Source organism: Heterodontus francisci, unplaced genomic scaffold (genome assembly GCF_036365525.1).
Source record: "Heterodontus francisci isolate sHetFra1 unplaced genomic scaffold, sHetFra1.hap1 HAP1_SCAFFOLD_162, whole genome shotgun sequence".
NCBI classification, from domain to species: Eukaryota; Metazoa; Chordata; class Chondrichthyes; order Heterodontiformes; family Heterodontidae; genus Heterodontus; species Heterodontus francisci.
In genome coordinates, this window is record NW_027140217.1 from 581,017 (window position 1) to 869,374 (window position 288,358).

Consider the following 288,358-nt stretch of genomic DNA (forward strand, 5'->3'; position numbering starts at 1 on the left):
ATCACTCTCTGACACTCTCAGACACTCACTATCACTCTCTGACACTCTCTGACGCTCACTATCACTCTCTGATACTCTCTGACACTCAATATCACTCTCTGACACTCACTATCAGTCTCTGACACTCTCTCACACTGTCTGACACTCTCTATCACGCTGATACACTCTCTATCACTCTCAGACACTCTCAGACACTCACTATCACTCTCTGACACTCTCTATCTCTCCCTGACACTCTCTCACACTCACTATCACTCTCAGACACTCACTATCACTCTCTGACACTCACTATCAATCTCTGACACTCTCTCACACTCTCTGAGTTTCTCTGAAACTCTCTGTCTGTCTCTGAACCTCTCTATCACTCTCTGACACTCTCTGACACTCTCTGACTCTCCCTGACACTCTCTGACACTCTCGGACACTCACTATCGCTCTCTGATACTCTCTGACACTCACTATCACTCTCTGATACTCTCTATCAATCTCTGACACTCTCTGACACACTCTGACACTCGCTATCACTCTCTGAGATTCTCTGAAACTCTCTGTCTGTCTCTGAAACTCTCTATCACTCTCTGACACTCCCTGACACTCTCTGACACTCCCTGACACTCTCTGACACTCTCGGACACTCACTATCACTCTCTGATACTCTCTGACACTCACTATCACTCTCTGATACTCTCTATCAATCTCTGACACTCTCTGACACTCTCTGACTATCCCTGACACTCTCTGACACTCTCGGACACTCACTATCACTCTCTGATACTCTCGGACACTCACTATCACTCTCTGATACTCTCTATCACTCACTATCACTCTCTGATACTCTCTATCAATCTCTGACACTCTCTGACACTCTCTGAAACTCGCTATCACTCTCTGAGATTCTCTGAAACTCTCTGTCTGTCTCTGAAACTCTCTATCACTCTCTGACACTCTCTGACACTCAATGACTCTCCCTGACACTCTCTGACACTCTCGGACACTCACTATCACTCTCTGATACTCTCTGACACTCACTATCACTCTCTGATACTCTCTATCAATCTCTGACACTCTCTGACACTCTCTGACTATCCCTGACACTCTCTGACACTCTCGGACATTCACTATCACTCTCTGATACTCTCTATCACTCTCAGACACTCTCAGACACTCACTGTCACTCTCTGACACTCACTATCACTCTCTGACACTCTCTCACACTGTCTGGCACTCTCTCACACTCTCTGACACTCTCTGAAACTCTCTATCTCTCTCTGACATTCTCTATCACTCTCTGACACTCTCTGACACTCTCTATCACTCTCTGACACACTCTGACACTCTCAGACACTCTCAGACACTCACTATCAGTCTCTGATACTCTCTGACACTCACTATCACTCTCTAATGCTCTCCGACACTCTCTGTCACTCTCTGACACACTCTGACACTCTCTCACACTCTCTGACACTCTTTAATACTCTCTGACACTCTCTCACACTCTCTGACACTCTCTAATACTCTCTGACACTCTCTGACACTCTCTATCACTCTCAGACACTCTCAGACACTCACTATCACTCTCTGATAATCTCTGACGCTCACTATCACTCTCTGATACTCTCTGACACTCAATATCACTCTCTGACATTCTCTATCACTCTCTGAGACTCTCTAGCACACTCTGACACTCTGAGACAATCACTATCAATCTCTGACACTCTCTGACACTCTCTATTACTCTCTATCACTCTCTGACACTCTCTCATACTGTCAGACACTGACAGACACTCGCTATCACTCTCTGACACACTCTGTCACTCTCTGACACTCACTGTCACTCTCTGACACACTCTGACACTCTCTGACACTCTCTATCACTCTCTATCATCTCTCACACTCTATGACACTCTCTGAAACTCTCTATCTCTCTCTGACACTCTCTATCACTCTCTGACAATCTCTGACACTCTCTATCACTCTCTATCACTCTCTGACACACTCTGACACACTCTATCACTCTCTATCACACTCTGACACTCTCTGACACTCAGAAACTCACTGTCACTCTCTGAAACTCTCTGACACTCACTATCACTCTCTGACACTCTCAGACACTCACTATCACTCTCGGACACTCTCTCACACTCTCTGACACTCTCTGACACTCTTTAATACTCTCTGACACTCTCTCACACTCTCTGACACTCTCTGACACACTCTAATACTCTCTGACACTCTCTGAAACTCTCTATCACTCTCAGACACTCTCAGACACTCACTATCACTCTCTGATACTCTCCGACGCTCACTATCACTCTCTGATACTCTCTGACACTCAATATCACTCTCTGACTTTCTCTATCACTCTCTGAGACTCTCGAGCACTCTCTGACACTCTCTGACACTCTCTGACACTCTCTAATACTCTCTGACACTCTCTGACACTCTCTATCACTCTCAGACACTCTCAGACACTCACTATCACTCTCTGATACTCTCTGACGCTCACTATCACTCTCTGATACTCTCTGACACTCAATATCACTCTCTGACATTCTCTATCTCTCTCTGAGTCTCTCGCACACTCTGACGCTCTGAGACAATCACTATCACTCTCTGACACTCTCTATTACTCTCTATCACTCTCTGACACTCTCTCATACTCTCAGACACTGACAGACACTCACTATCACTCTCTGACACACTCTGTCACTCTCTAACACTCACTGTCACTCTCTGACACTCTCTGACACTCTCTGACACTCTCTCACACTCTCTGACACTCTTTAATACTCTCTGACACTCTCTCACACTCTCTGACACTCTCTGACACTCTCTGACACTCTCTATCACTCTCAGACACTCTCAGACACTCACTATCACTCTCTGATACTCTCTGACGCTCACTATCACTCTCTGATACTCTCTGACACTCAATATCACTCTCTGACATTCTCTATCTCTCTCTGAGTCTCTCGCACACTCTGACGCTCTGAGACAATCACTATCACACTCTGACACTCTCTGACACTCTCTATTACTCTCTATCACTCTCTGACACTCTCTCATACTCTCAGACACTGACAGACACTCACTATCACTCTCTGACACACTCTGTCACTATCTGACACTCACTGTCACTCTCTGACACACTCTGACACTCTCTGACACTCTCTATCACTCTCTATCACTCTCTATCACTCTCTCACACTCTCTGACACTCTCTGAAACTCTCTATCTCTCTCTGACACTCTCTATCACTCTCTGACAATCTCTGACACTCTCTATCACTCTCTGACACTCTCTGACACTCTCAGACACTCTCAGACACTCACTATCACTCTCTGATACTGTCCGACACTCACTATCACTCTCTGATACTCTCTGACACTCTCTATCACTCTCTGACACGCACTATCACTCTCTGACACTCTCTGACACTCACAATCACTCTCTGACACACTCTGACACTCTCAGACACTCAGTGTCACTCTCTGACTCTCTCTGACACTCTCTATCACTCTCTTTCACTCTCTGACACACTCTGACACACTCTATCACTCTCTATCACACTCTGACAATCTCTGACACTCAGACACTCACTGTCACTCTCTGACACTCTCTGACACTCACTATCACTCTCTGACACTCTCAGACACTCACTATCACTCGCTGACACTCTCTCACACTCTCTGACACTCTCTGACACTCTCTAATACTCTCTGACACTCTCTGAAACTCTCTATCACTCTCCGACACTCTCAGACGCTCACTATCACTCTCTGATACTCTCTGACACTCAATATCACTCTCTGACTTTCTCTATCACTCTCTGAGACTCTCGAGAACTCTCTGACACTCTGAGACAATCACTATCACTCTCTGACACTCTCTGACACTCTCTATTACTCTCTATCACTCTCTGATACTCTCTCATACTCTCAGACACTGACAGACACTCACTATCACTCTCTGACACACTCTGTCACTCTCTAACACTCACTGTCACTCTCTGACACACTCTGACACTCTCTGACACTCTCTATCACTCTCTATCACTCTCTCACACTCTCTGACACTCTCTGAAACTCTCTATCTCTCTCTGACACTCTCTATCACTCTCTGACAATCCCTGACACTCTCTATCACTCTCTGACACTCTCTGACACTCTCAGACACTCTCAGACACTCACTATCACTCTCTGATACTGTCCGACACTCACTATCACTCTCTGATACTCTCTGACACTCTCTATCACTCTCTGACACGCACTATCACTCTCTGACACTCTCTGACACTCACAATCACTCTCTGACACACTCTGACACTCTCAGACACTCAGTGTCACTCTCTGACTCTCTCTGACACTCTCAGACACTCTCAGACACTCACTATCACTCTCTGATACTGTCCGACACTCACTATCACTCTCTGATACTCTCTGACACTCTCTATCACTCTCTGACACGCACTATCACTCTCTGACACTCTCTGACACTCACAATCACTCTCTGACACACTCTGACACTCTCAGACACTCAGTGTCACTCTCTGACTCTCTCTGACACTCTCTATCACTCTCTATCACTCTCTGACACACTCTGACACACTCTATCACTCTCTATCACACTCTGACACTCTCTGACACTCAGACACTCACTGTCACTCTCTGACACTCTCTGACACTCACTATCACTCTCTGCCACTCTCAGACACTCACTATCACTCTCTGACACTTTCTCACACACTCTGACACTCTCTGTCACTCTTTAATACTCTCTGACACTCTCGCACACTCTCTGACACTCTCTGACACTCTCTAATACTCTCTGACACTCTCTGAAACTCTCTATCACTCTCAGACACTCACTATCACTCTCTGATACTCTCTGACGCTCACTATCACTCTCTGATACTCTCTGACACTCAATATCACTCTCTGACTTTCTCTATCACTCTCTGAGACTCTCGAACACTCTCTGACACTCTGAGACAATCGCTATCACTCTCTGACACTCTCTGACTTTCTCTATTACTCTCTATCACTCTCTGACACTCTCTCATACTCTCAGACACTGTCAGACACTCACTATCACTCTCTGACACACTCTGTCACTCTCTGACACTCACTGTCACTCTCTGACACTCTCTGACACTCTCTGAAACTATCACTCTCTGATACTCTCTGACTCTCACTATCACTCTCTGACAGTCTATGTCACTCGCTGACACTCTCTGTCACTCATTATCACTCTCTGACAGTCTTGATAACTCTCTGACACTCTATATCACTCTCTGAAACTCTCTATCACTCTCTGACACTCTCTGACTCTCCCTGACACTCTCTGACACTCTCTGACACTCACGGACACTCACTATCACTCTCTGATACTCTCTGACACTCACTATCACTCTCTGACACTCTCTATCAATCTCTGACACTCTCTGACACTCACTATCACTCTCTGACACTCTCTATCTCTCTCTGACACTCTCTGTCCCTCTCTAACACTCTCTGAAACTCTCAGACATTCTCAAACACTCACTATCACTCTCTGACAACCTCTGACAACCTCTGACACCCTCTGACACTCTCAGACACTCTCAGACACTCACTATCACTCTCTGATACTCTCTGATACACACTATCTCTCTCTGATACTCTCTATCAATCTCTATCACTCTCAGACACTCTCTATCACTCTCTATCACTCTCAGACACTCTCTGACACTCACTATCACTCTCTGACACTCTCTATCTCTCTCTGACACTCTCTGTCCCTCTCTAACACTCTCTAACATACTCTGACACTCTCTGACACTCTCAGACATTCTCAAACACTCACTATCATTCTCTGACAACCTCTGACAACCTCTGACACTCTCTGACACTCTCAGATACTCTCAGACACTCACTATCACTCTCTGATACTCTCTGATACACTCTATCTCTCTCTGATACTCTCTATCAATCTCTGACACTCTCTGACACTCACTATCACTCTCTGACACTCTCTATCACTCACAGACACTCTCTATCACTCTCTAACACTCTCAGACACTCTCAGAGACTCACTATCACTCTCTGACACTCACTATCACTCTCTGACACTCTCTCACACTCTCTGGCACTCTCTGAAACTCTCTATCTCTCTCTGACACTCTCCATCACTCTCTGACAATCTCTGACACTCTCTGACACTCTCAGACACTCTCAGACACTCACTATCACTCTCTGATACTGCCCGACACTCATTATCACTCTCTGATACTCTCTGACACTCTCTATCACTCTCTGACACGCACTATCACTCTCTGACACTCTCTGACACTCACAATCACTCTCTGACACACTCTGACACTCTCAGACACTCAGTGTCACTCTCTGACTGTCTCTGACACTCTCTATCACTCTCTATCACTCTCTGACACACTCTGACACACTCTATCACTCTCTATCACACTCTGACACTCTCTGAAACTCAGACACTCACTGTCACTCTCTGACACTCTCTGACACTCACTATCACTCTCTGACACTCTCAGACACTCACTCTCACTCTCTGACACTCTCTCACACTCTCTGACACTCTCTGACACTCTTTAATACTCTCTGACACTCTCTGACACTCTCTGACACTCTCTGACACTCTCTAATACTCTCTGACACTCTCTGAAACTCTCTATCACTCTCAGACACTCTCAGACACTCACTATCACTCTCTGATACTCTCTGACGCTCACTATCACTCTCTGATACTCTCTGACACTCAATATCACTCTCTGACTTTCTCTATCACTCTCTGAGACTCTCGAGCACTCTCTGACACTCTGAGACAATCACTATCACTCTCTGACACTCTCTGACACTCTCTATTACTCTCTATCACTCTCTGACACTCTCTCATACTCTCAGACACTGACAGACACTCACTATCACTCTCTGACACACTCTGTCACTCTCTGACACACACTGTCACTCACTGTCACTCTCTGACACTCTCTGACACTCTCTGACACTATCACTCTCTGATACTCTCTGACTGTCACTATCACTCTCTGACAGTCTCTGTCACTAGCTGACACTCTCTGTCACTCATTATCACTCTCTGACAGTCTCGATAACTCTCTGACACTCTATATCACTCTCGGAAACTCTCTATCACTCTCTGACACTCTCTGACTCTCCCTGACACTCTCTGACACTCTCTGACACTCACGGACACTCACTATCACTCTCTGATACTCTCTGACACTCACTATCACTCTCTGACACTCTCTATCAATCTCTGACACTCTCTGACACTCACTATCACTCTCTGACACTCTCTATCTCTCTCTGACACTCTCTGTCCCTCTCTAACACTCTCTGACACTCTCAGACATACTCAAACATTCACTATCACTCTCTGACAACCTCTGACAACCTCTGACACCCTGTGACACTCTCTGACACTCTCAGAAACTCACTATCACTCTCTGACACTCTCTGACACTCTCTGACACTCTCTATCACTCTCTATTACTCTCTGACCCTCTCTGACACTCTCTATCACTCTCTATCACTCTCCATCACTCTCTGACACTCTCAGACACTCTCAGACACTCACTATCACTCTCTGACACTCTCTGACACTCTCTGAAACTATCTATCACTCTCTGTCCCTCTCTGACACTCTCTGACACTCTCTGACACTCACTATCACTCTCTGACACTCTCTGACACTCTCTGACACTATCTATCACTCTCTATCCCTCTCTGACACTCTCAGACACTCTCAGACACTCTCTGACACTCCCTGAAACTCTCTATCACTCTCTATCACTCTCTGACACTCTCTGACACTCTCCATCACTCTCCATCACTCTCTGACACTCACTATCACTCTCTGACACTCTCTGACACTCTCTGACACTATCTATCACTCTCTATCCCTCTCTGACACTCTCAGACACTCTCAGACAATCTCTGACACTCTCTGACACTCTCCATCTCTCTCCATCACTCTCTGACACTCTCAGACACTCTCTGACACTCTCTGAAACTCTCTATCACTCTCTATCACTATCTGACACTCTCTGACACTCTCTGACACTCTCTGACAGTCTCTATCACTCTCCATCACTCTCTGACACTCTCAGACACTCACTATCACTCTCTGACACTCTCTGACAGTCTCTATCACTCTCTATCACTCTCAGACACACTCAGACACTCTCTGACACTCCCTGAAACTCTCTATCACTCTCTATCACTCTCTGACTCTCTGACACTATCTGACACTCTCTGACACTCTCTATCACTCTCTGTCACTCTCCATCACTCTCTGACACTCTCCATCACTCTCTGACACTCTCTGAAACTCTATATCACTCTCTATCACTCTCTGACACTCTTTGACACTCTCTGACACTCTCTATCACTCTCTATCACTCTCTGACACTCTCTATCACTCTCTGACACTCTCTGGCACTCTCTGAAACTCTCTATCACTCTCTGACACTCTCTGACACTCTCTATCACTCTCTGACACTCTCTGACACTCTCTGATACTCACTATCACTGTCTGACACTCTCTGACACTATCTGACACTCACTATCACTCTCTATCACTCTCTGACACTCTCTGACACTCTCTGACATTCTCAGACACTCACTATCACTCTCGGACACTCTCTGACACTCTCTGACACTCTCTATCACTCTATATCACTCTCTGACACTCTCTGACACTCTCTATCACTCTATATCACTCTCCATCACTCTCTGACACTCTCTGACACTCTCAGCCACTCTCTGACACTCTCTGAAACTCTCTATCACTCTCTATCTGTCTCTGACACTCTCTGACACTCTCTGACAGTCTCTATCACTGTCTATCACTCTCTGACACTCTCTATCACTCTCTGACACTCACTGGCACTCTCTGAAACTCTCTATCACTCTCTGACACTCTCTGACACTCTCTGACACTCACTATCACTCTCTGACACTCTCTGACACTCACTATCACTCTCTGACACTCTCAGACACTCTCTGACACTCTCTGACACTCTCTATCACTCTCTATCACTCTCTGACACTCTCTGACACTCTCTATAACTCTCTATCACTCTCCATCACTCTCTGACACTCTCTATCACTCTCTATCACTCTGTGACACTCTCTGACACTCTCTATCACTCCCTATCACTCTCCATCACTCTCTGACACTCTCAGACACTCTCTGACACTCTCTGACACTCTCTATCACTCTCTATCACTCTCTATCACTCTCTGACACTCTCTGACACTCTCTGACAGTCTCTGAAACTCTCTATCACTCTCTATCAGTCTCTGACACTCTCTGACACTCTCTGACAGTCTCTATCACTGTCTATCACTCTCTGACACTCTCTATCACTCTCTGACACTCACTGGCACTCTCTGAAACTCTCTATCACTCTCTGACACTCTCTGACACTCTCTGACACTCACTATCACTCTCTGACACTCTCTGACACTCACTATCACTCTCTGACACTCTCAGACACTCTCTGACACTCTCTGACACTCTCTATCACTCTCTATCACTCTCTGACACTCTCTGACACTCTCTATAACTCTCTATCACTCTCCATCACTCTCTGACACTCTCTATCACTCTCTATCACTCTGTGACACTCTCTGACACTCTCTATCACTCCCTATCACTCTCCATCACTCTCTGACACTCTCAGACACTCTCTGACACTCTCTGACACTCTCTATCACTCTCTATCACTCTCTATCACTCTCTGACACTCTCTGACACTCTCTGACAGTCTCTATCACTCTCTGACACTCTCTATCACTCTCTGACACTCTCCGACACTCTCTGACACTCTCTGACACTCTCTATCACTCTCTATCACTCTCTATCACTCTCTGACACTCTCTGACACTCTCTGACAGTCTCTATCACTCTCTGACACTCTCTATCACTCTCTGACATTCTCCATCACTCTCTGACTCTCTCAGACACTCTGTGACACTCTCTGAAACTCTCTATCACTCTCTATCACTCTCTATCACTCTCTGACACTCTCCGACACTCTCTGACAGTCTCTATCACTCTCTATCACTCTCTGACACTCTCTATCACTCTCTGACACTCTCTGACACTCTCTGACACTCTCTATCACTCTCTGACACTCTCTGACACTCTCTGACACTCTCTATCACTCTCTATCACTCTCTGACACTCTCAGACACTCTCTGGCACTCTCTGAAACTCTCTATCACTCTCTGACACTCTCTGTCACTCTCTGACACTCTCTATCTCTCTCTGACACTCTCTGACACTCTCTATCACTCTCTGACAATCTCAGACACTCACTATCACTCTCTGACACTCTCTGACACTATCTATCACTCTCTATCCCTCTCTGACACTCACTGACACTCTCTGACACTCACTATCACTCTCTGACACTCTCTGACACTCTCTATCACTGTCTATCACTCTCTGACACTCTCTGACACTCTCTGACACTCTCTGACAGTCTCTATCACTCTCTATCACTCGCTGACACTCTCTACCACTCTCCATCACTCTCTGACACTCTCTGACACTCTCAGACACTCACTATCACTCTCTGACACTCTCAGACACTCACTATCACTCTCTGATACTCTCAGACACTCACTATCACTCTCTGACACTCTCAGACACTCACTATCACTCTCTGACACTCTCAGACACTCAGTATCACTCTCTGACACTCTCTGACACTATCTATCACTCTCTATCCCTCTCTGACACTCTCTGACACTCACTGACACTCACTATCACTCTCTGAAACTCTCTGACACTCTCTGACACTATCTATCACTCTCCATCCCTCTCTGACACTCTCAGACACTCTCAGACACTCTCTGACACTCGCTGAAACTCTCTATCACTCTCTATCACTCTCTGACACTCTCTGACACTCTCCATCACTCTCCATCTCTCTCTGACACTCTCAGACACTCTCTGACACTCTCTGAAACTCTCTATCACTCTCTGACACTCTCTGACACTCTCTGACAGTCTCTATCACTCTCCATCACTCTCTGACACTCTCTATCACTCTCTATCACTCTCTGACACTCTCTGACACTCTCTGACACTCTCTGACAGTCTCTATCACTCTCTATCACTCGCTGACACTCTCTACCACTCTCCATCACTCTCTGACACTCTCTGACACTCTCAGACACTCACTATCACTCTCTGACACTCTCAGACACTCACTATCACTCTCTGACACTCTCAGACACTCAGTATCACTCTCTGACACTCTCTGACACTATCTATCACTCTCTATCCCTCTCTGACACTCTCTGACACTCTCTGACACTCACTATCACTCTCTGACACTCTCTGACACTCTCTGACACTATCTATCACTCTCTATCCCTCTCTGACACTCTCAGACACTCTCAGACAATGTCTGACACTCTCTGACACTCTCTATCACTCTCTATCACTCTCTGACACTCTCTGACACTCTCTGACACTCTCTGGCACTCTCTGAAACTCTCTATCACTCTCTGACACTCTCTGACACTCTCTGACACTCTCTATCACTCTCTGACACTCTCTGACACTCTCTATCACTCTCTGACACTCTCTGACACTCACTATCACTCTCTGACACTCTCTGACACTCTCTGACACTCTCTATCACTCTCTATTACTCTCTGACACTATCTATCACTCTCTATCCCTCTCTGACACTCTCTGACACTCTCTGACACTCACTATAACTCTCTGACACTCTCTGACACTATCTATCCCTCTCTATCCCTCTCTGACACTCTCAGACACTCTCAGACACTCTCTGACACTCTCTGACACTCCCTGAAACTCTCTGACACTCTCTGACACTCTCTGACACTCTCTGACAGTCTCTATCACTCTCTATCACTCTCTGACACTCTCTACCGCTCTCCATCACTCTCTGACACTCTCTGACACGCTCTATCACTCTCTATCACTCTCTATCACTCTCCATCACTCTCTGACACTCTCACACACTCACTATCACTCTCTGACACTCTCTGACAGTCTCTATCACTCTCTATCACTCTCTGACACTCTCAGACACTCTCTGGCACTCTCTGAAACTCTCTATCACTCTCTAACACTCTCTGACACTCTCTGACACTCTCTATCACTCTCTGACACTCTCTATCACTCTCAGACACTCTCTGACACTCTCTACCACTCTCCATCACTCTCTGACACTCTCTGACACTCTCTGACACTCTCTATCACTCTCTATCACTCTCCATCACTCTCTGACACTCTCAGACACTCACTATCACTCTCTGACACTCTCAGACACTGTCTGGCACTCTCTGAAACTCTCTATCACTCTCTATCACTCTCTGACACTCTCTGACACTCTCTATCACTCTCTGACACTCACTATCACTCTCTGACACTCTCTGACACTCTCTATCACTCTCTATCACTCTCAGACACTCTCTGACACTCTCAGACACTGTCTGGCACTCTCTGAAACTCTCTATCACTCTCTATCACTCTCTGACACTCTCTGACACTCTCTATCACTCTCTGACACTCACTATCACTCTCTGACACTCTCTGACACTCTCTGACACTCTCTATCACTCTCTATCACTCTCTGACACTCTCAGACACTCTCAGACACTCTCTGACACTCTCCGACACTCTCTATCACTCACTATCACTCTCTGACACTCTCAGACACTCACTATCACTCTCTGACACTCTCTGACAGTCTCTATCACTCTCGATCACTCTCAGACACTCTCAGACACTCTCTGACACTCCCTGAAACTCTCTATCACTCTCTATCACTCTCTGACACTCTCTGACACTCTCTGACACTCTCTGACACTCTCTATCACTCACTATCACTCTCTGACACTCTCAGACACTCACTATCACTCTCTGACACTCTCTGACAGTCTCTATCACTCTCTATCACTCTCTGACACTCTCAGACACTCTCTGGCACTCTCTGAAACTCTCTATCACTCTCTATCACTCTCTATCACTCTCTGACACTCTCTATCACTCTCTGACACTCTCTGACGCTCTCTGACACTCACTATCACTCTCTGACACGCTCTGACACTCTCTGACACTCTCTATCACTCTCTATCACTCTCTGACACTCTCAGACAATCTCAGACACTCTCTGACACTCCCTGAAACTCTCTATCCTCTCTATCACTCTCTGACACTCTCTGACACTCTCTGACACTCTCTATCACTCACTATCACTCTCTGACACTCTCTGACAGTCTCTATCACTCTCTATCACTCTCTGACACTCTCAGACACTCTCTGGCACTCTCTGAAACTCTCTATCACTCTCTGACACTCTCTGACACTCTCTGACACTCACTATCACTCTCTGACACTCTCTGACAGTCTCGATCACTCTCAATCACTCTCTGACACTCTCAGACACTCTCTGGCACTCTCTGAAACTCTCTATCACTCTCTGACACTCTCTGACACTCTCTATCACTCTCTATCACTCTCTTACACTCTCTGACACTCTCTGACACTCACTATCACTCTCTGACACTCTCTGACAGTCTCTATCACTCTCTATCACTCTCTGACACTCTCAGACACTCTCTGGCACTCTCTGAAACTCTCTATCACTCTCTATCACTCTCTGACACTCTCTGACACTCTCTATCACTCTCTGACACTCTCTGACACTCTCTGGCACTCTCTGAAACTCTCTATCACTCTCTATCACTCTCTGACACTCTCTGACACTCACTATCACTCTCTGACAGTCTCTATCACTCTCTGACACTCACTATCACTCTCTGACACTCTCTGACACTCTCTGACAGTCTCTATCACTCTCTGACACTCACTATCACTCTCTGACACTCTCAGACACTCAATATCACTCTCTGACACTCTCAGACACTCAATATCACTCTCTGACACTCTCAGACACTCAATATCACTCTCTGACACTCTCAGACACTCAATATCACTCTCTGACACTCTCAGACACTCAATATCACTCTCTGACACTCTCAGACACTCACTATCACTCTCTGACACTCAATATCACTCTCTGACACTCTCAGACACTCAATATCACTCTCTGACACTCTCAAGAACTCACTATCACTCTCTGACACTCTCAGACACTCACTATCACTCTCTGACACTCTCAGACACTCTCTGTCACTCTCTGAAACTCTCTATCACTCTCTATCACTCTCTGACACTCTCTGACACTCTCTATCACTCTCTGACACACTCTGACACTCTCTGACACTCTCTGACACTCACTATCACTCTCTGACACTCCCTGAAACTCTCTATCACTCTCTGACACTCTCTGACACTCTCTGACACTCTCTGACACTCTCTATCACTCACTATCACTCTCTGACACTCTCAGACACTCACTATCACTCTCTGACACTCTCTGACACTCTCTGACAGTCTATATCACTCTCTATCACTCTCTGACACTCTCAGACACTCTCTGGAACTCTCTGAAACTCTCTAACATTCTCTGACACTCTCTGACACTCTCTATCACTCTCTGACACTCTCTGACACTCTCTGACACTCACTATCACTCTCTGACACTCTCTGACACTCTCTGACACTCTCTATCACTCTCTATCACTCTCTGACACTCTCAGACACTCTCTGACACTCCCTGAAACTCTCTATCACTCTCTATCACTCTCTGACACTCTCTGACACTCTCTGACACTCTCTGACACTCTCAGACACTCACTATCACTCTCTGACACTCTCTGACAGTCTCTATCACTCTCTATCACTCTCTGAAACTCTCAGACACTCTCTGGCACTCTCTGAAACTCTCTATCACTCTCTATCACTCTCTGAAACTCTCTGACACTCTCTATCACTCTCTGACACTCTCTGACACTCACTATCACTCTCTGACACTCTCTGACACTCTCTGACACTCTCTCTCACTCTCTATCACTCACTGACACTCTCAGACAATCTCAGACACTCTCTGACTCTCCCTGAAACTCTCTATCAATCTCTATCATTCTCTATCACTCTCTGACACTCTCTGACACTCTCTGACACTCTCTATCACTCACTAACACTCTCTGACACTCTCAGACACTCTCTGAAACTCTCTGACACTCTCAGACACTCACTATCACTCTCTGACACTCTCAGACACTCACTATCACTCTCTGACACTCTCAGACACTCTCTGGCACTCTCTGAAACTCTCTATCACTCTCTATCACTCTCTGAAACTCTCTATCACTCTCTATCTCTCTCTGACACTCTCTGACACTCTCTATCACTCTCTGACACTCTCTGACACTCACTATCACTCTCTGACACTCTCTGACGCTCTCTGACACTCTGTGACACTCTCTGACACTCTCTATCACTCTCTATCACTCTCAGACACTCACTATCACTCTCTGACACTCTCAGACACTCACTATCACTCTCTATCACTCTCTGACACTCTCTGACACTCTCAGACACTCTCTATCATTCTCCATCACTCAATGCCACTCTCTGGCACTCTCTATCACTCTCCATCACTCAATGCCACTCTCTGACACTCTCTATCACTCTCCATCACTCAATGCCACTCTCTGACACACTCTGACACTCTATCACTCTCAGACACTCTCAATCACTCTCTGACACTCTCTGACACTCTCTGACACCCTCTGACACTCTCAGACACTCTCTGACACTCTCTGACACTCTCAGACACTCTCAGACACTCTCTTTCACTCTCTTTCACTCTCTGACACTCACTATCACTCTCTGACACTCTCTGACACTCTCTGACAGTCTCTATCACTCTCTGACACTCTCTGACACTCTCAGACACTCACTATCACTCTCTGACACTCTCAGACACTCACTATCACTCTCTGACACTCTCAAGAACTCACTATCACTCTCTGACACTCTCAGACACTCACTATCACTCTCTGACACTCTCAGACACTCTCTGACACTCTCTGACACACTCTGACACTCTCTGACACTCTCAGACACTCTCAATCACTCTCTGACACTCTCTGACACTCTCAATCACTCTCTGACACTCTCTGACACTCTCTGACACCCTCTGACACTCTCTATCACTCTCTATCACTCTCTGACACTCTCTGACACTCTCTGACACTCACTATCACTCTCTGACACTCTCTGACACACTCTGACACTCATTATCACTCTCTGACACTCCCTGAAACTCTCTATCACTCTCTATCACTCTCTGACACTCTCTGACACCCTCTGACACTCACTATCACTCTCTGACACTCTCTGACACTCACTATCACTCTCTGACACTCACTATCACTCTCTGACACTCTCTGACACTCTCTGACAGTCTCTATCACTCTCTGACACTCTCTGACACTCTCAGACACTCACTATCACTCTCTGACACTCTCAGACACTCACTATCACTCTCTGACACTCTCAAGAACTCACTATCACTCTCTGACACTCTCAGACACTCACTATCACTCTCTGACACTCTCAGACACTCTCTATCACTCTCTGACACTCTCAGACACTCACTATCACTCTCTGACACTCTCAGACACTCACTATCATTCTCTCACACTCTCAGACACTCTCTGGCACTCTCTGAAACTCTCTATCACTCTCTATCACTCTCTGACACTCTCTGACACTCTCTATCACTCTCTGACACACTCTGACACTCTCTGACACTCTCTGACACTCACTATCACTCTCTGACACTCCCTGAAACTCTCTATCACTCTCTATCACTCTCTGACTCTCTCTGACACTCTCTGACACTCTCTGACACTCTCTATCACTCACTATCACTCTCTGACACTCTCAGACACTCACTATCACTCTCTGACACTCTCTGACACTCTCTGACAGTCTCTATCACTCTCTATCACTCTCTGACACTCTCAGACACTCTCTGGAACTCTCTGAAACTCTCTAAAACTCTCTGACACTCTCTGACACTCTCTATCACTCTCTGACAGTCTCTGACACTCTCTGACACTCACTATCACTCTCTGACACTCTCTGACACTCTCTGACACTCTCTATCACTCTCTATCAATCTCTGACACTCTCAGACACTCTCTGACACTCCCTGAAACTCTCTATCACTCTCGATCACTCTCTGACACTCTCTGACACTCTCTGACACTCTCTATCACTCACTATCACTCTCTGACACTCTCAGACACTCACTATCACTCTCTGACACTCTCTGACAGTCTCTATCACTCTCTATCACTCTCTGAAACTCTCAGACACTCTCTGGCACTCTCTGAAACTCTCTATCACTCTCTATCACTCTCTGACACTCTCTGACACTCTCTGGCACTCTCTGAAACTCTCTATCACTCTCTGACACTCTCTGACACTCTCTATCACTCTCTATCACTCTCTTACACTCTCTGACACTCTCTGACACTCACTATCACTCTCTGACACTCTCTGACAGTCTCTATCACTCTCTGACACTCTCAGACACTCTCTGGCACTCTCTGAAACTCTCTATCACTCTCTATCACTCTCTGACACTCTCTGACACTCACTATCACTCTCTGACACTCTCTGACACTCTCTGACAGTCTCTATCACTCTCTGACACTCTCTGACACTCTCAGACACTCACTATCACTCTCTGACACTCTCAGACACTCACTATCACTCTCTGACACTCTCAGACACTCACTATCACTCTCTGACACTCTCAGACACTCAATATCACTCTCTGACACTCTCAGACACTCTCAATCACTCTCTGACACTCTCTGACACTCTCAATCACTCTCTGACACTCTCTGACACTCTCTGACACCCTCTGACACTCTCTATCACTCTCTATCACTCTCTGACACTCTCTGACACTCTCTGACACTCACTATCACTCTCTGACACTCTCTGACACACTCTGACACTCATTATCACTCTCTGACACTCCCTGAAACTCTCTATCACTCTCTATCACTCTCTGACACTCTCTGACACTCACTATCACTCTCTGACACTCTCTGACACTCACTATCACTCTCTGACACTCACTATCACTCTCTGACACTCTCTGACACTCTCTGACAGTCTCTATCACTCTCTGACACTCTCTGACACTCTCAGACACTCACTATCACTCTCTGACACTCTCAGACACTCACTATCACTCTCTGACACTCTCAAGAACTCACTATCACTCTCTGACACTCTCAAGAACTCACTATCACTCTCTGACACTCTCAGACACTCACTATCACTCTCTGACACTCTCAGACACTCTCTATCACTCTCTGACACTCTCAGACACTCACTATCACTCTCTGACACTCTCAGACACTCACTATCATTCTCTCACACTCTCAGACACTCTCTGGCACTCTCTGAAACTCTCTATCACTCTCTATCACTCTCTGACACTCTCTGACACTCTCTATCACTCTCTGACACACTCTGACACTCTCTGACACTCTCTGACACTCACTATCACTCTCTGACACTCCCTGAAACTCTCTATCACTCTCTATCACTCTCTGACTCTCTCTGACACTCTCTGACACTCTCTGACACTCTCTATCACTCACTATCACTCTCTGACACTCTCAGACACTCACTATCACTCTCTGACACTCTCTGACACTCTCTGACAGTCTCTATCACTCTCTATCACTCTCTGACACTCTCAGACACTCTCTGGAACTCTCTGAAACTCTCTAAAACTCTCTGACACTCTCTGACACTCTCTATCATTCTCGGACAGTCTCTGACACTCTCTGACACTCACTATCACTCTCTGACACTCTCTGACACTCTCTGACACTCTCTATCACTCTCTATCAATCTCTGACACTCTCAGACACTCTCTGACACTCCCTGAAACTCTCTATCACTCTCGATCACTCTCTGACACTCTCTGACACTCTCTGACACTCTCTATCACTCACTATCACTCTCTGACACTCTCAGACACTCACTATCACTCTCTGACACTCTCTGACAGTCTCTATCACTCTCTATCACTCTCTGAAACTCTCAGACACTCTCTGGCACTCTCTGAAACTCTCTATCACTCTCTATCACTCTCTGAAACTCTGTGACACTCTCTATCACTCTCTGACACTCTCTGACACTCACTATCACTCTCTGACACTCTCTGACACTCTCTGACACTCTCTCTCACTCTCTATCACTCTCTGACACTCTCAGACAATCTCAGACACTCTCTGACTCTCCCTGAAACTCTCTATCACTCTCTATCACACTCTATCACTCTCTGACACTCTCTGACACCCTCTGACACTCTCTATCACTCACTATCACTCTCTGACACTCTCAGACACTCTCTGAAACTCTCTGACACTCTCAGACACTCACTATCACTCTCTGACACTCTCAGACACTCACTATCACTCTCTGACACTCTCAGACACTCTCTGGCACTCTCTGAAACTCTCTATCACTCTCTATCACTCTCTGAAACTCTCTATCACTCTCTATCTCTCTCTGACACTCTCTATCACTCTCTGACACTCTCTGACACTCTCTGACACTCACTATCACTCTCTGACACTCTCTGACACTCTCTGACACTCTCTATCACTCTCTATCACTCTCAGACACTCACTATCACTCTCTGACACTCTCAGACACTCACTATCACTCTCTATCACTCTCTGACACTCTCAGACACTCACTATCACTCTCTGACACTCTCTGACAGTCTCTAACACTCACTATCACTCTCTGACACTCTCTGACTCTCTCTGACACTCTCAGACACTCTCTATCACTCTCCATCACTCAATGCCACTCTCTGGCACTCTCTATCACTCTCCATCACTCAATGCCACTCTCTGACACTCTCTATCACTCTCCATCACTCAATGCCACTCTCTGACACACTCTGACACTCTCTGTCACTCTCAGACACTCTCAATCACTCTCTGACACTCTCAGACACTCTCTGGCACTCTCTGAAACTCTCTATCACTCTCTATCACTCTCTATCACTCTCTGACACTCTCTGACACTCTCAGACACTCTCAGACACTCTCTGACACTCCCTGAAACTCTCTATCCTCTCTATCACTCTCTGACACTCTCTGACACTCTCTGACACTCTCTATCACTCACTATCACTCTCTGACACTCTCTGACAGCCTCTATCACTCTCTATCACTCTCTGACACTCTCAGACTCTCTCTGGCACTCTCTGAAACTCTCTATCACTCTCTATCACTCTCTGACACTCTCTGACACTCTCTGGCACTCTCTGAAACTCTCTATCACTCTCTGACACTCTCTGACACTCTCTATCACTCTCTATCACTCTCTTACACTCTCTGACACTCTCTGACACTCACTATCACTCTCTGACACTCTCTGACAGTCTCTATCACTCTCTGACACTCTCAGACACTCTCTGGCACTCTCTGAAACTCTCTATCACTCTCTATCACTCTCTGACACTCTCTGACACTCACTATCACTCTCTGACACTCTCTGACACTCTCTGACAGTCTCTATCACTCTCTGACACTCTCTGACACTCTCAGACACTCACTATCACTCTCTGACACTCTCAGACACTCACTATCACTCTCTGACACTCTCAGACACTCAATATCACTCTCTGACACTCTCAGACACTCAATATCACTCTCTGACACTCTCAGACACTCAATATCACTCTCTGACACTCTCAGACACTCTCTGGCACTCTCTGAAACTCTCTATCACTCTCTATCACTCTCTGACACTCTCTGACACTCTCTGACACTCTCTATCACTCTCTGACACTCTCTGACACACTCTGACACTCACTATCACTCTCTGACACTCCCTGAAACTCTCTATCACTCTCTATCACTCTCTGACACTCTCTGACACTCTCTGACACTCACTATCACTCTCTGACACTCTCTGACACTCACTATCACTCTCTGACACTCACTATCACTCTCTGACACTCTCTGACACTCTCTGACAGTCTCTATCACTCTCTGACACTCTCTGACACTCTCAGACACTCACTATCACTCTCTGACACTCTCAGACACTCACTATCACTCTCTGACACTCTCAAGAACTCACTATCACTCTCTGACACTCTCAGACACTCACTATCACTCTCTGACACTCTCAGACACTCACTATCACTCTCTGACACTCTCAGACACTCTCTGGCACTCTCTGAAACTCTCTATCACTCTCTAACACTCTCTGAAACTCTCTATCACTCTCTATCTCTCTCTGACACTCTCTGACACTCTCTATCACTCTCTGACACTCTCTGACACTCTCTGACACTCACTATCACTCTCTGACACTCTCTGACACTCTCTGACACTCTCTATCACTCTCTATCACTCTCAGACACTCACTATCACTCTCTGACACTCTCAGACACTCACTATCACTCTCTATCACTCTCTGACACTCTCAGACACTCACTATCACTCTCTGACACTCTCTGACAGTCTCTAACACTCACTATCACTCTCTGACACTCTCTGACACTCTCTGACACTCTCAGACACTCTCTATCACTCTCCATCACTCAATGCCACTCTCTGGCACTCTCTATCACTCTCCATCACTCAATGCCACTCTCTGACACTCTCTGACACTCTCTATCACTCTCTATCACTCTCTGACACTCTCTGACACTCTCTGACACTCTCTATCACTCACTATCACTCTCTGACACTCTCAGACACTCACTATCACTCTCTGACACTCTCTGACAGTCTCTATCACTCTCTATCACTCTTTGAAACTCTCAGACACTCTCTGGCACTCTCTGAAACTCTCTATCACTCTCTATCACTCTCTGAAACTCTGTGACACTCTCTATCACTCTCTGACACTCTCTGACACTCACTATCACTCTCTGACACTCTCTGACACTCTCTGACACTCTCTCTCACTCTCTATCACTCTCTGACACTCTCTATCACTCTCTGACAATCTCTGACACTCTCTATCACTCTCTGACACTCTCAGACACTCAATATCACTCTCTGACACTCTCAGACACTCTCTGGCACTCTCTGAAACTCTCTATCACTCTCTATCACTCTCTGACACTCTCTGACACTCTCTGACACTCTCTATCACTCTCTGACACTCTCTGACACACTCTGACACTCACTATCACTCTCTGACACTCCCTGAAACTCTCTATCACTCTCTATCACTCTCTGACACTCTCTGACACTCTCTGACACTCACTATCACTCTCTGACACTCTCTGACACTCACTATCACTCTCTGACACTCACTATCACTCTCTGACACTCTCTGACAGTCTCTATCACTCTCTGACACTCTCTGACACTCTCAGACACTCACTATCACTCTCTGACACTCTCAGACACTCACTATCACTCTCTGACACTCTCAAGAACTCACTATCACTCTCTGACACTCTCAGACACTCACTATCACTCTCTGACACTCTCAGACACTCACTATCACTCTCTGACACTCTCAGACACTCTCTGGCACTCTCTGAAACTCTCTATCACTCTCTATCACTCTCTGAAACTCTCTATCACTCTCTATCTCTCTCTGACACTCTCTGACACTCTCTATCACTCTCTGACACTCTCTGACACTCTCTGACACTCACTATCACTCTCTGACACTCTCTGACACTCTCTGACACTCTCTGACACTCTCTATCACTCTCTATCACTCTCAGACACTCACTATCACTCTCTGACACTCTCAGACACTCACTATCACTCTCTATCACTCTCTGACACTCTCAGACACTCACTATCACTCTCTGACACTCTCTGACAGTCTCTAACACACACTATCACTCTCTGACACTCTCTGACACTCTCTGACACTCTCTATCACTCTCCATCACTCAATGCCACTCTCTGGCACTCTCTATCACTCTCCATCACTCAATGCCACTCTCTGACACTCTCTATCACTCTCCATCACTCAATGCCACTCTCTGACACACTCTGACACTCTCTGTCACTCTCAGACACTCTCAATCACTCTCTGACACTCTCAGACACTCTCTGGCACTCTCTGAAACTCTCTATCACTCTCTATCACTCTCTATCACTCTCTGACACTCTCTATCACTCTCTGACACTCTCTGACGCTCTCTGACACTCACTATCACTCTCTGACACTCTCTGACACTCTCTGACACTCTCTATTACTCTCTATCACTCTCTGACACTCTCAGACACTCAATATCACTCTCTGACACTCTCTGACAGTCTCTAACACTCACTATCACTCTCTGACACTCTCTGACACTCTCTGACACTCTCTATCACTCTCCATCACTCAATGCCACTCTCTGGCACTCTCTATCACTCTCCATCACTCAATGCCACTCTCTGACACTCTCTATCACTCTCCATCACTCAATGCCACTCTCTGACACACTCTGACACTCTCTGTCACTCTCAGACACTCTCAATCACTCTCTGACACTCTCCATCACTCAATGCCACTCTCTGACACACTCTGACACTCTCTGTCACTCTCAGACACTCTCAATCACTCTCTGACACTCTCAGACACTCTCTGGCACTCTCTGAAACTCTCTATCACTCTCTATCACTCTCTATCACTCTCTGACACTCTCTATCACTCTCTGACACTCTCTGACGCTCTCTGACACTCACTATCACTCTCTGACACTCTCTGACACTCTCTGACACTCTCTATCACTCTCTATCACTCTCTGACACTCTCAGACACTCTCAGACACTCTCTGACACTCCCTGAAACTCTCTATCCTCTCTATCACTCTCTGACACTCTCTGACACTCTCTGACACTCTCTATCACTCACTATCACTCTCTGACACTCTCTGACAGTCTCTATCACTCTCTATCACTCTCTGACACTCTCAGACACTCTCTGGCACTCTCTGAAACTCTCTATCACTCTCTATCACTCTCTGACACTCTCTGACACTCTCTGGCACTCTCTGAAACTCTCTATCACTCTCTGACACTCTCTGACACTCTCTATCACTCTCTATCACTCTCTTACACTCTCTGACACTCTCTGACACTCACTATCACTCTCTGACACTCTCTGACAGTCTCTATCACTCTCTGACACTCTCTGGCACTCTCTGAAACTCTCTATCACTCTCTATCACTCTCTGACACTCTCTGACACTCTCTATCACTCTCTGACACTCTCTGACACTCTCTCACACTCAGTATCACTCTCTGACAATCTCAGACACTCTCTGACACTCACTATCACTCTCTGACACTCTCTGACAGTCTCTATCACTCTCTGACACTCACTATCACTCTCTGACACTCTCTGACACACTCTGACAGTCTCTATCACTCTCTGACACTCTCTGACACTCTCAGACACTCACTATCACTCTCTGACACTCTCAGACACTCACTATCACTCTCTGACACTCTCTGACACTCAATATCACTCTCTGACACTCTCAGACACTCAATATCACTCTCTGACACTCTCAGACACTCAATATCACTCTCTGACACTCTCAGACACTCAATATCACTCTCTGACACTCTCAGACACTCTCTGGCACTCTCTGAAACTCTCTATCACTCTCTATCACTCTCTGACACTCTCTGACACTCTCTGACACTCTCTGACACTCTCTATCACTCTCTGACACTCTCTGACACACTCTGACACTCACTATCACTCTCTGACACTCACTATCACTCTCTGACACTCTCTGACACTCACTATCACTCTCTGACACTCACTATCACTCTCTGACACTCTCTGACACTCTCTGACAGTCTCTATCACTCTCTGACACTCTCTGACACTCTCAGACACTCACTATCACTCTCTGACACTCTCAGACACTCACTATCACTCTCTGACACTCTCAAGAACTCACTATCACTCTCTGACACTCTCAGACACTCACTATCACTCACTGACACTCTCAGACACTCTCTATCACTCTCTGACACTCTCAGACACTCACTATCACTCTCTGACACTCTCAGACACTCACTATCATTCTCTCACACTCTCAGACACTCTCTGGCACTCTCTGAAACTCTCTATCACTCTCTATCACTCTCTGACACTCTCTGACACTCTCTATCACTCTCTGACACACTCTGACACTCTCTGACACTCTCTGACACTCACTATCACTCTCTGACACTCCCCGAAACTCTCTATCACTCTCTATCACTCTCTGACACTCTCTGACACTCTCTGACACTCTCTGACACTCTCTATCACTCACTATCACTCTCTGACACTCTCAGACACTCACTATCACTCTCTGACACTCTCTGACACTCTCTGACAGTCTCTATCACTCTCTATCACTCTCTGACACTCTCAGACACTCTCTGGAACTCTCTGAAACTCTCTAACACTCTCTGACACTCTCTGACACTCTCTATCACTCTCTGACACTCTCTGACACTCTCTGACACTCACTATCACTCTCTGACACTCTCTGACACTCTCTGACACTCTCTATCACTCTCTATCACTCTCTGACACTCTCAGACACTCTCTGACACTCCCTGAAACTCTCTATCACTCTCTATCACTCTCTATCACTCTCTGACACTCTCTGACACTCTCTGACACTCTCTGACACTCTCTGACACTCTCTATCAGTCACTATTTCTCTCTGACACTCTCAGACACTCTCTGGCACTCTCTTAAACTCTCTATCACTCTCTATCACTCTCTGAAACTCTCTATCACTCTCTATCTCTCTCTGACACTCTCTGACACTCTCTATCACTCTCTGACACTCTCTGACACTCTCTGACACTCACTATCACTCTCTGACACTCTCTGACGCTCTCTGACACTCTCTGACACTCTCTGAAACTCTCTATCACTCTCTATCACTCTCAGACACTCACTATCACTCTCTGACACTCTCAGACACTCACTATCACTCTCTATCACTCTCTGACACTCTCAGACACTCACTATCACTCTCTGACACTCTCTGACAGTCTCTAACACTCACTATCACTCTCTGACACTCTCTGACACTCTCTGACACTCTCTATCACTCTCTATCACTCTCAGACACTCACTATCACTCTCTGACACTCTCAGACTCTCTCTGGCACTCTCTGAAATTCTCTATCACTCTCTATCACTCTCTGACACTCTCAGACACTCACTATCACTCTCTGACACTCTCTGACAGTCTCTATCACTCTCTATCACTCTCTATCACTCTCTGACACTCTCAGACACTCTCTGACACTCCCTGAAACTCTCTATCCTCTCTATCACTCACTATCACTCTCTGACAATCTCTGACAGTCTCTATCACTCTCTATCACTCTCTGACACTCTCAGACACTCTCTGGCACTCTCTGAAACTCTCTATCACTCTCTATCACTCTCTGACACTCTCTGACACTCTCTGACACTCACTATCACTCTCTGACACTCTCTGACAGTCTTGATCACTCTCAATCACTCTCTGACACTCTCAGACACTCTCTGGCACTCTCCGAAACTCTCTATCACTCTCTGACACTCTCTGACACCCTCTATCACTCTCTATCACTCTCTTACACTCTCTGACACTCTCTGACACTCACTATCACTCTCTGACAGTCTCTATCACTCTCTATCACTCTCTGACACTCTCAGACACTCTCTGGCACTCTCTGATACTCTCTATCACTCTCTATCACTCTCTGACACTCTCTATCACTCTCTGACACTCTCTGACACATTCTGACACTCACTATCACTCTCTGACACTCTCAGACACTCACGGACACTCCATGAAACTCTCTATCACTCTCTATCACTCTCTGACACTTTCTGACACTCTCTGGCACTCACTATTACTCTCTGACACTCTCAGACACTCACTATCACTCTCTGACACTCACTATCACTCTCTGACACTCTCTGACAGTCTCTCTCACTCTCTGACACTCACTATCACTCTCTGACACTCTCTGACAGTCGCTATCACTCTCTGACACTCTCTGACACTCTCAGACACTCACTATCACTCTCTGACACTCTCAGACACTCGCTATCACTCTCTGACACTCTCAGACACTCAATATCACTCTCTGACACTCTCAGACACTCTCTGGCACTCTCTGAAACTCTCTATCACTCTCTATCACTCTCTGACACTCTCTGACACTCTCTATCACTCTCTGACACTCTCTGACACTCTCTGACACACTCTGACACTCACTATCACTCTCTGACACTCCCTGAAACTCTCTATCACTCTCTATCACTCTCTGACACTCTCTGACACTCTCTGACACTCACCATCACCCTCTGACACTCTCTGACTCTCACTATCACTCTCTGACACTCACTATCACTCTCTGACAATCTCTGACACTCTCTGACAGTCTCTATCACTCTCTGACACTCTCTGATACTCTCAGACACTCACTATCACTCTCTGACACTCTCAGACACTCACTATCACTCTCTGACACTCTCAGACACTCACTATCACTCTCTGACACTCTCAGACACTCACTATCACTCTCTGACACTCTCAGACACTCACTATCACTCTCTGACACTCTCAGACACTCACTATCACTCTCTGACGCTCTCAGACACTCACTATCACTCTCTGACACTCTCAGACACTCACTATCACTCTCTGACACTCTCAGACACTCTCTGGCACTCTCTGAAACTCTCTATCACTCTCTATCACTCTCTGACACTCTCTGACACTCTCTATCACTCTCTGACACTCTCAGACACTCACTATCACTCTCTGACACTCTCAGACACTCACTATCACTCTCTGACGCTCTCAGACACTCACTATCACTCTCTGACACTCTCAGACACTCACTATCACTCTCTGACACTCTCTGACACTCTCTATCACTCTCTGACACTCTCAGACACTCACTATCACTCTCTGACGCTCTCAGACACTCACTATCACTTTCTGACACTCTCAGACACTCACTATCACTCTCTGACACTCTCAGACACTCACTATCACTCTCTGACACTCTCAGACACTCACTATCACTCTCTGACACTCTCAGACACTCACTATCACTCTCTGACACTCTCAGACACTCTCTGGCACTCTCTGAAACTCTCTATCACTCTCTATCACTCTCTGACACTCTCTGACACTCTCTATCACTCTCTGACAATCTCTGACACTCTCTGACACTCTCTGACACTCACTATCACTCTCTGACACTCACTATCACTCTCTATCACTCTCTATCACTCTCTGACACTCTCTGACACTCTCTGACACTCTCTGACACTCTCTGACACACTCTATCACTCACTATCACTCTCTGACACTCTCAGACACTCACTATCACTCTCTGACACTCTCTGACACTCTCTGACAGTCTCTATCACTCTCTATCACCCTCTGACACTCTCAGACACTCTCTGGCACTCTCTGAAACTCTCTAACACTCTCTGACACTCTCTGACACTCTCTATCACTCTCTGACACTCTCTGACACTCTCTGACATTCACTATCACTCTCTGACACTCTTTGACACTCTCTGACACTCTTTGACACTCTCTGACACTCTCTATCACTCTCTATCACTCTCTGACACTCTCTGACAGTCTCTATCACTCTCTGACACTCTCTGACACTCTCTGACACTCTCTGACACTCACTATCACTCTCTGACACTCTCTGACACTCACTATCACTCTCTGACACTCACTATCACTCTCTGACACTCTCTGACAGTCTCTATCACTCTCTGACACTCTCTGACACTCTCAGACACTCACTATCACTCTCTGACACTCTCAGACACTCACTATCACTCTCTGACACTCTCAAGAACTCACTATCACTCTCTGACACTCTCAGACACTCACTATCACTCTCTGACACTCTCAGACACTCTCTATCACTCTCTGACACTCTCAGACACTCACTATCACTCTCTGACACTCTCAGACACTCACTATCATTCTCTGACACTCTCAGACACTCTCTGGCACTCTCTGAAACTCTCTATCACTCTCTATCACTCTCTGACACTCTCTGACACTCTCTATCACTCTCTGACACTCCCTGAAACTCTCTATCACTCTCTATCACTCTCTGACAATCTCTGACACTCTCTGACACTCTCTATCACTCACTATCACTCTCTGACACTCTCAGACACTCACTATCACTCTCTGACACTCTCTGACAGTCTCTATCACTCTCTATCACTCTCTGACACTCTCAGACACTCTCTGGAACTCTCTGAAACTCTCTAACACTCTCTGACACTCTCTGACACTCTCTATCACTCTCTGACACTCTCTGACACTCTCTGACACTCACTATCACTCTCTGACACTCTCTGACACTCTCTGACACTCTCTATCACTCTCTATCACTCTCTGACACTCTCAGACACTCTCTGACACTCCCTGAAACTCTCTATCACTCTCTATCACTCTCTGACACTCTCTGACACTCTCTGACACTCTCTGACACTCTCTATCACTCACTATCTCTCTCTGACACTCTCAGACACTCACTATCACTCTCTGACACTCTCTGACAGTCTCTATCACTCTCTGAAACTCTCAGACACTCTCTGGCACTCTCTGAAACTCTCTATCACTCTCTGAAACTCTCTGACACTCTCTATCACTCTCTGACACTCTCTGACACTCACTATCACTCTCTGACACTCTCTGACACTCTCTGACACTCTCTCTCACTCTCTATCACTCTCTGACACTCTCAGACAATCTCAGACACTCTCTGACTCTCCCTGAAACTCTCTATCACTCTCTATCACTCTCTATCACTCTCTGACACTCTCTGACACTCTCTGACACTCTCTATCACTCACTATCACTCTCTGACACTCTCAGACACTCACTATCACTCTCTGACACTCTCTGACAGTCTCTATCACTCTCTATCACTCTCTATCACTCTCTCACACTCTCAGACACTCTCTGGCACTCTCTGAAACTCTCTATCACTCTCTATCACTCTCTATCACTCTCTGACACTCTCTGACACTCTCTATCACTCTCTGACACTCTCTGACGCTCTCTGACACTCACTATCACTCTCTGACACTCTCTGACACTCTCTGACACTCTCTATCAATCTCTATCACTCTCTGACACTCTCAGACACTCTCAGACACTCTCTGACACTCCCTGAAACTCTCTATCCTCTCTATCACTCTCTGACACTCTCTGACACTCTCTGACACACTCTATCACTCACTATCACTCTCTGACAATCTCTGACAGTCTCTATCACTCTCTATCACTCTCTGACACTCTCAGACACTCTCTGGCACTCTCTGAAACTCTCTATCACTCTCTATCACTCTCACACACTCTCTGACACTCTCTGACACTCTCTATCACTCTCTATCACTCTCTGACACTCTCTGACACTCTCTAACACTCACGATCACTCTCTGACACTCTCTGACACTCTCTGACACTCTCTATCACTCTCTATCACTCTCAGACACTCACTATCACTCTCTGACACTCTCAGACACTCTCTGGCACTCTCTGAAATTCTCTATCACTCTCTATCACTCTCTGACACTCTCAGACACTCACTATCACTCTCTGACACTCTCTGACAGTCTCTATCACTCTCTATCACTCTCTGACACTCTCAGACACTCTCTGGCACTCTCTGAAACTCTCTATCACTCTCTATCACTCTCTATCACTCTCTGACACTCTCTGACACTCTCTATCACTCTCTGACACTCTCTGACGCTCTCTGACACTCACTATCACTCTCTGACACTCTCTGACACTCTCTGACACTCTCTATCACTCTCTATCACTCTCTGACACTCTCAGACACTCTCAGACACTCTCTGACACTCCCTGAAACTCTCTATCCTCTCTATCACTCACTATCACTCTCTGACACTCTCTGACAGTCTCTATCACTCTCTATCACTCTCTGACACTCTCAGACACTCTCTGGCACTCTCTGAAACTCTCTATCACTCTCTATCACTCTCTGACACTCTCTGACACTCTCTATCACTCTCTATCACTCTCTGACACTCTCTGACACTCACTATCACTCTCTGACACTCTCTGACAGTCTTGATCACTCTTAATCACTCTCTGACACTCTCAGACACTCTCTGGCACTCTCTGAAACTCTCTATCACTCTCTGACACTCTCTGACACCCTCTATCACTCTCTATCACTCTCTTACACTCTCTGACACTCTCTGACACTCACTATCACTCTCTGACAGTCTCTATCACTCTCTATCACTCTCTGACACTCTCAGACACTCTCTGGCACTCTCTGATACTCTCTATCACTCTCTATCACTCTCTGACACTCTCTATCACTCTCTGACACTCTCTGACTCTCTCTGACACTCACTATCACTCTCTGACACTCTCAGACACTCACGGACACTCCATGAAACTCTCTATCACTCTCTATCACTCTCTGACACTTTCTGACACTCTCTGACACTCACTATTACTCTCTGACACTCTCAGACACTCACTATCACTCTCTGACACTCACTATCACTCTCTGACACTCTCTGACAGTCTCTATCACTCTCCTTCACTCACTATCACTCTCTGACACTCTCTGACACTCTCTGACAGTCGCTATCACTCTCTGACACTCTCTGACACTCTCAGACACTCACTATCACTCTCTGACACTCTCAGACACTCGCTATCACTCTCTGACACTCTCAGACACTCAATATCACTCTCTGACACTCTCAGACACTCTCTGGCACTCTCTGAAACTCTCTATCACTCTCTATCACTCTCTGACACTCTCTGACACTCTCTATCACTCTCTGACACTCTCTGACACTCTCTGACACACTCTGACACTCACTATCACTCTCTGACACTCCCTGAAACTCTCTATCACTCTCTATCACTCTCTGACACTCTCTGACACTCTCTGACACTCACTATCACCCTCTGACACTCTCTGACACTCACTATCACTCTCTGACACTCACTATCACTCTCTGACACTCTCTGACACTCTCTGACAGTCTCTATCACTCTCTGACACTCTCTGATACTCTCAGACACTCACTATCACTCTCTGACACTCTCAGACACTCACTATCACTCTCTGACACTCTCAGACACTCACTATCACTCTCTGACACTCTCAGACACTCACTATCACTCTCTGACACTCTCAGACACTCACTATCACTCTCTGACGCTCTCAGACACTCACTATCACTCTCTGACACTCTCAGACACTCACTATCACTCTCTGACACTCTCAGACACTCTCTGGCACTCTCTGAAACTCTCTATCACTCTCTATCACTCTCTGACACTCTCTGACACTCTCTATCACTCTCTGACACTCTCAGACACTCACTATCACTCTCTGACACTCTCAGACACTCACTATCACTCTCTGACACTCTCAGACACTCATTATCACTCTCTGACGCTCTCAGACACTCACTATCACTCTCTGACACTCTCAGACACTCACTATCACTCTCTGACACTCTCAGACACTCACTATCACTCTCTGACACTCTCTATCACTCTCTATCACTCTCTGACACTCTCTGACACTCTTTTTCACTCTCTGACACTCTCAGACACTCACTATCACTCTCTGACGCTCTCAGACACTCACTATCACTCTCTGACACTCTCAGACACTCACTATCACTCTCTGACACTCTCAGACACTCTCTGGCACTCTCTGAAACTCTCTATCACTCTCTATCACTCTCTGACACTCTCTGACACTCTCTATCACTCTCTGACAATCTCTGACACTCTCTGACACTCTCTGACACTCACTATCACTCTCTGACACTCCCTGAAACTCTCTATCACTCTCTATCACTCTCTGACACTCTCTGACACTCTCTGACACTCTCTGACACACTCTATCACTCACTATCACTCTCTGACACTCTCAGACACTCACTATCACTCTATGACACTCTCTGACACTCTCTGACAGTCTCTATCACTCTCTATCACCCTCTGACACTCTCAGACACTCTCTGGCACTCTCTGAAACTCTCTAACACTCTCTGACACTCTCTGACACTCTCTATCACTCTCTGACACTCTCTGACACTCTCTGACATTCACTATCACTCTCTGACACTCTTTGACACTCTCTGACACTCTTTGACACTCTCTGACACTCTCTATCATTCTCTATCACCCTCTGACACTCTCTGACAGTCTCTATCACTCTCTGACACTCTCTGACACTCTCAGACACTCTCTGACACACTCTGACACTCACTATCACTCTCTGACACTCCCTATCACTCTCTGACACTCTCTGACAGTCTCTATCACTCTCTGACACTCCCTGACACTCTCAGACACTCACTATCACTCTCTGACACTCTCAGACACTCACTATCACTCTCTGACACTCTCAAGAACTCACTATCACTCTCTGACACTCTCAGACACTCACTATCACTCTCTGACACTCTCAGACACTCTCTATCACTCTCTGACACTCTCAGACACTCACTATCACTCTCTGACACTCTCAGACACTCACTATCATTCTCTGACACTCTCAGACACTCTCTGGCACTCTCTGAAACTCTCTATCACTCTCTATCACTCTCTGACACTCTCTGACACTCTCTATCACTCTCTGACACTCCCTGAAACTCTCTATCACTCTCTATCACTCTCTGACAATCTCTGACACTCTCTGACACTCTCTGACACTCTCTATCACTCACTATCACTCTCTGACACTCTCAGACACTCACTATCACTCTCTGACACTCTCAAGAACTCACTATCACTCTCTGACACTCTCAGACACTCACTATCACTCTCAGACACTCTCAGACACTCTCAGACACTCTCAGACACTCTCTGACACTCTCTATCACTCTCAGACACTCACTATCACTCTCTGACACTCTCTGACACTCTCTGACAGTCTCTATCACTCTCTATCACTCTCTGACACTCTCAGACCCTCTCTGGAACTCTCTGAAACTCTCTAACACTCTCTGACACTCTCTGACACTCTCTATCACTCTCTGACACTCTCTGACACTCTCTGACACTCACTATCACTCTCTGACACTCTCTGACACTCACTATCACTCTCTGACACTCTCAAGAACTCACTATCACTCTCTGACACTCTCAGACACTCACTATCACTCTCAGACACTCTCAGACACTCTCAGACACTCTCTGACACTCTCTATCACTCTCAGACACTCACTATCACTCTCTGACACTCTCTGACACTCTCTGACAGTCTCTATCACTCTCTATCACTCTCTGACACTCTCAGACCCTCTCTGGAACTCTCTGAAACTCTCTAACACTCTCTGACACTCTCTGACACTCTCTATCACTCTCTGACACTCTCTGACACTCTCTGACACTCACTATCACTCTCTGACACTCTCTGACACTCTCTGACACTCACTATCACTCTCTGACACTCTCAGACACTCTCTGGCACTCTCTGAAACTCTCTATCACTCTCTATCACTCTCTATCACTCTCTGACACTCTCTGACACTCTCTATCACTCTCTGACACTCACTGATGCTCTCTGACACTCACTATCACTCTCTGACACTCTCTGACACTCTCTGACACTCTCTATCACTCTCTGACACTCTCAGACACTCTCAGACACTCTCTGACACTCCCTGAAACTCTCTATCCTCTCTATCACTCACTATCAATCTCTGACAATCTCTGACAGTCTCTATCACTCTCTATCACTCTCTGACACTCTCAGACACTCTCTGGCACTCTCTGAAACTCTCTATCACTCTCTATCACTCTCTGACACTCTCTGACACTCTCTATCACTCTCTATCACTCTCTGACACTCTCTGACACTCACTATCACTCTCTGACACTCTCTGACAGTCTTGATCACTCTCAATCACTCTCTGACACTCTCAGACACTCTCTGGCACTCTCCGAAACTCTCTATCACTCTCTGACACTCTCTGACACCCTCTATCACTCTCTATCACTCTCTTACACTCTCTGACACTCTCTGACACTCACTATCACTCTCTGACAGTCTCTATCACTCTCTATCACTCTCTGACACTCTCAGACACTCTCTGGCACTCTCTGATACTCTCTATCACTCTCTATCACTCTCTGACACTCTCTATCACTCTCTGACACTCTCTGACACATTCTGACACTCACTATCACTCTCTGACACTCTCAGACACTCACGGACACTCCATGAAACTCTCTATCACTCTCTATCACTCTCTGACACTTTCTGACACTCTCTGACACTCACTATTACTCTCTGACACTCTCAGACACTCACTATCACTCTCTGACACTCACTATCACTCTCTGACACTCTCTGACAGTCTCTATCACTCTCTGACACTCACTATCACTCTCTGACACTCTCTGACACTCTCTGACAGTCGCTATCACTCTCTGACACTCTCTGACACTCTCAGACACTCACTATCACTCTCTGACACTCTCAGACACTCGCTATCACTCTCTGACACTCTCAGACACTCAATATCACTCTCTGACACTCTCAGACACTCTCTGGCACTCTCTGAAACTCTCTATCACTCTCTATCACTCTCTGACACTCTCTGACACTCTCTATCACTCTCTGACACTCTCTGACACTCTCTGACACACTCTGACACTCACTATCACTCTCTGACACTCCCTGAAACTCTCTATCACTCTCTATCACTCTCTGACACTCTCTGACACTCTCTGACACTCACTATCACCCTCTGACACTCTCTGACACTCACTATCACTCTCTGACACTCACTATCACTCTCTGACAATCTCTGACACTCTCTGACAGTCTCTATCACTCTCTGACACTCTCTGATACTCTCAGACACTCACTATCACTCTCTGACACTCTCAGACACTCACTATCACTCTCTGACACTCTCAGACACTCACTATCACTCTCTGACACTCTCAGACACTCACTATCACTCTCTGACACTCTCAGACACTCACTATCACTCTCTGACACTCTCAGACACTCACTATCACTCTCTGACGCTCTCAGACACTCACTATCACTCTCTGACACTCTCAGACACTCACTATCACTCTCTGACACTCTCAGACACTCACTATCACTCTCTGACACTCTCAGACACTCTCTGGCACTCTCTGAAACTCTCTATCACTCTCTATCACTCTCTGACACTCTCTGACACTCTCTATCACTCTCTGACACTCTCAGACACTCACTATCACTCTCTGACACTCTCAGACACTCACTATCACTCTCTGACACTCTCAGACACTCACTATCACTCTCTGACGCTCTCAGACACTCACTATCACTCTCTGACACTCTCAGACACTCACTATCACTCTCTGACACTCTCAGACACTCACTATCACTCTCTGACACTCTCTGACACTCTCTATCACTCTCTGACACTCTCAGATACTCACTATCACTCTCTGACGCTCTCAGACACTCACTATCACTTTCTGACACTCTCAGACACTCACTATCACTCTCTGACACTCTCAGACACTCTCTGGCACTCTCTGAAACTCTCTATCACTCGCTATCACTCTCTGACACTCTCTGACACTCTCTATCACTCTCTGACACTCTCAGACACTCACTATCACTCTCTGACGCTCTCAGACACTCACTATCACTCTCTGACACTCTCAGACACTCACTATCACTCTCTGACACTCTCAGACACTCACTATCACTCTCTGACACTCTCAGACACTCTCTGGCACTCTCTGAAACTCTCTATCACTCGCTATCACTCTCTGACACTCTCTGACACTCTCTATCACTCTCTGACACTCTCAGACACTCACTATCACTCTCTGACGCTCTCAGACACTCACTATCACTCTCTGACACTCTCAGACACTCACTATCACTCTCTGACACTCTCAGACACTCTCTGGCACTCTCTGAAACTCTCTATCACTCTCTATCACTCTCTGACACTCTCTGACACTCTCTATCACTCTCTGACAATCTCTGACACTCTCTGACACTCTCTGACACTCACTATCACTCTCTGACACTCCCTGAAACTCTCTATCACTCTCTATCACTCTCTGACACTCTCTGACACTCTCTGACACTCTCTGACACACTCTATCACTCACTATCACTCTCTGACACTCTCAGACACTCACTATCACTCTCTGACACTCTCTGACACTCTCTGACAGTCTCTATCACTCTCTATCACCCTCTGACACTCTCAGACACTCTCTGGCACTCTCTGAAACTCTCTAACACTCTCTGACACTCTCTGACACTCTCTATCACTCTCTGACACTCTCTGACACTCTCTGACATTCACTATCACTCTCTGACACTCTTTGACACTCTCTGACACTCTTTGACACTCTCTGACACTCTCTATCACTCTCTATCACTCTCTGACACTCTCTGACAGTCTCTATCACTCTCTGACACTCTCTGACACTCTCAGACACACTCTGACACTCACTATCCCTCTCTGACACTCCCTGAAACTCTCTATCACTCTCTATCACTCTCTGACACTCTCTGACACTCTCTGACACTCACTATCACTCTCTGACACTCTCTGACACTCACTATCACTCTCTGACACTCACTATCACTCTCTGACACTCTCTGACAGTCTCTATCACTCTCTGACACTCTCTGACACTCTCAGACACTCACTATCACTCTCTGACACTCTCAGACACTCACTATCACTCTCTGACACTCTCAAGAACTCACTATCACTCTCTGACACTCTCAGACACTCACTATCACTCTCTGACACTCTCAGACACTCTCTATCACTCTCTGACACTCTCAGACACTCACTATCACTCTCTGACACTCTCAGACACTCACTATCATTCTCTGACACTCTCAGACACTCTCTGGCACTCTCTGAAACTCTCTATCACTCTCTATCACTCTCTGACACTCTCTGACACTCTCTATCACTCTCTGACACTCCCTGAAACTCTCTATCACTCTCTATCACTCTCTGACAATCTCTGACACTCTCTGACACTCTCTGACACTCTCTATCACTCACTATCACTCTCTGACACTCTCAGACACTCACTATCACTCTCTGACACTCTCTGACAGTCTCTATCACTCTCTATCACTCTCTGACACTCTCAGACACTCTCTGGAACTCTCTGAAACTCTCTAACACTCTCTGACACTCTCTGACACTCTCTATCACTCTCTGACACTCTCTGACACTCTCTGACACTCACTATCACTCTCTGACACTCTCTGACACTCTCTATCACTCTCTATCACTCTCTGACACTCTCAGACACTCTCTGACACTCCCTGAAACTCTCTATCACTCTCTATCACTCTCTGACACTCTCTGACACTCTCTGACACTCTCTGACACTCTCTATCACTCACTATCTCTCTCTGACACTCTCAGACACTCACTATCACTCTCTGACACTCTCTGACAGTCTCTATCACTCTCTATCACTCTCTGAAACTCTCAGACACTCTCTGGCACTCTCTGAAACTCTCTATCACTCTCTGAAACTCTCTGACACTCTCTATCACTCTCTGACACTCTCTGACACTCACTATCACTCTCTGACACTCTCTGACACTCTCTGACACTCTCTCTCACTCTCTATCACTCTCTGACACTCTCAGACAATCTCAGACACTCTCTGACTCTCCCTGAAACTCTCTATCACTCTCTATCACTCTCTATCACTCTCTGACACTCTCTGACACTCTCTATCACTCACTATCACTCTCTGACACTCTCAGACACTCACTATCACTCTCTGACACTCTCAGACACTCACTATCACTCTCTGACACTCTCAGACACTCACTATCACTCTCTGACACTCTCAAGAACTCACTATCACTCTCTGACACTCTCAGACACTCACTATCACTCTCTGACACTCTCAGACACTCTCTATCACTCTCTGACACTCTCAGACACTCACTATCACTCTCTGACACTCTCAGACACTCACTATCATTCTCTGACACTCTCAGACACTCTCTGGCACTCTCTGAAACTCTCTATCACTCTCTATCACTCTCTGACACTCTCTGACACTCTCTATCACTCTCTGACACTCCCTGAAACTCTCTATCACTCTCTATCACTCTCTGACAATCTCTGACACTCTCTGACACTCTCTGACACTCTCTATCACTCACTATCACTCTCTGACACTCTCAGACACTCACTATCACTCTCTGACACTCTCTGACAGTCTCTATCACTCTCTATCACTCTCTGACACTCTCAGACACTCTCTGGAACTCTCTGAAACTCTCTAACACTCTCTGACACTCTCTGACACTCTCTATCACTCTCTGACACTCTCTGACACTCTCTGACACTCACTATCACTCTCTGACACTCTCTGACACTCTCTATCACTCTCTATCACTCTCTGACACTCTCAGACACTCTCTGACACTCCCTGAAACTCTCTATCACTCTCTATCACTCTCTGACACTCTCTGACACTCTCTGACACTCTCTGACACTCTCTATCACTCACTATCTCTCTCTGACACTCTCAGACACTCACTATCACTCTCTGACACTCTCTGACAGTCTCTATCACTCTCTATCACTCTCTGAAACTCTCAGACACTCTCTGGCACTCTCTGAAACTCTCTATCACTCTCTGAAACTCTCTGACACTCTCTATCACTCTCTGACACTCTCTGACACTCACTATCACTCTCTGACACTCTCTGACACTCTCTGACACTCTCTCTCACTCTCTATCACTCTCTGACACTCTCAGACAATCTCAGACACTCTCTGACTCTCCCTGAAACTCTCTATCACTCTCTATCACTCTCTATCACTCTCTGACACTCTCTGACACTCTCTATCACTCACTATCACTCTCTGACACTCTCAGACACTCACTATCACTCTCTGACACTCTCAGACACTCACTATCACTCTCTGACACTCTCAGACACTCACTATCACTCTCTGACACTCTCAGACACTCACTATCACTCTCTGACACTCTCAGACACTCACTATCACTCTCTGACACTCTCAGACACTCTCTGGCACTCTCTGAAACTCTCTATCACTCTCTATCTCTCTCTGACACTCTCTGACACTCTCTATCACTCTCTGACACTCTCTGACACTCTCTGACACTCACTATCACTCTCCGACACTCTCTGACACTCTCTGACACTCTCTATCACTCTCAGACACTCACTATCACTCTCTGACACTCTCAGACACTCTCTGGCACTCTCTGAAACTCTCTATCACTCTCTGTCACTCTCTGACACTCTCAGACACTCACTATCACTCTCTGACACTCTCTGACAGTCTCTATCACTCTCTATCACTCTCTATCACTCTCTCACACTCTCAGACACTCTCTGGCACTCTCTGAAACTCTCTATCACTCTCTATCACTCTCTATCACTCTCTGACACTCTCTGACACTCTCTATCACTCTCTGACACTCTCTGACGCTCTCTGACACTCACTATCACTCTCTGACACTCTCTGACACTCTCTGACACTCTCTATCACTCTCTATCACTCTCTGACACTCTCAGACACTCTCAGACACTCTCTGACACTCCCTGAAACTCTCTATCCTCTCTATCACTCTCTGACACTCTCTGACACTCTCTGACACTCTCTGACACACTCTATCACTCACTATCACTCTCTGACAATCTCTGACAGTCTCTATCACTCTCTATCACTCTCTGACACTCTCAGACACTCTCTGGCACTCTCTGAAACTCTCTATCACTCTCTATCACTCTCACACACTCTCTGACACTCTCTGACACTCTCTATCACTCTCTATCACTCTCTGACACTCTCTGACACTCTCTAACACTCACTATCACTCTCTGACACTCTCTGACACTCTCTGACACTCTCTATCACTCTCTATCACTCTCAGACACTCACTATCACTCTCTGACACTCTCAGACACTCTCTGGCACTCTCTGAAATTCTCTATCACTCTCTATCACTCTCTGACACTCTCAGACACTCACTATCACTCTCTGACACTCTCTGACAGTCTCTATCACTCTCTATCACTCTCTGACACTCTCAGACACTCTCTGGCACTCTCTGAAACTCTCTATCACTCTCTATCACTCTCTATCACTCTCTGACACTCTCTGACACTCTCTATCACTCTCTGACACTCTCTGACGCTCTCTGACACTCACTATCACTCTCTGACACTCTCTGACACTCTCTGACACTCTCTATCACTCTCTATCACTCTCTGACACTCTCAGACACTCTCAGACACTCTCTGACACTCCCTGAAACTCTCTATCCTCTCTATCACTCACTATCACTCTCTGACACTCTCTGACAGTCTCTATCACTCTCTATCACTCTCTGACACTCTCAGACACTCTCTGGCACTCTCTGAAACTCTCTATCACTCTCTATCACTCTCTGACACTCTCTGACACTCTCTATCACTCTCTATCACTCTCTGACACTCTCTGACACTCACTATCACTCTCTGACACTCTCTGACAGTCTTGATCACTCTTAATCACTCTCTGACACTCTCAGACACTCTCTGGCACTCTCTGAAACTCTCTATCACTCTCTGACACTCTCTGACACCCTCTATCACTCTCTATCACTCTCTTACACTCTCTGACACTCTCTGACACTCACTATCACTCTCTGACAGTCTCTATCACTCTCTATCACTCTCTGACACTCTCAGACACTCTCTGGCACTCTCTGATACTCTCTATCACTCTCTATCACTCTCTGACACTCTCTATCACTCTCTGACACTCTCTGACACTCTCTGACACTCTCTCTCACTCTCTATCACTCTCTGACACTCTCAGACAATCTCAGACACTCTCTGACTCTCCCTGAAACTCTCTATCACTCTCTATCACTCTCTATCACTCTCTGACACTCTCTGACACTCTCTATCACTCACTATCACTCTCTGACACTCTCAGACACTCACTATCACTCTCTGACACTCTCAGACACTCACTATCACTCTCTGACACTCTCAGACACTCACTATCACTCTCTGACACTCTCAAGAACTCACTATCACTCTCTGACACTCTCAGACACTCACTATCACTCTCTGACACTCTCAGACACTCTCTATCACTCTCTGACACTCTCAGACACTCACTATCACTCTCTGACACTCTCAGACACTCACTATCATTCTCTGACACTCTCAGACACTCTCTGGCACTCTCTGAAACTCTCTATCACTCTCTATCACTCTCTGACACTCTCTGACACTCTCTATCACTCTCTGACACTCCCTGAAACTCTCTATCACTCTCTATCACTCTCTGACAATCTCTGACACTCTCTGACACTCTCTGACACTCTCTATCACTCACTATCACTCTCTGACACTCTCAGACACTCACTATCACTCTCTGACACTCTCTGACAGTCTCTATCACTCTCTATCACTCTCTGACACTCTCAGACACTCTCTGGAACTCTCTGAAACTCTCTAACACTCTCTGACACTCTCTGACACTCTCTATCACTCTCTGACACTCTCTGACACTCTCTGACACTCACTATCACTCTCTGACACTCTCTGACACTCTCTATCACTCTCTATCACTCTCTGACACTCTCAGACACTCTCTGACACTCCCTGAAACTCTCTATCACTCTCTATCACTCTCTGACACTCTCTGACACTCTCTGACACTCTCTGACACTCTCTATCACTCACTATCTCTCTCTGACACTCTCAGACACTCACTATCACTCTCTGACACTCTCTGACAGTCTCTATCACTCTCTATCACTCTCTGAAACTCTCAGACACTCTCTGGCACTCTCTGAAACTCTCTATCACTCTCTGAAACTCTCTGACACTCTCTATCACTCTCTGACACTCTCTGACACTCACTATCACTCTCTGACACTCTCTGACACTCTCTGACACTCTCTCTCACTCTCTATCACTCTCTGACACTCTCAGACAATCTCAGACACTCTCTGACTCTCCCTGAAACTCTCTATCACTCTCTATCACTCTCTATCACTCTCTGACACTCTCTGACACTCTCTATCACTCACTATCACTCTCTGACACTCTCAGACACTCACTATCACTCTCTGACACTCTCAGACACTCACTATCACTCTCTGACACTCTCAGACACTCACTATCACTCTCTGACACTCTCAGACACTCACTATCACTCTCTGACACTCTCAGACACTCACTATCACTCTCTGACACTCTCAGACACTCTCTGGCACTCTCTGAAACTCTCTATCACTCTCTATCTCTCTCTGACACTCTCTGACACTCTCTATCACTCTCTGACACTCTCTGACACTCTCTGACACTCACTATCACTCTCCGACACTCTCTGACACTCTCTGACACTCTCTATCACTCTCAGACACTCACTATCACTCTCTGACACTCTCAGACACTCTCTGGCACTCTCTGAAACTCTCTATCACTCTCTGTCACTCTCTGACACTCTCAGACACTCACTATCACTCTCTGACACTCTCTGACAGTCTCTATCACTCTCTATCACTCTCTATCACTCTCTCACACTCTCAGACACTCTCTGGCACTCTCTGAAACTCTCTATCACTCTCTATCACTCTCTATCACTCTCTGACACTCTCTGACACTCTCTATCACTCTCTGACACTCTCTGACGCTCTCTGACACTCACTATCACTCTCTGACACTCTCTGACACTCTCTGACACTCTCTATCACTCTCTATCACTCTCTGACACTCTCAGACACTCTCAGACACTCTCTGACACTCCCTGAAACTCTCTATCCTCTCTATCACTCTCTGACACTCTCTGACACTCTCTGACACTCTCTGACACACTCTATCACTCACTATCACTCTCTGACAATCTCTGACAGTCTCTATCACTCTCTATCACTCTCTGACACTCTCAGACACTCTCTGGCACTCTCTGAAACTCTCTATCACTCTCTATCACTCTCACACACTCTCTGACACTCTCTGACACTCTCTATCACTCTCTATCACTCTCTGACACTCTCTGACACTCTCTAACACTCACTATCACTCTCTGACACTCTCTGACACTCTCTGACACTCTCTATCACTCTCTATCACTCTCAGACACTCACTATCACTCTCTGACACTCTCAGACACTCTCTGGCACTCTCTGAAATTCTCTATCACTCTCTATCACTCTCTGACACTCTCAGACACTCACTATCACTCTCTGACACTCTCTGACAGTCTCTATCACTCTCTATCACTCTCTGACACTCTCAGACACTCTCTGGCACTCTCTGAAACTCTCTATCACTCTCTATCACTCTCTATCACTCTCTGACACTCTCTGACACTCTCTATCACTCTCTGACACTCTCTGACGCTCTCTGACACTCACTATCACTCTCTGACACTCTCTGACACTCTCTGACACTCTCTATCACTCTCTATCACTCTCTGACACTCTCAGACACTCTCAGACACTCTCTGACACTCCCTGAAACTCTCTATCCTCTCTATCACTCACTATCACTCTCTGACACTCTCTGACAGTCTCTATCACTCTCTATCACTCTCTGACACTCTCAGACACTCTCTGGCACTCTCTGAAACTCTCTATCACTCTCTATCACTCTCTGACACTCTCTGACACTCTCTATCACTCTCTATCACTCTCTGACACTCTCTGACACTCACTATCACTCTCTGACACTCTCTGACAGTCTTGATCACTCTTAATCACTCTCTGACACTCTCAGACACTCTCTGGCACTCTCTGAAACTCTCTATCACTCTCTGACACTCTCTGACACCCTCTATCACTCTCTATCACTCTCTTACACTCTCTGACACTCTCTGACACTCACTATCACTCTCTGACAGTCTCTATCACTCTCTATCACTCTCTGACACTCTCAGACACTCTCTGGCACTCTCTGATACTCTCTATCACTCTCTATCACTCTCTGACACTCTCTATCACTCTCTGACACTCTCTGACACTCTCTGACACTCACTATCACTCTCTGACACTCTCAGACACTCACGGACACTCCATGAAACTCTCTATCACTCTCTATCACTCTCTGACACTTTCTGACACTCTCTGACACTCACTATTACTCTCTGACACTCTCAGACACTCACTATCACTCTCTGACACTCACTATCACTCTCTGACAATCTCTGACAGTCTCTATCACTCTCTGACACTCACTATCACTCTCTGACACTCTCTGACACTCTCTGACAGTCGCTATCACTCTCTGACACTCTCTGACACTCTCAGACACTCACTATCACTCTCTGACACTCTCAGACACTCGCTATCACTCTCTGACACTCTCAGACACTCAATATCACTCTCTGACACTCTCAGACACTCTCTGGCACTCTCTGAAACTCTCTATCACTCTCTATCACTCTCTGACACTCTCTGACACTCTCTATCACTCTCTGACACTCTCTGACACTCTCTGACACACTCTGACACTCACTATCACTCTCTGACACTCCCTGAAACTCTCTATCACTCTCTATCACTCTCTGACACTCTCTGACACTCTCTGACACTCACTATCACCCTCTGACACTCTCTGACACTCACTATCACTCTCTGACACTCACTATCACTCTCTGACACTCTCTGACACTCTCTGACAGTCTCTATCACTCTCTGACACTCTCTGATACTCTCAGACACTCACTATCACTCTCTGACACTCTCAGACACTCACTATCACTCTCTGACACTCTCAGACACTCACTATCACTCTCTGACACTCTCAGACACTCACTATCACTCTCTGACACTCTCAGACACTCACTATCACTCTCTGACACTCTCAGACACTCACTATCACTCTCTGACACTCTCAGACACTCACTATCACTCTCTGACGCTCTCAGACACTCACTATCACTCTCTGACACTCTCAGACACTCACTATCACTCTCTGACACTCTCAGACACTCTCTGGCACTCTCTGAAACTCTCTATCACTCTCTATCACTCTCTGACACTCTCTGACACTCTCTATCACTCTCTGACACTCTCAGACACTCACTATCACACTCTGACACTCTCAGACACTCACTATCACTCTCTGACACTCTCAGACACTCATTATCACTCTCTGACGCTCTCAGACACTCACTATCACTCTCTGACACTCTCAGACACTCACTATCACTCTCTGACACTCTCAGACACTCACTATCACTCTCTGACACTCTCTATCACTCTCTATCACTCTCTGACACTCTCTGACACTCTTTTTCACTCTCTGACACTCTCAGACACTCACTATCACTCTCTGACGCTCTCAGACACTCACTATCACTCTCTGACACTCTCAGACACTCACTATCACTCTCTGACACTCTCAGACACTCTCTGGCACTCTCTGAAACTCTCTATCACTCTCTATCACTCTCTGACACTCTCTGACACTCTCTATCACTCTCTGACAATCTCTGACACTCTCTGACACTCTCTGACACTCACTATCACTCTCTGACACTCCCTGAAACTCTCTATCACTCTCTATCACTCTCTGACACTCTCTGACACTCTCTGACACTCTCTGACACACTCTATCACTCACTATCACTCTCTGACACTCTCAGACACTCACTATCACTCTCTGACACTCTCTGACACTCTCTGACAGTCTCTATCACTCTCTATCACCCTCTGACACTCTCAGACACTCTCTGGCACTCTCTGAAACTCTCTAACACTCTCTGACACTCTCTGACACTCTCTATCACTCTCTGACACTCTCTGACACTCTCTGACATTCACTATCACTCTCTGACACTCTTTGACACTCTCTGACACTCTTTGACACTCTCTGACACTCTCTATCACTCTCTATCACCCTCTGACACTCTCTGACAGTCTCTATCACTCTCTGACACTCTCTGACACTCTCAGACACTCTCTGACACACTCTGACACTCACTATCACTCTCTGACACTCCCTGAAACTCTCTATCACTCTCTATCACTCTCTGACACTCTCTGACACTCTCTGACACTCACTATCACTCTCTGACACTCTCTGACACTCACTATCACTCTCTGACACTCACTATCACTCTCTGACACTCTCTGACAGTCTCTATCACTCTCTAACACTCTCTGACACTCTCAGACACTCACTATCACTCTCTGACACTCTCAGACACTCACTATCACTCTCTGACACTCTCAAGAACTCACTATCACTCTCTGACACTCTCAGACACTCACTATCACTCTCTGACACTCTCAGACACTCTCTATCACTCTCTGACACTCTCAGACACTCACTATCACTCTCTGACACTCTCAGACACTCACTATCATTCTCTGACACTCTCAGACACTCTCTGGCACTCTCTGAAACTCTCTATCACTCTCTATCACTCTCTGACACTCTCTGACACTCTCTATCACTCTCTGACACTCCCTGAAACTCTCTATCACTCTCTATCACTCTCTGACAATCTCTGACACTCTCTGACACTCTCTGACACTCTCTATCACTCACTATCACTCTCTGACACTCTCAGACACTCACTATCACTCTCTGACACTCTCAAGAACTCACTATCACTCTCTGACACTCTCAGACACTCACTATCACTCTCTGACACTCTCAGACACTCTCAGACACTCTCTGACACTCTCTATCACTCTCAGACACTCACTATCACTCTCTGACACTCTCTGACACTCTCTGACAGTCTCTATCACTCTCTATCACTCTCTGACACTCTCAGACACTCTCTGGAACTCTCTGAAACTCTCTAACACTCTCTGACACTCTCTGACACTCTCTATCACTCTCTGACACTCTCTGACACTCTCTGACACTCACTATCACTCTCTGACACTCTCTGACACTCTCTGACACTCTCTATCACTCTCTATCACTCTCTGACACTCTCTGACACTCACTATCACTCTCTATCACTCTCTGACACTCTCTGACACTCTCTGACACACTCTGACACTCACTATCACTCTCTGACACTCCCTGAAACTCTCTATCACTCTCTATCACTCTCTGACACTCTCTGACACTCTCTGACACTCACTATCACTCTCTGACACTCTCTGACACTCACTATCACTCTCTGACACTCACTATCACTCTCTGACACTCTCTGACACTCTCTGACAGTCTCTATCACTCTCTGACACTCTCTGACACTCTCAGACACTCACTATCACTCTCTGACACTCTCAGACACTCACTATCACTCTCTGACACTCTCAGACACTCACTATCACTCTCTGACACTCTCAGACACTCACTATCAGTCTCTGACACTCTCAGACACTCTCTGGCACTCTCTGAAACTCTCTATCACTCTCTATCACTCTCTGACACTCTCTGACACTCTCTATCACTCTCTGACACTCTCTGACACTCTCTGACACACTCTGACACTCACTATCACTCTCTGACACTCCCTGAAACTCTCTATCACTCTCTGACACTCTCTGACACTCTCTGACACTCACTATCACTCTCTGACACTCTCTGACACTCACTATCACTCTCTGACACTCACTATCACTCTCTGACACTCTCTGACACTCTCTGACAGTCTCTATCACTCTCTGACACTCTCTGACACTCTCAGACACTCACTATCACTCTCTGACACTCTCAGACACTCACTATCACTCACTGACACTCTCAGACACTCACTATCACTCTCTGACACTGTCAGACACTCACTATCACTCTCTGACACTCTCAGACACTCACTATCACTCTCTGACACTCTCTATCACTCTCTATCACTCTCTGACACTCTCTGACACTCTCTATCACTCTCTGACACTCTCTGACACTCTCTGACACTCTCTGACACTCTCTGACACTCACTATCACTCTCTGACACTCCCTGAAACTCTCTATCACTCTCTATCATTCTCTGACACTCTCTGACACTCTCTGACACTCTCTGACACTCTCTATCACTCACTATCACTCTCTGACACTCTCAGACACTCACTATCACTCTCTGACACTCTCAGACACTCACTATCACTCTCTGACACTGTCAGACACTCACTATCACTCTCTGACACTCTCAGACACTCACTATCACTCTCTGACACTCTCTATCACTCTCTATCACTCTCTGACACTCTCTGACACTCTCTATCACTCTCTGACACTCTCTGACACTCTCTGACACTCTCTGACACTCTCTGACACTCACTATCACTCTCTGACACTCCCTGAAACTCTCTATCACTCTCTATCATTCTCTGACACTCTCTGACACTCTCTGACACTCTCTGACACTCTCTATCACTCACTATCACTCTCTGACACTCTCAGACACTCACTATCACTCTCTGACACTCTCTGACACTCTCTGACAGTCTCTATCACTCTCTATCACTCTCTGACACTCTCAGACACTCTCTGGCACTCTCTGAAACTCTCTAACACTCTCTGACACTCTCTGACACTCTCTATCACTCTCTGACACTCTCTGACACTCTCTGACACTCACTATCACTCTCTGACACTCTCTGACACTCTCTGCCACTCTCTATCACTCTCTATCACTCTCTGACACTCTCTGACACTCTCAGACACTCTCTGACACTCCCTGAAACTCTCTATCACTCTCTATCACTCTCTGACACTCTCTGACACTCTCTGACACTCTCTGACACTCTCTATCACTCACTATCACTCTCTGACACTCTCAGACACTCACTATCACTCTCTGACACTCTCTGACAGTCTCTATCACTCTCTATCACTCTCTGAAACTCTCAGACACTCACTATCACTCTCTGACACTCTCTGACAGTCTCTATCACTCTCTATCACTCTCTGAAACTCTCAGACACTCTCTGGCACTCTCTGAAACTCTCTATCACTCTCTATCACTCTCTGACACTCTCTGACACTCTCTATCACTCTCTGACACTCCCTGACACTCACTATCACTCTCTGACACTCTCTGACACTCTCTGACACTCTCTATCACTCTCTATCACTCTCTGACACTCTCAGACAATCTCAGACACTCTCTGACTCTCCCTGAAACTCTCTATCACTCTCTATCACTCTCTATCACTCTCTGACACTCTCTGACACTCTCTGACACTCTCTATCACTCACTATCACTCTGTGACACTCTCAGACTCTCTCTGAAACTCTCTGACACTCTCAGACACTCACTATCACTCTCTGACACTCTCAGACACTCACTATCACTCTCTGACACTCTCAGACACTCACTATCACTCTCTGACACTCTCAGACACTCTCAATCACTCTCTGACACTCTCAGACACTCACTATCACTCTCTGACACTCTCAGACACTCACTATCACTCTCTGACACTCTCTGACACTCTCTGACACTCTCTATCACTCTCTATCACTCTCTGACACTCTCTGACACTCTCTATCACTCTCTGACACTCTCTGACACTCTCTGACACTCTCTGACACTCACTATCACTCTCTGACACTCCCTGAAACTCTCTATCACTCTCCATCATTCTCTGACACTCTCTGACACTCTCTGACACTCTCTGACACTCTCTATCACTCACTATCACTCTCTGACACACTCAGACACTCACTATCACTCTCTGACACTCTCTGACAGTCTCTATCACTCTCTATCACTCTCTGACACTCACTATCACTCTCTGACACTCTCAGACACTCACTATCACTCTCTGACACTCTCTGACACTCTCTGACACTCTCTATCACTCTCTATCACTCTCTGACACTCTCTGACACTCTCTATCACTCTCTGACACTCTCTGACACTCTCTGACACTCTCTGACACTCACTATCACTCTCTGACACTCCCTGAAACTCTCTATCACTCTCCATCATTCTCTGACACTCTCTGACACTCTCTGACACTCTCTGACACTCTCTATCACTCACTATCACTCTCTGACACTCTCAGACACTCACTATCACTCTCTGACACTCTCTGACAGTCTCTATCACTCTCTATCACTCTCTGACACTCTCAGACACTCTCTGGCACTCTCTGAAACTCTCTAACACTCTCTGACACTCTCTGACACTCTCTATCACTCTCTGACACTCTCTGACACTCTCTGACACTCACTATCACTCTCTGACACTCTCTGACACTCTCTGACACTCTCTGACACTCTCTATCACTCTCTATCACTCTCTGACACTCTCAGACACTCTCAGACACTCTCTGACACTCTCTGACAATCTCTATCACTCTCTGACACTCTCTATCACTCACTATCACTCTCTGACACTCTCAGACACTCACTATCACTCTCTGACACTCTCTGACAGTCTCTATCAGTCTCTATCACTCTCTGAAACTCTCAGACACTCTCTGGCACTCTCTGAAACTCTCTATCACTCTCTATCACTCTCTGACACTCTCTGACACTCTCTATCACTCTCTGACACTCTCTGACACTCACTATCACTCTCTGACACTCTCTGACACTCTCTGACACTCTCTATCACTCTCTGACACTCTCTGACAGTCTCTATCACTCTCTATCACTCTCTATCACTCTCTGACAATCTCAGACACTCTCTGGCACTCTCTGAAACTCCCTATCACTCTCTATCACTCTCTATCACTCTCTGACACTCTCTGACACTCTCTATCACTCTCTGACACTCTCTGACGCTCTCTGACACTCACTATCACTCTCTGACACTCTCTGACACTCTCTGACACTCTATATCACTCTCTATCACTCTCTGAAACTCTCTGACAGTCTCTATCACTCTCTATCACTCTCTATCACTCTCTGACACTCTCAGACACTCTCTGGCACTCTCTGAAACTCCCTATCACTCTCTATCACTCTCTATCACTCTCTGACACTCTCTGACACTCTCTATCACTCTCTGACACTCTCTGACGCTCTCTGACACTCACTATCACTCTCTGACACTCTCTGACACTCTCTGACACTCTCTATCACTCTCTATCACTCTCTGACACTCTCATACACTCTCAGACACTCTCTGACACTCCCTGAAACTCTCTATCCTCTCTATCACTCTCTGACACTCTCTGACACTCTCTGACACTCTCTGACACTCTCTATCACTCACTATCACTCTCTGACACTCTCTGACAGTCTCTATCACTCTCTATCACTCTCTGACACTCTCAGACACTCTCTGGCACTCTCTGAAACTCTCTATCACTCTCTATCACTCTCTGACACTCTCTGACACTCTCTATCACCCTCTATCACTCTCTGACACTCTCTGACACTCACTATCACTCTCTGACACTCTCTGACAGTCTTGATCACTCTCAATCACTCTCTGACACTCTCAGACACTCTCTGGCACTCTCTGAAACTCTCTATCACTCTCTGACACTCTCTGACACACTCTATCACTCTCTATCACTCTCTTACACTCTCTGACACTCTCTGTCACTCACTATCACTCTCTGACACTCTCTGACAGTCTCTATCACTCTCTATCACTCTCTGACACTCTCAGACACTCTCTGGCACTCTCTGATACTCTCTATCACTCTCTATCACTCTCTATCACTCTCTGACACTCTCTATCACTCTCTGACACTCTCTGACACTCTCTATCACTCTCTGACACTCTCTGACACTCTCTGACACTCTCAGACACTCACTGACACTCCATGAAACTCACTGTCACTCTCTATCACTCTCTGACACTCCCTGACACTCACTATTACTCTCTGACACTCTCAGACACTCACTATCACTCTCTGACACTCACTATCACTCTCTGACACTCTCTGACAGTCTCTATCACTCTCTGACACTCACTATCACTCTCTGACACTCTCTGACACTCTCTGACAGTCTCTATCACTCTCTGACACTCTCTGACACTCTCTGACACTCTCTATCACTCTCTATCACTCTCTGACACTCTCTGACACTCACTATCACTCTCTGACACTCTCTGACAGTCTTGATCACTCTTAATCACTCTCTGACACTCTCAGACACTCTCTGGCACTCTCTGAAACTCTCTATCACTCTCTGACACTCTCTGACACCCTCTATCACTCTCTATCACTCTCTTACACTCTCTGACACTCTCTGACACTCACTATCACTCTCTGACAGTCTCTATCACTCTCTATCACTCTCTGACACTCTCAGACACTCTCTGGCACTCTCTGATACTCTCTATCACTCTCTATCACTCTCTGACACTCTCTATCACTCTCTGACACTCTCTGACACTCTCTGACACTCACTATCACTCTCTGACACTCTCAGACACTCACGGACACTCCATGAAACTCTCTATCACTCTCTATCACTCTCTGACACTTTCTGACACTCTCTGACACTCACTATTACTCTCTGACACTCTCAGACACTCACTATCACTCTCTGACACTCACTATCACTCTCTGACACTCTCTGACAGTCTCTATCACTCTCTGACACTCACTATCACTCTCTGACACTCTCTGACACTCTCTGACAGTCGCTATCACTCTCTGACACTCTCTGACACTCTCAGACACTCACTATCACTCTCTGACACTCTCAGACACTCGCTATCACTCTCTGACACTCTCAGACACTCAATATCACTCTCTGACACTCTCAGACACTCTCTGGCACTCTCTGAAACTCTCTATCACTCTCTATCACTCTCTGACACTCTCTGACACTCTCTATCACTCTCTGACACTCTCTGACACTCTCTGACACACTCTGACACTCACTATCACTCTCTGACACTCCCTGAAACTCTCTATCACTCTCTATCACTCTCTGACACTCTCTGACACTCTCTGACACTCACTATCACCCTCTGACACTCTCTGACACTCACTATCACTCTCTGACACTCACTATCACTCTCTGACACTCTCTGACACTCTCTGACAGTCTCTATCACTCTCTGACACTCTCTGATACTCTCAGACACTCACTATCACACTCTGACACTCTCAGACACTCACTATCACTCTCTGACACTCTCAGACACTCACTATCACTCTCTGACACTCTCAGACACTCACTATCACTCTCTGACACTCTCAGACACTCACTATCACTCTCTGACACTCTCAGACACTCACTATCACTCTCTGACGCTCTCAGACACTCACTATCACTCTCTGACACTCTCAGACACTCACTATCACTCTCTGACACTCTCAGACACTCTCTGGCACTCTCTGAAACTCTCTATCACTCTCTATCACTCTCTGACACTCTCTGACACTCTCTATCACTCTCTGACACTCTCAGACACTCACTATCACTCTCTGACACTCTCAGACACTCACTATCACTCTCTGACACTCTCAGACACTCATTATCACTCTCTGACGCTCTCAGACACTCACTATCACTCTCTGACACTCTCAGACACTCACTATCACTCTCTGACACTCTCTATCACTCTCTATCACTCTCTGACACTCTCTGACACTCTCTATCACTCTCTGACACTCTCAGACACTCACTATCACTCTCTGACACTCTCAGACACTCACTATCACTCTCTGACACTCTCAGACACTCATTATCACTCTCTGACGCTCTCAGACACTCACTATCACTCTCTGACACTCTCAGACACTCACTATCACTCTCTGACACTCTCTATCACTCTCTATCACTCTCTGACACTCTCTGACACTCTTTTTCACTCTCTGACACTCTCAGACACTCACTATCACTCTCTGACGCTCTCAGACACTCACTATCACTCTCTGACACTCTCAGACACTCTCTGGCACTCTCTGAAACTCTCTATCACTCTCTATCACTCTCTGACACTCTCTGACACTCTCTATCACTCTCTGACACTCTCAGACACTCACTATCACTCTCTGACACTCTCAGACACTCACTATCACTCTCTGACACTCTCAGACACTCACTATCACTCTCTGACACTCTCTATCACTCTCTATCACTCTCTGACACTCTCTGACACTCTTTTTCACTCTCTGACACTCTCAGACACTCATTATCACTCTCTGACGCTCTCAGACACTCACTATCACTCTCTGACACTCTCAGACACTCACTATCACTCTCTGACACTCTCTATCACTCTCTATCACTCTCTGACACTCTCTGACACTCTTTTTCACTCTCTGACACTCTCAGACACTCACTATCACTCTCTGACGCTCTCAGACACTCACTATCACTCTCTGACACTCTCAGACACTCTCTGGCACTCTCTGAAACTCTCTATCACTCTCTATCACTCTCTGACACTCTCTGACACTCTCTATCACTCTCTGACACTCTCAGACACTCACTATCACTCTCTGACACTCTCAGACACTCACTATCACTCTCTGACACTCTCAGACACTCACTATCACTCTCTGACACTCTCTATCACTCTCTATCACTCTCTGACACTCTCTGACACTCTTTTTCACTCTCTGACGCTCTCAGACACTCTCAGACACTCTCTGACACTCTCTGACACTCTCTATCACTCTCTGACACTCTCAGACACTCACTATCACTCTCTGACACTCTCAGACACTCACTATCACTCTCTGACACTCTCAGACACTCACTATCACTCTCTGACACTCTCTATCACTCACTATCACTCTCTGACACTCTCTGACAGTCTCTATCACTCTCTATCACTCTCTGACACTCTCAGACACTCTCTGGCACTCTCTGAAACTCTCTATCACTCTCTATCACTCTCTGACACTCTCTGACACTCTCTATCACCCTCTATCACTCTCTGACACTCTCTGACACTCACTATCACTCTCTGACACTCTCTGACAGTCTTGATCACTCTCAATCACTCTCTGACACTCTCAGACACTCTCTGGCACTCTCTGAAACTCTCTATCACTCTCTGACACTCTCTGACACACTCTATCACTCTCTATCACTCTCTTACACTCTCTGACACTCTCTGTCACTCACTATCACTCTCTGACACTCTCTGACAGTCTCTATCACTCTCTATCACTCTCTGACACTCTCAGACACTCTCTGGCACTCTCTGATACTCTCTATCACTCTCTATCACTCTCTATCACTCTCTGACACTCTCTATCACTCTCTGACACTCTCTGACACTCTCTATCACTCTCTGACACTCTCTGACACTCTCTGACACTCTCAGACACTCACTGACACTCCATGAAACTCACTGTCACTCTCTATCACTCTCTGACACTCCCTGACACTCACTATTACTCTCTGACACTCTCAGACACTCACTATCACTCTCTGACACTCACTATCACTCTCTGACACTCTCTGACAGTCTCTATCACTCTCTGACACTCACTATCACTCTCTGACACTCTCTGACACTCTCTGACAGTCTCTATCACTCTCTGACACTCTCTGACACTCTCTGACACTCTCTATCACTCTCTATCACTCTCTGACACTCTCTGACACTCACTATCACTCTCTGACACTCTCTGACAGTCTTGATCACTCTTAATCACTCTCTGACACTCTCAGACACTCTCTGGCACTCTCTGAAACTCTCTATCACTCTCTGACACTCTCTGACACCCTCTATCACTCTCTATCACTCTCTTACACTCTCTGACACTCTCTGACACTCACTATCACTCTCTGACAGTCTCTATCACTCTCTATCACTCTCTGACACTCTCAGACACTCTCTGGCACTCTCTGATACTCTCTATCACTCTCTATCACTCTCTGACACTCTCTATCACTCTCTGACACTCTCTGACACTCTCTGACACTCACTATCACTCTCTGACACTCTCAGACACTCACGGACACTCCATGAAACTCTCTATCACTCTCTATCACTCTCTGACACTTTCTGACACTCTCTGACACTCACTATTACTCTCTGACACTCTCAGACACTCACTATCACTCTCTGACACTCACTATCACTCTCTGACACTCTCTGACAGTCTCTATCACTCTCTGACACTCACTATCACTCTCTGACACTCTCTGACACTCTCTGACAGTCGCTATCACTCTCTGACACTCTCTGACACTCTCAGACACTCACTATCACTCTCTGACACTCTCAGACACTCGCTATCACTCTCTGACACTCTCAGACACTCAATATCACTCTCTGACACTCTCAGACACTCTCTGGCACTCTCTGAAACTCTCTATCACTCTCTATCACTCTCTGACACTCTCTGACACTCTCTATCACTCTCTGACACTCTCTGACACTCTCTGACACACTCTGACACTCACTATCACTCTCTGACACTCCCTGAAACTCTCTATCACTCTCTATCACTCTCTGACACTCTCTGACACTCTCTGACACTCACTATCACCCTCTGACACTCTCTGACACTCACTATCACTCTCTGACACTCACTATCACTCTCTGACACTCTCTGACACTCTCTGACAGTCTCTATCACTCTCTGACACTCTCTGATACTCTCAGACACTCACTATCACACTCTGACACTCTCAGACACTCACTATCACTCTCTGACCCTCTCAGACACTCACTATCACTCTCTGACACTCTCAGACACTCACTATCACTCTCTGACACTCTCAGACACTCACTATCACTCTCTGACACTCTCAGACACTCACTATCACTCTCTGACGCTCTCAGACACTCACTATCACTCTCTGACACTCTCAGACACTCACTATCACTCTCTGACACTCTCAGACACTCTCTGGCACTCTCTGAAACTCTCTATCACTCTCTATCACTCTCTGACACTCTCTGACACTCTCTATCACTCTCTGACACTCTCAGACACTCACTATCACTCTCTGACACTCTCAGTCACTCACTATCACTCTCTGACACTCTCAGACACTCATTATCACTCTCTGACGCTCTCAGACACTCACTATCACTCTCTGACACTCTCAGACACTCACTATCACTCTCTGACACTCTCTATCACTCTCTATCACTCTCTGACACTCTCTGACACTCTCTATCACTCTCTGACACTCTCAGACACTCACTATCACTCTCTGACACTCTCAGACACTCACTATCACTCTCTGACACTCTCAGACACTCATTATCACTCTCTGACGCTCTCAGACACTCACTATCACTCTCTGACACTCTCAGACACTCACTATCACTCTCTGACACTCTCTATCACTCTCTATCACTCTCTGACACTCTCTGACACTCTTTTTCACTCTCTGACACTCTCAGACACTCACTATCACTCTCTGACGCTCTCAGACACTCACTATCACTCTCTGACACTCTCAGACACTCTCTGGCACTCTCTGAAACTCTCTATCACTCTCTATCACTCTCTGACACTCTCTGACACTCTCTATCACTCTCTGACACTCTCAGACACTCACTATCACTCTCTGACACTCTCAGACACTCACTATCACTCTCTGACACTCTCAGACACTCACTATCACTCTCTGACACTCTCTATCACTCTCTATCACTCTCTGACACTCTCTGACACTCTTTTTCACTCTCTGACGCTCTCAGACACTCACTATCACTCTCTGACACTCTCTATCACTCTCTATCACTCTCTGACACTCTCTGACACTCTCTATCACTCTCTGACAATCTCTGACACTCTCTGACACTCTCTGACACTCACTATCACTCTCTGACACTCCCTGAAACTCTCTATCACTCTCTATCACTCTCTGACACTCTCTGACACTCTCTGACACACTCTATCACTCACTATCACTCTCTGACACTCTCAGACACTCACTATCACTCTCTGACACTCTCTGACACTCTCTGACAGTCTCTATCACTCTCTATCACCCTCTGACACTCTCAGACACTCTCTGGCACTCTCTGAAACTCTCTAACACTCTCTGACACTCTCTGACACTCTCTATCACTCTCTGACACTCTCTGACACTCTCTGACATTCACTATCACTCTCTGACACTCTTTGACACTCTCTGACACTCTTTGACACTCTCTGACACTCTCTATCACTCTCTATCACCCTCTGACACTCTCTGACAGTCTCTATCACTCTCTGACACTCTCTGACACTCTCAGACACTCTCTGACACACTCTGACACTCACTATCACTCTCTGACACTCCCTGAAACTCTCTATCACTCTCTATCACTCTCTGACACTCTCTGACACTCTCTGACACTCACTATCACTCTCTGACACTCTCTGACACTCACTATCACTCTCTGACACTCACTATCACTCTCTGACACTCTCTGACAGTCTCTATCACTCTCTGACACTCTCTGACACTCTCAGACACTCACTATCACTCTCTGACACTCTCAGACACTCACTATCACTCTCTGACACTCTCAAGAACTCACTATCACTCTCTGACACTCTCAGACACTCACTATCACTCTCTGACACTCTCAGACACTCTCTATCACTCTCTGACACTCTCAGACACTCACTATCACTCTCTGACACTCTCAGACACTCACTATCATTCTCTGACACTCTCAGACACTCTCTGGCACTCTCTGAAACTCTCTATCACTCTCTATCACTCTCTGACACTCTCTGACACTCTCTATCACTCTCTGACACTCCCTGAAACTCTCTATCACTCTCTATCACTCTCTGACAATCTCTGACACTCTCTGACACTCTCTGACACTCTCTATCACTCACTATCACTCTCTGACACTCTCAGACACTCACTATCACTCTCTGACACTCTCAAGAACTCACTATCACTCTCTGACACTCTCAGACACTCACTATCACTCTCTGACACTCTCAGACACTCTCAGACACTCTCTGACACTCTCTATCACTCTCAGACACTCACTATCACTCTCTGACACTCTCTGACACTCTCTGACAGTCTCTATCACTCTCTATCACTCTCTGACACTCTCAGACACTCTCTGGAACTCTCTGAAACTCTCTAACACTCTCTGACACTCTCTGACACTCTCTATCACTCTCTGACACTCTCTGACACTCTCTGACACTCACTATCACTCTCTGACACTCTCTGACACTCTCTGACACTCTCTATCACTCTCTATCACTCACTGACACTCTCTGACACTCACTATCACTCTCTATCACTCTCTGACACTCTCTGACACTCTCTGACACACTCTGACACTCACTATCACTCTCTGACACTCCCTGAAACTCTCTATCACTCTCTATCACTCTCTGACACTCTCTGACACTCTCTGACACTCACTATCACTCTCTGACACTCTCTGACACTCACTATCACTCTCTGACACTCACTATCACTCTCTGACACTCTCTGACAGTCTCTATCACTCTCTGACACTCTCTGACACTCTCAGACACTCACTATCACTCTCTGACACTCTCAGACACTCACTATCACTCTCTGACACTCTCAGACACTCACTATCACTCTCTGACACTCTCAGACACTCACTATCAGTCTCTGACACTCTCAGACACTCTCTGGCACTCTCTGAAACTCTCTATCACTCTCTATCACTCTCTGACACTCTCTGACACTCTCTATCACTCTCTGACACTCTCTGACACTCTCTGACACACTCTGACACTCACTATCACTCTCTGACACTCTCAGACACTCACTATCACTCTCTGACACTCTCTAACACTCTCTGACACTCTCTATCACTCTCTGACACTCTCTGAAACTCTCTATCACTCTCTATCACTCTCTGACACTCTCTGACACTCTCTGACACACTCTGACACTCACTATCACTCTCTGACACTCCCTGAAACTCTCTATCACTCTCTATCACTCTCTGACACTCTCTGACACTCTCTGACACTCACTATCACTCTCTGACACTCTCTGACACTCACTATCACTCTCTGACACTCACTATCACTCTCTGACACTCTCTGACACTCTCTGACAGTCTCTATCACTCTCTGACACTCTCTGACACTCTCAGACACTCACTATCACTCTCTGACACTCTCAGACACTCACTATCACTCACTGACACTCTCAGACACTCACTATCACTCTCTGACACTCTCAGACACTCACTATCACTCTCTGACACTCTCAGACACTCACTATCACTCTCTGACACTCTCTATCACTCTCTATCACTCTCTGACACTCTCTGACACTCTCTATCACTCTCTGACACTCTCTGACACTCTCTGACACTCTCTGACACTCTCTGACACTCACTATCACTCTCTGACACTCCCTGAAACTCTCTATCACTCTCTATCATTCTCTGACACTCTCTGACACTCTCTGACACTCTCTGACACTCTCTATCACTCACTATCACTCTCTGACACTCTCAGACACTCACTATCACTCTCTGACACTCTCTGACACTCTCTGACAGTCTCTATCACTCTCTATCACTCTCTGACACTCTCAGACACTCTCTGGCACTCTCTGAAACTCTCTAACACTCTCTGACACTCTCTGACACTCTCCATCACTCTCTGACACTCTCTGACACTCTCTGACACTCACTATCACTCTCTGACACTCTCTGACACTCTCTGCCACTCTCTATCACTCTCTATCACTCTCTGACACTCTCTGACACTCTCAGACACTCTCTGACACTCCCTGAAACTCTCTATCACTCTCTATCACTCTCTGACACTCTCTGACACTCTCTGACACTCTCTGACACTCTCTATCACTCACTATCACTCTCTGACACTCTCAGACACTCACTATCACTCTCTTACACTCTCTGACTGTCTATATCACTCTCTATCACTCTCTGAAACTCTCAGACACTCACTATCACTCTCTGACACTCTCTGACAGTCTCTATCACTCTCTATCACTCTCTGAAACTCTCAGACACTCTCTGGCACTCTCTGAAACTCTCTATCACTCTCTATCACTCTCTGACACTCTCTGACACTCTCTATCACTCTCTGACACTCCCTGACACTCACTATCACTCTCTGACACTCTCTGACACTCTCTGACACTCTCTATCACTCTCTATCACTCTCTGACACTCTCAGACAATCTCAGACACTCTCTGACTCTCCCTGAAACTCTCTATCACTCTCTATCACTCTCTATCACTCTCTGACACTCTCTGACACTCTCTGACACTCTCTATCACTCACTATCACTCTCTGACACTCTCAGACTCTCTCTGAAACTCTCTGACACTCTCAGACACTCACTATCACTCTCTGACACTCTCAGACACTCACTATCACTCTCTGACACTCTCAGACACTCACTATCACTCTCTGACACTCTCTGACACTCTCTGACACTCTCTATCACTCTCTATCACTCTCTGACACTCTCTGACACTCTCTATCACTCTCTGACACTCTCTGACACTCTCTGACACTCTCTGACACTCACTATCACTCTCTGACACTCCCTGAAACTCTCTATCACTCTCCATCATTCTCTGACACTCTCTGACACTCTCTGACACTCTCTGACACTCTCTATCACTCACTATCACTCTCTGACACTCTCAGACACTCACTATCACTCTCTGACACTCTCTGACAGTCTCTATCACTCTCTATCACTCTCTGACACTCTCAGACACTCTCTGGCACTCTCTGAAACTCTCTAACACTCTCTGACACTCTCTGACACTCTCTATCACTCTCTGACACTCTCTGACACTCTCTGACACTCACTATCACTCTCTGACACTCTCTGACACTCTCTGACACTCTCTATCACTCTCTATCACTCTCTGACACTCTCAGACACTCTCAGACACTCTCTGACACTCTCTGACAATCTCTATCACTCTCTGACACTCTCTATCACTCACTATCACTCTCTGACACTCTCAGACACTCACTATCACTCTCTGACACTCTCTGACAGTCTCTATCAGTCTCTATCACTCTCTGAAACTCTCAGACACTCTCTGGCACTCTCTGAAACTCTCTATCACTCTCTATCACTCTCTGACACTCTCTGACACTCTCTATCACTCTCTGACACTCTCTGACACTCACTATCACTCTCTGACACTCTCTGACACTCTCTGACACTCTCTATCACTCTCTGACACTCTCTGACAGTCTCTATCACTCTCTATCACTCTCTATCACTCTCTGACAATCTCAGACACTCTCTGGCACTCTCTGAAACTCCCTATCACTCTCTATCACTCTCTATCACTCTCTGACACTCTCTGACACTCTCTATAACTCTCTGACACTCTCTGACGCTCTCTGACACTCACTATCACTCTCTGACACTCTCTGACACTCTCGGACACTCTATATCACTCTCTATCACTCTCTGACACTCTCTGACAGTCTCTATCACTCTCTATCACTCTCTATCACTCTCTGACACTCTCAGACACTCTCTGGCACTCTCTGAAACTCCCTATCACTCTCTATCACTCTCTATCACTCTCTGACACTCTCTGACACTCTCTATCACTCTCTGACACTCTCTGACGCTCTCTGACACTCACTATCACTCTCTGACACTCTCTGACACTCTCTGACACTCTCTATCACTCTCTATCACTCTCTGACACTCTCATACACTCTCAGACACTCTCTGACACTCCCTGAAACTCTCTATCCTCTCTATCACTCTCTGACACTCTCTGACACTCTCTGACACTCTCTGACACTCTCTATCACTCACTATCACTCTCTGACACTCTCTGACAGTCTCTATCACTCTCTATCACTCTCTGACACTCTCAGACACTCTCTGGCACTCTCTGAAACTCTCTATCACTCTCTATCACTCTCTGACACTCTCTGACACTCTCTATCACCCTCTATCACTCTCTGACACTCTCTGACACTCACTATCACTCTCTGACACTCTCTGACAGTCTTGATCACTCTCAATCACTCTCTGACACTCTCAGACACTCTCTGGCACTCTCTGAAACTCTCTATCACTCTCTGACACTCTCTGACACACTCTATCACTCTCTATCACTCTCTTACACTCTCTGACACTCTCTGTCACTCACTATCACTCTCTGACACTCTCTGACAGTCTCTATCACTCTCTATCACTCTCTGACACTCTCAGACACTCTCTGGCACTCTCTGATACTCTCTATCACTCTCTATCACTCTCTATCACTCTCTGACACTCTCTATCACTCTCTGACACTCTCTGACACTCTCTATCACTCTCTGACACTCTCTGACACTCTCAGACACTCACTGACACTCCATGAAACTCATGTCACTCTCTATCACTCTCTGACACTCCCTGACACTCGCTATTACTCTCTGACACTCTCAGACACTCACTATCACTCTCTGACACTCACTATCACTCTCTGACACTCTCTGACAGTCTCTATCACTCTCTGACACTCACTATCACTCTCTGACACTCTCTGACAGTCTCTATCACTCTCTGACACTCTCTGACACTCTCAGACACTCAATATCACTCTCTGACACTCTCAGACTCTCAATATCACTCTCTGACACTCTCAGACACTCAATATCACTCTCTGACACTCTCAGACACTCAATATCACTCTCTGACACTCTCAGACACTCACTATCACTCTCTGACACTCTCAGACACTCAATATCACTCTCTGACGCTCTCAGACACTCAATATCACTCTCTGACACTCTCAGACACTCTCTGGCACTCTCTGGCACTCTCAGACACTCACTATCACTCTCTGACACTCTCAGACACTCACTATCACTCTCTGACGCTCTCAGACACTCTCTGGCACTCTCTGAAACTCTCTATCACTCTCTATCACTCTCTGACACTCTCTGACACTCTCTATCACTCTCTGACACTCTCTGACACACTCTGACACTCACTATCACTCTCTGACACTCCCTGAAACTCTCTATCACTCTCTATCACTCTCTGACACTCTCTGACACTCTCTGACACTCACTATCACTCTCTGACACTCTCTGACACTCACTATCACTCTCTGACACTCACTATCACTCTCTGACACTCTCTCACACTCTCTGACAGTCTCTATCACTCTCTGACACTTTCTGCCACTCTCAGACACTCACTATCACTCTCTGACACTCTCAGACACTCACTATCACTCTCTGACAATCTCAGACACTCACTATCACTCTCTGACACTCTCAGACACTCACTATCACTCTCTGACACTCTCAGACACTCACTATCACTCTCTGACGCTCTCAGACACTCACTATCACTCTCTGACACTCTCAGACACTCACTATCGCTCTCTGACACTCTCAGACACTCTCTGGCCCTCTCTGAAACTCTCTATCACTCTCTATCAGTCTCTGACACTCTCTGACACTCTCTATCACTCTCTGACACTCTCTGACACTCTCTGACACTCACTATCACTCTCTGACACTCCCTGAAACTCTCTTTCACTCTCTATCACTCTCTGACACTCTCTGACAGTCTCTATCACTCTCTATCACTCTCTGACACTCTCAGACACTCTCTGGCACTCTCTGAAACTCTCTAACACTCTCTGACACTCTCTAACACTCTCTGACACTCTCTATCACTCTCTGACACTCTCTGACACTCTCTGACACTCACTATCACTCTCTGACACTCTCTGACACTCTCTGACACTCTCTATCACTCTCTATCACTCTCTGACAATCTCAGACACTCTCAGACACTCTCTGACACTCCCTGAAACTCGCTATCACTCTCTATCACTCTCTGACACTCACTATCACTCTCTGACACTCTCTGACACTCTCTGACACTCTCTATCACTCTCTATCACTCTCTGACACTCTCAGACAATCTCAGACACTCTCTGACTCTCCCTGAAACTCTCTATCACTCTCTATCACTCTCTGACACTCTCTGACACTCTCTGACACTCACTATCACTCACTATCACTCTCTGACACGCTCTGACACTCTCTGACAGTCTCTATCACTCTCTATCACTCTCTGACACTCTCAGACACTCTCTGGCAATCTCTGAAACTCTCTAACACTCTCTGACACTCTCTGATACTCTCTATCACTCTCTGACACTCTCTGACACTCTCTGACACTCACTATCACTCTCTGACACTCTCTGACACTCTCTGACACTCTCTATCACTCTCTATCACTCTCTATCACTCTCTGACAATCTCAGACACTCTCAGACACTCTCTGACGCTCCCTGAAACTCTCTATTACTCTCTATCACTCTCTGACACTCACTATCACTCTCTGACACTCTCTGACACTCTCTGACACTCTCTATCACTCTCCATCACTCTCTGACACTCTCTGACACTCTCTGACACTCACTATCACTCTCTGACACTCTCTGACACTCTCTGACAGTCTCTTTCACTCTCTGACACTCTCAGACACTCTCTGACACTCTCTGAAACTCTCTAACACTCTCTGACACTCTCTGACACTCTCTATCACTCTCTGACACTCTCTGACACTCTCTGACACTCACTATCACTCTCTGACACTCTCTGACACTCTCTGACACTCTCTATCACTCTCTATCACTCTCTGACAATCTCAGACACTCTCAGACACTCTCTGACACTCCCTGAAACTCTCTATTACTCTCTATTACTCTCTGACACTCACTATCAATCTCTGACAATCTCTGACACTCTCTATCACTCTCTATCACTCTCTGACACTCTCAGACAATCTCAGACACTCTCTGACTCTCCCTGAAACTCTCTATCACTCTCTATCACTCTCTATCACTCTCTGACACTCTCTGACACTCTCTGACACTCACTATCACTCACTATCACTCTCTGACACTCTCAGACACTCTCTGAAACTCTCTGACACTCTCAGACACTCACTATCACTCTCAGACACTCACTATCACTCTCTGACACTCTCAGACACTCACTATCACTCTCTGACACTCTCTGACACTCTCTGACAGTCTCTATCACTCTCTATCACTCTCTGACACTCTCAGACACTCTCTGGCACTCTCTGAAACTCTCTAACACTCTCTGACACTCTCTGACACTCTCTATCACTCTCTGACACTCTCTGACACTCTCTGACACTCACTATCACTCTCTGACACTCTCTGACACTCTCTGACACTCTCTATCACTCTCTATCACTCGCTGACAATCTCAGACACTCTCAGACACTCTCTGACACTCCCTGAAACTCTCTATCACTCTCTATCACTCTCTGACACTCACTATCACTCTCTGACACTCTCTGACACTCTCAGACAATCTCAGACACTCTCTGACTCTCCCTGAAACTCTCTATCACTCTCTATCACTCTCTATCACTCTCTGACACTCTCTGACACTCTCTGACACTCTCTATCACTCACTATCACTCTCTGACACTCTCTGACACTCTCTGACAGTCTCTATCACTCTCTATCACTCTCTGACACTCTCAGACACTCTCTGGCACTCTCTGAAACTCTCTAACACTCTCTGACACTCTCTGACACTCTCTATCACTCTCTGACACTCTCTGACACTCACTATCACTCTCTGACACTCTCTGACACTCTCTGACACTCTCTATCACTCTCTATCACTCTCTGACAATCTCAGACACTCTCAGACACTCTCAGACACTCTCTGACACTCCCTGAAACTCTCTATTACTCTCTATCACTCTCTGACACTCACTATCACTCTCTGACACTCTCTGACACTCTCTGACACTCTCAGACACTCTCTGGCACTCTCTGAAACTCTCTAACACTCTCTGACACTCTCTGACACTCTCTATCACTCTCTGACACTCTCTGACACTCACTATCACTCTCTGACACTCTCTGACACTCTCTGACACTCTCTATCACTCTCTATCACTCTCTGACAATCTCAGACACTCTCAGACACTCTCAGACACTCTCTGACACTCCCTGAAACTCTCTATTACTCTCTATCACTCTCTGACACTCACTATCACTCTCTGACACTCTCTGACACTCTCTGACACTCTCTATCACTCTCTATCACTCTCTGACACTCTCAGACAATCTCAGACACTCTCTGACTCTCCCTGAAACTCTCTATCACTCTCTATCACTCTCTATCACTCTCTGACACTCTCTGACACTCTCTGACACTCTCTGACACTCACTATCACTCACTATCACTCTCTGACACTCTCAGACACTCACTATCACTCTCTGACACTCTCAGACACTCACTATCACTCTCTGACACTCTCAGACACTCTCTGGCACTCTCTGAAACTCTCTATCACTCTCTATCTCTCTCTGACACTCTCTGACACTCTCTATCACTCTCTGACACTCTCTGACACTCTCTGACACTCACTATCACTCTCTGACACTCTCTGACACTCTCTGACACTCTCTATCACTCTCTATCACTCTCAGACACTCACTATCACTCTCTGACACACTCAGACACGCTCTGGCACTCTCTGAAACTCTCTATCACTCTCTATCACTCTCTAACACTCTCAGACACTCACTATCACTCTCTGACACTCTCTGACAGTCTCTATCACTCTCTATCACTCTCTATCACTCTCTGACACTCTCAGACACTCTCTGGCACTCTCTGAAACTCTCTATCACTCTCTATCACTCTCTGACACTCTCAGACACTCACTATCACTCTCTGACACTCTCTGACAGTCTCTATCACTCTCTGACACTCTCAGACACTCTCTGGCACTCTCTGAAACTCTCTATCACTCTCTATCACTCTCTGACACTCTCAGACAGTCACTATCACTCTCTGACACTCTCTGACAGTCTCTATCACTCTCTATCACTCTCTATCACTCTCTGACACTCTCAGACACTCTCTGGCACTCTCTGAAACTCTCTATCACTCTCTATCACTCTCTGACACTCTCAGACACTCACTATCACTCTCTGACACTCTCTGACAGTCTCTATCACTCTCTATCACTCTCTATCACTCTCTGACACTCTCAGACACTCTCTGGCACTCTCTGAAACTCTCTATCACTCTCTATCACTCTCTCTCACTCTCTGACACTCTCTGACACTCTCTGACACTCTCTGACGCTCTCTGACACTCACTATCACTCTCTGACACTCTCTGACACTCTCTGACACTCTCTATCACTCTCTATCACTCTCTGACACTCTCAGACACTCTCAGACACTCTCTGACACTCCCTGAAACTCTCTATCCTCTCTATCACTCTCTGACACTCTCTGACACTCTCTGACACTCTCTATCACTCACTATCACTCTCTGACACTCTCTGACAGTCTCTATCACTCTCTATCACTCTCTGACACTCTCAGACACTCTCTGGCACTCTCTGAAACTCTCTATCACTCTCTATCACTCTCTGACACTCTCTGACACTCTCTATCACTCTCTATCACTCTCTGACACTCTCTGACACTCACTATCACTCTCTGACACTCTCTGACAGTCTCGATCACTCTCAATCACTCTCTGACACTCTCAGACACTCTCTGGCACTCTCTGAAACTCTCTATCACTCTCTGACACTCTCTGACACCCTCTATCACTCTCTATCACTCTCTTACACTCTCTGATACTCTCTGACACTCACTATCACTCTCTGACACTCTCTGACAGTCTCTATCACTCTCTATCACTCTCTGACACTCTCTGACACTCTCTATCACTCTCTGACACTCTCTGACACTCACTATCACTCTCTGACACTCTCAGACTCTCACTGACACTCCATGAAACTCACTATCACTCTCTATCACTCTCTATCACTCTCTGACACTCTCTGACACTCTCTATCACTCTCTATCACTCTCTGACACTCTCTGACACTCACTATCACTCTCTGACACTCTCTGACAGTCTCTATCACTCTCTATCACTCTCTGACACTCTCTGACACTCTCTATCACTCTCTGACACTCTCTGACACTCACTATCACTCTCTGACACTCTCAGACTCTCACTGACACTCCATGAAACTCACTATCACTCTCTATCACTCTCTGACACTTTCTGACACTCTCTGACACTCACTATTACTCTCTGACACTCTCAGACACTCACTATCACTCTCTGACACTCACTATCACTCTCTGACACTCTCTGACAGTCTCTACCACTCTCTGACACTCACTATCACTCTCTGACACTCTCTGACACTCTCTGACAGTCTCTATCACTCTCTGACACTCTCTGACACTCTCAGACACTCACTATCACTCTCTGACACTCTCAGACACTCACTATCACTCTCTGACACTCTCAGACACTCAATATCACTCTCTGACACTCTCAGACACTCACTATCACTCTCTGACACTCTCAGACACTCAATATCACTCTCTGACACTCTCAGACACTCTCTGGCACTCTCGGAAACTCTCTATCACTCTCTATCACTCTCTGACACTCTCTGACACTCTCTATCACTCTCTGACACTCTCTGACACTCTCTGACACTCTCTGACACACTCTGACACTCACTATCACTCTCTGACACTCCCTGAAACTCTCTATCACTCTCTGACACTCTCTGACACTCTCTGACACTCACTATCACTCTCTGACACTCTCTGACACTCACTATCACTCTCTGACACTCACTATCACTCTCTGACACTCTCTGACACTCTCTGACAGTCTCTATCACTCTCTGACACTCTCTGACACTCTCAGACACTCACTATCACTCTCTGACACTCTCAGACACTCACTATCACTCTCTGACACTCTCAGACACTCAATATCACTCTCTGACACTCTCAGACACTCTCTGGCACTCTCTGAAACTCTCTATCACTCTCTATCACTCTCTGACACTCTCTGACACTCTCTATCACTCTCTGACACTCTCTGACACTCTCTGACACACTCTGACACTCACTATCACTCTCTGACACTCCCTGAAACTCTCTATCACTGTCTATCACTCTCTGACACTCTCTGACACTCTCTGACACTCACTATCACTCTCTGACACTCTCAGACACTCACTATCACTCTCTGACACTCACTATCACTCTCTGACACTCTCTGACACTCTCTGACATTCTCTATCACTCTCTGACACTCTCTGACACTCTCAGACACTCACTATCACTCTCTGACACTCTCAGACACTCACTATCACTCTCTGACACTCTCTAACACTCTCTGACACTCTCTATCACTCTCTGACACTCTCTGAAACTCTCTATCACTCTCTATCACTCTCTGACACTCTCTGACACTCTCTATCACTCTCTGACACTCTCTGACACTCTCTGACACACTCTGACACTCACTATCACTCTCTGACACTCCCTGAAACTCTCTATCACTCTCTATCACTCTCTGACACTCTCTGACACTCTCTGACACTCACTATCACTCTCTGACACTCTCTGACACTCACTATCACTCTCTGACACTCACTATCACTCTCTGACACTCTCTGACACTCTCTGACAGTCTCTATCACTCTCTGACACTCTCTGACACTCTCAGACACTCACTATCACTCTCTGACACTCTCAGACACTCACTATCACTCTCTGACACTCTCTAACACTCTCTGACACTCTCTATCACTCTCTGACACTCTCTGACACTCTCTGACACTCACTATCACTCTCTGACACTCTCTGACACTCTCTGACACTCTCTATCACTCTCTATCACTCTCTGACTATCTCAGACACTCTCTATCACTCTCTGACACTCTCTGACACTCTCTGACACACTCTGACACTCACTATCACTCTCTGACACTCCCTGAAACTCTCTATCACTGTCTATCACTCTCTGACACTCTCTGACACTCTCTGACACTCACTATCACTCTCTGACACTCTCAGACACTCACTATCACTCTCTGACACTCACTATCACTCTCTGACACTCTCTGACACTCTCTGACAGTCTCTATCACTCTCTGACACTCTCTGACACTCTCAGACACTCACTATCACTCTCTGACACTCTCAGACACTCACTATCACTCTCTGACACTCTCTAACACTCTCTGACACTCTCTATCACTCTCTGACACTCTCTGAAACTCTCTATCACTCTCTATCACTCTCTGACACTCTCTGACACTCTCTATCACTCTCTGACACTCTCTGACACTCTCTGACACACTCTGACACTCACTATCACTCTCTGACACTCCCTGAAACTCTCTATCACTCTCTATCACTCTCTGACACTCTCTGACACTCTCTGACACTCACTATCACTCTCTGACACTCTCTGACACTCACTATCACTCTCTGACACTCACTATCACTCTCTGACACTCTCTGACACTCTCTGACAGTCTCTATCACTCTCTGACACTCTCTGACACTCTCAGACACTCACTATCACTCTCTGACACTCTCAGACACTCACTATCACTCTCTGACACTCTCTAACACTCTCTGACACTCTCTATCACTCTCTGACACTCTCTGACACTCTCTGACACTCACTATCACTCTCTGACACTCTCTGACACTCTCTATCACTCTCTATCACTCTCTGACTATCTCAGACACTCTCAGACACTCTCTGACACTCCCTGAAACTCTCTATCACTCTCTATCACTCTCTGACACTCTCTGACACTCTCTGACACTCTCTATCACTCACTATCACTCTCTGACACTCTCAGACACTCACTATCACTCTCTGGCACTCTCTGACAGTCTCTATCACTCTCTATCACTCTCTGAAACTCTCAGACACTCTCTGGCACTCTCTGAAACTCTCTATCACTCTATGACACTCTCTGACACTCTCTATCACTCTCTGACATTCTCTGACACTCACTATCACTCTCTGACACTCTCTGACACTCTCTGACACTCTCTATCACTCTCTATCACTCTCTGACACTCTCAGACACTCTCAGACACTCTCTGGCTCTCCTTGAAACTCTCTATCACTCTCTATCACTCTCTATCACTCTCTGACACTCTCTGACACTCTCTGACACTCTCTATCACTCACTATCACTCTTGACACTCTCAGACACTCATTATCACTCTCTGACACTCTCAGACACTCACTATCACTCTCTGACACTCTCAGACACTCACTATCACTCTCTGACACTCTCAGACACTCTCTGGCACTCTCTGAAACTCTCAGACACTCTCTGGCACTCTCTGAAACTCTCTATCTCTCTCTGACACTCTCTGACACTCTCTATCACTCTCTGACACTCTCTGACACTCTCTGACACTCACTATCACTCTCTGACACTCTCTGACACTCTCTGACACTCTCTGACACTCTCTATCACTCTCTATCACTCTCAGACACTCACTATCACTCTCTGACACTCTCAGACACTCTCTGAAACTCTCTATCACTCTCTATCACTCTCTGACACTCTCTGACACTCTCTATCACTCTCTGACACTCACTATCACTCTCTGACACTCTCTGACACTCTCTACACTCTCTATCACTCTTTATCACTCTCTGACACTCTCAGACACTCTCAGACACTCTCTGACACTCCCTGAAACTCTCTATCACTCTCTATCACTCTCTGACACTCTCGGACTCTCCCTGAAACTCTCTATCACTCTCTATCACTCTCTGACACTCTCTGACACTCTCTGACACTCTCTGACACTCTCTATCACTCACTATCACTCTCTGACACTCTCAGACACTCACTATCACTCTCTGACACTCTCAGACACTCACTATCACTCTCTGACACTCTCTATCACTCTCTATCTCTCTCTGACACTCTCTGACACTCTCTATCACTCTCTGACACTCTCTGACACTCACTATCACTCTCTGACACTCTCTGACACTCTCTGACACTCTCTATCACTCTCTATCACTCTCAGACACTCACTATCACTCTCTGACACTCTCTGACACTCTCTGACACTCTCTATCACTCTCAGACACTCTCTGACTCTCCCTGAAACTCTCTATCACTCTCTGACACTCTCTGACACTCTCTGACACTCTCTATCACTCACTATCACTCTCTGACACTCTCAGACACTCACTATCACTCTCTGACACTCTCAGACACTCACTATCACTCTCTGACACTCTCAGACACTCACTATCACTCTCTGACACTCTCTATCACTCTCTATCTCTCTCTGACACTCTCTGACACTCTCTATCACACTCTGACACTCTCTGACACTCTCTGACACTCACTATCACTCTCTGACACTCTCTGACACTCTCTGACACTCTCTATCACTCTCTATCACTCTCAGACACTCTCAGACACTCACTATCACTCTCTGACACTCTCTGACACTCTCAGACACTCACTATCACTCTCTGACACTCTCTGACACTCACTATCACTCTCTGACACTCTCTATCACTCTCTATCTCTCTCTGACACTCTCTGACACTCTCTATCACTCTCTGACAGTCTCTGACACTCACTATCACTCTCTGACACTCTCTGACACTCTCTGACACTCTCTATCACTCTCTATCACTCTCAGACACTCACTATCACTCTCTGACACTCTCTGACACTCTCTGACACTCTCTGACACTCTCTATCACTCTCAGACACTCTCTGACTCTCCCTGAAACTCTCTATCACTCTCTGACACTCTCTGACACTCTCTGACACTCTCTATCACTCACTATCACTCTCTGACACTCTCAGACACTCACTATCACTCTCTGACACTCTCAGACACTCACTATCACTCTCTGACACTCTCAGACACTCACTATCACTCTCTGACACTCTCTATCACTCTCTATCTCTCTCTGACACTCTCTGACACTCTCTATCACTCTCTGACACTCTCTGACACTCTCTGACACTCACTATCACTCTCTGACACTCTCTGACACTCTCTGACACTCTCTATCACTCTCTATCACTCTCAGACACTCACTATCACTCTCTGACACTCTCTGACACTCTCAGACACTCACTATCACTCTCTGACACTCTCAGACACTCACTATCACTCTCTGACACTCTCTATCACTCTCTATCTCTCTCTGACACTCTCTGACACTCTCTATCACTCTCTGACACTCTCTGACACTCTCTGACACTCACTATCACTCTCTGACACTCTCTGACACTCTCTGACACTCTCTATCACTCTCTATCACTCTCAGACACTCACTATCACTCTCTGACACTCACTATCACTCTCTGGCACTCTCTGAAACTCTCTATCACTCTCTATCACTCTCTGACACTCTCTGACACTCTCTATCACTCTCTGACACTCTCTGCCACTCTCTGACACTCACTATCACTCTCTGACACTCTCTGACACTCTCTGACACTCTCTATCACTCACTATCACTCTCTGACACTCTCAGACACTCACTATCACTCTCTGACACTCTCAGACACTCACTATCACTCTCTGACACTCTCAGACACTCACTATCACTCTCTGACACTCTCAGACACTCACTATCACTCTCTGACACTCTCTATCACTCTCTATCTCTCTCTGACACTCTCTGACACTCTCTATCACTCTCTGACACTCTCTGCCACTCTCTGACACTCACTATCACTCTCTGACACTCTCTGACACTCTCTGACACTCTCTATCACTCACTATCACTCTCTGACACTCTCAGACACTCACTATCACTCTCTGACACTCTCAGACACTCACTATCACTCTCTGACACTCTCAGACACTCACTATCACTCTCTGACACTCTCTGACACTCTCTGACACTCTCTATCACTCACTATCACTCTCTGACACTCTCAGACACTCACTATCACCTTCTGACACTCTCAGACACTCACTATCACTCTCTGACACTCTCTATCACTCTCTATCTCTCTCTGACACTCTCTGACACTCTCTATCACTCTCTGACACTCTCTGACACTCTCTGACACTCACTATCACTCTCTGACACTCTCTGACACTCTCTGACACTCTCTATCACTCTCTATCACTCTCAGACACTCACTATCACTCTCTGACACTCTCTGACACTCTCAGACACTCACTATCACTCTCTGACACTCTCAGACACTCACTATCACTCTCTGACACTCTCTATCACTCTCTATCTCTCTCTGACACTCTCTGACACTCTCTATCACTCTCTGACACTCTCTGACACTCTCTGACACTCACTATCACTCTCTGACACTCTCTGACACTCTCTGACACTCTCTATCACTCTCTATCACTCTCAGACACTCACTATCACTCTCTGACACTCTCTATCACTCTCTATCTCTCTCTGACACTCTCTGACACTCTCTATCACTCTCTGACACTCTCTGACACTCTCTGACACTCACTATCACTCTCTGACACTCTCTGACACTCTCTGACACTCTCTATCACTCTCTATCACTCTCAGACACTCACTATCACTCTCTGACACTCTCAGACACTCTCTGGCACTCTCTGAAACTCTCTATCACTCTCTATCACTCTCTGACACTCTCTGACACTCTCTATCACTCTCTGACACTCTCTGCCACTCTCTGACACTCACTATCACTCTCTGACACTCTCTGACACTCTCTGACACTCTCTATCACTCACTATCACTCTCTGACACTCTCTGACACTCTCTGACACTCTCTATCACTCACTATCACTCTCTGACACTCTCAGACACTCACTATCACTCTCTGACACTCTCAGACACTCACTATCACTCTCTGACACTCTCTATCACTCTCTATCTCTCTCTGACACTCTCTGACACTCTCTATCACTCTCTGACACTCTCTGACACTCACTATCACTCTCTGACACTCTCTGACACTCTCTGACACTCTCTATCACTCTCTATCACTCTCAGACACTCACTATCACTCTCTGACACTCTCTGACACTCTCTGACACTCTCTGACACTCTCTATCACTCTCAGACACTCTCTGACTCTCCCTGAAACTCTCTATCACTCTCTGACACTCTCTGACACTCTCTGACACTCTCTATCACTCACTATCACTCTCTGACACTCTCAGACACTCACTATCACTCTCTGACACTCTCAGACACTCACTATCACTCTCTGACACTCTCAGACACTCACTATCACTCTCTGACACTCTCTATCACTCTCTATCTCTCTCTGACACTCTCTGACACTCTCTATCACTCTCTGACACTCTCTGACACTCTCTGACACTCACTATCACTCTCTGACACTCTCTGACACTCTCTATCACTCTCTATCACTCTCAGACACTCACTATCACTCTCTGACACTCTCTGACACTCTCAGACACTCACTATCACTCTCTGACACTCTCTGACACTCACTATCACTCTCTGACACTCTCTATCACTCTCTATCTCTCTCTGACACTCTCTGACACTCTCTATCACTCTCTGACACTCTCTGACACTCACTATCACTCTCTGACACTCTCTGACACTCTCTGACACTCTCTATCACTCTCTATCACTCTCAGACACTCACTATCACTCTCTGACACTCTCTGACACTCTCTGACACTCTCTGACACTCTCTATCACTCTCAGACACTCTCTGACTCTCCCTGAAACTCTCTATCACTCTCTGACACTCTCTGACACTCTCTGACACTCTCTATCACTCACTATCACTCTCTGACACTCTCAGACACTCACTATCACTCTCTGACACTCTCAGACACTCACTATCACTCTCTGACACTCTCAGACACTCACTATCACTCTCTGACACTCTCTATCACTCTCTATCTCTCTCTGACACTCTCTGACACTCTCTATCACTCTCTGACACTCTCTGACACTCTCTGACACTCACTATCACTCTCTGACACTCTCTGACACTCTCTATCACTCTCTATCACTCTCAGACACTCACTATCACTCTCTGACACTCTCTGACACTCTCAGACACTCACTATCACTCTCTGACACTCTCAGACACTCACTATCACTCTCTGACACTCTCTATCACTCTCTATCTCTCTCTGACACTCTCTGACACTCTCTATCACTCTCTGACACTCTCTGACACTCTCTGACACTCACTATCACTCTCTGACACTCTCTGACACTCTCTGACACTCTCTATCACTCTCTATCACTCTCAGACACTCACTATCACTCTCTGACACTCTCAGACACTCTCTGGCACTCTCTGAAACTCTCTATCACTCTCTATCACTCTCTGACACTCTCTGACACTCTCTATCACTCTCTGACACTCTCTGCCACTCTCTGACACTCACTATCACTCTCTGACACTCTCTGACACTCTCTGACACTCTCTATCACTCACTATCACTCTCTGACACTCTCTGACACTCTCTATCACTCTCTATCACTCTCTATCACTCTCTGACACTCTCAGACACTCTCAGACACTCTCTGACACTCCCTGAAACTCTCTGACACTCACTGACACTCTCTATCACTCTCTGACACTCTCTGACACTCTCTGACACTCTCTGACACTCTCTATCACTCACTATCACTCTCTGACACTCTCAGACACTCACTATCACTCTCTGACACTCTCTATCACTCTCTATCACTCACTATCACTCTCTGACACTCTCAGACACTCACTATCACTCTCTGACACTCTCAGACACTCACTATCACTCTCTGACACTCTCTATCACTCTCTATCTCTCTCTGACACTCTCTGACACTCTCTATCACTCTCTGACACTCTCTGACACTCACTATCACTCTCTGACACTCTCTGACACTCTCTGACACTCTCTATCACTCTCTATCACTCTCAGACACTCACTATCACTCTCTGACACTCTCTGACACTCTCTGACACTCTCTGACACTCACTATCACTCTCTGACACTCTCAGACACTCACTATCACTCTCTGACACTCTCAGACACTCTCTGGCACTCTCTGAAACTCTCTATCACTCTCTATCACTCTCTGACTTTCTCTGACACTCTCTATCACTCTCTGACACTCTCTGCCACTCTCTGACACTCACTATCACTCTCTGACACTCTCAGACACTCACTATCACTCTCTGACACTCTCTATCACTCTCTATCTCTCTCTGACACTCTCTGACACTCTCTATCACTCTCTGACACTCTCTGACACTCTCTGACACTCACTATCACTCTCTGACACTCTCTGACACTCTCTGACACTCTCTATCACTCTCTATCACTCTCAGACACTCACTATCACTCTCTGACACTCTCAGACACTCTCTGGCACTCTCTGAAACTCTCTATCACTCTCTATCAATCTCTGACTCTCTCTGACACTCTCTATCACTCTCTGACACTCTCTGCCACTCTCTGACACTCACTATCACTCTCTGACACTCTCTGACACTCTCTGACACTCTCTATCACTCTCTATCACTCTCTGACACTCTCAGACACTCTCAGACACTCTCTGACACTCCCTGAAACTCTCTATCACTCTCTATCACTCTCTGACACTCTCTGACACTCTCTGACACTCTCTGACACTCTCTATCACTCACTATCACTCTCTGACACTCTCAGACACTCACTATCACTCTCTGACACTCACTATCACTCGCTGACACTCTCAGACACTCACTATCACTCTCTGACACTCTCAGACACTCACTATCACTCTCTGACACTCTCTATCACTCTCTATCTCTCTCTGACACTCACTATCACTCTCAGACACTCACTATCACTCTCTGACACTCTCAGACACTCACTATCACTCTCTGACACTCTCAGACACTCACTATCACTCTCTGACACTCTCTATCACTCTCTGACACTCTCTATCACTCTCTATCTCTCTCTGACACTCTCTGACACTCTCTATCACTCTCTGACACTCTCTGACACTCTCTGACACTCACTATCACTCTCTGACACTCTCTGACACTCTCTGACACTCTCTATCACTCTCTATCACTCTCAGACACTCACTATCACTCTCTGACACTCTCTGACACTCTCAGACACTCACTATCACTCTCTGACACTCTCAGACACTCACTATCACTCTCTGACACTCTCTATCACTCTCTATCTCTCTCTGACACTCTCTGACACTCTCAATCACTCTCTGACACTCTCTGACACTCTCTGACACTCACTATCACTCTCTGACACTCTCTGACACTCTCTGACAGTCTCTATCACTCTCTATCACTCTCAGACACTCACTATCACTCTCTGACACTCTCAGACACTCACTATCACTCTCTGACACTCTCTATCACTCTCTATCTCTCTCTGACACTCTCTGACACTCTCTATCACTCTCTGACACTCTCTGACACTCTCTGACACTCACTATCACTCTCTGACACTCTCTGACACTCTCTGACACTCTCTATCACTCTCTATCACTCTCAGACACTCACTATCACACTCTGACACTCACTATCACTCTCTGGCACTCTCTGAAACTCTCTAACACTCTCTATCACTCTCTGCCACTCTCTGACACTCTCTATCACTCTCTGACACTCTCTGCCACTCTCTGACACTCTCTATCACTCTCTATCACTCTCTGACACTCTCAGACACTCTCAGACACTCTCTGACACTCCCTGAAACTCTCTATCACTCTCTATCACTCTCTGACACTCTCTGACACTCTCTGACACTCTCTGACACTCTCTATCACTCACTATCACTCTCTGACACTCTCAGACACTCACTATCACTCTCTGACACTCTCTGACACTCTCTGACAGTCTCTATCACTCTCTATCACTCTCTGACACTCTCAGACACTTTCTGGCACTCTCTGAAACTCTCTATCACTCTCTGACACTCTCTGACACTCTCTATCACTCTCTGACACTCACTATCACTCTCTGACACTCTCTGACACTCTCTGACAGTCTCTATCACTCTCTATCACTCTCTGACACTCTCAGACATTCTCTGGCACTCTCTGAAACTCTCTATCACTCTCTATCTCTCTCTGACACTCTCTGACACTCTCTATCACTCTCTGACACTCTCTGACACTCTCTGACACTCACTATCACTCTCTGACACTCTCTGACACTCTCAGACAGTCTCTATAACTCTCTAAAACCCTCTGACACTCTCAGACACTCTCTGGCACTCTCTGAAACTCTCTATCACTCTCTATCACTCTCTGACACTCTCTGACACTCTCTATCACTCTCTGACACTCTCTGACACTCTCTGACACTCACTATCACTCTCTGACACTCTCTGACACTCTCTGACACTCTCTGACACTCTCTGACACTCCCTGAAATTCTCTATCACTCTCTATCACTCTCTGACACTCTCTGACACTCTCTGACACTCTCTGACACTCTCTATCAGTCACTATCACTCTCCGACACTCTCAGACACTCACTATCACTCTCTGACACTCTCTGACACTCTCTGACAGTCTCTATCACTCTCTATCACTCGCTGACACTCTCAGACAATCTCTTGCACTCTCTGACACTCTCTATCACTCTCTATCACTCTCTGACACTCTCTGACACTTTCTGACACTCTCTGACACTCACTATCACTCTCTGACACTCTCTGACAGTCTCTATCACTCTCTGACACTCTCAGACACTCTCTGGCACTCTCTGAAACTCTCTATCACTCTCTATCACTCTCTGACACTCTCTGACACTCTCTATCACTCTCTGACACTCTCTGACACTCTCTGACACTCACTATCACTCTCTGTCACTCACTATCACTCTCTGACACTCTCAGACACTCTATATCACTCTCTGACACTCTCTGACACTCTCAGACACTCACTATCACTCTCTGACACTCTCTGACAGTCTCTATCACTCTCTATCACTCTCTGACACTCTCAGACACTCTCTGGCACTCTCTGGCACTCTCTATCACTCTCTATCACTCTCTGACACTCTCAGACACTCTCTGGCACTCTCTGAAACTCTCTATCACTCTCTATCACTCTCTGACACTCTCTGACACTCTCTATCACTCTCTGGCACTCTCTGGCACTCTCTATCACTCATTATCACTCTCTGACACTCTCTGACACTCACTATCACTCTCTGACACTCTCAGACACTCTCTATCACTCTCTATCACTCTCAGACACTCACTATCACTCTCTGACACTCTCAGACACTCTCTGAAACTCTCTATCACTCTCTATCACTCTCTGACACTCTCTGACACTCTCTATCACTCTCTGACACTCTCTGCCACTCTCTGACACTCACTATCACTCTCTGACACTCTCTGACACTCTCTATCACTCTCTATCACTCTCTATCACTCTCTGACACTCTCAGACACTCTCAGACACTCTCTGACACTCCCTGAAACTCTCTATCACTCTCTATCACTCTCTGACACTCTCTGACACTCTCTGACACTCTCTATCACTCTCTGACACTCTCAGACACTCACTATCACTCTCTGACACTCTCTATCACTCTCTATCACTCTCTGACACTCTCTGACACTCTCAGACACTCTCTGACTCTCCCTGAAACTCTCTATCACTCTCTATCACTCTCTGACACTCTCTGACACTCTCTGACACTCTCTGACACTCTCTATCACTCACTATCACTCTCTGACACTCTCAGACACTCACTATCACTCTCTGACACTCTCAGACACTCACTATCACTCTCTGACACTCTCTATCACTCTCTATCTCTCTCTGACACTCTCTGACACTCTCTATCACTCTCTGACACTCTCTGACACTCTCTGACACTCACTATCACTCTCTGACACTCTCTGACACTCTCTGACACTCTCTATCACTCTCTATCACTCTCAGACACTCACTATCACTCTCTGACACTCTCTGACACTCTCAGACACTCACTATCACTCTCTGACACTCTCAGACAGTCTCTATCACTCTCTGACACTCTCAGACACTCTCTGGCACTCTCTGAAACTCTCTATCACTCTCTATCACTCTCTGACACTCTCTGACACTCTCTATCACTCTCTGACACTCTCTGACACTCTCTGACACTCACTATCACTCTCTGACACTCACTATCACTCTCTGACACTCTCTGACACTCTCTATCACTCTCTGACACTCTCTGACACTCTCTGACACTCACTATCACTCTCTGACACTCACTATCACTCTCTGACACTCTCAGACACTCTCTATCACTCTCTGACACTCTCTGACACTCTCAGACACTCACTATCACTCTCTGACACTCTCTGACAGTCTCTATCACTCTCTATCACTCTCTGACACTCTCAGACACTCACTATCACTCTCTGACACTCTCAGACAGTCTCTATCACTCTCTGACACTCTCAGACACTCTCTGGCACTCTCTGAAACTCTCTATCACTCTCTATCACTCTCTGACACTCTCTGACACTCTCTATCACTCTCTGACACTCTCTGACACTCTCTGACACTCACTATCACTCTCTGACACTCACTATCACTCTCTGACACTCTCAGACACTCTCTATCACTCTCTGACACTCTCTGACACTCTCAGACACTCACTATCACTCTCTGACACTCTCTGACAGTCTCTATCACTCTCTATCACTCTCTGACACTCTCAGACACTCTCTGGCACTCTCTGGCACTCTCTATCACTCTCTATCACTCTCTGACACTCTCAGACACTCTCTGGCACTCTCTGAAACTCTCAGACAGTCTCTATCACTCTCTGACACTCTCAGACACTCTCTGGCACTCTCTGAAACTCTCTATCACTCTCTATCACTCTCTGACACTCTCTGACACTCTCTATCACTCTCTGACACTCTCTATCACTCTCTGACACTCTCAGACACTCTCTGGCACTCTCTGAAACTCTCTATCACTCTGTATTACTCTCTGACACTCTCTGACACTCTCTATCACTCTCTGACACTCTCTGACACTCACTGACACTCACTATCACTCTCTGACACTCTCAGACACTCTCTGACACTCCCTGAAACTCTCTATCACTCTCTATCACTCTCTGACACTCTCTGACACTCTCTGACACTCTCTATCACTCTCTGACAATCTCAGACACTCACTATCCCTCTCTGACACTCTCTGACAGTCTCTATCACTCTCTATCACTCTCCGACACTCTCAGACACTCTCTGGCACTCTCTGAAACTCTCTATCACTCTCTGACACACTCTGACACTCTCTGACACTATCTGACACTCTCTATCACTCTCTATCACTCTCTGACACTCTCAGACACTCTCTGGCACTCTCTGAAACTCTCTATCACTCTCTATCACTTTCTGACACTCTCTGACACTCTCTATCACTCTCTGACACTCTCTGACACTCTCTGACACTCACTATCGCTCTCTGACACTCTCTATCACTCTCTGACACTCTCAGACACTCTCTGGCACTCTCTGAAACTCTCTATCACTCTCTATCACTCTCTGACACTCTCTGACACTCTCTATCACTCTCTGACACTCTCTGACACTCTCTGACACTCACTATCACTCTCTGACACTCTCTATCACTCTCTATCACTCTCTGACACTCTCTATCACTCTCTATCACTCTCTATCACTCTCTGACACGCTCTGACACTCTCTATCACTCTCTATCACTCTCTGACACTCTCAGACACTCTCTGGCACTCTCTGAAACTCTCTATCACTCTCTATCACTCTCTGACACTCTCTGACACTCTCTATCACTCTCTGACACTCTCTATCACTCTCAGACACTCTCTGCCACTCTCTGACACTCACTATCACTCTCTGACACTCTCTGACACTCTCTATCACTCTCTATCACTCTCTATCACTCTCTGACACTCTCAGACACTCTCAGACACTCTCTGACACTCCCTGAAACTCTCTATCACTCTCTATCACTCTCTGACACTCTCTGACACTCTCTGACACTCTCTATCACTCACTATCACTCTCTGACACTCTCAGACACTCACTATCACTCTCTGACACTCTCTATCACTCTCTATCACTCTCTGACACTCTCTGACACTCTCAGACACTCTCTGACTCTCCCTGAAACTCTCTATCACTCTCTATCACTCTCTGACACTCTCTGACACTCTCTGACACTCTCTGACACTCTCTATCACTCAGTATCACTCTCTGACACTCTCAGACACTCACTATCACTCTCTGACACTCTCAGACACTCACTATCACTCTCTGACACTCTCTATCACTCTCTATCTCTCTCTGACACTCTCTGACACTCTCTATCACTCTCTGACACTCTCTGACACTCTCTGACACTCACTATCACTCTCTGACACTCTCTGACACTCTCTGACACTCTCTATCACTGTCAGACACTCACTATCACTCACTGACACTCTCTGACACTCTCAGACACTCACTATCACTCTCTGACACTCTCAGACACTCACTATCACTCTCTGACACTCTCTATCACTCTCTATCTCTCTCTGACACTCTCTGACACTCTCAGACACTCTCTGACTCTCCCTGAAACTCTCTATCACTCTCTATCACTCTCTGACACTCTCTGACACTCTCTGACACTCTCTGACACTCTCTATCACTCAGTATCACTCTCTGACACTCTCAGACACTCACTATCACTCTCTGACACTCTCAGACACTCACTATCACTCTCTGACACTCTCTATCACTCTCTATCTCTCTCTGACACTCTCTGGCACTCTCTATCACTCTCTGACACTCTCTGACACTCTCTGACACTCACTATCACTCTCTGACACTCTCTGACACTCTCTGACACTCTCTATCACTGTCAGACACTCACTATCACTCTCTGACACTCTCTGACACTCTCAGACACTCACTATCACTCTCTGACACTCTCAGACACTCACTATCACTCTCTGACACTCTCTATCACTCTCTATCTCTCTCTGACACTCTCTGACTCTCTCTATCACTCTCTGACACTCTCTGACACTCTCTGACACTCACTATCACTCTCTGACACTCTCTGACACTCTCTATCACTCTCTATCACTCTCAGACACTCACTATCACTCTCTGACACTCTCAGACACTCTCTGGCACTCTCTGAAACTCTCTATCACTCTCTATCACTCTCTGACACTCTCTGACACTCTCTATCACTCTCTGACACTCTCTGCCACTCTCTGACACTCACTATCACTCTCTGACACTCTCTGACACTCTCTGACACTCTCTGACACTCACTATCACTCTCTGACACTCTCTATCACTCTCTGACACTCTCAGACACTCTCAGACACTCATTATCACTCTCTGACACTCTCAGACACTCACTATCACTCTCTGACACTCTCAGACACTCACTATCACTCTCTGACACTCTCAGACACTCTCTGGCACTCTCTGAAACTCTCAGACACTCTCTGGCACTCTCTGAAACTCTCTATCTCTCTCTGACACTCTCTGACACTCTCTATCACACTCTGACACTCTCTGACACTCTCTGACACTCACTATCACTCTCTGACACTCTCAGACTCTCTCTGGCACTCTCTGAAACTCTCAGACACTCTCTGGCACTCTCTGAAACTCTCTATCTCTCTCTGACACTCTCTGACACTCTCTATCACACTCTGACACTCTCTGACACTCTCTGACACTCACTATCACTCTCTGACACTCTCTGACACTCTCTGACACTCTCTGACACTCTCTATCACTCTCTATCACTCTCAGACACTCACTATCACTCTCTGACACTCTCAGACACTCTCTGAAACTCTCTATCACTCTCTATCACTCTCTGACACTCTCTGACACTCTCTATCACTCTCTGACACTCTCTGCCACTCTCTGACACTCACTATCACTCTCTGACACTCTCTGACACTCTCTATCACTCTCTATCACTCTCTATCACTCTCTGACACTCTCAGACACTCTCAGACACTCTCTGACACTCCCTGAAACTCTCTATCACTCTCTATCACTCTCTGACACTCTCTGACACTCTCTGACACTCTCTATCACTCACTATCACTCTCTGACACTCTCAGACACTCACTATCACTCTCTGACACTCTCTATCACTCTCTATCACTCTCTGACACTCTCTGACACTCTCAGACACTCTCTGACTCTCCCTGAAACTCTCTATCACTCTCTATCACTCTCTGACACTCTCTGACACTCTCTGACACTCTCTGACACTCTCTATCACTCACTATCACTCTCTGACACTCTCAGACACTCACTATCACTCTCTGACACTCTCAGACACTCACTATCACTCTCTGACACTCTCTATCACTCTCTATCTCTCTCTGACACTCTCTGACACTCTCTATCACTCTCTGACACTCTCTGACACTCTCTGACACTCACTATCACTCTCTGACACTCTCTGACACTCTCTGACACTCTCTATCACTCTCAGACACTCACTATCACTCTCTGACACTCTCTGACACTCTCAGACACTCACTATCACTCTCTGACACTCTCAGACACTCACTATCACTCTCTGACACTCTCTATCACTCTCTATCACTCTCTGACACTCTCTGACACTCTCTATCACTCTCTGACACTCTCTGACACTCTCAGACACTCTCTGACTCTCCCTGAAACTCTCTATCACTCTCTATCACTCTCTGACACTCTCTGACACTCTCTGACACTCTCTGACACTCTCTATCACTCACTATCACTCTCTGACACTCTCAGACACTCACTATCACTCTCTGACACTCTCAGACACTCACTATCACTCTCTGACACTCTCTATCACTCTCTATCTCTCTCTGACACTCTCTGACACTCTCTATCACTCTCTGACACTCTCTGACACTCTCTGACACTCACTATCACTCTCTGACACTCTCTGACACTCTCTGACACTCTCTATCACTGCCTATCACTCTCAGACACTCACTATCACTCTCTGACACTCTCAGACACTCTCTGGCACTCTCTGAAACTCTCTATCACTCTCTATCACTCTCTGACACTCTCTGACACTCTCTATCACTCTCTGACACTCTCTGCCACTCTCTGACACTCACTATCACTCTCTGACACTCTCTGACACTCTCTGACACTCTCTATCACTCACTATCACTCTCTGACTCTCTCTGACACTCTCTATCACTCTCTATCACTCTATATCACTCTCTGACACTCTCAGACACTCTCAGACACTCTCTGACACTCCCTGAAACTCTCTATCACTCTCTATCACTCTCTGACACTCTCTGACACTCTCTGACACTCTCTATCACTCACTATCACTCTCTGACACTCTCAGACACTCACTATCACTCTCTGACACTCTCTATCACTCTCTATCACTCACTATCACTCTCTGACACTCTCAGACACTCACTATCACTCTCTGACACTCTCAGACACTCACTATCACTCTCTGACACTCTCTGACAGTCTCTATCACTCTCTATCACTCTCTGACACTCTCAGACACTCTCTGGCACTCTCTGGCACTCTCTATCACTCTCTATCACTCTCTGACACTCTCAGACACTCTCTGGCACTCTCTGAAACTCTCTATCACTCTCTATCACTCTCTGACACTCTCTGACACTCTCTATCACTCTCTGACACTCTCTATCACTCTCTGACACTCTCAGACACTCTCTGGCACTCTCTGAACCTCTCTATCACTCTCTATTACTCTCTGACACTCTCTGACACTCTCTATCGCTCTCTGACACTCTCTGACACTCACTGACACTCACTATCACTCTCTGACACTCTCAGACACTCTCTGACACTCCCTGAAACTCTCTATCACGCTCTATCACTCTCTGACACTCTCTGACACTCTCTGACACTCTCTGACACTCTCTATCACTCTCTGACACTCTCTGACATTCTCAGACACTCACTATCCCTCTCTGACACTCTCTGACAGTCTCTATCACTCTCTATCACTCTCTGACACTCTCAGACACTCTCTGGCACTCTCTGAAACTCTCTATCTCTCTCTATCACTCTCTGACACACTCTGACACTCTCTGACACTCTCTGACACTCTCTATCACTCTCTATCACTCTCTGACACTCTCAGACACTCTCTGGCACTCTCTGAAACTCTCTATCACTCTCTATCACTTTCTGACACTCTCTGACACTCTCTATCACTCTCTGACACTCTCTGACACTCTCTGACACTCACTATCACTCTCTGACACTCTCTATCACTCTCTGACACTCTCAGACACTCTCTGGCACTCTCTGAAACTCTCTATCACTCTCTATCACTCTCTGACACTCTCTGACACTCTCTATCACTCTCTGACACTCTCTGACACTCTCTGACACTCACTATCACTCTCTGACACTCTCTATCACTCTCTATCACTCTCTGACACTCTCTATCACTCTCTATCACTCTCTATCACTCTCTGACACGCTCTGACACTCTCTATCACTCTCTATCACTCTCTGACACTCTCAGACACTCTCTGGCACTCTCTGAAACTCTCTATCACTCTCTATCACTCTCTGACACTCTCTGACACTCTCTATCACTCTCTGACACTCTCTGACACTCTCTGACACTCACTATCACTCTCTGACACTCTCTATCACTCTCTGACACTCTCAGACACTCTCAGACACTCATTATCACTCTCTGACTCTCTCAGACACTCACTATCACTCTCTGACACTCTCAGACACTCACTATCACTCTCTGACACTCTCAGACACTCTCTGGCACTCTCTGAAACTCTCAGACACTCTCTGGCACTCTCTGAAACTCTCTATCTCTCTCTGACACTCTCTGACACTCTCTATCACTCTCTGACACTCTCTGACACTCTCTGACACTCACTATCACTCTCTGACACTCTCTGACACTCTCTGACACTCTCTATCACTCTCTATCACTCTCAGACACTCACTATCACTCTCTGACACTCTCAGACACTCACTATCACTCTCTGACACTCTCAGACACTCTCTGGCACTCTCTGAAACTCTCAGACACTCTCTGGCACTCTCTGAAACTCTCTATCTCTCTCTGACACTCTCTGACACTCTCTATCACTCTCTGACACTCTCTGACACTCTCTGACACTCACTATCACTCTCTGACACTCTCTGACACTCTCTATCACTCTCTATCACTCTCTATCACTCTCTGACACTCTCAGACACTCTCAGACACTCTCTGACACTCCCTGAAACTCTCTATCACTCTCTATCACTCTCTGACACTCTCTGACACTCTCTGACACTCTCTATCACTCACTATCACTCTCTGACACTCTCAGACACTCACTATCACTCTCTGACACTCTCTATCACTCTCTATCACTCTCTGACACTCTCTGACACTCTCAGACACTCTCTGACTCTCCCTGAAACTCTCTATCACTCTCTATCACTCTCTGACACTCTCTGACACTCTCTGACACTCTCTATCACTCTCTATCACTCTCTGACACTCTCAGACACTCTCTGGCACTCTCTGAAACTCTCTATCACTCTCTATCACTTTCTGACACTCTCTGACACTCTCTATCACTCTCTGACACTCTCTGACACTCTCTGACACTCACTATCACTCTCTGACACTCTCTATCACTCTCTGACACTCTCAGACACTCTCTGGCACTCTCTGAAACTCTCTATCACTCTCTATCACTCTCTGACACTCTCTGACACTCTCTATCACTCTCTGACACTCTCTGACACTCTCTGACACTCACTATCACTCTCTGACACTCTCTATCACTCTCTATCACTCTCTGACACTCTCTATCACTCTCTATCACTCTCTGACACGCTCTGACACTCTCTATCACTCTCTATCACTCTCTGACACTCTCAGACACTCTCTGGCACTCTCTGAAACTCTCTATCACTCTCTATCACTCTCTGACACTCTCTGACACTCTCTATCACTCTCTGACACTCTCTGACACTCTCTGACACTCACTATCACTCTCTGACACTCTCTATCACTCTCTGACACTCTCAGACACTCTCAGACACTCATTATCACTCTCTGACACTCTCAGACACTCACTATAACTCTCTGACACTCTCAGACACTCACTATCACTCTCTGACACTCTCAGACACTCTCTGGCACTCTCTGAAACTCTCAGACACTCTCTGGCACTCTCTGAAACTCTCTATCTCTCTCTGACACTCTCTGACACTCTCTATCACTCTCTGACACTCTCTGACACTCTCTGACACTCACTATCACTCTCTGACACTCTCTGACACTCTCTGACACTCTCTGACACTCTCTATCACTCTCTATCACTCTCAGACACTCACTATCACTCTCTGACACTCTCAGACACTCTCTGAAACTCTCTATCACTCTCTATCACTCTCTGACACTCTCTGACACTCTCTATCACTCTCTGACACTCTCTGCCACTCTCTGACACTCACTATCACTCTCTGACACTCTCTGACACTCTCTATCACTCTCTATCACTCTCTATCACTCTCTGACACTCTCAGACACTCTCAGACACTCTCTGACACTCCCTGAAACTCTCTATCACTCTCTATCACTCTCTGACACTCTCTGACACTCTCTGACACTCTCTATCACTCACTATCACTCTCTGACACTCTCAGACACTCACTATCACTCTCTGACACTCTCTATCACTCTCTATCACTCTCTGACACTCTCTGACACTCTCAGACACTCTCTGACTCTCCCTGAAACTCTCTATCACTCTCTATCACTCTCTGACACTCTCTGACACTCTCTGACACTCTCTGACACTCTCTATCACTCACTATCACTCTCTGACACTCTCAGACACTCACTATCACTCTCTGACACTCTCAGACACTCACTATCACTCTCTGACACTCTCAGACACTCACTATCACTCTCTGACACTCTCTATCACTCTCTATCTCTCTCTGACACTCTCTGACACTCTCTATCACTCTCTGACACTCTCTGACACTCTCTGACACTCACTATCACTCTCTGACACTCTCTGACACTCTCTGACACTCTCTATCACTCTCTATCACTCTCAGACACTCACTATCACTCTCTGACACTCTCTGACACTCTCAGACACTCACTATCACTCTCTGACACTCTCAGACACTCACTATCACTCTCTGACACTCTCTATCACTCTCTATCTCTCTCTGACACTCTCTGACACTCTCTATCACTCTCTGACACTCTCTGACACTCACTATCACTCTCTGACACTCTCTGACACTCTCTGACACTCTCTATCACTCTCTATCACTCTCAGACACTCACTATCACTCTCTGACACTCTCAGACACTCTCTGGCACTCTCTGAAACTCTCTATCACTCTCTATCACTCTCTGACACTCTCTGACACTCTCTATCACTCTCTGACACTCTCTGCCACTCTCTGCCACTCTCTGACACTCACTATCACTCTCTGACACTCTCTGACACTCTCTGACACTCTCTATCACTCACTATCACTCTCTGACACTCTCTATCACTCTCTATCACTCTCTATCACTCTCTGACACTCTCAGACACTCTCAGACACTCTCTGACACTCCCTGAAACTCTCTATCACTCTCTATCACTCTCTGACACTCTCTGACACTCTCTGACACTCTCTATCACTCACTATCACTCTCTGACACTCTCAGACACTCACTATCACTCTCTGACACTCTCTGACACTCTCTATCACTCACTATCACTCTCTGACACTCTCAGACACTCACTATCACTCTCTGACACTCTCAGACACTCACTATCACTCTCTGACACTCTCAGACACTCACTATCACTCTCTGACACTCTCTATCACTCTCTATCTCTCTCTGACACTCTCTGACACTCTCTATCACTCTCTGACACTCTCTGACACTCTCTGACACTCACTATCACTCTCTGACACTCTCTGACACTCTCTGACACTCTCTATCACTCTCTATCACTCTCAGACACTCACTATCACTCTCTGACACTCTCTGACACTCTCAGACACTCACTATCACTCTCTGACACTCTCAGACACTCACTATCACTCTCTGACACTCTCTATCACTCTCTATCTCTCTCTGACACTCTCTGACACTCTCTATCACTCTCTGACACTCTCTGACACTCACTATCACTCTCTGACACTCTCTGACACTCTCTGACACTCTCTATCACTCTCTATCACTCTCAGACACTCACTATCACTCTCTGACACTCTCAGACACTCTCTGGCACTCTCTGAAACTCTCTATCACTCTCTATCACTCTCTGACACTCTCTGACACTCTCTATCACTCTCTGACACTCTCTGCCACTCTCTGCCACTCTCTGACACTCACTATCACTCTCTGACACTCTCTGACACTCTCTGACACTCTCTATCACTCACTATCACTCTCTGACACTCTCTATCACTCTCTATCACTCTCTATCACTCTCTGACACTCTCAGACACTCTCAGACACTCTCTGACACTCCCTGAAACTCTCTATCACTCTCTATCACTCTCTGACACTCTCTGACACTCTCTGACACTCTCTATCACTCACTATCACTCTCTGACACTCTCAGACACTCACTATCACTCTCTGACACTCTCTGACACTCTCTATCACTCACTATCACTCTCTGACACTCTCAGACACTCACTATCACTCTCTGACACTCTCAGACACTCACTATCACTCTCTGACACTCTCAGACACTCACTATCACTCTCTGACACTCTCTATCACTCTCTATCTCTCTCTGACACTCTCTGACACTCTCTATCACTCTCTGACACTCTCTGACACTCTCTGACACTCACTATCACTCTCTGACACTCTCTGACACTCTCTGACACTCTCTATCACTCTTTATCACTCTCAGACACTCACTATCACTCTCTGACACTCTCTGACACTCTCAGACACTCACTATCACTCTCTGACACTCTCAGACACTCACTATCACTCTCTGACACTCTCTATCACTCTCTATCTCTCTCTGACACTCTCTGACACTCTCTATCACTCTCTGACACTCTCTGACACTCACTATCACTCTCTGACACTCTCTGACACTCTCTGACACTCTCTATCACTCTCTATCACTCTCAGACACTCACTATCACTTTCTGACACTCTCAGACACTCTCTGGCACTCTCTGAAACTCTCTATCACTCTCTATCACTCTCTGACACTCTCTGACACTCTCTATCACTCTCTGACACTCTCTGCCACTCTCTGACACTCACTATCACTCTCTGACACTCTCTGACACTCTCTGACACTCTCTATCACTCTCTATCACTCTCTGACACTCTCAGACACTCTCAGACACTCTCTGACACTCCCTGAAACTCTCTATCACTCTCTATCACTCTCTGACACTCTCTGACACTCTCTGGCACTCTCTGACACTCTCTGACACTCTCTATCACTCACTATCACTCTCTGACACTCTCAGACACTCACTATCACTCTCTGACACTCTCTGACACTCTCTGACAGTCTCTATCACTCTCTATCACTCTCTGACACTCTCAGACACTCTCTGGCACTCTCTGAAACTCTCTATCACTCTCTATCACTCTCTGACACTCTCTGACACTCTCTATCACTCTCTGACACTCTCTGACACTCTCTGACACTCACTATCACTCTCTGACACTCTCTGACACTCTCTGACAGTCTCTATCACTCTCTATCACTCTCTGACACTCTCAGACATTCTCTGAAACTCTCTATCACTCTCTATCACTCTCTGAACCTCTCTGACACTCTCTATCACTCTCTGACACTCTCTGACACTCTCTGACACTCACTATCACTCTCTGACACTCTCTGACACTCTCAGACAGTCTCTATAACTCTCTAAAACTCTCTGACACTCTCAGACACTCTCTGGCACTCTCTGAAACTCTCTTTCACTCTCTATCACTCTCTGACACTCTCTGACACTCTCTATCACTCTCTGACACTCTCTGACACTCTCTGACACTCACTATCACTCTCTGACACTCTCTGACACTCTCTGACACTCTCTGATACTCTCTGACACTCCCTGAAATTCTCTATCACTCTCTATCACTCTCTGACACTCTCTGACACTCTCTGACACTCTCTGACACTCTCTATCAGTCACTATCACTCTCCGACACTCTCAGACACTCACTATCACTCTCTGACACTCTCTGACACTCTCTGACAGTCTCTATCACTCTCTATCACTCGCTGACACTCTCAGACACTCTCTTGCACTCTCTGACACTCTCTATCACTCTCTATCACTCTCTGACACTCTCTGACACTTTCTGACACTCTCTGACACTCACTATCACTCTCTGACACTCTCTGACAGTCTCTATCACTCTCTGACACTCTCTGACACTCTCTGGCACTCTCTGAAACTCTCTATCACTCTCTATCACTCTCTGACACTCTCTGACACTCTCTATCACCCTCTGACACTCTCTGACACTCTCTGACACTCACTATCACTCTCTGACACTCACTATCACTCTCTGACACTCTCAGACACTCTCTATCACTCTCTGACAATCTCTGACACTCTCAGACACTCACTATCACTCTCTGACACTCTCTGACAGTCTCTATCACTCTCTATCACTCTCTGACACTCTCAGACACTCTCTGGCACTCTCTGGCACTCTCTATCACTCTCTATCACTCTCTGACACTCTCAGACACTCTCTGGCACTCTCTGAAACTCTCTATCACTCTCTATCACTCTCTGACACTCTCTGACACTCTCTATCACTCTCTGACACTCTCTGACACTCTCTGACACTCACTATCACTCTCTGACACTCTCTGACACTCTCTGACACTCTCTATCACTCTCTATCACTCTCAGACACTCACTATCACTCTCTGACACTCTCTGACACTCTCAGACACTCACTATCACTCTCTGACACTCTCAGACACTCACTATCACTCTCTGACACTCTCTATCACTCTCTATCTCTCTCTGACACTCTCTGACACTCTCTATCACTCTCTGACACTCTCTGACACTCACTATCACTCTCTGACACTCTCTGACACTCTCTGACACTCTCTATCACTCTCTATCACTCTCAGACACTCACTATCACTCTCTGACACTCTCAGACACTCTCTGGCACTCTCTGAAACTCTCTATCACTCTCTATCACTCTCTGACACTCTCTGACACTCTCTATCACTCTCTGACACTCTCTGCCACTCTCTGCCACTCTCTGACACTCACTATCACTCTCTGACACTCTCTGACACTCTCTGACACTCTCTATCACTCACTATCACTCTCTGACACTCTCTATCACTCTCTATCACTCTCTATCACTCTCTGACACTCTCAGACACTCTCAGACACTCTCTGACACTCCCTGAAACTCTCTATCACTCTCTATCACTCTCTGACACTCTCTGACACTCTCTGACACTCTCTATCACTCACTATCACTCTCTGACACTCTCAGACACTCACTATCACTCTCTGACACTCTCTGACACTCTCTATCACTCACTATCACTCTCTGACACTCTCAGACACTCACTATCACTCTCTGACACTCTCAGACACTCACTATCACTCTCTGACACTCTCAGACACTCACTATCACTCTCTGACACTCTCTATCACTCTCTATCTCTCTCTGACACTCTCTGACACTCTCTATCACTCTCTGACACTCTCTGACACTCTCTGACACTCACTATCACTCTCTGACACTCTCTGACACTCTCTGACACTCTCTATCACTCTTTATCACTCTCAGACACTCACTATCACTCTCTGACACTCTCTGACACTCTCAGACACTCACTATCACTCTCTGACACTCTCAGACACTCACTATCACTCTCTGACACTCTCTATCACTCTCTATCTCTCTCTGACACTCTCTGACACTCTCTATCACTCTCTGACACTCTCTGACACTCACTATCACTCTCTGACACTCTCTGACACTCTCTGACACTCTCTATCACTCTCTATCACTCTCAGACACTCACTATCACTTTCTGACACTCTCAGACACTCTCTGGCACTCTCTGAAACTCTCTATCACTCTCTATCACTCTCTGACACTCTCTGACACTCTCTATCACTCTCTGACACTCTCTGCCACTCTCTGACACTCACTATCACTCTCTGACACTCTCTGACACTCTCTGACACTCTCTATCACTCTCTATCACTCTCTGACACTCTCAGACACTCTCAGACACTCTCTGACACTCCCTGAAACTCTCTATCACTCTCTATCACTCTCTGACACTCTCTGACACTCTCTGGCACTCTCTGACACTCTCTGACACTCTCTATCACTCACTATCACTCTCTGACACTCTCAGACACTCACTATCACTCTCTGACACTCTCTGACACTCTCTGACAGTCTCTATCACTCTCTATCACTCTCTGACACTCTCAGACACTCTCTGGCACTCTCTGAAACTCTCTATCACTCTCTATCACTCTCTGACACTCTCTGACACTCTCTATCACTCTCTGACACTCTCTGACACTCTCTGACACTCACTATCACTCTCTGACACTCTCTGACACTCTCTGACAGTCTCTATCACTCTCTATCACTCTCTGACACTCTCAGACATTCTCTGAAACTCTCTATCACTCTCTATCACTCTCTGAACCTCTCTGACACTCTCTATCACTCTCTGACACTCTCTGACACTCTCTGACACTCACTATCACTCTCTGACACTCTCTGACACTCTCAGACAGTCTCTATAACTCTCTAAAACTCTCTGACACTCTCAGACACTCTCTGGCACTCTCTGAAACTCTCTTTCACTCTCTATCACTCTCTGACACTCTCTGACACTCTCTATCACTCTCTGACACTCTCTGACACTCTCTGACACTCACTATCACTCTCTGACACTCTCTGACACTCTCTGACACTCTCTGATACTCTCTGACACTCCCTGAAATTCTCTATCACTCTCTATCACTCTCTGACACTCTCTGACACTCTCTGACACTCTCTGACACTCTCTATCAGTCACTATCACTCTCCGACACTCTCAGACACTCACTATCACTCTCTGACACTCTCTGACACTCTCTGACAGTCTCTATCACTCTCTATCACTCGCTGACACTCTCAGACACTCTCTTGCACTCTCTGACACTCTCTATCACTCTCTATCACTCTCTGACACTCTCTGACACTCTCTATCACTCTCTGACACTCTCTGACACTCTCTGACACACTCTGACACTCACTATCACTCTCTGACACTCTCTGACAGTCTCTATCACTCTCTGACACTCTCTGACACTCTCTGGCACTCTCTGAAACTCTCTATCACTCTCTATCACTCTCTGACACTCTCTGACACTCTCTATCACCCTCTGACACTCTCTGACACTCTCTGACACTCACTATCACTCTCTGACACTCACTATCACTCTCTGACACTCTCAGACACTCTCTATCACTCTCTGACAAACTCTGACACTCTCAGACACTCACTATCACTCTCTGACACTCTCTGACAGTCTCTATCACTCTCTATCACTCTCTGACACTCTCAGACACTCTCTGGCACTCTCTGGCACTCTCTATCACTCTCTATCACTCTCTGACACTCTCAGACACTCTCTGGCACTCTCTGAAACTCTCTATCACTCTCTATCACTCTCTGACACTCTCTGACACTCTCTATCACTCTCTGACACTCTCTGACACTCTCTGACACTCACTATCACTCTCTGACACTCTCTATCACTCTCTGACACTCTCAGACACTCTCTGGCACTCTCTGAAACTCTCTATCACTCTCTATCACTCTCTGACACTCTCTGACACTCTCTATCACTCTCTGACACTCTCTGACACTCTCTGACACTCACTATCACTCTCTGACACTCTCTATCACTCTCTGACACTCTCAGACACTCTCTGGCACTCTCTGAAACTCTCTATCACTCTCTATTACTCTCTGACACTCTCTGACACTCTCTATCACTCTCTGACACTCTCTGACACTCTCTGACACTCACTATCACTCTCTGACACTCACTATCACTCTCTGACACTCTCTGACAGTCTCTATCACTCTCTATCACTCTCTGACACTCTCAGACACTCTCTGGCACTCTCTGGCACTCTCTATCACTCTCTATCACTCTCTGACACTCTCAGACACTCTCTGGCACTCTCTGAAACTCTCTATCACTCTCTATCACTCTCTGACACTCTCTGACACTCTCTATCACTCTCTGACACTCTCTGACACTCTCTGACACTCACTATCACTCTCTGACACTCTCTATCACTCTCTGACACTCTCAGACACTCTCTGGCACTCTCTGAAACTCTCTATCACTCTCTATTACTCTCTGATACTCTCTGACACTCTCTATCACTCTCTGACACTCTCTGACACTCTCTGACACTCACTATCACTCTCTGACACTCTCAGACACTCTCTGGCACTCTCTGGCACTCTCTATCAATCTCTATCACTCTCTGACACTCTCAGACACTCTCTGGCACTCTCTGAAACTCTCTATCACTCTCTATCACTCTCTGACACTCTCTGACACTCTCTATCACTCTCTGACACTCTCTGACACTCTCTGACACTCACTATCACTCTCTGACACTCTCTATCACTCTCTGACACTCTCAGACACTCTCTGGCACTCTCTGAAACTCTCTATCACTCTCTATTACTCTCTGACACTCTCTGACACTCTCTATCACTCTCTGACACTCTCTGACACTCTCTGACACTCACTATCACTCTCTGACACTCTCAGACACTCTCTGACACTCCCTGAAACTCTCTATCACTCTCTATCACTCTCTGACACTCTCTGACACTCTCTGACACTCTCTGACACTCTCTATCACTCTCTGACACTCTCTGACACTCTCTATCACTCTCTGACACTCTCTGACACACTCTGAAACTCACTATCACTCTCTGACACTCTCTGACACTCTCTGACAGTCTCTATCACTCTCTATCACTCTCTGACACTCTCAGACATTCTCTGAAACTCTCTATCACTCTCTATCACTCTCTGAACCTCTCTGACACTCTCTATCACTCTCTGACACTCTCTGACACTCTCTGACACTCACTATCACTCACTGACACTCTCTGACACTCTCAGACAGTCTGTATAACTCTCTAAAACTCTCTGACACTCTCAGACACTCTCTGGCACTCTCTGAAACTCTCTATCACTCTCTATCACTCTCTGACACTCTCTGACACTCTCTATCACTCTCTGACACTCTCTGACACTCTCTGACACTCACTATCACTCTCTGACACTCTCTGACACTCTCTGACACTCTCTGATACTCTCTGACACTCCCTGAAATTCTCTATCACTCTCTATCACTCTCTGACACTCTCTGACACTCTCTGACACTCTCTGACACTCTCTATCAGTCACTATCACTCTCCGACACTCTCAGACACTCACTATCACTCTCTGACACTCTCTGACACTCTCTGACAGTCTCTATCACTCGCTGACACTCTCAGACACTCTCTTGCACTCTCTGACACTCTCTATCACTCTCTATCACTCTCTGACACTCTCTGACACTTTCTGACACTCTCTGACACTCACTATCACTCTCTGACACTCTCTGACAGTCTCTATCACTCTCTGACACTCTCAGACACTCTCTGGCACTCTCTGAAACTCTCTATCACTCTCTATCACTCTCTGACACTCTCTGACACTCTCTATCACTCTCTGACACTCTCTGACACTCTCTGACACTCACTATCACTCTCTGACACTCTCTATCACTCTCTGACACTCTCAGACACTCTCTGGCACTCTCTGAAACTCTCTATCACTCTCTATTACTCTCTGACACTCTCTGACACTCTCTATCACTCTCTGACACTCTCTGACACTCTCTGACACTCACTATCACTCTCTGACACTCTCAGACACTCTCTGGCACTCCCTGAAATTCTCTATCACTCTCTATCACTCTCTGGCACTCTCTGACAATCTCAGACACTCACTATCCCTCTCTGACACTCTCTGACAGTCTCTATCACTCTCTATCACTCTCTGACACTCTCAGACACTCTCTGGCACTCTCTGAAACTCTCTATCACTCTCTATCACTCTCTGACACTCTCTGACACTCTCTGACACTCTCTATCACTCTCTATCACTCTCTGACACTCTCAGACACTCTCTGGCACTCTCTGAAACTCTCTATCACTCTCTATCACTTTCTGACACTCTCTGACACTCTCTATCACTCTCTGACACTCTCTGACACTCTCTGACACTCACTATCACTCTCTGACACTCTCTATCACTCTCTGACACTCTCTGACACTCTCTATCACTCTCTGACACTCTCTGACACTCTCTGACACTCACTATCACTCTCTGACACTCTCTATCACTCTCTATCACTCTCTGACACTCTCTATCACTCTCTATCACTCTCTGACACGCTCTGACACTCTCTATCACTCTCTATCACTCTCTGACACTCTCAGACACTCTCTGGCACTCTCTGAAACTCTCTATCACTCTCTATCACTCTCTGACACTCTCTGACACTCTCTATCACTCTCTGACACTCTCTGACACTCTCTGACACTCACTATCACTCTCTGACACTCTCTATCACTCTCTGACACTCCCTGAAACTCTCTATCACTCTCTATCACTCTCTGACACTCTCTGACACTCTCTGACACTCTCTATCACTCTCTGACACTCTCAGACACTCTCAGACACTCACTATCACTCTCTGACGCTCTCTGACAGTCTCTATCACTCTCTATCACTCTCTGACACTCTCAGACACTCTCTGGCACTCTCTGAAACTCTCTATCACTCTCTATCACTCTCTGACACTCTCTGACACTCCCTATCACTCTCTGACACTCTCTGACACTCACTATCACTCTCTGACACTCTCTATCACCCTCTGACACTCTCAGACACTCTCTGGCACTCTCTGAAACTCTCTATCACTCTCTATCACTCTCTGACACTCTCTGACACTCTCTATCACTCTCAGACACTCTCTGACACTCACTATCACTCTCTGACGCTCTCTGACAGTCTCTATCACTCTCTATCACTCTCTGACACTCTCAGACACTCTCTGGCACTCTCTGAAACTCTCTATCACTCTCTATCACTCTCTGACACTCTCTATCACTCTCTGAAACTCTCTGACACTCTCTGACACTCACTATCACTCTCTGACACTCTCTATCACCCTCTGACACTCTCAGACACTCTCTGGCACTCTCTGAAACTCTCTATCACTCTCTATCACTCTCTGACACTCTCTGACACTCTCAGACACTCTCAGACACTCACTATCACTCTCTGACACTCTCTGACAGTCTCTATCACTCTCTATCACTCTCTGACACACTCAGACACTCTCTGGCACTCTCTGAAACTCTCTATCACTCTCTATCTCTCTCTGACACTCTCTGACACTCTCTATCACTCTCTGACACTCACTATCACTCTCTGACACTCTCTATCACTCTCTGACACTCTCAGACACTCTCTGGCTCTCTCTGAAACTCTCTATCACTCTCTGACACTCTCTGACACTCTCTATCACTCTCTGACACTCTCTGACACTCTCTGACACTCACTATCACTCTCTGACACTCTCAGACACTCTCTGACACTCCCTGAAACTCTCTATCACTCTCTATCACTCTCTGACACTCTCTGACACTCTCTGACACTCTCTATCACTCTCTGACACTCTCTATCACTCTCCGACACTCTCTGACACTCTCTGACAGTCTCTATCACTCTCTATCACTCTCTGACACTCTCAGACACTCTCTGGCACTCTCTATCACTCTCTGACACTCTCAGACACTCTCAGACACTCACTATCACTCTCTGACACTCTCTGACACTCTCTGACACTCTCTATCACTCTCTATCACTCTCTGACACTCTCAGACACTCTCTGGCACTCTCTGAAACTCTCTATCACTCTCTCTCACTCTCTGACACTCTCTGACACTCTCTATCACTCTCTGACACTCTCTGACACTCACTATCACTCTCTGACACTCTCTGACACTCTCAGACACTCTCTGGCACTCTCTGAAACTCTCTATCACTCTCTATGACTCTCTGACACTCTCTGACACTCACTATCACTCTCTGACACTCTCTGACACTCTCTGACAGTCTCTATCACTCTCTATCACTCTCTGACACTCTCAGACACTCTCTGGCACTCTCTGAAACTCTCTATCACTCTCTATCACTCTCTGACACTCTCTGACACTCTCTATCACTCTCTGACACTCTGACACTCTCTGACACTCACTATCACTCTCTGACACTCTCTATCACTCTCTATCACTCTCTGACACTCTCTGACACTCTCTATCACTCTCTGACACTCTCTGACACTCTCTGACACTCACTATCACTCTCTGACACTCTCTATCACTCTCTTACACTCTCAGACACTCTCTGGCACTCTCTGACACTCTCTATCACTCTCTATTACTCTCTGACACTCTCTGACACTCTCTATCACTCTCTGACTCTCTCTGACACTCTCTGACACTCACTATCACTCTCTGACACTCTCAGAGACTCCCTGACACTCCCTGAAACTCTCTATCACTCTCTATCACTCTCTGACACTCTCTGACACTCTCTGACACTCTCTATCACTCTCTGACACTCTCTGACAATCTCAGACACTCTCTGACAGTCTCTATTACTCTCTATCACTCTCTGACACTCTCAGACACTCTCTGGCACTCTCTGAAACTCTCTATCACTCTCTATCACTCTCTGACACTCTCTGACACTCTCTGACACTCTCTATCACTCTCTATCACTCTCTGACACTCTCAGACACTCTCTGGCACTCTCTGAAACATTCTGTCAATCTCTATCACTCTCTGACACTCTCTGACACTCTCTATCACTCTCTGACACTCTCAGACACTCTCTGGCACTCTCTGAAACTCTCTATCACTCTCTATCACTCTCTGACACTCTCTAACACACTCTATCACTCTCTGACACTCTCTGACACTCTCTGACACTCACTATCACTCTCTGACACTCTCTATCACTCTCTATCACTCTCTGACACTCTCTATCACTCTCTATCACTCTCTATCACTCTCTGACACTCTCTGACACTCTCTATCACTCTCTATCACTCTCTGACACTCTCAGACACTCTCTGGCACTCTCTGAAACTCTCTATCACTCTCTATCACTCTCTGACACTCTCTGACACTCTCTGACACTCTCTATCACTCTCTGACACTCTCTGACACTCTCTGACACTCACTATCACTCTCTGACACTCTCTATCACTCTCTGACACTCTCAGACACTCTCTGGCACTCTCTGAAACTCTCTATCACTCACTATCACTCTCTGACACTCTCTGACACTCTCTATCACTCTCTGACACTCTCTGACACTCTCTGACACTCACTATCACTCTCTGACACTCTCAGACACTCTCTGACACTCCCTGAAACTCTCTATCACTCTCTATCACTCTCTGACACTCTCTGACACTCTCTGACACTCTCTATCACTCTCTGACACTCTCAGACACTCTCAGACACTCACTATCACTCTCTGACGCTCTCTGACAGTCTCTATCACTCTCTATCACTCTCTGACACTCTCAGACACTCTCTGGCACTCTCTGAAACTCTCTATCACTCTCTATCACTCTCTGACACTCTCTGACACTCTCTATCACTCTCTGACACTCTCTGACACTCTCTGACACTCACTATCACTCTCTGACACTCTCTATCACCCTCTGACACTCTCAGACACTCTCTGGCACTCTCTGAAACTCTCTATCACTCTCTATCACTCTCTGACACTCTCTGACACTCTCTATCACTCTCTGACACTCTCTGACACTCTCAGACACTCTCAGACACTCACTATCACTCTCTGACACTCTCTGACAGTCTCTATCACTCTCTATCACTCTCTGACACTCTCAGACACTCTCTGGCACTCTCTGAAACTCTCTATCACTCTCTATCACTCTCTGACACTCTCTGACACTCTCTATCACTCTCTGACACTCTCTGACACTCTCTGACACTCACTATCACTCTCTGACACTCTCTATCACTCTCTGACACTCTCAGACACTCTCTGGCACTCTCTGAAACTCTCTATCACTCTCTATTACTCTCTGACACTCTCTGACACTCTCTATCACTCTCTGACACTCTCTGACACTCTCTGACACTCACTATCACTCTCTGACACTCTCAGACACTCTCTGACACTCCCTGAAACTCTCTATCACTCTCTATCACTCTCTGACACTCTCTGACACTCTCTGACACTCTCTGACACTCTCTATCACTCTCTGACAATCTCTGACAATCTCAGACACTCACTATCCCTCTCTGACACTCTCTGACAGTCTCTATCACTCTCTATCACTCTCTGACACTCTCAGACACTCTCTGGCACTCTCTGAAACTCTCTATCACTCTCTATCACTCTCTGACACTCTCTGACACTCTCTGACACTCTCTATCACTCTCTATCACTCTCTGACACTCTCAGACACTCTCTGGCACTCTCTGAAACTCTCTATCACTCTCTATCACTTTCTGACACTCTCTGACACTCTCTATCACTCTCTGACACTCTCTGACACTCTCTGACACTCACTATCACTCTCTGACACTCTCTATCACTCTCTGACACTCTCAGACACTCTCTGGCACTCTCTGAAACTCTCTATCACTCTCTGACACTCTCTGACACTCTCTATCACTCTCTGACACTCTCTGACACTCTCTGACACTCACTATCACTCTCTGACACTCTCTATCACTCTCTATCACTCTCTGACACTCTCTATCACTCTCTATCACTCTCTATCACTCTCTGACACGCTCTGACACTCTCTATCACTCTCTATCACTCTCTGACACTCTCTGACACTCTCTATCACTCTCTGACACTCTCTGACACTCTCTGACACTCACTATCACTCTCTGACACTCTCTATTACTCTCTGACACTCTCAGACACTCTCTGGCACTCTCTGAAACTCTCTATCACTCACTATCACTCTCTGACACTCTCTGACACTCTCTATCACTCTCTGACACTCTCTGACACTCTCTGACACTCACTATCACTCTCTGACACTCTCAGACACTCTCTGACACTCCCTGAAACTCTCTATCACTCTCTATCACTCTCTGACACTCTCAGACACTCTCTGACACTCTCTATCACTCTCTGACACTCTCAGACACTCTCAGACACTCACTATCACTCTCTGACGCTCTCTGACAGTCTCTATCACTCTCTATCACTCTCTGACACTCTCAGACACTCTCTGGCACTCTCTGAAACTCTCTATCACTCTCTATCACTCTCTGACACTCTCTGACACTCCCTATCACTCTCTGACACTCTCTGACACTCTCTGACACTCACTATCACTCTCTGACACTCTCCATCACCCTTTAACACTCTCAGACACTCTCTGGCACTCTCTGAAACTCTCTATCACTCTCTATCACTCTCTGACACTCTCTGACACTCTCAGACACTCTCTGACACTCACTATCACTCTCTGACGCTCTCTGACAGTCTCTATCACTCTCTATCACTCTCTGAAACTCTCAGACACTCTCTGGCACTCTCTGAAACTCTCTATCACTCTCTGACACTCTCTGACACTCTCAGACACTCTCTGACACTCACTATCACTCTCTGACGCTCTCTGACAGTCTCTATCACTCTCTATCACTCTCTGAAACTCTCAGACACTCTCTGACACTCTCTGACACTCTCTATCACTCTCTGACACTCTCTGACACTCACTATCACTCTCTGACACTCTCTATCACCCTCTGACACTCTCAGACACTCTCTGGCACTCTCTGAAACTCTCTATCACTCTCTATCACTCTCTGACACTCTCTGACACTCTCTATCACTCTCTGACACTCACTATCACTCTCTGACACTCTCTATCACTCTCTGACACTCTCAGACACTCTCTGGCTCTCTCTGAAACTCTCTATCACTCTCTGACACTCTCTGACACTCTCTATCACTCTCTGACACTCTCTGACACTCTCTGACACTCACTATCACTCTCTGACACTCTCAGACACTCTCTGACACTCCCTGAAACTCTCTATCACTCTCTATCACTCTCTATCACTCTCTGACACTCTCTGACACTCTCTGACACTCTCTATCACTCTCTGACACTCTCTATCACTCTCCGACACTCTCTGACACTCTCTGACAGTCTCTATCACTCTCTATCACTCTCTGACACTCTCAGACACTCTCTGGCACTCTCTATCACTCTCTGACACTCTCAGACACTCTCAGACACTCACTATCACTCTCTGACACTCTCTGACACTCTCTATCACTCTCTATCACTCTCTATCACTCTCTGACACTCTCAGACACTCTCTGGCACTCTCTGAAACTCTCTATCACTCTCTCTCACTCTCTGACACTCTCTGACACTCTCTATCACTCTCTGACACTCTCTGACACTCACTATCACTCTCTGACACTCTCTGACACTCTCAGACACTCTCTGGCACTCCCTGAAACTCTCTATCACTCTCTATGACTCTCTGACACTCTCTGATACTCACTATCACTCTCTGACACTCTCTGACACTCTCTGACAGTCTCTATCACTCTCTATCACTCTCTGACACTCTCAGACACTCTCTGGCACTCTCTGAAACTCTCTATCACTCTCTATCACTCTCTGACACTCTCTGACACTCTCTATCACTCTCTGACACTCTGACACTCTCTGACACTCACTATCACTCTCTGACACTCTCTATCACTCTCTATCACTCTCTGACACTCTCTGACACTCTCTATCACTCTCTGACACTCTCTGACACTCTCTGACACTCACTATCACTCTCGGACACTCTCTATCACTCTCTTACACTCTCAGACACTCTCTGGCACTCTTTGACACTCTCTATCACTCTCTATTACTCTCTGACACTCTCTGACACTCTCTATCACTCTCTGACTCTCTCTGACACTCTCTGACACTCACTATCACTCTCTGACACTCTCAGAGACTCCCTGACACTCCCTGAAACTCTCTATCACTCTCTATCACTCTCTGACACTCTCTGACATTCTCTGACACTCTCTATCACTCTCTTACACTCTCTGACAATCTCAGACACTCACTATCCCTCTCTGACACTCTCTGACAGTCTCTATCACTCTCTATCACTCTCTGACACTCTCAGACACTCTCTGGCACTCTCTGAAACTCTCTATCACTCTCTATCACTCTCTGACACTCTCTGACACTCTCTGACACTCTCTATCACTCTCTATCACTCTCTGACACTCTCTGACACTCTCTGGCACTCTCTGAAACTCTCTATCAATCTCTATCACTCTCTGACACTCTCTGACACTCTCTATCACTCTCTGACACTCTCAGACACTCTCTGACACTCTCTGAAACTCTCTATCACTCTCTATCACTCTCTGACACTCTCTAACACTCTCTATCACTCTCTGACACTCTCTGACACTCTCTGACACTCACTATCACTCTCTGACACTCTCTATCACTCTCTATCACTCTCTGACACTCTCTATCACTCTCTATCACTCTCTATCACTCTCTGACACTCTCTGACACTCTCTATCACTCTCTATCACTCTCTGACACTCTCAGACACTCTCTGGTACTCTCTGAAACTCTCGATCACTCTCTATCACTCTCTGACACTCTCTGACACTCTCTATCACTCTCTGACACTCTCTGACACTCTCTGACACTCACTATCACTCTCTGACACTCTCTATCACTCTCTGACACTCTCAGACACTCTCTGGCACTCTCTGAAACTCGCTATCACTCACTATCACTCTCTGACACTCTCTGACACTCTCTATCACTCTCTGACACTCTCTGACACTCTCTGACACTCACTATCACTCTCTGACACTCTCAGACACTCTCTGACACTGCCTGAAACTCTCTATCACTCTCTATCACACTCTGACACTCTCTGACACTCTCTATCACTCTCTGACACTCTCAGACACTCTCAGACACTCACTATCACTCTCTGACGCTCTCTGACAGACTCTATCACTCTCTATCACTCTCTGACACTCTCAGACACTCTCTGGCACTCTCTGAAACTCTCTATCACTCTCTATCACTCTCTTACACTCTCTGACACTCTCTATCACTCTCTGACACTCTCTGACACTCTCTGACACTCACTATCACTCTCTGACACTCTCTATCACCCTCTGACACTCTCAGACACTCTCTGGCGCTCTCTGAAACTCTCTATCACTCTCTATCACTCTCTGACACTCTCTGACACTCTCTATCACTCTCTGACACTCTCTGACACTCTCTGACACTCACTATCACTCTCTGACACTCTCTATCACCCTCTGACACTCTCAGACACTCTCTGGCACTCTCTGAAACTCTCTATCACTCTCTATCACTCTCTGACACTCTCTGACACTCTCAGACACTCTCAGACACTCACTATCACTCTCTGACACTCTCTGACAGACTCTATCACTCTCTATCACTCTCTGACACTCTCAGACACTCTCTGGCACTCTCTGAAACTCTCTATCACTCTCTATCACTCTCTGACACTCTCTGACACTCTCTATCACTCTCTGACACTCTCTGACACTCTCTGACACTCACTATCACTCTCTGACACTCTCTATCACTCTCTGACACTCTCAGACACTCTCTGGCTCTCTCTGAAACTCTCTATCACTCTCTATCACTCTCTGACACTCTCTGACACTCTCTGACACTCTCTATCACTCTCTGACACTCTCTGACACTCTCTGACACTCACTATCACTCTCTGACACTCTCAGACACTCTCTGACACTCCCTGAAACTCTCAATCACTCTCTATCACTCTCTGACACTCTCTGACACTCTCTATCTCTCTCTGACACTCTCTATCACTCTCTGACACTCTCAGACACTCTCAGACACTCACTATCACTCTCCGACACTCTCTGACACTCTCTGACAGTCTCTATCACTCTCTATCACTCTCTGACACTCTCAGACACTCTCTGGCACTCTCTATCACTCTCTGACACTCTCAGACATTCTCAGACACTCACTATCACTCTCTGACACTCTCTGACACTCTCTGACAGTCTCTATCACTCTCTATCACTCTCTGACACTCTCAGACACTCTCTGGCACTCTCTGAAACTCTCTATCACTCTCTCTCACTCTCTGACACTCTCTGACACTCTCTATCACTCTCTGACACTCTCTGACACTCACTATCACTCTCTGACACTCTCTATCACTCTCTGACACTCTCAGACACTCTCTGGCTCTCTCTGAAACTCTCCATCACTCTCTATCACTCTCTGACACTCTCTGACACTCTCTATCACTCTCTGACACTCTCTGACACTCTCTGACACTCACTATCACTCTCTGACACTCTGAGACACTCTCTGACACTCCCTGAAACTTTCTATCACTCTCTATCACTCTCTGACACTCTCTGACACTCTCTGACACTCTCTATCACTCTCTGACACTCTCTATCACTCTCTGACACTCTCAGACACTCTCAGACACTCACTATCACTCTCCGACACTCTCTGACACTCTCTGACAGTCTCTATCACTCTCAATCACTCTCTGACACTCTCAGACACTCTCTGGCACTCTCTATCACTCTCTGACACTCTCAGACACTCTCAGACACTCACTATCACCTCTGACACTCTCTGACACTCTCTGACAGTCTTTATCACTCTCTATCACTCTCTGACACTCTCAGACACTCTCTGGCACTCTCTGAAACTCTCTATCACTCTCTCTCACTCTCTGACACTCTCTGACACTCTCTATCACTCTCTGACACTCTCTGACACTCACTATCACTCTCTGACACTCTCTGACACTCTCAGACACTCTCTGGCACTCTCTGAAACTCTCTATCACTCTCTATGACTCTCTGACACTCTCTGACACTCACTATCACTCTCTGACACTCTCTGACACTCTCTGACAGTCTCTATCGCTCTCTATCACTCTCTGACACTCTCAGACACTCTCTGGCAATCTCTGAAACTCTCTATCACTCTCTATCACTCTCTGACACTCTCTGACACTCTCTATCACTCTCTGACACTCTCTGACACTCTCTGACACTCACTATCACTCTCTGACACTCTCAGACACTCTCTGACACTCCCTGAAACTCTCTATCACTCTCTATCACTCTCTGACACTCTCTGACACTCTCTGACACTCTCTATCACTCTCTGACACTCTCAGACACTCTCAGACACTCACTATCACTCTCTGACACTCTCTCACACTCTCTGACAGTCTCTATCACTCTCTATCACTCTCTGACACTCTCAGACACTCTCTGGCACTCTCTGAAACTCTCTATCACTCTCTATCACTCTCTGACACTCTCTGACACTCTCTATCACTCTCTGACACTCTCTGACACTCACTATCACTCTCTGACACTCACTATCACTCTCTGACACTCTCTGACAGTCTCTATCACTCTCTATCACTCTCTGTCACTCTCAGACACTCACTATCACTCTCTGACACTCTCAGACACTCACTATCACTCTCTGACACTCACTATCACTCGCTGACTCTCTCTGACAGTCTCTATCACTCTCTATCACTCTCTGACACTCTCTATCACTCTCGATCACTCTCTGACACTCTCTGACACTCTCTATCACTCTCAGACACTCTCTGACACTCTCTGACACTCACTATCACTCTCTGACACTCTCAGACACTCTCAGACACTCACTATCACTCTCTGACACTCTCAGACACTCACTATCACTCTCTGACACTCTCTGACACTCTCTGACACTCTCTGACAGTCTCTATCGCTCTCTATCACTCTCTGTCACTCTCAGACACTCACTATCACTCTCTGACACTCTCAGACACTCACTGTCACTCTCTGACACTCACTATCACTCGCTGACACTCTCTGACAGTCTCTATCACTCTCTATCACTCTCTGACACTCTCAGACACTCAATATCACTCTCTGACACTCTCTGACACTCAATATCACTCTCTGACACTCTCTGACACTCTCTGACAGTCTCTATCACTCTCTATCACACTCTGTCACTCTCAGACACTCACTATCACTCTCTGACACTCTCTGACACTCAATATCACTCTCTGACACTCTCTGACACTCTCTGACAGTCTCTATCACTCTCTATCACACTCTGTCACTCTCAGACACTCACTATCACTCTCTGACACTCTCAGACACTCACTATCACTCTCTGACACTCACTATCACTCGCTGACACTCTCTGACAGTCTCTATCACTCTCTATCACTCTCTGACACTCTCAGACATTCACTATCACTCTCTGACACTCTCTGACACTCACTATCACTCTCTGACACTCACTATCTCTCTCTGACACTCTCTGACACTCTCTGACAGTCTCTATCACTCTCTGACACTCTCTGACACTCTCTATCACTCACTGATACTCTCTGACACTCTCTGACACTCACTATCACTCTCTGACACTCCCTGAAACTCTCTATCACTCTCTATCACTCTCTGACACTCTCTGACACTCTCTGACACTCTCTGACACTCTCTGACAGTCTCTATCACTCTCTATCACTCTCTGACACTCTCAGACACTCTCTGGCACTCTCTGAAACTCTCTATCACTCTCTATCACTCTATGACACTCTCTGACACTCTCTATCACTCTCTGACACTCTCTGACACTCACTATCACTCTCTGACAACTCTCTGACACTCTCTGAAACTCTCTATCACTCTCTATCACTCTCTGACACTCTCAGACACTATCAGACACTCTCTGACACTCCCTGAAACTCTCCATCACTCTCCATCACTCTCTGACACTCTCTGACACTCTCTGACACTCTCTATCACTCACTATCACTCTCTGACACTCTCAGACACTCACTATCACTCTCTGACACTCTCTGAGAGTCTCTATCACTCTCTATCACTCTCTGACACTCTCAGACACTCTCTGGCACTCTCTGAAACTCTCTATCACTCTCTATCACTCTCTGACACTCTCTGACACTCTCTATCACTCTCTATCACTCTCTGATGCTCTCTGACACTCTCTGACACTCACTATCACTCTCTGACACTCTCTGACAGTCTCTATCACTCTCTATCACTCTCTGACACTCTCAGACACTCTCTGGCACTCTCTGAAACGTTCTATCACTCTCTATCACTCTCTGAAACTCTCTGACACTCTCTATCACTCTCTATCACTCTCTGACGCTCTCTGACACTCTCTGACACTCACTATCACTCTCTGACACTCTCTGACAGTCTCTATCACTCTCTATCACTCTCTGACACTCTCAGACACTCTCTGGCACTCTCTGAAACTCTCTATCACTCTCTATCTCTCTCTGACACTCTCTATCACTCTCTATCACTCTCTGACACTCTCTGACACTCTCTGACACTCACTATCACTCTCTGACACTCTCTGACAGTCTCTATCACTCTCTATCACTCTCTGACACTCTCAGACACTCTCTTGCACTCTCTGAAACTCTCCAACACTCTCTATCACTCTCTGACACTCTCTGACACTCTCTATCACTCTCTGACACTCTCTGACACTCAATATCACTCTCTGACACTCTCTGACAGTCTCTATCACTCTCTATCACTCTCTGACACTCTCAGACACTCTCTGGCACTCTCTGAAAATCTCTATCACTCTCTATCACTCTCTGACACTCTCTGACACTCTCTATCACTCTCTATCACTCTCTGACGCTCTCTGACACTCTCTGACACTCACTATCACTCTCGGACACTCTCTGACAGTCTCTATCGCTCTCTATCACTCTCTGACACTCTCAGACACTCTCTGGCACTCTCTGAAACTCTCTATCACTCTCTATCACTCTCTGACACTCTCTGACACTCTCTATCACTCTCTATCACTCTCTGACGCTCTCTGACACTCTCTGACACTCTCAGACACTCTCTGACACTCCCTGACAGTCTCTATCACTCTCTATCACTCTCTGACACTCTCAGACACTCTCTGGCACTCTCTGAAACTCTCTATCACTCTCTATCACTCTCTGACACTCTCTGACACTCTCTATCACTCTCTATCACTCTGTGACACTCTCTGACACTCTCTGACACTCACTATCACTCTCTGACACTCTCTGACAGTCTCTATCACTCTCTATTACTCTCTGACACTCTCAGACACTCTCTTGCACTCTCTGAAACTCTCCAACTCTCTCTATCACTCTCTGACACTCTCTGACACTCTCTATCACTCTCTGACACTCTCTGACACTCTCTGACACTCAATATCACTCTCTGACACTCTCAGACACTCACTGACACTCCCTGAAACTCTCTATCACTCTCTATCACTCTCTATCACTCTCTGACACTCTCTGACACTCTCTGACACTCTCTGTCATTCTTTGACACTCTCAGACACTCTCAGACACTCACTATCACTCTCTGACACTCTCTGACACTCTCTGGCAGTCTCTATCACTCTCTGACACTCTCAGACACTCTCTGGCACTCTATGAAACTCTCTATCACTCTCTATCACTTTCTGACACTCTCTGACACTCTCTATCACTCTCTGACACACTCTGACACTCTCTGACACTCACTATCACTCTCTGACACTCTCTGACACTCTCAGACACTCTCAGACACTCTCTGACAATCCCTGAAACTCTCTATCACTCTCTGACAATCTCTGACACTCTCTGACACTCTCTGACACTCTCTATCACTCACTATCACTCTCTGACACTCTCAGACACTCACTATCACTCTCTGACAATCTCTGACTCTCTCTGACAGTCTCTATCACTCTCTATCACTCTCTGACACTCTCAGACACTCTCTGGCACTCTCTGAAACTCTCTATCACTCTCTATCACTCTCTGACACTCTCTGACACTCTCTATCACTCTCTGCCATTCTCTGACACTCTCTGACACTCACTATCACTCTCTGACACTCTCTGACACTCTCTGACACTCTCTATCACTCTCTATCACTCTCTATCGCTCTCTGACACTCTCAGACACTCTCTGACACTCTCTGACACTCTCTGACACTCACTATCACTCTCTGACACTCTCAGACACTCTCTGACACTCTCTGACACTCTCTGACACTCTCTATCACTCTCTGACACTCTCAGACACTCACTATCACTCACTATCACTCTCTGACACTCTCTGACACTCTCTGACACTCTCTATCACTCTCTATCACTCTCTGACACTCTCAGACACTCTCTGGCACTCTCTGAAACTCCCTATCACTCTCTATCACTCTCTGACACTCTCTGACACTCTCTATCACTCTCTGACACTCTCTGACACTCTCTGACACTCACTATCACTCTCTGACACTCTCAGACACTCTCTGACACTCCCTGAAACTCTCTATGACTCTCAGACACTCCCTGAAACTCTCTATCACTCTCTATCACTCTCTGACACTCTCTGACACTCTCTGACACTATCTATCACTCTCCATCACTCTCTGACACTCTCAGACAGACTCTGGCACTCTCTGAAACTCTCTATCACTCTCTATCACTCGCTGACACTCTCTGACACTCTCTATCACTCTCTGACACTCTCTGACACTCTCTGACACTCACTATCACTCTCTGACACTCTCAGACACTCTCAGACACTCACTATCACTCTCTGACACTCTCAGACACTCACTATCACTCTCTGACACTCTCTGACACTCTCTGACAGTCTCTATCACTCTCTATCACTCTCTGACACTCTCAGACACTCTCAGACACTCTCTGGCACTCTCTGAAACTCTCTATCACTCTCTATCACTCTCTGACACTCTCTGACACTCTCTGACACTCACTATCACTCTCTGACACTCACTATCACTCTCTGACACTCTCAGACACTCTCAGACACTCACTATCACTCTCTGACACTCTCAGACACTCACTATCACTCTCTGACACTCTCTGACACTCTCTGACAGTCTCTTTCACTCTCTATCACTCTCTGACACTCTCTGACACTCACTATCACTCTCTGACACTCACTATCACTCTCTGACACTCTCAGACACTCTCAGACACTCACTATCACTCTCTGACACTCTCAGACACTCACTATCACTCTCTGACACTCTCTGACACTCTCTGACAGTCTCTTTCACTCTCTATCACTCTCTGACACTCTCAGACACTCACTATCACTCTCTTACACTCTCTGACAGTCTCTATCACTCTCTATCACTCTCTGACACTCTCAGACACTCACTATCACTCTCTGACACTCTCAGACACTCACTATCAATCTCTGACACTCTCTGACACTCTCTGACAGTCTCTATCACTCTCTATCACTCTCTGACACTCTCAGACACTCACTATCACTCTCTGACACTCTCAGACACTCACTATCACTCTCTGACACTCTCAGACACTCTCTGGCACTCTCTGAAACTCTCTATCACTCACTATCACTCTCTGACACTCTCTGACACTCTCTGACAGTCTCTTTCACTCTCTATCACTCTCTGACACTCTCAGACACTCACTATCACTCTCTTACACTCTCTGACAGTCTCTATCACTCTCTATCACTCTCTGACACTCTCAGACACTCACTATCACTCTCTGACACTCTCAGACACTCACTATCAATCTCTGACACTCTCTGACACTCTCTGACAGTCTCTATCACTCTCTATCACTCTCTGACACTCTCAGACACTCACTATCACTCTCTGACACTCTCAGACACTCACTATCACTCTCTGACACTCTCAGACACTCTCTGGCACTCTCTGAAACTCTCTATCACTCTCTATCACTCTCTGACACTCTCTGACACTCTCAGACACTCACTATCACTCTCAGACACTCTCAGACACTCTCTGACAGTCTCTATCACTCTCTATCACTCTCTGACACTCTCAGACACTCTCTTACAGTCTCTATCACTCTCTATCACTCTCTGACACTCTCAGACACTCACTATCACTCTCTGACACTCTCAGACACTCACTATCACTCTCTGACACTCTCAGACACTCACTATCACTCTCTGACACTCTCAGACACTCTCTGGCACTCTCTGAAACTCTCTATCACTCTCTATCACTCTCTGACACTCTCTGACACTCTCAGACACTCACTATCACTCTCTGACACTCTCAGACACTCACTATCACTCTCTGACACTCTCAGACACTCACTATCACTCTCTGACACTCTCAGACACTCACTATCACTCTCTGACACTCTCAGACACTCTCTGGCACTCTCTGAAACTCTCTATCACTCTCTATCACTCTCTGACACTCTCTGACACTCTCAGACACTCACTATCACTCTCAGACACTCTCAGACACTCTCTGACAGTCTCTATCACTCTCTATCACTCTCTGACACTCTCAGACACTCTCTGACAGTCTCTATCACTCTCTATCACTCTCTGACACTCTCAGACACTCACTATCACTCTCTGACACTCTCAGACACTCACTATCACTCTCTGACACTCTCAGACACTCACTATCACTCTCTGACACTCTCAGACACTCTCAGACACTCACTATCACTCTCTGACACTCACTATCACTCTCTGACACTCTCTGACACTCTCAGACACTCACTATCACTCTCTGACACTCTCAGACACTCTCAGACACTCACTATCACTCTCTGACACTCACTATCACTCTCTGACACTCTCTGACACTCTCAGACACTCACTATCACTCTCTGACACTCTCAGACACTCACTATCACTCTCTGACACTCTCAGACACTCTCAGACACTCACTATCACTCTCTGACACTCTCAGACACTCACTATCACTCTCTGACACTCTCTGACACTCTCTGACAGTCTCTATCACTCTCTATCACTCTCTGACACTCTCAGACACTCACTATCACTCTCTGACACTCTCATACACTCTCTGACAGTCTCTATCACTCTCTATCACTCTCTGACACTCTCAGACACTCACTATCACTCTCTGACACTCTCAGACATTCACTATCACTCTCTGACACTCTCAGACACTCACTATCACTCTCTGACACTCTCAGACACTCACTATCACTCTCTGACACTCTCAGACACTCTCTGGCACTCTCTGAAACTCTCTATCACTCTCTATCACTCTCTGACACTCTCTGACACTCTCAGACACTCACTATCACTCTCTGACACTCTCAGACACTCTCTGGCACTCTCTGAAACTCTCTATCACTCTCTATCACTCTCTGACACTCTCTGACACTCTCAGACACTCACTATCACTCTCTGACACTCTCAGACACTCACTATCACTCTCTGACACTCTCAGACACTCTCAGACACTCACTATCACTCTCTGACACTCTCAGACACTCACTATCACTCTCTGACACTCTCTGACACTCTCTGACAGTCTCTATCACTCTCTATCACTCTCTGACACTCTCAGACACTCACTATCACTCTCTGACACTCTCATACACTCTCTGACAGTCTCTATCACTCTCTATCACTCTCTGACACTCTCAGACACTCACTATCACTCTCTGACACTCTCAGACATTCACTATCACTCTCTGACACTCTCAGACACTCACTATCACTCTCTGACACTCTCAGACACTCACTATCACTCTCTGACACTCTCAGACACTCTCTGGCACTCTCTGAAACTCTCTATCACTCTCTATCACTCTCTGACACTCTCTGACACTCTCAGACACTCACTATCACTCTCTGACACTCTCAGACACTCTCTGGCACTCTCTGAAACTCTCTATCACTCTCTATCACTCTCTGACACTCTCTGACACTCTCAGACACTCACTATCACTCTCTGACACTCTCAGACACTCTCAGACACTCACTATCACTCTCTGACACTCTCAGACACTCTCAGACACTCTCAGACACTCACTATCACTCTCTGACACTCTCAGACACTCTCAGACACTCACTATCACTCTCTGACACTCTCAGACACTCTCAGACACTCACTATCACTCTCTGACACTCTCAGACACTCTCAGACACTCTCAGACACTCACTATCACTCTCTGACACTCTCAGACACTCTCAGACACTCACTATCACTCTCTGACACTCTCAGACACTCTCAGACACTCACTATCACTCTCTGACACTCTCTGACAGTCTCTATCACTCTCTATCACTCTCTGACACTCTCAGACACTCACTATCACTCTCTGACACTCTCTGACACTCTCAGACACTCACTATCACTCTCTGACACTCTCAGACACTCACTATCACTCTCTGACTCTCTCAGACACTCACTATCACTCTCTGACACTCTCTATCACTCTCTGACACTCTCAGACACTCACTATCACTCTCTGACACTCTCAGACACTCACTATAACTCTCTGACACTCTCTGACACTCTCAGACACTCACTATCACTCTCTGACACTCTCAGACACTCACTATCACTCTCTGACACTCTCAGACACTCACTATCACTCTCTGACACTCTCAGACACTCACTATCACTCTCTGACACTCTCTGACACTCTCAGACACTCACTATCACTCTCTGACACTCTCAGACACTCACTATCACTCTCTGACTCTCTCAGACACTCACTATCACTCTCTGACACTCTCTATCACTCTCTGACACTCTCAGACACTCACTATCACTCTCTGACACTCTCAGACACTCACTATAACTCTCTGACACTCTCTGACACTCTCAGACACTCACTATCACTCTCTGACACTCTCAGACACTCACTATCACTCTCTGACACTCTCAGACACTCACTATCACTCTCTGACACTCTCAGACACTCACTATCACTCTCTGACACTCTCAGACACTCTCTGGCACTCTATGAAACTCTCTATCACTCTCTATCACTCTCTGACACTCTCTGACACTCTCAGACACTCACTATCACTCTCTGACACTCTCTGACACTCTCAGACACTCACTATCACTCTCTGACACTCTCAGACACTCACTATCACTCTCTGACTCTCTCAGACACTCACTATCACTCTCTGACACTCTCTGACACTCTCAGACACTCACTATCACTCCTGACACTCTCAGACACTCACTATCACTCTCTGACACTCTCAGACACTCTCTGGCACTCTCTGAAACTCTCTATCACTCTCTATCACTCTCTGACACTCTCTGACACTCTCAGACACTCTCTGGCACTCTCTGAAACTCTCTATCACTCTCTATCACTCTCTGACACTCTCTGACACTCTCAGACACTCTCTGGCACTCTCTGAAACTCTCTATCACTCTCTATCACTCTCTGACACTCTCTGACACTCTCAGACACTCACTATCACTCTCTGACACTCTCAGACACTCTCTGGCACTCTCTGAAACTCTCTATCACTCTCTATCACTCTCTGACACTCTCAGACACTCACTATCACTCTCTGACTCTCTCAGACACTCACTATCACTCTCTGACACTCTCTGACACTCTCAGACACTCACTATCACTCTCTGACACTCTCAGACACTCACTATCACTCTCTGACTCTCTCAGACACTCACTATCACTCTCTGACACTCTCTATCACTCTCTGACACTCTCAGACACTCACTATCACTCTCTGACACTCTCAGACACTCACTATAACTCTCTGACACTCTCTGACACTCTCAGACACTCACTATCACTCTCTGACACTCTCAGACACTCACTATCACTCTCTGACACTCTCAGACACTCACTATCACTCTCTGACACTCTCAGACACTCACTATCACTCTCTGACACTCTCAGACACTCTCTGGCACTCTCTGAAACTCTCTATCACTCTCTATCACTCTCTGACACTCTCTGACACTCTCAGACACTCTCTGGCACTCTCTGAAACTCTCTATCACTCTCTATCACTCTCTGACACTCTCTGACACTCTCAGACACTCTCTGGCACTCTCTGAAACTCTCTATCACTCTCTATCACTCTCTGACACTCTCTGACACTCTCAGACACTCACTATCACTCTCTGACACTCTCAGACACTCTCTGGCACTCTCTGAAACTCTCTATCACTCTCTATCACTCTCTGACACTCTCTGACACTCTCAGACACTCTCTGGCACTCTCTGAAACTCTCCATCACTCTCTATCACTCTCTGACACTCTCTGACACTCTCAGACACTCACTATCACTCTCTGACACTCTCTGACACTCTCAGTCACTCACTATCACTCTCTGACACTCTCTGACACTCTCAGTCACTCACTATCACTCTCTGACACTCTCAGACACTCTCAGACACTCACTATCACTCTCTGACACTCTCAGACACTCACTATCACTCTCTGACACTCTCTGACACTCTCTGACAGTCTCTATCACTCTCTATCACTCTCTGACACTCTCAGACACTCACTATCACTCTCTGACACTCTCATACACTCTCTGACAGTCTCTATCACTCTCTATCACTCTCTGACACTCTCAGACACTCACTATCACTCTCTGACACTCTCAGACATTCACTATCACTCTCTGACACTCTCAGACACTCACTATCACTCTCTGACACTCTCAGACACTCACTATCACTCTCTGACACTCTCTGACACTCTCAGACACTCACTATCACTCTCTGACACTCTCAGACACTCTCAGACACTCACTATCACTCTCTGACACTCTCAGACACTCTCTGGCACTCTCTGAAACTCTCTATCACTCTCTATCACTCTCTGACACTCTCTGACACTCTCAGACACTCACTATCACTCTCTGACACTCTCAGACACTCTCAGACACTCACTATCACTCTCTGACACTCTCAGACACTCTCAGACACTCACTATCACTCTCTGACACTCTCAGACACTCTCAGACACTCTCAGACACTCACTATCACTCTCTGACACTCTCAGACACTCTCAGACACTCACTATCACTCTCTGACACTCTCTGACACTCTCAGACACTCTCAGACACTCTCAGACACTCACTATCACTCTCTGACACTCTCAGACACTCTCAGACACTCACTATCACTCTCTGACACTCTCAGACACTCTCAGACACTCACTATCACTCTCTGACACTCTCAGACACTCTCAGACACTCACTATCACTCTCTGACACTCTCAGACACTCTCAGACACTCACTATCACTCTCTGACACTCTCTGACAGTCTCTATCACTCTCTATCACTCTCTGACACTCTCAGACACTCACTATCACTCTCTGACACTCTCTGACACTCTCAGACACTCACTATCACTCTCTGACTCTCTCAGACACTCACTATCACTTTCTGACACTCTCTATCACTCTCTGACACTCTCAGACACTCACTATCACTCTCTGACACTCTCAGACACTCACTATAACTCTCTGACACTCTCTGACACTCTCAGACACTCACTATCACTCTCTGACACTCTCAGACACTCACTATCACTCTCTGACACTCTCAGACACTCACTATCACTCTCTGACACTCTCAGACACTCACTATCACTCTCTGACACTCTCAGACACTCACTATCACTCTCTGACACTCTCAGACACTCTCTGGCACTCTCTGAAACTCTCTATCACTCTCTATCACTCTCTGACACTCTCTGACACTCTCAGACACTCACTATCACTCTCTGACACTCTCTGACACTCTCAGACACTCACTATCACTCTCTGACACTCTCAGACACTCACTATCACTCTCTGACTCTCTCAGACACTCACTATCACTCTCTGACACTCTCTGACACTCTCAGACACTCACTATCACTCTCTGACACTCTCAGACACTCACTATCACTCTCTGACTCTCTCAGACACTCACTATCACTCTCTGACACTCTCTATCACTCTCTCACACTCACTATCACTCTCTGACACTCTCAGACACTCACTATAACTCTCTGACACTCTCTGACACTCTCAGACACTCACTATCACTCTCTGACACTCTCAGACACTCACTATCACTCTCTGACACTCTCAGACAATCACTATCACTCTCTGACACTCTCAGACACTCACTATCACTCTCTGACACTCTCAGACACTCACTATCACTCTCTGACACTCTCAGACACTCTCTGGCACTCTCTGAAACTCTCTATCACTCTCTATCACTCTCTGACACTCTCTGACACTCTCAGACACTCTCTGGCACTCTCTGAAACTCTCTATCACTCTCTATCACTCTCTGACACTCTCTGACACTCTCAGACACTCTCTGGCACTCTCTGAAACTCTCTATCACTCTCTATCACTCTCTGACACTCTCTGACACTCTCAGACACTCACTATCACTCTCTGACACTCTCAGACACTCACTATCACTCTCTGACACTCTCAGACACTCTCTGGCACTCTCTGAAACTCTCTATCACTCTCTATCACTCTCTGACACTCTCTGACACTCTCAGACACTCTCTGGCACTCTCTGAAACTCTCTATCACTCTCTATCACTCTCTGACACTCTCTGACACTCTCAGACACTCACTATCACTCTCTGACACTCTCAGACACTCTCTGGCACTCTCTGAAACTCTCTATCACTCTCTATCACTCTCTGACACTCTCTGACACTCTCAGACACTCACTATCACTCTCTGACACTCTCAGACACTCTCAGACACTCACTATCACTCTCTGATACTCTCAGACACTCTCAGACACTCACTATCACTCTCTGACACTCTCAGACACTCACTATCACTCTCTGACACACTCTGACACTCTCTGACAGTCTCTATCACTCTCTATCACTCTCTGACACTCTCAGACACTCACTATCACTCTCTGTCACTCTCAGACACTCTCAGACACTCACTATCACTCTCTGACACTCTCAGACACTCACTATCACTCTCTGACACTCTCTGACACTCTCTGACAGTCTCTATCACTCTCTATCACTCTCTGACACTCTCAGACACTCACTATCACTCTCTGACACTCTCAGACACTCTCTGACAGTCTCTATCACTCTCTATCACTCTCTGACACTTTCAGACACTCACTATCACTCTCTGACACTCTCAGACACTCACTATCACTCTCTGACACTCTCAGACACTCACTATCACTCTCTGACACTCTCAGACACTCTCTGACATTCTCTATCACTCTCTGACACTCTCAGACAATCACTATCACTCTCTGACACTCTCAGACACTCACTATCACTCTCTGACACTCTCAGACACTCAATATCTCTCTCTGACACTCTCAGACACTCACTATCACTCTCTGACACTCTCAGACACTCACTATCACTCTCTGACACTCTCAGACACTCTCAGACACTCACTATCACTCTCTGACACTCTCAGACTCTCACTATCACTCTCTGACACTCTCAGACACTCAATATCACTCTCTGACACTCTCAGACACTCACTATCACTCTCTGACACTCTCAGACACTCACTATCACTCTCTGACTCACTCAGACACTCACTATCACTCTCTGACACTCTCTGACACTCTCAGACACTCACTATCACTCTCTGACACTCTCAGACACTCACTATCACTCTCTGACTCTCTCAGACACTCACTATCACTCTCTGACACTCTCTATCACTCTCTGACACTCTCAGACACTCACTATCAATCTCTGACACTCTCAGACACTCACTATAACTCTCTGACACTCTCTGACACTCTCAGACACTCACTATCACTCTCTGACACTCTCAGACACTCACTATCACTCTCTGACACTCTCAGACACTCACTATCACTCTCTGACACTCTCAGACACTCACTATCACTCTCTGACACTCTCAGACACTCACTATCACTCTCTGACACTCTCAGACACTCTCTGGCACTCTCTGAAACTCTCTATCACTCTCTATCACTCTCTGACACTCTCTGACACTCTCAGACACTCACTATCACTCTCTGACACTCTCAGACACTCACTATCACTCTCTGACACTCTCAGACACTCACTATCACTCTCTGACACTCTCAGACACTCTCTGGCACTCTCTGAAACTCTCTATCACTCTCTATCACTCTCTGACACTCTCTGACACTCTCAGACACTCACTATCACTCTCTGACACTCTCAGACACTCACTATCACTCTCTGACACTCTCAGACACTCACTATCACTCTCTGACACTCTCAGACACTCACTATCACTCTCTGACACTCTCAGACACTCACTATCACTCTCTGACACTCTCAGACACTCACTATCACTCTCTGACACTCTCAGACACTCTCTGGCACTCTCAGACACTCACTATCACTCTCTGACACTCTCAGACACTCTCTGGCACTCTCTGAAACTCTCTATCACTCTCTATCACTCTCTGACACTCTCTGACACTCTCAGACACTCACTATCACTCTCTGACACTCTCAGACACTCACTATCACTCTCTGATACTCTCAGACACTCTCAGACACTCACTATCACTCTCTGACACTCTCAGACACTCACTATCACTCTCTGATACTCTCAGACACTCTCAGACACTCACTATCACTCTCTGACACTCTCAGACACTCTCTGGCACTCTCTGAAACTCTCTATCACTCTCTATCACTCTCTGACACTCTCTGACACTCTCAGACACTCACTATCACTCTCTGACACTCTCAGACACTCACTATCACTCTCTGATACTCTCAGACACTCTCAGACACTCACTATCACTCTCTGACACTCTCAGACACTCACTATCACTCTCTGACACACTCTGACACTCTCTGACAGTCTCTATCACTCTCTATCACTCTCTGACACTCTCAGACACTCACTATCACTCTCTGTCACTCTCAGACACTCTCAGACACTCACTATCACTCTCTGACACTCTCAGACACTCACTATCACTCTCTGACACTCTCTGACACTCTCTGACAGTCTCTATCACTCTCTATCACTCTCTGACACTCTCAGACACTCACTATCACTCTCTGACACTCTCAGACACTCTCTGACAGTCTCTATCACTCTCTATCACTCTCTGACACTCTCAGACACTCACTATCACTCTCTGACACTCTCAGACACTCACTATCACTCTCTGACACTCTCAGACACTCACTATCACTCTCTGACACTCTCAGACACTCTCTGACATTCTCTATCACTCTCTGACACTCTCAGACAATCACTATCACTCTCTGACACTCTCAGACACTCACTATCACTCTCTGACACTCTCAGACACTCTCTGACATTCTCTATCACTCTCTGACACTCTCAGACAATCACTATCACTCTCTGACACTCTCAGACACTCACTATCACTCTCTGACACTCTCAGACACTCAATATCACTCTCTGACACTCTCAGACACTCACTATCACTCTCTGACACTCTCAGACACTCTCAGACACTCACTATCACTCTCTGACACTCTCAGACTCTCACTATCACTCTCTGACACTCTCAGACACTCAATATCACTCTCTGACACTCTCAGACACTCACTATCACTCTCTGACACTCTCAGACACTCTCAGACACTCACTATCACTCTCTGACACTCTCAGACACTCACTATCACTCTCTGACACTCTCTGACACTCTCTGACAGTCTCTATCACTCTCTATCACTCTCTGACACTCTCAGACACTCACTATCACTCTCTGACACTCTCAGACACTCTCTGACAGTCTCTATCACTCTCTATCACTCTCTGACACTCTCAGACACTCACTATCACTCTCTGACACACTCAGACACTCACTATCACTCTCTGACACTCTCAGACACTCAATATCACTCTCTGACACTCTCAGACACTCACTATCACTCTCTGACACTCTCAGACACTCACTATCACTCTCTGACACTCTCAGACACTCTCAGACACTCACTATCACTCTCTGACACTCTCAGACACTCACTATCACTCTCTGACACTCTCTGACACTCTCTGACAGTCTCTATCACTCTCTATCACTCTCTGACACTCTCAGACACTCACTATCACTCTCTGACACTCTCAGACACTCACTATCACTCTCTGACACTCTCAGACACTCACTATCACTCTCTGACACTCTCAGACACTCTCAGACACTCACTATCACTCTCTGACACTCTCAGACACTCACTATCACTCTCTGACACTCTCTGACACTCTCTGACAGTCTCTATCACTCTCTATCACTCTCTGACACTCTCAGACACTCACTATCACTCTCTGACACTCTCAGACACTCTCTGACAGTCTCTATCACTCTCTATCACTCTCTGACACTCTCAGACACTCACTATCACTCTCTGACACACTCAGACACTCACTATCACTCTCTGACACTCTCAGACACTCAATATCACTCTCTGACACTCTCAGACACTCACTATCACTCTCTGACACTCTCAGACACTCACTATCACTCTCTGACACTCTCAGACACTCTCAGACACTCACTATCACTCTCTGACACTCTCAGACACTCACTATCACTCTCTGACACTCTCTGACACTCTCTGACAGTCTCTATCACTCTCTATCACTCTCTGACACTCTCAGACACTCACTATCACTCTCTGACACTCTCAGACACTCACTATCACTCTCTGACACTCTCAGACACTCACTATCACTCTCTGACACTCTCAGACACTCTCAGACACTCACTATCACTCTCTGACACTCTCAGACACTCACTATCACTCTCTGACACTCTCTGACACTCTCTGACAGTCTCTATCACTCTCTATCACTCTCTGACACTCTCAGACACTCACTATCACTCTCTGACACTCTCAGACACTCTCAGACACTCACTATCACTCTCTGACACTCTCAGACACTCACTATCACTCTCTGACACTCTCAGACACTCTCAGACACTCACTATCACTCTCTGACACTCTCAGACTCTCACTATCACTCTCTGACACTCTCAGACACTCAATATCACTCTCTGACACTCTCAGACACTCACTATCACTCTCTGACACTCTCAGACACTCTCAGACACTCACTATCACTCTCTGACACTCTCAGACACTCACTATCACTCTCTGACACTCTCTGACACTCTCTGACAGTCTCTATCACTCTCTATCACTCTCTGACACTCTCAGACACTCACTATCACTCTCTGACACTCTCAGACACTCTCTGACAGTCTCTATCACTCTCTATCACTCTCTGACACTCTCAGACACTCACTATCACTCTCTGACACACTCAGACACTCACTATCACTCTCTGACACTCTCAGACACTCAATATCACTCTCTGACACTCTCAGACACTCACTATCACTCTCTGACACTCTCAGACACTCTCTGGCACTCTCTGAAACTCTCTATCACTCTCTATCACTCTCTGACACTCTCTGACACTCTCTATCACTCTCTGACACTCTCTGACACTCTCTGACACTCACTATCACTCTCTGACACTCTCTGACACTCTCTATCACTCTCTGACACTCTCTGACACTCTCTGACAGTCTCTATCACTCTCTATCACTCTCTGACACTCTCAGACACTCTCTGGCACTCTCTGAAACTCTCTGAAACTCTCTATCACTCTCTATCACTCTCTGACACTCTCTGACACTCTCTATCACTCTCTGACACTCTCTGACACTCTGAGACACTCACTATCACTCTCTGACATTCTCTGACACTCTCTATCACTCTCTATCACTCTCTGACACTCTCTGACACTCTCTATCACTCTCTATCACTCTCCATCACTCTCTGACACTCTCTATCACTCTCCATCACTCTCTGACACTCTCAGACACTCACTATCACTCTCTGACATTCTCTGACAATCTCTGACACTCTCTATCACTCTCTATCACTCTCTGACACTCTCTGACACTCTCGATCACTCTCTATCACTCTCCATCACTCTCTGACACTCTCTATCACTCTCCATCACTCTCTGACACTCTCAGACACTCTCTGACACTCTCTGACAGTCTCTATCACTCTCTATCACTCTCTGACACTCTCTATCACTCTCTATCACTCTCCATCACTCTCCATCACTCTCTGACACTCAATATCACTCTCTGACACTCTCAGACACTCACTATCACTCTCTGACACTCTCAGACACTCTCTGGCACTCTCTGAAACTCTCTATCACTCTCTATCACTCTCTGACACTCTCTGACACTCTCTATCACTCTCTGACACTCTCTGACACTCTCTGACACTCACTATCACTCTCTGACACTCTCTGACACTCTCTATCACTCGCTGACACTCTCTGACACTCTCTGACAGTCTCTATCACTCTCTATCACTCTCTGACACTCTCAGACACTCTCTGGCACTCTCTGAAACTCTCTGAAACTCTCTATCACTCTCTATCACTCTCTGACACTCTCTGACACTCTCTATCACTCTCTGACACTCTCTGACACTCTGAGACACTCACTATCACTCTCTGACATTCTCTGACACTCTCTATCACTCTCTATCACTCTCTGACACTCTCTGACACTCTCTATCACTCTCTATCACTCTCCATCACTCTCTGACACTCTCTATCACTCTCCATCACTCTCTGACACTCTCAGACACTCACTATCACTCTCTGACATTCTCTGACACTCTCTGACACTCTCTATCACTCTCTATCACTCTCTGACACTCTCTGACACTCTCTGACACTCTCTATCACTCTCCATCACTCTCTGACACTCTCTATCACTCTCCATCACTCTCTGACACTCTCAGACACTCTCTGACACTCTCTGACAGTCTCTATCACTCTCTATCACTCTCTGACACTCTCTATCACTCTCTATCACTCTCCATCACTCTCCATCACTCTCTGACACTCTCAGATACTCTCTGACACTCTCTGAAACTCTCTATCACTCTCTATCACTCTCTGACACTCTCTGACAGTCTCTATCACTCTCTATCACTCTCTGACACTCTCTATCACTCTCTGACACTCTCTGACACTCTCGATCACACTCTATCACTCTCTGACACTCTCTGACACTCTCTATCACTCTCTGACACTCTCTGACACTCTCTGACACTTACTATCACTCTCTATCACTCTCTGACACTCTCTGACACTCTCGATCACTCTCTATCACTCTCTGACACTCTCTGACAGTCTCTATCACTCACTATCACTCTCTGACACTCTCAGACACTCACTATCACTCTCTGACTCTCTCAGACACTCACTATCACTCTCTGACACTCTCTATCACTCTCTGACACTCTCAGACACTCACTATCACTCTCTGACACTCTCAGACACTCACTATAACTCTCTGACACTCTCTGACACTCTCAGACACTCACTATCACTCTCTGACACTCTCAGACACTCACTATCACTCTCTGACACTCTCAGACACTCACTATCACTCTCTGACACTCTCAGACACTCACTATCACTCTCTGACACTCTCAGACACTCACTATCACTCTCTGACACTCTCAGACACTCTCTGGCACTCTCTGAAACTCTCTATCACTCTCTATCACTCTCTGACACTCTCTGACACTCTCAGACACTCACTATCACTCTCTGACACTCTCAGACACTCACTATCACTCTCTGACACTCTCAGACACTCACTATCACTCTCTGACACTCTCAGACACTCTCTGGCACTCTCTGAAACTCTCTATCACTCTCTATCACTCTCTGACACTCTCTGACACTCTCAGACACTCACTATCACTCTCTGACACTCTCAGACACTCACTATCACTCTCTGACACTCTCAGACACTCACTATCACTCTCTGACACTCTCAGACACTCACTATCACTCTCTGACACTCTCAGACACTCACTATCACTCTCTGACACTCTCAGACACTCTCTGGCACTCTCTGAAACTCTCTATCACTCTCTATCACTCTCTGACACTCTCTGACACTCTCAGACACTCACTATCACTCTCTGACACTCTCAGACACTCTCTGGCACTCTCTGAAACTCTCTATCACTCTCTATCACTCTCTGACACTCTCTGACACTCTCAGACACTCACTATCACTCTCTGACACTCTCAGACACTCACTATCACTCTCTGATACTCTCAGACACTCTCAGACACTCACTATCACTCTCTGACACTCTCAGACACTCACTATCACTCTCTGATACTCTCAGACACTCTCAGACACTCACTATCACTCTCTGACACTCTCAGACACTCTCTGGCACTCTCTGAAACTCTCTATCACTCTCTATCACTCTCTGACACTCTCTGACACTCTCAGACACTCACTATCACTCTCTGACACTCTCAGACACTCACTATCACTCTCTGATACTCTCAGACACTCTCAGACACTCACTATCACTCTCTGACACTCTCAGACACTCACTATCACTCTCTGACACACTCTGACACTCTCTGACAGTCTCTATCACTCTCTATCACTCTCTGACACTCTCAGACACTCACTATCACTCTCTGTCACTCTCAGACACTCTCAGACACTCACTATCACTCTCTGACACTCTCAGACACTCACTATCACTCTCTGACACTCTCAGACACTCACTATCACTCTCTGATACTCTCAGACACTCTCAGACACTCACTATCACTCTCTGACACTCTCAGACACTCACTATCACTCTCTGACACACTCTGACACTCTCTGACAGTCTCTATCACTCTCTATCACTCTCTGACACTCTCAGACACTCACTATCACTCTCTGTCACTCTCAGACACTCTCAGACACTCACTATCACTCTCTGACACTCTCAGACACTCACTATCACTCTCTGACACTCTCTGACACTCTCTGACAGTCTCTATCACTCTCTATCACTCTCTGACACTCTCAGACACTCACTATCACTCTCTGACACTCTCAGACACTCTCTGACAGTCTCTATCACTCTCTATCACTCTCTGACACTCTCAGACACTCACTATCACTCTCTGACACTCTCAGACACTCACTATCACTCTCTGACACTCTCAGACACTCACTATCACTCTCTGACACTCCCAGACACTCTCTGACATTCTCTATCACTCTCTGACACTCTCAGACAATCACTATCACTCTCTGACACTCTCAGACACTCACTATCACTCTCTGACACTCTCAGACACTCAATATCACTCTCTGACACTCTCAGACACTCACTATCACTCTCTGACACTCTCAGACACTCTCAGACACTCACTATCACTCTCTGACACTCTCAGACTCTCACTATCACTCTCTGACACTCTCAGACACTCAATATCACTCTCTGACACTCTCAGACACTCACTATCACTCTCTGACACTCTCAGACACTCTCAGACACTCACTATCACTCTCTGACACTCTCAGACACTCACTATCACTCTCTGACACTCTCTGACACTCTCTGACAGTCTCTATCACTCTCTATCACTCTCTGACACTCTCAGACACTCACTATCACTCTCTGACACTCTCAGACACTCTCTGACAGTCTCTATCACTCTCTATCACTCTCTGACACTCTCAGACACTCACTATCACTCTCTGACACACTCAGACACTCACTATCACTCTCTGACACTCTCAGACACTCAATATCACTCTCTGACACTCTCAGACACTCACTATCACTCTCTGACACTCTCAGACACTCTCTGGCACTCTCTGAAACTCTCTATCACTCTCTATCACTCTCTGACACTCTCTGACACTCTCTATCACTCTCTGACACTCTCTGACACTCTCTGACACTCACTATCACTCTCTGACACTCTCTGACACTCTCTATCACTCTCTGACACTCTCTGACACTCTCTGACAGTCTCTATCACTCTCTATCACTCTCTGACACTCTCAGACACTCTCTGGCACTCTCTGAAACTCTCTGAAACTCTCTATCACTCTCTATCACTCTCTGACACTCTCTGACACTCTCTATCACTCTCTGACACTCTCTGACACTCTGAGACACTCACTATCACTCTCTGACATTCTCTGACACTCTCTATCACTCTCTATCACTCTCTGACACTCTCTGACACTCTCTATCACTCTCTATCACTCTCCATCACTCTCTGACACTCTCTATCACTCTCCATCACTCTCTGACACTCTCAGACACTCACTATCACTCTCTGACATTCTCTGACACTCTCTGACACTCTCTATCACTCTCTATCACTCTCTGACACTCTCTGACACTCTCGATCACTCTCTATCACTCTCCATCACTCTCTGACACTCTCTATCACTCTCCATCACTCTCTGACACTCTCAGACACTCTCTGACACTCTCTGACAGTCTCTATCACTCTCTATCACTCTCTGACACTCTCTATCACTCTCTATCACTCTCCATCACTCTCCATCACTCTCTGACACTCAATATCACTCTCTGACACTCTCAGACACTCACTATCACTCTCTGACACTCTCAGACACTCTCTGGCACTCTCTGAAACTCTCTATCACTCTCTATCACTCTCTGACACTCTCTGACACTCTCTATCACTCTCTGACACTCTCTGACACTCTCTCACACTCACTATCACTCTCTGACACTCTCTGACACTCTCTATCACTCGCTGACACTCTCTGACACTCTCTGACAGTCTCTATCACTCTCTATCACTCTCTGACACTCTCAGACACTCTCTGGCACTCTCTGAAACTCTCTGAAACTCTCTATCACTCTCTATCACTCTCTGACACTCTCTGACACTCTCTATCACTCTCTGACACTCTCTGACACTCTGAGACACTCACTATCACTCTCTGACATTCTCTGACACTCTCTATCACTCTCTATCACTCTCTGACACTCTCTGACACTCTCTATCACTCTCTATCACTCTCCATCACTCTCTGACACTCTCTATCACTCTCCATCACTCTCTGACACTCTCAGACACTCACTATCACTCTCTGACATTCTCTGACACTCTCTGACACTCTCTATCACTCTCTATCACTCTCTGACACTCTCTGACACTCTCTGACACTCTCTATCACTCTCCATCACTCTCTGACACTCTCTATCACTCTCCATCACTCTCTGACACTCTCAGACACTCTCTGACACTCTCTGACAGTCTCTATCACTCTCTATCACTCTCTGACACTCTCTATCACTCTCTATCACTCTCCATCACTCTCCATCACTCTCTGACACTCTCAGATACTCTCTGACACTCTCTGAAACTCTCTATCACTCTCTATCACTCTCTGACACTCTCTGACAGTCTCTATCACTCTCTATCACTCTCTGACACTCTCTATCACTCTCTGACACTCTCTGACACTCACGATCACACTCTATCACTCTCTGACACTCTCTGACACTCTCTATCACTCTCTGACACTCTCTGACACTCTCTGACACTTACTATCACTCTCTATCACTCTCTGACACTCTCTGACACTCTCGATCACTCTCTGACACTCTCGATCACTCTCTATCACTCTCTGACACTCTCTATCACTCTCCATCACTCTCCATCACTCTCTGACACTCTCAGACACTCTCTGACACTCTCTGACAGTCTCTATCACTCTCTATCACTCTCTGACACTCTCTATCACTCTCTGACACTCTCCATCACTCTCCATCACTCTCCATCACTCTCTGACACTCTCTGACAGTCTCTATCACTCTCTATCACTCTCTGACACTCTCTATCACTCTCTGACACTCTCTGACACTCTCTATCACACTCTATCACTCTCTGACACTCTCTGACACTCTCTATCACTCTCTGACACTCTCTGACACTTACTATCACTCTCTGACACTCTCTGACACTCTCTGACACTCTCTATCACTCTCTATCACTCTCTATCACTCTCTGACACTCTCTGACACTCTCTATCACTCTCTTTCACTCTCCTTCACACTGTGACACTCTCAGACACTCTCTGACACTTACTATCACTCTCTGACACTCTCTGACACTCTCTGACACTCTCTATCACTCTCTATCACTCTCTATCACTCTCTGACACTCTCTGACACTCTCTATCACTCTCTGACACTCTCTGAAACTCTCTATCACTCTCTATCACTCTCTGACACTCTCTGACAGTCTCTATCACTCTCTATCACTCTCTGACACTCTCTGGCACTCTCTGAAACTCTCTATCACTCTCTATCACTCTCTGACACTGTCTGACACTCTCTATCACTCTCTGACACTCTCTGACACTCTCTGACACTCACTATCACTCTCTGACACTGTCTGACACTCTCTATCACTCTCTATCGCGCTCTGACACTCTCTGACACTCTGTGACACTCTCTGGCACTCTCTGAAACTCTCTATCACTCTCTGACACTCTCTGACAGTCTTTGACACTCTCTATCACTCTCTGGCAATCTCTGACACTCTCTGACACTCACTATCACTCTCTGACACTCTCTGACACTCTCAGACACTCACTATCACTCTCTGACGCTCTCTGACACTCTCTGACACTCTCCATCACTCTCTATCACTCTCTGACACTCTCTGACACTCTCTATTACTCTCTATCACTCTCCATCACTCTCTGACACTCTCTGACACTCTCAGACACTCACTATCACTCTCTGACGCTCTCTGACACTCTCTGACACTCTCCATCACTCTCTATCACTCTCTGACACTCTCTGGCACTCTCTATTACTCTCTATCACTCTCCATCACTCTCTGACACTCTCTGACACTCTCAGACACTCACTATCACTCTCTGACACTCTCTGACACTCTCTGACACTCTCTATCACTCTCTATCACTCTCTGACACTCTCTGACACTCTCTATCACTCTCTATCACTCTCCATCACTCTCTGACACTCTCTATCACTCTCCATCACTCTCTGACACTCTCAGACACTCTCTGACACTCTCTGACAGTCTCTATCACTCTCTATCACTCTCTGACACTCTCTATCACTCTCTATCACTCTCCATCACTCTCTGACACTCTCTATCACTCTCCATCACTCTCTGACACTCTCAGACACTCTCTGACACTCTCTGACAGTCTCTATCACTCTCTATCACTCTCTGACACTCTCTATACTCTCTATCACTCTCCATCACTCTCCATCACTCACTGACACTCTCAGACACTCTCTGACACTCTCTGAATCTCACTATCACTCTCTATCACTCTCTGACACTCTCTGACACTCTCTGACAGTCTCTATCACTCTCAATCACTCTCTGACACTCTCTGACACTCTCTATCACTCTCTATCACTCTCTGACACTCTCTGACACTCTCTATCACTCTCTATCACTCTCCATCACTCTCTGACACTCTCTATCACTCTCCATCACTCTCTGACACTCTCAGACACTCTCTGACACTCTCTGACAGTCTCTATCACTCTCTATCACTCTCTGACACTCTCTATCACTCTCTATCACTCTCCATCACTCTCTGACACTCTCTATCACTCTCCATCACTCTCTGACACTCTCAGACACTCTCTGACACTCTCTGACAGTCTCTATCACTCTCTATCACTCTCTGACACTCTCTATACTCTCCATCACTCTCCATCACTCTCCGTCACTCACTGACACTCTCAGACACTCTCTGACACTCTCTGAATCTCACTATCACTCTCTATCACTCTCTGACACTCTCTATCACTCTCCATCACTCTCCATCACTCTCTGACACTCTCAGACACTCTCTGACACTCTCTGACAGTCTCTATCACTCTCTATCACTCTCTGACACTCTCTATCACTCTCTGACACTCTCTATCACTCTCCGACACTCTCTATCACTCTCTGACACTCTCTGACAGTCTCTATCACTCTCTATCACTCTCTGACACTCTCTATCACTCTCTGACACTCTCTGACACTCTCTATCACACTCTATCACTCTCTGACACTCTCTGACACTCTCTATCACTCTCTGACACTCTCTGACACTTACTATCACTCTCTGACACTCTCTGACACTCTCTGACACTCTCTATCACTCTCTATCACTCTCTATCACTCTCTGACACTCTCTGACACTCTCTATCACTCTCTTTCACTCTCCTTCACACTCTGACACTCTCAGACACTCTCTGACACTCTCTGAAACTCTCTATCACTCTCTATCACTCTCTGACACACTCTGACACTCACTATCACTCTCTGACACTCTCTGACACTCTCTATCACTCTCTGACACTCTCTGACAGTCTCTATCACTCTCTATCACTCTCTGACACTCTCTGGCACTCTCTGAAACTCTCTATCACTCTCTATCACTCTCTGACACTCTCTGACACTCTCTATCACACTCTATCACTCTCTGACACTCTCTGACACTCTCTATCACTCTCTGACACTCTCTGACACTCTCTGACACTTACTATCACTCTCTATCACTCTCTGACACTCTCTGACACTCTCGATCAATCTCTGACACTCTCGATCACTCTCTATCACGCTCTGACACTCTCTATCACTCTCCATCACTCTCCATCACTCTCTGACACTCTCAGACACTCTCTGACACTCTCTGACAGTCTCTATCACTCTCTATCACTCTCTGACACTCTCTATCACTCTCTGACACTCTCCATCACTCTCCATCACTCTCCATCACTCTCTGACACTCTCTGACAGTCTCTATCACTCTCTATCACTCTCTGTCACTCTCTATCACTCTCTGACACTCTCTGACACTCTCTATCACACTCTATCACTCTCTGACACTCTCTGACACTCTCTATCACTCTCTGACACTCTCTGACACTTACTATCACTCTCTGACACTCTCTGACACTCTCTGACACTCTCTATCACTCTCTATCACTCTCTATCACTCTCTGACACTCTCTGACACTCTCTATCACTCTCTATCACTCTCTATCACTCTCTGACACTCTCTGACACTCACTATCACTCTCTGACACTCTCTGACACTCTCTATCACTCTCTGACACTCTCTGACAGTCTCTATCACTCTCTATCACTCTCTGACACTCTCTGGCACTCTCTGAAACTCTCTATCACTCTCTATCACTCTCTGACACTCTCTGACACTCTCTATCACTCTCTGACACTCTCTGACACTCTCTGACACTCACTATCACTCTCTGACACTGTCTGACACTCTCTATCACTCTCTATCGCGCTCTGACACTCTCTGACACTCTCTGGCACTCTCTGAAACTCTCTATCACTCTCTGATACTCTCTGACAGTCTCTGACACTCTCTATCACTCTCTGACACTCTCTGACACACTCTGACACTCACTATCACTCTCTGACACTCTCTGACATTCTCAGACACTCACTATCACTCTCTGACGCTCTCTGACACTCTCTGACACTCTCCATCACTCTCTATCACTCTCTGACACTCTCTGACACTCTCTATTACTCTCTATCACTCTCCATCACTCTCTGACACTCTCTGACACTCTCAGACACTCACTATCACTCTCTGACGCTCTCTGACACTCTCTGACACTCTCCATCACTCTCTATCACTCTCTGACACTCTCTGACACTCTCTATTACTCTCTATCACTCTCCATCACTCTCTGACACTCTCTGACACTCTCAGACACTCACTATCACTCTCTGACACTCTCTGACACTCTCTGACACTCTCTATCACTCTCTATCACTCTCTGACACTCTCTGACACTCTCTATCACTCTCTATCACTCTCCATCACTCTCTGACACTCTCTATCACTCTCCATCACTCTCTGACGCTCTCTGACACTCTCTGACACTCTCCATCACTCTCTATCACTCTCTGACACTCTCTGACACTCTCTATTACTCTCTATCACTCTCCATCACTCTCTGACACTCTCTGACACTCTCAGACACTCACTATCACTCTCTGACGCTCTCTGACACTCTCTGACACTCTCCATCACTCTCTATCACTCTCTGACACTCTCTGACACTCTCTATTACTCTCTATCACTCTCCATCACTCTCTGACACTCTCTGACACTCTCAGACACTCACTATCACTCTCTGACACTCTCTGACACTCTCTGACACTCTCTATCACTCTCTATCACTCTCTGACACTCTCTGACACTCTCTATCACTCTCTATCTCTCTCCATCACTCTCTGACACTCTCTGACAGTCTCTATCACTCTCTATCACTCTCTGACACTCTCTGACACTCTCTGACACTCACTATCACTCTCTGACACTCTCTGACACTCTCTATCACTCTCTGACACTCTCTGACAGTCTCTATCTCTCTCTATCACTCTCTGACACTCTCTGGCACTCTCTGAAACTCTCTATCACTCTCTATCACTCTCTGACACTCTCTGACACTCTCTATCACTCTCTGACACTCTCTGACACTCTCTATCACTCTCTATCACTCTCTATCACTCTCTGACACTCTCTGACACTCTCTGAAACTCTCTATCACTCTCTATCACTCTCTGACACTCTCTGACACTCACTATCACTCTCTGACACTCTCTGACACTCTCTATCACTCTCTGACACTCTCTGACAGTCTCTATCACTCTCTATCACTCTCTGACACTCTCTGGCACTCTCTGAAACTCTCTATCACTCTCTATCACTCTCTGACACTCTCTGACACTCTCTATCACTCTCTGACACTCTCTGACACTCTCTGACACTCACTATCACTCTCTGACACTGTCTGACACTCTCTATCACTCTCTATCGCGCTCTGACACTCTCTGACACTCTCTGACACTCTCTGGCACTCTCTGAAACTCTCTATCACTCTCTGACACTCTCTGACAGTCTCTGACACTCTCTATCACTCTCTGACACTCTCTGACACTCTCTGACACTCACTATCACTCTCTGACACTCTCTGACATTCTCAGACACTCACTATCACTCTCTGATGCTCTCTGACACTCTCTGACACTCTCCATCACTCTCTATCACTCTCTGACACTCTCTGACACTCTCTATTACTCTCTATCACTCTCCATCACTCTCTGACACTCTCTGACACTCTCAGACACTCACTATCACTCTCTGACGCTCTCTGACACTCTCTGACACTCTCCATCACTCTCTATCACTCTCTGACACTCTCTGACACTCTCTATTACTCTCTATCACTCTCCATCACTCTCTGACACTCTCTGACACTCTCAGACACTCACTATCACTCTCTGACACTCTCTGACACTCTCTGACACTCTCTATCACTCTCTATCACTCTCTATCACTCTCTATCACTCTCTATCACTCTCTGACACTCTCTGACACTCTCTATCACTCTCTATCACTCTCCATCACTCTCTGACACTCTCTATCACTCTCCATCACTCTCTGACACTCTCAGACACTCTCTGACACTCTCTGACAGTCTCTATCACTCTCTATCACTCTCTGACACTCTCTATCACTCTCTATCACTCTCCATCACTCTCTGACACTCTCTATCACTCTCCATCACTCTCTGACACTCTCAGACACTCTCTGACACTCTCTGACAGTCTCTATCACTCTCTATCACTCTCTGACACTCTCTATACTCTCTATCACTCTCCATCACTCTCCATCACTCACTGACACTCTCAGACACTCTCTGACACTCTCTGAATCTCACTATCACTCTCTATCACTCTCTGACACTCTCTGACACTCTCTGACAGTCTCTATCACTCTCAATCACTCTCTGACACTCTCTATCACTCTCTGACACTCTCTGACACTCTCTGACACTCTCTATCACTCTCTATCACTCTCTGACACTCTCTGACACTCTCTATCACTCTCTACCACTCTCTGACACACTCAGACACTCTCTGGCACTCTCTGAAACTTTCTATCACTCTCTGACACTCTCTGACACTCTCTATCACTCTCTATCACTCTCTGACACTCTCTGACACTCACTATCACTCTCTGACACTCTCTGACACTCTCTATCAATCTCTATCACTCTCTGACACTCTCTGACACTCTCTATCACTCTCTATCACTCTCCATCACACTCTGTCACTCTCAGACACTCACTATCACTCTCTGACACTCTCTGACACTCTCTGACAGTCTCTATCACTCTCTATCACTCTCTGACACTCTCAGACACTCTCTGGCACTCTCTGAAACTCTCTATCACTCTCTATCACTCTCTGACACTCTCTATCACTCTCTGACACTCACTATCACTCTCTGACACTCTCTGACACTCTCTGACACTCTCAGACACTCACTAACACTCTCTGACACTCTCTGACACTCACTATCACTCTCTGACACTCTCTGACACTCTCTGACAGTCTCTATCACTCTCTATCACTCTCTGACACTCTCAGACACTCTCTGACACTCTCTGAAACTCTCTATCACTCTCTATCACTCTCTGACACTCTCTGACACTCTCTGACACTTTCTGACCGTCTCTATCACTCTCTGACACACTCTATCACTCTCTGACAGTCTCTGGCACTCTCTGAAACTCTCTATCACTCTCTGCCACTCTCTGACATTCTCTGACACTCTCTATCACGCTCTGACACTCTCTGACACTCTCTGACACTCACTATCACTCTCTGACACTCTGACACTCTCACACACTCACTATCACTCTCTGACACTCTCTGACATTCACTATCACTCTCTATCACTCTCTGACACTCTCAGACACTCTCTGAAACTCTCTATCACTCTCTATCACTCTCTGACACTCTCTGACACTCTCTATCACTCTCTGACACTCTCTGACACTCTCTGACACTCACTATCACTCTCTGACACTCTCTGACACTCTCTGACACTCTCTATCACTCTCTGACACTCTCAGCCACTCTCTGACACTCTCTGAAACTCTCTATCACTCTCTATCACTCTCTGACACTCTCTGACACTCTCTGACACTTTCTGACCGTCTCTATCACTCTCTGACACACTCTATCACTCTCTGACAGTCTCTGGCACTCTCTGAAACTCTCTATCACTCTCTGCCACTCTCTGACATTCTCTGACACTCTCTATCACGCTCTGACACTCTCTGACACTCTCTGACACTCACTATCACTCTCTGACACTCTGACACTCTCAGACACTCACTATCACTCTCTGACACTCTCTGACATTCACTATCACTCTCTATCACTCTCTGACACTCTCAGACACTCTCTGAAACTCTCTATCACTCTCTATCACTCTCTGACACTCTCTGACACTCTCTATCACTCTCTGACACTCTCTGACACTCTCTGACACTCACTATCACTCTCTGACACTCTCTGACACTCTCTGACACTCTCTGACACTCTCTATCACTCTCTATCACTCTCTGACACTCTCTGACACTCTCTATCACTCTCCATCACTCTCTGACACTCTCAGACACTCTGACACTCTCTGAAACTCTCTATCACTCTCTAACACTCTCTGACACTCTCTGACACTCTCGGACACTCACTATCACTCTCTGACACTCTCTGACACTCTCTGACAGTCTCTATCACTATCACTCTCTGACACTCTCAGACACTCTCAGACACTCACTATCACTCTCTGACACTCTCTATCACTCTCTGACACTCTATGACACTCTCTATCACTCTCTATCACTCTCCATCACTCTCTGACACTCTCAGACACTCTGACACTCTCTGAAACACTCTATCACTCTCTATCACTCTCTGACACTCTCTGACACTTTCAGACACTCACTATCACTCTCTGACACTCTATGACACTCTCTGACAGTCTCTATCACTCTCTATCACTCTCTGACACTCCCAGACACTCTCTATCACTCTCTATCACTCTCTGACACTCTCTGACACTCTCTGACAGTCTCTATCACTCTCTGACACTCTCGATCACTCTCTCACACACTCTGGCACTCTCTGACACTCTCTATCACTCTCTGACACTCTCTGACACTCTCTATCACTCTCTATCACTCTCTATCACTCTCCATCACTCTCTGACACTCTCAGACACTCACTATCACTCTCTGACACTCTCTGACACTCTCAGACACTCACTATCACTCTCTGAAACTCTCTGACACTCTCTGACTCTCTCTGACAGTCTCTATCACTCTCTATCACTCTCTGACACTCTCAGACACTCTCTGGCACTCTCTGAAACTCTCTATCACTCTCTATCACTCTCTGACACTCTCAGACACTCACTATCACTCACTGACACTCTCTGACACTCTCTATCACTCTCTGACACTCTCTGACACTCTCTATCACTCTCTATCACTCTCCATCTCTCTCTGACACTCTCAGACACTCTGACACTCTCTGAAACACTCTATCACTCTCTATCACTCTCTGACACTCTCTGACACTCTCTGACAGTCTCTATCACTCTCTGACACTCTCTATCACTCTCTGACACACTCTGGCACTCTCTGAAACTCTCTATCACTCTCTGACACTCTCTGACACTCTCTGACACTCTCTATCACTCTCTGTCACTCTCTGACACTCTCTGACACTCACTATCACTCTCTGACACTCTCTGACACTCTCAGACATTCACTGTCACTCTCTGACAGTCTCTATCACTCTCTATCACTCTCTGACACTCTCAGACACTCTCTGGCACTCTCTGAAACTCTCTATCACTCTCTATCACTCTCTGACACTCTCTGACACTCTCAGACACTCACTATCACTCTCTGACACTCTCTATCACTCTCTGATACTCTATGACACTCTCTATCACTCTCCATCACTCTCTGACACTCTCAGACACTCTGACACTCTCTGAAACTCTCTATCACTCTCTATCACTCTCTGACACTCTCTGACACTCTCAGACACTCACTATCACTCTCTGTCACTCTATGACACTCTTTGACAGTCTCTATCACTCTCTATCACTCTCTGACACTCTCAGACACTCTCTGGCACTCTCTGAAACTCTCTATCACTCTCCATCACTCTCTGACACTCTCTGACATTCTCAGACCCTCACTATCACTCTCTGACACTCTCTGACACTCTCTGACAGTCTCTATCACTCTCTGACACTCTCTATCACTCTCTGACACACTCTGGCACTCTCTGACACTCTCTATCACTCTCTGACACTCTCTGACACTCTCTGACACTGTCTATAACTCTCTATCACTCTCTGACACTCTCTGACACTCACTATCACTCTCTGACACTCTCTGACACTCTCAGACACTCACTATCACTCTCTGAAACTCTCTGACACTCTCTGACACTCTCTGACACTCTCTGACAGTCTATATCACACTCTATCACTCTCTGACACTGTCAGACACTCTCTGGCACTCTCTGAAACTCTCTATCACTCTCTATCACTCTCTGACACTCTCAGACACTCTAAGACACTCACTATCACTCACTGACACTCTCTGACACTCTCTATCACTCTCTGACACTCTCTGACACTCTCTATCACTCTCTATCACTCTCCATTACTCTCTGACACTCTCACACACTCTGACACTCTCTGAAACTCTCTATCACTCTCTATCACTCTCTATCACTCTCTGACACTCTCTGACACTCTCTGACACTCTCTGACAGTCTCTATCACTCTCTGACACTCTCTATCGCTCTCTGACACACTCTGGCACTCTCTGAAACTCTCTATCACTCTCTGACACTCTCTGACACTCTCTGACACTCACTATCACTCTCTGACACTCTCTGACACTCTCAGACACTCACTATCACTCTCTGACACTCTCTGACACTCTCTGACAGTCTCTATCACTCTCTATCACTCTCAGACACTCTCTGGCACTCTCTGAAACTCTCTATCACTCTCTATCACTCTCTGACACTCTCTGACACTCTCAGACACTCACTATCACTCTCTGACACTCTCTGACACTCTCTATCGCTCTCTGACACTCTCTGACACTCTCTATCACTCTCTGACACTCTCTGACACTCTCTGACAGTCTCTATCACTCTCTATCACTCTCTGACACTCTCAGGCACTCTCTGAAACTCTCTGAAACTCTCTATCACTCTCTATCACTCTCTGACACTCTCAGACACTCACTATCACTCTCTGACACTCTCGGACACTCTCTATCGTTCTCTGACACTCTCTGACACTCTCTATCACTCTCTAACACTCTCCATCACTCTCTGACACTCTCTGACACTCTCCATCACTCTCTGACACTCTCTGACACTCTGACACTCTCTGAAACTCTCTATCACTCTCTATCACTCTCTGACACTCTCTGACACTCTCTGACACTCTCTGACAGTCTCTATCACTCTCTGACACTCTCTATCACTCTCTGACACACTCTGGCACTCTCTGAAACTCTCTATCACTCTCTGACACTCTCTGACACTCTCTATCAATCTCTGTCACTCTCTGACACTCTCTGACACTCACTATCATTCTCTGACACTCTCTGACACTCTCAGACATTCACTGTCACTCTCTGACAGTCTCTATCACTCTCTATCACTCTCTGACACTCTCAGACACTCTCTGGCACTCTCTGAAACTCTCTATCACTCTCTATCACTCTCTGACACTCTCTGACACTCTCAGACACTCACTATCACTCTCTGACACTCTCTATCACTCTCTGATACTCTATGACACTCTCTATCACTCTCCATCACTCTCTGACACTCTCAGACACTCTGACACTCTCTGAAACTCTCTATCACTCTCTATCACTCTCTGACACTCTCTGACACTCTCAGACACTCACTATCACTCTCTGTCACTCTATGACACTCTTTGACAGTCTCTATCACTCTCTATCACTCTCTGACACTCTCAGACACTCTCTGGCACTCTCTGAAACTCTCTATCACTCTCCATCACTCTCTGACACTCTCTGACATTCTCAGACCCTCACTATCACTCTCTGACACTCTCTGACACTCTCTGACAGTCTCTATCACTCTCTGACACTCTCTATCACTCTCTGACACACTCTGGCACTCTCTGACACTCTCTATCACTCTCTGACACTCTCTGACACTGTCTATAACTCTCTATCACTCTCTGACACTCTCTGACACTCACTATCACTCTCTGACACTCTCTGACACTCTCAGACACTCACTATCACTCTCTGAAACTCTCTGACACTCTCTGACACTCTCTGACACTCTCTGACAGTCTATATCACACTCTATCACTCTCTGACACTGTCAGACACTCTCTGGCACTCTCTGAAACTCTCTATCACTCTCTATCACTCTCTGACACTCTCAGACACTCTAAGACACTCACTATCACTCACTGACACTCTCTGACACTCTCTATCACTCTCTGACACTCTCTGACACTCTCTATCACTCTCTATCACTCTCCATTACTCTCTGACACTCTCACACACTCTGACACTCTCTGAAACTCTCTATCACTCTCTATCACTCTCTATCACTCTCTGACACTCTCTGACACTCTCTGACACTCTCTGACAGTCTCTATCACTCTCTGACACTCTCTATCGCTCTCTGACACACTCTGGCACTCTCTGAAACTCTCTATCACTCTCTGACACTCTCTGACACTCTCTGACACTCACTATCACTCTCTGACACTCTCTGACACTCTCAGACACTCACTATAACTCTCTTACACTCTCTGACACTCTCTGACAGTCTCTATCACTCTCTATCACTCTCAGACACTCTCTGGCACTCTCTGAAACTCTCTATCACTCTCTATCACTCTCTGACACTCTCTGACACTCTCAGACACTCACTATCACTCTCTGACACTCTCTGACACTCTCTATCGCTCTCTGACACTCTCTGACACTCTCTATCACTCTCTGACACTCTCTGACACTCTCTGACAGTCTCTATCACTCTCTATCACTCTCTGACACTCTCAGGCACTCTCTGAAACTCTCTGAAACTCTCTATCACTCTCTATCACTCTCTGACACTCTCAGACACTCACTATCACTCTCTGACACTCTCGGACACTCTCTATCGCTCTCTGACACTGTCTGACACTCTCTATCACTCTCTATCACTCTCCATCACTCTCTGACACTCTCTGACACTCTCCATCACTCTCTGACACTCTCTGACACTCTGACACTCTCTGAAACTCTCTATCACTCTCTATCACTCTCTGACACTCTCTGACACTCTCTGACACTCTCTGACAGTCTCTATCACTCTCTGACACTCTCTATCACTCTCTGACACACTCTGGCACTCTCTGAAACTCTCTATCACTCTCTGACACTCTCTGACACTCTCTATCAATCTCTGTCACTCTCTGACACTCTCTGACACTCACTATCATTCTCTGACACTCTCCGACACTCTCAGATACTCACTATCACTCGCTCACACTCTCTGACACTCTCTGACAGTCTCTATCACTCTCTATCACTCGCTGACACTCTCAGACACTCTCTGGCACTCTCTGAAACTCTCTATCACTCTCTATCACTCTCTGACACTCTCTGACACTCTCAGACACTCACTATCACTCTCTGACACTCTCTGACACTCTCTATCACTCTCTGACACTCTCTGACACTCTCTATCACTCTCTATCACTCTCCATCACTCTCTGACACTCTCAGACACTCTGACACTCTCTGAAACTCTATATCACTCTCTATCACTCTCTGACACTCTCTGACACTCTCTGACACTCTCTGACAGTCTCTATCACTCTCCGACACTCTCTATCACTCTCTGACACTCTCTGGCACTCTCTGAAACTCTCTATCACTCTCTGACACTGTCTATCTCTCTCTGACACTCTGTATCACTCTCTATCTCTCTCTGACACTCTGACACTCTGACACTCTCTGACACTCTCTTTCACTCTCTATCACTCTCCAACACTCTCTGACACTCTCAGACACTCTGACACTCTCTGAAACTCTCTATCACTCTCTATCACTCTCTGACACTCTCTGACACTCTCTGACACTCTCTGACAGTCTCTATCACTCTCTGACACTCTCTATCACTCTCTGACACTCTCTGGCACTCTCTGAAACTCTCTATCACTCTCTGACACTCTCTGACACTCTCTGACACTCTCTATCACTCTCTGACACTCTCTGACACTCTCTGACACTCACTATCACTCTCTGACACTCCCTGACACTCTCAGACACTCACTATCACTCTCTGACACTCTCTGACAGTCTCTATCACTCTCTATCACTCTCTGACACTATCTGACACTCTCTATCACTCTCTGACACTCTCTGACTCTCACTATCACTCTCTGACACTCTCTGACACTCTCTGACACTCTCTATCACTCTCTATCACTCTCTGACACTCTCTGACACTCTCTAACACTCTCTATCACTCTCCATCACTCTCTGACACTCTCAGACACTCACTATCACTCTCTGACACTCTCTATCACTCTCTGACACTCTCTGACACTCTCTATCACTCTCTACCACTCTCCATCACTCTCTGACACTCTCAGACACTCTGACACTCTCTGAAACTCTCTATCACTCTCTATCACTCTCTGACACTCTCTGACACTCTCAGACACTCACTATCACTCTCTGACACTCTATGACACTCTATGACACTCTCTGACAGTCTCTATCACTCTCTATCACTCTCTGACACTCTCAGACACTCTCTGGCACTCTCTGAAACTCTCTATCACTCTCCATCACTCTCTGACACTCTCTGACACTCTCAGACACTCACTATCACTCTCTGACACTCTCTATCACTCTCTGACACTCTCTATCACTCTCTATCACTCTCCATCGCTCTCTGACACTCTCAGACACTCTGACACTCTCTGAAACTCTCTATCACTCTCTATCACTCTCTGACACTCTCTGACACTCTCTGACAGTCTCTATCACTCTCTGACACTCTCTATCACTCTCTGACACACTCTGGCACTCTCTGACACTCTCTAACACTCTCTGACACTCTCTGACACTCTCTATCACTCTCTATCACTCTCCATCACTCTCTGACACTCTCTGACACTCTCAGACACTCACAATCACTCTCTGACACTCTCTGACACTCTCAGACACTCACTATCACTCTCTGAAACTCTCTGACACTCTCTGACACTCTCTGACAGTCATATCACTCTCTATCACTCTCTGACACTCTCTGACACTCTCAGACACTCTCTGGCACTCTCTGACACTCTCTGACACTCTCAGACACTCACTATCACTCTCTGAAACTCTCTGACACTCTCTGACACTCTCTGACAGTCTCTATCACTCTCTATCACTCTCTGACACTCTCAGACACTCTCTGGCACTCTCTGAAACTCTCTATCACTCTCTATCACTCTCTGACACTCTCAAACACTCACTATCACTCACTGACACTCTCTGACACTCTCTATCACTCTCTGACACTCTCTGACACTCTCTACCACTCTCTATCACTCTCCATCACTCTCTGACACTCTCAGACACTCTGACACTCTCTGAAACTCTCTATCACTCTCTATCATTCTCTGACACTCTCAGACACTCACTATCACTCTCTGACACTCTCTGACACTCTCTATCACTCTCTGACACTCTCTGACACTCTCTATCACTCTCTATCACTCTCCATCACTCTCTGACACTCTCTGACACTCTGACACTCTCTGAAACTCTCTATCACTCTCTATCACTCTCTGACACTCTCTGACACTCTCTGAAACTCTCTATCACTCTCTGACACTCTCTGACACTCTCTATCACTCTCTGTCACTCTCTGACACTCTCTGACACTCACTATCATTCTCTGACACTCTCTGACAATCTCAGACACTCACTATCACTCGCTGACACTCTCTGACACTCTCTGACAGTCTCTATCACTCTCTATCACTCTCTGACACTCTCAGACACTCTCTGGCACTCTCTGAAACTCTCTATCACTCTCTATCACTCTCTGACACTCTCTGACACTCTCAGACACTCACTATCACTCTCTGACACTCTCTGACACTCTCTATCACTCTCTGACACTCTCTATCACTCTCTATCACTCTCTGACACTCTCAGACACTCTCTGAAACTCTATATCACTCTCTATCACTCTCTGACACTCTCTGACACTCTCTGACACTCTCTGACAGTCTCTATCACTCTCTGACACTCTCTACCACTCTCTGACACTCTCTGGCACTCTCTGAAACTCTCTATCACTCTCTGACACTCTCTGGCACTCTCTGAAACTCTCTATCACTCTCTGACACTCTCAGACACACTCTGGCACTCTCTGAAACTCTCTATCACTCTCTATCACTCTCTGACACTCTCTGACACTCACTATCACTCTCTGACACTCTCTGACACTCTCTATCACTCTCTGACACTCTCTGAAACTCTCCATCACTCTGTATCACTCTCTGACACTCTCTGACACTCTCTATCACTCTCTGACACTCTCTATCACTCTCTATCACTCTCTATCACTCTCTGACACTCTGTATCTCTCTCTATCACTCTCTGACACTCTGACACGTTTTGACACTCTCTTTCACTCTCTATCTCTCTCCAACACTCTCTGACACTCTCAGACACTCTGACACTCTCTGAAACTCTCTATCACTCTCTATCACTCTCTATCACTCTCTGACACTCTCTGACACTCTCTATCACTCTCTGAAACTCTCTGACACTCACTATCACTCTCTGACACTCTCTGACACTCTCTGACACTCTCTATCACTCTCTATCACTCTCTGACACTCTGTGACACTCTCTATCACTCTCTATCACTCTCCATCACTCTCTGACACTCTCAGACACTCACTATCACTCTCTGACACTCTCTGACACTCTCTATCACTCTCTATCACACTCCATCACTCTCTGACACTCACTATCACTCTCTGAAACTCTCTGACACTCTCTGACACTCTCTGACAGTCTCTATCACTCTCTATCACTCTCTGACACTCTCAGACACTCTCTGGCACTCTCTGAAACTCTCTATCACTCTCTATCACTCTCTGACACTCTCAGACACTCACTATCACTCACTGACACTCTCTGACACTCTCTATCACTCTCTGACACTCTCTGACACTCTCTACCACTCTCTATCACTCTCCATCACTCTCTGACACTCTCAGACACTCTGACACTCTCTGAAACTCTCTATCACTCTCTATCATTCTCTGACACTCTCAGACACTCACTATCACTCTCTGACACTCTCTGACACTCTCTATCACTCTCTGACACTCTCTGACACTCTCTATCACTCTCTATCACTCTCCATCACTCTCTGACACTCTCTGACACTCTGACACTCTCTGAAACTCTCTATCACTCTCTATCACTCTCTGACACTCTCTGACACTCTCTGAAACTCTCTATCACTCTCTGACACTCTCTGACACTCTCTATCACTCTCTGTCACTCTCTGACACTCTCTGACACTCACTATCATTCTCTGACACTCTCTGACAATCTCAGACACTCACTATCACTCGCTGACACTCTCTGACACTCTCTGACAGTCTCTATCACTCTCTATCACTCTCTGACACTCTCAGACACTCTCTGGCACTCTCTGAAACTCTCTATCACTCTCTATCACTCTCTGACACTCTCTGACACTCTCAGACACTCACTATCACTCTCTGACACTCTCTGACACTCTCTATCACTCTCTGACACTCTCTGACACTCTCTATCACTCTCTATCACTCTCTGACACTCTCAGACACTCTCTGAAACTCTATATCACTCTCTATCACTCTCTGACACTCTCTGACACTCTCTGACACTCTCTGACAGTCTCTATCACTCTCTGACACTCTCTATCACTCTCTGACACTCTCTGGCACTCTCTGAAACTCTCTATCACTCTCTGACACTCTCTGGCACTCTCTGAAACTCTCTATCACTCTCTGACACTCTCAGACACACTCTGGCACTCTCTGAAACTCTCTATCACTCTCTATCACTCTCTGACACTCTCTGACACTCTCAGACACTCACTATCACTCTCTGACACTCTCTGACACTCTCTATCACTCTCTGACACTCTCTGAAACTCTCCATCACTCTGTATCACTCTCTGACACTCTCTGACACTCTCTATCACTCTCTGACACTCTCTATCACTCTCTATCACTCTCTATCACTCTCTGACACTCTGTATCACTCTCTATCACTCTCTGACACTCTGACACGTTTTGACACTCTCTTTCACTCTCTATCTCTCTCCAACACTCTCTGACACTCTCAGACACTCTGACACTCTCTGAAACTCTCTATCACTCTCTATCACTCTCTATCACTCTCTGACACTCTCTGACACTCTCTATCACTCTCTGAAACTCTCTGACACTCACTATCACTCTCTGACACTCTCTGACACTCTCTGACACTCTCTATCACTCTCTATCACTCTCTGACACTCTGTGACACTCTCTATCACTCTCTATCACTCTCCATCACTCTCTGACACTCTCAGACACTCACTATCACTCTCTGACACTCTCTGACACTCTCTATCACTCTCTATCACACTCCATCACTCTCTGACACTCTCAGACACTCTCTGACACTCTCTGAAACTCTCTATCACTCTCTATCACTCTCTGACACTCTCTGACACTCTCTATCACTCTCTATCACACTCCATCACTCTCTGACACTCTCAGACTCTCTCTGACAGTCTCAGACACTCTCTATCACTCTCTGACACTCTCTGAAACTCTCTGACACTCTCTGACAGTCTCTATCACTCTCTGACACTCTCTATCACTCTCTGACACTCTCTGGCACTCTCTGAAACTCTCTATCACTCTCTGACACTCTCTGACACTCTCTGACACTCTCTATCACTCTCTGACACTCTCTGACAATCTCTGACACTCACTATCACTCTCTGACACTCTCTGACACTCTATGACACTCTCAGAGACCCACTATCAATCTCTGACACTCTCTGACACTCTCTGACACTCTCTATCACTCTCTGACACTCTCTGACACTCTCTATCACTCTCTATCACACTCCATCACTCTCTGACACTCTCTGACACTCTCAGACACTCTCTGACACTCTCTGACACTCTCTGAAACTCTCTATCACTCTCTATTACTCTCTGACACTCTCTGACACTCTCTATCACTCTCTATCACACTCCATCACTCTCTGACACTCTCAGACACTCTCTGACACTCTCAGACACTCTCTATCACTCTCTATCACTCTCTGACACTCTCTGACACTCTCTGACACTCTCTGACACTCTGACAGTCTCTGACAGTCTCTATCACTCTCTGACACTCTCTATCACTCTCTGACACTCTCTGGCACTCTCTGAAACTCTCTATCACTCTCTGACACTCTCTGACAATCTCTGACACTCACTATCACTCTCTGACACTCTATGACACTCTATGACACTCTCAGACACCCACTATCACTCTCTGACACTCTCTGACACTCTCTGACACTCTCTATCACTCTCTGACACTCTCTGACACTCTCTATCACTCTCTATCACACTCCATCACTCTCTGACACTCTCAGACAATCTCTGACACTCTCTGAAACTCTCTATCACTCTCTATCACTCTCTGACAGTCTCTATCACTCTCTGACACTCTCTATCACTCTCTGACACTCTCTGGCACTCTCTGAAACTCTCTATCACTCTCTGACACTCTCTGACACTCTCTGACACTCTCTATCACTCTCTGACACTCTCTGACACTCTCTGACACTAACTATCACTCTCCGACACTCTCTGACACTCCCTGACACTCTCTATCACTCTCTGACACTCTCAGACACTCTGACACTCTCTGAAACTCTCTATCACTCTCTAACACTCTCTGACACTCTCAGACACTCACTATCACTCTCTGACACTCTCTGACACTCTCTATCACTCTCTGACACTCTCTGACACTCTCTATCACTCTCTATCACTCTCCATCACTCTCTGACACTCTCTGACACTCTGACACTCTCTGAAACTCTCTATCACTCTCTGACACTCTCTGACACTCTCTGAAACTCTCTATCACTCTCTGACACTCTCTGACACTCTCTATCACTCTCTGTCACTCTCTGACACTCTCTGACACTCACTATCATTCTCTGACACTCTCTGACAATCTCAGACACTCACTATCACTCGCTGACACTCTCTGACACTCTCTGACAGTCTCTATCACTCTCTATCACTCTCTGACACTCTCAGACACTCTCTGGCACTCTCTGAAACTCTCTATCACTCTCTATCACTCTCTGACACTCTCTGACACTCTCAGACACTCACTATCACTCTCTGACACTCTCTGACACTCTCTATCACTCTCTGACACTCTCTGACACTCTCTATCACTCTCTATCACTCTCTGACACTCTCAGACACTCTGACACTCTCTGAAACTCTATATCACTCTCTATCACTCTCTGACACTCTCTGACACTCTCTGACACTCTCTGACAGTCTCTATCACTCTCTGACACTCTCTATCACTCTCTGACACCCTCTGGCACTCTCTGAAACTCTCTATCACTCTCTGACACTCTCTGGCACTCTCTGAAACTCTCTATCACTCTCTGACACTCTCAGACACACTCTGGCACTCTCTGAAACTCTCTATCACTCTCTATCACTCTCTGACACTCTCTGACACTCTCAGACACTCACTATCACTCTCTGACACTCTCTGACACTCTCTATCACTCTCTGACACTCTCTGAAACTCTCCATCACTCTGTATCACTCTCTGACACTCTCTGACACTCTCTATCACTCTCTGACACTCTCTATCACTCTCTATCACTCTCTATCACTCTCTGACACTCTGTATCACTCTCTATCAGTCTCTGACACTCTGACACGTTTTGACACTCTCTTTCACTCTCTATCTCTCTCCAACACTCTCTGACACTCTCAGACACTCTGACAATCTCTGAAACTCTCTATCACTCTCTATCACTCTCTCACACTCTCTGACACTCTCTGACACTCTCTGACAGTCTCTATCACTCTATGACACTCTCTATCACTCTCTGACACTCTCTGGCACTCTCTGAAACTCTCTATCACTCTCTGACACTCTCTGACACTCTCTGACACTCTCTATCACTCTCTATCACTCTCTGACACTCTCTGACACTCTCTGACACTCACTATCACTCTCTGACACTCACTGACACTCTCAGACACTCACTATCACTCTCTGACACTCTCTGACACTCTCTATCACTCTCTGACACTCTCTGGCACTCTCTGAAACTCTCTATCACTCTCTGACACTCTCTGACACTCTCTGACACTCTCTATCACTCTCTATCACTCTCTGACACTCTCTGGCACTCTCTGAAACTCTCTATCACTCTCTATCACTCTCTGACACTCTCTGACACTCTCTATCACTCTCTGAAACTCTCTGACACTCACTATCACTCTCTGACACTCTCTGACACTCTCTGACACTCTCTATCACTCTCTATCACTCTCTGACACTCTGTGACACTCTCTATCACTCTCTATCACTCTCCATCACTCTCTGACACTCTCAGACACTCACTATCACTCTCTGACACTCTCTGACACTCTCTATCACTCTCTATCACACTCCATCACTCTCTGACACTCTCAGACACTCTCTGACACTCTCTGACACTCTCTGACACTCTCTATCACTCTCTATCACACTCCATCACTCTCTGACACTCTCAGACACTCTCTGACACTCTCTGAAACTCTCTATCACTCTCTATCACTCTCTGACACTCTCTGACACTCTCTATCACTCTCTATCACACTCCATCACTCTCTGACACTCTCAGACTCTCTCTGACACTCTCAGACACTCTCTATCACTCTCTGACACTCTCTGACACACTCTGACAGTCTCTATCACTCTCTGACACTCTCTATCACTCTCTGACACTCTCTGGCACTCTCTGAAACTCTCTATCACTCTCTGACACTCTCTGACACTCTCTGACACACTCTGACACTCTCTATCACTCTCTGACACTCTCTGACAATCTCTGACACTCACTATCACTCTCTGACACTCTCTGACACTCTATGACACTCTCAGAGACCCACTATCAATCTCTGACACTCTCTGACACTCTCTATCACTCTCTGACACTCTCTGACACACTCTATCACTCTCTATCACACTCCATCACTCTCTGACACTCTCTGACACTCTCAGACAATCTCTGACACTCTCTGACACTCTCTGAAACTCTCTATCACTCTCTATTACTCTCTGACACTCTCTGACACTCTCTATCACTCTCTATCACACTCCATCACTCTCTGACACTCTCAGACACTCTCTGACACTCTCAGACACTCTCTATCACTCTCTATCACTCTCTGACACTCTCTGACACTCTCTGACACTCTCTGACAGTCTCTATCACTCTCTGACACTCTCTATCACTCTCTGACACTCTCTGGCACTCTCTGAAACTCTCTATCACTCTCTGACACTCTCTGACAATCTCTGACACTCACTATCACTCTCTGACACTCTATGACACTCTATGACACTCTCAGACACCCACTATCACTCTCTGACACTCTCTGACACTCTCTGACACTCTCTATCACTCTCTGACACTCTCTGACACTCTCTATCACTCTCTATCACACTCCATCACTCTCTGACACTCTCAGACAATCTCTGACACTCTCTGAAACTCTCTATCACTCTCTATCACTCTCTGACAGTCTCTATCACTCTCTGACACTCTCTATCACTCTCTGACACTCTCTGGCACTCTCTGAAACTCTCTATCACTCTCTGACACTCTCTGACACTCTCTGACACTCTCTATCACTCTCTGACACTCTCTGACACTCTCTGACACTCACTATCACTCTCCGACACTCTCTGACACTCCCTGACACTCTCTCTCACTCTCTGACACTCTCTGACACTCTCTGTCACTCTCTATCACACTCCATCACTCTCTGACACTCTCTATCACACTCCATCACTCTGTGACACTCTCAGACACTCACTATCACTCTCTGACACTCTCAGACACTCACTATCACTCTCTGACACTCTCTATCACTCTCTATCTCTCTCTGACACTCACTATCACTCTCTGACACTCTCTGACACTCTCTGACACTCTCTATCACTCTCTGACACTCTCTGACACTCTCTGTCACTCTCTATCACACTCCATCACTCTCTGACACTCTGTATCACACTCCATCACTCTCTGTCACTCTCAGACACTCTCTGACACTCTCTGACACTCTCTATCACTCTCTATCACACTCCATCACTCTCTGACACTCTCAGACACTCTCTGGCAATCTCTGAAACTCTCTATCACTCTCCATCACTCTCTGACACTCTCTGACACTCTCAGACACTCACTATCACTCTCTGACACTCTCTATCACTCTCTGACACTCTCTGACACTCTCTATCACTCTCTACCACTCTCCATCACTCTCTGACACTCTCAGACACTCTGACACTCTCTATCACTCTCCATCACTCTCTGACACTCTCAGACACTCACTATCACTCTCTGACACTCTCTGACACTCTCTATCACTCTCTATCACACTCCATCACTCTCTGACACTCTCAGACACTCTCTGGCAATCTCTGAAACTCTCTATCACTCTCCATCACTCTCTGACACTCTCTGACACTCTCAGACACTCACTATCACTCTCTGACACTCTCTATCACTCTCTGACACTCTCTGACACTCTCTATCACTCTCTACCACTCTCCATCACTCTCTGACACTCTCAGACACTCTGACACTCTCTGAAACTCTCTATCACTCTCTATCACTCTCTGACACTCTCTGACACTCTCAGACACTCACTATCACTCTCTGACACTCTATGACACTCTATGACACTCTCTGACAGTCTCTATCACTCTCTATCACTCTCTGACACTCTCAGACACTCTCTGGCACTCTCTGAAACTCTCTATCACTCTCCATCACTCTCTGACACTCTCTGACACTCTCAGACACTCACTATCACTCTCTGACACTCTCTGACACTCTCTATCACTCTCTGACACTCTCTGACACTCTCTATCACTCTCTATCACTCTCCATCGCTCTCTGACACTCTCAGACACTCTGACACTCTCTGAAACTCTCTATCACTCTCTATCACTCTCTGACACTCTCTGACAGTCTCTATCACTCTCTGACACTCTCTATCACTCTCTGACACACTCTGGCACTCTCTGACACTCTCTAACACTCTCTGACACTCTCTGACACTCTCTATCACTCTCTATCACTCTCCATCACTCTCTGACACTCTCTGACACTCTCAGACACTCACTATCACTCTCTGAAACTCTCTGACAGTCTCTGACACTCTCTGACTGTCACTATCACTCTCTATCACTCTCTGACACTCTCTGACACTCTCAGACACTCTCTGGCACTCTCTGACACTCTCTGAAACTCTCAGACACTCACTATCACTCTCTGAAACTCTCTGACACTCTCTGACACTCTCTGACAGTCTCTATCACTCTCTATCACTCTCTGACACTCTCAGACACTCTCTGGCACTCTCTGAAACTCTCTATCACTCTCTATCACTCTCTGACACTCTCAGACACTCACTATCACTCACTGACACTCTCTGACACTCTCTATCACTCTCTGACACTCTCTGACACTCTCTACCACTCTCTATCACTCTCCATCACTCTCTGACACTCTCAGACACTCTGACACTCTCTGAAACTCTCTATCACTCTCTATCACTCTCTGACACTCTCAGACACTCACTATCACTCTCTGACACTCTCTGACACTCTCTATCACTCTCTGACACTCTCTGACACTCTCTATCACTCTCTATCACTCTCCATCACTCTCTGACACTCTCTGACACTCTCAGACACTCACTATCACTCTCTGACACTCTCTATCACTCTCTGACACTCTCTGACACTCTCTATCACTCTCTACCACTCTCCATCACTCTCTGACACTCTCAGACACTCTGACACTCTCTGAAACTCTCTATCACTCTCTATCACTCTCTGACACTCTCTGACACTCTCAGACACTCACTATCACTCTCTGACACTCTATGACACTCTATGACACTCTCTGACAGTCTCTATCACTCTCTATCACTCTCTGACACTCTCAGACACTCTCTGGCACTCTCTGAAACTCTCTATCACTCTCCATCACTCTCTGACACTCTCTGACACTCTCAGACACTCACTATCACTCTCTGACACTCTCTGACACTCTCTATCACTCTCTGACACTCTCTGACACTCTCTATCACTCTCTATCACTCTCCATCGCTCTCTGACACTCTCAGACACTCTGACACTCTCTGAAACTCTCTATCACTCTCTATCACTCTCTGACACTCTCTGACACTCTCTGACAGTCTCTATCACTCTCTGACACTCTCTATCACTCTCTGACACACTCTGGCACTCTCTGACACTCTCTAACACTCTCTGACACTCTCTGACACTCTCTATCACTCTCTATCACTCTCCATCACTCTCTGACACTCTCTGACACTCTCAGACACTCACAATCACTCTCTGACACTCTCTGACACTCTCAGACACTCACTATCACTCTCTGAAACTCTCTGACAGTCTCTGACACTCTCTGACTGTCTCTATCACTCTCTATCACTCTCTGACACTCTCTGACACTCTCAGACACTCTCTGGCACTCTCTGACACTCTCTGAAACTCTCAGACACTCACTATCACTCTCTGAAACTCTCTGACACTCTCTGACACTCTCTGACAGTCTCTATCACTCTCTATCACTCTCTGACACTCTCAGACACTCTCTGGCACTCTCTGAAACTCTCTATCACTCTCTATCACTCTCTGACACTCTCAGACACTCACTATCACTCACTGACACTCTCTGACACTCTCTATCACTCTCTGACACTCTCTGACACTCTCTACCACTCTCTATCACTCTCCATCACTCTCTGACACTCTCAGACACTCTGACACTCTCTGAAACTCTCTATCACTCTCTATCACTCTCTGACACTCTCAGACACTCACTATCACTCTCTGACACTCTCTGACACTCTCTATCACTCTCTGACACTCTCTGACACTCTCTATCACTCTCTATCACTCTCCATCACTCTCTGACACTCTCTGACACTCTGACACTCTCTGAAACTCTCTATCACTCTCTATCACTCTCTGACACTCTCTGACACTCTCTGAAACTCTCTATCACTCTCTGACACTCTCTGACACTCTCTATCACTCTCTGTCACTCTCTGACACTCTCTGACACTCACTATCATTCTCTGACACTCTCTGACAATCTCAGACACTCACTATCACTCGCTGACACTCTCTGACACTCTCTGACAGTCTCTATCACTCTCTATCACTCTCTGACACTCTCAGACACTCTCTGGCACTCTCAGACAATCACTATCACTCTCTATCACTCTCCATCACACTCTGACACTCTCTGACACTCTCTGACACTCTCCATCACTCTCTGAGACTCTCTATCACTCTCTATCACTCTCTGACACTCTCTGACACTCTCTATCACTCTCTGTCACTCTCCATCACTCTCTGACACTCTCAGACACTCTCTGACACTCTCTGACAGTCTCTATCACTCTCTATCACTCTCTGACACTCTCTATCACTCTCTATCATTCTCCATCATCTCTGACACTCTCTGACACTCTCTGACACTCTCTGACACTCTCTATCACTCTCTATCACTCTCTGACAATCTCTGACACTATCACTCTCTATTACTCTCTGACACTCTCTGACACTCTCTGACACTCTCTATCACTCTCTATCACTCTCTGACACTCTCTATCACTCTCTGACACTCTCTGACACTCTCTGTCACTCTCTATCACACTCCATCACTCTCTGACACTCTCTATCACTCTCTGACACTCTCTATCACTCTCTGACACTCTCTGACACTCTCTGTCACTCTCTATCACACTCCATCACTCTCTGACACTCTCTATCACTCTCTGACTCTCTCTGACACTCTCTGTCACTCTCTATCACACTCCATCACTCTCTGACACTCTCTATCACACTCCATCACTCTCTGACACTCTCAGACACTCTCTGACACGCTCTGACACTCTCTATCACACTCCATCACTCTCTGACACTCTCAGACACTCTCTGACACTCTCTGAAACTCTCTATCACTCTCTATCACTCTCTGACACTCTCTGACACTCTCTGACACTCTCTGACAGTCTCTATCACTCTCTATCACTCTCTGACACTCTCTGAAACTCTCTATCACTCTCTGACACTGTCTGACACTCTCTGACACTCTCTATCACTCTCTGACACTCTCTGACACTCTCAGACACTCACTATCACTCTCTGACACTCTCTGACACTCTCTGACACTCTCTGACACTCTCTATCACTCTCTATCACTCTCTGACACTCTCTGACACTCTCCATCACTCTCCATCACTCTCCGACACTCTCTATCACTCTCTGACACTCTCTGACACTCTCTGACACTCACTATCACTCGCTGACACTCTCTGACACTCTATGACACTCTCAGACACTCACTATCACTCTCTGACACTCTCTGACACTCTCTGACCCTCTCTATCACTCTCTATCACTCTCTGACACTCTCTGACACTCTCTATCACTCTCCATCACTCTCTGACACTCTCTGACACTCTCTGACACTCTCTATCACTCTCCATCACTCTCTGAGACTCTCTATCACTCTCTGACACTCTCTGACACTCTATATCACTCTCTGTCACTCTCCATCACTCTCTGACACTCTCAGACACTCTCTGACACTCTCTGACAGTCTCTATCACTCTCTATCACTCTCTGACACTCTCTATCACTCTCTATCATTCTCTATCATTCTCCATCAATCTCTGACACTCTCTGACACTCTCTGACACTCTCTGACACTCTCTATCACTCTCTATCGCTCTCTGACACTCTCTGACACTCTCTATCACTCTCAATCACTCTCTGACACTCTCTGACAGTCTCTATCACTCTCTATCACTCTCTGACACTCTCAGACACTCTCTGGCACTCTCTGAAACTCTCTATCACTCTCTATCACTCTCTGACACTCTCTATCACTTTCTGACACTCTCTAACACTCTCTGACACTCACTATCACTCTCTGACACACTCTGACACTCTCTGACACTCTCTATCACTCTCTATCACTCTCTGACACTCTCTGACACTCTCTATCACTCTCTATCACTCTCCATCACTCTCAGACACTCTCTGACACTCTCAGACATTCACTATCACTCTCTGACACTCTCTGACACTCTCTGACACTCTCTATCACTCTCTATCACACCCCATCACTCTCTGACACTCTCAGACACTCTCTGACACTCTCTGAAACTCTCTATCACTCTCTATCACTCTCTGACACTCTCTGACACTCTCTATCACTCTCTATCACACTCTGACACTCTCTGACACTCTCAGACACTCTCTGACACTCTCTGAAACTCTCTATCACTCTCTATCACTCTCTGACACTCTCTGACACTCTCTGACACTCTCTGACAGTATCTATCACTCTCTGACACTCTCTATCACTCTCTGACACTCTCTGGCACTCTCTGAAACTCTCTATCAATCTCTGACACTCTCTGACACTCTCTGACACTCTCTATCACTCTCTGACACTCTCTGACAATCTCTGACACTCACTATCACTCTCTGACACTCTCTGACACTCTATGACACTCTCAGACACCCACTATCACTCTCTGACACTCTCTGACACTCTCTGGCACTCTCTATCACTCTCAAACACTCTCTGACACTCTCTATCACTCTCTATCACACTCCATCACTCTCTGATACTCTCAGACACTCTCTGACACTCTCTGAAACTCACTATCACTCTCTATCACTCTCTGACTCTCTCTGACACTCTCTGACAGTCTCTATCACTCTCTGACACTCTCTATCACTCTCTGACAATCTCTGGCACTCTCTGAAACTCTCTATCACTCTCTGACACTCTCTGACACTCTCTGACACACTCTATCACTCTCTGACACTCTCTGACACTTCCTATCACTCTCTGACACTCTCTGACACTCTCTGACACTCTCTATCACTCTCTATCACTCTCTGACACTCTCTGACACTCTCTATCACTCTCTATCACTCTCCATCACTCTCTGACACACTCTGACACTTTCTGACACTCTCTATCACTCTCTGACACTCTCTGACACTCTCTGACACTTCCTATCACTCTCTGACACTCTCTGACACTCTCTGACACTCTCTATCACTCTCTATCACTCTCTGACACTCTCTGACACTCTCTGACACTCTCTATCACTCTCTATCACTCTCTGACACTCTCTGACACTCTCCATCACTCTCCATCACTCTCCATCACTCTCTGACACTCTCTATCACTCTCTGACACTCTCTGACACTCTCTGACACTCACTATCACTCTCTGACACTCTCTGACACTCTATGACACTCTCAGACACTCACTATCACTCTCTGACACTCTCTGACACTCTCTGACACTCTCTATCACTCTCTATCACTCTCTGACACTCTCTGACACTCTCTATCACTCTCTATCACTCTCCATCACTCTCTGACACTCTCTGACACTCTCTGACACTCTCTATCACTCTCTATCACTCTCTGACACTCTCTGACACTCTCTATCACTCTTTATCACTCTCCATCACTCTCTGACACTCTCTGACACTCTCTGACACTCTCTATCACTCTCTGTCACTCTCCATCACTCTCTGACACTCTCAGACACTCTCTGACACTCTCTGACGGTCTCTATTACTCTCTATCACTCTCTGACACTCTCTATCACTCTCTATCATTCTCCATCAATCTCTGACACTCTCTGACACTCTCTGACACTATCTGACACTCTCTATCACTCTCTATCACTCTCTGACAATCTCTGACACTCTCTATCACTCTCTATCACTCTCTGACACTCTCTGACACTCTCTGACAGTCTCTATCACTCTCTATCACTCTCTGACACTCTCTATCACTCTCTGACACTCTCTGACACTCTCTGTCACTCTGTATCACACTCCATCACTCTCTGACACTCTCTATCACACTCCATCACTCTCTGACACTCTCAGACACTCACTATCACTCTCTGACACTCTCTGACACTCTCAGACACTCACTATCACTCTCTGACACTCTCTGACACTCTCTGACACTCTCTATCACTCTCTGACACTCTCTGACACTCTCTGTCACTCTCTATTACACTCCATCACTCTCTGACACTCTCTATCACACTCCATCACTCTCTGACACTCTCAGACACTCTCTGACACTCTCTGACACTCTCTATCACTCTCTATCACACTCCATCACACTCTGACACTCTCAGACACTCTCTGACACTCTCTGAAACTCTCTATCACTCTCTATCACTCTCTGAAACTCTCTGACACTCTCTGACACTCTCTGACAGTCTATATCACTCTCTGACACTCTCTATCACTCTCTGACACTCTCTGGCACTCTCTGAAACTCTCTATCACTCTCTGACACTGTCTGACACTCTCTGACACTCTCTATCACTCTCTGACACTCTCTGACACTCTCTGACACTCACTATCACTCTCTGACACTCTCTGACACTCTATGACACTCTCAGACACTCACTATCACTCTCTGACACTCTCTGACACTCTATGACACTCTCCATCACTCTCCATCACTCTCCATCACTCTCTGACACTCTCTATCACTCTCTGACACTCTCTGACACTCTCTGACACTCACTATCACTCTCTGACACTCTCTGACACTCTATGACACTCTCAGACACTCACTATCACTCTCTGACACTCTCTGACACTCTCTATCACTCTCTATCACTCTCTGACACTCTCTGACACTCTCTATCACTCTCCATCACTCTCTGACACTCTCTGACAATCTCTGACACTCTCTATCACTCTCCATCACTCTCTGAGACTCTCTATCACTCTCTGACACTCTCTGACACTCTCTGACACTCTCTATCACTCTCCATCACTCTCTGAGACTCTCTATCACTCTCTATCACTCTCTGACACTCTCTGACACTCTCTATCACTCTCTGTCACTCTCCACCACTCTCTGACACTCTCAGACACTCTCTGACACTCTCTGACACTCTCTATCACTCTCTATCACTCTCTGACACTCTCTATCACTCTCTATCATTCTCCATCAATCTCTGACACTCTCTGACACTCTCTGACACTCTCTATCACTCTCTGACACTCTCTATCACTCTCAATCACTCTCTGACACTCTCTGACACTCTCTGACAGTCTCTATCACTCTCTATCACTCTCTGACACTCTCAGACACTCTCTGGCACTCTCTGAAACTCTCTATCACTCTCTATCACTCTCTGACACTCTCTGACACTCTCTATCACTCTCTGACACTCTCTGACACTCTCTGACACTCACTATCACTCTCTGAAACTCTCTGACACTCTCTGACACTCTCTATCACTCTCTATCACTCTCTGACACTCTCTGACACTCTCTATCACTCTCTATCACTCTCCATCACTCTCTGACACTCTCTGACACTCTCAGACATTCACTATCACTCTCTGACACTCTCTGACACTCTCTGACACTCTCTATCACTCTCTATCACACCCCATCACTCTCTGACACTCTCAGACACTCTCTGACACTCTCTGAAACTCTCTATCACTCTCTATCAAACTCTGACACTCTCTGACACTCTCTATCACTCTCTATCACACTCCATCACTCTCTGACACTCTCAGACACTCTCTGACACTCTCTGAAACTCTCTATCACTCTCTATCACTCTCTGACACTCTCTGACACTCTCTGACACTCTCTGACAGTATCTATCACTCTCTGACACTCTCTATCACTCTCTGACACTCTCTGACACTCTCTGAAACTCTCTATCACTCTCTGACACTCTCTGACACTCTCTGACACTCTCTGACACTCTCTATCACTCTCCGACACTCTCTGACAATCTCTGACACTCACTGTCACTCTCTGACACTCTCTGACACTCTCTGACAGTCTCTATCACTCTCTGACACTCTCTATCACTCTCTGACACTCTCTGGCACTCTCTGAAACTCTCTATCACTCTCTGACAATCTCTGACACTCTCTGACACTCTCTATCACTCTCTGACACTCTCTGACACTCTCTGACACTTCCTATCACTCTCTGACACTCTCTGACACTCTCTGACACTCTCTATCACTCTCTATCACTCTCTGACACTCTCTGACACTCTCTATCACTCTCCATCACTCTCTGACACTCTCTGACACTTTCTGACTCTCTCTATCACTCTCTGACACTCTCTGACACTCTCTGACACTTCCTATCACTCTCTGACACTCTCTGACACTCTCTGACACTCTCTATCACTCTCTATCACTCTCTGACAATCTCTGACACTCTCTATCATTCTCTATCACTCTCCATCACTCTCTGACACTCTCTGACACTCTCAGACACTCACTATCACTCTCTGACACTCTCTGACACTCTCTGACACTCTCTGTCACTCTCTGACACTCTCTGACACTCTCTATCACACGCACTGACACTCTCTATCACTCTCTGACACTCTCTATCACTCTCTATCACACTCCATCACTCTCTGACACTCTCTATCACTCTCTATCACACTCCATCACTCTCTGACACTCTCAGACACTTTCTGACACTCTCTGAAACTCTCTATCACTCTCTATCACTCTCTGACACTCTCTGACACTCTCTGACACGCTCTGACAGTCTCTGTCACTCTCTGACACTCTCTATCACTCTCTGACACTCTCTGGCACTCTCTGAAACTCTCTATCACTCTCTGACACTCTCTGACACTCTCTATCACTCTCTGACACTCTCTGACAATCTCTGACACTCACTATCACTCTCTGACACTCTATGACACTCTATGACACTCTCAGACACCCACTATCACTCTCTGACACTCTCTGACACTCTCTGACACTCTCTATCACTCTCTGACACTCTCTGACACTCTCTGTCACTCTCTATCACTCTCTATCACACTGCATCACTCTCTGACACTCTCAGACACTCTCTGACACTCTCTGAAACTCTCTATCACTCTCTATCACTCTCTGACACTCTCTGACACTCTCTGACAGTCTCTATCACTCTCTGACACTCTCTATCACTCTCTGACACTCTCTGGCACTCTCTGAAACTCTCTATCACTCTCTGACACTCTCTGACTCTCTCTGACACTCTCTATCACTCTCTGACACTCTCTGACACTCTCTGACACTCACTATCACTCTCTGACACTCTCTGACACTCTATGACACTCTCTGACACTCACTATCAATCTCTGACACTCTCTGACACTCTCTGACACTCTCTATCACTCTCTATCACTCTCTGACACTCTCTGACACTCTCTATCACTCTCCATCACTCTCTGACACTCTCTGACACTCTCTATCACTCTCTATCACTCACTATCGCTCTCTGACACTCTCTGACACTCTCTGACACTCTCTGACACTCTCTATCACTCTCTGACACTCTCTGGCACTCTCTGAAACTCTCTATCACTCTCTGACACTCTCTGACACTCTCTATCACTCTCTGACACTCTCTGACAATCTCTGACATTCACTATCACTCTCTGACACTCTCTGACACTCTCTGACACTCTATGACACTCTCAGACACTCTCTGACACTCTCTATCACTCTCTGACACTCTCTGACACTCTCTGTCACTCTCTATCACTCTCTGACACTCTCTGACACTCTCTATCACACGCACTGACACTCTTTATCACTCTCTGACACTCTCTATCACTCTCTATCACACTCCATCACTCTCTGACACTCTCTATCACTCTCTATCACACTCCATCACTCTCTGACACTCTCAGACACTTTCTGACACTCTCTGAAACTCTCTATCACTCTCTATCACTCTCTGACACTCTCTGACACTCTCTGACACGCTCTGACAGTCTCTGTCACTCTCTGACACTCTCTATCACTCTCTGACACTCTCTGGCACTCTCTGAAACTCTCTATCACTCTCTGACACTCTCTGACACTCTCTATCACTCTCTGACACTCTCTGACAATCTCTGACACTCACTATCACTCTCTGACACTCTCTGACACTCTATGACACTCTCAGACACCCACTATCACTCTCTGACACTCTCTGACACTCTCTGACACTCTCTATCACTCTCTGACACTCTCTGACACTCTCTGTCACTCTCTATCACTCTCTATCACACTCCATCTCTCTCTGACACTCTCAGACTCTCTCTGACACTCTCTGAAACTCTCTATCACTCTCTATCACTCTCTGACACTCTCTGACACTCTCTGACACTCTCTGACAGTCTCTATCACTCTCTGACACTCTCTATCACTCTCTGACACTCTCTGGCACTCTCTGAAACTCTCTATCACTCTCTGACACTCTCTGACTCTCTCTGACACTCTCTATCACTCTCTGACACTCTCTGACACTCTCTGACACTCACTATCACTCTCTGACACTCTCTGACACTCTATGACACTCTCTGACACTCACTATCACTCTCTATCACTCTCTGACACTCTCTGACACTCTCTATCACTCTCCATCACTCTCTGACACTCTCTGACACTCTCTATCACTCTCTATCACTCACTATCACTCTCTGACACTCTCTGACACTCTCTGACACTCTCTGACACTCTCTATCACTCTCTGACACTCTCTGGCACTCTCTGAAACTCTCTATCACTCTCTGACACTCTCTGACACTCTCTATCACTCTCTGACACTCTCTGACAATCTCTGACACTCACTATCACTCTCTGACACTCTCTGACACTCTCTGACACTCTATGACACTCTCAGACACTCTCTGACACTCTCTATCACTCTCTGACACTCTCTGACACTCTCTGTCACTCTCTATCACTCTCTATCACACTCCATCACTCTCTGACACTCTCAGACACTCTCTGAAACTCTCTATCACTCTCTATCACTCTCTGACACTCTCTGACACTCTCTGACACTCTCTGACAGTCTCTATCACTCTCTGACACTCTCTATCACTCTCTGACACTCTCTGGCACTCTCTGAAACTCTCTATCACTCTCTGACACTCTCTGACTCTCTCTGACACTCTCTATCACTCTCTGACACTCTCTGACACTCTCTGACACTCACTATCACTCTCTGACACTCTCTGACACTCTATGACACTCTCTGACACTCACTATCACTCTCTGACACTCTCTGACACTCTCTGACACTCTCTATCACTCTCTATCACTCTCTGACACTCTCTGACACTCTCTATCACTCTCCATCACTCTCTGACACTCTCTGACACTCTCTATCACTCTCTATCACTCTCTATCACTCACTATCACTCTCTGACACTCTCTGACACTCTCTGACACTCTCTATCACTCTCTATCACTCTCTGACACTCTCTGACACTCTCTATCACTCTCCATCACTCTCTGACACACTCAGACACTCTCTGACACTCTCTGACAGTCTCTATCACTCTCTGACACTCTCTGACACTCTCTATCACTCTCTATCATTCTCCATCAATCTCTGACACTCTCTGCACTCTCTGAAACTCTCTGACACTCTCTATCACTCTCTATCACTCTCTATCACTCTCTGACACTCTCTGACACTCTCTATCACTCTCTATCACTCTCTGACACTCTCAGACACTCTCTGGCACTCTCTGAAACTCTCTATCACTCTCTATCACTCTCTGACACTCTCTGACACTCTCTGACACTCTCTATCACACTCTATCCCTCTCTATCACTCTCTGACACTCTCTGACACTCACTATCACTCTCTGACACTCTCTGACACTCTCTATTACTCTCTATCACTCTCCATCACACTCTGACACTCAAAGACACTCTCTGACACTCTCTGAAACTCTCTATCACTCTCAGACACTCTCTGACAATCTCTGACACTCTCTGACAGTCTCTATCACTCTCTATCACTCTCTGACACTCTCTATCGCTCTCTATCACTCTCCATTACTCTCTGACACTCTCAGACACTCTCTGACACTCTATGACACTCTCAGACACTCACTATCAATCTCTGACACTCTCTGACACTCTCTGACACTCTTTATCACTCTCTATCACTCTCTCACACTCTCTGACACACACTATCACTCTCTATCACTCTCCATCATTCTCTGACACTCTCTGACACTCTCAGACACTCACTATCACTCTCTGACACTTTCTGACACTCTCTGACACTCTCTATCACTCTCCATCACTCTCTGAGACTCTCTATCTCGCTCCATCACTCTCTGACACTCTCTGACACTCTCTATCACTCTCTATCACTCTCTATCACTCTCTGACACTCTCTGACACTCTCTGACACTCACTATCACTCTCTGACACTCTCTGACACTCTCTATCACTCTCCATCACCCTCTGAGACTCTCTATCTCGCTCTATCACTCTCTGACACTCTCTGACACTCTCTGACACTCTCTGACACTCACTATCACTCTCTGACACTCTCTGACACTCTCTGACACTCTCTGACACTCTCTATCACTCTCTGACACTCTCTGACACTCTCTGACACTCTCTATCACTCTCTGACACTCTCTATCACTCTCTATCACTCTCTGACACTCTCTGACACTCACTATCACTCTCTGACACTCTCTGACACTCTCTGACACTCTCTATCACTCTCTATCACTCTCTGACACTCTCTATCACTCTCTATCACTCTCCATCACACATTGACACTCTCAGACACTCTCTGAAACTCTCTGAAACTCTCTATCACTCTCTGACACTCTCTGACACTTTCTGACAGTCTCTATCACTCTCTATCACTCTCTGACACTCTCTATCACTCTCTATCACTCTCCATCACTCTCTGACACTCTCAGAAACTCTCTGACACTCTATGACACTCTCAGACACTCACTATCACTCTCTGACACTCTCTGACACTCTCTGACACTCTCTGACACTCTTTATCACTCTCTATTACTCTCTGACACTCTCTGACACACTCTATCACTCTCTATCACTCTCTGACACACTCTATCACTCTCTGACACTCTCTGACACTCTTTATCACTCTCTATCACTCTCTGACACTCTTTATCACTCTCTATCACTCTCTGACACTCTCTGACACACTCTATCACTCTCTATCACTCTCCATCACTCTCTGACACTCTCTGACACTCTCTGACACTCTTTATCACACTCTATCACTCTCTGACACACTCTATCACTCTCTATCACTCTCCATCACTCTCTGACACTCTCTGACACTCTCAGACACTCACTATCACTCTCTGACACTCTCTGACACTCTCTATCACTCTCCATCACTCTCTGAGACTCTCTATCACTCTCTATCACTCTCTGACACTCTCTGACACTTTCTATCACTCTCTATCACTCTCTGAGACTCTCTATCACTCTCTATCACTCTCTGACACTCTCTGACACTTTCTATCACTCTCTATCACTCTCCATCACTCTCTGACACTCTCTGACACTCTCTGACACTCACTATCACTCTCTGACACTCACTATCACTCTCTGACACTCACTGACACTCTCTGACACTCTCCATCACTCTCCATCACTCTCTGAGACTCTCTATCACTCTCTATCACTCTCTGACACTCTCTGACACTTTCTATCACTCTCTATCACTCACCATCACTCTCTGACACTCTCTGACACTCTCTGACACTCACCATCACTCTCTGACACTCTCTGACACTCTCTGACACTCACTATCACTCTCTGACACTCTCTGACACTCTCTGACACTCTCTATCACTCTCTATCACTCTCTGACACTCTCTGACACTCTCTATCACTCTCTATCACTCTCCATCACTCTCTGACACTCTCTGACACTCTCAGACACTCACTATCACTCTCTGACACTCTCTGACACTCACTATCACTCTCTGACACTCTCTGACAATCTCTGACAGTCTCTATCACTCTCTATCACTCTCTGACACTCTCTATCACTCTCTGACACTCTCTGACAATCTCTGACACTCTCTATCACTCTCTGACACTCTCTGACACTCACTATCACTCTCTGACACTCTCTGACAATCTCTGACAGTCTCTATCACTCTCTATCACTCTCTGACACTCTCTATCACTCTCTGACACTCTCTGACAATCTCTGACACTCTCTATCACTCTCTGACACTCTCTGACACTCTCTATCACTCTCTATCACTCTCTATCACTCTCCATCACTCTCTGACAGTCTCAGACACTCACTATCACTCTCTGACACACGCTGACACTCTCAGACACTCACTATCACTCTCTGACACTCTCTGACACTCTCTGACAGTCTCTATAACTCTCAATCACTCTCTGACACTCTCAGACACTCTCTGGCACTCTCTGAAACTCTCTATCACTCTCTATCACTCTCTGACACTATCTGACACTCTCAGACACTCACTATCACTCTCCATCACTCTCTGACACTCACTATCACTCTCCATCACTCTCTGACACTCTCAGACACTCTCTGACACTCTCTGAAACTCTCTATCACTCTCTATCACTCTCTGACAATCTCTGACACTCTCTGACACACTCGGACAGTCTCTATCTCTCTCTGACACTCTCAATCACTCTCTGACACTCTCTGGCACTCTCTGAAACTCTCTATCACTCTCTGACACTCTCTGACACTCTCTGACACTCTCTGACACTCTCTATCACTCTCTGACACTCTCTGACACTCTCTGACACTCATTATCACTCTCTGACACTCTCTGACACTCTCAGACACTCACTATCACTCTCTGACACTCTCTGACAGTCACTATCACTCTCTTTCACTCTCTGACACTCTCAGACACTCTCTGGCACTCTCTGAATCTCTCTATCACTCTCTATCACTTTCTGACAATCTCTGACACTCTCTATCACTCTCTGACACTCTCTGACACTCTCTGACACTCACTATCACTCTCTGACACTCTCTGACACTCCTCTGACACTCTCTATCACTCTCTATCATTCTCTGACACTCTCTGACACTCTCTATCACTCTCTATCACTCTCCATCACTCTCTGACACTCTCTGACACTCTCAGACACTCACTATCACTCTCTGACACTCTCTGACAATCTCGGACACTCTCTATCACTCTCTGAATCTCTCTATCTCTCTCTATCACTTTCTGACACTCTCTGACACTCTCTATCACTCTCTGACACTCTCTGACACTCTCTGACACTCACTATCACTCTCTGACACTCTCTGACACTCTCTGACACTCTCTATCACTCTCTATCACTCTCTGACACTCTCTGACACTCTCTAAAACTCTCTATCACTCTCCATCACTCTCTGACACTCTCTGACACTCTCAGACACTCACTATCACTCTCTGACACTCTCTGACAATCTCTGACACTCTCTATCACTCTCTGACACTCTCTGACACTCTCTATCACTCTCTATCACTCTCCATCACTCTCTGACACTCTCTGACACTCTCAGACTCTCACTATCACTCTCTGACACTCTCTGACAATCTCTGACACTCTATATCACTCTCTGACACTCTCTGACACTCTCTATCACACTCTATCACTCTCCATCTCTCTCTGACACTCTCTGACACTCTCAGACACACACTATCACTCTCTGACACTCTCTGACACTCTCAGACACTCACTATTACTCTCTGAAACTCTCTGACACTCTCTGACACTCTCTATCACTCTATATCACTCTCTGACACTCTCAGACACTCTCTGGCACTCTCTGAAACTCTCTATCACTCTCTATCACTCTCTGACACTCTCTGACACTCTCAGACACTCACTGTCACTCTCTGACACTCTCTGACACTCTCAGACACTCACTATTACTCTCTGACTCTCTCTGACACTCTCTGACAGTCTCTATCACTCTCTATCACTTTCTGACACTCTCTATCACTCTCTGACACTCTCCATCACTCTCTGACACTCTCTGACACTCTCAGACACTCACTATCACTCTCTGACACTCTCTGACACTCTCAGACACTCACTATTACTCTCTGACACTCTCTGACACTCTCTGACAGTCTCTATCACTCTCTATCACTCTCTGACACTCTCAGACACTCTCTGGCACTCTCTGAAACTCTCTATCACTCTCTATCACTCTCTGACATTCTCTGACACTCTCAGACACTCACTATCACTCTCTGACACTCTCTGACACTCTCAGACACTCACTATTACTCTCTGACACTCTCTGACACTCTCTGACAGTCTCTATCACTCTCTATCACTCTCTGACACTCTCAGACACTCTCTGGCACTCTCTGAAACTCTCTATCACTCTCTATCACTCTCTGACACTCTCAGACACTCACTATCACTCTCTGACACTCTCTGACACTCTCTATCACTCTCTGACACTCTCTGACACTCTCTATCACTCTCTATCACTCTCCATCACTCTCTGACACTCTCCATCACTCTCTGACACTCTCTGACACTCTCTATCACTCTCTATCACTCTCCATCACTCTCTGACACTCTCTGACACTCTCTATCACTCTCTATCACTCTCCATCACTCTCTGACACTCTCTGACACTCTCTGACACTCTCTATCACTCTCTATCACTCTCCATCACTCTCTGACACTCTCTGACACTCTCTGACAGTCTCTATCACTCTCTGACACTCTCTATCACTCTCTGACATTCTCTGACACTCTCTGACACTCTCTGACAGTCTCTATCACTCTCTGACACTCTCTGACACTCTCTATCACTCTCTATCACTCTCCATCACTCTCTGACACTCTCTGACACTCTCTGACACTCTCTATCACTCTCTGACACTCTCTGACACTCTCTATCACTCTCTATCACTCTCCATCACTCTCTGACACTCTCTGACACTCTCTGACAGTCTCTATCACTCTCTGACACTCTCTATCACTCTCTGACATTCTCTGACACTCTCTGACACTCTCTGACAGTCTCTATCACTCTCTGACACTCTCTATCACTCTCTGACACTCTCTGGCACTCTCTGAAATTCTCTATCACTCTGTGACACTCTCTGACACTCTCTATCACTCTCTATCACTCTCTATCACTCTCCATCACTCTCTGACAGTCTCAGACACTCACTATCACTCTCTGACACACTCTGACACTCTCAGACACTCACTATCACTCTCCGACACTCTCTGACACTCTCTGACAGTCTCTATAACTCTCAATCACTCTCTGACACTCTCAGACACTCTCTGGCACTCTCTGAAACTCTCTATCACTCTCTATCACTCTCTGACACTATCTGACACTCTCAGACACTCACTATCACTCTCCATCACTCTCTGACACTCACTATCACTCTCCATCACTCTCTGACACTCTCAGACACTCTCTGACACTCTCTGAAACTCTCTATCACTCTCTATCACTCTCTGACAATCTCTGACACTCTCTGACACACTCGGACAGTCTCTATCTCTCTCTGACACTCTCAATCACTCTCTGACACTCTCTGGCACTCTCTGAAACTCTCTATCACTCTCTGACACTCTCTGACACTCTCTGACACTCTCTGACACTCTCTATCACTCTCTGACACTCTCTGACACTCTCTGACACTCATTATCACTCTCTGACACTCTCTGACACTCTCAGACACTCACTATCACTCTCTGACACTCTCTGACAGTCACTATCACTCTCTTTCACTCTCTGACACTCTCAGACACTCTCTGGCACTCTCTGAATCTCTCTATCACTCTCTATCACTTTCTGACAATCTCTGACACTCTCTATCACTCTCTGACACTCTCTGACACTCTCTGACACTCACTATCACTCTCTGACACTCTCTGACACTCCTCTGACACTCTCTATCACTCTCTATCACTCTCTGACACTCTCTGACACTCTCTATCACTCTCTATCACTCTCCATCACTCTCTGACACTCTCTGACACTCTCAGACACTCACTATCACTCTCTGACACTCTCTGACAATCTCGGACACTCTCTATCACTCTCTGAATCTCTCTATCACTCTCTATCACTTTCTGACACTCTCTGACACTCTCTATCACTCTCTGACACTCTCTGACACTCTCTGACACTCACTATCACTCTCTGACACTCTCTGACACTCTCTGACACTCTCTATCACTCTCTATCACTCTCTGACACTCTCTGACACTCTCTAAAACTCTCTATCACTCTCCATCACTCTCTGACACTCTCTGACACTCTCAGACACTCACTATCACTCTCTGACACTCTCTGACAATCTCTGACACTCTCTATCACTCTCTGACACTCTCTGACACTCTCTATCACTCTCTATCACTCTCCATCACTCTCTGACACTCTCTGACACTCTCAGACTCTCACTATCACTCTCTGACACTCTCTGACAATCTCTGACACTCTATATCACTCTCTGACACTCTCTGACACTCTCTATCACACTCTATCACTCTCCATCTCTCTCTGACACTCTCTGACACTCTCAGACACACACTATCACTCTCTGACACTCTCTGACACTCTCAGACACTCACTATTACTCTCTGAAACTCTCTGACACTCTCTGACACTCTCTATCACTCTATATCACTCTCTGACAATCTCAGACACTCTCTGGCACTCTCTGAAACTCTCTATCACTCTCTATCACTCTCTGACACTCTCTGACACTCTCAGACACTCACTGTCACTCTCTGACACTCTCTGACACTCTCAGACACTCACTATTACTCTCTGACTCTCTCTGACACTCTCTGACAGGCTCTATCACTCTCTATCACTTTCTGACACTCTCTATCACTCTCTGACACTCTCCATCACTCTCTGACACTCTCTGACACTCTCAGACACTCACTATCACTCTCTGACACTCTCTGACACTCTCAGACACTCACTATTACTCTCTGACACTCTCTGACAGTCTCTATCACTCTCTATCACTCTCTGACACTCTCAGACACTCTCTGGCACTCTCTGAAACTCTCTATCACTCTCTATCACTCTCTGACATTCTCTGACACTCTCAGACACTCTCAGACACTCACTATCACTCTCTGACACTCTCTGACACTCTCAGACACTCACTATTACTCTCTGACACTCTCTGACACTCTCTGACAGTCTCTGTCACTCTCTATCACTCTCTGACACTCTCAGACACTCTCTGGCACTCTCTGAAACTCTCTATCACTCTCTATCACTCTCTGACACTCTCAGACACTCACTATCACTCTCTGACACTCTCTGACACTCTCTATCACTCTCTGACACTCTCTGACACTCTCTATCACTCTCTATCACTCTCCATCACTCTCTGACACTCTCCATCACTCTCTGACACTCTCTGACACTCTCTATCACTCTCTATCACTCTCCATCACTCTCTGACACTCTCTGACACTCTCTATCACTCTCTATCACTCTCCATCACTCTCTGACACTCTCTGACACTCTCTGACACTCTCTATCACTCTCTGACACTCTCTGACACTCTCTATCACTCTCTATCACTCTCCATCACTCTCTGACACTCTCTGACACTCTCTGACAGTCTCTATCACTCTCTGACACTCTCTGACACTCTCTATCACTCTCTATCACTCTCCATCACTCTCTGACACTCTCTGACACTCTCTGACACTCTCTATCACTCTCTGACACTCTCTGACACTCTCTATCACTCTCTATCACTCTCCATCACTCTCTGACACTCTCTGACACTCTCTGACAGTCTCTATCACTCTCTGACACTCTCTATCACTCTCTGACATTCTCTGACACTCTCTGACACTCTCTGACAGTCTCTATCACTCTCTGACACTCTCTATCACTCTCTGACACTCTCTGGCACTCTCTGAAATTCTCTATCACTCTGTGACACTCTCTGACACTCTCTGACACTCTCTATCACTCTCTGACACTCTCTGACACTCTCTGACACTCACTATCACTCTCTGACACTCTCTGACACTCTCAGACACTCACTATCACTCTCTGACACTCTCTGACACTCTCTGAAACTCTCTATCACTCTCTATCACTCTCTGACACTCTCTGACACTCTCTATCACTCTCTGACATTCTCTGACACTCACTATCACTCACCATCACTCTCTGACACTCTCTGACACTCTCTGACAATCTCTATCACTCTCTGACACTCTCTGACACTCTCTATCACTCTCTATCACACTCCATCACTCTCTGACACTCACTATCACTCTCTGACACTCTCTGACAGTCTCTATCACTCTCTATCACTCTCTAACACTCTCAGACACTCTCTGGCACTCTCTGACACTCTCTATCACTCTCTAACACACTCCATCACTCTCTGACACACTCAGACACTCTCTGACACTCTCTGAAACTCTCTATCACTCTCTATCACTCTCTGACACTCTCTATCACTCTCTGACACTCTCTGGCACTCTCTGAAACTCTCTATCACTCTCTGACACTCTCTGACACACTCTGACACTCTATTTCACTCTCTGACACTCTCTGACACTCTCTGACACTCACTATCAAAATCTGACACTCTCTGACACTCTATGACACTCTCAGACACTCACTATCACTCTCTGACACTCACTGACACTCTCTATCACTCTCTATCACTCTCTGACACTCTCGGACACTCTCTATCACTCTCAATCACTCTCTGACACTCTCTGACAAACTCTGACACTCTCAGACACTCACTATCAATCTCTGACACTCTCTGACACTCTCTGACACTCTCTATCACTCTCCATCACTCTCTGAGACTCTCTATCACTCTCTATTACTCTCTGACACTCTCTGACACTCACTATCACTCTCTGACACTCTCTGACACTCTCAGACACTCACAATCACTCTCTGACACTCTCTGACACTCTCTGAAACTCTCTGACATTCTCTGACACTCTCTGACACTCACTATCACTCACTATCACTCTCTGACACTCTCTGACACTCTCTGACACTCTCTATCACTCTCTGACACACTCTGACACTCTCTATCACTCTCTATCACACTCCATCACTCTCTGATACTCACTATCACTCTCTGACACTCTCTGACAGTCTCTATCACTCTCTATCACTCTCTGACACTCTCAGACACTCTCTGGCACTCTCTGAAACTCTATATCACTCTCTATCACTCACTATCACTCTCTGACACTCTCTGACACTCTCTATCACTCTCTGACACTCTCTGACACTCTCTATCAGTCTCTAACACACTCCATCACTCTCTGACACACTCAGACACTCTCTGACACTCTCTGAAACTCTCTATCACTCTCTATCACTCTCTGACACTCTCTGACACTCTCTATCACTCTCTGACACTCTCTATCACTCTCTGACACTCTCTGACACTCACTATCACTCTCTGACACTCTCTGACACTCTCTGACAGTCTCTATCACTCTCTGACACTCTCTATCACTCTCTGACACTCTCTGGCACTCTCTGAAACTCTCTATCACTCTCTGACACTCTCTGACACTCTCTGACACTCTATTTCACTCTCTGACACTCTCTGACACTCACTATCAAAATCTGACACTCTCTGACACTCTATGACACTCTCAGACACTCACTATCACTCTCTGACACTCACTGACACTCTCTAACACTCTCTATCACTCTCAGACACTCTCTGACACTCTCTATCACTCTCTATCACTCTCTGACACTCTCAGACACTCACTATCAATCTCTGACACTCTCTGAAACTCTCTGACACTGACTATCACTCTCCATCACTCTCTGAGACTCTCTATCACTCTCTATCACTCTCTGACACTCTCTGACACTCTCTATCACTCTCTATCACTCTCCATCACTCTCTGACACTCTCAGACACTCTCTGACACTCTGATAGTCTCTATCACTCTCTATCACTCTCTGATACTCTCTATCACTCTCTATATTTCTCCATCACTCTCTGACACTCTCAGACACTCACTGACACTCGCTGAAACTCTCTATCACTTTCTATCACTCTCTATCACTCTCTGACACTCTCTGACACTCTCTATCACTCTCTATCACTCTCTGACACTCTCTATCACTCTCTGACACTCTCTGACAATCTCTATCACTCTCTATCACTCTCTGACACTGTCTGACACTCTCTATCACTCTCTATCATTCTCTGAGACTCTCTATCACTCTCTATCACTCTCTGACACTCTCTGACACTCTCTATCACTCTCTATCACTCTCCATCACTCTCTGACAATCTCAGAAACTCTCTGACACTCTCTGACACTCTCTGACACTCTCTGACAATCTCTGACACTCTCTATCATTCTCCATCACTCTCTGACACTCTCAGACACTCTCTATCACTCTCTGACACTCTCTGACACTCTCTGACACTCTCTATCACTCTCTATCACTCTCTGACACTCTCTGACACTCTCTATCACTCTCTATCACTCTCTGACACTCTCTATCACTCTCTATCACTCTCTGACACTCTCTGACACTCTCTATCACTCTCCATCACTCTCTGAGACTCTCTATCACTCTCTATCACTCTCTGACACTCTCTGACACTCTCTATCACTCTCTATCACTCTCCATCACTCTCTGACACTCTCAGACACTCTCTGACACTCTCTGACAGACTCTATCACTGTCTATCACTCTCTGACACTCTCTATCATTCTCCATCACTCTCTGACACTCTCAGACACTCTCTGACACTCTCTATCACTCTCTATCACTCTCTGACACTCTGAGACACTCTCTGGCAATCTCTGAAACTCTCTATCACTCTCTATCACTCTCTGACACTCTCTGACACTCTCTGACACTCTCTATCACTCTCTGACACTCTCTGACACTCTCTATCACTCTCTGACACTCTCTGACACTCTCTGACAGTCTCTATCACTCTCTATCACTCTCTGACACTCTCTATCACTCTCTGACACTCTCTGACACTATCTACCACTCTCTATCACTCTCTGACACTCTCTGACACTCTCTATCACTCCCTATCACTCTCTGACACTCTCTATCACTCTCTATCACTCTCTGACACTCTCAGACACTCTCTGGCACTCTCTGAAACTCTCTATCACACTCTATCACTCTCTGACACTCTCTGACACTCTCTGACACTCTCTATCACTCTCTGACACTCTCTGACACTCTCTATCACTCTCTATCACTCCCTGACACTCTCTGACACTCACTATCACTCTCTGACACTCTCTGACACTCTCTGACACTCTCTATCACTCTCTATCACACTCTGACACTCTCTGACACTCTCTATCACTCTCTATCACTCTCCATCACACTCTGACACTCTCAGACACTCTCTGACACTCTCTGAAACTCTCTATCACTCTCTGACACTCTCTGACACTCTCTGACACTCTCTGACAGTCTCTATCACTCTCTATCACTCTCTGACACTCTCTATCACTCTCCATCACTCTCCATCACTCTCTGACACTCTCAGACACTCTCTGACACTCTATGACACTCTCAGACACTCACTATAACTCTCTGACACTCTCTGACACTCTCTGACACTCTTTATCACTCTCTATCACTCTGTGACACTCTCTGACACACTCTATCTCTCTCTATCACTCTCCATCACTGTCTGACACTCTCTGACACTCTCAGACACTCACTATCACTCTCCATCACTCTCTGAGACTCTCTATCACTCTCTATCACTCTCTGTCACTCTCTGACACTCTCTATCACTCTCTATCACTCTCTGACACTCTCTGACACTCTCTATCACTCTCTATCACTCTCCATCACTCTCTGACAATCTCTGACACTCTCAGACACTCACTATCACTCTGTGACACTCTCTGACACTCTCTGACACTCACTATCACTCTCTGACACTCTCTGACACTCTCTGACAGTCTCTATCACTCTCTATCACTCTCTGACACTCTCTATCACTCTCTGACACTCTCTGACACTCTCTGACACTCTCTATCACTCTCTGACACTCTCTGACACTCTCTGACACTCTCTATCACTCTCCATCACTCTCAATCACTCTCCGACACTCTCTGACAATCTCAGACACTCACTATCACTCTCTGACACTCTCTGACACTCTCAGACACTCACTATCACTCTCTGACACTCTCTGACACTCTCTGACAGTCTCTATCACTCTCTATCACTCTCTGACACTCTCAGACACTCTCTGGCACTCTCTGAAACTCTCTATCACTCTCTATCACTCTCTATCACTCTCTATCACTCTCTGACACTCTCAGACACTCACTATCACTCTCTGACACTCTCTGACACTCTCTGACACTCTCTATCACTCTCTGACACTCTCTGACACACTCTATAACTCTCTATCAGTCTCCATCACTCTCTGACACTCTCAGACACTCTCTGATACTCTCTATCTCTCTCTATCACTCTCTGACACTCTCTGACACTCTCTGACAGTCTCTATCACTCTCTGACACTCTCTATCACTCTCTGACACTCTCTGGCACTCTCTGAAACTCTCTATCACTCTCTGACACTCTCTGGCACTCTCTGACACTCTCTATCACTCTCTGACACTCTCTGACACACTCTGACACTCACTATCACTCTCTGACACTCTCTGACACTCTCTGACAGTCTCTATCACTCTCTGACACTCTCTATCACTCTCTGACACTCTCTGGCACTCTCTGAAACTCTCTATCACTCTCTGACACTCTCTGACACTCTCTGACACTCTATTTCACTCTCTGACACTCTCTGACACTCACTATCAAAATCTGACACTCTCTGACACTCTATGACACTCTCAGACACTCACTATCACTCTCTGACACTCACTGACACTCTCTAACACTCTCTATCACTCTCAGACACTCTCTGACACTCTCTATCACTCTCTATCACTCTCTGACACTCTCAGACACTCACTATCAATCTCTGACACTCTCTGAAACTCTCTGACACTGACTATCACTCTCCATCACTCTCTGAGACTCTCTATCACTCTCTATCACTCTCTGACACTCTCTGACACTCTCTATCACTCTCTATCACTCTCCATCACTCTCTGACACTCTCAGACACTCTCTGACACTCTGATAGTCTCTATCACTCTCTATCACTCTCTGATACTCTCTATCACTCTCTATATTTCTCCATCACTCTCTGACACTCTCAGACACTCACTGACACTCGCTGAAACTCTCTATCACTTTCTATCACTCTCTATCACTCTCTGACACTCTCTGACACTCTCTATCACTCTCTATCACTCTCTGACACTCTCTATCACTCTCTGACACTCTCTGACAATCTCTATCACTCTCTATCACTCTCTGACACTGTCTGACACTCTCTATCACTCTCTATCATTCTCTGAGACTCTCTATCACTCTCTATCACTCTCTGACACTCTCTGACACTCTCTATCACTCTCTATCACTCTCCATCACTCTCTGACAATCTCAGAAACTCTCTGACACTCTCTGACACTCTCTGACACTCTCTGACAATCTCTGACACTCTCTATCATTCTCCATCACTCTCTGACACTCTCAGACACTCTCTATCACTCTCTGACACTCTCTGACACTCTCTGACACTCTCTATCACTCTCTATCACTCTCTGACACTCTCTGACACTCTCTATCACTCTCTATCACTCTCTGACACTCTCTATCACTCTCTATCACTCTCTGACACTCTCTGACACTCTCTATCACTCTCCATCACTCTCTGAGACTCTCTATCACTCTCTATCACTCTCTGACACTCTCTGACACTCTCTATCACTCTCTATCACTCTCCATCACTCTCTGACACTCTCAGACACTCTCTGACACTCTCTGACAGACTCTATCACTGTCTATCACTCTCTGACACTCTCTATCATTCTCCATCACTCTCTGACCCTCTCAGACACTCTCTGACACTCTCTATCACTCTCTATCACTCTCTGACACTCTGAGACACTCTCTGGCAATCTCTGAAACTCTCTATCACTCTCTATCACTCTCTGACACTCTCTGACACTCTCTGACACTCTCTATCACTCTCTGACACTCTCTGACACTCTCTATCACTCTCTGACACTCTCTGACACTCTCTGACAGTCTCTATCACTCTCTATCACTCTCTGACACTCTCTATCACTCTCTGACACTCTCTGACACTATCTACCACTCTCTATCACTCTCTGACACTCTCTGACACTCTCTATCACTCCCTATCACTCTCTGACACTCTCTATCACTCTCTATCACTCTCTGACACTCTCAGACACTCTCTGGCACTCTCTGAAACTCTCTATCACACTCTATCACTCTCTGACACTCTCTGACACTCTCTATCACTCTCTGACACTCTCTGACACTCTCTATCACTCTCTATCACTCCCTGACACTCTCTGACACTCACTATCACTCTCTGACACTCTCTGACACTCTCTGACACTCTCTATCACTCTCTATCACACTCTGACACTCTCTGACACTCTCTATCACTCTCTATCACTCTCCATCACACTCTGACACTCTCAGACACTCTCTGACACTCTCTGAAACTCTCTATCACTCTCTGACACTCTCTGACACTCTCTGACACTCTCTGACAGTCTCTATCACTCTCTATCACTCTCTGACACTCTCTATCACTCTCCATCACTCTCCATCACTCTCTGACACTCTCAGACACTCTCTGACACTCTATGACACTCTCAGACACTCACTATAACTCTCTGACACTCTCTGACACTCTCTGACACTCTTTATCACTCTCTATCACTCTGTGACACTCTCTGACACACTCTATCTCTCTCTATCACTCTCCATCACTGTCTGACACTCTCTGACACTCTCAGACACTCACTATCACTCTCCATCACTCTCTGAGACTCTCTATCACTCTCTATCACTCTCTGTCACTCTCTGACACTCTCTATCACTCTCTATCACTCTCTGACACTCTCTGACACTCTCTATCACTCTCTATCACTCTCCATCACTCTCTGACAATCTCTGACACTCTCAGACACTCACTATCACTCTGTGACACTCTCTGACACTCTCTGACACTCACTATCACTCTCTGACACTCTCTGACACTCTCTGACAGTCTCTATCACTCTCTATCACTCTCTGACACTCTCTATCACTCTCTGACACTCTCTGACACTCTCTGACACTCTCTATCACTCTCTGACACTCTCTGACACTCTCTGACACTCTCTATCACTCTCCATCACTCTCAATCACTCTCCGACACTCTCTGACAATCTCAGACACTCACTATCACTCTCTGACACTCTCTGACACTCTCAGACACTCACTATCACTCTCTGACACTCTCTGACACTCTCTGACAGTCTCTATCACTCTCTATCACTCTCTGACACTCTCAGACACTCTCTGGCACTCTCTGAAACTCTCTATCACTCTCTATCACTCTCTATCACTCTCTATCACTCTCTGACACTCTCAGACACTCACTATCACTCTCTGACACTCTCTGACACTCTCTGACACTCTCTATCACTCTCTGACACTCTCTGACACACTCTATAACTCTCTATCAGTCTCCATCACTCTCTGACACTCTCAGACACTCTCTGAAACTCTCTATCTCTCTCTATCACTCTCTGACAGTCTCTGACACTCTCTGACAGTCTCTATCACTCTCTGACACTCTCTATCACTCTCTGACACTCTCTGGCACTCTCTGAAACTCTCTATCACTCTCTGACACTCTCTGGCACTCTCTGACACTCTCTATCACTCTCTGACACTCTCTGACACACTCTGACACTCACTATCACTCTCTGACACTCTCTGACACTCTCAGACACTCACTATCACTCTCTGACTCTCTCTGACACTCTCTGACAGTCACTTTCACTCTCTGACACTCTCTATCACTCTCTATCACTCTCTGACACTCTCTGACACTCTCTACCACTCTCTATCAATCTCCATCACTGTCTGACACTCTCTGACACTCTCAGACACTCACTATCACTCTCTGACACACTCTGACAATCTCTGACACTCTCTATCACTCTCTGACACTCTCTGACACTCTCTATCACTCTCTATCACTCTACATCACTCTCTGACACTCTCAGACACTCACTATCACTCTCTGACACTCTCTGACACTCTCAGACACTAACTATCACTCTCTGACACTCTCTGACACTCTCTGACAGTCTCTATCACTCTCTATCACTCTCTGACACTCTCAGACACTCTCAGACACTCTCTGGCACTCTCTGAAACTCTCTATCACTCTCTATCACTCTCTGACACTCTCTGACACTCTCAGACACTCACTATCACTCTCTGACACTCTCTGACACTCTTTATCACTCTCTATCACTCTGTGACACTCTCTGACACACTCTATCTCTCTCTATCACTCTCCATCACTGTCTGACACTCTCTGACACTCTCAGACACTCACTATCACTCTCCATCACTCTCTGAGACTCTCTATCACTCTCTATCACTTTCTGTCACTCTCTGACACTCTCAATCACTCTCTATCACTCTCTGACACTCTCTGACACTCTCTATCACTCTCTATCACTCTCTGTCACTCTCTGACACTCTCTATCACTCTCTATCACTCTCTGACACTCTCTGACACTCTCTATCACTCTCTATCACTCTCTGACGATCTCTGACACTCTCTGACAGTCACTATCACTCTCTATCACTCTCTGACACTCTCAGACACTCTCTGGTACTCTCTGAAACTCTCTATCACTCTCTAACACTCTCTGACACTCTCTGACACTCTCTATCACTCTCTGACACTCTCTGACACTCTTTGACACTCACTATCACTCTCTGACACTCTCTGACACTCTCTGACACTCTCTATCACTCTCTATCACTCTCTGACACTCTCTACCACTCTCTATCAATCTACATCACTGTCTGACACTCTCTGACACTCTCAGACACTCACTATCACTCTCTGACACACTCTGACAATTTCTGACACTCTCTATCACTCTCTGACACTCTCTGACACTCTCTATCACTCTCTATCACTCTCCATCACTCTCTGACACTCTCAGACACTCACTATCACTCTCTGAAACTCTCTGACACTCTCAGACACTAACTATCACTCTCTGTCACTCTCTGACAGTCTCTATCACTCTCTATCACTCTCTGACACTCTCAGACACTCTCAGACACTCTCTGGCACTCTCTGAAACTCTCTATCACTCTCTATCACTCTCTGACACTCTCTGACACTCTCTGGCACTCTCTGAAACTCTCTATCACTCTCTATCACTCTCTGACACTCTCTGACACTCTCAGACACTCACTATCACTCTCTGACACTCTCTGACACTCTCTATCACTCTCTGACACTCTCTGACACTCTCTATCACTCTCTATCACTCTCCATCACTCTCTGACACTCTCAGACACTCTCTGACACTCTCTGACAATCTCTATCACTCTCTATCACTCTCTGACACTCTCTGACACTCTCTGACAGTCTCTATCACTCTCTGACACTCTCAATCACTCTCTGACACTCTCTGGCACTCTCTGAAACTCTCTATCACTCTCTGACACTCTCTGACACTCTCTGACACTCTCTATCACTCTCTGACACTCTCTGACACTCTCTGACACTCACTATCTCTCTCTGACACTCTCTGACACTCTCAGACAATCACTATCACTCTCTGACACTCTCTGACACTCTCTGACAGTCTCTATCACTCTCTATCACTCTCTGACACTCTCAGACACTCTCTGGCACTCTCTGAAACTCTCTATCACTCTCTATCACTCTCTGACACTCTCTGACTCTCTCTATCACTCTCTGACATTCTCTGACACTCTCTGACACTCACTATCACTCACTATCACTCTCTGACACTCTCTGACACTCTCTGACACTCTCTATCACTCTCTGACACTCTCTGACACTCTCTATCACTCTCTATCACACTCCATCACTCTCTGACACTCACTATCACTCTCTGACACTCTCTGACACTCTCTATCACTCTCTGACACTCTCTGACACTCTCTATCGCTCTCTATCACTCTCCATCACTCTCTGACACTCTCAGACACTCTCTGACACTCTCTGAAACTCTCTATCACTCTCTATCACTCTCTGACACTCTCTGTCACTCTCTGACACTCTCTGACAGTCTCTATCACTCTCTGACACTCTCAATCACTCTCTGACACTCTCTGGCACTCTCTGAAACTCTCTATCACTCTCTGACACTCTCTGACACTCTCTGACACTCTCTATCACTCTCTGACACTCTCTGACACTCTCTGACACTCACTATCTCTCTCTGACACTCTCAGACACTCTCAGACAATCACTATCACTCTCTGACACTCTCTGACAGTCTCTATCACTCTCTATCACTCTCTGACACTCTCAGACACTCTCTGGCACTCTCTGAAACTCTCTATCACTCTCTATCACTCTCTGACACTCTCTGACACTCTCTATCACTCTCTGACATTCTCTGACACTCTCTGACACTCACTATCACTCACTATCACTCTCTGACACTCTCTGACACTCTCTGACACTCTCTATCACTCTCTGACACTCTCTGACACTCTCTATCACTCTCTATCACACTCCATCACTCTCTGACACTCACTATCACTCTCTGACACTCTCTGACACTCTCTGACAGTCTCTATCACTCTCTATCACTCTCTGACACTCTCAGACACTCTCTGGCACTCTCTGAAACTCTCTATCACTCTCTATCACTCCCTGACACTCTCTGACACTCTCTATCACTCTCTGACATTCTCTGACACTCTCTGACACTCACTATCACTCTCTGACACTCTCTGACACTCTCTATCACTCTCTATCACTCTCTGACACTCTCTGACACTCTCTGACACTCTCTGACAGTCTCTATCACTCTCTGACACTCTCTATCACTCTCTGACACTCTCTGGCACTCTCTGAAACTCTCTATCACTCTCTGACACTCTCTGACACTCTCTGACACTCACTATCACTCTCTGACACTCTCTGACACTCTCTGACACTCTCTGTCACTCTCTATCACACTCTGACACTCTCTGACACTCTCTGACACTCTCTATCACTCTCCATCACTCTCTGAGACTCTCTATCACTCTCTATCACACTCTGACACTCTCTATCACACTCTACCACTCTCCATCACTCTCTGACACTCTCTATCACTCTCCATCACTCTCTGACACTCTCTGACACTCTCAGACACTCACTATCAATCTCTGACACTCTCTGACACTCTCTGACACTCTCTATCACTCTCCATCACTCTCTGAGACTCTCTATCACTCTCTATTATTCTCTGACACTCTCTGACACTCTATCACTCTCTATCATTCTCCATCACTCTCTGACACTCTCAGACACTCTCTGACACTCTCTGAAACTCTCTATCACTCTCTATCACTCTCTATCACTCTCTGACACTCTCTATCACTCTCTGACACTCTCTAACACTCTCTGACACTCTCTGACACTCTCTATCACTCTCTGACACTCTCTGACACTCTCTATCACTCTCTATCACTCTCTGACACTCTCTGACTCTCAATATCACTCTCTATCACTCTCTATCACTCTCTGACACTCTCTGACACTCTCTATCACTCTCTATCACTCTCCATCACACTCTGACACTCTCAGAAACTCTCTGACACTCTCTGACAGTCTCTATCACTCTCTGACACTCTCAATCACTCTCTGACACTCTCTGGCACTCTCTGAAACTCTCTATCACTCTCTGACACTCTCTGACACTCTCTGACACTCTCTATCACTCTCTGACACTCTCTGACACTCTCTGACACTCACTATCTCTCTCTGACACTCTCTATCACTCTCTATCACTCTCTGACACTCTCTGACACTCTCAGACACTCACTATCACTCTCTGACACTCTCTGACACTCTTTATCACTCTCTATCACTCTGTGACACTCTCTGACACACTCTATCTCTCTCTATCACTCTCCATCACTGTCTGACACTCTCTGACACTCTCAGACACTCACTATCACTCTCCATCACTCTCTGAGACTCTCTATCACTCTCTATCACTTTCTGTCACTCTCTGACACTCTCAATCACTCTCTATCACTCTCTGACACTCTCTGACACTCTCTATCACTCTCTATCACTCTCTGTCACTCTCTGACACTCTCTATCACTCTCTATCACTCTCTGACACTCTCTGACACTCTCTATCACTCTCTATCACTCTCTGACGATCTCTGACACTCTCTGACAGTCACTATCACTCTCTATCACTCTCTGACACTCTCAGACACTCTCTGGTACTCTCTGAAACTCTATATCACTCTCTAACACTCTCTGACACTCTCTGACACTCTCTATCACTCTCTGACACTCTCTGACACTCTTTGACACTCACTATCACTCTCTGACACTCTCTGACACTCTCTGACACTCTCTATCACTCTCTATCACTCTCTGACACTCTCTACCACTCTCTATCAATCTACATCACTGTCTGACACTCTCTGACACTCTCAGACACTCACTATCACTCTCTGACACACTCTGACAATCTCTGACACTCTCTATCACTCTCTGACACTCTCTGACACTCTCTATCACTCTCTATCACTCTCCATCACTCTCTGACACTCTCAGACACTCACTATCACTCTCTGACACTCTCTGACACTCTCAGACACTAACTATCACTCTCTGTCACTCTCTGACAGTCTCTATCACTCTCTATCACTCTCTGACACTCTCAGACACTCTCAGACACTCTCTGGCACTCTCTGAAACTCTCTATCACTCTCTATCACTCTCTGACACTCTCTGACACTCTCTGGCACTCTCTGAAACTCTCTATCACTCTCTATCACTCTCTGACACTCTCTGACACTCTCAGACACTCACTATCACTCTCTGACACTCTCTGACACTCTCTATCACTCTCTGACACTCTCTGACACTCTCTATCACTCTCTATCACTCTCCATCACTCTCTGACACTCTCAGACACTCTCTGACACTCTCTGAAAATCTCTATCACTCTCTATCACTCTCTGACACTCTCTGACACTCTCTGACAGTCTCTATCACTCTCTGACACTCTCAATCACTCTCTGACACTCTCTGGCACTCTCTGAAACTCTCTATCACTCTCTGACACTCTCTGACACTCTCTGACACTCTCTATCACTCTCTGACACTCTCTGACACTCTCTGACACTCACTATCTCTCTCTGACACTCTCTGACACTCTCAGACAATCACTATCACTCTCTGACACTCTCTGACACTCTCTGACAGTCTCTATCACTCTCTATCACTCTCTGACACTCTCAGACACTCTCTGGCACTCTCTGAAACTCTCTATCACTCTCTATCACTCTCTGACACTCTCTGACACTCTCTATCACTCTCTGACATTCTCTGACACTCTCTGACACTCACTATCACTCACTATCACTCTCTGACACTCTCTGACACTCTCTGACACTCTCTATCACTCTCTGACACTCTCTGACACTCTCTATCACTCTCTATCACACTCCATCACTCTCTGACACTCACTATCACTCTCTGACACTCTCTGACACTCTCTATCACTCTCTGACACTCTCTGACACTCTCTGACACTCTCTATCACTCTCTGACATTCTCTGACACTCTCTGACACTCTCTATCACTCTCTATCACTCTCTGACACTCTCTGACACTCTCTATCACTCTCTGACATTCTCTGACACTCTCTGACACTCACTATCACTCACTATCACTCTCTGACACTCTCTGACACTCTCTGACACTCTCTATCACTCTCTGACACTCTCTGACACTCTCTATCACTCTCTATCACACTCCATCACTCTCTGACACTCACTATCACTCTCTGACACTCTCTGACACTCTCTGACAGTCTCTATCACTCTCTATCACTCTCTGACACTCTCAGACACTCTCTGGCACTCTCTGAAACTCTCTATCACTCTCTATCACTCCCTGACACTCTCTGACACTCTCTATCACTCTCTGACATTCTCTGACACTCTCTGACACTCACTATCACTCTCTGACACTCTCTGACACTCTCTATCACTCTCTATCACTCTCTGACACTCTCTGACACTCTCTGACACTCTCTGACAGTCTCTATCACTCTCTGACACTCTCTATCACTCTCTGACACTCTCTGGCACTCTCTGAAACTCTCTATCACTCTCTGACACTCTCTGACACTCTCTGACACTCACTATCACTCTCTGACACTCTCTGACACTCTCTGACACTCTCTGTCACTCTCTATCACACTCTGACACTCTCTGACACTCTCTGACACTCTCTATCACTCTCCATCACTCTCTGAGACTCTCTATCACTCTCTATCACACTCTGACACTCTCTATCACACTCTACCACTCTCCATCACTCTCTGACACTCTCTATCACTCTCCATCACTCTCTGACACTCTCTGACACTCTCAAACACTCTCTATCACTCTCCATCACTCTCTGAGACTCTCTATCACTCTCTATTATTCTCTGACACTCTCTGACACTCTATCACTCTCTATCATTCTCCATCACTCTCTGACACTCTCAGACACTCTCTGACACTCTCTGAAACTCTCTATCACTCTCTATCACTCTCTATCACTCTCTGACACTCTCTATCACTCTCTGACACTCTCTAACACTCTCTGACACTCTCTGACACTCTCTATCACTCTCTGACACTCTCTGACACTCTCTATCACTCTCTATCACTCTCTGACACTCTCTGACTCTCAATATCACTCTCTATCACTCTCTATCACTCTCTGACACTCTCTGACACTCTCTATCACTCTCTATCACTCTCCATCACACTCTGACACTCTCAGAAACTCTCTGACACTCTCTGACAGTCTCTATCACTCTCTGACACTCTCAATCACTCTCTGACACTCTCTGGCACTCTCTGAAACTCTCTATCACTCTCTGACACTCTCTGACACTCTCTGACACTCTCTATCACTCTCTGACACTCTCTGACACTCTCTGACACTCACTATCTCTCTCTGACACTCTCTGACACTCTCAGACAATCACTATCACTCTCTGACACTCTCTGACACTCTCTGACAGTCTCTATCACTCTCTATCACTCTCTGACACTCTCAGACACTCTCTGGCACTCTCTGAAACTCTCTATCACTCTCTATCACTCTCTGACACTCTCTGACACTCTCTATCACTCTCTGACATTCTCTGACACTCTCTGACACTCACTATCACTCACTATCACTCTCTGACACTCTCTGACTCTCAATATCACTCTCTATCACTCTCTATCACTCTCTGACACTCTCTGACACTCTCTATCACTCTCTATCACTCTCCATCACACTCTGACACTCTCCATCACACTCTGACACTCTCTGACACTCTCTATCACTCTCTATCACACTCCATCACTCTCTGACACTCACTATCACTCTCTGACACTCTCTGACACTCTCTATCACTCTCTGACACTCTCTGACACTCTCTATCGCTCTCTATCACTCTCCATCACTCTCTGACACTCTCAGACACTCTCTGACACTCTCTGAAACTCTCTATCACTCTCTATCACTCTCTGACACTCTGTCACTCTCTGACACTCTCTGACAGTCTCTATCACTCTCTGACACTCTCAATCACTCTCTGACACTCTCTGGCACTCTCTGAAGCTCTCTATCACTCTCTGACACTCTCTGACACTCTCTGACACTCTCTATCACTCTCTGACACTCTCTGACACTCTCTGACACTCACTATCTCTCTCTGACACTCTCAGACACTCTCAGACAATCACTATCACTCTCTGACACTCTCTGACAGTCTCTATCACTCTCTATCACTCTCTGACACTCTCAGACACTCTCTGGCACTCTCTGAAACTCTCTATCACTCTCTATCACTCTCTGACACTCTCTGACACTCTCTATCACTCTCTGACATTCTCTGACACTCTCTGACACTCACTATAACTCACTATCACTCTCTGACACTCTCTGACACTCTCTGACACTCTCTATCACTCTCTGACACTCTCTGACACTCTCTATCACTCTCTATCACACTCCATCACTCTCTGACACTCACTATCACTCTCTGACACTCTCTGACACTCTCTGACAGTCTCTATCACTCTCTATCACTCTCTGACACTCTCAGACACTCTCTGGCACTCTCTGAAACTCTCTATCACTCTCTATCACTCCCTGACACTCTCTGACACTCTCTATCACTCTCTGACATTCTCTGACACTCTCTGACACTCACTATCACTCTCTGACACTCTCTGACACTCTCTATCACTCTCTATCACTCTCTGACACTCTCTGACACTCTCTGACACTCTCTGACAGTCTCTATCACTCTCTGACACTCTCTATCACTCTCTGACACTCTCTGGCACTCTCTGAAACTCTCTATCACTCTCTGACACTCTCTGACACTCTCTGACACTCACTATCACTCTCTGACACTCTCTGACACTCTCTGTCACTCTCTGTCACTCTCTATCACACTCTGACACTCTCTGACACTCTCTGACACTCTCTATCACTCTCCATCACTCTCTGAGACTCTCTATCACTCTCTATCACACTCTGACACTCTCTATCACACTCTACCACTCTCCATCACTCTCTGACACTCTCTATCACTCTCCATCACTCTCTGACACTCTCTGACACTCTCAGACACTCACTATCAATCTCTGACACTCTCTGACACTCTCTGACACTCTCTATCACTCTCCATCACTCTCTGAGACTCTCTATCACTCTCTATTATTCTCTGACACTCTCTGACACTCTATCACTCTCTATCATTCTCCATCACTCTCTGACACTCTCAGACACTCTCTGACACTCTCTGAAACTCTCTATCACTCTCTATCACTCTCTGACACTCTCTGTCACTCTCTGACACTCTCTGACAGTCTCTATCACTCTCTGACACTCTCAATCACTCTCTGACACTCTCTGGCACTCTCTGAAACTCTCTATCACTCTCTGACACTCTCTGACACTCTCTGACACTCTCTATCACTCTCTGACACTCTCTGACACTCTCTGACACTCACTATCTCTCTCTGACACTCTCAGACACTCTCAGACAATCACTATCACTCTCTGACACTCTCTGACAGTCTCTATCACTCTCTATCACTCTCTGACACTCTCAGACACTCTCTGGCACTCTCTGAAACTCTCTATCACTCTCTATCACTCTCTGACACTCTCTGACACTCTCTATCACTCTCTGACATTCTCTGACACTCTCTGACACTCACTATCACTCACTATCACTCTCTGACACTCTCTGACACTCTCTGACACTCTCTATCACTCTCTGACACTCTCTGACACTCTCTATCACTCTCTATCACACTCCATCACTCTCTGACACTCACTATCACTCTCTGACACTCTCTGACACTCTCTGACAGTCTCTATCACTCTCTATCACTCTCTGACACTCTCAGACACTCTCTGGCACTCTCTGAAACTCTCTATCACTCTCTATCACTCCCTGACACTCTCTGACACTCTCTATCACTCTCTGACATTCTCTGACACTCTCTGACACTCACTATCACTCTCTGACACTCTCTGACACTCTCTATCACTCTCTATCACTCTCTGACACTCTCTGACACTCTCTGACACTCTCTGACAGTCTCTATCACTCTCTGACACTCTCTATCACTCTCTGACACTCTCTGGCACTCTCTGAAACTCTCTATCACTCTCTGACACTCTCTGACACTCTCTGACACTCACTATCACTCTCTGACACTCTCTGACACTCTCTGACACTCTCTGTCACTCTCTATCACACTCTGACACTCTCTGACACTCTCTGACACTCTCTATCACTCTCCATCACTCTCTGAGACTCTCTATCACTCTCTATCACACTCTGACACTCTCTATCACACTCTACCACTCTCCATCACTCTCTGACACTCTCTATCACTCTCCATCACTCTCTGACACTCTCTGACACTCTCAGACACTCACTATCAATCTCTGACACTCTCTGACACTCTCTGACACTCTCTATCACTCTCCATCACTCTCTGAGACTCTCTATCACTCTCTATTATTCTCTGACACTCTCTGACACTCTATCACTCTCTATCATTCTCCATCACTCTCTGACACTCTCAGACACTCTCTGACACTCTCTGAAACTCTCTATCACTCTCTATCACTCTCTATCACTCTCTGACACTCTCTATCACTCTCTGACACTCTCTAACACTCTCTGACACTCTCTGACACTCTCTATCACTCTCTGACACTCTCTGACACTCTCTATCACTCTCTATCACTCTCTGACACTCTCTGACTCTCAATATCACTCTCTATCACTCTCTATCACTCTCTGACACTCTCTGACACTCTCTATCACTCTCTATCACTCTCCATCACACTCTGACACTCTCAGAAACTCTCTGACAGTCTCTGAAACTCTCTATCACTCTCTGACACTCTCTGAGACTCTCTGACACTCTCTGACAGTCTCTATCACTCTCTATCACTCTCTGACACTCTCTATCACTCTCTATCACTCTCCCTCACTCTCTGACACTCTCAGACACTCTCTGACACTCTATGACACTCTCAGACACTCACTATCACTCTCTGACACTCTCTGACACTCTCTGACACACTTTATCACTTTCTATCACTCTCTGACACTCTCTGACACACTCTATCACTCTCTATCACTCTCCATCACTCTCTGACACTCTCTGACACTCTCAGACACTCACTATCACTCTCTGACACTCTCTGACACTCTCTATCAATCTTCATCACTCTCTGAGACTCTCTATCACTCTCTATCACTCTCTGACACTCTCTGACACTCTCTATCACTCTCTATCACTCTCCATCACTCTCTGACACTCTCAGACACTCTCTGACACACTCTGACAGTCTCTATCACTCTCTATCACTCTCTGACACTCTCAGACACTCTCTGACACTCTCTGAAACTCCCTATCACTCTCTATCATTCTCTGACACTCTCTGACTCTCTCTGACAGTCTCTATCACTCTCTATCACTCTCTGACACTCTCTATCACTCTCTGACACTCTCTGACACTCTCTATCACTCTCTATCACACTCTGACACTCTCTGACTCTCTCTATCTCTCTCTATCACTCTCTGACACTCTCTATCACTCTCTGACACTCTCTATCACTCTCCATCACTCTCTGAGACTCTCTATCACTCTCTATCACTCTCTGACACTCTCTGACACTCTCTATCACTCTCTATCACTCTCTATCACTCTCTATCACTCCCTGACACTCTCTGACACTCTCTATCACTCTCTGACATTCTCTGACACTCTCTGACACTCACTATCACTCTCTGACACTCTCTGACACTCTCTATCACTCTCTATCACTCTCTGACACTCTCTGACACTCTCTGACACTCTCTGACAGTCTCTATCACTCTCTGACACTCTCTATCACTCTCTGACACTCTCTGGCACTCTCTGAAACTCTCTATCACTCTCTGACACTCTCTGACACTCTCTGACACTCACTATCACTCTCTGACACTCTCTGACACTCTCTGACACTCTCTGTCACTCTCTATCACACTCTGACACTCTCTGACACTCTCTGACACTCTCTATCACTCTCCATCACTCTCTGAGACTCTCTATCACTCTCTATCACACTCTGACACTCTCTATCACACTCTACCACTCTCCATCACTCTCTGACACTCTCTATCACTCTCCATCACTCTCTGACACTCTCTGACACTCTCAGACACTCACTATCAATCTCTGACACTCTCTGACACTCTCTGACACTCTCTATCACTCTCCATCACTCTCTGAGACTCTCTATCACTCTCTATTATTCTCTGACACTCTCTGACACTCTATCACTCTCTATCATTCTCCATCACTCTCTGACACTCTCAGACACTCTCTGACACTCTCTGAAACTCTCTATCACTCTCTATCACTCTCTATCACTCTCTGACACTCTCTATCACTCTCTGACACTCTCTAACACTCTCTGACACTCTCTGACACTCTCTATCACTCTCTGACACTCTCTGACACTCTCTATCACTCTCTATCACTCTCTGACACTCTCTGACTCTCAATATCACTCTCTATCACTCTCTATCACTCTCTGACACTCTCTGACACTCTCTATCACTCTCTATCACTCTCCATCACACTCTGACACTCTCAGAAACTCTCTGACACTCTCTGACAGTCTCTATCACTCTCTGACACTCTCAATCACTCTCTGACACTCTCTGGCACTCTCTGAAACTCTCTATCACTCTCTGACACTCTCTGACACTCTCTGACACTCTCTATCACTCTCTGACACTCTCTGACACTCTCTGACACTCACTATCTCTCTCTGACACTCTCTGACACTCTCAGACAATCACTATCACTCTCTGACACTCTCTGACACTCTCTGACAGTCTCTATCACTCTCTATCACTCTCTGACACTCTCAGACACTCTCTGGCACTCTCTGAAACTCTCTATCACTCTCTATCACTCTCTGACACTCTCTGACACTCTCTATCACTCTCTGACATTCTCTGACACTCTCTGACACTCACTATCACTCACTATCACTCTCTGACACTCTCTGACTCTCAATATCACTCTCTATCACTCTCTATCACTCTCTGACACTCTCTGACACTCTCTATCACTCTCTATCACTCTCCATCACACTCTGACACTCTCAGAAACTCTCTGACACTCTCTGACAGTCTCTATCACTCTCTGACACTCTCAATCACTCTCTGACACTCTCTGGCACTCTCTGAAACTCTCTATCACTCTCTGACACTCTCTGACACTCTCTGACACTCTCTATCACTCTCTGACACTCTCTGACACTCTCTGACACTCACTATCTCTCTCTGACACTCTCTGACACTCTCAGACAATCACTATCACTCTCTGACACTCTCTGACACTCTCTGACAGTCTCTATCACTCTCTATCACTCTCTGACACTCTCAGACACTCTCTGGCACTCTCTGAAACTCTCTATCACTCTCTATCACTCTCTGACACTCTCTGACACTCTCTATCACTCTCTGACATTCTCTGACACTCTCTGACACTCACTATCACTCACTATCACTCTCTGACACTCTCTGACACTCTCTGACACTCTCTATCACTCTCTGACACTCTCTGACACTCTCTATCACTCTCTATCACACTCCATCACTCTCTGACACTCACTATCACTCTCTGACACTCTCTGACACTCTCTATCACTCTCTGACACTCTCTGACACTCTCTATCGCTCTCTATCACTCTCCATCACTCTCTGACACTCTCAGACACTCTCTGACACTCTCTGAAACTCTCTATCACTCTCTATCACTCTCTGACACTCTGTCACTCTCTGACACTCTCTGACAGTCTCTATCACTCTCTGACACTCTCAATCACTCTCTGACACTCTCTGGCACTCTCTGAAGCTCTCTATCACTCTCTGACACTCTCTGACACTCTCTGACACTCTCTATCACTCTCTGACACTCTCTGACACTCTCTGACACTCACTATCTCTCTCTGACACTCTCAGACACTCTCAGACAATCACTATCACTCTCTGACACTCTCTGACAGTCTCTATCACTCTCTATCACTCTCTGACACTCTCAGACACTCTCTGGCACTCTCTGAAACTCTCTATCACTCTCTATCACTCTCTGACACTCTCTGACACTCTCTATCACTCTCTGACATTCTCTGACACTCTCTGACACTCACTATAACTCACTATCACTCTCTGACACTCTCTGACACTCTCTGACACTCTCTATCACTCTCTGACACTCTCTGACACTCTCTATCACTCTCTATCACACTCCATCACTCTCTGACACTCACTATCACTCTCTGACACTCTCTGACACTCTCTGACAGTCTCTATCACTCTCTATCACTCTCTGACACTCTCAGACACTCTCTGGCACTCTCTGAAACTCTCTATCACTCTCTATCACTCCCTGACACTCTCTGACACTCTCTATCACTCTCTGACTTTCTCTGACACTCTCTGACACTCACTATCACTCTCTGACACTCTCTGACACTCTCTATCACTCTCTATCACTCTCTGACACTCTCTGACACTCTCTGACACTCTCTGACAGTCTCTATCACTCTCTGACACTCTCTATCACTCTCTGACACTCTCTGGCACTCTCTGAAACTCTCTATCACTCTCTGACACTCTCTGACACTCTCTGACACTCACTATCACTCTCTGACACTCTCTGACACTCTCTGTCACTCTCTGTCACTCTCTATCACACTCTGACACTCTCTGACACTCTCTGACACTCTCTATCACTCTCCATCACTCTCTGAGACTCTCTATCACTCTCTATCACACTCTGACACTCTCTATCACACTCTACCACTCTCCATCACTCTCTGACACTCTCTATCACTCTCCATCACTCTCTGACACTCTCTGACACTCTCAGACACTCACTATCAATCTCTGACACTCTCTGACACTCTCTGACACTCTCTATCACTCTCCATCACTCTCTGAGACTCTCTATCACTCTCTATTATTCTCTGACACTCTCTGACACTCCATCACTCTCTATCATTCTCCATCACTCTCTGACACTCTCAGACACTCTCTGACACTCTCTGAAACTCTCTATCACTCTCTATCACTCTCTGACACTCTCTGTCACTCTCTGACACTCTCTGACAGTCTCTATCACTCTCTGACACTCTCAATCACTCTCTGACACTCTCTGGCACTCTCTGAAACTCTCTATCACTCTCTGACACTCTCTGACACTCTCTGACACTCTCTATCACTCTCTGACACTCTCTGACACTCTCTGACACTCACTATCTCTCTCTGACACTCTCAGACACTCTCAGACAATCACTATCACTCTCTGACACTCTCTGACAGTCTCTATCACTCTCTATCACTCTCTGACACTCTCAGACACTCTCTGGCACTCTCTGAAACTCTCTATCACTCTCTATCACTCTCTGACACTCTCTGACACTCTCTATCACTCTCTGACATTCTCTGACACTCTCTGACACTCACTATCACTCACTATCACTCTCTGACACTCTCTGACACTCTCTGACACTCTCTATCACTCTCTGACACTCTCTGACACTCTCTATCACTCTCTATCACACTCCATCACTCTCTGACACTCACTATCACTCTCTGACACTCTCTGACACTCTCTGACAGTCTCTATCACTCTCTATCACTCTCTGACACTCTCAGACACTCTCTGGCACTCTCTGAAACTCTCTATCACTCTCTATCACTCCCTGACACTCTCTGACACTCTCTATCACTCTCTGACATTCTCTGACACTCTCTGACACTCACTATCACTCTCTGACACTCTCTGACACTCTCTATCACTCTCTATCACTCTCTGACACTCTCTGACACTCTCTGACAGTCTCTATCACTCTCTGACACTCTCTATCACTCTCTGACACTCTCTGGCACTCTCTGAAACTCTCTATCACTCTCTGACACTCTCTGACACTCTCTGACACTCACTATCACTCTCTGACACTCTCTGACACTCTCTGACACTCTCTGTCACTCTCTATCACACTCTGACACTCTCTGACACTCTCTGACACTCTCTATCACTCTCCATCACTCTCTGAGACTCTCTATCACTCTCTATCACACTCTGACACTCTCTATCACACTCTACCACTCTCCATCACTCTCTGACACTCTCTATCACTCTCCATCACTCTCTGACACTCTCTGACACTCTCAGACACTCACTATCAATCTCTGACACTCTCTGACACTCTCTGACACTCTCTATCACTCTCCATCACTCTCTGAGACTCTCTATCACTCTCTATTATTCTCTGACACTCTCTGACACTCTATCACTCTCTATCATTCTCCATCACTCTCTGACACTCTCAGACACTCTCTGACACTCTCTGAAACTCTCTATCACTCTCTATCACTCTCTATCACTCTCTGACACTCTCTATCACTCTCTGACACTCTCTAACACTCTCTGACACTCTCTGACACTCTCTATCACTCTCTGACACTCTCTGACACTCTCTATCACTCTCTATCACTCTCTGACACTCTCTGACTCTCAATATCACTCTCTATCACTCTCTATCACTCTCTGACACTCTCTGACACTCTCTATCACTCTCTATCACTCTCCATCACACTCTGACACTCTCAGAAACTCTCTGACAGTCTCTGAAACTCTCTATCACTCTCTGACACTCTCTGAGACTCTCTGACACTCTCTGACAGTCTCTATCACTCTCTATCACTCTCTGACACTCTCTATCACTCTCTATCACTCTCCCTCACTCTCTGACACTCTCAGACACTCTCTGACACTCTATGACACTCTCAGACACTCACTATCACTCTCTGACACTCTCTGACACTCTCTGACACACTTTATCACTTTCTATCACTCTCTGACACTCTCTGACACACTCTATCACTCTCTATCACTCTCCATCACTCTCTGACACTCTCTGACACTCTCAGACACTCACTATCACTCTCTGACACTCTCTGACACTCTCTATCAATCTTCATCACTCTCTGAGACTCTCTATCACTCTCTATCACTCTCTGACACTCTCTGACACTCTCTATCACTCTCTATCACTCTCCATCACTCTCTGACACTCTCAGACACTCTCTGACACACTCTGACAGTCTCTATCACTCTCTATCACTCTCTGACACTCTCAGACACTCTCTGACACTCTCTGAAACTCCCTATCACTCTCTATCATTCTCTGACACTCTCTGACTCTCTCTGACAGTCTCTATCACTCTCTATCACTCTCTGACACTCTCTATCACTCTCTGACACTCTCTGACACTCTCTATCACTCTCTATCACACTCTGACACTCTCTGACTCTCTCTATCTCTCTCTATCACTCTCTGACACTCTCTATCACTCTCTGACACTCTCTATCACTCTCCATCACTCTCTGAGACTCTCTATCACTCTCTATCACTCTCTGACACTCTCTGACACTCTCTATCACTCTCTATCACTCTCCATCACTCTCTGACACTCTCAGACACTCTCTGACACTCTCTGACATTCTCTATCACTCTCTATCACTCTCTGACACTCTCTATCAATCTCTATCATTCTCCATCACTCTCTGACACTCTCTGACACTCTCTATCACTCTCTATCACTCTCTGATACTCTGAGACACTCTCTGGCACTCTCTGAAACTCTCTATCACTCTCTATCACTCTCTGACACTCTCTGACACTCTCTATCACTCTCTGACACTCTCTGACACTCTCTATCACTCTCTATCACTCTCTGACACTCTCAGACAATCTCTGGCACTCTCTGAAACTCTCTATCACTCTCTATCACTCTCTGACACTCTCTGACACTCTCTGTCACTCTCTGACACTCTCTGACACTCTCTGACACTCACTATCACTCTCTGACACTCTCTGACACTCTCTGACACTCTCAGACACACACTATCACTCTCTGACACTCTCTGACACTCTCTACCACTCTCTATCACTCTCTGACACTCTCTGACACTCTCTATCACTCTCTATCACTCTCCATCACTCTCTGACACTCTCAGACACTCTCTGACACTGTCTGAAACTCTCTATCACTCTCTATCACTCTCTGACTCTCTCTGACACTCTCTGACAGTCTATATCACTCTCTATTACTCTCTGACACTCTCAGACACTCTCTGACACTCTCTGAAACTCTCTATCACTCCCTATCACTCTCTGAAACTCTCTGACAGTCTCTATCACTCTCTATCACTCTCTGACACTCTCTATCACTCTCTATCACTCTCCATCACTCTCTGACACTCTCAGACACTCTCTGACACTCTCTGAAACTCTCTATCACTCTCTATTACTCTCTGACACTCTCTGACACTCTCTGACACTCTCTGACAGTCTATATCACTCTCTATCACTCTCTGACACTCTCAGATACTCTCTGACACTCTCTGAAACTCTCTATCTCTCTCTATCACTCTCTGACACTCTCTGTCACTCACTGACACTCTCTGACAGTCTCTGTCACTCTCTATCACTCTCTGACACTCTCTGACACTCTCTGACACTCTCTGACACTCTCGGAAACTCTCGGAAACTCTCTATCACTCTCTATCACTCTCTGACACTCTCTGACACTCTCTGACACTCTCTGACACTCTCGGAAACTCTCTATCTCTCTCTATCACTCTCTGACACTCTCTGACACTCTCTGACACTCTCTATCACTCTCTATCACTCTCTGACACTCTCTGACACTCTCTGACACTCTCTATCACTCTCTATCACTCTCTGACACTCTCTGAAACTCTCTATCACTCTCTATCACTCTCTGACACTCTGTGACACTCTCTATCACTCTCTGAAACTCTCTGACACTCTCTAACACTCACTATCACTCTCTGACACTATCTGACACTCTCTGACACTCTCAGACACTCACTATCACTCTCTGACACTCTCTGACACTATCTATCACTCTCTATCACTCTCTGACACTCTCTGGCACTCTCTATCACTCTCTATCACCCTCCATCACTGTCTGACACTCTCTATCACTCTCTGTCACTCTCCATCACTCTCTGACACTCTCTATCACTCTCTGACACTCTCTGACACTCTCTGACACTCTCTATCACTCTCTGACACTCTCTGACACTCTCTATCACTCTCTATCACTCTCCATCACTCTCTGACACTCTCAGACACTCTCTGACACTCTCTGAAACTCTCTGAAACTCTCAGAAACTCTCTGACACTGTCTGACAGTCTCTGACAGTCTCTGACAGTCTATATCACTCTCTATCACTCTCTGACACTCTCTGACACTCTCAGACACTCTCTGACACTCTCTGAAACTCTCTGACACTCTCTATCACTCTCTGAAACTCTCTATCACTCTCTATCACTCTCTGACACTCTCTGACACTCTCTATCACTCTCTATCACTCTCCATCACTCTCTGACACTCTCAGACACTCTCTGACACTCTCTGACACTCTCTGACACTCTCTGAAACTCTCTATCACTCTCTGACACTCTCTGACAGTCTCTATCACTCTCTATCACTCTCTGACACTCTCTATCACTCTCTATCACTCTCCGTCTCTCTCTGACACTCTCAGACACTCTCTGACACTCTCTGAAACTCTCTATCACTCTCTATTACTCTCTGACGCTCTCTGACACTCTCTGACAGTCTATATCACTCTCTATCACTCTCTGACACTATCTGACACTCTCTGGCAGTCTCTATCACTCTCTATCACTCTCTGACACTCTCAGACACTCTCTGACACACTCTGACACTCTCTGACAATCTCTGAAACTCTCTATCACTCTCTATCAATCTCTGAGACTCTCTGACACTCTCTGACACTCTCTATCACTCTCTGACACTCTCAGACACTCTCTGAAACTCTCTGAAACTCTCTATCACTCTCTATCACTCTCTGACACTCTCTGACACTCTCTATCACTCTCTGACACTCTCTGACACTCTCAGACACTCTCTGACACTCTCTGACACTCTCTATCACTCTCTGACACTCTCTGACACTCTCTATCACTCTCTGACACTCTCAGATACTCTCTATCACTCTCTATCACTCTCTGACACTCTCTGACACTCTCTATCACTCTCTATCACTCTCTGACACTCTCTGACAATCTCTATCACTCTCTATCACTGTCCATCACTCTCTGACACTCTCAGACACTCTCTGACACTCTCTGAAACTCTCTGACACTCTCTATCACTCTCTATCACTCTCTGACACTCTCTATTACTCTCTATCACTCTCTGACACTCTCTGACACTCTCTGAAACTCTCAGACACTCTCTGACACCCTCTGAAACTCTCTGACACTCTCTGACACTCTCTGACAGTCTCTGATAGTCTATATCACTCTCTAGCACTCTCTGACACTCTCAGACACTCTCAGACACTCTCTGACACCCTCTGAAACTCTCTGACACTCTCTGACACTCTCTGACAGTCTCTGACAGTCTATATCACTCTCTAGCACTCTCTGACACTCTCAGACACTCTCTGACACTCTCAGACACTCACTATCACTCTATGACACTCTCTGACACACTCTGACACTCTCTATCACTCTCTATCACTCTCTGACACTCTCTATCACTCTCTATCACTCTCTGAATCTCTCTATCACTCTCTATCACTCTCTATCACTCTCTGACACTCTCTATCACTCTCTATCACTCTCCATCACTCTGACACTCTCAGACACTCTCTGACACTCTCTGAAACTCTCTATCACTCTCTATCACTCTCTGACACTCTCTGACACTCTCTGACAGTCTCTATCACTCTCTATCACTCTCTGACACTCTCTATCACTCTCTATCACTCTCCATCACTCTCTGACACTCTCAGACACTCTCTGACGCTCTCTGAAACTCTCTATCTCTCTCTATTACTCTCTGACGCTCTCTGACACTCTCTGACAATCTCTGACAGTCCATATCACTCTCTATCACTCTCTGACACTCTCTGACACTCTCAGACACTCTCTGACACTCTCTGAAACTCTCTATCACTCTCTATTACTCTCTGACGCTCTCTGACACTCTGACACTCTCTGACAGTCTATATCACTCTCTATCACTCTCTGACACTCTCTGACACTCTCTGGCAGTCTCTATCACTCTCTATCACTCTCTGACACTCTCAGACACTCTCTGACACACTCTGACACTCTCTGACACTCTCTGAAACTCTCTATCACTCTATATCACTCTCTATCACTCTCTGACACTCTCTGACACTCTCTGACACTCTCTATCACTCTCTATCACTCTCTGACACTCTCAGACACTCTCAGACACTCTCTGAAACTCTCTGAAACTCTCTATCACTCTCTATCACTCTCTGACACTCTCTGACACTCTCTATCACTCTCTGACACTCTCTGACACTCTCAGACACTCTCTGACACTCTCTATCACTCTCTGACACTCTCTGACACTCTCTATCACTCTCTGACACTCTCAGATACTCTCCATCACTCTCTATCACTCTCTGACACTCTCTGACACTCTCTATCACTCTCTATCACTCTCTGACACTCTCTGACACTCTCTATCACTCTCCATCACTCTCTGACACTCTCAGACACTCTCTGACACTCTCTGAAACTCTCTGACACTCTCTATCACTCTCTATCACTCTCTGACACTCTCTGACACTCTCTATCACTCTCTATCACTCTCCATCACTCTCTGACACTCTCTGACACTCTCTGACTCTCTCTGACACTCTCTGACACTCTCAGACACTCTCTGACACTCTCTGAAACTCTCTGACACTCTCTGACACTCTCTGACAGTCTCTGACAGTCTATATCACTCTCTATCACTCTCTGACACTCTCAGACACTCTCTGACACTCTCAGACACTCACTATCACTCTCTGACACTCTCTGACACTCTCTATCACTCTCTATCACTCTCTGACACTCTCTGACACTCTCTATCACTCTCTGACACTCTCTGACACTCTCAGACACTCTCTGACACTCTCTGACACTCTCTATCACTCTCTGACACTCTCTGACACTCTCTATCACTCTCTGACACTCTCAGATACTCTCCATTACTCTCTATCACTCTCTGACACTCTCTGACACTCTCTATCACTCTCTATCACTCTCTGACACTCTCTATCACTCTCCATCACTCTCTGACACTCTCAGACACTCTCTGACACTCTCTGAAACTCTCTGACACTCTCTATCACTCTCTATCACTCTCTGACACTCTCTGACACTCTCTATCACTCTCTATCACTCTCCATCACTCTCTGACACTCTCTGACACTCTCTGACACTCTCAGACACTCTCTGACACTCTCTGAAACTCTCTGACACTCTCTGACACTCTCTGACAGTCTCTGACAGTCTATATCACTCTCTATCACTCTCTGACACTCTCAGACACTCTCTGACACTCTCAGACACTCACTATCACTCTCTGACACTCTCTGACACTCTCTGACACTCTCAGACACACACTATCACTCTCTGACACTCTCTGACACTCTCTACCACTCTCTATCACTCTCTGACACTCTCTGACACTCTCTATCACTCTCTATCACTCTCCATCACTCTCTGACACTCTCAGACACTCTCTGACACTGTCTGAAACTCTCTATCACTCTCTATCACTCTCTGACTCTCTCTGACACTCTCTGACAGTCTATATCACTCTCTATCACTCTCTGACACTCTCAGACACTCTCTGACACTCTCTGAAACTCTCTATCACTCCCTATCACTCTCTGAAACTCTCTGACAGTCTCTATCACTCTCTATCACTCTCTGACACTCTCTATCACTCTCTATCACTCTCCATCACTCTCTGACACTCTCAGACACTCTCTGACACTCTCTGAAACTCTCTATCACTCTCTATTACTCTCTGACACTCTCTGACACTCTCTGACACTCTCTGACAGTCTATATCACTCTCTATCACTCTCTGACACTCTCAGATACTCTCTGACACTCTCTGAAACTCTCTATCTCTCTCTATCACTCTCTGACACTCTCTGTCACTCACTGACACTCTCTGACAGTCTCTGTCACTCTCTATCACTCTCTGACACTCTCTGACACTCTCTGACACTCTCTGACACTCTCGGAAACTCTCTATCACTCTCTATCACTCTCTGACACTCTCTGACACTCTCTGACACTCTCTGAAACTCTCTATCTCTCTGTTTCACTCTCTGACACTCTCTGACACTCTCAGACACTCTCTGACACTCTCTGAAACTCTCTATCACTCTCTATTACTCTCTGACGCTCTCTGACACTCTCTGACAGTCTATATCACTCTCTATCACTCTCTGACACTATCTGACACTCTCTGGCAGTCTCTATCACTCTCTATCACTCTCTGACACTCTCAGACACTCTCTGACACACTCTGACACTCTCTGACAATCTCTGAAACTCTCTATCACTCTCTATCAATCTCTGAGACTCTCTGACACTCTCTGACACTCTCTATCACTCTCTGACACTCTCAGACACTCTCAGACACTCTCTGAAACTCTCTGAAACTCTCTATCACTCTCTATCACTCTCTGACACTCTCTGACACTCTCTATCACTCTCTGACACTCTCTGACACTCTCAGACACTCTCTGACACTCTCTGACACTCTCTATCACTCTCTGACACTCTCTGACACTCTCTATCACTCTCTGACACTCTCAGATACTCTCTATCACTCTCTATCACTCTCTGACACTCTCTGACACTCTCTATCACTCTCTATCACTCTCTGACACTCTCTGACAATCTCTATCACTCTCTATCACTGTCCATCACTCTCTGACACTCTCAGACACTCTCTGACACTCTCTGAAACTCTCTGACACTCTCTATCACTCTCTATCACTCTCTGACACTCTCTATTACTCTCTATCACTCTCTGACACTCTCTGACACTCTCTGAAACTCTCAGACACTCTCTGACACCCTCTGAAACTCTCTGACACTCTCTGACACTCTCTGACAGTCTCTGATAGTCTATATCACTCTCTAGCACTCTCTGACACTCTCAGACACTCTCAGACACTCTCTGACACCCTCTGAAACTCTCTGACACTCTCTGACACTCTCTGACAGTCTCTGACAGTCTATATCACTCTCTAGCACTCTCTGACACTCTCAGACACTCTCTGACACTCTCAGACACTCACTATCACTCTATGACACTCTCTGACACACTCTGACACTCTCTATCACTCTCTATCACTCTCTGACACTCTCTATCACTCTCTATCACTCTCTGAATCTCTCTATCACTCTCTATCACTCTCTATCACTCTCTGACACTCTCTATCACTCTCTATCACTCTCCATCACTCTGACACTCTCAGACACTCTCTGACACTCTCTGAAACTCTCTATCACTCTCTATCACTCTCTGACACTCTCTGACACTCTCTGACAGTCTCTATCACTCTCTATCACTCTCTGACACTCTCTATCACTCTCTATCACTCTCCATCACTCTCTGACACTCTCAGACACTCTCTGACGCTCTCTGAAACTCTCTATCTCTCTCTATTACTCTCTGACGCTCTCTGACACTCTCTGACAATCTCTGACAGTCCATATCACTCTCTATCACTCTCTGACACTCTCTGACACTCTCAGACACTCTCTGACACTCTCTGAAACTCTCTATCACTCTCTATTACTCTCTGACGCTCTCTGACACTCTGACACTCTCTGACAGTCTATATCACTCTCTATCACTCTCTGACACTCTCTGACACTCTCTGGCAGTCTCTATCACTCTCTATCACTCTCTGACACTCTCAGACACTCTCTGACACACTCTGACACTCTCTGACACTCTCTGAAACTCTCTATCACTCTATATCACTCTCTATCACTCTCTGACACTCTCTGACACTCTCTGACACTCTCTATCACTCTCTATCACTCTCTGACACTCTCTATCACTCTCCATCACTCTCTGACACTCTCAGACACTCTCTGACACTCTCTGAAACTCTCTGACACTCTCTATCACTCTCTATCACTCTCTGACACTTTCTGACACTCTCTATCACTCTCTATCACTCTCCATCACTCTCTGACACTCTCTGACACTCTCTGACACTCTCAGACACTCTCTGACACTCTCTGAAACTCTCTGACACTCTCTGACACTCTCTGACAGTCTCTGACAGTCTATATCACTCTCTATCACTCTCTGACACTCTCAGACACTCTCTGACACTCTCAGACACTCACTATCACTCTCTGACACTCTCTGACACTCTCTGACACTCTCAGACACACACTATCACTCTCTGACACTCTCTGACACTCTCTACCACTCTCTATCACTCTCTGACACTCTCTGACACTCTCTATCACTCTCTATCACTCTCCATCACTCTCTGACACTCTCAGACACTCTCTGACACTGTCTGAAACTCTCTATCACTCTCTATCACTCTCTGACTCTCTCTGACACTCTCTGACAGTCTATATCACTCTCTATCACTCTCTGACACTCTCAGACACTCTCTGACACTCTCTGAAACTCTCTATCACTCCCTATCACTCTCTGAAACTCTCTGACAGTCTCTATCACTCTCTATCACTCTCTGACACTCTCTATCACTCTCTATCACTCTCCATCACTCTCTGACACTCTCAGACACTCTCTGACACTCTCTGAAACTCTCTATCACTCTCTATTACTCTCTGACACTCTCTGACACTCTCTGACACTCTCTGACAGTCTATATCACTCTCTATCACTCTCTGACACTCTCAGATACTCTCTGACACTCTCTGAAACTCTCTATCTCTCTCTATCACTCTCTGACACTCTCTGTCACTCACTGACACTCTCTGACAGTCTCTGTCACTCTCTATCACTCTCTGACACTCTCTGACACTCTCTGACACTCTCTGACACTCTCGGAAACTCTCTATCACTCTCTATCACTCTCTGACACTCTCTGACACTCTCTGACACTCTCTGAAACTCTCTATCTCTCTGTTTCACTCTCTGACACTCTCTGACACTCTCAGACACTCTCTGACACTCTCTGAAACTCTCTATCACTCTCTATTACTCTCTGACGCTCTCTGACACTCTCTGACAGTCTATATCACTCTCTATCACTCTCTGACACTATCTGACACTCTCTGGCAGTCTCTATCACTCTCTATCACTCTCTGACACTCTCAGACACTCTCTGACACACTCTGACACTCTCTGACAATCTCTGAAACTCTCTATCACTCTCTATCAATCTCTGAGACTCTCTGACACTCTCTGACACTCTCTATCACTCTCTGACACTCTCAGACACTCTCAGACACTCTCTGAAACTCTCTGAAACTCTCTATCACTCTCTATCACTCTCTGACACTCTCTGACACTCTCTATCACTCTCTGACACTCTCTGACACTCTCAGACACTCTCTGACACTCTCTGACACTCTCTATCACTCTCTGACACTCTCTGACACTCTCTATCACTCTCTGACACTCTCAGATACTCTCTATCACTCTCTATCACTCTCTGACACTCTCTGACACTCTCTATCACTCTCTATCACTCTCTGACACTCTCTGACAATCTCTATCACTCTCTATCACTGTCCATCACTCTCTGACACTCTCAGACACTCTCTGACACTCTCTGAAACTCTCTGACACTCTCTATCACTCTCTATCACTCTCTGACACTCTCTATTACTCTCTATCACTCTCTGACACTCTCTGACACTCTCTGAAACTCTCAGACACTCTCTGACACCCTCTGAAACTCTCTGACACTCTCTGACACTCTCTGACAGTCTCTGATAGTCTATATCACTCTCTAGCACTCTCTGACACTCTCAGACACTCTCAGACACTCTCTGACACCCTCTGAAACTCTCTGACACTCTCTGACACTCTCTGACAGTCTCTGACAGTCTATATCACTCTCTAGCACTCTCTGACACTCTCAGACACTCTCTGACACTCTCAGACACTCACTATCACTCTATGACACTCTCTGACACACTCTGACACTCTCTATCACTCTCTATCACTCTCTGACACTCTCTATCACTCTCTATCACTCTCTGAATCTCTCTATCACTCTCTATCACTCTCTATCACTCTCTGACACTCTCTATCACTCTCTATCACTCTCCATCACTCTGACACTCTCAGACACTCTCTGACACTCTCTGAAACTCTCTATCACTCTCTATCACTCTCTGACACTCTCTGACACTCTCTGACAGTCTCTATCACTCTCTATCACTCTCTGACACTCTCTATCACTCTCTATCACTCTCCATCACTCTCTGACACTCTCAGACACTCTCTGACGCTCTCTGAAACTCTCTATCTCTCTCTATTACTCTCTGACGCTCTCTGACACTCTCTGACAATCTCTGACAGTCCATATCACTCTCTATCACTCTCTGACACTCTCTGACACTCTCAGACACTCTCTGACACTCTCTGAAACTCTCTATCACTCTCTATTACTCTCTGACGCTCTCTGACACTCTGACACTCTCTGACAGTCTATATCACTCTCTATCACTCTCTGACACTCTCTGACACTCTCTGGCAGTCTCTATCACTCTCTATCACTCTCTGACACTCTCAGACACTCTCTGACACACTCTGACACTCTCTGACACTCTCTGAAACTCTCTATCACTCTATATCACTCTCTATCACTCTCTGACACTCTCTGACACTCTCTGACACTCTCTATCACTCTCTATCACTCTCTGACACTCTCAGACACTCTCAGACACTCTCTGAAACTCTCTGAAACTCTCTATCACTCTCTATCACTCTCTGACACTCTCTGACACTCTCTATCACTCTCTGACACTCTCTGACACTCTCAGACACTCTCTGACACTCTCTATCACTCTCTGACACTCTCTGACACTCTCTATCACTCTCTGACACTCTCAGATACTCTCCATCACTCTCTATCACTCTCTGACACTCTCTGACACTCTCTATCACTCTCTATCACTCTCTGACACTCTCTGACACTCTCTATCACTCTCCATCACTCTCTGACACTCTCAGACACTCTCTGACACTCTCTGAAACTCTCTGACACTCTCTATCACTCTCTATCACTCTCTGACACTCTCTGACACTCTCTATCACTCTCTATCACTCTCCATCACTCTCTGACACTCTCTGACACTCTCTGACTCTCTCTGACACTCTCTGACACTCTCAGACACTCTCTGACACTCTCTGAAACTCTCTGACACTCTCTGACACTCTCTGACACTCTCTGACAGTCTATATCACTCTCTATCACTCTCTGACACTCTCAGACACTCTCTGACACTCTCAGACACTCACTATCACTCTCTGACACTCTCTGACACTCTCTATCACTCTCTATCACTCTCTGACACTCTCTGACACTCTCTATCACTCTCTGACACTCTCTGACACTCTCAGACACTCTCTGACACTCTCTGACACTCTCTATCACTCTCTGACACTCTCTGACACTCTCTATCACTCTCTGACACTCTCAGATACTCTCCATTACTCTCTATCACTCTCTGACACTCTCTGACACTCTCTATCACTCTCTATCACTCTCTGACACTCTCTATCACTCTCCATCACTCTCTGACACTCTCAGACACTCTCTGACACTCTCTGAAACTCTCTGACACTCTCTATCACTCTCTATCACTCTCTGACACTCTCTGACACTCTCTATCACTCTCTATCACTCTCCATCACTCTCTGACACTCTCTGACACTCTCTGACACTCTCAGACACTCTCTGACACTCTCTGAAACTCTCTGACACTCTCTGACACTCTCTGACAGTCTCTGACAGTCTATATCACTCTCTATCACTCTCTGACACTCTCAGACACTCTCTGACACTCTCAGACACTCACTATCACTCTCTGACACTCTCTGACACTCTCTGACACTCTCAGACACACACTATCACTCTCTGACACTCTCTGACACTCTCTACCACTCTCTATCACTCTCTGACACTCTCTGACACTCTCTATCACTCTCTATCACTCTCCATCACTCTCTGACACTCTCAGACACTCTCTGACACTGTCTGAAACTCTCTATCACTCTCTATCACTCTCTGACTCTCTCTGACACTCTCTGACAGTCTATATCACTCTCTATCACTCTCTGACACTCTCAGACACTCTCTGACACTCTCTGAAACTCTCTATCACTCCCTATCACTCTCTGAAACTCTCTGACAGTCTCTATCACTCTCTATCACTCTCTGACACTCTCTATCACTCTCTATCACTCTCCATCACTCTCTGACACTCTCAGACACTCTCTGACACTCTCTGAAACTCTCTATCACTCTCTATTACTCTCTGACACTCTCTGACACTCTCTGACACTCTCTGACAGTCTATATCACTCTCTATCACTCTCTGACACTCTCAGATACTCTCTGACACTCTCTGAAACTCTCTATCTCTCTCTATCACTCTCTGACACTCTCTGTCACTCACTGACACTCTCTGACAGTCTCTGTCACTCTCTATCACTCTCTGACACTCTCTGACACTCTCTGACACTCTCTGACACTCTCGGAAACTCTCTATCACTCTCTATCACTCTCTGACACTCTCTGACACTCTCTGACACTCTCTGAAACTCTCTATCTCTCTGTTTCACTCTCTGACACTCTCTGACACTCTCTGACACTCTCTGACACTCTCGGAAACTCTCTATCACTCTCTATCACTCTCTGACACTCTCTGACACTCTCTGACACTCTCTATCACTCTCTATCACTCTCTGACACTCTCTGACACTCTCTGACACTCTCTATCACTCTCTATCACTCTCTGACACTCTCTGAAACTCTCTATCACTCTCTATCACTCTCTGACACTCTGTGACACTCTCTATCACTCTCTGAAACTCTCTGACACTCTCTAACACTCACTATCACTCTCTGACACTATCTGACACTCTCTGGCACTCTCTGAAACTCTCTATCACTCTCTATCACTCTCTGACACTCTCTGACACTCTCTGTCACTCTCTGACACTCTCTGACACTCTCTGACACTCACTATCACTCTCTGACACTCTCTGACACTCTCTGACACTCTCAGACACACACTATCACTCTCTGACACTCTCTGACACTCTCTACCACTCTCTATCACTCTCTGACACTCTCTGACACTCTCTATCACTCTCTATCACTCTCCATCACTCTCTGACACTCTCAGACACTCTCTGACACTGTCTGAAACTCTCTATCACTCTCTATCACTCTCTGACTCTCTCTGACACTCTCTGACAGTCTATATCACTCTCTATCACTCTCTGACACTCTCAGACACTCTCTGACACTCTCTGAAACTCTCTATCACTCCCTATCACTCTCTGAAACTCTCTGACAGTCTCTATCACTCTCTATCACTCTCTGACACTCTCTATCACTCTCTATCACTCTCCATCACTCTCTGACACTCTCAGACACTCTCTGACACTCTCTGAAACTCTCTATCACTCTCTATTACTCTCTGACACTCTCTGACACTCTCTGACACTCTCTGACACTCTCTGACACTCTCTGACAGTCTATATCACTCTCTATCACTCTCTGACACTCTCAGATACTCTCTGACACTCTCTGAAACTCTCTATCTCTCTCTATCACTCTCTGACACTCTCTGTCACTCACTGACACTCTCTGACAGTCTCTGTCACTCTCTATCACTCTCTGACACTCTCTGACACTCTCTGACACTCTCGGAAACTCTCGGAAACTCTCTATCACTCTCTATCACTCTCTGACACTCTCTGACACTCTCTGACACTCTCTGAAACTCTCTATCTCTCTGTTTCACTCTCTGACACTCTCTGACACTCTCTGACACTCTCTGACACTCTCTGAAACTCTCTATCACTCTCTATCACTCTCTGACACTCTCTGACACTCTCTGACACTCTCTGACACTCTCTATCACTCTCTATCACTCTCTGACACTCTCTGACACTCTCTGACACTCTCTATCACTCTCTATCACTCTCTGACACTCTCTGAAACTCTCTATCACTCTCTATCACTCTCTGACACTCTGTGACACTCTCTATCACTCTCTGAAACTCTCTGACACTCTCTAACACTCACTATCACTCTCTGACACTATCTGACACTCTCTGACACTCTCAGACACTCACTATCACTCTCTGACACTCTCTGACACTATCTATCACTCTCTATCACTCTCTGACACTCTCTGGCACTCTCTATCACTCTCTATCACCCTCCATCACTGTCTGACACTCTCTATCACTCTCTGTCACTCTCCATCACTCTCTGACACTCTCTATCACTCTCTGACACTCTCTGACACTCTCTGACACTCTCTATCACTCTCTGACACTCTCTGACACTCTCTATCACTCTCTATCACTCTCCATCACTCTCTGACACTCTCAGACACTCTCTGACACTCTCTGAAACTCTCTGAAACTCTCAGAAACTCTCTGACACTGTCTGACAGTCTCTGACAGTCTCTGACAGTCTATATCACTCTCTATCACTCTCTGACACTCTCTGACACTCTCAGACACTCTCTGACACTCTCTGAAACTCTCTGACACTCTCTATCACTCTCTGAAACTCTCTATCACTCTCTATCACTCTCTGACACTCTCTGACACTCTCTATCACTCTCTATCACTCTCCATCACTCTCTGACACTCTCAGACACTCTCTGACACTCTCTGACACTCTCTGACACTCTCTGAAACTCTCTATCACTCTCTGACACTCTCTGACAGTCTCTATCACTCTCTATCACTCTCTGAAACTCTCTATCACTCTCTATCACTCTCTGACACTCTCTGACACTCTCTATCACTCTCTATCACTCTCCATCACTCTCTGACACTCTCAGACACTCTCTGACACTCTCTGAAACTCTCTATCACTCTCTATTACTCTCTGACGCTCTCTGACACTCTCTGACAGTCTATATCACTCTCTATCACTCTCTGACACTATCTGACACTCTCTGGCAGTCTCTATCACTCTCTATCACTCTCTGACACTCTCAGACACTCTCTGACACACTCTGACACTCTCTGACAATCTCTGAAACTCTCTATCACTCTCTATCAATCTCTGAGACTCTCTGACACTCTCTGACACTCTCTATCACTCTCTGACACTCTCAGACACTCTCAGACACTCTCTGAAACTCTCTGAAACTCTCTATCACTCTCTATCACTCTCTGACACTCTCTGACACTCTCTATCACTCTCTGACACTCTCTGACACTCTCAGACACTCTCTGACACTCTCTGACACTCTCTGACACTCTCTATCACTCTCTGACACTCTCTGACACTCTCTATCACTCTCTGACACTCTCAGATACTCTCTATCACTCTCTATCACTCTCTGACACTCTCTGACACTCTCTATCACTCTCTATCACTCTCTGACACTCTCTGACAATCTCTATCACTCTCTATCACTGTCCATCACTCTCTGACACTCTCAGACACTCTCTGACACTCTCTGAAACTCTCTGACACTCTCTATCACTCTCTATCACTCTCTGACACTCTCTGACACTCTCTATTACTCTCTATCACTCTCTGACACTCTCTGACACTCTCTGAAACTCTCAGACACTCTCTGACACTCTCTGAAACTCTCTGACACTCTCTGACAATCTCTGACAGTCTCTGACAGTCTATATCACTCTCTAGCACTCTCTGACACTCTCAGACACTCTCTGACACTCTCAGACACTCACTATCACTCTATGACACTCTCTGACACACTCTGACACTCTCTATCACTCTCTATCACTCTCTGACACTCTCTATCACTCTCTATCACTCTCTGAATCTCTCTATCACTCTCTATCACTCTCTATCACTCTCTGACACTCTCTATCACTCTCTATCACTCTCCATCACTCTGACACTCTCAGACACTCTCTGACACTCTCTGAAACTCTCAATCACTCTCTATCACTCTCTGACACTCTCTGACACTCTCTGACAGTCTCTATCACTCTCTATCACTCACTGACACTCTCTATCACTCTCTATCACTCTCCATCACTCTCTGACACTCTCAGACACTCTCTGACGCTCTCTGAAACTCTCTATCACTCTCTATTACTCTCTGACGCTCTCTGACACTCTCTGACAATCTCTGACAGTCCATATCACTCTCTATCACTCTCTGACACTCTCTGACACTCTCAGACACTCTCTGACACTCTCTGAAACTCTCTATCACTCTCTATTACTCTCTGACGCTCTCTGACACTCTGACACTCTCTGACAGTCTATATCACTCTCTATCACTCTCTGACACTCTCTGACACTCTCTGGCAGTCTCTATCACTCTCTATCACTCTCTGACACTCTCAGACACTCTCTGACACACTCTGACACTCTCTGACACTCTCTGAAACTCTCTATCACTCTATATCACTCTCTATCACTCTCTGACACTCTCTGACACTCTCTGACACTCTCTATCACTCTCTATCACTCTCTGACACTCTCAGACACTCTCAGACACTCTCTGAAACTCTCTGAAACTCTCTATCACTCTCTATCACTCTCTGACACTCTCTGACACTCTCTATCACTCTCTGACACTCTCTGACACTCTCAGACACTCTCTGACACTCTCTGACACTCTCTATCACTCTCTGACACTCTCTGACACTCTCTATCACTCTCTGACACTCTCAGATACTCTCCATCACTCTCTATCACTCTCTGACACTCTCTGACACTCTCTATCACTCTCTATCACTCTCTGACACTCTCTGACACTCTCTATCACTCTCCATCACTCTCTGACACTCTCAGACACTCTCTGACACTCTCTGAAACTCTCTGACACTCTCTATCACTCTCTATCACTCTCTGACACTCTCTGACACTCTCTATCACTCTCTATCACTCTCCATTACTCTCTGACACTCTCTGACACTCTCTGACACTCTCTGACACTCTCTGACACTCTCAGACACTCTCTGACACTCTCTGAAACTCTCTGACACTCTCTGACACTCTCTGACAGTCTCTGACAGTCTATATCACTCTCTATCACTCTCTGACACTCTCAGACACTCTCTGACACTCTCAGACACTCACTATCACTCTCTGACACTCTCTGACACTCTCTGACACTCTCAGAGACACACTATCACTCTCTGACACTCTCTGACACTCTCTACCACTCTCTATCACTCTCTGACACTCTCTGACACTCTCTATCACTCTCTATCACTCTCCATCACTCTCTGACACTCTCAGACACTCTCTGACACTGTCTGAAACTCTCTATCACTCTCTATCACTCTCTGACTCTCTCTGACACTCTCTGACAGTCTATATCACTCTCTATCACTCTCTGACACTCTCAGACACTCTCTGACACTCTCTGAAACTCTCTATCACTCCCTATCACTCTCTGAAACTCTCTGACAGTCTCTATCACTCTCTATCACTCTCTGACACTCTCTATCACTCTCTATCACTCTCCATCACTCTCTGACACTCTCAGACACTCTCTGACACTCTCTGAAACTCTCTATCACTCTCTATTACTCTCTGACACTCTCTGACACTCTCTGACACTCTCTGACAGTCTATATCACTCTCTATCGCTCTCTGACACTCTCAGATACTCTCTGACACTCTCTGAAACTCTCTATCTCTCTCTATCACTCTCTGACACTCTCTGTCACTCACTGACACTCTCTGACAGTCTCTGTCACTCTCTATCACTCTCTGACACTCTCTGACACTCTCTGACACTCTCTGACACTCTCGGAAACTCTCGGAAACTCTCTATCACTCTCTATCACTCTCTGACACTCTCTGACACTCTCTGACACTCTCTGAAACTCTCTATCTCTCTGTTTCACTCTCTGACACTCTCTGACACTCTCTGACACTCTCTGACACTCTCGGAAACTCTCTATCACTCTCTATCACTCTCTGACACTCTCTGACACTCTCTGACACTCTCTGACACTCTCTATCACTCTCTATCACTCTCTGACACTCTCTGACACTCTCTGACACTCTCTATCACTCTCTGACACTCTCTGAAACTCTCTATCACTCTCTATCACTCTCTGACACTCTGTGACACTCTCTATCACTCTCTGAAACTCTCTGACACTCTCTAACACTCACTATCACTCTCTGACACTATCTGACACTCTCTGGCACTCTCTGAAACTCTCTATCACTCTCTATCACTCTCTGACACTCTCTGACACTCTCTGTCACTCTCTGACACTCTCTGACACTCTCTGACACTCACTATCACTCTCTGACACTCTCTGACACTCTCTGACACTCTCAGACACACACTATCACTCTCTGACACTCTCTGACACTCTCTACCACTCTCTATCACTCTCTGACACTCTCTGACACTCTCTATCACTCTCTATCACTCTCCATCTCTCTCTGACACTCTCAGACACTCTCTGACACTGTCTGAAACTCTCTATCACTCTCTATCACTCTCTGACTCTCTCTGACACTCTCTGACAGTCTATATCACTCTCTATCACTCTCTGACACTCTCAGACACTCTCTGACACTCTCTGAAACTCTCTATCACTCCCTATCACTCTCTGAAACTCTCTGACAGTCTCTATCACTCTCTATCACTCTCTGACACTCTCTATCACTCTCTATCACTCTCCATCACTCTCTGACACTCTCAGACACTCTCTGACACTCTCTGAAACTCTCTATCACTCTCTATTACTCTCTGACACTCTCTGACACTCTCTGACACTCTCTGACACTCTCTGACAGTCTATATCACTCTCTATCACTCTCTGACACTCTCAGATACTCTCTGACACTCTCTGAAACTCTCTATCTCTCTCTATCACTCTCTGACACTCTCTGTCACTCACTGACACTCTCTGACAGTCTCTGTCACTCTCTATCACTCTCTGACACTCTCTGACACTCTCTGACACTCTCGGAAACTCTCGGAAACTCTCTATCACTCTCTATCACTCTCTGACACTCTCTGACACTCTCTGACACTCTCTGAAACTCTCTATCTCTCTGTTTCACTCTCTGACACTCTCTGACACTCTCTGACACTCTCTGACACTCTCGGAAACTCTCTATCACTCTCTATCACTCTCTGACACTCTCTGACACTCTCTGACACTCTCTGACACTCTCTATCACTCTCTATCACTCTCTGACACTCTCTGACACTCTCTGACACTCTCTATCACTCTCTATCACTCTCTGACACTCTCTGAAACTCTCTATCACTCTCTATCACTCTCTGACACTCTGTGACACTCTCTATCACTCTCTGAAACTCTCTGACACTCTCTAACACTCACTATCACTCTCTGACACTATCTGACACTCTCTGACACTCTCAGACACTCACTATCACTCTCTGACACTCTCTGACACTATCTATCACTCTCTATCACTCTCTGACACTCTCTGGCACTCTCTATCACTCTCTATCACCCTCCATCACTGTCTGACACTCTCTATCACTCTCTGTCACTCTCCATCACTCTCTGACACTCTCTATCACTCTCTGACACTCTCTGACACTCTCTGACACTCTCTATCACTCTCTGACACTCTCTGACACACTCTATCACTCTCTATCACTCTCCATCACTCTCTGACACTCTCAGACACTCTCTGACACTCTCTGAAACTCTCTGAAACTCTCAGAAACTCTCTGACACTGTCTGACAGTCTCTGACAGTCTCTGACAGTCTATATCACTCTCTATCACTCTCTGACACTCTCTGACACTCTCAGACACTCTCTGACACTCTCTGAAACTCTCTGACACTCTCTATCACTCTCTGAAACTCTCTATCACTCTCTATCACTCTCTGACACTCTCTGACACTCTCTATCACTCTCTATCACTCTCCATCACTCTCTGACACTCTCAGACACTCTCTGACACTCTCTGACACTCTCTGACACTCTCTGAAACTCTCTATCACTCTCTGACACTCTCTGACAGTCTCTATCACTCTCTATCACTCTCTGAAACTCTCTATCACTCTCTATCACTCTCTGACACTCTCTGACACTCTCTATCACTCTCTATCACTCTCCATCACTCTCTGACACTCTCAGACACTCTCTGACACTCTCTGAAACTCTCTATCACTCTCTATTACTCTCTGACGCTCTCTGACACTCTCTGACAGTCTATATCACTCTCTATCACTCTCTGACACTATCTGACACTCTCTGGCAGTCTCTATCACTCTCTATCACTCTCTGACACTCTCAGACACTCTCTGACACACTCTGACACTCTCTGACAATCTCTGAAACTCTCTATCACTCTCTATCAATCTCTGAGACTCTCTGACACTCTCTGACACTCTCTATCACTCTCTGACACTCTCAGACACTCTCAGACACTCTCTGAAACTCTCTGAAACTCTCTATCACTCTCTATCACTCTCTGACACTCTCTGACACTCTCTATCACTCTCTGACACTCTCTGACACTCTCAGACACTCTCTGACACTCTCTGACACTCTCTGACACTCTCTATCACTCTCTGACACTCTCTGACACTCTCTATCACTCTCTGACACTCTCAGATACTCTCTATCACTCTCTATCACTCTCTGACACTCTCTGACACTCTCTATCACTCTCTATCACTCTCTGACACTCTCTGACAATCTCTATCACTCTCTATCACTGTCCATCACTCTCTGACACTCTCAGACACTCTCTGACACTCTCTGAAACTCTCTGACACTCTCTATCACTCTCTATCACTCTCTGACACTCTCTGACACTCTCTATTACTCTCTATCACTCTCTGACACTCTCTGACACTCTCTGAAACTCTCAGACACTCTCTGACACTCTCTGAAACTCTCTGACACTCTCTGACACTCTCTGACAGTCTCTGACAGTCTATATCACTCTCTAGCACTCTCTGACACTCTCAGACACTCTCTGACACTCTCAGACACTCACTATCACTCTATGACACTCTCTGACACACTCTGACACTCTCTATCACTCTCTATCACTCTCTGACACTCTCTATCACTCTCTATCACTCTCTGAATCTCTCTATCACTCTCTATCACTCTCTATCACTCTCTGACACTCTCTATCACTCTCTATCACTCTCCATCACTCTGACACTCTCAGACACTCTCTGACACTCTCTGAAACTCTCTATCACTCTCTATCACTCTCTGACACTCTCTGACACTCTCTGACAGTCTCTATCACTCTCTATCACTCTCTGACACTCTCTATCACTCTCTATCACTCTCCATCACTCTCTGACACTCTCAGACACTCTCTGACGCTCTCTGAAACTCTCTGACAATCTCTGACAGTCCATATCACTCTCTATCACTCTCTGACACTCTCTGACACTCTCAGACACTCTCTGACACTCTCTGAAACTCTCTATCACTCTCTATTACTCTCTGACGCTCTCTGACACTCTGACACTCTCTGACAGTCTATATCACTCTCTATTACTCTCTGACGCTCTCTGACACTCTCTGACAATCTCTGACAGTCCATATCACTCTCTATCACTCTCTGACACTCTCTGACACTCTCAGACACTCTCTGACACTCTCTGAAACTCTCTATCACTCTCTATTACTCTCTGACGCTCTCTGACACTCTGACACTCTCTGACAGTCTATATCACTCTCTATCACTCTCTGACACTCTCTGACACTCTCTGGCAGTCTCTATCACTCTCTATCACTCTCTGACACTCTCAGACACTCTCTGACACACTCTGACACTCTCTGACACTCTCTGAAACTCTCTATCACTCTATATCACTCTCTATCACTCTCTGACACTCTCTGACACTCTCTGACACTCTCTATCACTCTCTATCACTCTCTGACACTCTCAGACACTCTCAGACACTCTCTGAAACTCTCTGAAACTCTCTATCACTCTCTATCACTCTCTGACACTCTCTGACACTCTCAGACACTCTCTGACACTCTCTGACACTCTCTATCACTCTCTGACACTCTCTGACACTCTCTATCACTCTCTGACACTCTCAGATACTCTCCATCACTCTCTATCACTCTCTGACACTCTCTGACACTCTCTATCACTCTCTATCACTCTCTGACACTCTCTGACACTCTCTATCACTCTCCATCACTCTCTGACACTCTCAGACACTCTCTGACACTCTCTGAAACTCTCTGACACTCTCTATCACTCTCTATCACTCTCTGACACTCTCTGACACTCTCTGACACTCTCTGACACTCTCTGACACTCTCAGACACTCTCTGACACTCTCTGAAACTCTCTGACACTCTCTGACACTCTCTGACAGTCTCTGACAGTCTATATCACTCTCTATCACTCTCTGACACTCTCAGACACTCTCTGACACTCTCAGACACTCACTATCACTCTCTGACACTCTCTGACACTCTCTATCACTCTCTATCACTCTCTGACACTCTCTGACACTCTCTATCACTCTCTGACACTCTCTGACACTCTCAGACACTCTCTGACACTCTCTGACACTCTCTATCACTCTCTGACACTCTCTGACACTCTCTATCACTCTCTGACACTCTCAGATACTCTCCATCACTCTCTATCACTCTCTGACACTCTCTGACACTCTCTATCACTCTCTATCACTCTCTGACACTCTCTATCACTCTCCATCACTCTCTGACACTCTCAGACACTCTCTGACACTCTCTGAAACTCTCTGACACTCTCTATCACTCTCTATCACTCTCTGACACTCTCTGACACTCTCTATCACTCTCTATCACTCTCCATCACTCTCTGACACTCTCTGACACTCCCTGACACTCTCAGACACTCTCTGACACTCTCTGAAACTCTCTGACACTCTCTGACACTCTCTGACAGTCTCTGACAGTCTATATCACTCTCTATCACTCTCTGACACTCTCAGACACTCTCTGACACTCTCAGACACTCACTATCACTCTCTGACACTCTCTGACACTCTCTATCACTCTCTGAATCTCTCTATCACTCTCTATCACTCTCTATCACTCTCTGACACTCTCTATCACTCTCTATCACTCTCCATCACTCTGACACTTTCAGACACTCTCTGACACTCTCTGAAACTCTCTATCACTCTCTATCACTCTCTATCACTCTCTGACACTCTCTGACACTCTCTGACAGTCTCTATCACTCTCTGTCACTCCCTGACACTCTCTATCACTCTCCATCACTCTCTGACACTCTCAGACACTCTCTGACACTTTCTGACACTCTCAGACACTCACTATCACTCTCTGACACTCTCAGACACTCACTATCACTCTCTGACACTATCTGACACTCTCTATCACTCTCTATCACTCTCTGACACTCTCAGACACTCACTATCACACATTGACACTCTCTATCAATCTCTATCACTCTCTATCACTCTCTATCACTCTCTGACACTCTCGGACACTCTCTATCACTCTCTATCACTCTCTGACACTCTCAGACACTCTCTGGCACTCTCTGAAACTCTCTATCACTCTCTATCACTCTCTGACACTCTCTGACACTCTCTATCACTCTCTGACACTCTCTGACACTCTCTGACACTCACTATCACTCTCAGACACTCTCAGACACTCTCTATCACTCTCTATCACTCTCTGACACTCTCAGACACTCACTATCACTCATTGACACTCTCTAACACTCTCTATCACTCTCTATCACTCTCTATCACTCTCTGACACTCTCGGAAACTCTCTATCACTCTCTGACAATCACTATCACTCACTGACACTCTCTATCACTCTCTATCACTCTCTGACACTCTCGGAAACTCTCTATCACTCTCTGACACTCACTATCACTCATTGACACTCTCTATCACTCTCTATCACTCTCTATCACTCTCTGACACTCTCGGAAACTCTCTATCACTCTCTGACACTCTCAGACACTCTCTGGCACTCTCTGAAACTCTCTATCACTCTCAATCACTGTCTGACACGCTCTGACACTCTCTGACACTCTCTGACACTCTCTATCACCCTCTGACACTCTCTGACACTCTCTGACACTCACTATCACTCTCTGACACTCTCTGACACTCTCTATCACTCTCTATCACTCTCTGACACTCTCTATCACTCTCTATCACTCTCTGACACACTCAGACACTCTCTGACACTCTCTGACACTCTCTATCACTCTCTATCACTCTCTGACACTCTCTGACACTCTCAGACACTCTCAGACACTCTCTGACACTCTCTGACACTCTCTGACACTCTCTGACACTCTCAGACACTCTCTATCACTCTCTGACACTCTCTAGCACTCTCTATCACTCTCTGACACTCTCAGACACTCTCTATCACTCTCTGACACTCTCAGACACTCACTATCACTCTCTGACACTCTCTGACACTCACTGACACTCTCTATCACTCTCTATCACTCTCTGATACTCTCAGACACTCACTATCACTCTCTGACACTCTCTGACACTCTCTATCACTCTCTATCACTCTCTGACACTCTCTGACACTCTCTATCACTCTCTGACACTCTCTGACACTCTCAGACACTCTCTGACACTCTCTGACACTCTCTATCACTCTCTGACACTCTCTGACAATCTCTATCACTCTCTGACACTCTCAGATACTCTCCATCACTCTCTATCACTCTCTGACACTCTCTGACACTCTCTATCACTCTCTATCACTCTCTGACACTCTCTATCACTCTCCATCACTCTCTGAAACTCTCAGACACTCTCTGACACTCTCTGAAACTCTCTGACACTCTCTATCACTCTCTATCACTCTCTGACACTCTCTGACACTCTCTATCACTCTCTATCACTCTCCATCACTCTCTGACACTCTCTGACACTCTCTGACACTCTCAGACACTCTCTGACACTCTCTGAAACTCTCTGACACTCTCTGACACTCTCTGACAGTCTCTGACAGTCTATATCACTCTCTATCACTCTCTGACACTCTCAGACACTCCCTGACACTCTCTATCACTCTCCATCACTCTCTGACACTCTCAGACACTCTCTGACACTTTCTGACACTCTCAGACACTCACTATCACTCTCTGACACTCTCAGACACTCACTATCACTCTCTGACACTATCTGACACTCTCTATCACTCTCTATCACTCTCTGACACTCTCAGACACTCACTATCACTCATTGACACTCTCTATCAATCTCTATCACTCTCTATCACTCTCTATCACTCTCTGACACTCTCGGACACTCTCTATCACTCTCTATCACTCTCTGACACTCTCAGACACTCTCTGGCACTCTCTGAAACTCTCTATCACTCTCTATCACTCTCTGACACTCTCTGACACTCTCTATCACTCTCTGACATTCTCTGACACTCTCTGACACTCACTATCACTCTCAGACACTCTCAGACACTCTCTATCACTCTCTATCACTCTCTGACACTCTCAGACACTCACTATCACTCATTGACACTCTCTAACACTCTCTATCACTCTCTATCACTCTCTATCACTCTCTGACACTCTCGGAAACTCTCTATCACTCTCTGACACTCACTATCACTCATTGACACTCTCTATCACTCTCTATCACTCTCTGACACTCTCGGAAACTCTCTATCACTCTCTGACACTCTCTAACTCTCTCTATCACTCGCTATCACTCTTTATCACTCTCTGACACTCTCGGAAACTCTCTACCACTCTCTGACACTCACTATCACTCATTGACACTCTCTATCACTCTCTATCACTCTCTATCACTCTCTATCACTCTCTGACACTCTCGGAAACTCTCTATCACTCTCTGACACTCTCAGACACTCTCTGGCACTCTCTGAAACTCTCTATCACTCTCAATCACTGTCTGACACGCTCTGACACTCTCTGACACTCTCTGACACTCTCTATCACCCTCTGACACTCTCTGACACTCTCTGACACTCACTATCACTCTCTGACACTCTCTGACACTCTCTATCACTCTCTATCACTCTCTGACACTCTCTATCACTCTCTATCACTCTCTGACACACTCAGACACTCTCTGACACTCTCTGACACTCTCTATCACTCTCTATCACTCTCTGACACTCTCTGACACTCTCAGACACTCTCAGACACTCTCTGACACTCTCTGACACTCTCTGACACTCTCTGACACTCTCAGACACTCTCTATCACTCTCTGACACTCTCTAGCACTCTCTATCACTCTCTGACACTCTCAGACACTCTCTATCACTCTCTGACACTCTCAGACACTCACTATCACTCTCTGACACTCTCTGACACTCACTGACACTCTCTATCACTCTCTATCACACTCTGACACTCTCAGACACTCACTATCACACTCTGACACTCTCTGACACTCACTGACACTCTCTATCACTCTCTATCACTCTCTGACACTCTCCAGCACTCTCTATCACTCTCTGACACTCTCAGACACTCTCTATCACTCTCTGACACTCTCAGACAGTCACTATCACTCTCTGACACCCTCTGACACTCTCAGACACTCACTATCACTCTCTGACACTCTCTGACACTCACTGACACTCTCTATCACTCTCTATCACTCTCTGACACTCTCTATCGCTCTCTATCACTCTCTGACACTCTCAGACACTCACTATCACTCTCTGACACTCTCTATCACTCTCTGACACTCTCTGACACTGTCTGACACTCACTATCACTCTCTGACACTCTCTGTCACTCTCTGACACTCTCAGACACTCACTATCACTCTCTAACACTCTCTGACACTCTCTGACACTCTCTGACACTCTCTATCACTCTCTGACACTCTCTGACACTGTCTGACACTCACTATCACTCTCTGACACTCTCTGTCACTCTCTGACACTCTCTATCACTCTCTGACACTCTCTGACACTCTCTATCACTCTCTATCACTCTCTGACACTCTCAGACAGTCTCTGACACTCTCTGACACTCTCTGTCACTCTCTATCACTCTCTATCACTCTCTGACAGTCTCTGACACTCTCTGACACTCTCTATCACTCTCTGACACTCTCAGACACTCTCTGACACTCTTTAACACTCTCTGAAACTCTCTATCACTCTCTATCACTCTCTGACACTCTCTGACACTCTCTGACACTCTCTATCACTCTCTGACACTCTCAGACACTCACTGACAATCTCTGAAACTCTCTATCACTCTCTATCACTCTCTGACACTCTCTGACACTCTCTGACACTCTCTATCACTCTCTGACACTCTCTGACACTCTCTATCACTCTCTATCACTCTCTGACACTCTCAGACACTCTCTGACACTCTCTGACACTCTCCATCACTCTCTATCACTCTCTATCACTCTCTGACACTCTCTGACACTCTCTGACACTCTCTATCACTCTCTGACACTCTCTGACACTCTTTAACACTCTCTGAAACTCTCTATCACTCTCTATCACTCTCTGACACTCTCTGACACTCTCTGACACTCTCTATCACTCTCTGACACTCTCAGACACTCACTGACAATCTCTGAAACTCTCTATCACTCTCTATCACTCTCTGACACTCTCTGACACTCTCAGACACTCTCTGACACTCTCTGACACTCTCTATCACTCTCTGACACCCTCTGACACTCTCAGACACTCTCTGACACACTCTGACATTCTCTGAAACTCTCTATCACTCACTATCACTCTCAGACACTCTCAGACACTCTCTATCACTCTCTATCACTCTCTGACACTCTCAGACACTCACTATCACTCATTGACACTCTCTAACACTCTCTATCACTCTCTATTACTCTCTATCACTCTCTGACACTCTCGGAAACTCTCTATCACTCTCTGACACTCACTATCACTCATTGACACTCTCTATCACTCTCTATCACTCTCTATCACTCTCTGACACTCTCGGAAACTCTCTATCACTCTCTGACACTCTCTGACACTCTCTGAAACTCTCTGAAACTCTCTGACACTCTCTGAAACTCTCTGACACTCTCTATCACTCTCTATCACTCTCAGACACTCTCGGACACTCTCTGGCACTCTCTATCACTCTCTATCACTCTCTGACACTCTTTGACACTCTCTGACACTCTCTGAAACTCTCTGAAACTCTCTGACACTCTCTGACACTCTCTGAAACTCTCTGACACTCTCTGACACTCATTATCACTCTCTGACACTCTCGGACACTCTCTGGCATTCTCTATCACTCTCTATCACTCTTCATCACTCTCTGACACTCTTTGACACTCTCTGACACTCTCTGAAACTCTCTATCACTCTCTGACAATCTCTGAAACTCTCTGACACTCTCTGACACTCTCTATCACTCTCTGACACTCTCAGACACTCTCTGACACTCTCTGACACTCTCTGAAACTCTCTATCACTCTCTGACACTCTCTGACACTCTCTGACACTCTCTATCACTCTCTGACACTCTCTGACACTCTCTGAAACTCTCTATCACTCTCTATCACTCTCTGACACTCTCTGACACTCTCTATCACTCTCTGACACTCTCTGAAACTCTCTATCACTCTCTATCACTCTCCATCACTCTCTGACACTCTCTGACACTCTCAGACACTCACTATCACTTTCTGACACTCTCTGACACTCTCTGAAACTCTCTATCACTCTCTAACACTCTCTGACACTCTCTGGCACTCTCTATCACTCTCTATCACTCTCCATCACTCTCTGACACTCTTTGACACTCTCTGACACTCTCTGAAACTCTCTGAAACTCTCTGACACTCTCTGAAACTCTCTGACACTCTCTGAAACTCTCTGACACTCTCTGACACTCATTATCACTCTCTGACACTCTTTGACACTCTCTGACACTCTCTGAAACTCTCTGAAAATCTCTGACACTCTCTGAAACTCTCTGACACTCTCTGACACTCATTATCACTCTCTGACACTCTCAGACACTCTCTGACACTCTCTGAAACTCTCTATCACTCTCTATCAATCTCTGAAACTCTCTGACACTCTCTGACACTCCCTATCAATCTCTATCACTCTCTGACACTCTCTGACACTCTCTGACACTCTCTGACACTCTCTATCCCTCTCTATCGCTCTCTGACACTCTCTGACACTCTCTGACACTCTCTATCACTCTCTAACACTCTCTGACACTCTCTGACACTCTCTGGCACTCTCTATCACTCTCTATCACTCTCCATCACTCTCTGACACTATTTGACACTCTCTGACACTCTCTGAAACTCTCTGAAACTCTCTGAAACTCTCTGACACTCTCTGAAACTCTCTGACACTCTCTGACACTCATTATCACTCTCTGACACTCTTTGACACTCTCTGACACTCTCTGAAACTCTCTGAAACTCTCTGACACTCTCTGAAACTCTCTGACACTCTCTGACACTCATTATCACTCTCTGACACTCTCTGACACTCATTATCACTCTCTGAAACTCTCTATCACTCTCTGAAACTCTCTGACACTCTCTGACACTCTCTATCAATCTCTATCACTCTCTATCACTCTCTGACACTCTCTGACACTCTCTGACACTCTCTATCCCTCTCTATCGCTCTCTGACACTCTCTGACACTCTCTGACACTCTCTATCACTCTCTATCACTCTCTGACACTCTCAGACACTCTCTGACAGTCTCTATCACTCTCTATCACTCTCAGACAATCTCAGACAATCTCTGACACTCTCTGACACTCTCTATCACTCTCCATCACTCTCTGACACTCTCTGACACTCTCTATCCCTTTCTATCGCTCTCTGACACTCTCTGACACTCTCAGACACTCACTATCACTCTCTGACACTCTCTGACACTCTCTGAAACTCTCTGTCACTCTCTATCACTCTCAGACAATCTCAGACACTCTCTGACACTCTCTGACACTCTCTGAAACTCTCTATCACTCTCTATCACTCTCAGACAATCTCAGGCACTCTCTGACATTCTCTGACACTCTCTGAAACTCTCTATCACTCTCTATCACTCTCTGACACTCTCTGACACTCTCTGACACTCTCTATCCCTCTCTATCGCTCTCTGACACTCTCTGACACACTCTGACACTCTCTATCACTCTCTATCACTCTCTGACACTCTCTGACACTCTCTGACAGTCTCTATCACTCTCTATCACTCTCAGACAATCTCAGGCACTCTCTGACATTCTCTGACACTCTCTGAAACTCTCTATCACTCTCTATCACTCTCTGACACTCTCTGACACTCTCTGACACTCTCTATCCCTCTCTATCGCTCTCTGACACTCTCTGACACACTCTGACACTCTCTATCACTCTCTATCACTCTCTGACACTCACTGACACTCTCTGAAACTCTCTATCACTCTCTATCACTCTCTGACACTCTCTGACACTCTCTGACACTCTCTGACACTCTCTATCCCTCACTATCCCTCTCTATCGCTCTCTGACACTCTCTGACACTCTCTGAAACTCTCAGACACTCTCGATCACTCTCTGACACTCTCTGACACTCTCTATCACTCTCTATCACTCTCTGACACTCTCTGAAACTCTCTATCACTCTCTATCACTCTCTGACACTCTCTGACACTCTCTATCACTCTCCATTACTCTCTGACACTCTCTGACACTCTCAGACACTCACTATCACTCTCTGACACTCTCTGACACTCTCTGAAACTCTCTATCACTCTCTATCACTCTCTGACACTCTCTGGCACTCTCTATCACTCTCTATCACTCTCCATCACTCTCTGACACTCTTTGACACTCTCTGACACTCTCTGAAACTCTCTATCACTCTCTGACAATCTCTGAAACTCTCTGACACTCTCTGACACTCTCTATCACTCTCTGACAGTCTCAGACACTCTCTGACACTCTCTGACACTCTCTGAAACTCTCTATCACTCTCTATCACTCTCTGACACTCTCTGACACTCTCTGACACTCTCTATCACTCTCTGACACTCTCTGACACTCTCTGACACTCTCTATCCCTCTCTATCGCTCTCTGACACTCTCTGACACTCGCTATCACTCTCTATCACTCTCTGACACTCTCTGAAACTCTCTATCACTCTCTATCACTCTCCATCACTCTCTGACACTCTCTGACACTCTCAGACACTCACTATCACTCTCTGACACTCTCTGAAACTCTCTATCACTCTCTATCACTCTCTGACACTCTCTGGCACTCTCTATCACTCTCTATCACTCTCCATCACTCTCTGACACTCTTTGACACTCTCTGACACTCTCTGAAACTCTCTGAAACTCTCTGACACTCTCTGAAACTCTCTGACACTCTCTGACACTCATTATCACTCTCTGACACTCTCTATCACTCTCTATCACTCTCCATCACTCTCTGAGACTCTTTGACACTATCTGACACTCTCTGAAACTCTCTGAAAGTCTCTGACACTCTCTGAAACTCTCTGACACTCTCTGATACTCATTATCACTCTCTGACACTCTCTGACACTCTCAGACACTCACTATCACTCTCTGACACTCTCTGACACTCTCTGAAACTGTCTGTCACTCTCTATCACTCACTGACACTCTCTGACACTCTCTATCACTCTCTATCACGCTCTGACACTCTCTGAAACTCTCTATCACTCTCTATCACTCTCTGACACTCTCTGACACTCTCTATCACTCTCTATCACTCTCCATCACTCTCTGACACTCTCTGACACTCTCAGACACTCACTATCACTCTCTGACACTCTCTGACACTCTCTGAAACTCTCTATCACTCTCTATCACTCTCTGACACTCTCTGGCACTCTCTATCACTCTCTATCACTCTCTATCACTCTCCGTCACTCTCTGACACTCTTTGACACGATCTGACACTCTCAGACACTCACTATCACTCTCTGACACTCTCTGACACTCTCTGAAACTCTCTATCACTCTCTATCACTCTCTGACACTCTCTGACACTCTCTATCACTCTCTATCACTCTCTGACACTCTCTGGCACTCTCTATCACTCTCTATCACTCTATATCGCTCTCCATCACTCTCTGACACTCTTTGACACTATCTGACACTCTCAGACACTCACTATCACTCTCTGACACACTCTGACACTCTCTGACACTCTCTATCACTCTCTATCACTCTCTGACACTCTCTGACACACTCTATCACTCTCCGAAACACTCTATCACTCTCTATCACTCTCTGACACTCTCTGACACTCTCTGACAGTCTCTATCACTCTCTGTCACTCTCTGACAATCTCTATCACTCTCTATCACTCTCCATCACTCTCTGACACTCTCAGACACTCTCTGACACTCTCAGACACTCTCAGACACTCTCTGACACTCTTTGAAACTCATTATCACTCTCTATCACTCTCTGACACTCTCTGACATTCTCTGACACTCACTATCACTCTCTGACACTCTCTGACACTCTCTATCACTCTCTATCACTCTCTGTCACTCTCTATCACTCTCTGACACTCTCTGAAACTCTCAATCACTCTCTATCACTCTCTATCACTCTCTATCACTCTCTATCACTCTCCATCACTCTCCATCACTCTCTGACACTCTCTGACACTCTCAGACACTCACTATCACTCTCTGACACTCTCTGACACTCTCTGAAACTCTCTATCACTCTCTATCACTCTCTGACACTCTCTGGCACTCTCTATCACTCTCTATCACTCTCTATCACTCTCCATCACTCTCTGACACTCTTTGACACTATCTGACACTCTCAGACACTCACTATCACTCTCTGACACTCTCTGACACTCTCTGAAACTCTCTATCACTCTCTATCACTCTCTGACACTCTCTGACACTCTCTATCACTCTCTATCACTCTCTGACACTCTCTGGCACTCTCTAACACTCTCTATCACTCTCTATCACTCTCCATCACTCTCTGACACTCTCTGACACTCTCTATCACTCTCCGAAACTCTCTATCACTCTCTATCACTCTCTGACACTCTCTGACACTCTCTGACAGTCTCTATCACTCTCTGTCGCTCTCTGACACTCCCTATCACTCTCTATCACTCTCCATCACTCGCTGACACTCTCAGACACTCTCTGACACTCTCAGACACTCTCAGACACTCTCTGACACTCTTTGAAACTCATTATCACTCTCTATCACTCTCTGACACTCTCTGACACTCTCTGACACTCACTATCACTCTCTGACACTCTCTGACACTCTCTATCACTCTCTATCACTCTCTGAAACTCTCTGACACTCTCTATCACTCTCTATCACTCTCTGAAACTCTCTATCACTCTCTATCACTCTCTGACACTCTCTGACACTCTCTGACAGTCTCTATCACTCTCTATCGCTCTCTGACACTCTCTATCACTCTCTATCACTCTCCATCACTCTCTGACACTCTCTGACACTCTCTGACACTCTCTATCACTCTCTGATACTCTCTATCACTCTCTATCACTCTCTGACACTCTCTGACACTCTCTGACAGTCTCTATCACTCTCTATCACTCTCTGACACTCTCTGACACTCTCTGACACTCTCTATCACTCTCTATCACTCTCTGAAACACTCTATCACTCTCTATCACTCTCTGACACGCTCTGACAGTCTCTATCACTCTCTATCGCTCTCTGACACTCTCTATCACTCTCTATCACTCTCCATCACTCTCTGACACTCTCTGACACTCTCTGACACTCTCTATCGCTCTCTGACACTCTCTATCACTCTCTATCACTCTCCATCACTCTCTGACACTCTCAGACACTCTCTGACACTCTCAGACACTCTCAGACACTCTCTGACACTCTCTGAAACTCTCCATCACTCTCTATCACTCTCTGACACTCTCTGACACTCACTATCACTCTCTGACACTCTCTAACACTCTCTGAAACTCTCTATCACTCTCTATCACTCTCTGACACACTCTGACACTCTCTATCACTCTCTATCACTCTCTATCACTGTCCATCACTCTCTGACACTCTTTGACACTATCTGACACTCTCAGACACTCACTATCACTCTCTGACACTCTCTGACACTCTCTGAAACTCTCTATCACTCTCTATCACTCTCTGACACTCTCTGACACTCTCTATCACTCTCTATCACTCTCTGACACTCTCTGGCACTCTCTAACACTCTCTATCACTCTCTATCACTCTCCATCACTCTCTGACACTCTCTGACACTCTCTATCACTCTCAGAAACTCTCTATCACTCTCTATCACTCTCTGACACTCTCTGACAGTCTCTATCACTCTTTGTCGCTCTCTGACACTCCCTATCACTCTCTATCACTCTCCATCACTCTCTGACACTCTCAGACACTCTCTGACACTCTCAGACACTCTCAGACACTCTCTGACACTCTTTGAAACTCATTATCACTCTCTATCACTCTCTGACACTCTCTGACACTCTCTGACACTCACTATCACTCTCTGACACTCTCTGACACTCTCTATCACTCTCTATCACTCTCTGACACTCTCTGACACTCTCTATCACTCTCTATCACTCTCTGACACTCTCTATCACTCTCTGACACTCTCTGAAGCTCTCTGTCACTCTCTATCACTCTCTGACACTCTCTGACACTCTCTGACACTCACTATCACTCTCTGACACTCTCTGACACTCTCTATCACTCTCTATCACTCTCTGACACTCTCTGACACTCTCTATCACTCTCTGACACTCTCAGACACTCTCTGACACTCTCTGAAACTCTCTATCACTCTCTGACACTCTCTGACACTCTCTATCACTCTCTGACACTCTCCATCACTCTCTGACACTCTCAATCACTCTCTGACACTCTCTGACACTCTCTGACACTCTCTATCACTCTCTATCACTCTCTGACACTCTCTGACACTCTCTGACACTCTCTATCACTCTCTATCACTCTCTGACACTCTCAGACACTCTCTATCACTCTCTATCACTCTCTGACACTCTCTGACACTCTCTATCACTCTCTGACACTCTCTATCACTCTCTGACACTCTCTGACACTCACTATCACTCTCTGACACTCTCTGACACTCTCTGACACTCTCTATCACTCTCTATCACTCTCTGACACTCTCTGACACTCTCTATCACTCTCTATCACTCTCTGACACTCTCAGACACTCACTATCACTCTCTGAAACTCTCTATCACTCTCTATCACTCTCTATCACTCTCTGACACTCGCTATCACTCTCTGACACTCTCTGACACTCTCTGACACTCTCTGACACTCTCTATCACTCTCTGACACTCTCTATCACTCTCTATCACTCTCTATCACTCTCTGACACTCACTATCACTCTCTGACACTCTCTGACACTCTCTGACACTCTCTATCACTCTCTATCACTCTCTGACACTCTCTGACACTCTCTATCACTCTCTATCACTCTCTGACACTCTCAGACACTCACTATCACTCTCTGAAACTCTCTATCACTCTCTATCACTCTCTATCACTCTCTGACACTCGCTATCACTCTCTGACACTCTCTGACACTCTCTGACACTCTCTGACACTCTCTGAAACTCTCTATCACTCTCTGACACTCTCTGACACTCTCTATCACTCTCTGACACTCTCTATCACTCTCTGACACTCTCAATCACTCTCTGACACTCTCTGACACTCTCTGACACTCTCTATCACTCTCTATCACTCTCTGACACTCTCTGACACTCTCTGACACTCTCTATCACTCTCTATCACTCTCTGACACTCTCAGACACTCTCTATCACTCTCTATCACTCTCTGACACTCTCTGACACTCTCTATCACTCTCTGACACTCTCTATCACTCTCTATCACTCTCTGACACTCTCTGACACTCACTATCACTCTCTGACACTCTCTGACACTCTCTGACACTCTCTATCACTCTCTATCACTCTCTGACACTCTCTGACACTCTCTATCACTCTCTATCACTCTCTGACACTCTCAGACACTCACTATCACTCTCTGAAACTCTCTATCACTCTCTATCACTCTCTATCACTCTCTGACACTCGCTATCACTCTCTGACACTCTCTGACACTCTCTGACACTCTCTGACACTCTTTATAACTCTCTATCACTCTCTGACATTCTCTGACACTCTCTATCACTCTCCATCACTCTCTATCACTCTCTGACACTCACAATCACTCTCTGACACTCTCTATCACTCTCTATCACTCTCTGACACCCTCTGACACTCACTATCACTCTCTGACACTCTCTGACACTCTCTATCACTCTCTATCACTCTCTGACACTCTCTGACACTCTCTATCACTCTCTATCACTCTCTGACACTCTCAGACACTCTCTGACACTCTCTGAAACTCTCTATCACTCTCTATCACTCTCTGACACTCTCTGACACTCTCTGACACTCACTATCACTCTCTGACACTCTCTGACACTCTCTATCACTCTCTGACACTCTCTGACACTCTCTATCACTCTCTGACACTCTCAGACACTTTCTGACACTCTCTGAAACCCTCTATCACTCTCCATCACTCTCTGACACTCTCTGACACTCTCTATCACTCTCTGACACTCTCTATCACTCTCTGACACTCTCTGACACGCACTATCACTCTCTGACACTCTCTGACACTCTCTGACACTCTCTATCACTCTCTATCACTCTCTGACACTCTCTGACACTCTCTATCAATCTCTATCACTCTCTGACACTCTCAGACACTCTCTGACACTCTCTATCACTCTCTGACACTCTCTGACACTCTCTATCACTCTCTGACACTCTCTATCACTCTCTATCACTCTCTGACACTCTCTGACACTCACTATCACTCTCTGACACTCTCTGACACTCTCTGACACTCTCTATCACTCTCTATCACTCTCTGACACTCTCTCACACACTCTATCACTCTCTATCACTCTCTGACACTCTCAGACACTCTCTGACACTCTCTGAAACTCTCTATCACTCTCTATCACTCTCTGACACTCTCTGAAACTCTCTGACACTCACTATCACTCTCTGACACTCTCTGACACTCTCTGACACTCTCTATCACTCTCTATCACTCTCTGACACTCTCTGACACTCTCTATCACTCTCTGACACTCTCTGACACTCTCTGACACTCTCTGAAACTCTCTATCACTCTCTATCACTCTCTGACACTCTCTGACACTCTCTATCACTCTCTGAAACGCTCAGACACTCTCTGACACTCTTTAACATTTTCTGAAACACTTCTATCACTCTCTATCACTCTCTGACACTCTCTGACACTCTCTGACACTCTCTATCACTCTCTATCACTCTCTGACACTCTCTGACACTCTCTATCACTCTCTGACACTCTCAGACACTCTCTGACACTCTCTGAAACTCTCTATCACTCTCTATCACTCTCTGACACTCTCTGACACTCTCTGACACTCTCTATCACTCTCTATCACTCTCTGACACTCTCTGACACTCTCTATCACTCTCTGACAATCTCAGACACTCTCTGACACTCTCTGAAACTCTCTATCACTATCTATCACTCTCTGACACTCTCTATCACTCTCTGACACTCTCAGACACTCTCTGACACTCTCTTAAACTCTCTATCACTCTCTATCACTCTCTGACACTCTCTGACACTCTCTATCACTCTCTGACACTCTCTATCACTCTCTGACACTCTCTGACACTCACTATCACTCTCTGACACTCTCTTACACTCTCTATCACTCTCTATCACTCTCTGACACTCTCTATCACTCTCTATCACTCTCGATCACTCTCTGACACTCTCTGACACTCTCTATCCCTCTCTATCACTTTCTATCACTCTCTGACACTCTCTGACACTCTCTGACACTCAGTATCACTCTCTGACACTCTCTGACACTCTCTGACACTCTCTATCACTCTCTATCACTCTCTGACACTCTCTGACACTCTCTATCACTCTCTGACACTCGCAGACACTCTCTGACACTCTCTGAAACTCTCTATCACTCTCTATCACTCTCTGACATCTCTGACACTCTCTGACACTCACTATCACTCTCTGACACTCTCTGACACTCTCTGACACTCTCTATCACTCTCTATCACTCTCTGACACTCTCTGACACTCTCTATCACTCTCTGACACTCTCTATCACTCTCTGACACTCTCTGACACTCTCTGACACTCACTATCACTCTCTGACACTCTCTGACACTCTCTATCACTCTCTGACACTCTCTGACACTCTCTATCACTCTCTGACACTCTCTGACACTCTCTGACACTCTCTGACACTCTCTGAAACTCTCTATCACTCTCTATCACTCTCTATCACTCTCTGACACTCTCTGACACTCTCTATCACTCTCTGACACTCTCTAACACTCTCTGACACCTTCTGACACTCACTATAACTCTCTGACACTCTCTGACACTCTCTGACACTCTTTATCACTCTCTATCACTCTCTGACACTCTCTGACACTCTCTATCACTCTCTATCACTCTCTGACACTCTCAGACACTCTCTGACACTCTCTATCACTCTCTATCACTCTCTGACACTCTCTGACACTCTCTATCACTCTCTGACACTCTCTATCACTCTCTATCACTCTCTGACACTCTCTGACACTCACTATCACTCTCTGACACTCTCTAACACTCTCTGACACTCTCTATCACTCTCTATCACTCTCTGACACTCTCTGACACTCTCTGACACTCTCTATCACTCTCTGACACTCTCTAACACTCTCTGACACTCTCTGACACTCACTATAACTCTATGACACTCTCTGACACTCTCTGACACTCTTTATCACTCTCTATCACTCTCTGACACTCTCTGACACTCTCTATCACTCTCTATCACTCTCTGACACTCTCAGACACTCTGACACTCTCTATCACTCTCTATCACTCTCTGACACTCTCTGACACTCTCTATCACTCTCTGACACTCTCTATCACTCTCTATCACTCTCTGACACTCTCTGACACTCACTATCACTCTCTGACACTCTCTGACACTCTCTGACACTCTCTGACACTCTCTATCACTCTCTATCACTCTCTGACACTCTCTGACACTCTCTGAAACTCTCTATCACTCTCTATCACTCTCTGACACTCTCTGACACTCACTATCACTCTCTGACACTCTCTGACACTCTCTGACACTCTCTATCACTCTCTATCACTCTCTGACACTCTCTGACACTCTCTATCACTCTCTGACACTCTCAGACACTCTCTGACACTCTCTGAAACTCTCTATCACTCTCTATCACTCTCTGACACTCTCTGACACTCTCTATCACTCTCTGACACTCTCAGACACTCTCTGACACCCTTTAACACTTTCTGAAACACTTCTATCACTCTCTATCACTCTCTGACACTCTCTGACTCTCTCTATCACTCTCTATCACTCTCTATCACTCTCTGACATTCTCTGACACTCTCTATCACTCTCTGACACTCTCAGACACTCTCTGACACTCTCTGAAACTCTCTATCACTCTCTATCACTCTCTGACACTCTCTGACACTCTCTGACACTCTCTGACACTCTCTGACACTCTCTATCACGCTCTATCACTCTCTGACACTCTCTGACACTCTCTATCACTCTCTGACACTCTCAGACACTCTCTGACACTCTCTGAAACTCTCTATCACTATCTATCACTCTCTGACACTCTCTATCACTCTCTGACACTCTCAGACACTCTCTGACACTCTCTGAAACTCTCTATCACTCTCTATCACTCTCTGACACTCTCTGACACTCTCTATCACTCTCTGACACTCTCTATCACTCTCTGACACTCTCTGACACTCTCTATCACTCTCTGACACTCTCTAGCACTCTCTATCACTCTCTATCACTATCTGACACTCTCTGACACTCACTATCACTCTCTGACACTCTCTGACACTCTCTGACACTCTCTGACACTCTCTGACACTCACTATCACTCTCTGACACTCTCTGACACTCTCTGACACTCTCTATCACTCTCAGACACTCACTATCACTCTCTGAAACTCTCTATCACTCTCTATCACTCTCTGACACACGCTATCACTCTCTGACACTCTCTGACACTCTCTGACACTCTATGACACTCTCTATCACTCTCTATCACTCTCTGACACTCTCTGCCACTCTCTATCACTCTCCATCACTCTCTATCACTCTCTGACACTCACTATCACTCTCTGACACTCTCTATCACGCTCTATCACTCTCTGACACTCTCTGACACTCACTATCACTCTCTGACACTCTCTGACACTCTCTATCACTCTCTATCACTCTCTGACACTCTCTGACACTCTCTATCACTCTCTATCACTCTCTGACACTCTCAGACACTCTCTGACACTCTCTGAAACTCTCTATCACTCTCTATCACTCTCTGACACTCTCTGACACTCTCTGACACTCTCTGACACTCTCTGACACTCTCTATCACGCTCTATCACTCTCTGACACTCTCTGACACTCTCTATCACTCTCTGACACTCTCAGACACTCTCTGACACTCTCTGAAACTCTCTATCACTATCTATCACTCTCTGACACTCTCTATCACTCTCTGACACTCTCAGACACTCTCTGACACTCTCTGAAACTCTCTATCACTCTCTATCACTCTCTGACACTCTCTGACACTCTCTATCACTCTCTGACACTCTCTATCACTCTCTGACACTCTCTGACACTCTCTATCACTCTCTGACACTCTCTAGCACTCTCTATCACTCTCTATCACTATCTGACACTCTCTGACACTCACTATCACTCTCTGACACTCTCTGACACTCTCTGACACTCTCTGACACTCACTATCACTCTCTGACACTCTCTGACACTCTCTGACACTCTCTATCACTCTCAGACACTCACTATCACTCTCTGAAACTCTCTATCACTCTCTATCACTCTCTGACACACGCTATCACTCTCTGACACTCTCTGACACTCTCTGACACTCTATGACACTCTCTATCACTCTCTATCACTCTCTGACACTCTCTGCCACTCTCTATCACTCTCCATCACTCTCTATCACTCTCTGACACTCACTATCACTCTCTGACACTCTCTATCACGCTCTATCACTCTCTGACACTCTCTGACACTCACTATCACTCTCTGACACTCTCTGACACTCTCTATCACTCTCTATCACTCTCTGACACTCTCTGACACTCTCTATCACTCTCTATCACTCTCTGACACTCTCAGACACTCTCTGACACTCTCTGAAACTCTCTATCACTCTCTATCACTCTCTGACACTCTCTGACACTCTCTGACACTCACTATCACTCTCTGACACTCTCTGACACTCTATATCACTCTCTGACACTCTCTATCACTCTCTGACACTCTCAGACACTCTCTGACACTCTCTGAAACTCTCTATCACTCTCTGACACTCGCTGACACTCTCTATCACTCTCTGACACTCTCAGACACTCTCTGACACTCTCTATCACTCTCTATCACTCTCTATCACTCTCTGACACTCTCTGACACTCTCTATCACTCTCTGACACTCTCTATCACTCTCTGACACTCTCTGACACGCACTATCACTCTCTGACACTCTCTGACACTCTCTGACACTCTCTATCACTCTCTATCACTCTCTGACACTCTCTGACACTCTCTGACACTCTCTATCAATCTCTATCACTCTCTGACACTCTCAGACACTCTCTGACACTCTCTATCACTCTCTGACACTCTCTGACACTCTCTATCACTCTCTGACACTCTCTGACACTCTCTATCACTCTCTGACACTCTCTATCACTCTCTGACACTCTCTGACACTCACTATCACTCTCTGACTATCTCTGACACTCTCTGACACTCTCTATCACTCTCTATCACTCTCTGACACTCTCTCACACACTCTATCACTCTCTATCACTCTCTGACACTCTCAGACACTCTCTGACACTCTCTGAAACTCTCTATCACTCTCTATCACTATCTGACACTCTCTGACACTCTCTGACACTCACTATGACTCTCTGACACTCTCTGACACTCTCTGACACTCTCTATCACTCTCTATCACTCTCTGACACTCTCTGACACTCTCTATCACTCTCTGACACTCTCAGACACTATCTGACACTCTCTGAAACTCTCTATCACTCTCTATCACTCTCTGACACTCTCTGACACTCTCTATCACTCTCTGACACGCTCAAACACTCTCTGACACTCTTTAACACTTTCTGAAACACTTCTATCACTCTCTATCACTCTCTGACACTCTCTGACACTCTCTGACACTCTCTATCAATCTCTATCACTCTCTGACACTCTCTGACACTCTCTATCACTCTCTGACACTCTCAGACACTCTCTGACACTCTCTGAAACTCTCTATCACTCTCTATCACTCTCTGACACTCTCGGACACTCTCTGACACTCTCTATCACTCTCTATCACTCTCTGACACTCTCTGACACTCTCTATCACTCTCTGACAATCTCAGACACTCTCTGACACTCTCTGAAACTCTCTATCACTATCTATCACTCTCTGACACTCTCTATCACTCTCTGACACTCTCAGACACTCTCTGACACTCTCTTAAACTCTCTATCACTCTCTATCACTCTCTGACACTCTCTGACACTCTCTATCACTCTCTGACACTCTCCATCACTCTCTGACACTCTCTGACACTCACTATCACTCTCTGACACTCTCTGACACTCTCTATCACTATCTATCACTCTCTGACACTCTCTGACACTCTCTATCACTCTCTATCACTCTCTGACACTCTCAGACACTCTCTGACACTCTCTGAAACTCTCTATCACTCTCTATCACTCTCTGACACTCTCTGACACTCTCTGACACTCACTATCACTCTCTGACACTCTCTGACACTCTATATCACTCTCTGACACTCTCTATCACTCTCTGACACTCTCAGACACTCTCTGACACTCTCTGAAACTCTCTATCACTCTCTGACACTCGCTGACACTCTCTATCACTCTCTGACACTCTCAGACACTCTCTGACACTCTCTATCACTCTCTATCACTCTCTGACACTCTCTGACACTCTCTATCACTCTCTGACACTCTCTATCACTCTCTGACACTCTCTGACACTCTCTATCACTCTCTATCACTCTCTGACACTCTCTGACACTCTCTGACACTCTCTATCAATCTCTATCACTCTCTGACACTCTCAGACACTCTCTGACACTCTCTATCACTCTCTGACACTCTCTGACACTCTCTATCACTCTCTGACACTCTCTGACACTCTCTATCACTCTCTGACACTCTCTATCACTCTCTGACACTCTCTGACACTCACTATCACTCTCTGACAATCTCTGACACTCTCTGACACTCTCTATCACTCTCTATCACTCTCTGACACTCTCTCACACACTCTATCACTCTCTATCACTCTCTGACACTCTCAGACACTCTCTGACACTCTCTGAAACTCTCTATCACTCTCTATCACTATCTGACACTCTCTGACACTCTCTGACACTCACTATGACTCTCTGACACTCTCTGACACTCTCTGACACTCTCTATCACTCTCTATCACTCTCTGACACTCTCTGACACTCTCTATCACTCTCTGACACTCTCAGACACTATCTGACACTCTCTGAAACTCTCTATCACTCTCTATCACTCTCTGACACTCTCTGACACTCTCTATCACTCTCTGACACGCTCAAACACTCTCTGACACTCTTTAACACTTTCTGAAACACTTCTATCACTCTCTATCACTCTCTGACACTCTCTGACACTCTCTGACACTCTCTATCACTCTCTATCACTCTCTGACACTCTCTGACACTCTCTATCACTCTCTGACACTCTCAGACACTCTCTGACACTCTCTGAAACTCTCTATCACTATCTATCACTCTCTGAAACTCTCTATCACTCTCTATCACTCTCTGACACTCTCTGACACTCTCTGACACTCTCTATCACTCTCTGACACTCTCCATCACTCTCTGACACTCTCTGACACTCACTATCACTCTCTGACACTCTCTGACACTCTCTATCACTCTCTATCACTCTCTGACACTCTCGATCACTCTCTATCACTCTCGATCACTCTCTGACACTCTCTGACACTCTCTATCACTCTCTATCACTCTCTATCACTCTCTGACACTCTCTGACACTCTCTGACACTCACTATCACTCTCTGACACTCTCTGACACTCTCTATCACTCTCTATCACTCTCTGACCCTCTCTGACACTCTCTATCACTCTCTGACACTCGCAGACACTCTCTGACACTCTCTGAAACTCTCTATCACTCTCTATCACTCTCTGACATCTCTGACACTCTCTGACACTCACTATCACTCTCTGACACTCTCTGACACTCTCTGACACTCTCTATCACTCTCTATCACTCTCTGACACTCTCTGACACTCTCTATCACTCTCTGACACTCTCAGACACTGTCTGACACTCTCTGACACTCTCTGACACTCACTATCACTCTCTGACACTCTCTGACACTCTCTATCACTCTCTGACACTCTCTGACACTCTCTGACACTCTCTGAAACTCTCTATCACTCTCTATCACTCTCTGACACTCTCTGACACTCTCTATCACTCTCTGACATTCTCTATCACTCTCTGACACTCTCTGACACTCACTATAACTCTCTAACACTCTCTGCCACTCTCTATCACTCTCTATCACTCTCTATCACTCTCTGACACTCTCTGACACTCTCTATCACTCTCTATCACTCTCTGACACTCTCTGACACTCTCTATCACTCTCTGACACTCTCTATCACTCTCTATCACTCTCTGACACTCTCTGACACTCACTATCACTCTCTGACACTCTCTGACCCTCTCTGACACTCTCTATCACTCTCTATCACTCTCTGACACTCTCTGACACTCTCTATCACTCTCTATCACTCTCTATCACTCTCTGACACTCTCAGACACTCTCTGACACTCTCTGAAACTCTCTATCACTCTCTATCACTCTCAGACACTCTCTGACACTCTCTGACACTCACTATCACTCTCTGACACTCTCTGACACTCTCTGACACTCTCTATCACTCTCTATCACTCTCTGACACTCTCTGACACTCTCTATCACTCTCTGACACTCTTAGACACTCTCTGACACTCTCTGAAACTCTCTATCACTCTCTATCACTCTCTGACACTCTCTGACACTCTCTATCACTCTCTGACACTCTCTATCACTCTCTGACACCCTTTAACACTTTCTGAAACACTTCTATCACTCTCTATCACTCTCTGACAATCTCTGACACTCTCTGACACTCTCTATCACGCTCTATCACTCTCTGACACTCTCTGACACTCTCTATCACTCTCTGACACTCTCAGACACTCTCTGACACTCTCTGAAACTCTCCATCACTATCTATCACTCTCTGACACTCTCTATCACTCTCTGACACTCTCAGACACTCTCTGACACTCTCTGAAACTCTTTAGCACTCTCTATCACTCTCTGACACTCTCTGACACTCTCTATCACTCTCTGACACTCTCTATCACTCTCTGACACTCTCTGACACTCTCTATCACTCTCTGACACTCTCTAGCACTCTCTATCACTCTCTATCACTCTCTGACACTCTCTGACACTCACTATCACTCTCTGACACTCTCTGACACTCTCTGACACTCTCTATCACTCTCAGACACTCACTATCACTCTCTGAAACTCTCTATCACTCTCTATCACTCTCTGACACTCGCTATCACTCTCTGACACTCTCTGACACTCTCTGACACTCTCTATCACTCTCTATCACTCTCTGACACTCTCTGACACTCTCTATCACTCTCTGACACTCTCAGACACTATCTGACACTCTCTGAAACTCTCTATCACTCTCTATCACTCTCTGACACTCTCTGACACTCTCTATCACTCTCTGACACGCTCAGACACTCTCTGACACTCTTTAACACTTTCTGAAACACTTCTATCACTCTCTATCACTCTCTATCACTCTCTGACACTCTCTGACACTCTCTGACACTCTCTATCACTCTCTATCACTCTCTGACACTCTCTGACACTCTCTATCACTCTCTGACACTCTCAGACACTCTCTGACACTCTCTGAAACTCTCTATCACTCTCTATAACTCTCTGACACTCTCGGACACTCTCTGACACTCTCTATCACTCTCTATCACTCTCTGACACTCTCTGACACTCTCTATCACTCTCTGACAATCTCAGACAATCTCTGACACTCTCTGAAACTCTCTATCACTATCTATCACTCTCTGACACTCTCTATCACTCTCTGACACTCTCAGACACTCTCTGACACTCTCTTAAACTCTCTATCACTCTCTATCACTCTCTGACACTCTCTGACACTCTCTATCACTCTCTGACACTCTCTATCACTCTCTGACACTCTCTGACACTCACTATCACTCTCTGACACTCTCTGACACTCTCTATCACTCTCTATCACTCTCTGACACTCTCTATCACTCTCTATCACTCTCGATCACTCTCTGACACTCTCTGACACTCTCTATCACTCTCTATCACTCTCTATCACTCTCTGACACTCTCTGACACTCTCTGACACTCACTATCACTCTCTGACACTCTCTGACACTCTCTATCACTCTCTATCACTCTCTGACACTCTCTGACACTCTCTATCACTCTCTGACACTCGCAGACACTCTCTGACACTCTCTGAAACTCTCTATCACTCTCTATCACTCTCTGACATCTCTGACACTCTCTGACACTCACTATCACTCTCTGACACTCTCTGACACTCTCTGACACTCTCTATCACTCTCTATCACTCTCTGACACTCTCTGACACTCTCTATCACTCTCTGACACTCTCAGACACTGTCTGACACTCTCTGACACTCTCTGACACTCACTATCACTCTCTGACACTCTCTGACACTCTCTATCACTCTCTGACACTCTGTGACACTCTCTATCACTCTCTGACACTCTCTGACACTCTCTGACACTCTCTGAAACTCTCTATCACTCTCTATCACTCTCTGACACTCTCTGACACTCTCTATCACTCTCTGACACTCTCTATCACTCTCTGACACTCTCTGACACTCACTATAACTCTCTGACACTCTCTGACACTCTCTGACACTCTCTATCACTTTCTATCACTCTCTGACACTCTCTGACACTCTCTATCACTCTCTATCACTCTCTGACACTCTCTGACACTCTCTATCACTCTCTGACACTCTCTATCACTCTCTATCACTCTCTGACACTCTCTGACACTCACTATCACTCTCTGACACTCTCTGCCACTCTCTGACACTCTCTATCACTCTCTATCACTCTCTGACACTCTCTGACACTCTCTATCACTCTCTATCACTCTCTATCACTCTCTGACACTCTCAGACACTCTCTGACACTCTCTGAAACTCTCTATCACTCTCTATCACTCTCTGACACTCTCTGACACTCACTATCACTCTCTGACACTCTCTGACACTCTCTGACACTCTCTATCACTCTCTATCACTCTCTGACACTCTCTGACACTCTCTATCACTCTCTGACACTCTTAGACACTCTCTGACACTCTCTGAAACTCTCTATCACTCTCTATCACTCTCTGACACTCTCAGACACTCTCTATCACTCTCTGACACTCTCTATCACTCTCTGACACCCTTTAACACTTTCTGAAACACTTTTATCACTCTCTATCACTCTCTGACACTCTCTGACACTCTCTGACACTCTCTATCACTCTCTATCACTCTCTGACACTCTCTGACACTCTCTATCACTCTCTGACACTCTCAGACACTCTCTGACACTCTCTGAAACTCTCTATCACTCTCTATCACTCTCTGACACTCTCTGACACTCTCTGACACTCTCTATCACGCTCTATCACTCTCTGACACTCTCAGACACTCTCAGACACTCTCTGAAACTCTCTATCACCATCTATCACTCTCTGACACTCTCTATCACTCTCTGACACTCTCAGACACTCTCTGACACTCTCTGAAACTCTTTATCACTCTCTATCACTCTCTGACACTCTCTGACACTCTCTATCACTCTCTGACACTCTCTACCACTCTCTGACACTCTCTGACACTCTCTATCACTCTCTATCACTCTCTGACACTCTCTAGCACTCTCTATCACTCTCTATCAATCTCTGACACTCTCTGACACTCACTATCACTCTCTGACACTCTCTGACACTCTCTGACACTCTCTATCACTCTCAGACACTCACTATCACTCTCTGAAACTCTCTATCACTCTCTATCACTCTCTATCACTCTCTGACACTCGCTATCACTCTCTGACACTCTCTGACACTCTCTGACACTCTCTATCACTCTCTATCACTCTCTGACACTCTCTGACACTCTCTATCACTCTCTATCACTCTCTATCACTCTCTGACACTCACTATCACTCTCTGACACTCTCTATCACTCTCTATCACTCTCTGACACTCTCTGACACTCACTATCACTCTCTGACACTCTCTGACACTCTCTATCACTCTCTATCACTCTCTGACACTCTCTGACACTCTCTATCACTCTCTATCACTCTCTGACACTCTCAGACACTCTCTGACACTCACTATCACTCTCTGACACTCTCTGACACTCTATATCACTCTCTGACACTCTCTATCACTCTCTGACACTCTCTATCACTCTCTGACACTCTCTGAAACTCTCTATCACTCTCTATCACTCTCTGACACTCTCTGACACTCTCTATCACTCTCTGACACTCTCTATCACTCTCTGACACTCTCTGACACTCACTATCACTCTCTGACACTCTCTGACACTCTCTATCACTCTCTATCGTTCTCTGACACTCTCTGACACTCTCTATCACTCTCTATCACTCTCTGACACTCTCAGACACTCTCTGACACTCTCTATCACTCTCTATCACTCTCTGACACTCTCTGACACTCTCTATCACTCTCTGACACTCTCTATCACTCTCTATCACTCTCTGACACTCTTTGACACTCACTATCACTCTCTGACACTCTCTGACACTCTCTGACACTCTCTATCACTCTCTATCACTCTCTGACACTCTCTCACACTCTCTATCACTCTCTATCACTCTCTGACACTCTCAGACACTCTCTGACACTCTCTGAAACTCTCTATCACTCTCTATCACTCTCTGACACTCTCTGACACTCTCTGACACTCACTATCACTCTCTGACACTCTCTGACACTCTCTGACACTCTCTATCACTCTCTATCACTCTCTGACACTCTCTGACACTCTCTATCACTCTCTGACACTCTCAGACACTCTCTGACACTCTCTGAAACTCTCTATCACTCTCTATCACTCTCTGACACTCTCTGACACTCTCTATCACTCTCTGACACTCTCAGACACTCTCTGACACTCTTTAACACTTTCTGAAACACTTCTATCACTCTCTATCACTCTCTGACACTCTCTGACACTCTCTGACACTCTCTATCACTCTCTATCACTCTCTGACACTCTCTGACACTCTCTATCACTCTCTGACACTCTCAGACACTCTCTGACACTCTCTGAAACTCTCTATCACTCTCTATCACTCGCTGACACTCTCTGACACTCTCTGACACTCTCTGACACTCTCTATCAAACTCTATCACTCCCTGACACTCTCTGACACTCTCTATCACTCTCTGACAGTCTCAGACACTCTCTGACACTCTCTGAAACTCTCTATCACTACCTATCACTCTCTGACACTCTCTATCACTCTCTGACACTCTCAGACACTCTCTGACACTCTCTGAAACTCTCTATCACTCTCTATCACTCTCTGACACTCTCTGACACTCTCTATCACTCTCTGACACTCTCTATCACTCTCTGACACTCTCTGACACTCACTATCACTCTCTGACACTCTCTGACTCTCTCTATCACTCTCTATCACTCTCTGACACTCTCTATCACTCTCTATCACTCTCTATCACTCTCTGACACTCTCTGACACTCTCTATCACTCTCTATCACTCTCTGACACTCTCTGACACTCACTATCACTCTCTGACACTCTCTGACACTCTATATCACTCTCTGACACTCTCTATCACTCTCTGACACTCTCAGACACTCTCTGACACTCTCTGAAACTCTCTATCACTCTCTATCACTCTCTGACACTCTCTGACACTCTCTATCACTCTCTGACACTCTCAGACACTCTCTGACACTCTTTAACACTTTCTGAAACACTTCTATCACTCTCTATCACTCTCTGACACTCTCTGACACTCTCTGAAACTCTCTATCACTCTCTATCACTCTCTGACACTCTCTGACACTCTCTGACACTCTCTGACACTCTCTATCACTCTCTATCACTCTCTGACACTCTCTGACACTCTCTATCACTCTCTGACAATCTCAGACACTCTCTGACACTCTCTGAAACTCTCTATCACTATCTATCACTCTCTGACACTCTCTATCACTCTCTGACACTCTCAGACACTCTCTGACACTCTCTGAAACTCTCTATCACTCTCTATCACTCTCAGACACTCTCTGACACTCTCTGAAACTCTCTATCACTCTCTGACAATCTCAGACACTCTCTGACACTCTCTGAAACTCTCTATCACTATCTATCACTCTCTGACACTCTCTATCACTCTCTGACACTCTCAGACACTCTCTGACACTCTCTGACACTCTCTATCACTCTCTGACACTCTCAGACACTCTCTGACACTCTCTGAAACTCTCTATCACTCTCTATCACTCGCTGACACTCTCTGACACTCTCTGACACTCTCTGACACTCTCTATCAAACTCTATCACTCTCTGACACTCTCTGACACTCTCTATCACTCTCTGACAATCTCAGACACTCTCTGACACTCTCTGAAACTCTCTATCACTACCTATCACTCTCTGACACTCTCTATCACTCTCTGACACTCTCAGACACTCTCTGACACTCTCTGAAACTCTCTATCACTCTCTATCACTCTCTGACACTCTCTGACACTCTCTATCACTCTCTGACACTCTCTATCACTCTCTGACACTCTCTGACACTCACTATCACTCTCTGACACTCTCTGACACTCTCTATCACTCTCTATCACTCTCTGACACTCTCTATCACTCTCTATCACTCTCTGACACTCTCTGACACTCTCTATCACTCTCTATCACTCTCTGACACTCTCTGACACTCACTATCACTCTCTGACACTCTCTGACACTCTATATCACTCTCTGACACTCTCTATCACTCTCTGACACTCTCAGACACTCTCTGACACTCTCTGAAACTCTCTATCACTCTCTATCACTCTCTGACACTCTCTGACACTCTCTATCACTCTCTGACACTATCAGACACTCTCTGACACTCTTTAACACTTTCTGAAACACTTCTATCACTCTCCATCACTCTCTGACACTCTCTCACACTCTCTGAAACTCTCTATCACTCTCTATCACTCTCTGACACTCTCTGACACTCTCTGACACTCTCTATCACTCTCTATCACTCTCTGACACTCTCTGACACTCTCTATCACTCTCTGACAATCTCAGACACTCTCTGACACTCTCTGAAACTCTCTATCACTATCTATCACTCTCTGACACTCTCTATCACTCTCTGACACTCTCAGACACTCTCTGACACTCTCTGAAACTCTCTATCACTCTCTATCACTCTCTGACACTCTCTATCACTCTCTATCACTCTCTATCACTCTCTGACACTCTCTGACACTCTCTATCACTCTCTATCACTCTCTGACACTCTCTGACACTCACTATCACTCTCTGACACTCTCTGACACTCTCTGACACTCTCTATCACTCTCTATCACTCTCTGACACTCTCTGACACTCTCTATCACTCTCTGTCACTCTCTGACACTCGCAGACACTCTCTGACACTCTCTGAAACTCTCTATCACTCTCTATCACTCTCTGACATCTCTGACACTCTCTGACACTCACTATCACTCTCTGACACTCTCTGACACTCTCTGACACTCTCTATCACTCTCTATCACTCTCTGACACTCTCTGACACTCTCTATCACTCTCTGACACTCTCAGACACTCTCTGAAACTCTCTGACACTCTCTGACACTCACTATCACTCTCTGACACTCTCTATCACTCTCTGACACTCTCTGACACTCTCTATCACTCTCTGACACTCTCAGACACTCTCTGACACTCTCTGAAACTCTCTATCACTCTCTATCACTCTCTGACACTCTCTGACACTCTCTATCACTCTCTGACACTCTCTATCACTCTCTGGCACTCTCTGACACTCACTATCACTCTCTGACACTCTCTGACACTCTCTGACACTCTCTATCACTCTCTATCACTCTCTGACACTCTCTATCACTCTCTATCACTCTCTGACACTCTCAGACACTCTCTGACACTCTCTATCACTCTCTGACACTCTCTGACACTCTCTATCACTCTCTGACACTCTCTATCTCTCTCTATCACTCTCTGACACTCTCTGACACTCACTATCACTCTCTGACACTCTCTGACACTCTCTGACAATCTCTATCACTCTCTATCACTCTCTGACACTCTCTCACACTCTCTATCACTCTCTATCACTCTCTATCACTCTCTGACTCTCTCAGACACTCTCTGACACTCTCTGAAACTCTCTATCACTCTCTATCACTCTCTGACACTCTCTGACACTCTCTGACACTCACTATCACTCTCTGACACTCTCTGACACTCTCTGACACTCTCTATCACTCTCTATCACTCTCTGACACTCTCTGACAGTCTCTATCACTCTCTGACACTCTCAGACACTCTCTGACACTCTCTGAAACTCTCTATCACTCTCTATCACTCTCTGACACTCTCTGACACTCTCTATCACACTCTGACACTCTCAGACACTCTCTGACACTCTTTAACACTTTCTGAAACACTTCTATCACTCTCTATCACTCTCTGACACTCTCTGACACTCTCTGACACTCTCTATCACTCTCTATCACTCTCTGACACTCTCTGACACTCTCTATCACTCTCTGACACTCTCAGACACTCTCTGACACTCTCTGAAACTCTCTATCACTCTCTGACACTCTCTGACACTCTCTGACACTCTCTATCACTCTCTATCACTCTCTGACACTCTCTGACACTCTCTATCACTCTCTGACACTCTCAGACACTCACTGACACTCTCTGAAACTCTCTATCACTATCTATCACTCTCTGACACTCTCTATCACTCTCTGACACTCTCAGACACTCTCTGACACTCTCTGAAACTCTCTATCACTCTCTATCACTCTCTGACTCTCTCTGACACTCTCTATCACTCTCTGACAGTCTCTGACACTCTCTGACACTCACTGTCACTCTCTGACACTCTCTGACACTCTCTATCACTCTCTATCACTCTCTGACACTCTCTATCACTCTCTATCACTCTCTATCACTCTCTGACACTCTCTGACACTCTCTATCACTCTCTATCACTCTCTATCACTCTCTGACACTCTCTGACACTATCTGACACTCACTATCACTCTCTGACACTCTCTGTCACTCTCTGACACTCTCTATCACTCTCTATCACTCTCTGACACTCTCTGACACTCTCTATCACTCTCTATCACTCTCTGACACTCGCAGACACTCTCTAACACTCTCTGAAACTCTCTATCACTCTCTGACATCTCTGACACTCTCTGACACTCACTATCACTCTCTGACACTCTCTGACACTCTCTGACACTCTCTATCACTCTCTATCACTCTCTGACACTCTCTGACACTCTCTATCACTCTCTGACACTCTCAGACACTCTCTGACACTCTCTGAAACTCTCTGACACTCTCTATCACTCTCTGACACTCTGTGACACTCACTATCACTCTCTGACACTCTCTGACACTCTCTGACACTCTCTATCACTCTCTATCACTCTCTGACACTCTCTGACACTCTCTATCACTCTCTGACTCTCTCAGACACTCTCTGACACTCTCTATCACTCTCTATCACTCTCTGACACTCTCTGACACTCACTATCACTCTCTGACACTCTCTGACGCACTCTGACACTCTCTATCACTCTCTATCACTCTCTGACACTCTCTGACACTCTCTATCACTCTCTATCACTCTCTGACACTCTCAGACACTCTCTGACACTCTCTGAAACTCTCTATCACTCTCTGACACTCTCTGACACTCTCTGACACTCACTATCACTCTCTGACACTCTCTGACACTCTCTATCACTCTCTATCACTCTCTGACACTCTCTGACACTCTCTATCACTCTCTGACACTCTCAGACACTCTCTGACACTCTCTGAAACTCTCTATCACTCTCTATCACTCTATGACACTCTCTGACACTCTCTATCACTCTCTGACACTCTCTATCACTCTCTGACACTCTCTGACACTCTCTGACACTCTCTGACACTCTCTGACACTCTCTGAAACTCTCTATCACTCTCTAACACTCTCTGACACTCTCTGACACTCTCTATCACTCTCTGACACTCTCTATCACTCTCTGACACTCTCTGACACTCACTATCACTCTCTGACACTCTCTGACACTATATTACACTCTCTATCACTCTCTATCACTCTCTGACACTCTCTGACACTCTCTATCACTCTCTATCACTCTCTGACACTCTCAGACACTCTCTGACACTCTCTATCACTCTCTATCACTCTCTGACACTCTCTGACACTCTCTATCACTCTCTGACACTCTCTATCACTCTCTGACACTCTCTGACACTCATTATCACTCTCTGACACTCTCTGACACTCTCTGACACTCTCTATCACTCTCTATCACTCTCTGACACTCTCTGACACTCTCTATCACTCTCTATCGCTCTCTGACACACTCTGACACTCTCTGAAAATCTCTACCACTCTCTATCACTCTCTGACACTCTCTGACACTCTCTGACACTCACTATCACTCTCTGACACTCTCTGACACTCTCTGACACTCTCTATCACTCTCTATCACTCTCTGACACTCTCTGACACTCTCTATCACTCTCTGACACTCTCTGACACTCTCTGACACTCTCTATCACTCTCTATCACTCTCTGACACTCTCTGACACACTCTATCACTCTCTGACACTCTCAGACACTCTCTGACACTCTCTGAAACTCTCTATCACACTCTATCACTCTCTGACACTCTCTGACACTCTCTATCACACTCTGACACTCTCAGACACTCTCTGACACTCTTTAACACTTTCTGAAACACTTCTATCACTCTCTATCACTCTCTGACACTCTCTGACACTCTCTGACACTCTCTATCACTCTCTATCACTCTCTGACACTCTCTGACACTCTCTATCACTCTCTGACACTCTCAATCACTCTCTGACACTCTCTGAAACTCTCTATCACTCTCTATCACTCTCTGACACTCTCTGACACTCTCTGACACTCTCTATCACTCTCTATTACTCTCTGACACTCTCTGACACTCTCTGACACTCTCTATCACTCTCTGACACTCTCAGACACTCTCTGACACTCTCTGAAACTCTCTATCACTATCTATAACTCTCTGACACTCTCTATCACTCTCTGACACTCTCAGACACTCTCTGACACTCTCTGAAACTCTCTATCACTCTCTATCACTCTCTGACACTCTCGGACACTCTCTATCACTCTCTGACACTCTCTATCACTCTCTGACACTCTCAGACACTCTCTGACACTCTCTGAAACTCTCTATCACTCTCTATCACTCTCTGACACTCTCTGACACTCTCTATCACTCTCTGACACTCTCTATCACTCTCTGGCACTCTCTGACACTCACTATCACTCTCTGACACTCTCTGACACTCTCTGACACTCTCTATCACTCTCTATCACTCTCTATCACTCTCTGACACTCTCAGACACTCTCTGACACTCTCTATCACTCTCTGACACTCTCTGACACTCTCTATCACTCTCTGACACTCTCTATCACTCTCTATCACTCTCTGACACTCTCTGACACTCACTATCACTCTCTGACACTCTCTGACACTCTCTGACAATCTCTATCACTCTCTATCACTCTCTGACACTCTCTCACACTCTCTATCACTCTCTATCACTCTCTATCACTCTCTGACACTCTCAGACACTCTCTGACACTCTCTGAAACTCTCTATCACTCTCTATCACTCTCTGACACTCTCTGACACTCACTATCACTCTCTGACACTCTCTGACACTCTCTGACACTCTCTATCACTCTCTATCACTCTCTGACACTCTCTGACACTCTCTGACACTCTCTATCACTCTCTATCACTCTCTGACACTCTCTGACACTCTCTATCACTCTCTGACACTCTCAGACACTCTCTGACACTCTCTGAAACTCTCTAGCACTCTCTATCACTCTCTGACACTCTCTGACACTCTCTGACACTCTCTATCACTCTCTATCACTCTCTGACACTCTCTGACACTCTCTATCACTCTCTGACACTCTCAGACACTCACTGACACTCTCTGAAACTCTCTATCACTATCTATCACTCTCTGACACTCTCTATCACTCTCTGACACTCTCAGACACTCTCTGACACTCTCTGAAACTCTCTATCACTCTCTATCACTCTCTGACACTCTCTGACAATCTCTATCACTCTCTGACAGTCTCTGACACTCTCTGACACTCACTATCACTCTCTGACACTCTCTGACACTCTCTATCACTCTCTATCACTCTCTGACACTCTCTATCACTCTCTATCACTCTCTATCACTCTCTGACACTCTCTGACACTCTCTATCACTCTCTATCACTCTCTATCACTCTCTGACACTCTCTGACACTATCTGACACTCACTATCACTCTCTGACACTCTCTGACACTCTCTGACACTCTCTATCACTCTCTATCACTCTCTGACACTCTCTGACACTCTCTATCACTCTCTATCACTCTCTGACACTCGCAGACACTCTCTGACACTCTCTGAAACTCTCTATCACTCTCTATCACTCTCTGACATCTCTGACACTCTCTGACACTCACTATCACTCTCTGACACTCTCTGACACTCTCTGACACTCTCTATCACTCTCTATCACTCTCTGACACTCTCTGACACTCTCTATCACTCTCTGACACTCTCAGACACTCTCTGACACTCTCTATCACTCTCTGACACTCTGTGACACTCACTATCACTCTCTGACACTCTCTGACACTCTCTGACACTCTCTATCACTCTCTATCACTCTCTGACACTCTCTGACACTCTCTATCACTCTCTGACACTCTCAGACACTCTCTGACACTCTCTATCACTCTCTATCACTCTCTGACACTCTCTGACTCTCTCTATCACTCTCTGAAACTCTCTATCACTCTCTATCACTCTCTGACACTCTCTGACACTCACTATCACTCTCTGACACTCTCTGACGCACTCTGACACTCTCTATCACTCTCTATCACTCTCTGACACTCTCTGACACTCTCTATCACTTTCTATCACTCTCTGACACTCTCAGACACTCTCTGACACTCTCTGAAACTCTCTATCACTCTCTGACACTCTCTGATACTCTCTGACACTCACTATCACTCTCTGACACTCTCTGACACTCTCTATCACTCTCTATCACTCTCTGACACTCTCTGACACTCTCTATCACTCTCTGACACTCTCAGACACTCTCTGACACTCTCTGAAACTCTCTATCACTCTCTATCACTCTCTGACACTCTCTGACACTCTCTATCACTCTCTGACACTCTCTATCACTCTCTGACACTCTCTGACACTCTCTGACACTCTCTGACACTCTCAGACACTCTCTGACACTCTCTGAAACTCTCTATCACTCTCTAACACTCTCTGACACTCTCTGACACTCTCTATCACTCTCTGACACTCTCTATCACTCTCTGACACTCTCTGACACTCACTATCACTCTCTGACACTCTCTGACACTATATTACACTCTCTATCACTCTCTATCACTCTCTGACACTCTCTGACACTCTCTATCACTCTCTATCACTCTCTGACACTCTCAGACACTCCCTGACACTCTCTATCACTCTCTATCACTCTCTGACACTCTCTGACACTCTCTATCACTCTCTGACACTCTCTATCACTCTCTATCACTCTCTGACACTCTCTGACACTCATTATCACTCTCTGACACTCTCTGACACTCTCTGACACTCTCTATCACTCTCTATCACTCTCTGACACTCTCTGACACTCTCTATCACTCTCTATCGCTCTCTGACACACTCTGACACTCTCTGAAACTCTCTATCACTCTCTATCACTCTCTGACACTCTCTGACACTCTCTGACACTCACTATCACTCTCTGACACTCTCTGACACTCTCTGACACTCTCTATCACTCTCTATCACTCTCTGACACTCTCTGACACTCTCTATCACTCTCTGACACTCTCTGACACTCTCTGACACTCTCTATCACTCTCTATCACTCTCTGACACTCTCTGACACTCTCTATCACTCTCTGACACTCTCAGACACTCTCTGACACTCTCTGAAACTCTCTATCACTCTCTATCACTCTCTGACACTCTCTGACACTCTCTATCACACTCTGACACTCTCAGACACTCTCTGACACTCTTTAACACTTTCTGAAACACTTCTATCACTCTCTATCACTCTCTGACACTCTCTGACACTCTCTGACACTCTCTATCACTCTCTATCACTCTCTGACACTCTCTGACACTCTCTATCACTCTCTGACACTCTCAGACACTCTCTGACACTCTCTGAAACTCTCTATCACTCTCTATCACTCTCTGACACTCTCTGACACTCTCTGACACTCTCTATCACTCTCTATCACTCTCTGACACTCTCTGACACTCTCTATCACTCTCTGACACTCTGTGACACTCACTATCACTCTCTGACACTCTCTGACACTCTCTGACACTCTCTATCACTCTCTATCACTCTCTGACACTCTCTGACACTCTCTATCACTCTCTATCACTCTCTGACACTCTCAGACACTCTCTGACACACTCTATCACTCTCTATCACTCTCTGGCACTCTCTGACTCTCTCTATCACTCTCTGAAACTCTCTATCACTCTCTATCACTCTCTGACACTCTCTGACACTCACTATCACTCTCTGACACTCTCTGACGCTCTCTGACACTCTCTATCACTCTCTATCACTCTCTGACACTCTCTGACACTCTCTATCACTCTCTATCACTCTCTGACACTCTCAGACACTCTCTGACACTCTCTGAAACTCTCTATCACTCTCTGACACTCTCTGACACTCTCTGACACTCACTATCACTCTCTGACACTCTTTGACACTCTCTATCACTCTCTATCACTCTCTGACACTCTCTGACACTCTCTATCACTCTCTGACACTCTCAGACACTGTCTGACACTCTCTGAAACTCTCTATCACTCTCTATCACTCTCTGACACTCTCTGACACTCACTATCACTCTCTGACACTCTCTATCACTCTCTGACACTCTCTGACACTCTCTGACACTCTCAGACACTCTCTGACACTCTCTGAAACTCTCTATCACTCTCTAACAGTCTCTGATACTCTCTGACACTCTCTATCACTCTCTGACACTCTCTATCACTCTCTGACACTCTCTGACACTCACTATCACTCTCTGACACTCTCTGACACTATATTACACTCTCTATCACTCTCTATCACTCTCTGACACTCTCTGACACTCTCTATCACTCTCTATCGCTCTCTGACAGTCTCAGACATTCTCTGACACTCTCTATCACTCTCTATCACTCTCTGACACTCTCAGACATTCTCTGACACTCTCTATCACTCTCTATCACTCTCTGACACTCTCTGACACTCTCTATCACTCTCTGAAACTCTCTATCACTCTCTATCACTCTCTGACACTCTCTGACACTCACTATCACTCTCTGACACTCTCTGACACTCTCTGACACTCTCTATCACTCTCCAGCACTCTCTGACACTCTCTGAAACTCTCTATCACTCTCTGACACTCTCTGACACTCTCTGACACTCACTATCACTCTCTGACACTCTCTGACACTCTCTATCACTCTCTATCACTCTCTGACACTCTCTGACACTCTCTATCACTCTCTGACACTCTCAGACACTGTCTGACACTCTCTGAAACTCTCTATCACTCTCTATCACTCTCTGACACTCTCTGACACTCACTATCACTCTCTGACACTCTCTATCACTCTCTGACACTCTCTGACACTCTCTGACACTCTCTGACACTCTCAGACACTCTCTGACACTCTCTGAAACTCTCTATCACTCTCTAACAGTCTCTGATACTCTCTGACACTCTCTATCACTCTCTGACACTCTCTATCACTCTCTGACACTCTCTGACACTCACTATCACTCTCTGACACTCTCTGACACTATATTACACTCTCTATCACTCTCTATCACTCTCTGACACTCTCTGACACTCTCTATCACTCTCTATCACTCTCTGACACTCTCAGACATTCTCTGACACTCTCTATCACTCTCTATCACTCTCTGACACTCTCAGACATTCTCTGACACTCTCTATCACTCTCTATCACTCTCTGACACTCTCTGACTCTCTCTATCACTCTCTGAAACTCTCTATCACTCTCTATCACTCTCTGACACTCTCTGACACTCACTATCACTCTCTGACACTCTCTGACACTCTCTGACACTCTCTATCACTCTCCAGCACTCTCTGACACTCTCTGACACTCTCTATCACTCTCTGACACTCTCAGACACTCTCTGAAACTCTCTATCACTCTCAGACACTCTCTGACACTCTCTGACACTCACTATCACTCTCTGACACTCTCTGACACTCTCTATCACTCTCTATCACTCTCTGACACTCTCTGAAACTCTCTATCACTCTCAGACACTCTCTGACACTCTCTGACACTCACTATCACTCTCTGACACTCTCTGACACTCTCTATCACTCTCTATCACTCTCTGACACTCTCTGACACTCACTATCACTCTCTGACACTCTCTATCATTCTCTATCACTCTCTGACACTCTCTGACACTCTCTGACACTCTCTATCACTCTCTATCACTCTCTGACACTCTCTGACACTCTCTATCACTCTCTATCACTCTCTGACACTCTCAGACACTCTCTGACACTCTCTGAAACTCTCTATCACTCTCTATCACTCTCTGACACTCTCTGACACTCTCTGACACTCACTATCACTCTCTGACACTCTCTGACACTCTCTGACACTCTCTATCACTCTCTATCACTCTCTGACACTCTCTATCACTCTCTGACACTCTCAGTCCCTCTCTGACACTCTCTGAAACTCTCTATCACTCTCTATCACTCTCTGACACTCTCTGACACTCTCTATCACTCTCTGACACTCTCAGACACTCTCTGACACTCTTTAACACACTCTGAAACACTTCTATCACTCTCTATCACTCTCTGACACTCTCTGACACTCTCTGACACTCTCTGACACTCTCTATCACTCTCTATCACTCTCTGACACTCTCTATCACTCTCTGACACTCTCAGACACTCTCTGACACTCTCTGAAACTCTCTATCACTCTCTATCACTCTCTGACACTCTCTGACACTCTCTATCACTCTCTGACACTCTCTATCACTCTCTGACACTCTCTGACACTCACTATCACTCTCTGACACTCTCTGACACTCTCTATCACTCTCTATCACTCTCTGACACTCTCTGACACTCTCTGACACTCTCTATCACTCTCTTTCACTCTCTGACACTCTCTGACACTATCTATCACTCTCTGACACTCTCTATCACTCTCTATCACTCTCTGACACTCTCTGACATTCACTATCACTCTCTGACACTCTCTGACACTCTCTATCACTCTCTATCACTCTCTGACACTCTCTGACACTCTCTATCACTCTCTATCACTCTCTGACACTCTCTGACACTCTCTGAAACTCTCTATCACTCTCTACACTCTCTGACACTCTCTGACACTCTCTGAAACTCACTATCACTCTCTGACACTCTCTGACACTCTCTGACACTCTCTATCACTCTCTATCACTCTCTGACACTCTCTGACACTCTCTATCACTCTCTATCACTCTCTATCACTCTCTATCACTCTCTATCACTCTCTGACACTCTCTGACACTCTCTATCACTCTCTGACACTCTCTATCACTCTCTGACACTCTCTGACACTCACTATCACTCTCTGACACACTCTGACACTCTCTGACACTCTCTGTCACTCTCTATCACTCTCTGACACTCTCTATCACTCTCTATCACTCTCTGACACTCTCTGACACTCTCTATCACTCTCTGACACTCTCTATCACTCTCTATCACTCTCTGACACACTCTGACACTCACTATCACTCTCTGACACTCTCTGACACCCTCTGACACTCTCTATCACTCTCTATCACTCTCTGACACTCTCTGACACTCTCTATCACCATCTATCACTCTCTATCACTCTCTGACACTCTCTATCACTCTCTATCACTCTCTGACACTCTCTGACATTCACTATCACTCTCTGACACTCTCTGACACTCTCTATCACTCTCTATCACTCTCTGACACTCTCCGACACTCTCTATCACTCTCTATCACTCTCTGACACTCTCTGACACTCTCTGAAACTCTCTATCACTCTCTACACTCTCTGACACTCTCTGACACTCTCTGAAACTCACTATCACTCTCTGACACTCTCTGACACTCTCTGACACTCTCTATCACTCTCTATCACTCTCTGACACTCTCTGACACTCTCTATCACTCTCTATCACTCTCTATCACTCTCTGACACTCTCTGACACTCTCTATCACTCTCTGACACTCTCTATCACTCTCTGACACTCTCTGACACTCACTATCACTCTCTGACACACTCTGACACTCTCTGACACTCTCTGTCACTCTCTATCACTCTCTGACACTCTCAGACACTCTCTGACACTCTCTATCACTCTCTATCACTCTCTGACACTCTCTGACACTCTCTATCACTCTCTGACACTCTCTATCACTCTCTATCACTCTCTGACACACTCTGACACTCACTATCACTCTCTGACACTCTCTGACACCCTCTGACACTCTCTATCACTCTCTATCACTCTCTGACACTCTCTGACACTCTCTATCACCATCTATCACTCTCTATCACTCTCTGACACTCACTATCACTCTCTGACACTCTCTGACACTCTCTGACACTCACTATCACTCTCTGACACTCTCTGACACTCTCTGACACTCTCTATCACTCTCTATCACTCTCTGACACTCTCTGACACTCTCTGACACTCTCTTTCACTCTCTGACACTCTCAGACACTCTCTGACAGTCACTGAAACTCTCTATCAATCTCTGACACTCTCTGACACACTCTATCACTCTCTGACACTCTCAGACACTCTTTAACACTCTCTGAAACACTTCTATCACTCTCTATCACTCTCTGACACTCTCTGACACTCTCTGACACTCTCTATCACTCTCTGCCTCTCTCAGACACTCTCTGACACTCTCTGAATCTCTCTATCCCTCTCTATCACTCTCTGACACTCTCTGACACTCTCTATCACTCTCTGACAATCTCAGACACTCTCTGCCACTCTCTGACACTCTATGAAACTCACTATCACTCTCTATCACTCTCTGACACTCTCAGACACTCTCTGACACTCTCTGACACTCTCTGAAACTCTCTATCACTCTCTATCACTCTCTGACACTCTCTGACACTCTCTGACAATCTCTATCACTCTCTGACACTCTCAGACACTCTCTGACACTCTCTGAAACTCTCTATCACTCTCTATCACTCTCTGACACTCTCTATCACTCTCTTACAATCTCAGACACTCTCTGCCACTCTCTGACAGTCTCTGAAACTCTCTATCATCTCTATCACTCTCTGAAACTCTCAGACACTCTCTGACACTCTCTGACACTCTCTGAAACTCTCTATCACTCTCTATCACTCTCTGACACTCTCTATCACTCTCTGACACTCTCAGACACTCACTATCACTCTCTGACACTCTCTGACAATCTCTGACACTCTCAGACACTCACTATCACTCTCTGACACTCTCTGACACTCTCTGACACTCTCTATCACTCTCTGACACTCTCTGACACTCTCTGACACTCTCTCAAACTCTCTAACACTCTCTATCACTCTCTGACACCCTCTGACACTCTCTGACACACTCTGACATTCTCTGAAACTCTCTCTCACTCTCTATCACTCTCTAACACTCTCTGACACTCTCTGACACTCTCAGACACTCTCTGACACTCTCTATCACTCTCTATCACTCTCTGACACTCTCTGACACTCTCTGACACTCTCTATCACTCTCTGACACTCTCTGACCCTCTCTATCACTCTCTGACACTCTCAGACACTCTCTGACACTCTCTGAAACTCTCTATCACTCTCTATCACTCTCTGACACCCTCTGACACTCTCAGACACTCTCTGACACACTCTGACATTCTCTGAAACTCTCTCTCACTCTCTATCACTCTCTAACACTCTCTGACACTCTCTGACACTCTCTATCACTCTCTATCACTATCTGACACTCTCAGACACTCTTTGACACTCTCTGAAACTCTCTATCACTCTCTGACACTCTTGGACACTCTCTGACACTCTCTGAAACTCTCTATCACTCTCTGACACTCTCTGACACTCTTTGAAACTCATCATCACTCTCTATCACTCTCTGACACTCTCTGACACTCTCTGACACTCACTATCACTCTCTGAAACACTCTGACACTCTCTATCACTCTCTATCACTCTCTATCACTCTCTGACACTCTCTATCACTCTCTATCACTCTCTGACACTCTCAGACACTCTCTGACACTCTCTGAAACTCTCTATCACTCTCTATCACTCTCTGGCACTCTCAGACACTCACTATCACTCTCTGACACTCTCTGACACTCTCTATCACTCTCTGACACTCTCAGACACTCTCTGAAACTCTCTATCACTCTATATCACTCTCTGACATTCTCTGACACTCACTATCACTCTCTGAAACTCTCTATCACTCTCTGACACTCTCTGACACTCACTATCACTCTCTGACACTCTCTGACACTCTCTATCACTCTCTGACACTCTCTGACACTCACTATCACTCTCTGACACACTCTGACACTCTCTGACACTCTCTGTCACTCTCTATCACTCTCTGACACTCTCAGACACTCTCTGACACTCTCTATCACTCTCTATCACTCTCTGACACTCTCTGACACTCTCTATCACTCTCTGACACTCTCTATCACTCTCTATCACTCTCTGACACACTCTGACACTCACTATCACTCTCTGACACTCTCTGACACCCTCTGACACTCTCTATCACTCTCTATCTCTCTCTGACACTCTCTGACACTCTCTATCACCATCTATCACTCTCTATCACTCTCTGACACTCACTATCACTCTCTGACACTCTCTGACACTCTCTGACACTCACTATCACTCTCTGACACTCTCTGACACTCTCTGACACTCTCTATCACTCTCTATCACTCTCTGACACTCTCTGACACTCTCTGACACTCTCTTTCACTCTCTGACACTCTCTGACACTCTCTGACAGTCACTGAAACTCTCTATCACTCTCTGACACTCTCTGACACACTCTATCACTCTCTGACACTCTCAGACACTCTTTAACACTCTCTGAAACACTTCTATCACTCTCTATCACTCTCTGACACTCTCTGACACTCTCTGACATTCTCTATCACTCTCTGCCTCTCTCAGACACTCTCTGACACTCTCTGAATCTCTCTATCCCTCTCTATCACTCTCTGACACTCTCTGACACTCTCTATCACGCTCTGACAATCTCAGACACTCTCTGCCACTCTCTGACACTCTATGAAACTCACTATCACTCTCTATCACTCTCTGACACTCTCAGACACTCTCTGACACTCTCTGACACTCTCTGAAACTCTCTATCACTCTCTATCACTCTCTGACACTCTCTGACACTCTCTGACAATCTCTATCACTCTCTGACACTCTCAGACACTCTCTGACACTCTCTGAAACTCTCTATCACTCTCTATCACTCTCTGACACTCTCTATCAGTCTCTTACAATCTCAGACACTCTCTGCCACTCTCTGACAGTCTCTGAAACTCTCTATCATCTCTATCACTCTCTGAAACTCTCAGACACTCTCTGACACTCTCTGACACTCTCTGAAACTCTCTATCACTCTCTATCACTCTCTGACACTCTCTGACACTCTCTATCACTCTCTGACACTCTCAGACACTCACTATCACTCTCTGACACTCTCTGACAATCTCTGACACTCTCAGACACTCACTATCACTCTCTGACACTCTCTGACACTCTCTGACACTCTCTATCACTCTCTATCACTCTCTGACACTCTCTGACACTCTCTGACACTCTCTCAAACTCTCTAACACTCTCTATCACTCTCTGACACCCTCTGACACTCTCTGACACACTCTGACATTCTCTGAAACTCTCTCTCACTCTCTATCACTCTCTAACACTCTCTGACACTCTCTGACACTCTCAGACACTCTCTGACACTCTCTATCACTCTCTATCACTCTCTGACACTCTCTGACACTCTCTGACACTCTCTATCACTCTCTGACACTCTCTGACCCTCTCTATCACTCTCTGACACTCTCAGACACTCTCTGACACTCTCTGAAACTCTCTATCACTCTCTATCACTCTCTGACACCCTCTGACACTCTCAGACACTCTCTGACACACTCTGACATTCTCTGAAACTCTCTCTCACTCTCTATCACTCTCTAACACTCTCTGACACTCTCTGACACTCTCTATCACTCTCTATCACTCTCTGACACTCTCAGACACTCTTTGACACTCTCTGAAACTCTCTATCACTCTCTGACACTCTCGGACACTCTCTGACACTCTCTGAAACTCATCATCACTCTCTATCACTCTCTGACACTCTCTGACACTCTCTGACACTCACTATCACTCTCTGAAACACTCTGACACTCTCTATCACTCTCTATTACTCTCTATCACTCTCTGACACTCTCTATCACTCTCTATCACTCTCTGACACTCTCAGACACTCTCTGACACTCTCTGAAACTCTCTATCACTCTCTATCACTCTCTGGCACTCTCAGACACTCACTATCACTCTCTGACACTCTCTGACACTCTCTATCACTCTCTGACACTCTCAGACACTCTCTGAAACTCTCTATCACTCTATATCACTCTCTGACATTCTCTGACACTCACTATCACTCTCTGAAACTCTCTATCACTCTCTGACACTCTCTGACACTCACTATCACTCTCTGACACTCTCTGACACTCTCTGACACTCTCTATCACTCTCTATCACTCTCTGACACTCTCTGAAACTCTCTATCACTCTCTATCACTCTCTGACACACTCTGACACTCACTATCACTCTCTGACACTCTCTGACACTCTCTATCACTCTCTATCACTCTCTGACACTCTCTGACACTCTCTGTCACTCTCTGACACTCTCAGACACTCTCTGACACACTCTGGAACTCTCTATCACTCTCTATCACTCTCTGACACTCTCTGACACTCTCTAACACTCTCTGACACTCTCTGACACTCACTATCACTCTCTGACACTCTCTGACACTCTCTGACACTCTCTATCACTCTCTGTCACTCTCAGACACTCTCTATCACTCTCTATCACTCTCTGACACTCTCAGACACTCTCTGACACTCTCTATCACTCTCTAACACTCTGTGACACTCTCTGACACTCTCTATCACTCTCTGACACTCTCTATCACTCTCTATCCCTCTCTGACACTCTCTGACACTCACTATCACTCTCTGACAATCTCTGACACTCTCTATCACTCTCTCTCACTCTCTGACACTCTCTGACACTCTCTATCACTCTCGATCACTCTCTGACACTCTCAGACAATCTCTGACACTCTCTGAAACTCTCTATCACTCTCTGACACTCTCTGAGACTCTCTGACACTCACTATCACTCTCTGACACTCTCTGACACTCTCTGACACTCTCTATCACTCTCTATCACTCTCTGACACTCTCTTGCACTCTCTATCACTCTCTGACACTCTCAGGCACTCTCTGACACTCTCTGAAACTCTCTATCACTCTCTATCACTCTCTGACACTCTCTGACACTCTGTATCACTCTCTGACACTCTCTATCACTCTCTGACACTCTCTGACACTCACTATCACTCTCTGACACTCTCTGACACTCTCTATCACTCTCTATCACTCTCTGACACTCTCTGACACTCTCTATCACTCTCTATCACTCTCTGACACTCTCAGACACTCTCTGACACTCTCGATCACTCTCTATCACTCTCTGACACTCTCTGACACTCTCTATCAATCTCTGACACTCTCTATCACTCTCTATCACTCTCTGACACTCTCTGACACTCACTATCACTCTCTGACACTCTCTGACACTCTCTATCACTCTCTATCACTCCCTGACACTCTCTGACTCTCTCTATCACTCTCTATCACTCTCTGACACTCTCTGACACTCTCAGACACTCTCTGAAAGTCTCTATCACTCTCTATCACTATCTGACACTCTCTGACACTCACTATCACTCTCTGACACTCTCTGACACTCTCTATCACTCTCTATCACTCTCTGACACTCTCAGACACTCTCTGACACTCTCTGAAACTCTCTATCACTCTCTGACATTCTCTGACACTCACTATCACTCTCTGACACTCGCAGACACTCTCTGACACTCTTTAACACTCTCTGAAACACTTCTAAAACTCTCTATCACTCTCTGACACTCTCTGACACTCTCTGACACTCTCTATCACTCTCTATCACTCTCTGACACTCTCTGACACTCTCTATCACTCTCTGACACTCTCAGACACTCTCTGACACTCTCTGAAACTCTCTATCACTCTCTATCACTCTCTGACACTCTCTGACACTCTCTATCACTCTCTGACACTCTCTATCACTCTCTGACACTCTCTGACACTCACTATCACTCTCTGACACTCTCTGACACTCTCTGACACTCTCTATCAATCTCTATCACTCTCTGACACTCTCTGACACTCTCTATCACTCTCTATCACTCTCTGACACTCTCAGACACTCTCTGACACTCTCTATCACTCTCAATCACTCTCTGACACTCTCTGACACTCTCTATCACTCTCTGACACTCTCTATCACTCTCTATCACTCTCTGACACTCTCTGACACTCACTATCACTCTCTGACACTCTCTGACACTCTCTGACACTCTCTATCACTCTCTATCACTCTCTGACACTCTCTGACACTCTCTATCACTCTCTATCACTCTCTGACACTCTCTGACACTCTCTGACACTCACTATCACTCTCTGACACTCTCTGACTCTCTCTGACACTCTCTATCACTCTCTATCACTCTCTGACACTCTCAGACACTCTCTGACACTCTCTGAAACTCTCTATCACTCTCTATCACTCCCTGACACTCTCTGACACTCTCTATCACTCTCTGACACTCTCTATCACTCTCTGACACTCTCTGACACTCACTATCACTCTCTGACACTCTCTGACACTCTCTGACACTCTCTATCACTCTCTGTCACTCTCTGACACTCTCTGACACTCTCTATCTCTCTCTATCACTCTCTGACACTCTCAGACATTCTCTGACACTCTCTGAAACTCTCTGTCACTCTCTATCACTCTCTGACACTCTCTGACACTCACTATCACTCTCTGACACTCTCTGACACTCTCTGACACTCTCTGACACTCTCTGACACTCTCTATCACTCTCTGACACTCTCTGACACTCTCTATCACTCTCTGACACTCTCAGACTCTCTCTATCACTCTCTATCACTCTCTTGACACTCTCAGACACTCTCTGACACTCTCTGAAACTCTCTATCACTCTCTATCACTCTCTGACACTCTCTGACACTCACTATCACTCTCTGACACTCTCTATCACTCTCTGACACTCTCTATCACTCTCTATCACTCTCTATCACTCTCTGACACTCTCTATCACTCTCTATCACTCTCTGACACTCTCTATCACTCTCTATCACTCTCTATCACTCTCTATCACTCTCTGACACTCTCTGACACTCTCTGACACTCTCTGACACTCTCTATCACTCTCTGACACTCTCTGACACTCTCTATCACTCTCTGACAATCTCAGACACTCTCTGACACTCTCTGACACTCTCTGACACTCTCTATCACTCTCTGACACTCTCTGACACTCTCTATCACTCTCTGACACTCTCAGACTCTCTCTATCACTCTCTATCACTCTCTGACACTCTCAGACACTCTCTGACACTCTCTGAAACTCTCTATCACTCTCTATCACTCTCTGACACTCTCTGACACTCACTATCACTCTCTGACACTCTCTATCACTCTCTGACACTCTCTATCACTCTCTATCACTCTCTGACACTCTCTATCACTCTCTATCACTCTCTGACACTCTCTATCACTCTCTATCACTCTCTATCACTCTCTATCACTCTCTGACACTCTCTGACACTCTCTATCACTCTCTATCACTCTCTGACACTCTCTGACACTCTCTATCACTCTCTGACAATCTCAGACACTCTCTGACACTCTCTGAAACTCTCTATCACTCTCTATCACTCTCTGAAACTCTCTATCACTATCTATCACTCTCTGACACTCTCTATCACTCTCTGACACTCTCAGACACTCTCTGACACTCTCTGAAACACTCTATCACTCTCTATCACTCTCTGACACTCTCTGACACTCTCTATCACTCTCTGACACTCTCTATCACTCTCTGACACTCTCTGACACTCACTATCACTCTCTGACACTCTCTGACACTCTCTATCACTCTCTATCACTCTCTGACACTCTCTATCACTCTCTATCACTCTCTATCACTCTCTGACACTCTCTGACACTCTCTATCACTCTCTATCACTCTCTGACACTCTCTGACACTCTCTGACACTCACTATCACTCTCTGACACTCTCTGACACTCTCTGACACTCTCTATCACTCTCTGACACTCTCTGACACTCTCTGACACTCTCTATCACTCTCTGACACTCTCAGACACTCTCTGACACTCACTGAAACTCTCTATCACTCTCTGACACTCTCTGACACACTCTATCACTCTCTGACACTCTCAGACACTCTCTGACAGTCTTTAACACTCTCTGAAACACTTCTATCACTCTCTATCACTCTCTGACACTCTCTGACACTCTCTGACACTCTCTATCACTCACTGCCTCTCTCAGACACTCTCTGACACTCTCTGAATCTCTCTATCACTCTCTATCACTCTCTGACACTCTCTGACACTCTCTATCACTCTCTGACAATCTCAGACACTCTCTGCCACTCTCTGACACTCTCTGAAACTCACTATCACTCTCTATCACTCTCTGACACTCTCAGACACTCTCTGACACTCTCTGACACTCTCTGAAACTCTCTATCACTCTCTATCACTCTCTGACACTCTCTGACACTCTCTGACAATCTCTATCACTCTCTGACACTCTCAGACACTCTCTGACACTCTCTGAAACTCTCTATCACTCTCTATCACTCTCTGACACTCTCTATCACTCTCTGACAATCTCAGACACTCTCTGCCACTCTCTGACAGTCTCTGAAACTCTCTATCATCTCTATCACTCTCTGACACTCTCAGACACTCTCTGACACTCTCTGACACTCTCTGAAACTCTCTATCACTCTCTATCACTCTCTGACACTCTCTGACACTCTCTGACACTCTCTATCACTCTCTGACACTCTCAGACACTCACTAGCACTCTCTGACACTCTCTGACAATCTCTGACACTCTCAGACACTCTCAGACACTCACTATCACTCTCTGACACTCTCTGACACTCTCTGACACTCTCTATCACTCTCTATCACTCTCTATCATTCTCTGACACTCTTTGACACTCTCTGACACTCTCTCAAACTCTCTAACACTCTCTATCACTCTCTGACACCCTCTGACACACTCTGACACACTCTGACATTCTCTGAAACTCTCTCTCACTCACTATCACTCTCTAACACTCTCTGACACTCTCTGACACTCTCAGACACTCTCTGACACTCTCTATCACTCTCTATCACTCTCTGACACTCTCTGACACTCTCTGACACTCTCTATCACTCTCTGACACTCTCTGACACTCTCTGACCCTCTCTATCACTCTCTGACACTCTCAGACACTCTCTGACACTCTCTGAAACTCTCTATCACTCTCTATCACTCTCTGACACCCTCTGACACTCTCAGACACTCTCTGACACACTCTGACATTCTCTGAAACTCTCTCTCACTCTCTATCACTCTCTAACACTCTCTGACACTCTCTGACACTCTCTATCACTCTCCATCACTCTCTGACACTCTCAGACACTCTTTGACACTCTCTGAAACTCTCTATCACTCTCTGACACTCTCTGACACTCTCTGACACTCTCTGAAACTCTCTATCACTCTCTGACACTCTCTGACACTCTTTGAAACTCATCATCACTCTCTATCACTCTCTGACACTCTCTGACACTCTCTGACACTCACTATCACTCTCTGAAACACTCTGACACTCTCTATCACTCTCTATCACTCTCTGACACTCTCTGACACTCTCTATCACTCTCTATCACTCTCTGACACTCTCAGACACTCTCTGACACTCTCTGAAACTCTCTATCACTCTCTATCACTCTCTGGCACTCTCAGACACTCACTATCACTCTCTGACACTCTCTGACACTCTCTGAAACTCTCTATCACTCTCTATCACTCTCTGACTCTCTCTGACACTCTCTATCACTCTCTGAAACTCTCTATCACTCTCTTTCACTCTCTGACACTCTCTGACACTCTCTGACACTCTCTGACAGTCTCTATCACTCTCTATCGCTCTCTGACACACTCTATCACTCTCGATCACCCTCCATCACTCTCTGACACTCTCAGACACTCTCAGACACTCTCAGACACTCTCTGAAACTCTCTATCACTCTCTATCACTCTCTATCACTCTCTGACACTCTCTGACACTCACTATCACTCTCTGACACTCTCTGACACTCTCTGACACTCTCTATCACTCTCTATCACTCTCTTACACTCTCTGACTCTCTCTATCACTCTCTATCACTCTCTGACACTCTCAGACACTCTCTGACACTCCCTGAAACTCTCTATATCTCTCTATCACTCTCTGACACTCTCTGACACTCACTATCACTCTCTGACACTCTCTGACACTCTCTGACACTCTCTATCACTCTCTGACACTCTCTATCACTCTCTGACACTCTCAGACACTCTCTGAAACTCTCTATCACTCTATATCGCTCTCTGACATTCTCTGACACTCACTATCACTCTCTGAAACTCTCTATCACTCTCTGACACTCTCTGACACTCACTATCACTCTCTGACACTCTCTGACACTCTCTGACACTCTCTATCACTCTCTATCACTCTCTGACACTCTCTGAAACTCTCTATCACTCTCTATCACTCTCTGACACACTCTGACACTCACTATCACTCTCTGACACTCTCTGACACTCTCTATCACTCTCTATCACTCTCTGACACTCTCTGACACTCTCTGTCACTCTCTGACACTCTCAGACACTCTCTGACACTCTCTGGAACTCTCTATCACTCTCTATCACTCTCTGACACTCTCTGACACTCTCTATCACTCTCTGACACTCTCTATCACTCTCTGACACTCTCTGACACTCACTATCACTCTCTGACACTCTCTGACACTCTCTGACACTCTCTATCACTCTCTATCACTCTCAGACACTCTCTATCCCTCTCTATCACTCTCTGACACTCTCAGACACTCTCTGACACTCTCTATCACTCTCTATCACTCTCTGACACTCTCTGACACTCTCTATCACTCTCTGACACTCTCTATCACTCTCTATCCCTCTCTGACACTCTCTGACACTCACTATCACTCTCTGACAATCTCTGACACTCTCTATCACTCTCTATCACTCTCTGACACTCTCTGACACTCTCTATCACTCTCTATCACTCTCTGACACTCTCAGACAATCTCTGACACTCTCTGAAACTCTCTATCACTCTCTATCACTCTCTGACACTCTCTGAGACTCTCTGACACTCACTATCACTCTCTGACACTCTCTGACACTCTCTATCACTCTCTATCACTCTCTGACACTCTCTGACACTCTCTATCACTCTCTGACAGTCTCAGGCACTCTCTGAAACTCTCTATCACTCTCTATCACTCTCTATCACTCTCTGACACTCTCTGACACTCTGTAACACTCTCTGACACTCTCTATCACTCTCTGACACTCTCTGACACTCACTATCACTCTCTGACACTCTCTGACACTCTCTATCACTCTCTGACACTCTCTGACACTCTCTATCACTCTCTATCACTCTCTGACACTCTCAGACACTCTCTGACACTCTCGATCACTCTCTATCACTCTCTGACACTCTCTGACACTCTCTATCAATCTCTGACACTCTCTATCACTCTCTATCACTCTCTGACACTCTCTGACACTCACTATCACTCTCTGACACTCTCTGACACTCTCTGACACTCTCTATCACTCTCTATCACTCTCTGACACTCTCTGACACTCTCTATCACTCTCTGAAAGTCTCTATCACTCACTATCACTATCTGACACTCTCTGACACTCTCTGACACTCACTATCACTCTCTGACACTCTCTGACACTCTCTGACACTCTCTGAAACTCTCTATCACTCTCTATCACTCTCTGACATTCTCTGACACTCTCTATCACTCTCTGACACTCTCAGACACTCTCTGACACTCTTTAACACTCTCTGAAACACTTCTATCACTCTCTATCACTCTCTGACACTCTCTGACACTCTCTGACACTCTCTATCACTCTCTATCACTCTCTGACACTCTCTATCACTCTCTGACACTCTCAGACACTCTCTGACACTCTCTGAAACACTCTATCACTCTCTATCACTCTCTGACACTCTCTGACACTCTCTATCACTCTCTGACACTCTCTATCACTCTCTGACACTCTCTGACACTCACTATCACTCTCTGACACTCTCTGACACTCTCTGACACTCTCTATCACTCTCTATCACTCTCTGACACTCTCTGACACTCTCTATCACTCTCTATCACTCTCTGACACTCTCAGAGAGTGTCAGAGAGTGTCTGAGAGTGTCAGAGAGTGATAGAGAGTGATAGAGAGTGATAGAGAGTGTCAGAGAGTGTCAGAGAGTGTCAGAGAGTGATAGTGAGTGTCAGAGAGTGTCAGAGAGTGATAGAGAGTGATAGAGAGTGTCAGAGAGTGATAGAGAGTGTCAGAGAGTGTCAGAGAGTGATTGAGAGTGTCAGAGAGTGTCAGAGAGTGATTGAGAGTGATAGAGAGTGTCAGAGAGTGTCTATCACTCTCAATCACTCTCTGACACTCTCTGACACTCTCTATCACTCTCTGACACTCTCTATCACTCTCTATCACTCTCTGACACTCTCTGACACTCACTATCACTCTCTGACACTCTCTGACACTCTCTGACACTCTCTATCACACTCTATCACTCTCTGACACTCTCTGACACTCTCTATCACTCTCTATCACTCTCTGACACTCTCAGACACTCTCTGACACTCTCTGAAACTCTCTATCACTCTCTGACACTCTCTGACAATCTCTGACACTCACTATCACTCTCTGACACTCTCTGACTCTCTCTGACACTCTCTATCACTCTCTATCACTCTCTGACACTCTCAGACACTCTCTGACACTCTCTGAAACTCTCTATCACTCTCTATCACTCCCTGACACTCTCTGACACTCTCTATCACTCTCTGACACTCTCTATCACTCTCTGACACTCTCTGACACTCACTATCACTCTCTGACACTCTCTGACACTCTCTGACACTCTCTATCACTCTCTATCACTCTCTGACACTCTCTGACACTCTCTATCTCTCTCTATCACTCTCTGACACTCTCAGACATTCTCTGACACTCTCTGAAACTCTCTATCACTCTCTATCACTCTCTGACACTCTCTGACACTCACTATCACTCTCTGACACTCTCTGACACTCTCTGACACTCTCTGACACTCTCTATCACTCTCTGACACTCTCTGACACTCTCTATCACTCTCTGACACTCTCAGACTCTCTCTATCACTCTCTATCACTCTCTGACACTCTCTGACACTATCTATCACTCTCTATCACTCTCTGACACTCTCAGACACTCTCTGACACTCTCTGAAACTCTCTATCACTCTCTATCACTCTCTGACACTCTCTGACACTCACTATCACTCTCTGACACTCTCTATCACTCTCTGACACTCTCTATCACTCTCTATCACTCTCTATCACTCTCTGACACTCTCTATCACTCTCTATCACTCTCTGACACTCTCTATCACTCTCTATCACTCTCTATCACTCTCTGACACTCTCTGACACTCTCTGACACTCTCTGACACTCTCTATCACTCTCTATCACTCTCTGACACTCTCTGACACTCTCTATCACTCTCTGACAATCTCAGACACTCTCTGACACTCTCTGAAACTCTCTATCACTATCTATCACTCTCTGAAACTCTCTATCACTAAATATCACTCTCTGACACTCTCTATCACTCTCTGACACTCTCTGACACTCTCTGACACTCTCTGAAACTCTCTATCACTCTCTATCACTCTCTGACACTCTCTGACACTCTCTATCACTCTCTGACACTCTCTATCACTCTCTGACACTCTCTGACACTCACTATCACTCTCTGACACTCTCTGACACTCTCTATCACTCTCTATCACTCTCTGACACTCTCTATCACTCTCTATCACTCTCTATCACTCTCTGACACTCTCTGACACTCTCTATCACTCTCTATCACTCTCTGACACTCTCTGACACTCTCTGACACTCACTATCACTCTCTGACACTCTCTGACACTCTCTATCACTCTCTATCACTCTCTGACACTCTCTGACACTCTCTATCACTCTCTATCACTCTCTGACACTCGCAGACACTCTCTGACACTCTCTGAAACTCTCTATCACTCTCTATCACTCTCTGACATCTCTGACACTCTCTGACTCTCACTATCTCTCTCTGACACTCTCTGACACTCTCTGACACTCTCTATCACTCTCTATCACTCTCTGACACTCTCTGACACTCTCTATCACTCTCTGACACTCTCAGACACTCTCAGACACTCTCTGACACTCTCTGACACTCTCTGACACTCACTATCACTCTCTGACACTCTCTGACACTCTCTATCACTCTCTGACAAACTCTGACACTCTCTATCACTCTATGACACTCTCAGACACTCTCTGACACTCTCTGAAACTCTCTATCACTCTCTATCACTCTCTATCACTCTCTGACACTCTCTGACACTCTCTGACAATCTCTATCACTCTCTGACACTCTCAGACACTCTCTGACACTCTCTGAAACTCTCTATCACTCTCTATCACTCTCTGACACTCTCTATCACTCTCTGACAATCTCAGACACTCTCTGCCACTCTCTGACAGTCTCTGAAACTATCTATCATCTCTATCACTCTCTGACACTCTCAGACACTCTCTGACACTCTCTGACACTCTCTGAAACTCTCTATCACTCTCTATCACTCTCTGACACTCTCTGACACTCTCTGACACTCTCTATCACTCTCTGACACTCTCAGACACTCACTATCACTCTCTGACACTCTCTGACAATCTCTGACACTCTCAGACACTCACTATCACTCTCTGACACTCTCTGACACTCTCTGACACTCTCTATCACTCTCTATCATTCTCTGACACTCTCTGACACTCTCTGACACTCTCTCAAACTCTCCAACACTCTCTATCACTCTCTGACACCCTCTGACACACTCTGACACACTCTGACATTCTCTGAAACTCTCTCTCACTCACTATCACTCTCTAACACTCTCTGACACTCTCTGACACTCTCAGACACTCTCTGACACTCTCTAACACTCTCTATCACTCTCTGACACTCTCTGACACTCTCTGACACTCTCTATCACTCTCTGACACTCTCTGACACTCTCTGACCCTCTCTATCACTCTCTGACACTCTCAGACACTCTCTGACACTCTCTGAAACTCTCTATCACTCTCTATCACTCTCTGACACCCTCTGACACTCTCAGACACTCTCTGACACACTCTGACATTCTCTGAAACTCTCTCTCACTCTCTATCACTCTCTAACACTCTCTGACACTCTCTGACACTCTCTATCACTCTCTATCACTCTCTGACACTCTCAGACACTCTTTGACACTCTCTGAAACTCTCTATCACTCTCTGACACTCTCTGACACTCTCTGACACTCTCTGAAACTCTCTATCACTCTCTGACACTCTCTGACACTCTTTGAAACTCATCATCACTCTCTATCACTCTCTGACACTCTCTGACACTCTCTGACACCTACTATCACTCTCTGAAACACTCTGACACTCTCTATCACTCTCTATCACTCTCTGACACTCTCTGACACTCTCTATCACTCTCTATCACTCTCTGACACTCTCAGACACTCTCTGACACTCTCTGAAACTCTCTATCACTCTATATCACTCTCTGGCACTCTCAGACACTCACTATCACTCTCTGACACTCTCTGACACTCTCTGAAACTCTCTATCACTCTCTATCACTCTCTGACTCTCTCTGACACTCTCTATCACTCTCTGAAACTCTCTATCACTCTCTTTCACTCTCTGACACTCTCTGACACTCTCTGACACTCTCTGACAGTCTCTATCACTCTCTATCGCTCTCTGACACACTCTATCACTCTCGATCACCCTCCATCACTCTCTGACACTCTCAGACACTCTCAGACACTCTCAGACACTCTCTGAAACTCTCTATCACTCTCTATCACTCTCTATCACTCTCTGACACTCTCTGACACTCACTATCACTCTCTGACACTCTCTGACACTCTCTATCACTCTCTATCACTCTCTATCACTCTCTTACACTCTCTGACTCTCTCTATCACTCTCTATCACTCTCTGACACTCTCAGACACTCTCTGACACTCTCTGAAACTCTCTATATCTCTCTATCACTCTCTGACACTCTCTGACACTCACTATCACTCTCTGACACTCTCTGACTCTCTCTATCACTCTCTGACACTCTCTGACACTCTCTATCACTCTCTGACACTCTCAGACACTCTCTGAAACTCTCTATCACTCTATATCACTCTCTGACACTCTCTGACACTCACTATCACTCTCTGAAACTCTCTATCACTCTCTGACATCTCTGACACTCACTATCACTCTCTGACACTCTCTGACACTCTCTGACACTCTCTATCACTCTCTATCACTCTCTGACACTCTCTGAAACTCTCTATCACTCTCTATCACTCTCTGACACACTCTGACACTCACTATCACTCTCTGACACTCTCTGACACTCTCTATCACTCTCTATCACTCTCTGACACTCTCTGACACTCTCTGTCACTCTCTGACACTCTCAGACACTCTCTGACACTCTCTGGAACTCTCTATCACTCTCTAGCACTCTCTGACACTCTCTGACACTCTCTATCACTCTCTGACACTCTCTATCACTCTCTGACACTCTCTGACACTCACTATCACTCTCTGACACTCTCTGACACTCTCTGACACTCTCTATCACTCTCTATCACTCTCTGACACTCTCAGACACTCTCTGACACTCTCTATCACTCTCTATCACTCTCTGACACTCTCTGACACTCTCTATCACTCTCTGACACTCTCTATCACTCTCTATCCCTCTCTGACACTCTCTGACACTCTCTGACACTCTCTATCACTCTCTATCACTCTCTGACACTCTCTGAAACTCTCTATCACTCTCTATCACTCTCTGACACACTCTGACACTCACTATCACTCTCTGACACTCTCTGACACTCTCTATCACTCTCTATCACTCTCTGACACTCTCTGACACTCTCTGTCACTCTCTGACACTCTCAGACACTCTCTGACACTCTCTGGAACTCTCTATCACTCTCTAGCACTCTCTGACACTCTCTGACACTCTCTATCACTCTCTGACACTCTCTATCACTCTCTGACACTCTCTGACACTCACTATCACTCTCTGACACTCTCTGACACTCTCTGACACTCTCTATCACTCTCTATCACTCTCTGACACTCTCAGACACTCTCTGACACTCTCTATCACTCTCTATCACTCTCTGACACTCTCTGACACTCTCTATCACTCTCTGACACTCTCTATCACTCTCTATCCCTCTCTGACACTCTCTGACACTCACTATCACTCTCTGACACTCTCTGACACTCTCTATCACTCTCTATCACTCTCTGACACTCTCAGACAATCTCTGACACTCTCTGAAACTCTCTATCACTCTCTATCACTCTCTGACACTCTCTGAGACTCTCTGACACTCACTATCACTCTCTGACACTCTCTGACACTCTCTGACACTCTCTATCACTCTCTATCACACTCTGACACTCTCTGACACTCTCTATCACTCTCTGACAGTCTCAGGCACTCTCTGACACTCTCTGAAACTCTCTATCACTCTCTATCACTCTCTATCACTCTCTGACACTCTCTGACACTCTGTAACACTCTCTGACACTCTCTATCACTCTCTGACACTCTCTGACACTCACTATCACTCTCTGACACTCTCTGACACTCTCTATCACTCTCTATCACTCTCTGACACTCTCTGACACTCTCTATCACTCTCTATCACTCTCTGACACTCTCAGACACTCTCTGACACTCTCGATCACTCTCTATCACTCTCTGACACTCTCTGACACTCTCTATCAATCTCTGACACTCTCTATCACTCTCTATCACTCTCTGACACTCTCTGACACTCACTATCACTCTCTGACACTCTCTGACACTCTCTGACACTCTCTATCACGCTCTATCACTCTCTGACACTCTCTGACACTCTCTATCACTCTCTATCACTCTCTGACACTCTCTAACACTCTCAGACACTCTCTGAAAGTCTCTATCACTCTCTATCACTATCTGACACTCTCTGACACTCTCTGACACTCACTATCACTCTCTGACACTCTCTATCACTCTCTATCACTCTCTGACACTCTCAGACACTCTCTGACACTCTCTGAAACTCTCTATCACTCTCTATCACTCTCTGACATTCTCTGACACTCTCTATCACTCTCTGACACTCTCAGACACTCTCTGACACTCTTTAACACTCTCTGAAACACTTCTATCACTCTCTATCACTCTCTGACACTCTCTGACACTCTCTGACACTCTCTATCACTCTCTGACACTCTCAGACACTCTCTGACACTCTCTGAAACTCTCTATCACTCTCTGACACTCTCTATCACTCTCTGACACTCTCTGACACTCACTATCACTCTCTGACACTCTCTGACACTCTCTGACACTCTCTATCACTCTCTATCACTCTCTGACACTCTCAGACACTCTCTGACACTCTCTATCACTCTCTATCACTCTCTGACACTCTCTGACACTCTCTATCACTCTCTGACACTCTCTATCACTCTCTATCCCTCTCTGACACTCTCTGACACTCTCTGACACTCTCTATCACTCTCTATCACTCTCTGACACTCTCTGAAACTCTCTATCACTCTCTATCACTCTCTGACACACTCTGACACTCACTATCACTCTCTGACACTCTCTGACACTCTCTATCACTCTCTATCACTCTCTGACACTCTCTGACACTCTCTGTCACTCTCTGACACTCTCAGACACTCTCTGACACTCTCTGGAACTCTCTATCACTCTCTAGCACTCTCTGACACTCTCTGACACTCTCTATCACTCTCTGACACTCTCTATCACTCTCTGACACTCTCTGACACTCACTATCACTCTCTGACACTCTCTGACACTCTCTGACACTCTCTATCACTCTCTATCACTCTCTGACACTCTCAGACACTCTCTGACACTCTCTATCACTCTCTATCACTCTCTGACACTCTCTGACACTCTCTATCACTCTCTGACACTCTCTATCACTCTCTATCCCTCTCTGACACTCTCTGACACTCACTATCACTCTCTGACACTCTCTGACACTCTCTATCACTCTCTATCACTCTCTGACACTCTCAGACAATCTCTGACACTCTCTGAAACTCTCTATCACTCTCTATCACTCTCTGACACTCTCTGAGACTCTCTGACACTCACTATCACTCTCTGACACTCTCTGACACTCTCTGACACTCTCTATCACTCTCTATCACACTCTGACACTCTCTGACACTCTCTATCACTCTCTGACAGTCTCAGGCACTCTCTGACACTCTCTGAAACTCTCTATCACTCTCTATCACTCTCTATCACTCTCTGACACTCTCTGACACTCTGTAACACTCTCTGACACTCTCTATCACTCTCTGACACTCTCTGACACTCACTATCACTCTCTGACACTCTCTGACACTCTCTATCACTCTCTATCACTCTCTGACACTCTCTGACACTCTCTATCACTCTCTATCACTCTCTGACACTCTCAGACACTCTCTGACACTCTCGATCACTCTCTATCACTCTCTGACACTCTCTGACACTCTCTATCAATCTCTGACACTCTCTATCACTCTCTATCACTCTCTGACACTCTCTGACACTCACTATCACTCTCTGACACTCTCTGACACTCTCTGACACTCTCTATCACGCTCTATCACTCTCTGACACTCTCTGACACTCTCTATCACTCTCTATCACTCTCTGACACTCTCTGACACTCTCAGACACTCTCTGAAAGTCTCTATCACTCTCTATCACTATCTGACACTCTCTGACACTCTCTGACACTCACTATCACTCTCTGACACTCTCTATCACTCTCTATCACTCTCTGACACTCTCAGACACTCTCTGACACTCTCTGAAACTCTCTATCACTCTCTATCACTCTCTGACATTCTCTGACACTCTCTATCACTCTCTGACACTCTCAGACACTCTCTGACACTCTTTAACACTCTCTGAAACACTTCTATCACTCTCTATCACTCTCTGACACTCTCTGACACTCTCTGACACTCTCTATCACTCTCTGACACTCTCAGACACTCTCTGACACTCTCTGAAACTCTCTATCACTCTCTATCACTCTCTGACACTCTCTGACACTCTCTATCACTCTCTGACACTCTCTATCACTCTCTGACACTCTCTGACACTCACTATCACTCTCTGACACTCTCTGACACTCTCTATCACTCTCTATCACTCTCTGACACTCTCTGACACTCTCTATCACTCTCTATCACTCTCTGACACTCTCAGACACTCTCTGACACTCTCTATCACTCTCAATCACTCTCTGACACTCTCTGACACTCTCTATCACTCTCTGACACTCTCTATCACTCTCTATCACTCTCTGACACTCTCTGACACTCACTATCACTCTCTGACACTCTCTGACACTCTCTGACACTCTCTATCACACTCTATCACTCTCTGACACTCTCTGACACTCTCTATCACTCTCTGACACTCTCAGACACTCTCTGACACTCTCTGAAACTCTCTATCACTCTCTATCACTCTCTGACACTCTCTGACAATCTCTGACACTCACTATCACTCTCTGACACTCTCTGACTCTCTCTGACACTCTCTATCACTCTCTATCACTCTCTGACACTCTCAGACACTCTCTGACACTCTCTGAAACTCTCTATCACTCTCTATCACTCCCTGACACTCTCTGACACTCTCTATCACTCTCTGACACTCTCTATCACTCTCTGACACTCTCTGACACTCACTATCACTCTCTGACACTCTCTGACACTCTCTGACACTCTCTATCACTCTCTATCACTCTCTGACACTCTCTGACACTCTCTATCTCTCTCTATCACTCTCTGACACTCTCAGACATTCTCTGACACTCTCTGAAACTCTCTATCACTCTCTATCACTCTCTGACACTCTCTGACACTCACTATCACTCTCTGACACTCTCTGACACTCTCTGACACTCTCTGACACTCTCTATCACTCTCTGACACTCTCTGACACTCTCTATCACTCTCTGACACTCTCAGTCTCTCTCTATCACTCTCTATCACTCTCTGACAATCTCTGACACTCTCTATCACTCTCTATCACTCTCTGACACTCTCAGACACTCTCTGACACTCTCTGAAACTCTCTATCACTCTCTATCACTCTCTGACACTCTCTGACACTCACTATCACTCTCTGACACTCTCTATCACTCTCTGACACTCTATATCACTCTCTATCACTCTCTATCACTCTCTGACACTCTCTATCACTCTCTATCACTCTCTGACACTCTCTATCACTCTCTATCACTCTCTATCACTCTCTATCACTCTCTGACACTCTCTGACACACTCTGACACTCTCTGACACTCTCTATCACTCTCTATCACTCTCTGACACTCTCTGACACTCTCTATCACTCTCTGACAATCTCAGACACTCTCTGACACTCTCTGAAACTCTCTATCACTCTCTATCACTCTCTGAAACTCTCTATCACTATATATCACTCTCTGACACTCTCTATCACTCTCTGACACTCTCAGACACTCTCTGACACTCTCTGAAACTCTCTATCACTCTCTATCACTCTCTGACACTCTCTGACACTCTCTATCACTCTCTGACACTCTCTATCACTCTCTGACACTCTCTGACACTCACTATCACTCTCTGACACTCTCTATCACTCTCTATCACTCTCTGACACACTCTATCACTCTCTATCACTCTCTATCACTCTCTGACACTCTCTGACACTCTCTATCACTCTCTATCACTCTCTGACACTCTCTGACACTCTCTGACACTCACTATCACTCTCTGACACTCTCTGACACTCTCTATCACTCTCTATCACTCTCTGACACTCTCTGACACTCTCTATCACTCTCTATCACTCTCTGACACTCTCTGACACTCAATATCACTCTCTGACACTCTCTGACACTCTCTATCACTCTCTATCACTCTCTGACACTCTCTGACACTCTCTATCACTCTCTAGCACTCTCTGACACTCTCAGACACTCTCTGACACTCTCTATCACTCTCTATCACTCTCTG